General features: G+C 36.6%; 7 protein-coding genes and 1 long non-coding RNA gene across 20 annotated transcripts; 4 read left to right on the forward strand and 4 right to left on the reverse strand.

The window, feature by feature from the left end:
* Window positions 1-4905: 4905 nt before the first annotated feature.
* Window positions 4906-13721, reverse strand: fosl2 (FOS like 2, AP-1 transcription factor subunit). 4 transcript variants are annotated; one of them, XM_051869326.1, is made up of 5 exons: window positions 13542-13721; window positions 13089-13302; window positions 9481-9735; window positions 9247-9366; window positions 4906-7110 (listed from the first exon to the last, which is right to left on the reverse strand). In XM_051869326.1, exons 2-5 carry the CDS (start codon window positions 13188-13190, stop codon window positions 6562-6564), a joined length of 1026 nt encoding a protein of 341 aa, XP_051725286.1. In that variant the 5' UTR covers window positions 13191-13302; window positions 13542-13721; the 3' UTR covers window positions 4906-6561. The 4 variants fall into 4 exon arrangements, with proteins under 4 accessions (XP_051725286.1, XP_051725288.1, XP_051725287.1 ...); XM_051869328.1 differs by having other exon boundaries at window positions 13089-13181; window positions 13542-13706; XM_051869327.1 differs by having other exon boundaries at window positions 9247-9354; window positions 13089-13701.
* A 156-nt stretch (window positions 13722-13877) lies between these two features.
* On the forward strand, window positions 13878-24454 carry LOC127499163 (uncharacterized). 2 transcript variants are annotated; one of them, XR_007926061.1, is made up of 3 exons: window positions 13878-14645; window positions 18366-18495; window positions 22486-24454. It is a non-coding gene; the product is annotated as an uncharacterized LOC127499163 (long non-coding RNA). The 2 variants fall into 2 exon arrangements; XR_007926062.1 differs by having other exon boundaries at window positions 22537-24454.
* Window positions 24455-29397: 4943 nt separating this feature from the next.
* On the reverse strand, window positions 29398-141432 carry babam2 (BRISC and BRCA1 A complex member 2). Of its 5 annotated transcripts, none has more exons than XM_051869318.1 (13): window positions 141282-141432; window positions 139669-139797; window positions 122765-122916; window positions 120394-120470; window positions 111888-111982; window positions 88146-88340; window positions 84207-84281; window positions 48221-48330; window positions 37444-37543; window positions 34355-34425; window positions 32983-33065; window positions 30543-30696; window positions 29398-29762 (listed from the first exon to the last, which is right to left on the reverse strand). In XM_051869318.1, exons 3-13 carry the CDS (start codon window positions 122899-122901, stop codon window positions 29699-29701), a joined length of 1161 nt encoding a protein of 386 aa, XP_051725278.1. In that variant the 5' UTR covers window positions 122902-122916; window positions 139669-139797; window positions 141282-141432; the 3' UTR covers window positions 29398-29698. The 5 variants fall into 5 exon arrangements, with proteins under 5 accessions (XP_051725278.1, XP_051725279.1, XP_051725280.1 ...); XM_051869319.1 differs by lacking the exon at window positions 141282-141432 and adding an exon at window positions 140155-140243; XM_051869320.1 differs by lacking the exon at window positions 139669-139797 and having other exon boundaries at window positions 141282-141429.
* On the forward strand, window positions 125032-155666 carry rbks (ribokinase). Of its 2 annotated transcripts, none has more exons than XM_051869329.1 (9): window positions 125032-125128; window positions 126268-126326; window positions 133292-133424; window positions 134004-134067; window positions 136501-136563; window positions 137522-137686; window positions 140157-140248; window positions 143271-143459; window positions 154913-155666. In XM_051869329.1, exons 2-9 carry the CDS (start codon window positions 126271-126273, stop codon window positions 155084-155086), a joined length of 936 nt encoding a protein of 311 aa, XP_051725289.1. In that variant the 5' UTR covers window positions 125032-125128; window positions 126268-126270; the 3' UTR covers window positions 155087-155666. The 2 variants fall into 2 exon arrangements, with proteins under 2 accessions (XP_051725289.1, XP_051725290.1); XM_051869330.1 differs by having other exon boundaries at window positions 125043-125132.
* mrpl33 (mitochondrial ribosomal protein L33) lies at window positions 155260-160645 on the reverse strand. Its single transcript, XM_051869342.1, has 4 exons — window positions 160490-160645; window positions 160160-160178; window positions 159648-159754; window positions 155260-156065 (listed from the first exon to the last, which is right to left on the reverse strand). The coding sequence occupies exons 1-4, from the start codon at window positions 160509-160511 to the stop codon at window positions 156016-156018; spliced, it is 198 nt and encodes a 65-aa protein (XP_051725302.1). The 5' UTR covers window positions 160512-160645; the 3' UTR covers window positions 155260-156015.
* An 11379-nt stretch (window positions 160646-172024) lies between these two features.
* On the forward strand, window positions 172025-206880 carry si:dkey-16j16.4 (uncharacterized). 3 transcript variants are annotated; one of them, XM_051869331.1, is made up of 6 exons: window positions 172025-172168; window positions 172418-172642; window positions 189149-189230; window positions 193552-194027; window positions 198516-198569; window positions 205112-206880. In XM_051869331.1, the coding sequence occupies exons 2-6, from the start codon at window positions 172574-172576 to the stop codon at window positions 205235-205237; spliced, it is 807 nt and encodes a 268-aa protein (XP_051725291.1). In that variant the 5' UTR covers window positions 172025-172168; window positions 172418-172573; the 3' UTR covers window positions 205238-206880. The 3 variants fall into 3 exon arrangements, with proteins under 3 accessions (XP_051725291.1, XP_051725293.1, XP_051725292.1); XM_051869333.1 differs by having other exon boundaries at window positions 172030-172168; window positions 172510-172642; XM_051869332.1 differs by having other exon boundaries at window positions 172089-172642.
* Window positions 206881-209849: 2969 nt separating this feature from the next.
* slc4a1ap (solute carrier family 4 member 1 adaptor protein) lies at window positions 209850-220123 on the reverse strand. The gene is made up of 14 exons (XM_051869295.1): window positions 219293-220123; window positions 217781-217982; window positions 217564-217692; window positions 217233-217293; window positions 216909-217048; window positions 216506-216666; window positions 216347-216416; window positions 216062-216254; window positions 215091-215196; window positions 214772-214997; window positions 214373-214480; window positions 214145-214221; window positions 213034-213103; window positions 209850-211129 (listed from the first exon to the last, which is right to left on the reverse strand). Exons 1-14 carry the CDS (start codon window positions 220097-220099, stop codon window positions 211080-211082), a joined length of 2400 nt encoding a protein of 799 aa, XP_051725255.1. The 5' UTR covers window positions 220100-220123; the 3' UTR covers window positions 209850-211079.
* Window positions 219858-229288, forward strand: supt7l (SPT7 like, STAGA complex subunit gamma). 2 transcript variants are annotated; one of them, XM_051869315.1, is made up of 5 exons: window positions 219858-220004; window positions 221160-221650; window positions 223739-224063; window positions 224168-224405; window positions 227728-229288. In XM_051869315.1, exons 2-5 carry the CDS (start codon window positions 221220-221222, stop codon window positions 227988-227990), a joined length of 1257 nt encoding a protein of 418 aa, XP_051725275.1. In that variant the 5' UTR covers window positions 219858-220004; window positions 221160-221219; the 3' UTR covers window positions 227991-229288. The 2 variants fall into 2 exon arrangements, with proteins under 2 accessions (XP_051725275.1, XP_051725274.1); XM_051869314.1 differs by lacking the exon at window positions 219858-220004 and adding an exon at window positions 220271-220433.
* The last annotated feature ends 59070 nt before the right edge of the window (window positions 229289-288358 follow it).

Genomic DNA, 288358 nt, shown 5'->3' on the forward strand with positions numbered 1-288358 from the left:
GTTTTGTTCTGTTATAAGATTTCAAGGATGGTCGGTTTTATTCTGTTACAAGATTTCAAAGACAGACGGTTTTGTTTCGTTACGAGATTTCAATGATAGTCAGTTTTGTTCCGTTATGAGATTTAAATAATGGATGGTTTTGTTTCGTTATGAGATTTTAATGATGGTCGGTTTTGATCGGTTGTGAGAACTCAATGATAGTTGGTTTTCATTGACAGTCGGTTTTGTTCTGTTATAAGATTTCAAAGATGGTCGGGTTTGTTTGGTTATGAGATCTCAATGACGGTTGGTTTTCAGTGTCAGTTGGTTTTGTTCTGTTATAAGATTTCAAAGATGGTTGGGTTTGTTCGGTTATGAGATCTCAGTGATGGTTTGTTTTATTCATTGACGAGATACAAGCTTTCAATTCAAGCTTTCAATAACATTGGTTTTATTTGGTTATGAGATTTCAATGATAGTTGGTTTGTTCCGTTATGAGATTTTAATGATGGTCGGTTTTGTTCGGTTATGAGAACTCAATGAGCTACTCAGTCTCCCCGGAGGTCTCCCTTCCATATATAGACCAGGCTCAACCCAGTTTAGATGGTCAGTTTTATTCAGTTACGAGATTTCAATGACGTCTGTTTTATTCGGTTACGAGATTTCAAAGACAGACTTTTTTTGTTACGAGATTTCAACGATAGTCGGTTTTGTTCCGTTACGAGATTTCAATAATGGATGGTTTTGTTTTGTTACGAGATTTTAATAATAGTCGGTTATGAGAACTCAATGATAGTTGGTTTTCAGTGACAGTCGGTTTTGTTCTGTTATAAGATTTCAAAGATGGTCGGGTTTGTTTGATTACGAGATCTCAGTGACGGTTGGTTTTATTCAGTTACAAGCTAAGATTTCAAAGATGGTCGGTTTTATTCAGTTACAAGATTTCAATGACGTCTTTTTTATTCGGTTACGAGATTTCAAAGACAGTCGGTTTTGTTTCGTTACGAGATTTTAATGATGGTCGGTTTTGTTCAGTTATGAGAACTCAATGACGGTTGGTTTTCAGCGTCAGTCGGTTTTGTTCAGTTACGAGCTTTCAATGACATCGGTTTTATCTGGTTACAAGATTTCAAAGACAGTCGATTTGTTTCATTACGAGATTTTAATGATGGTCGGTCTTGTTGGGTTACGAGATCTCCATGACGGTTGGTTTTCAGTGTCAGTCGGTTTTGTTCTGTTGTGAGATTTCAAAGACGGTCGGGTTTGTTTCTTTGTTCTTTTATGAGATTTTAATGATGGTCGGTTTTATTCAGTTACTAGATTTCAATGATGGTCGTTTATATTCAGTTACGAGATTTCAATGACATCTGTTTTATTCAGTTACAAGATATCAAAGACAGTCGGTTTTGTTTTGTTACAAGATTTCAACGATGGTTAGTTTTGTTCGGTTACAAGAACTCAATGACAGTTGGTTTTCAGTCACAGTTAGTTTTGTTCTGTTATACGATTTCAAAGATGGTCTGGTTTGTATGGTTACGAGATCTCAATGACGGTTAGTTTTATTCAGTTACAAGCTTTCAATGACATCTGTTTTATTCGGTTACGAGATTTCAACGACAGTTGGTTTTGTTTCGTTACGAGATTTCAATGACGGTTGGTTTTGTTTCTTTGTTCTTTTACGAGATTTAAAAGAGTTGGTTTTGTTTAGTTATGAGATTTTAATGATGGTCGGTTTTGTTCGGTTACGAGATCTCAATGACGGTTGGTATGTTGGCAGTTTGTATGCTTCTGACTGTGTTAATAGTTAATTTCTTCTGTTACTGTTTAGCTATCGGAATAAATGTATATGGATATTTATTTAATAATGCTGTTATTCATAATTGTTATTTGTTTGAAATGGCATGAACAGGCAGGTAGGACATCCTATTATTGCATTCAGCCCGAATTTAACATTGAACCAGTATAACAAAAAGTATTTATGAAAAAACATTACCTTTAGCCTAACTAAAACAGTGAACCTGAAGAGTTAGAATCTGAAACATTTCTAGCCCAGCCCTTTAACCATTGACTACATCTACACAAGAGTCAGTTAGGGTGTCTTTAAAGAAATCCTTCTGGCTGCACATAAGAAACAACTCTCATGTTATGAATATTATTTCTGCTTTCCTTATGATTTCTTAGAAGAAATATAAGCTTTCATATCTCGAATGAACCTTATATCTTTCATTCCTAATCTGTTAATAATAATTTTAGTATAATTACATTTTTATATAGACATACTTTACTTAAATGTGTTGATTTTAAATAAGAATGTTGAAAATGGAAAAACGTAAATAAACCTATATGTGTCATAAACCTATATGTAGCACTCTTTAACCACTAAGTGGCAGTATAACTCCATTGTGTCATGTGCCATTTTTACCTGTTGACTGTTTATACATTTCAAATACAACCATTTATTGTCCTTAAGTGCAACAGATAGATAGATAGATAGATAGATAGATAGATATTATATTGTTATGTATGTTATATATGTTATTATATTCTATCAGTAAACTATTTTATTTTATTTTCAGTAATTTTAGCAGTGAATCTTCTGAAAACCATTTGAAAGAGCATAATTCTTAACTCTTTCCCCACCATTGATGTAATTTTCCGACAAGTATGTGTTGGGGCAGTCAATTATTCATTCAAGACACGATGTGCTTATCAGGCAAGGCAACCATAAACAAATAATATTTTAATAGTCCCTTTCCAATGGATTTTTTGCAAGCATCTTGTAAGGCATAAAAAAATAACTATCTATATGTCTGTCTATCTATCTATCTATCTATTGCACTTAAGGACAACAAAGTGGTTGTATTTGAAATGTATTAACAGTCAACAGGCAAAATATGGCACACTACACTTAGTGGTTAAAGAGTGCTACATATAGGTTTATGACATTTTACATTTTTCTATTTTCAACATTCCTATTTAAAATCAACACATTTAACTTAAAGTAGGTCTATATAAAAATGTAATTATACTAAAATTATTATTAACAGATTAAGAATGAAAGATATAAGGTTCATTCGAAATATGAAAGCTTACATTTCTTCTAAGAAATCATAAGGAAAGCAGAAATAATATTCATAACATGAGAGTTGTTTCTTATGTGCAGCCAGAAGGATTTCTTTAAAGACACCCTAAGTGACTCTCGTGTAGATGTAGTCAATGGTTAAAGGGCTGGGCTAGAAATGTTTCAGGTTCTAACTCTTCAGGTTCACTGTTTTAGTTAGGCTAAAGGTAATGTTTTTCATAAATACTTTTAGTTATACTGGTTCAATGTTGAATTCGGGCCGAATGCAATAATACGATATCCTAAATGTATCAACAGTCAACAGGCAAAATATGGCACACTACACAATGGAGTTATACTGCCACTTAGTGGTTAAATAGTGCTACATATAGGTTTATGACATTATTTTACATTTTCTATTTTCAACGTTGCTGTTTAAAATCAACACATTTAAGTTAAAAGTCGGCCTATATAAAAATGTAATTATACTAAAATTATTATAAACAGATTAGGAATGAAATAAATACAACGCTTCCTTTCCATCGACGGAATTTTTCGGCTTTCCCTGTTTTCACTGTTATACGGTAGGGGGCGCTATTACGCATCTTCTGAAAGAGTAGAGAATCTACGGATCAAAACACAGGAAAAATGGAGCAGAAACAAGTGATAAAAAAACTTCTAACGCACGTTGTATTTTCACAGCTTTTTGTTTAAACTTGTTTTTTTTTTTTTTTCGTGAAACGTACTCACATTTAAGTGTTGATTAAAAAGGAATGCATGAAGCTATAATAAAACGGGATTTTTTTTTGGTTTTTATGCTCTTTTAATATATTGCATGTTCAGAAATTCATACAACAAAATATTATGGGGGCCATGAAATTATAAAAAACGCTGGCCGTGGCTGGCAACTTTTAAGTGCTGTGATATACTGTATCTGAAATGATTTTTTTTTTTTTTTTAAATATAATTTCATCACAATTGTTTGTCATAATAGTTTATAATGTGCAATAATTCTGTACACAGAATACACATCTCAGAATTTAAAACTGAAATATTTATTTCAAAATAAAAGATTTCCAAACATACACATGAATTTGGCCTAAAGCTCAACACATAACTGCAAAACAGCCATTAATGTTTTTAAATGGACTCACTTCTTACCAAAATCTCAAACTTGGTAAATCATTTTCAACCTCATACATAATCAATACAAAACTTGATCAGGTGAAATGAGACAATGGGTCATCCATTTATAATAATGCAAGATAATGAATGCACCTTTAACCAAAACATCAGTCTGGACATTTAAAATGTATGTGTATAGAGTGATTCTTCAAGTGAAAGTAAACCCCCAGTAAAGCATATGGCCAAATTAGTATCCTAACATACAAGTTTATTTATTTTTTACATAAAGTGCAGCTCGCTAAATCTTGATATTCAGAACTACAGAAGAAGCATTGATGACCTATGAACAGGAAATATTGTACATAAAAATGTACATACTGAATGTACATGCTTATTTTGCTCATTGTTTCCTTTACTTCTTCATCCCCATTTATGAAATAATGATTTTATGTATTTATCAAAACAAATATTATTGATGTCTTATATTGACATTAACATCATTTACTGCTACGGATAAAGCAAAGCTGTCTATCAAAGTTAGGATGAATAAATCTGCATTTTTGATTATGTGCAGAAATTAAGAGATGAATGAATAACTGATGCATAAAGCAGGTGCATTCAACCATCTTGTGATTGGTTGAACACAGAAGCAGCACATTGCAACAATGAGATATCCAACAAACCCAAAACACTGTGCACAAATAAATAAATGCACAAGCAAAATACGACTATCCAAAAAATACCACTTTGGAAATGTTTTTATTATCATTATAATAAATTTAAATTACCAAATGAACAAACACTGCTTTACATATTGCTGTTTTTGTAGGTTGTTTTCTGTCTTTCAACAGTTAAAGCAATAAAAAAAGAGAAAGAGAGAGAGAGAGAAGAGAAAGAGAAAGAGAGAAATACAGACCGATAAGCAGGACATGTGCAGAAAGCTGTACAGATGGCTTGCTCAAAATTACACAGGGGTCAAAGACTGACAGAGAACAGTTTACAGCACACTGTCCATAAACATCTTTCTTGTTTTTTTTTTCTTTTCTTTTTTTGGTATTAAATTGGTTTTTGCAACTAGAAACGCTCATACTCGATTTAACAAACACTGAAATCGTCTCTTAGATCCTTGAAAGCTCCTGACATAAATAAGCAACAAAGTCCTTCAAATAGAAGCCACATTTGTTTTGTTTCTGTTTGCTGCATACTGTACAACAAAATACTCCCATTCACCCTCAGTTATTATCTGACTGTGGCAACAGTAACCTTGAGAGCTCTCTGAAATTCAGCCTCATTTTCCAAGGAATGTTTTTAAAGAAATATTGCAGTTTGTATCTTTTCTTCAGTATCTGATGCACAACTCACCTTTTGCATCAAACTTTCAATATCATTCTGCATTCCATTTAATCCATCATTGTAAGGAATGGTGTTTTATTCGATTGCAAGGTTGCTGACAAAGTGCATCTGTTCTCAAGTGCGGCAATCAAAGCCAACCAGTGTTTCAGGGAGAAGTGCTCATATGGCTGATGTATTTAATTCAAACTGTACCCTGAAAAAAGGGCCAGCCAAGACATAAAAGTACATATTATAAAAGTAATACATAGTTTTCTTTTCTTTCTTTCTTTTTTTATTTGAAAACCACAGTGTGCGCCAATACAAAAGCGGTATTGCCATGTCAGGGTTAGAGGCAGAGCCTAATATGGCTGGAGTTTCCCTCATGTACACCGTTATATTGTGTTGTGTGTGCAATTGCTTCTAGTAATGCTTGTATGGCTCACTGACACAAGACAAAAATCCCTGACAGTAGATTCGCTGATGCTATAAAGTGTTTTTTTCTGTTTACTTTACATAACAAAAGCTATGTAAATTTGGCAAATTATCTTAGTGCTTGTGCCGCATATACAAAATATCAACAAAGGTCAGCATTTTATTATACAAGATGGTTCTTTCGACACTCAGCAGTCAGGCTCATCCAGTGAACCCTAAATATTATAAACAGCAAGACACAAAATACAATGGGACAATATTCACACGTCACAAATACAAGGATAATGACGTTCTGAGGGCGTAGTGTCCAATGTCTGATTCTGTACCTATCAAGAATTCAATTTTAAAGCAATTCCCCTCGCTTTTTAGTCAGCAGGAAATACCAAGCGGTCTGAACAGCGGTTTCCTCCAACTTTTTTCGTCTTCATTACAAAACCTCGCCACTGAAATAGCAAGTGGAATTCGCACGTACATTTAAACAACGACAACAAAAACTCTCTTCTGAAACGTTTAAATAAAACGAGCAAATTAGCCCTTGAGGGTTCTCAGCTTGGTTGAGGTGAAGTCCCCACTCAAATCCCAGCTGAGCGTGCTCTGGAGATCCACAAGAATGATGAAAGTCGAATTTTCCTTCAAAGCGCCAACAGGGTGGGAGAATTCAGGGAATCTGATGATTGGTCACCGCTGCTGCTGCTCCGACGGTGGGCTTTGGAGCAGGACTCCGACGAGGGCGATGGGCTCTCGGGCTCGAGCATGCTGGGGTATGTGAAGATGAGGCTTGGGTTGTTCGGGGTGGACACCGGGGTGGAAGCAGCCACCACGGGCGTGTTGAGGCTGTCTCCGTCAGAGCAATACATGCCGCCACCTAGGCAGATGGGCTTGATGACCGAATGCTGGGCTTTTTCTTCGTCCTCATCGTCGTCGTCATCTTCCAAAGGCTCCTGTTTAACCACCACTGGGTTGAGAGTACTCATCGGACCCCGGGGACCCAGGTTGGAACGCATGGTCAGAGAAAGGGGCGCACACTGCTGGGAGTGCAAGCTCTGATGGCGTTCTTCAAGTGGCAGTTTGCACACAGGGTTGTGGGCCACCAACATAAATTCCAACTTGTCCTTTTCCTTCTGCAGGGTCTCGATTTCTTTCTGCAGGTCAGCCTTCTCCTCCTCTAACTTCTCAGTTTCCTTGAATGAAAAAAGAAATACAAAGAATGATTATGCTGTATTTTGCCTGATACTCTTTTGGCTTGTGATTGTCGTCAGGGTGTTATGTAGTGGTGCTCTTGGTGGTTTCTTACTGGATTTAGTCAAAAGACCTCACCCCCAAATGTCTATATATGATATTCTGGTCTTTAATGTACAGTGAGCCTATACTAGGGCTGTACCAGGGTTGCCAAGTATGCGGTTTTCCAGCGGAATTGGGTTATTTATTTTTTTATTTTTTGCATAAATTATATTTGACTGAAATTCTTGTATTGAAATATTTGGTAACCCTTCAGTATAGGGAACACGTATTCACTATTAACTACAACTTTTGCATCAATTAACTCCTAATTTACTGGTTATTAATAGTAAGGTAGTTTCTTTAGCGTTTAAATTTAGGTACTAGCTAGGATTAAGGGATGTAGAATAAGGCTTTATAAGTACTAATAAACAACCAATATACTAGTAATATGCTAGTAATATGCAAGCTAATAAGAAACTAGTTAAAAGTGAGAATTGAACCCTAAAATAAAATGTTACCAAATATTTTATATTCCTTCAATGATAAAACTGCACTAGATGTTAAAGGGTTAGTTCACCCAAAAATGAAATTTCTGTCATTAATTGCTCACCCTCATGTCATTCCACAACCGTAAGACCTTTGTTCATCTTCGGAACGCAAATTAAGATATTTTTGATAAAAGGTTTTTTTTTTTTTTTTTTTTTAATCTCCCATAGAAAGCAACGGAATTACCACATTCAAGGTCCAGAAAAGTACTAAAGACATCGTTAAAACAGTCAACATGACTACAGTGGTTTAACCTTAATGTCATGAAGTTGAAAAAACAAAATAGCGACTTTATTCAACTATTTTAACAATGTCTTTACTACTTCTCTGGACCTTGAATGTGGCAATTTCATTGCTTTCTATGGGAGATAAAAAACCTCTTGGATTTCATAAAAAAGATCTTAATTTGTGTTCCGAAAATTAATGAAGGTCTTGTGGATTTGGAACGACATGAGGGTGTGTACTTAATGACAGAAATTTCATTTTTGGGTGAACTAACCCTGTAAGTTTCATGATCACTATATATAGTGGTTTTCATTTTGCATAACGGTGACTGTAAAATATGCATTTTAGGTATGGGAATGGCATGTTTTGTTATTTGGGATATGGTTATTGGGTTATTTTTGACTGGCCATCAGGCTAGTTTTGGTTACACAGACCTGGCAACCCTGGCCTGCATATATATATATATATATATATAATATATATATATATATATATATATAAAAAATAAAACTGAAAACGCAACATGGCTTAGTGCAATAATCAAATTGCAAATGTTGTCCCGAACCTTTCCCTGATTGAACTCTCAGAGCACTTTAGCACTATTAGCACTATTAAAGACATGCCCACAAATAAATTTAAGCTGTTCACATTCCTTTGTTGAATGCTTGAAAACAAAACCAAGTGTTTCGAAACAATCATCCAAGCATCCAGAAAGTTCAAAGACTGACATAACAATGTGACTAGACAGTCAAAGAAAGCTGTAGCTGTCTTTGCCTTATTAATTTGTCTATGAGGAAGAAGGAAACTAAAATGAAAACAAACGCTGAATTTACAAAGAAAGAAACACATTGGAAGAAAGAGTCTAGTTATTGTCACAGGGGATGCAGTTCCTTATTTGGTGAGGAATGAAGCAGAGATTGGGGGAAGGGAAGAGAGAAGATAGTGTGTGGGGTTTGATGGTTAGCTGCGGTTTCCTCCTCGAACAATATCAGATGTTTGCTTCCCTCCAACCCCCTGTAGCACATTCCTCCTTCATGTTTCAGGTCTGACAGCCTGAGAGATGCCATTATAAAGCTAAGTAGTTCAATTACAGCCAGCATTGTCTGGGACTCGGGGCATTCCCAAGACTTCCAGACAACACTGGTCTTCTGTGGTTGTAAAACTTGTCTTTTTAGGGTCCCTTCAGATTTTAACCACTGAGAATTGCATGAAAATAAATATAATATTTTGTAGGCATGTCATTTGGGGTATTTGGTAAACATGTTTTCCATGTTAGTAATTTTAGAAAATGCTTGTTTCTTTGTAACAGCCATTAGAAAACTCACCCCTTGCAGCATCTCGGTCAGTTCTCTTCTGCGGTTCCGACATTTTGCTGCAGCTAGTTTGTTTCTTTCTCGCCTGACTCTCCGTTTTTCTTCTTCCTCTGGGGTGAGCTGCAGATAAAACTATGAGTGAGATTTTACAGTTGTTTGTCAGAAATCATTGTGAAAAATCAATCCTTGCATCTTGGAAAAAATTTTTTGTTTCTGTACCTCAAAGGTGAAAATTGCAACACTAACCTGCTCATCTCGCTTACGTCGACCACGGGCGTCGCCGATGGACCGGATGACCCCGGGCCGTGTGAGAGCTGTGTGGCTGAGGAGGCCCGGGCCGCTAGACACAGACAGGCCGTACGGGTGAGGCCGGGAGTACGGATTAGACATGGATGTGATTACTGTGGGCTGAACCATCCACTGCAAGTCCTGACTGGTCGTTATGGCATTAATTGTTGGAATAAAGGCACTACTAGAACCAGGCATGTCTATTCTGTACTTCTGTGGAGAAAAAAAAAAGAAAAGTATTAAGATTAATTGGAAGAAACTCTGGATTAAGAAGACTCTGACTTTCACCGTACATTAAACACTGTATGATTCATTTTTGGTCTTTGTTACTGCAGTCCCCCGAGCCACCCACTTTTTAGCCATTTTACAAATTCCCATCATCACAGACTAATGAATCATTCCACAAGCTACCTCGCTCCGCGCCCTCTTGACTGCTTGACCCCTTGAGCGACAGGGTGACACACTCACGGTGAATCATGGGAAAGCCCACAACCCTCCCTGACACAAGCCGACCAGGGTTAGATAATAGCCGCTGTGATGCAATGGGCAACAGATTTACCGCTGTGTGGGTATACAACCGATTTTTGTTTTTTTAGAAACAAACTACGTCTTATAAGAAGTGTGTATGACTTCTAAGAAGAACACACTGTTCATAAGACAATTACAATTGACTCAAAATCACGTGTTGTTTGTCTTTAATGCCAACTGCCTTTGAACTTTTGAGGTTGTCTGTAAACTTAGAAATGAAAAATTTGCAAATATTAGATTAAGTTTAATAAAACCTCCGTTTTAAAGTGTATGCTACTGGTAAACTTAACTTTCTTCTTATTTTCTTGCTGTTGGTAAACAGATTTCCATGCAATAATCTAATCACATGCAACAATTTGCACAAGAAAGAGTTTTTTTTTTTACAGTATGTGTGATTTTTTTGTATCATTTTGCTGAATACAATTATACTATACATATAAAAAACTTTACATTTGTTACTGTTATTTATTTTTATTAAATAACATTAACAAGTATTTTAATTGCTAATTAACATTAATTACCATTACTAATACTCAATATAAATAATGCTGGAATGTTTAATATCAATTTAGAAAAGTTTAATATCATGAAACTTTGTTCATATATAGTCATTCTTGATCATATGTGAACTTATGATCTGTAAGAGACTACAGAGTGATAGTTAATGACTTACAAACAAGCATTACCCAAATATTCTTTGGGAAATACAATCAAAATATGTTTTTTTTACATTTGTAATCTGACAAACGCTGAATCAGGTTATGAGACTGCTCTTCTGTTTCACTCAGCCGGGAAGCTGAACTGGGACCCCGCGCCAGCACATTCCATCCACCAAATTCCATTCCATTCACACATTTCTGGTGGGATTTTAACGGGAAACTGACTTCATGTGACGGACAAAGTTTACCGCAAATCATTTGGAGGCGAATGAATTACGGGAAATACCAGCAATCATTATGTGTATGAAAAACAAGCATTATTTTAAAACATAAAAGCTGAGGGTCAATGTTCGTAAGACTCACTTTAGAGTTTTATTTTCACTAAAAGCAACATGTTAGTACAGAATAGTTTTCCACTGTTAAGTATTGCGAAAGACTAACTACCAGGAACTGTTGCGTTTGCTTCCCACTGAATCCATGACGAAAGACCGGGAAGATCAACATAAAAACATATTACTGAATCATTCTCTGTTGTGTTGCGAAATTAGCTTTTCTCTTGAAATGTATACTACCCGAATTCCCTCCACTTGATTTTCCCCCGAAGGTGTCAAAACAAAATGCTGGAATCGAAAGGGGGCAGTTTATTCCACGAGTTCAGTAGCTTAAACAGCAAGACGATGATGTTAGAGAATTTCTGACAGGAGCTGTTAAATGTTCCAGATGTGATTAAAATACCAACGTCTGGGGAACAAGCTGCCAAATTGACCCGGTACACAAGCTCTTATTCATTCGCACTGAGAACCAGTTCGGAAAAAAAAACTGTCTGAAACACTTCATGAAGAAGAGATGCTGGTAGTACTTTACTTGAAACATTATGTAGGCTATAATCCATTTAAACGTAATACTCTTGGTAGCTATAAACATGTAGCTTATTATTATAATACTGTGGTTGACTGTGGTTATCATCATCTACGATAACATACAAATGATTATTAAAGTGAGCTGTGAGACATAAGGATACCATTATTAAGCATCATTTAAATAAAACGTGATAGTGCTTTTTTAACTACTTTTTTTTCTCAGCATGGACCATTTTGCGAGTTTGTCCATGCACAAAGTCGCAATCCCATCACTGAAAAACATGCGTTTTGAAATATAAATATTTAACTAGTAAATTGAATGTTATCAGATAGAAAGACCATGGGGTGCCATTTCATTTAATTCAACATATTAGTTCATAAAAACGTACAAGCCTAAAGTTTGTGTAAAGTGTCTTCATTTTCTAGCTAGGCTGCAAGCTTTCATCCTTTTTTTTTTTTTTTTTTTTTTTTTAAAATACTTTTGCCATGTACGCGAGATCCGAATTAGCTTTCTTTTCTCCATTCTAAACTTTACAGTTCAACTACCGTAAAGACTAAAACAAAAACTGAAAGGTATTTTCAGATAAACAAATGATAACTAAGCATGCTCTGAAGGTTAGTAAAATGCATTCGCTCTGTGGAAGTCCCGGAAGTGTGGCATTCTGTGGCCACTACGTGCGCACTCTCCGTGGGTTTATTTCACATTACGCACACCACCCACGCCACTGCTGCCCTTATCTGACTAGATGCCTAATTCCACGGAAACATAATGTTATGAGTGCCAACATGTGCACTATCTTAACAAAATATAGATTGCAAGAAGAAAAAAAAAAAATCTCTTCTGGGAATCATTTATTAAGCGAGTGAGACGGATTCCTCGGAGAGGATTTTTACGCGTTTTACGCAGATGCGTATAAGCTGTGTCCTCCATGCACTTTCTTTTTTTTTAAATAATGATCAGATACGATTTTAAAACATAGCAATAAAAAGACAGTTATGCATAAAAAATGTGGCAAGCACACAGGTAACCTATACCTACTTATATAGGCTACTTATAGGACACATCGTCCGTCTGTTCCCATATGCAATAATCGAATGTCCAGTTTGCACAACACTTGTATTGCTCTTCAAATCAAGTATACAAAGCCACTGAATGTAGTTCAATTTAAAAAATGAAAACGACGACCAATGACCCTGACTGCAAGTCCTCTATGTATAAAAAGTTTGGTCTCATTTTACATCGCAGTTTTTGTATGACTTTAATATGTGCTAATGTGTTATTATTTTGCGGAGCTGTTTGTAGGCTAATTACATATTGCTATTGATGTTTATAGTAATAAAATGAAGTATGTGTAGGCTAATGTAGTATGAGCACTGTATGTATAAAGTCTCTGAAGAGGATAAGCTAAGTGCACATTGTTACCGGTTAGTTTAGGATTAATTATGATAACATGGTAGGCCTATTTATGCAAACCCGAAGAGCGTAAACATGTAAAGTGTAATCAGGAGACTCGGGCACCTGGTAGTTGGAGGCAGGGATGGGGCTGGTGTCCGGGTGCGCTGGTGAGCTGCTGCTGCCGCGGGAGGACGTGTCGTAAGTCCCGGTGTAATCCTGGTACATGATCCAGGGAAAGAGGAGGAAATTTCAGAAGGTTGATAATGAATTCCCACACGATCAGTGTCTTCAGTGGCAAAAAAGCACTTCCAAGCAAAGCGATTCCTCTATACCTAATCTAAAAATGATATCCAAAATAGGCTACTTTAATGGTCAGTATGTTAAATCCAGGCATATCTTTGTAATATTCTATTATTAGAGAAGTCAGCGATCTCAAATGCTGTAGTCTCTTTAATAGTCCAATAAATTGATGTTTCCGTGTAAAACTAATATCTAATAATCATCGCTACTGAGATGTTCTGCTAGAACCAGATGAAAATGAAAAAAAAAAAAAAAAAAAATCTGTGATGCACCTACTTTTCTTCAGTGAACTCGGTGCTCTTGTAGGTTTAGTCCTGTGCCTATAGCAGTGACTCACGGCAGTGATGAGTGTACCGCTGGACTTTGTTGAACTGATTTTGGCGACTAGGTGAACTTCAGTGCTACTTCTACAGGTCCCGTCGTTAGATGACTCACTTCAATGGCTCTACTCTACTTCGGTGCTCCGCTTATCAACGCCAACCTGCGTCTACGCGTCACAGCCTTCATAAGTCGCACAGCAAAATAGGGGTTTCAACATGTACATTTTGCAGCAATATACCAGACGTTGTTATTCACTGAAGAGTTTATGAAAAAATAGGGGTAAATGTTTAGTTACAAATTATGTACAGCAAAGTATAAATTGTTTAAGGTGTTTTAATTTGTTTTAAACTTGTTTGCTTGTACCGGCCACCCCCATTTCACAGTTGGTTTCGACCATTGACGCATTGTTTCCAAAAATGGGCAGTTGCGTCAGAGCACACGCGCATGGGTTTCCTTGGTAAAGGCACGATTAACGCGTCAGGGATTCCCTCCCCTCTTTCCCCACCTATAACTTGCACTGGGTGGTCTGTGGACACATGCTCTCGGCTCCTAAGATCACGGAACACAGCAAGAGTGTGCAGAGGTGGTCGTGGGTTTAATAGAAAGTAGCCACAAAGCATAGCTTTGCGGTCCGGATGTTGCTCTCTGAACTATAGGCTGTGCGCTTTTTAAATTACTTGAATGTATGTGCAGTTGCTCTTAAATTTCGCGTCTTCACCATGGAGTTTTGGGTTGTTTTTTTTCCCTCTCACTTTTTCGGCAGTTCGAAACAGATTCTTTAATTAATTCAATATATTTTTGTATTTTTCTGTAGGCCTATAACAAATCTTTGTTGCATCATATCTGTTTTTCAACCCATTTATCACACACTTCTCTCTCTCTCTCTCTCTCTCTCTCTCTCTCTCTCTCTCCAGGCGGAATCAAACTCATCATTATAGATCAAAGAACATATCTATCTATAGATGTCGCCAGTGGTACAATAAAGTTTATTGGGGGAGGGGAAGTATCAACAGAACACTTGAGTTTTACAGTCCAAAGTGGGGGTCCAGCTTATTTTGTGTAAGTGATAGATTTTTTTAAATGTATGAATACTTTTTAGTAATAAAATTTTGTGGATTCATAACACTTGGTTGCGATGGCTTGATGGTGGATATAAGTAACTAAAATACAATTTTACAACAGTACCAGTCGCAACCTATTGATAGACCTATTTAGTTTGACATGTCGCCATAATGCAGTGATAAACAGAAAAAGTGGAAATATTTCAACACTTCACTGCAGTAACAATCTGTTTCAGAATGAGTTCATTTATTCCGAGTTGAGTAAAACGTATGAGTGAACATTGGTGCACAGGAAATACCCATAATTAATATATTAGTATAGATGTTAGAATCAACGCTACAACCATAAACGGGTAGGCCATCAGTACTTTTATTAATTACAATAATAATAATAATGATAATAATAATAATAATTATCAAACTACACTACGATAAAACCAAATGCATAGTTAATGCATTTGCATTACACCTAATGCCTTTTGCCTTTATATCTGTCATTGGCTGTCGTATGAGTTTCTGCCATCTGATCTGATAGCTGAGCATTATGGAAAAGAACAAGAACAGGAGTGACGCGCGTTCCCAGTGATCGTGAACGTCACTCGTTGTCTGGCACAGTTCTGATCTCCTCTTAAGCAGGGAAAGAGAATTATAGCTGTTCGCAGGGTAAATTAATGCTGCGATTTCTAGTCATATACTATCGATAACTTTGAAAGAAGAAATCATATTGGTGTGCACATAAGAGAAACTATTATCATGCGATTACTATGTAGCCTACTTACAAAAAGTGGTAGATATCAGATGATATAACCATGGTATTTTGAATGATACACAATACTCCATCGCATATGTCCATAAAACATAGCATTAGTCATAATGAAGACAACACTGATAAATAGATTAGCTCCTTAACCCAGATTTTATATGAGACGCATTCGTGTTAATCTGATAACGTCTCTAGCCAGTGTATGCACGTGCCTATACTGTAATATGGGGTAAATACAACGAAGGCACATGACGGTAAGGATGCATTAACTTTAAGTAGCCTACTGATGGTTTATCACATAGGCTATTTAACTTGCTACTTTGGCTTGCACATCTTGTAAAACTTTATTTGTGATCAAATTTGTTATTGTCCACTTTCCATCACTTAATTCCACCTACTTATTTATTTTATCACCGGTTTCACAGACAATGCTTAAACGGTTAGTTCACCCAAAATGAAAATTATGTCTTTAATTACTCACCCTCATTTCGTTCCAAACCTGTACGACTTTCGTTCATCTTCGGAACACAAATGAAGATCTTTTTCATGAAATCTGAGAGCTTTCTGTCCCTCCATAGACACCTAAGTGACTACCACTTTGACGCTTCAAAAAGTTCATAAAGAGATCGGAAAACTAATCCATATTTTTGAGTAGATAATTCCAAATTTTTGCTGACACTTGATAAGCGAACAAACAGAAGCTCAACTAAACCTGCTTCACGTGCGAGAACAACCCTCTTCGGAAGCTCAGTTGTGCTGCGTAACACACGAGAATGAACCTCATTGGTTCTCTCACGCGTCAAGCAAACATGCTTGAGCTTCCGTTTACCACAACTGATGTGTGAGTTGTTGAATGTTTATATGTGAATAAAAACCTAAATTCAAACTGTTCATCATATAAAGCGATCGTGTCTCTTCAGAAAATTTGGACTAAACCACTCAATTCAAATGGATTAGTTTTACGATCTCTTTATGAACTTTTTGAAGTGTCAAAGTGGTAGTCCTCCCGTACCTGTCTATGGAGGGACTGAAAGCTCTCAGATTTCATCAAACAGATCTTCATTTGTGTTCTGAAGATGAACGAAAGTCTTATGGGTTTGGAACGACATGAGGGTGAGTAATTAATGACAGAATTTTCATTTTTGGGTGAACTAACCCTTTAAGCCTAGTCCCAGATTAAAGCTGTTTTATTTGAAAGCAATTTGCACTGACATATCTTAAAATTAGTTTTATCTCAAGATACACACCAGTAATGTTTTTTTTTTTTTCTAAGGTACGTTTATAAAAGCTACTTAAATGCCCTAATTGAACTAACGCCTAATCCTGGCTTAATCTAAGCCTTGTCTGTGAAACCAGGCCTACATGACATAGCACAAACTGGTTTGCACACATTAATGCAGAACATTATAGCTTCATCCTGGAATCTCCACAATTCTTGTCCTTCAACACAAAGGGATTCTTTTTTGATGCAGAGATCCAAGCTGCATTACGGGGTAGATGGCACTGGGCGTCTAATTAAGGTCACGATCTGCCTGGGAATCTCTTGGGTGGAGGCCGGTGAGCAACTGCTTTGTGGATTACAGACTAGTTAGAACACCTGATCTAGATTAGTGGTCCAATGATCTCTTGAAATTTTATTTGCAAGTTTCCCTGGCAACTACCAGTCTGAAACAGAACAGAGCCACAATGTGAACATTCCAGGCCTAGAGGGAATACGAAACTCAGAGGATGGAAAATGAATTCATGCTGGAATATTTCCACTGATTAAACCAATCACATTACAGTGAAGTAGAAAACATGGCCTTGGTTTGCCTATTATACATAATCTCCCTGGTGTATGAAAGACTTGCTCAAACAGTAAATGCAACACAATAATTCTCCAAGCAAAACCACAGCTGATATACAAACATCTGCAATGGCACCTAGTTTGTTGTTTCTTGTTTTCTTTACTAAGACTTAACCCTTGTGCATCAAATACTAGAGGTCTTTAGAGGACAAAAATGTCTGTCAAAAAATTGGCAAAAATTTGAAGCTTGAGAGCACAGACTTAAGACCCTTGGCAGTTTAAAAAGTTTAAAAAGTGAAACAAACAAAAAGTTATAGAGGTTTAAGTTTATGACAATGATTTATGAATATTATTTTATTTAAAATATATATTTTATAAAAGACGTTGAACTCAAAAATAGCTAGAAAACCAAAGCCATAAATCTAAACAAGTTGTGATCCAAATTTGAGGTTGATATCTCAAAAAATGAGCTTTCAGTAAGAATTTGTTTTGGCGAAGTATCAATTTTTTTCTAGTAGATGCCAGCAAAGCTCCAGTGCTATAGACAGCGGTGGGATTTGGGATTTGCAGTACAGTAGAATTTTTCTCTCTCAAATATTACACGCACACACACAATTTTTTTTTTAGTACACACATACACACATATAATACACAGAAGCAGAAAATAGGGAAAAAAGTGAATATTTGCTTTATAGGCTAAACCTGACAAAATGGCGCAATCTGGTAAATATAGTAAAAATTTTCATTTTGAAGCCTATTAACAAAGGCTGCATCATTTTATAGTTAAATGGCCCTGGGATTAAAAATTGCAGTTTTAATGGGTTTCAATGGGGTCCTGAGTGTAATGATTTTGTGTTACAATATGATATAATGATTTTTGAATACACAACTCTGCCAAAATGTATGCAGTTGGCATTAACACAGGCACAATGATCAAAAAACTAAACTGAAAAGCACACACAAGGGTTCAAAGACAACATATTATAGCAAAATTATTAAAAATATTCAAGAGTTCATGATTACTTTGAGGAACATTTAGATGATATACACAGAGAGCAGTATCTTCATAAATCACTAGGACAGCTGAGAACAATGAATGCTGTGTGAAAGACCCAAATTCTAGCTAGGCAACTTCACATTAATTTTCTTGTTTATGTGTTTGTGAATAGATAAATCTTACAGACTCGTCTTCAACTGACTCAAGAGTTGTCATGGAATGAGGCATTCTTTATTGACTTATATTTCCACCACCTGCTGTCTATAACCAAGTGGACCTATTTCAGCAAGCAGGAATGTGATGTATGCAAGCATTCTTTTTCTTATGCCCTTCTCCCTGTTACTGAACAATGTTCTCCTTTTATAACACTAACAAGGACTGTTTATGCTAGCCGGTTGTCTTAAAAAACTGGTTTTGCTGGCAGTACGCTGAATTTACCCATACACAAACACAAGCTGTGGCTTTGACCGTGGTTCTGAAAGAGTTATTACTACAAGAATCGGTTCCTGCTACAATGGAAGGAAATGCGTCACAAATGCGTGGCTGACTCAAAACAAAGAGCGACAAAACGAAGTGATGGCCACTTAGAAACAGGGGGTTGGAAAGCAGGAGCGTATAGTGGAAGAACTTAACGAATGGAGAAGAAATAGGAGAGGTGGGGGGACTTTAAAGAAGGACAGAAAGATTTATATGGTGCTTTACTGTGATAGGGTCTTCCCGTAAACCTTCGGTGTTTGGCCAAGGCAAATATGACCCATCACAGTGAGCATTTATTCCGAGAGGGCAGTAGAGGAAAGATGCAGAGGTATATCTGAGAGTTTTAACATCCTTTACCCCCTTGTTTCGCGAATTTTGTCAGGTGTCTCTTTCCGAGTGCTTTTCATCACAGGCACTGAACACAATGGGTAAAGTTGTTTCAGAATGGCGGTGGGCTTGCTCTTTTAGATTTACGAAAAGTATGAATGGGCATGGAGATGAGGAGCAAGCCTTTTGGAATGCTAATGTATTTGTTTAGAGCACAAGTGTGGACCCAGCGTTCGGCTGTCTGAGCTGATAAGGTTCCTGTAAACCTGTCTGCATGTCGTCACTGTGGCTGAGTGCTACAAACACAGAATGTCACGGTAGACAAATAGGACAAATACACTAATATGTAACAAGCCCAGGTGCGAGCTATACCACAAGCCCCACTGATGAAAAGAAGGAACGTCTGAGCATTTGTGAGCTCTTGCAAAATTGTAACACTGGTTTACTGTCAAACATCTGAGAAAACTTTTGGCAAACAGAATCAAGTGAGCTTAATTGTTTGAGTCAAATTTGTTACATATTAACTGCAACTGTCCTTTGTTGAGGAGGAGTTGAAAAACAAACATGTCCTTGTTGTTTTAAATGTAGATATACTTTATAATATACTGCTTTATAACTAGATATACTATCAAGTTTCTACATTAATAATACAATATCTAAAACATTACACTTTTTGCGCACTTCTGTGCAGCATTAAACAGTCAAACATTTTTGAGGTATATAATCTGCTTCAGATGCAGCTTCTGTGCCACATTTGCAGTGTAAAGACAGCATTAGTATTTGGTATGTTCCGCTTCCTTTTTTGCTTTAATGACAGCATTCACTCAGGCTGGCACACTCCTAGAAAAAAAGATTCAATGGTGGTCCACATACAGCAGAACTCTAGTGTTCTTGACTCAATTTTATTAAACGGTTAGTTCCTGTCCTTGATTCTGATTGGTCAATAGCTGTGTTTTATTCACGACAAAACACAGCTATGACCGCTTTACCCAAAGGTTCTGTGTATCGCTACACAACACCCTTAGCAGCGTAAACTGTATGTTCTCAATTTATATTGATCATTGAAACTATATTATGTAGAAGAGTGTTGTGAGAAAGAGATCGAGTGAGCGGGTTTAATACCTGCATACAGATTTAGCATTTTCCTTCAGGTCAGTCCTATGTTCATAACAAAAAATCTGTTCAAATGTCCGATGTATTATCTTGTCCTTTTAACAGTTAAGGGGTTTTCCCGTGACTGACAGTGCTAGTCAAAGCATTTGTCAGTTGCGTCTTGTTCCGTGTTCACAACAGTTCAGTCTTTTCAATGTAAAAGTCTTCGTTACTGACTGACACACTCATAAAGATAGTCTTTGCCGCCATCTAATGGCATAATAATATAACTTCTGTTGCTGTTCACGGTCAGGGACTTCGCGTCGTGCCTAATAACGCCCTTCAGCCGTGACTTATTCACGATACAGCACAGCCTCTTGTACCTTATTGCTTACTTAAAGAAAGCTTTACGCCAAAAAGGTTCTATATAAGGAGAAATGTATTAAATGATTGCATAATACTTTCATGTATTTTCTAGTAATAAAGTATGTTTACGAGCTGGTTAATTCAAAAAATTTAATCCAAAAAAAAAAAAAAAAAAAATAAGACTAAATTCATAAAATGATCCCATGATGGGAACCCCCTAAAAGGTTCTATATATGAAGCACCTGACATAACCATTTAAGGTTCTATATAGAACCTTTTCTTCTAAGAGTGGACAAAGTTTTATCTGTAAAGATTTGAGAATGTTGTCCTTCACTGGAAAAAAGTAAATATGACATTTTATAGAAAGGAGTTACCAAGGTCAATGTTAAATATTTGCCTAGAAACAGGTAGCATAAGCTATTATTATATTGAGTGTTTTAGCACCAGTGGAATCAGGCAATCAGCATCTAGGACTGGAACTCTCTGTTTTATCATTTCAGTGGATTTTAGAGTATGACCTTTGCATTGTACTACCCAAGTTGTGGTGCGGTAAAACGCATCATGAAGAGGTGATGCAATAAATAACTGATCATATTGTCTTATTTTCCGTTATTTCTTGCATCATCTCTTAATGATGTAAAAGCCTGATGTCAATTCTGAAGAGAACGATTCATGTTGACTCAGTGAGCAGCAGTCTATACACGAATGACCTGTTGCTACATGAGTTGAACTTCACTTGTCTCCACCTGCCTTTGTATAACACCCAATAATAAGCCTAAAGAACAGGAGAAGTGAGACAGACAAAGCAAGTGACATTCTTTCCACCTTACAGAAATGGAAACAGACGATACATCGAGTGTTACCATGACCCTGTCGAATTTCCTATAACACGAACATTCATTTCCCTTATATACAGCTATACACATATTTCTTAGGAAGGAGAATAGTCTGGGGGCAGAGTCCCTCTGTGGGGGTCTACTCCTTCGAAGCATCCATTCTGTCCGGTTGAATGAAAGCGTAATGTGAGTGTGGAAAAGTGGAAAATTTAATTAAGCAGCTAAGGGGGGTTTCAGGCACTCGGCACGAGCCTCCCCCATTATTCTGTTCACTCTACTCATTGAGTTTGCTGCCCACTGCCCACTGCCTAGATCCCCTTCTGAAGCCCTGCAGGGAAGGATCTCTAAGTTCAAGGTCGCATTCAGAGGTAAACAGTTTACAGCTGTGCTGTAGTCACATTAAGCAGTAGTGAAGCATTTAACTTCTGCATCAAAAATGAATTAAAAGAGTATGTTTTTTGATCTAGCACACTACAGACAATTAATAGTCCCCTATAACCATATTGAAAAATTATGATTTATGGCTAAATTGAAAGATTAACACATTATACAGTTGAAACGGGATAATCAATCACAAAATTCTTTATTTAGTTAATAACATGGAAATAGTGCATGTTTTTTAGGCTTAAATTAGATGTTGAATAACAGATTTACAGTGTGACACTACTGAACTCTATTACGTGTGAACAGAGTTTGCACATCACTGACTCTATATAGTTGAATATCTCATCATTAACTTGTTTTACTTTACTAGTATTTATAGGTCCTAACTTAATAAAACAAGCTGTGTTACTATGAGGAATGATTACCTCAAAATGTAGATCTGTATGCAGGTGTTTTATCTAAATGAAGTACATACACCACTTTCGCTTTTGCTCACGTGTCAGCGATTGCCCCATTGGCACACGTGCCATAGGTTGCCGACCCCTGTTTTAAACTATTTGACTCATAGAGTTATTAAAGGATGCAGTAACAACTCTGAATGCATCTTCTCCTTCAAGTCAGAACTATCTGTTTTATTAAATGTGCACAAAATTATTGATATATCCATTTATTCTAAGAACAAGCTCTGTTCGATTTAAGCAGCAGCAATAAATAAATGTCTGGAGTTTCATGTAAATATTCTTTTAGAATACATAGAGGACTGTAGGGTTTACAAAACACCTAAAAAGATTCCTGCCTTTTGATCTGCAGTGTGCACCTGTCCGTGCGACTCTACCTTGAATTCATCACTCCTTCTGACAGGTCAATCAGCCAGACAGGCCATCAGAGCGCATCTCCCAGCCTGACAGCGGTCAACACTCAATCCAGCATGACAGTTGACCAGGTACTGCCGCCAGCCAGGCACTACCGCACATGGAGAGGAGGAGGAACGTGAGGAATGTGGAAGGGGATGAGTCTTTGGGGATGGAAAAGTAGTTAAGAGACCTGTAAGTATGCACAAAATGAGATTCCAAATCTCAAAAAGACTTGCTCAAAAAAGTCACACAATAATATGATTGTATCTTTAAAGTGAGGTCACATTAATAAAATGTCAGTTAAAATTCTGTGGGTAAAAAAGGTCCATTGTCTATTGTCGATAATGTAGCGATGTACAGGTCAAACAGAGGTCGTATTGGAACCAAGCAGCTTTCTGTTTTGTGAATTAACATGACCAACTTGAAAACGAGCAAAATCTGCATAGGGAACTTTTTTGCCCCAATTGCACAGAGTCCACAGAGCAATGGTAAATGTATTTTAGGGGCTTTCGCACCAGGTAATTTTAGGAACTCAGTTATAGGAACTAGTCACCAGGGCGGTCCCCAGAAAACTAAATGTTCCCCTAGGGCCATTTTTGAGGTTGCATTCGCACTGCCAGTAGGAACTCTGAAGTGATGCAAGCAGGCTGACAGCAACGTCATTTAAGCACGGCATTCAACAGCGTCAACAACTGGAGGATGGAGGACTCTGTGATCAGAGATGTGTTTTTATTATTGTGTCAAAGGAGATGGAATGCAGACGTGTAAGTCATGCGATTGAAAGAACAAAAAGGAGGGCTAAGAGACACAGGCCCAGTTTCACAGACAAGGCTTAGATTAAGCCAGGATTAGGCCTTAGTTCAATTAGAACATTTAAGTAGCTTTTATAAATGTGCCTTAAAAAAAAAAAAACATTACTGGTGTTCATCTTGAGACAAAACAATGGCACTGACATATGTGACCCGTGCTGGGAAAATGAGTTGCAATGAGCAAATTAAAAAGTTGTTATACAATCTCTATTAAAAAACCTTCAAAATGAAGTATGATTTGTTGGAATCTGACAAAAAATGACTGTGCTACACCTGTTTGAAGTCTATAGAGTCAGCAAAGTCAATTTTGCGAAAAATCGAATTAAAATTTTCTGAAGGTTTCAAAATGAAATCACCTAGCAACCATACCTTAAAATCCCTCTTAATAACACCTAATTTGGCACACACCTCGTCAAAGCCAAATATCTATAGGAAAATATATATATTCAACTTTTTTCAATATTTTACTTCAGTATTTTGAAGTACTGTAATTCTGTTTATATGTGTATATTGGGGACGCGCTGTCTGAGGCGTGCGAGCGCTTCGGATCTGTCAGCGCGAGTAAGATTGTTTTGTTTACATCAGCATGAGTTTGAAAATCATGTCACTGGTTCAAACTCATGCCATCAAAAATTCGCTATGAATATTCACAAAACATTAAAACGATATCAAACTTGTGCTGAGAGGAAGCGCGAGTGGTGAAGCGAGCAGAGAAAAACTGTATTTTTCATGGACAAGGGAAAGGTACTCCTCTCAGAAAACATACAAATAAATATACTTTTAGATGTTTAATTGCTATTTGGAGCATTTGGATCACTAAATGGGGGCTTAATGAACTAATTTTTGTAAAATCCTCAAATTCGAACAAAACTGACATTTTTGACTTGTTTTGCCTGTAGCTCGTAAGTAGCCAGTGCGCATTCTGACTCATTTTGCCAGCACGGGTCACATATTTTAAGATATGTCAGTGCGAGTTGCTTTCAGTTGAAACAGCTCAAACATGCATTTTAGTCTGGGACTAGACTTAAGCCTTATCTGCGAAACCGGTCAGCAATCTCCAACGACAACTTGCAGTGCTACATATGATCGAGGCTGAGAAAATAACAGAACGATACAAAGGTGCAGTTAACATGAGTTTTTTTGTATGATTGTCTTATCGCTGTTTTCATAGTTCGTGGAGTTATAGTTCATGTATAAACTGTGTGTTTACACTGCTTTTTAAAAAAGGTGGGTGCCAGTGTTTCGTATGGCATGCATTCGGCCATTCAACATACACTTACGTCACTGGTAGTTCCTGTTGTGCTGGGTTAGACCCAGCTCTGAAGAAGCTAATTTTGTCCCCCCCAAAATCGTTCCAATAACTAAAATCATTCCCAGTTCTTGAGGTGCAGACACGCCAAAAAGCGGGTACTTCTGCCAATAGTTATAGGAACTATGAAAACGTTCCTCCGGTGCGAAAGCCCCTTTAGTCACTGACAAATGTTCCATTCCAAATGGAATGTCAGTCCCTTTAATTCCATGTTAAATTGGGGAAAGCCAATAGCTCTGTGCCAGGGCTGAAGCACCTGAGGGGTTTGCTTCTATAAATCCATGACAGGTCTAAATCGAACGCTAACAATTTGCAGCCCAGAGGAAGATGGGACAAAATCTGCATTCATCTCGTCATCCCCCATCATAACCCAAAGAAAATGGAAAAAAAAAATATTAAAAAAAAAATAAACCAAGACCCAAAAATGTGAGGGGGAGACAACAGCAGAAACCAGCCAGAGCCAGAAACAGACCGTGTTTGATCCGCTTAGCATGGCTCTCTCCTGCCTTTTGATGCATGGCTAGGAGGAGAGTAATTAGCAATTAACAATCAGAGCTTAACGAGTGGAAGTTATTATCAAGCGAGGGTGAAAACATATCTTGCACGTTGACAAAGCAAAGCAAAAAGACTGTAATTCTCTCATTTCCATGACATCTCGGAGGCCATTTTTTTCCCCTGCAACAGATCAAACAGGCTCCAACAAAAGGCCTCAAATCTCCCCCACTCTTCCAAATTAGCTAAGCCTCTCAGCTCCATCATCCCAAACATGGCTCGCGTCAACAACCCCAGCCGCGTTCACGAGTGCCGCCACTGCTGAAATTCACAATCCTCAATCCCTGCCGCCCCCTCCTCTCCCCCACTGGAACAAGACGACGAAGAGGAGAATAAACTCTCACTAATGTCACTCTGAATTTGGAGACATCAGAACAGAAAGTATCCCAGAGTTACCAGAACAGGAAACTTTGTCTCTCGTTTTCCCCTGTCTCAAATGTTTGTTTTCAGTGACTTTCTTTTAATGATGTGTTTGTCTTTTGTTTTTCAGAGGAATGCATTAAATAACCATGATTGTGTATAAAATCGCTAGGCCTGACAGCTTGGGGAACTCCGCAGTGGTAAACAGGCAAAGGCGGCGGCCGTGTTTCTCTTAGCCTTGCTCTGACATATTCAGGCCTTCGTAATGTTCCTTATTTCGCTCCGATTACCTCCCATGTTTGCTGCTGCCCTGTCTTCTTAGCGTCTTCGGGGAGTGAGGTGATCTAAGATGGCAAATGGAATTTTCAATCATTTGCTTTCTCTTTTCTGACTTCAAAACACTATCCAATGTTGGAGTTTGCACTGCAGATGAAAGATGTTTTGGGAGGGTCAGAATGACTGGACTTGTCCCGCCTCTCTTGTTTTATTGTTTCTGGAGAAAGGTAAAGATGAGGCAAAAGTCAGAGTGCTGTCACATCCGCTATCGGAGATTAGACCTAGAGACGTTAGAACATAGAGGACACTAAGGTTAGTTGTCAAATGGGGAAGTTGTCTTTAAAGCTATCTATAGTTATGGTTATCTACGGTTTAAAACACCAATTTTAAAACTGTCACATGTTCAATTAATTATATTACAGTCTGGAGTAACTTCTGTAATGTGATTCTTATAGACAGCCTAAACGCAACCATTTTTGTTGTTTTCTCGCTTTGTATCTTTCAAATAATCACCATTAGGATACTGGAAAAAAACTGGAGGAAACTTGTTTTCATGTTGAAACATGAAACACGATTGTGGCCGGGACTCCTCTAAACCTGTTTTGAAATATGTATACACTCAGATTAACAGATGGTTTGAAGTCATTTTAAAATAGCCTGTACTTAAACAAACAACTGAAACTGTCAGCAGCAATTCCTTCAAAGGTTAACTTACCCGCTTGGAATGACAATACCGTTGCAATTGATGAATCTGAGCATCATTTAGATTGCCAAGCTTTTTATTTTCTGTGGCCTGCTGCCATCAAGATGGTTTAAATAAGGCAGGATTAGTGGATTTGGGGAATTAGCAGAAAAAGTTGGCAGGCAAGACCCCGGCACTAAAAGTGGAGAGCAAAAAGAAAACAAGGTCTTTGAAAATAGGCTCATACTACACCTCATTTACAGCTGTTTATTCGTCTACATCCCTATTACAACTCTATGATATAAACTACCGAAATAAAAAAGTATACTTTGATATAAAAGTTGCTGACATGCGCATGAAATACACTAGAGGAAGCACTTTGTTTTTTCCCCCAATCCATAATGCACTACACTTTACTGTTAATGCAGCACTAGAGCTGATTGAGTGGGTGCTGAAAAAAGAAACAAATCTAAATGCTGTTTCGGCCTAAAGAGGCCATCAACCTTTCCTTCACCTCTCTCTCTCAACACCCCCTTAAATGGGGGTCCGCACACAGTCTGACAGGGCCAGTTTAGCAGCAGTTCAGAAAAGGTTACAGTGCCAAGCGAGGACGGAAGGAAAACCGACAGAAAGAATCTTGTTATTAATTCTTTTATTAAGAGACTTGATTCTATTAAATGGCCTAAATACATTCATCCCATAGTTCCCAATTAGTCATGACAGTTCCTACATTACCAACAATAAATATAGCAGAGGGCAGATCCCCAGGCCAACAAAGACCCCTGACAATGACCCTTGTGCTTAATGATGAAAACAAGCGCGCTCTCGCTCTTAGAGTCTCTCCCTCTCTCAGCTGTAGGTTCTCTCCCACACATCCCGTTCATAACTACACTCCCTTAACAAACACACACACATAGTGCTCACTCTGGTTTGTGTTTGAAACCCTGTTAAAAGCTTAAAAGCGATCAGGGTTGACAGTGACGACACGTCAAGACACTTTTCCATCAACGTGAGGCTTGAGCACAAGAAAACAACATATATATGCAGATACACACACATACATAGATGCAAATAGGGACAAATCCTTCAAAATGCAGTGCACAGATGAACACAGTCAACTACATTCTCCTTGGAAAATTTCAAGAATAAACAAAACAAGACGTTGACTACAATTAGCAAATTCAGAAATAATAGTGCTCATAATTTAGATGCATTTTTCAGTTCTGGGGAATAAGTCAACTGAAAAAACTGAATGACCTTTTTTTACTTCTTACTTCATATTTATAGCTCTGCAATGCATATCATTACTACTATTCCTCATACTTTTAATACTGATCCAAAGTTTTAAACTGTACTATGGACATTTTCAGATTTCAAGATTTTATGGTGCCTGTTCACACAGTCAAAATGAAAAGTAAATGGTCAAAAAAACAAAAAATTACATACACTGATGAGCCAAAACATTATGACCAGTCACAAGTTAACCGAATATCACTGATTATCTCCTTATAAGGCCAAACATTAGGGTCTGGGAAGAATCAGATGATTGTCTTATCGCTGTGGAGTCAGGGCTGTTTAAGCAAACAATCAGTTCTCATAATCAACGCGTTGGATGCAGGAGAAATGGACAGGAATGTTAAAGATGTATAAGAATAATATAAATCAGAGCAAATTTGACAAGGGTCATTGTTATGGCAAGACGATTGGGTCAGAGTATCTCTGACTAAAACAGCAAGGCTTGTGGGTCGCTCCTGGTCAGCAGTGCTGAGAATATACCAACAGTGGTCTGAGGAGGGACTAACACAAACCACCGACAGGGTGTTGGGCGCTCAAGGCTCATTGATGCATGAGGGCAACGAAGGCTATCTCGTCTGGTCCGAACCAACAGAAGGTCTACTGTGGTACAAGTCACACAAAGTTTTAATGATGGTTATGGGAGGAATGTCAAAGCAGTGCCTATGATGACCCCTGTCCACCATCGAAAGCACCTGCAATGGGCACGTAAGTGGCGAAACTGGACCTTGGAGCAGTGTAACCAGTTGCCTGGTCTGATGAGTCGCGTTTTCTTTTTAAATTTGACACGTGCCACCTACCTAAACATTGTTCCAAACCAGGTACACCCCTTCATGGTGGAAGTGGCCTCTTTTAGCAGTATAATGCACCCTGCCACACTGCATGCATTGTTCAGGAATGGTTTGAGAAACATGATGAAGAGTTCAAGGTGTTTTCCTGGCCTCCAAATTCCCCAGATCTCAATCTAATCTGTAGAATGTGCTGGACCAACAAGTTCAATCCATGGCGGCTCCACCTCACAACCTATAGGACTTGAAGGACCTGCTGAAAATGTCGTGGTGCCAGATACCACAGGACATCTTCAGAGGTCTTGTAGAGTCCATGCCTCTGCGGGTCGGTGCTGTTTTGTCAGCACACAGAGGACCAACAGCATATTAGGCAGGTCATCATAATGTTTTGTCTCATTGGTGTATACAGCATTTAGGCCTTATCTAACCTTGTTCATAAATGCTAACACACTAGAAGAGCTACGAGTGACAATCACTCCAATCAAATCCAACATGTTCACATTCATCTAAGCATGTCCATATTGGACTGCAGATTTGGAGCTGATTTAACGGTAATACTTTAGTTAACATTAGTAAGTATTTTTCATAGTTAGCTGATATTGACTATTGCAGTTAACTAATGTTAAAAAGTCAAATGAAACCTTGCAGGCAAGTGTTACACTGGTACACAGCTCAGGTAATTATTCATTTGCCTAAAAAGGGCACAAAACAAAACAATTTGTGGATTAATTTGAAACCTAAAAGACTTTAAAAGTAAAACTAAGAATAAAACATAAGAACAACAAAATCAGAAACTGAGGAAAGTAGCAACTTGATTTATTGGTGTAATATATTCATTTAGAATATGAGAAAAAACAAACAGCATATAAATTATTAAAAAAAAAAAAAATACACACAGTACATTTAAATGTACCAAATGACGTAGCTTAAGGGCAGAAACATTAAAGAGGGCCAGTTGGGAGACTTGTGTCATAGGTTTCTTCAACAGACTCCTGTTTGACTCTGAGTACATGCTGTCTCCTGTACATCATGTCCACAGGCCCTCCATTCAACTCCAATTGTACAATCAGAAAACTCCTACTGTAAACCATATTGTAAATCTACAGTTTACCATTGGCAAAAGCCCCCTCCTGGAACTGAGGGATAAAGCTCTTGAAGTAAGCCCTGTGGGTGAGAGAGAAAACGAGAGTGAGAGAAATAGAAAAGAAAGAGAAAGAGACAGGACAACAGCAGTGTCATGTAGAAACTTAAAAGTGAAATCACCCCGACTTCCTGACTGTTGGCTGAAGTCAGTTCAGTGTTGATATGGTTCAGTTCAATAACTGTGTAAAGTTCATCAATTATGAAATAAGCTCAATTCTGCTATAAAACAGCTCTGGAGAAAACACGTCATCTTCCAGCTCAGTTCAGCTCTCATTCCAATATTATCAGTCAAATAAATAATACTGCCAAACTCTCATTACTCTGACTACTGAAATTTTAGTATTGTGACAACACTAATCAATTATGTTTAAAAAGAGAGGAAACACAAACTACAACCAATCAGGTCAATTTACAGAAAAGGTTAAATAAATGTCCAGTATGTGCTGGTAATCACAGCACCTACATTTTTAATCTCTGCTTGATTAAATCCAAGCCAGAAAACCTAAGTTAAAGTTATCCGAACAGAGATAAGATACGGACCGAACACAAACAAAAGAAATGTATTATCTCTGACACTTATCACACTCGGTACAAAGAGTGCTCTCCGGCTATGAGGTGTGGCTGGAAGAAAAGTCCAAAGGTGAATACTACACATTCCAGTAGCCTCTAGAAGACACACTTCAACTGCATCCAGGTCACCATTACATATGAAGTGGAACCAAATGAGAAAAATACCATTTCACATGCAGAAAAATATCTGTTGCTATTTGTTGAGAGGATTCATTATTCATTTGTACTTACTTAGCTCGTTTGGCCATCTCGTTGCCGTCCCAGCGTGGACTGTAAGGGTAAGATTTCTGCACCTGAGAGTAGAGCTGCCCACTGCTGGTGAAGTGATAGATAGACTGAAACGTGAGGGTGGGTTGATCTCGAGGGAAGTACAAAGGCAGGTCCACTACAGGAAGACAGCATGGAGAACAGCTCAAATACAGATAATCCAGAACAGAAACAAGGCACATAACAGATACCACCATGAACCAGAGAGAGAAGTTCATTTTATTATCACAGTATATAAAGGCAACCCAGGCTCAATGGAAATACGTGACTCTAGCAACATTTCTGCAAAACTGCAAAAATGTACCTACCTATACATAAATTTATAATAAAAATGAACACTAGTTGCAGTAAAACACCAACAGCTTTTGTTCCTTTTCACCTCAATTGTGATTACGGGGGCAGATTATCTATTAATAAAGAGCTATTAATAGATCGGCTCCTTGCGTAATACTGTGATACGACCTCAGAACACCTTTACATAGTACATTGAGCTAATGTACAGTATTTTGACAATCTGTATGGCTTTTCTGATGTAAACTTGCTCGGTAGCTCACCTGATACAGCATTGCACTTGTGTCAAGATCGTGTCAAGATCAACGTACACTCTAAAAAGTAATTCAGGAGACCTGTTACAACAACTTAAATAAATGCATGGTTGCAAGTTAAAAATTCTAATTTATTGTTTTAATTAAAGCTTTTAAGTTGCAAACATTAAGAGTTCTGTTGACATAATTATGCTGATCATTACATCAACTTAATATCGTCTGTAATATCGATTTAAATTCAAATTTCTGCGTTAATTGACCCTTCGAAGGGAGTTTGATTGACAGGTGATCTAACCAATCATAATGCCAAATCAGCTGTTTTGTCCGACAAAGCAGTCAGGGAAGTTAGTAGATTAACGTTGGTGGACTTGAAAACTTAAAAAAAAGAAGAAGAAAAAAAAAAAAAGGTGTGTACTGACGTCTTTCCGCGGTTGAAACAACATACCTTCTGATGTTCATTCACGTTCATTTGATGCTATTAATTAACTAGTAGGAAGAGATGATTGGTTCACAAGCCGCTTGAACTGAGGTGCTACAGCGATCTGTCACGACACATTAAAGAGCCACAAAATGGTATTTGTTTAAATTTCTTTAAAAATGAAAAAAAAATGAAATTTGAGACTTTGTTTCTAAAGTGTTTCATATCAAAAGTAATCTGCTGTGTCTTGTCTGTTGACGCATTGTCAGTGTCCTCTTTGCTCTGTGATGTATTTTTCACCGCGTGAGAACATGATGTGTGGCGTGAGAGTGGCATGGCTTGTCGGACGTAGCAATTTTTAAATTAGGTTGTAGTAATTTAATGAAATTGTGTTGATAACTTTGGAAATTAGGCAGTGGATTTCTAGTTCCCAGCATGCTTTGCATAGGACTGGATGAGGAGAATAAGTGTTGACATTAAGTGTTAATTTATTTGTCTTTAGTGAAGGGAAAGACCTGTTAGTGTTTAATGCTGTTATGTTTGACATTTAAAAGAGTTTCTGTAATGTTGAAGTTTTTGTGGTTACCATTGTGCTGAAGAGTAGATACATGAAGGTAAACACTATTGACTCTATAAGCAATAACTGTGCTAATGCCAGTGACAAGTAATGTCTTGTTCATTAAATATACATGTTAAATAAGTTATGCTAGCATGTGCTATGATATCTGTTGATTTGAACTGAAATAGATAAGATTAGGGGTGAATTCAGGTTGATTGAGACACTTTTCCAAGTCATCGAAATGGCAAAAAGTGTCCCAATCACCCTGAACTGACCCTAACTGGTTTCAGAGCTACAATCCTGGTAGTTGGAGCGACTTAATTTTTTTGAGTAATCAACTTAAAAATTTGTGTTTATGTTACAAATTATTAAGTTCCTCAAACTAAATGTAGTTTGATGGTTGAACGTAAATTCACTCAAAGTTGTCATAACTCAAAAAAAATTTGACGCAAACTGTTGCGTTAATTTTTTTGTTGTTGAGCCAACACATTATTTTTTAGAGTGCAATAAAATGTTTCCACAGTCACGTTTAACTGTTTCAGAAAACTGTTACTGAAAACTGAACACACCATTTAGTGCCAGTCTCTGGACATTTCACTTTAAAACTGCCGTTATACAAGCAACACAAAATGTACACACAGGTATGTTTTTTCATGACACTGGGCTGTTTAATAAACCCGCATCTACAATAAAAAAAAATAATAAAAAAAACTGCTTATAGTGCCTCTTGTGGATGTGTCACCTAAAATGTACAGTGAAATGTATAGTACCTGGAGCCACGCATTTCAGGCTCTACAGTAATGTAGCCAGAGTCACGTATTTCCAATGAGTCTGCATTGCATAAAGGTGTACATGTAAAGGAAACATGTTTGTGTATCTCACCATGGACCAGGAAGCAAAAGTCTTTCCACATAAGCAGAAGAGTGAGCTTAGTAAAGCCAACAGCATCATACTCTACCACCCCCCTGTGTATTCAAAATAGAGAAATATTCATACTTAATAATACAGTTGGATAAAATATGAAATCTTGGTATAGCCATAGCATATTGCCATTATTAGTGTCTAGGTAGTGGGATAATCATTCGTGACTCATTCGTAGTCGGTCATCATTTCCATCAAAAAGAAGACTAATGATCTTTGCTTGTTTTTTAATTTTATTTTGATAAGGCATTTGAGGACATGATACAGTATTCAAACTGATGCAATACAGTCAACAGAAAGTTGGCTCCCACTATTCACCCTTTCCTTCCCTATCAAACAATCCACCACAGGAAATAATAAACGGCAAATGTAAGTGATCACCTGTACACACGTGACAGTAAATAACCAATAAGAAATAACAATGAATTAATGGTCCTACAGCCATTGTTGCCAGTATCTGCAGTTTTAAACTGCAATTTAATTAAGACTTAAAATTGATTTCAAACCCACTGTGAATGAATCAAATATACAGTGGCCCCAAAAGTATTTAAGCCACAGTTACAGTAAGCCAACATTATTTTGTCATCTAATGCAATGATATTCATACATTTTTAAGAGTACAAATACTTTTTAGGGCCATGGTATCTTCTGGGACATAATTATAAAGAGAACACAACTGAAGAACCATGTATTCATAGTAATGCAAGAGATATGAATATTGTGTTGCCCTACTAAATCCCAAAAAGCAAGTTTCCCATAATAACCTTCATTAATACCACTTTAATAAATCAACGTGTTAGGTTGTGCCTCTTGCCAGACTGCCTTGTCTGACAATGTATTAAGGTGTGTTAATAAACCGGAGACATCTTGGTGCCTTGCGTATTACAGCCTATTATAAAGCGATTGCCTGTACTTGTTTATGAGATTAGAAGCAGAACTACGAAGTAATTAAGAAAAAAAAAAGGAATTAGTGTTGGTAACTAATTTCTCATGATCACAGGGGCGTGGTAAGTAGCTATACTGGTTACCACTACAGGTCTGGACTCGTAAGGCCAGTTTTATTTATTCAATGTCTCGATTTGGAGGGTTTTATGTCTCAAGATTATCACATAACTCTTTGCTTTCTATAGGGCTGGACGTCTCTGTCAGAGAATTTGAACGTGTACCATTTTTGGTTTACTACTGAAATAAGTAATAACACTTCTAATTTATTAGGCTCCATTTATGATACATTGCTTGTGTTTTTCTCATTTTTAGGTCATATTTACTCCAAGTTTACTCCAAATGCCACAGAGATAAATCAAGTAGTCTTTAAGAGTAAAAACAGACTCACATTCCAAAGTGACTGAGAAAGGCAGCAATGTATTCTCTCCTCTTGTGATATCCTTGAATGACATACTGAACCTGAGTTAAGAAAAACATCAATAAAACAGAGAATTAAATGACAGTGCATTGATGAAAAAAGACCAAAATGCATACGGCTAAAAGAATAAAGTTGCTGCACACCAGAAGCAAATTTTGACATTGTCTGAAGAAAATAATAGCATTGTTTGCTTAAACAAAGTAACGCATTCAAGATTCCAACTCGCATTGCCTGATTAAGCATCACGACTCAATCGGAAAGTGCAGGTGCATTAACCAGTAGGCCAGGGATTATGTCAGAAATCACTTTCAATTTCAACACTCAACACATACTTTTGAACTGAATAAATGATTGTATTTCATAATCACACTGTGTAGTGATATATGGAGCGCATATCTATGGCTCTACATTATTAGTGAAAATAAAAGACTGAGCTTTTTCTTTCATGCCTTGCTTATGAGATTCAGCATCCAGGAATGGTGTTTGCCTAACCAGTGTTTGTTTTCCTGCATGGCAGATGGATGGCTTGTGGCGGTCAGAGACAGAGCCATAGCTCTGACCTCCACTAGACGCAGGTGAGAGACCCTCAGGTCCTGAACTACTGCATGATGGTGACCTACACACGCTGACCTCTTAGATGTACTTACAAAATCCTGTTCAGGCAGACTGCTGTCCCCTAGCTTGTACCTTTTTTTTTTGCTTAATGCCAAAACTCCATTTGTCACCACAAAACATTCTCAAGGAAAAATTTAAAGAATCTTAAATCACTCTTCTGCTGATAAATGTTCTATGGAGTAAAATATGTTAGAAAATGTGCAAGCTACAACAGATGTTTTCTTCAGTAGGCATATGCATTTGTATGTCTTTGAATTGCTGACATTGCTCGAATTAGACTCTTACCCCTGGTTTCACAGATAAGTCTTAAACCTAGTCCCAGACTAAAGTGCATGTTTGAGCTGTTTTAACTGAAAGCAACTTGCACTGACTTATCTTAAAATATGTCAGAGCCATTGTTTTGTCACAAGATGAACATCAGTAATGTTTTTTTTTTTTTTAAGGCACGTTTATGAAAGCTACGTGAATATCCTAATTGAACTAAGGCCTACTCTTGGCTTAATCTGAGCCCTGTCTGTGAAACCTTAAAGACTGACATGTAATTTTGAAGTTCCTATAGGTACTATCCAAATGGCGACCCTCTTGGAATCTGCTGTACTAGTTTTTAGAGATTTTATTGACAGTATAGCACACGACGTATGGAATTATTTGTGGAAAGAGAGGTGAAAATGGGCATAATGTCTGTTCTAATTCAAATGTGTATTTCCTACGCAAGTACCAAGACTTGTAATTGTTTATTTGTTTATATCATTTTTTTTTTTATTCATTTATTTTCATTTAATTATTTTTATACTTTTTTTTTTTTTTTTTAGTTTTTAGTGTTTCGACAAAACTAATAGTTTCATAATGTCACTTTCATTAATTTAACTCAATTTAACTTAATCTGTAAAATTATTTTAACATTTTAGTCAAAATAGTAGGCAAAAATGATAGGGAGAGAGACAGAAAGTGAATCTTCTGTGTGAGAAACAACTCCCATGAACCTGGTCACGACTGCAACAAGGTGAAACAATTTCTTTCAAATGGAAGACTGAAATATCTTACAGCACTGATCTATAAAATCAGATTAGATATAGTTGCTCAATGCAAAGTGAGTGACGTTTTTTACAGGTGAGATCAGGAGGAGAGCAGCTCAGATGTTGGTGTATATGATGTGTGATGTAAGAATCAATGCTGATCTCTGTTTCATGATTTAGAGTGTGTTCAGAGAAGACCCACATCTGGAAGAAACATTATGCTGATCAATGAAAAAGTCACTCAACATGAACACACACACTTGCTCTTTTTGTTTTCCTAAGCCTTGTTTGTTAAGAGGAGGTGTGTCAGGAACTTTGGATCAGTGAACTCTACACCCACGCAGGGAGCGTGGGAGAAGCTGACAGGTGAGATCACTGCTAAAACCTGCTCTATTACAAAAGTTCAAAGTCCAGCTTCCAGTGTCTGTGTGCTCATTCTGAAATAGAAAATACCATTCATAACTAGTTTTACTGACAGAGATGTAATCTGTTAAAACAGTGTCACTTTCACAGACATAATGTACTGTAGGTCATGAAACCTGTGCTATGCCTGATCTGAGAGCAGTCTAAATACAATTGCCAGAAGCACAAAGTAAACACTGGCTATAAACGAACGACATTACAGCTGCATGACTTGAACTCTTTCAGTCTTTATTGAAAATTTGAGTTAGAATCATTTTCAAGAGTGTGATTATAGACACAATAAGGCTGTGAAAGCAGACTAGACGAGTTTGTGTGATGACGTGATGATGAAATGTTATTTTGGTCATTCTGAAATGCTTTAGCTATGAGGGTGAGTACGTGATGACAGAATTTTCATTCTTCTAATTATTTACAACACTAAATTTGAGTTGGTAGGCTAGACTTCAAGCAATGAAGTAGATATTAGGCATCTAAAAAAAACACATGAACCACTAATCTATATGAATCTGATTTAATATTAACGTAAACTGGGGGCAAGAAAATTTTTCTGTTGTCACTTTCGAGTAGACAAGTGTGACCCAAGTTCAGGTGAGTGTGTCCTGAGGAGCTGGTGGCCACTGGAGGGGTATGAAGTGGAAGATTGGAAGGGTTGATTATTCATGCTGTCTGTGTGGATATGAGAAGTGGGGCTGAACGGAAGGAGAGATGTCAGGGGAAAGGAATGTCAGTGACTCCTCAGGCCAATGACAGTCACATTTTCTCCATCTTATTTCCACTTGTTTTATGGCCTTGTCTAAACTGACCAGAGATGTACATAAACAAATAAAAACCACATGCATGCAATTCATACAAACACAAGAACTTGCTTAGCACGTGTTCATGAACTTACCAGCACATCATTGCGTACTAAACCCACACTTTACTGGTAGTGTAACCTGATCGATACTGTGATCACAGTAAATAAATGAAGGAACACTCAAACATAAAGTAAGGATTGTTCTTTACCTTGTTTGTGAGTAACTGGCACACTTGAGGCACATAGTCAATGAGGCAGCCTCCACTGGGGAATGCTGGGATATGTAATGCAGAAGACCCTCCAAGTGCACTGATAGAGAGGAAGAGATAAAAGAATACAAAACATTTTAATTCATCCTTACATGCCACTTATTCATAGGAAAAACAATGAGACTTATTCAGCAAAATTAGTTTTTGCTAACATGTGTTTAGGGAGTGTTTCTGTGTTTCCAAAGGTCAGCATTCGGTGAAACCCTAAAGCTGCTGATTGTCTAGCATCACTCCCTAAACACTCCTCTACATTTATTTGGAATATTCTGGAGTACTTCATTAGTGTGCATAACATGAAACAGCATTTATAACCCATTTCTGTAACTTGACACACACTATCTCACCTACTAATTCATTATAATTACTATTTTTCACATTTTATAATAATATTACACTCTCCAAACTAAGAAATAACAAATGGAAATATGGGAATTACTGTGACCAAAACTTAAAAGTAGTCCTTTGAAGAAGATTACAGCTCTGCACACTCTGAATTTTCTCAAACACTTTCATGACAACAATTTCATCTGGCACGCTTTTCCAACAGTGTTAGAAGTTCCCATGTGTGCTGGGAATTTGCTTGCTGTTTTTTCTTTACTAGTCGATCCAAGTCATCCATTAAAATCAAAAGCTTTTTTGACTGTAGTTTTGTAAAGAACTTCACATCTACTGTAGGTGATTTTTATTTGTATATAAAACTAATTGCAAACATTTTACATCAAAAGGCTTATGCATAGATGTTATATAAGAAACAGACATTCAATCAATTTAATACAGTTATTTTTTTTTCAATTTCTCCAAGACCTTGTGATTGATATAATTAGCATGTAACTGCACAAATCATTTTAACACAGTAGTGATTTCCTAGAAACACAGTAAGGCCCTCTAGCCTGCACCTGCCCACTCCAAGCGGGAAGCGAACCCAGGCCCGTCCGCATGGGAGGTGGGTGCTCTAACAAGGAGGCTACAGACCGCAGTCTCTAGCGTCAGTCGCTAGAGCACCTCTTGAGTTCAGGGGAGTGAGGTTTACACGCACAGCTCTTACTAGCCTACATCTGTTACACACATTCAGAACAATCTTGGAATAAATCATTGCAAAAGGATTTACATTTAGTCATTTGGCAAATCTTTTTATCTAAAACAACTTACAATTACACCACAACGGTGGTTTATCTTTTTTGAAAAATTCTGCATACAGCATTCACACAGATCCACGAAAATGACAAAAACCGCTGTATTATGCATGCCAGGCCAGTAGTTGGCCATGTCATTTGTTGTTTTGGTTGTCAATTACTTGTGCGTGCATTTAGACTGAACACCTACACGTTTTCACAAATTTGCATTTTTGTAGTTTACACAGAGACAATAACGGTATTGTTTTCAAAAACTTGCACTTTGAAACCGGTTTTTGAAAAATGAATGGCCAAAACGTTTTTAGTTTCCATTTTTAGTTGAAAACAGTGTCATGTAAACACCCCCTTAAGGACCTGAAACACCAAGCCTATGATCAGCTGTCAGCCAACATCGGGCCATCGTTGAGCGTCAACCGGCCCAGTTTTTGCGGTGCGTTCCCCACCATTGGCACTAGTTGGACCCTTTGGGGGGGCTATTTGGTCGATTATACATGTTGAATCGCCGTCGGTGAGAGACAGAACTCCGACTGGCTGTTCAGCTTAGCGAACGAGTCATTGCAAGAGAAAAAAAAGCCAAAGTGATGAAAGCGAGCAAAGAAGTCAAGACTGAAGACAGAAGGCTGTTCCAATTTTACATCATCTTACCAAAGCATTCCAATGCACAATATTTTCATAACAACATGAGTTGCCTGGGATGAAGAAAGTGATCAGCATGATCGATATTCAAAATGGTGTAAGCAAGTGCTGATTTGTTTATGGTTTGTATATCTGCAGTTCTAGTTTCAGTCTCCCTTTTTTAATGACGAATATAGACTATTGTTACCTGCTGATATAGACGGTTATTTCCTTACACACAGGCGCAGAACGCACAAGTTTACAGTTGCCTGTAGTCTTTTTGGTGTGTTCTAGTGCAGCTTTTTGGCCCAGATGCAGCCAACGCGAGGCAACAACACAGTCAGCTTTCGTCACTGCTAGTTCTTTTACGTCTAGCATCAAAAGCTTTTTTGACTGTAGTTTTGTAAAGAACTTCACATCTACTGTAGGTGATTTTTATTTGTATATAAAACTAATTGCAAACATTTTACATCAAAAGGCTTATGCATAGATGTTATATAAGAAGCAGACATTCAATCAATTTAATAAAATTGAAATAATTAGCTTTACGTGTGTCACGGCCTTTAGAGTGCATTCTAGAGTTTTTTTTACCTCCCCAGAAATGGACTTCTTTGCTGGTCTGCACTGCATCTGTATCTTAGAAATCTAAACCATACATTTTGCCCCTGCTTTACACATGATTAGATGAGTGTTTTGCTATACAGCAGACGGGGAGAGAGAACAAAAAAACCCAACAAACAGACAGGATTCTAAGAGAACACTGGAACTCGCCAGTTCAATGAAGGGTGAGATGATGTGATAGGTTCATAAAAAGTATGATGTAGACGTGTGAGAAAGAGAAGCTCCATTAGTGGCTCTTACGTCGGAGGTTTGGTTATTAGATGCTTATTTTGGTTGGAGGGTCCTTTTAGCAACAGCTGAAAAAATAAGGGAGAACATCTTTTAATAGAACATGAAGGAAGATTATAATATACTTACTTATTAACAAAAGAAACATTTCAGATATTCTGCAACTAGTCTTTGAATATATGAAGAATAGCAACTAGAATCCTCTGTCAGTTGGGTTTAGATCAACAATGCCCTTGACTGACAGAAAGATTACCTTTTGCTGAAACAGTCTTTGGCAATATACAAGCTTGGAAATGTCATTCACATCCATCAAGCTACTGAAGTAAATTCATGGGCTGTTTAAAGATGTTAATGCACAGACGTGTTATTTATCAACTGCAGAAACAGGAAATGATGAGGGACGCCACTCAAACGCTATTCAGCTGTCAATTCTACATCGGGCTCAGTCATAACACAATGTTGTTGCTGTGTTACAATGACAATAGAGCAGCATCTCCATGGAGATATGGCTTGATTCTGATGTGAGTGATGCCTGCCTGTGTAAATGTTGTTTCTAGGGTGTTCAGTGTTGCTGCCAGTGTGTTGCTATGTGGTTACTAGTGCTTTCGGGGTGGTTGCTAGGTCGTTAGTAACTGCCCATTCTAGTTGGTCCCTAGATATCGCAAGCTATGCATCATTGTTTAATACTAAGGTTTTGAGATCTGCATCTGCAGGTTGTGTGCAGGCATAACGCCAGCAGCCATAAGCAGCCCAGAGTAGATGAGAATTTGTCTGTCGGGATAGGATAGGCTTATGGAGGGGGATATTTGTTTAATAGCTATTTGAGGCAACCAAGAAAAATCTCAGCAGGCGATATTTTTAGGGAAGATTATAGAATTACAACCTTGAACTGAAGTTGTCTAAGAATATTCTGTTCTGACTTGAGCAGATATTACAGGGATTCACAGAAGCCAACAGACAAAAATATTCAACAAGCTATGTGAAATAAATGGTATGAGAATGGTATAATATCTTGAATATCGTTGTCAGTCAGCTAAAAAATACTTCAAGGCACCGATGAACAACTCGGATCTTGGAAGGCCAGTGTCCTGCAAGGTTTAGCTCCATCCCAAACACACCTGGAAAATCCAACCAACAACTCCAGAATTACTTGAAAAAGGGGTTCTGATTAATACTGGAGATAACTCTGCAGGACAGTGGCCCTTCAGGTTTGAAATTGCTCCTCTCTGCATAAGGCATGAAGCACAGCAAAATAATTTCAAAATGTAGAAAAACGTAATGCTTTTATAAAACTGTTACTGCAAAATATTAAGAACACTAGGTGATATCCAGGGCCAGTTTAAGCATGGGGCGGGGCCCAGTGCAAGTTCGCGAGCGCCTTACAGGGGGGCTTGGGGTCGGGTGTGGTTTCCTTCTCAGGTCATTCTCGTTCGCCACGGGCCCCCTAAAGCGCGAATCACACTGCGGTTGCATCCTGTTGCACCACCCTAAGGACAGCCCTGGTGCCATCTTCAGTAATATGCTGATTCTATGCAGAAGATTTCTGATTATGATTAATGCTGAAAACAGTTTTTGCTGCTTAATATTTCTGTGGAAACCATGATTTTTTTAAATGAATACTTTTATTATTTTTAATTATCACTAATTATTATTAATTATTACTTTTATTATTATTACTTATTTTATTAAGCAAGAATGCATCAAATTAATCAAAAGTTTCTGAAAAAAATAAAAGATTTCTAAAAAAATAATCAAGAAAATAATAAGAACCATTATTAATAAATGAGTACCAATAATAATTTATTATCAGCATATTAGAATGATTTCGGAAGAATCATGTAACACTGACAAGACTGGAATAATGGCTGCTGGAAATTCGGTTATGCCATCACAGGGATCATTTTAAAATATATTAAAATAGTTAAAACAGTTATTTTAAACTGTAATAATATTTTACAATATTACTATTTGAATGTATTTTAATTAAATAAGTGTAGCCTTGGTGAGCATAAGAGAAAAACCTTAATTATTCAAAACTTTTGACCAGTAGTGCAAATGCAGATATATCACTGCTCAAGTGAAAAAATACATTTCAGGTTTCTCTTGTGCTTTTCAGAATGTTATTGGGCCATAGTGAACAGAACTGCAAGGAGAAAACAGTTTTACAAACACAAGAACAAAGAACAGGACAGAATAAACAACAACCAGAGACAAATGAGAAAACATACAAACAAACTGCACAATAAAACAAAGCATAACCATGAAATAGCCGTCTTCTAAACAGAAAGAAACGCAATCAAAAACTGGATCGAGAAAGAAGGGTGCAAAAAAAAAAAAAAAACTGTTCGGCGCTCTGTCAAACTATAGAATGTGTAGGAGTTGATCTCGCACCATCGCATGTTGAAGGAGATGTGAAGTCCACTGTCAAACTCAGTGAGCACTTCACAGTCATAATAACACAGCCTGCTGTGTGGGAGTAGAGAGTGGCCATCACTGCAAGAGCGATACGCTGGGTAAACCTGGATGTGTGGATTCAGAGAGAGAGAGAGAGAGAGAGAGAGAGAGGGAGAGAGAGAGAGAGAGAGACAGAGATAGAGGGAAGGATTCCTCGGAGGGTTTTATTTCACTCAGCTCAGGCAGGCTGAGAGCGACCTCTCTCTTGCTCTTCTCTTTCAAGTCCCACTCACTCTCTCTCTGGTTCTGTGACGGGGCCGCAGGGACGGCCGTATGACTGGCTGGCTGGAGGGGATGCATTCTGTGCCAGCCTGGATGAGAGCTGAAGCAGGGGATTCCTCATATGTGCTGGGTTTGTTTAAAGAAATAATTCACCCAACATGAAAATTCTGTCACTCTCATGTTGGTCCAAACCTGTATGTGACTTTCTTTGTTCCGTGGAACACCAAAGTAGATCTTTAGCTAAATGTCCTGGCTCCAGCTCATCATGCTCCAAAAACTGACCACTAAGTAAAGTAATCTATATGTCTTCTGATTTACATTTAAAATTTTATTTGAAGCCATATGATAGCTCTGTGTGAGAAAACCTAGAACTTGGTGTTTTTTTTCTAAAAAAAAAGCTTTTGCGCAATCAAACTTGCCATATTGTGATTGGTCATGTCACATGAAAACCAATGCAGATCCAACATAAATGCATGGAAATTCATAGCTATTTAAATTTTAGGCGAATTTTTGGCTAATTTGTATGAATTCGTATGATCTCATTCATACATTTTCGTAAGATCTGCCTACCCCCCAGTGACGGTGGGTTAGGGGTGGACCATCATGGTTACTTTTTGTTCTAAAAACTGAACGTTTTTGCACGATTCACATCGTACGAATTCACACTAAATCACCACCTTGTAAAATAGTTTTGCTTCCCTGTGAAATCGGGTTGGCAGATCTAAATAAATGATATCGAACTGGCCGCAGTAGGTCTTCACATACCATTTTTTAAAGTGCCACTTATGCAATGGCAGGAAAATTAATTGAATAAAGGCCTGTTCACATCAAGGACGATAACTACAATGATAACCATATAGTTCTAAAAACCATTCTAAATATAAAAGAATAGCAAAGTCCACACCACAGCTATAACGATAACAGCACAGAGAAACAATATTGTTGGAATCACTTTCAGAACGATTTTTTTCCAGATGATGAATGATAAAAACATTGACAGAAGACAAAACTTCAATACACGCTTAGAATAAACAGAACAAATCGTCCGCTGGTTTGGATGGAATATAGTTATCGTTCTTGGGGTGAACGGGCCTTAAAGGGTTAGTGCACCCAAAAATGAAAATGCTGTCATTAATTACTCACCCTCATGTCGTTCCACACCTGTAAGACCTTTGTTCATCTTTAGAACACAAATTAAGATATTTTTGATCCGAGAGGTATAAGACTCTTCTATAGACAGCAATATAATCAACACTTTCAAGGTCCAGAAAGGTACTAAAGACATTGTTAAAACAGTCGACGTCGTGACTGCAGTGACCTTAATAATAATGAGTTGGCATTCTGACGTAGAACCTGAAAGCGTTGGACGCAAACAACGTATGAGAATGACAACAGAAGAGGTGATATTGTTGAATAAAGTCATTATTTTTGTTTTGTTTTTGCGCACTATAAGAATTCTTGTCGCTTCATAAAATTAAGGTGGAACCACTGCAGTCACGTCGATGGTTTTAACAATGTCTTTAGTACCTTTCTGGACCTTGAAAGTGTTGATTATATTGCTGTCTATGGAGGAGTCATATACCTCTCGGATTTCATCAAAAAAATCTTAATTTGTGTTCCGAAGATGAACGAAGGTCTTACGGATGTGGAACGACATGAGGGTGAGTAATTAATGACAGAATTTTCATTTTTGGGTAAACTAACCCTTTAACAACTTATATTTCAAGCTATCATATGGTTCTAAAAGAATTGAAAAATAGATGCAATGCTTTTATTGTATGAAAAAGAGCAGCCTTTCCACAGAGAACAAAAGGTTTGGTATCTCTTTTCTAGCAACTTCCATAATACTTCCAGTACTAATACTTCCATTGTGCTGAAGTTTAGCCAACAGAACATGAACATGAACATCAGCACCAAATGGTAAAACGATAGAACAGAGCTGGCGGCACAGGACATGTGTGTACACACACACACACACACACACACACACACTCACAGAACTATCATCAGCACAACAGAAGCCTGATACAAATACAACTCAAATCAGGTACAAGACTGATAAACATCCACCCACACATGAAAAGTCTGTTTACAAGTTCGTGTGTTGTATGAGCATTTGTATTTACGCGAAAAGTTCACAGAGAGAAAAGTGGGCTTCAAAAACACTGTGCCGCTGTTCTAGCATTCATTATTTTTCAGGTATGTCCTCAGGAGCCCAGTTTCCTCATTCCCAGCATTGCTTTGTCCCCCTGGCTGTACCTTTGTTAAAAAAAAAAAAAAAACACCCACAGACACACACATATACGCCCACCCGCCTGTCCCTTCTCCTAAGTCGCCCTAGTCTGAGCTGTTAACGTGCATGCGTGGAGGCAAGGTCAACCCTATGTGGTCCTGGATTATCCAAACCCCCGTAATATAACGGGGTGGAGAGAGCGTGGCCGTGACAGATAGAAGCTGACATGGCTGGAGAGCAAACGAACGGGCTTGTTTGTGCTGATTTGAGTGGATGGAGGACAGCACAGAATGAAAGACAAAAAAAATCATCAGGCACCCAGAGGCTGGCATTAGCAGACCTTGCCCATTGAGATCTATCTGTTGTGAAGTCACGTTGAAGTCTCCTCCATTCCTTCTGAGGAGTGACCTTGTGTTCCACTTACTGCAGAGGGCAGAGGGAAATGTCAGGCTAACTAGGGCCATTTTTGCAAATTTCATGGTTGACAAGATTACAAGTTTATACTACATATTTAGCTTCAATTATCAATCAGAATTTATTGATGAAGCCCCAGTATATACAGACCCAGCTTAAAAGCTGTGTCATTTTTCCATAGAAAAATGGATTGCTAGTGAGAATGAATAAACCTTTTAATACAGACCTACTATGAGCTATGAGGATGAAACTGAGAAAATAAATGTGAAAACACTCTCAAAACCAAGGCCGTTCAAAAAGTTGGGACTCACTATATTGCTCTATGCATACAGGGGCAAAGAACAGAAGACGCAGTTCTCGTTCTTCTATTGTAAGCATTCCAAAAAAGTTGTAGATTATCTACAAATTGCTAAAAAGCTGAAGCAAGGTCCCATGAAAAGAATAAACCAGGAGTGGACGAGTACCACTGTTTATGAACATCTTCCACTGCTCTTTTATTGTGCAAAACATAAAATTAATTCTAAGTATTGTAGAAAACTGAACAGGTGGGAAGAATTATGTTTTGTACACTAAATCATAGACTGAAAACAGAGTCAGTAGTGTCATGCTTTGCAAGACACATCAATAACCGAGCACAAACCCTTTAATAACGGCTCTTTTTGTCCTTGCGTAAACAGAACATCTTTTTTCTGACCAATTCTCAATTCCTCCAGGATTTCAGGAAGTAAATAGCAGAAGAGGAAGTGCTGTCTTTAGTTCATTTACTCAAGTTGGCGGTTGGATAAGGTGTGTCATGAGTCAAGAGCTTGAATCTCTTAAATAACAGCGTTCAGGCCCGGAAAATATTTCGCACACTGTCTGTGTATTAATAACTTTTCAAGAAACATCAGATGTTTTGAATATGATTTTAATAACGCTTGTACATCAAAATCAAGTATATGTACTTTTTAGATAATGTCTGTTAGATGTGAGGTATTCTATATGCTTGCGTACTTGTAAAAGAAATTTTATACTGTAGTAATCTGATATAATTTAAAGTCAGCATGAAATCAAAATTGAATTTTCTTATTTGTTTATGGAATATTGCAGCGTTTATTATAAATAATTTTTCCGTGCACAACTTCCTCGTTATCTTAAATTAAAAAGATTAACTTTCACACCCTCTTGACTGCCGCACTACGTGTGATGACCGGGACAATAATCCATCCTCTTAGCAGATTTACCTCCGGTTTCACAGCCAAGGATTAAGCTAGTTCTAGACTAAAATGCATGTTTGAACTGTTTTAACTGAAAGCAACTTGACATATCTTAAAATATGTCAAAGCCATTTTTTTCTCTCAAGATGCCCACCAGTAATGTTTTTTTTTTTTTTCTAGTGAATGTTTATAAAAGCTACTTAAATGCCCTAATTGAACTAAGGCCTCATCCTGGATTAGGCTAAGCCCTGTCTGTGAAACTGGGCCACAGACATTTAAAATTTAGTCTTTCTTTTCTGTGATAATGAGCCCTACTTTTTAAGGAAATAAAATGCTAGAAAAAGACTGTACATTTCGTTTCCATACTGGCGTGATGAATCCGATTTTCAACTAGATGGAACTGGATTAAATATTTTGACTGTTGCGATCCCAATCTGACTCATGACCTGTAACACTGCCTGAATCATAATCATGCACTGTTCGTTGTTGGCCAGAGAAGAACTGGCCCCCCGACTGAGTCTGGTTTCTCCCACGGTTTTTTTCTCCATTTTGTCACCTGTTGGAGTTTGGGTTCCTTGCCGCTGTCGCCTTTTGGCTTGCTTAGTTGGGGACACTTGATATTCAACAATGTTTTTGATCTGCCTACATTGACACTATTGTATGTGAACTGAACTGGATGACGACATCACTGTTTTCTCTAGAGCTGATGTATAGATGAATTAACTAAATTAATAACTATTGATTTTTACAAAGGAATGAATCAATACTGAATTTACTTAAGCTGGACAATGACACCATTTTCTTATAGAGCTGCTATGCAGCCAAAATTATTTGCCAGTTATCACTGTAAAGCTGCTTTGACACAAATCTGCATTGTAAAAAGCGCTATATAAATAAAGGTGACTTGACCACCCAAAATGCTTTAATGTTCAAAAAACACACTGTACATTGTAGCTCCTCTATTGCAGGTGTCTCTAAAACATGCTGATTTCTACAAAGCCCCTCCTTCTGAAAAGCTCAGAGTGCTCTGATTGGCCAGCTGAACCAGTGCGTTGTGATTGGCCAAACAGCTCCAGCGCGTCGGAAACGTCCCTTACCATAATTGCGAGCTTCAGCTCTCAAGGCTTTAAGCAATTGTAAACACATGTCGTACAATAATGTCGCCGGTTTTACCATATCGGTTTGAGCCTAAGTCGGATTCTGAGAATGTGGATGATCAAGTTGACCGATCGGAACCAACTTTGGAACCATGACTTGAGCAGAACATTTCAAGTAGTCTTTGTATGTAGCAGGCGTTGTACTCGTTTTTTACATAGACGTTTGAGGAAGTAATATCTAGATTTCGGATCGAGGCATTTAGGCAGGTCTGGATCAGTGTTCTCTGTTAGATAGAGTAAATCCCTTTTTGGAAGACTATGAGCTTTGTGACATTGCAGATCGTATACATGCACAAACAGATCCATTACACACTAAAGGAAAAGGAAAACATTACAAAGCATCATATGACTCCTTTGTCCTGCCTTTATTTCCCAGGGTTCTTTAATATCACAATTCAGTATGACCTAGGAGAAATAATTTTGGAATAGGATGAAGACACTCACTGCTCAATGCTGGGAGACAGGTAGAGTTTTGGAAAGACCTGTGTGGCTTCAGCATCTTCAAAGCTTACAGATAGAAGCGCCACATCCTCTCCTGGATCCAGTGCTGTGTCCTGAGAGAGGAATAAAGGAAAATAAATATTTATAAATTGTTATATTATAGACTGTATAGACAATCAAATATGCGGTTGGCAAAATATTACAAAACAAGGCCATGAATGCTAATGCTAAACCTATTAATCGGTTCATATTTTGCCTTTTGAGATTATCAGTATTGGGCAACAACTGTGTCTGCTTGGCTGATAAACAGACGTCCAAACATCAGAATGCACCTTTTTTGTTTTAAATAATGTGTAAAATGAATTTGTGTCATAAAATAAGAAGTGCATTGACTACCCTGATCAGTATTTAACTGGTGGGTGGCAAATATTTGGTTGTATACAACAGATCTGACCCAAAATCATTCACAGAGGGTATTGTACATGTATCAAAGCTTAGAACAGATAAAAGTCCTCAAAATTGCTATGACACGTTTTGATGTCCTTAGAAGGAAAGCAGAAAATAAATATGTTGTAATGTTGGGTACTATCTTACAATGCTTGAGGATAAAGACTCTGATGCAAATTGGGAAATGTTGAAGGCCTTTAGCTGGCAGACAGACCAGCACGGCTGGTGCTGAGCAACTTCTCATCTAAAGGTGGTGTGGGATTTTGGCAGGAAAAGACTACAACCAGAATTCACGCTGAATTAGCTTTAGCTTCAGCTACGGCCACATCTGCCAATCTCGAGCTTATCACATCAGAAGTTTCCGCAGGGACTCTAGATGATACTTTCTGTTCCTGTACAGTTTTCCTAGAGCTAGGCCCTGATGCACGTCATTAGCACCATGGCGGTAACGAAGGGCTTTAATCAAATGTCTTTCAGTTGGTTTGAACTCATCCATTTGTGATAATTGCTGCCTGCCGTGTAAACTCTGCTCCCATTAGAGTGAGCCGCGTGTGTTGGATATGTGACGTTACCAGTTAGAGGGGACGTGTGCGGGATAAGCTAACGCATAACTCACTGAGGCACATTGAGGTCTGGGGAGAAACAGCGAGCTCAGCCTTGATATATGTGAATGGGACACATATTCAGCAGCAGCCTGACAGTCTACTTGATGTTATATCAAAACGGTTCTCTCATCTCTAATACAATTGTACTGCTCTGGCTAGTCCAATTATGAGTGCCAGCAGATTTATCTGCTACATTAGAAATACACAGAATACATTAAAATCCCCAAAACAACAAATGTTTCAATTTATTCTGATCATAGTTAATTCTAACACACACTACAAGTTTTTTGTTTGCTCTTGTGATGCTGGTGTGATGTTGGTGCCCCTTGCAGCAATGTTGGAATGCAACGTTGGCATTTTGAACACAACTGACGATGCATGAAATCAAGTTTGTGTAGCTAGAATTGTTTCTGTTTATGTACTTGCATAGAATACTGTATGTTTCTGACCTAATATGTTTACGTTACCCTGAAAAAAAAAGATATAATGTTAATTTTCTGCCAGGACATTATCCGTTACATTTACAGACATTTCCCTAAAACCCATAACCCTAAAACACAACACAATGCAGTGCATGATTCAAAATACAGGTAAAACACCTGTGAAAAATCATCATGGAATGTTGTATAAACACATATTAACCTTAATATTAACACAGTATATTGAACCCTATTTTTGAGGACTTTTTTTTTTTAAGGACAGTGTAGGTTATCTTGTTGAGAGCTGCTCTGCACTGCACAAACGCGTGTGTACCGTGTGTTGCTTTCATGAACAGAGATATGAGCTCTGTGTCATCTGAAGATTTTAGATCTGGTCACTGTTCTCATCAGTTTTGTGTTCTACACGTGACACAAATGCTCCACTCTCCACCCAGAAATAAAAGCTGCTTTCGGTTAAAAGGAATAGTTCACCCAAAAATTTAAATTATCTCAGTTTTTGAAGCTCCAAAAAACACATCCATCCATCATAAAATTAATCCATACGACACCAGGGGGTTAATAAATGCCTAAATAAATGATAAATGAATGAAATAAATGAAAAATATCCGTATTTAAAACTTTATAAACTACAATCATTGGCTTCTGGCAACGCGTGATGCACGTTAACGAGAGAGTCAAGTTATGGTGGAAGAGTGACCTCTGGTCTGATGTATAACGTAGCTCCTCTTCTCTTATATCAAAATACTCCGACATTCTTTTTCAAAACTTCTCATTTTAGACTTGTAATTTTGTTTTGCTCTATCCTCTGCCCTTCTGCATTCATCAATTCTTACCTGAGCTTACATTACACCTACGTCATACATCCTACATAAGGTATGAATTAAATGGTCTCTTCTTCACACCAATTGATGTTTTCCATCACCATTTGACTTTTTTTCCCCTTAAACACTGAAACAGTTTATTTTGTGATGTTTTTCTGTGACTGTCCAAAGCACATGAATATGAGGCATGAGACTGGGTCTTTGTTGCTAAGCATCTAGCTGTAACATTCCAACACCACATTGTTTAATGCGAGGTTAACCACTTCTAAATTAAATGTTTCTCTAATGCTGGGTACACACTAAAAGATTTTTAAAATCTTATAAGGTTTTAAATATGTGAGAGAACACAAACATGAAGACAAAAAAATCCTAGATTTAACCATGATTTTTGCTCCTATAGTGTGTGGTGTGGTGTGGTGTGATGTGACAAAGACAGCACACCACACACGAACAGATTTTCAACCAGAATCCTGACTATGAACACGAGAAATCTCGCAAAATCTGTCGATACTTCAGAATAAACATGGCGGATAATAGGCAGGAAGAAACTGCGATGATAGTGTTTGGAATGATTTTGACAGAAAATTCACGGGAAAGAAAGAAAAGGGTTTGGGTGAAGTCGCGGAGACAGCAGGAACATGGTCTTTACCTTGTGCTGTGCCATAACTGCATTTGTTATGCTTACATCTTCTGTCAGCTCGCTTTCTGACTGAATATTGTTTCGTTTCACGTGATAATCTCCAGAGCGTGTGCGCGTTTGTCCTCGGTGTTCCCCCCACACATCAGGATTTCAACATGTTGAATATTTACGATACGCAATCGGGGTGGCTCCGACGTTCCTCTGAGCAGATTCAGTCACTCTTAACACACCTCACACCACAGGAAAATCTGATAAGATAATCTGTAGAACCATCAAGATAATTGGGACATTACCTAGGATTGTCAAAGGGAAAAATCAGCCCGATTATCTTGTGGTGTGTACCCAGCATAACTGAGGTTAAAAGCGGGGTTTAGAACGATGATAACCTGGGGTTAAGTGCATTGTGAAAAGTCCTATTGCACTGTGTTGAAGTAAATGTCTTAAACTTAACAGAAAAGGTACTGGTGATTTTTTTTTTTTTTTAGAGTGTATAATCTTACACTAAAGAGTATACTCATATATGTTTCATATTGTGTTTTGTAAGTTCATTTTGTAAGCTCATGATTGCAGCTTCCAGGAATGATACTGGAAACATCCAAACAGATGAGCTTCATAGCATTTAAAATCATGTTTGTGACTCAAATTCAGCAAGAAAGTTTTAGTTCATTAGTTCAAGACAATTTGAAAAATGTTCTAAATGTTTTACAAGCAGGACAGACCTTCTGGGGATAGAAAATTTAATTTTCAATAATGAAAAGAAGGGTTCATAATTCAGTCAGCGGAATGGGGCTGCTGTTGAAAAGCATCTATTTGATGAAGCTCTGAGGGCAAACGTGTGAATCTGTATGAACACAAGAGGAACAAAATGTCAAGCGCAAAGCTGATGGCTATACCCTTGTCGTCTGTCTTTTCTTGCTGTTCATCAGCCGCTATCATACGACATGGACCTGAGCTGGGTGGGGGGTTATGTCTACATCCCAAGGTGTTGCTTGATTTAATCAGCTTGCATCAGTACAGCATTATGGTATGACCCATGTTCCCAGAGACATAATTTATTCTTGCTTATGGGCATTGGTGGGATTGTTGCTGCCACAAGAAGAAGGAGATGGAGCAGAAATATTCTTGCGTTTTTGCACAAGACCAAACATTGAATATCATTTTGAAGATATTCTACAATGACAAGAATGGAAGAAACATTTCTAATTAGTTTAATAAATTAATTAGTAATGAAAAGCTGTGTATTACATTCACTTTCAATGAATAATAATAATAAAAAAAAACTTTGACAAGTAAGTTATGTATTGGCTATTTTACAACTTTGAATGTGGTTCAAACTAACTTTAAAAGGCGTAATTATCCAAATTTGAGGATTCAACAACAACAAACGCAAAGGTCAATAAAATGTTGCAAACTCTAGTATATTTTATCACAAGAAGAAGCAGTTCCAAAATATAAACAGGCAAAAAGTTCTCTGCTCTTTGTTTGACATCGCCAGTACAAATGAAAGTAGTAATGCTGTGATGAAAAGTCAATAACCTTGCGCACGGAAGCAGTCTATTGTCTTTAGCATCAAGTTACTTTTTTTGCTTATGAAACCCATTTGAGAGCACAATATATGCACTTTCTTCTAACTTACTTTGGCAAGAAAGCATCTGCCAAAGCAAATTCATGTAAGTGTATAATCAATGCTGCTTTTGCTCCACACAAAGGATGAGACAGCAGAAAAAGGACTGGGGTGCAGGGTGTCGACTAGAGGTTCCTCCAAAAAAGTCAAAGCAAAGACACTGTCTTTTAAAGAAGTTCCCCTGCAAAAAGTCTAAATTTGATTTTTTTTTTTTTTTTAAAGATTTGTGCTAATAATAGAATGCTTGACAAAAACAAAACTTAACATCTAATAATGTTCATTAAGATTGTGAAATACATCTAAAGATCTTGAGCATTCACAAACGTGTCATTGCTATAAAAACCTTGAGTCATCTATTTCATAATCAATATAACATTTTAATATAATATTTTCAATATCTTTTCATAATATTTTCATAAGCTATTTTAAAATCCTTTGAAATAAGTTTTAAAATCCTTATTTTAACATTTAAAAAATTAAAAATACTATATTAAAGTTTTACACACATTGTGACAATTATTATGACTTGGGTAACTGTAGTTTGCATAATCGTCTGAATAAAGATGCCATAAATGCTCTATTTCCACAATAAATCTTCAGTAGGTTACAAGAACACTTATTAAACTACGTATGAAGAGCATCTGAACTGGGTATGTATGTGCTTCGGGCAAAATGCTGCTTAAATAAGAAAAAAAGCATCATTAAAACAAGCTCTAAAAGGTTCTCGGTAAAGAACTATTGAAGAGGACAGTGATGACTAATGAGTGTTTCAGTGACCCTTAGTCTAGGACAGTGAGAGAGGAAGTATTGTACATTCCCTACCTCCTCTTTAAACCAGTGAGTCAATGTCAAGGAGTCGGGGGTAGGGCACAGGGCTCAAGAGTGCCCCGGGTAAGACCCTCACGTGGGCGCCCACTCTGCTTTCTTTTATGACCTCCCCGCGGGTGCTTGCCATACTGCGTGCTGTGACATCGTAGAGATGTGACAGCTGTCTCCAAGCTGAGAGCTGTCTAATATCAAAACTTGAGGTGAAGTTGATTTGTTTGGCCCCACTATAGGAAGAGATGGGACTGAATTGCTCTGTGTTTCCAGTGCCATCTCATATGGAAAGCACAGAGACATTAGTGATCAGCTACAACCATGACCTTGAAGAGCAGGTGCTTTCCCATAAAACCACAACATTCAACATTATCTTAGAGTACCAATTCATAACTATAATTTAGTCCAAATAGTGAATTTAAAACAGAGGGCGGCCCGGCGGCTCAGTGGGTAGCACTGTCAAGAAGCTCCACGGTTTGAGTCCCCGCTGAGCCAGGAGTCTCTTCTGTGTGGAGTTTGCATGTTCTCCCTGTGTCAGCGTGGATTTGCTCTGATTTTCCCCACACATTCGAAAGATATGCAGGTTAGGTGGATTGGATATGTCAAATTGGCCGTAGGAGTGTGTGTGAGTGTGTCAGGGTTGCGTCAGGAAGGGTATCCGGCGTAAAACCCATGCCAAATGTGTGTGCGGATAATTCCGATGAAGCGGACCCTGCAAATGAGTGGAACTAACGATAGGAAAATATAGTAATTTCAAGACATTTATTTGTAAAGTGCTTTGCAAAATGCATTATTTCAGATTGGATCACTATATCATAATATGTATAAATGCGTACCCAAAAACAAATAACACCCGGATGCAGAACCAGGCAGGTTACCAAAGCAGCAAAGACATAAAGACAGCAAGATAAGACTTTATGATCCAAAGGAATTTCAGAGAGAGTTTTCACTTTAGTTTATTCACTTTGACATACTTTTAATCCTATATATTACATTCTATAACCACTTGTGTAAAGTATAAACATGTATCCAATTTTCCAATCTCATTATGTTCCTTTTATATTGTTTCATGTATGTATTAATTCAAACTCTTTTGAAGGAATGATTTAGAATTACATACTGTAGTTAACCCAGAACACATTTATAGCGTGTTTGGTATTAATGTCTTGCAATTTTAATATCCTGTATGTTCATTTACATTACATTTTGCCATCTCTGGTATGTATTAGTATTATAAGAATTTTGTTCCCAAAAGTAACACCCAATCCAATTTCACATGCAAAACACCTTGAAGACAGAGGATTGTAAACTTTCCCTACAAAAGTACGTCTCCTTATTGGCTCGCTCACCTCCTGAGGGTGTAACATCTTCAAGTTTTAAAAGATCACTGCTTACAAGATCAGGCCCCTTTCCCCACCTTTTTCAAGAGAAAAAGAAGCTAGGAGTCTTTAAAGTTTGTGGCAGGCTGTGGCCTTGTCTTTCCAATTATCAAAGACCTTGTGCATCAGCCTGGTTCTTTCTCTCATCAATAAAACTTCTGTGAAGATCTACTGAAGCCTCAACAAATTGCATTAGGAATTGCATTTGTCTCCTCATTCTTTTTTTTTGCTCATAACTTGAGTCCCTAATTATGCCAATCACAGCTATATGCTCTTATAAAGTGATGGATAAGTATTATGGCCAAAAGAGTATTATCCTACTATAATCTATAGATTTTCTCACTAAGCTCCGCTGGATGAGTGTTGTTGGGACATGTAAGACTAATTCCATCAGGAAACCCCCAAATCAGCTACTTGATCCAATACTTTATTGATCATGATTATTTAAACATATTTCCCTTTTGGGCTAATTTGATGCATTATATTTTAATGAATGTTTATGCAGATAACATTCACTGATGAGTTGTGACCAGGAACATGTAAACAGGGTCGAATTAAATTTTAATGTTGACTAAATTAACAGTCATGAATGCCCACTAAAGAGATGCTTGAATGGGACGCCTTGTTTTTAAGGCAGGAATATTTTACCTGAAGCAACAATTTGACAGAAGACCATCAGTGTAGCAGAGGCAGCTGTCGTAACATATAAACCTGACAAACATTTCTTCAAAGCTACTGAACATGTGACAAGCAATCCTACAAGATACTGTGTTCAAAATTGCACAGCATATCACAGGAAATGCACAGGTGTCCTTAGAGTGTTTCTTTAGTCACTTTATTGGTTTATATTTGTGACAAAAATGATAATGTACCATATTTTCTGGAAAATAAGTTGCACCTGATTATAAGTCGCACTGGGTCAAAACTGCATTGTTGAGAGAAAACTACCAGCTTGTTGGAAATGCGCTACACAAATAAGCTTGGGCTCTCATTCAGCACAAATCCAAATGTGTGGGCTTGATGTTAATTGCATTATATATATATCACGTTTTGGAATATAAGCAACAGCAAAATAAAATAAATAAAAATCTGCAATTTATATTCTGTAAAACATGGTAATGAAAACTGAAAAGAGCCAATCAATGAATAAATGAACGCATTCTAACAGGTTGCATGCTCCATAAATAGGCGTTTTTTGTTTTGGTGGCGGAGGATTGTGGAACATATTAACAATCTGGGCACACCCTCCAAGGTGGAGAACACAGCTGGGCCATAGCGTCTGTATCTAAGGGGTGTGTGTGTGCTTGAGCCAAATACCATTTAATATGGGTGTGGTGGCTGAGGCAACTGAATGACCAGAAAGCTGCTATGCATCTGATTAATTGATGCAATGAAGATGATACCATTTTATTCATAGAGATGACTAAATAGTCGTGTAGCCAATCCCAAGCTTCATGATGAACAACTACAATGAAACATTTCTAACCACATAAGTTTTAAGGTCAGGGAATACTTTGTTTTCCACATTCTGCTCCATCTCATGCTGAGCATGCAACTCTTTCAAAGTATACTCCAATCATTGCAAGTGTGGATGAACGCATTCTACCTAGTAGAGCCTTCTATATGAGTGTTCAATCACTTGCAAATGTGCTGCACATGGACAGGTGTGCACAGACATCAGTGCACTGTGATGACGAATATTAAGTCACCTGCTCTGTCTGCAAAAAAGTTTACTTTGAGCTGAGGCAATTTTTTTTTTTTTTTCATTTTAACGCGTTCTTCAGGGTGGTTGCTTAGTGGTCCAAGTAAAAACAATTTTTGTTGTTTTCCAGGTGAAAAATGTAAGCTTGATCATTAGACCAGCAGCACAATGCTATTTTAACAAGCTGCATGATTTGTGGCAAGTGTTTATATATAAAACTCAAAACCCTAAGTGTACGTTTACACAACAACGATGTAAAAGATTTTCTTTTCGTTGTCAAAAGGATCTGTTCACACGGATCCCTAAAAAACAACTAAAAACTGTATTCTGCCAGGCCAGTAGTTGACGATGTCACTTTGTAAAGAAACACTACGCGCCTGCGCAAATACAAATTCTTCTACAGTGCATATAGACCGAACACGTATACACATGTGTATGACATCCTGTTTACACAAATTCACATTTTTGTAATTTACACAGAGAGGACAACTGTATTGTTTTCAAAAACTTACATTTTGTAACCAGTTTTCAAAAGTTTGCATTTTTTTTTTGCCCCTAAAACACCATTGTCGTGTACAGCCAAAATGCATAGAGTTTTTAGTTAAAAACAGTGTCATGTAAACGGCAAACTAAGAATATATAATTTTAGTGATTTTCATACATTTTTCATGTACATCAAATGATATCCAGACAACTTTCAGATGAACCTAAAACTGCTTCATGAAATCATGAAATCATACACTGCCCGGCCAAAAAAAAGAAAAGAAAAGTTGTTTGGATTTTAATAGGCAAATGCTTAAGAATCTATGAATGGATCATTATTGGTCAAGATCTTGTATTGACAATGCAAGAGGTGCGCACTCTGTAAAGTCTCCTCCAGCACATCCCAAAAACTTACACTGAGGTTAAGGTCAGTGCCAATTCATGTGTGAAAATGATTCTTCATGCTCCCTTACAACAATTATTTCACAATTTGAGCCTGATGAATCTTGACATTGTCATCCTGGAATATGGCCATGATGTGTCTTCCTATATGGTTGTTTAAGAAATGAGAAGCTACACACTCCATCTTTTAGGGTTAAAAGAACTGTTGCCAAACATATAACATGCTGTAATAATGATCCAAACAGCGACTTTTTTTTTTGGCCGGGCAGTGTATGTATATAGTCAGTGCGTTTAGAAATGAACTGTTCATGTTAGTAAGTTTAGAAATTAAACACACTGACTTGTGATTTATGGATGATATAAATATTTTTAGTGATATTAAAGATGTTAATTGGTGTATGACCAAAAAAACTTATAACTGAAATTGATATTTCCTTGATTAAAACAAAAACAGCAACAATTAGAGAGTCATTTTCCATGTACATCAAAGGATAACCAGACAACTTTCATATGACCCTTATACTGCTAGATGAAAATATACATACATATGTGTGTATGAAAATCACTTTGCATATGTGTGTATGAAAATCACAAGCCACAAATCACACAGCTTATTAAAGCAGCTGCTACTGGTCTAACATGAACAGATGCTGACTGGTCAATACAAACAGAGATAAAATACATGATGTAGTAACAGCCATGACATAACACACCTTAAGCGCAGCATGTTGGTTACTTCTAGCAGAAGTGTGGCACTTAACAAATTTACTAAAAAGAAAAAAAGTGCATCTTTATTTTATTATACATTAACTATTTAAAAGCAACAAAGGCACTGAAGGCCACATCATAAAAAGGATATAGTTCAACTGCTGGTTCAAGTAGTTCAAGTTGTCCCTAGTAACGCTCTTTGAACATATTCACAATGTAGCCCTTGTACCTTATCACTGAAATATGAAAAGCATAGCTAACAGACTAACACGGAATGACAGTTAATGTTTCATTGCTTCTGGAATACTTGCAACTGCATAATCTAAAGCAGGGGTATTCAATTAAAGTTCGTTCTCTATATTTCCCTCCCAGCGGAGGTTCGGACAATACTTTTTTGGTACAGTTATACATTTCCATCAGGGCAGCCACAGTACTTTGTAAAAGAAAAAAATCCTAAACACTCAAAATAGTCATCAAAGATGAGAATCTTGGGCCCCGAGAACCAAAGCAGTGATGTCTAACAATTTTTTTTTTTTTTACCAATATTTACCAAAAAAAAAATACTGATTTCTCCTAACTAGATATGAATATAATTTTTATTATTATTATTATTATTATTATTTTTACATTTATACACCTATGTGTATGGCACATAGAAGGCATTAGGACTGAGAAAACATACTGGGGGTGCAAAGTTTACCTCTTAATAAAAGTATGGATCATTTGGATATTTTAAGTAATGAACTACTAAAAATAAACAACATACATGCTCTAATAATCAAAACTTTCATCATGAGAACAAAATAAAGTTAACTAGTACTAATACTAATTTTTTTGTTTTCCTTTGCCATATCCAAATAATTTTCCAAATTATAACATTGTTTATTATGAAATGCTCTTAATATGCTGATTAATAATGCTAAATGTATGGATAAAAAAACAAAATGTATAAAGGTGCCACATGTTAACCTGTCACAAACATGTATTTGCTGCATTCTCGATTTCTGCAGCGTTTTAGAAAAAATATCTATTTTGCTGCTCACAGTGTTTCTGCTACTGTTGTTAAAATAACCAGACCTTTAAGTCTTTTGAGAATAAAGCAAAGAACAGAAAATGGCTTCCTTGAGTTAAACTGAGAGTGAAATGATTTCAGGTAACTACAGGCAGTAAAATGAAAACAGAAAATATAGAGAGAACGTGTACACCCACTCTCTCCGAAACACACAAGCACACACAGCAGTTTGAAAGGGAGCAGTGCCTGGAAATGGCAGCAGTGTGTGACTCAGAGAGGACAATCAACAGCTGCTTGATATTGAGCCATGAGTTGTGGTCTACAGCGAAAACATGTAGCAGCACACGTTCTCTCACCTTTTCTTTCCCACACACACACACCTGTGACCCAGGATCATCAATAACTGGAAACAGGGAAAAAGCTGTTAAACCAAAATGATGTGGAATAACTGCACATTCATACCAAGAACGATAAAGATAACTATAACGATTATCGTCCACATCAACGGACAATATTGTTCTGAACAGGCCTTAATAGTATGAATAAAAAACAGTGTGGAAAAAAAACTCTAAAAACTTAAACTACAAATTTTTGGGGAAACATTTTTACACTTAAAAATATTGAGTACATTTTAAAACAGTGAGTTATGAATTATGACTATAGCACAATGTTTCACATGCATTTTTTTAAGTAGTAAATTTTTTAAGTACTATAGCATGCAACATGCTTATGTAAGCGGTACACTATTTAATTCCAAACAAATCTGATGTTTCTCATAATACAGTGGGCAATTTTTAGGATATCTATTAAAGTTAAATTTCAGCACAATGCGCCTTGGCAATTACTAAGTAAAACCGGTGTAATGTTTGCAGTAGTGTTTACACAATGACTCCAAAGCTAACAAGGCATTAAAGGTACATTCAAACATAAAGGTATTAAATCCCATTAAAGTATTAAGTTCCCACACTTCACTAGCCATCTTGCCCCTTTTGGTGCCACCCGTCTCTGTGGAGGCAAAACAGCAGACACATTTATTACACAGTATGATACATTCATAAGGATGACTTGTCATCAATGCGTATCATATGTTGCCAGGAGAAAGTCATAAGCTTTGCACTTGGGGCGTGTGGTTGTGATAACGGTGTGGTGATGTCCTCATTTTACGCGCTTGTTTGATCCTGTCTGAGAAGTGTCAACACACCAGGGTGCTCACGATGCAGTGAGTCAAAGTGAGTAATTCACACGTAGCTAATATAATATGGGAAAATGTGCCAAGCGGCACGTGAAGTAAAGTTTTATCATACTCATTCCAACACCTGAGAGCAAGACCTGGCCACAACCACTATACCGAACAATGCAATTTTGGATAACTGGGACAAATACACACAGACAAATGAGAAACAGATGCATCAATGTTCTCCAGCGATTTTTGAGTTTATTCCCAGAAGAATGGCGTGGGGACAAGGGTAACCACAAATAAATATGGTCACAATAACTAAATGAATACAAAGTGATCACATTCAAGTGAGAACAAAACACACACACACACACACACACACACACACGCACACACACACACAAAAAATAGCATGGATTCCTACTGCGTATTTATACCAACAACAACGTGACAAAGACTCACAAATCAGCCGGAAAAAAAGTATTCAAAATGAGCAAAACACTGCTAATCTAAGAGAAAAGTTTGCATACAATGAAACACATACCAGTAATTCACCAAAAAAAGAAAAGAAAAGAAAAAAAAAAAATCTTATAATAGAATCACTTAAAATAAAATGCAAATAGTGATATCATGTGATGGCATGACAGAACTGTATCACAATATAATGATTAAAATAACTGTGTATTTTTAGTAATAATAATATGGTTGCGATAAATATGGTGCAAGGAAGATGTAATCCGATGAAAATAGTAATTACAAAAAATGATAGATGAGACAGACAACAATCTGTCAATTTGTCCTCTTTAACAAGCAAAATCAGATCACTTTAGGTGATTTTATGTGAAAAGGGCCTTGAAAGTAGGATAGGGTCTCATTCCTTTCGTTAATATATATATATATATATATATATATTTTTTTTTTTTTTTTGGCCCACTTGAAAATTATTGTGTACACAGTCTTGTAAAAAAAAAAGCTGACTTGCAAAAAAAGGCCTAATATTTTTTTTACAGCAGCTTTAAGGCATCAAAATAACAAAAGTTTTAATGACAAAAAGAAGTATTCAAAGTGTATAATTTAACTTAATCTGCAAGTTTTTTCTTTCTTTTGCACAAAATTGTAATTTTCTCTCTGTTTGGATGTAGTGAAACACCCACAGATGTAGCAGAAAAAAATCCTAGTCCTATTTGAATTTTCTTCTGTCATTGCCCATAATTCTAACCTTGAAATTGAAACGGTTATATTCTCTTTATTCTGTTTTGATTGAAATTCCATATTGACGTGATATGTTGTTTTGGCTGAAATTCATTGTGTTTTGGTTCTGTTTTTCCCTGTGCTTTTTTGCCTGTGTGACCCAGTTAGTGTGCGTCAGTGTGTTCCCTTGATTAATAATTCAGTTCTCCTGTTGTCCAGTTTATTAGCTCTTTTGTTCCTCTGTATTTAAGTCCTGTGTTTGTTCAGTTCTTTGTTCGGTGTCATCAGTGTTAAATGGTTGTTATTCTGTTTCCCTGAGTGTTCTTGTATGTAGATTTTTTGGATTAAAGACTATTTCTCTGAATTCTATTTCATTGTGAGCTTCCAGTTAGCAACCACCCGTGACAGAAATCATAATTAGGCATATAATAATTGTCAAACATGTAAAAATCGCCTGGGAATTGAACAAATAGTTCTAACCTGGCTCAGAGGAAGATAGGAATCATGTCTTTGTAGCAGTTTTTCTGGCGATTAAATGATAAAACAAGTATATCTGACCCAAGTCCGACAGTTTGGTTTGGATTAAAGGTTATAAGTTTGCTTTAAAGTTTACGTTGTCAAAATTGATGCAAACTCTCAGGCCCAGAAATGAATAGGTAAAATAATGAGAATGAATCGGAAGGAGTTCCTGTATTTTGTCTGGGGAAAAAAAAAAAAAAAAAACTATAGTAGAGATTGTATATAAATTGCATAAATACATATTTATATATATGGCATGTGATCACACCAATGACAGATAGCAAATGCAATTGGAAAGAAAATGCAATTGCTCATTTCCACACATATATAACCTATAAAGATTAGGTCATACGACGGCATGACTTCTCGATTAGTATGATATTTGGTGAATCAGGATCATTTGATGAGATTATTTAAATCCCTTTTCTGGTTAAAGTGTTCAGCAACATTAATCATACATGGAGCCCACACTCACTGACAAGCTTCAACAAAATGGGGATTTTTTTTTTTCAGTCATTAATCATAAATTAAATCCCGAAGGTGCTCTATTCGATTGAGATCTGGTGACTGTGGAGGCCATTTGAGTATAGTGAACTCACTGTCATGTTCAAGAAACCAGTTATAGATGATCAGAGCTTTGTGACATGGCACATTATCTTGCTTCATAAAGGGATGGACAATTTGTTTCTCATATTTTATTGTCTAGAATATTCTTTTATTTAGGAAAGTTTGATATATATTGAGTCCTGATGAAAGAAAAAAAAAAAAAAAAACTTGGTAAACTTTTGATGGTAAACTTTCCACAGAGAAAAGAGCTGTAAGAAGATGTGCATTTCATGACATTTGTGTCTACAGTAAATGGTCTGATTTGAATCATGCACATCACTTACATAAGTGAGAGGCAGATTATCTTTCACAATTCAGTTTAAACCTGTATTATGTTGGACTTCCTAATAAAGTTTCTGGCCAAGTGAAGAGTCACAATCTATTTAGTGGAAAAAAATAAATAAAAAATAATGCAAAAAATATGCACAATAGGGAATTAAGTTGCATTAAGAGCGTGAATTAATTACCTAATCGATTTTATGAATATAAAAAGAAAATACAGCCATATACAAGTGGAAAAGAGAACAGCATGATATATATTAATTCGAAGCAGGCTTTCAACAGGGCGGCTCATAGCTTCTTTAAGATCAATTAGGTCAACTGTAATATTTTTTTAAGGTCAGGTGTCCACCCTTCTTTAAACCTTTCCATTCAGAATTCTTTCCTCACTACGAAAAACAATAAGCCCATTGTACCTACATAAAACTTTCCATCAAACCAGCAAAAACCTCATAACCATAAGAAGGTGTGTCTCCTGCTTATCTACATACCGTACTTATATTTAGAGAGGATGATTTAAAGCCTTTGTGCTGTTTGGTTATAAAGTTGTGGGGGAAAAAAAATAAATAATAATTTTTGGTCCCCATGAGGAAAAGAGCTAATATATAATACTAAATGATGTTTTTTGAAAATGTAAAAATGCAGAAAGTTTTCTGTGATGGGTAGAATTAGGTTTAAGCGATAGAATATACAGCTTGTCCAGTATAAAAATCATTGTGTCTATGGAATGTTCTCATAAAACATGGAAACCCAACATGTGTGTGTGTCCAAACCCATATGATATCCTTCTGTGAAACACAAGACAAAAAAAGTTACAAAACGGACTGTGTACTGTATACCAAGTGTTTTTAATTGACTATAACCTGTTCTTCACTGAGAATCATCCCCTATGCCATAGCTCTTAAATGTCATTTGCATGTTCATATATTTTGAATGTCACAAATGAATGTTGTGTAACATTTGACATTAATGATGCTAAACGGCAGTGGTTCTTGTGTGTCTTGTAATGACGATATTTGAACATGCAGATTGGTGCAAATGAGATGCCCCCGTAAGACCAGTGTGCAATTACTGGTAAATTCTAACATATTTATTTTATAGATGACGTGCAGGTACGTGCAGGATGATGATGCATCACCCAGTATATTCTTAAATATGGAAACTATTAGTTGTTATTGTATAACATTAAAAATGATGGCCATCTTGTCAAGAAACTCCCTGAGATAAACTTTTTCTAATTTATCTGATTTTGGAAAATTATATAAAATAAATCTTACATGATTTTGTCATTAACGTAAACTGCACTATAATTTATTAAAGGGGTGGTGCATGCTTTTTTTGTATTATTTTAATATGTTACTTGAGGTTCACTTATAATGTTAATAAAGTTTTTTTGTACAAAAAAATGCAGAAAAATGATTATTCTCAGCCTTTATTCTGACCCTCTGTCTGATACATTTTTAAGGGCTCCTTTAAGGCTTGTCAGAAAACGGCTGTTGAAAATGGACGCTTCAAGGCAAAAGTTTTTTCGCTCTTCCATTTGTCCTGTTGTCAGCAGACACAAGTGTGCAGAGTATGTCAGAAACTAAACGCGCATCTGTATACTGTATCCAGTGTAGACAGTGTCAGTGATTATAATGAATTCTATTTGCTTTTGACAAGGCAAATGTCAGCCGTTAAAGGATTAGTTCATTTTAAAATGAAAATTACCCCAAGATTTACTCACCCTCAAGCCATCCTAGGTGTATATGGCCTTCTTCTTTCTGATCAACACAATCGGAGTTATATTAATAAATATCCTGACGCATCCGAGCTTTATAATGGCAGTGAACAGGGGCAATGAGTTTGAAGCTCAAGAAAGTGCATCCATCCATCATAAACATACTCCACACGGCTCCAGGGGGTTAAAAAAGGCCTTCTGAAGCAAAGCGATGCGTTTGTGTAAGAAAAATATCCATATTTAACAAGTTATAAAGTAAAATATCTAGATTCTGCCAGACCGACTTCCATATTCAACTTACGAAAAAAGCTTTTTTCGTAAGTTGAATATGGAAAGGCGTAGGATGTAGCATAAGCGTTTTGACCTGCAAGAGGTGATACACTTTCTTCATAAGTTCAATAAGGAAGGCGGTCTGGCAGAAGCTAGATATTTGCAGTTTTTCAGGCCTCCCTTTTATTTTTTGAAGGGACGTCATAATAGCAACAAACTATGAATTCAGAAAAAAATTATTCCACTCAACTGACCTACAAGTCATGAGGAATAATGGCGATGTTTGAAATGTGCATCTAATTAAATTATTATTAAATGATAACTAAAACAATTAAATAATTATTAAATAAAAGTTATAATTTAAATATATATTTTATTTTTTTTTTATTTTAAATAATACATTAAAGGTGGGTGGACATCCTTTTGATAAACTTTAATGGTGTTTTTTTCCTCTAAACATCTGGCAAACATTTCCTTTCCTGTTCCATGCAATAAGGAAAGTCACACAGGTTTTGAATTTTTAAGTAAATTATGACTGTTTATCTTTAACCTGGTTTTACCCAAGGTACAACCCTAATTTGCAATTTTCTTTAGAAGCCAGAATAGATATGATCAGAATCTGAGGGAGTGTTTTCTGTCTTATCTGAATGTGTAAGATGATGATGACATGATGCAATACAGCTCATTAATTCCAAAGTAACTTCCTGTTTCATGATTTTCCCTGTTTCAAATGACGACACTGGTTTAACTACATGCCTGAGAGAGCGTAAAGTGACTGCCTATACTCTTAATTCTAGAATAAACAGAGTAATGATAAAGAGAAGAAATGATGGTAACACTTTAGTATGGGGAACACATATTCACTATTAACTACAACTTTTCCCTCAATAAACTCCTAATTTACTGCTTATTAATAGTTAGTAAGGTAGTTGTTAAGTTTAGGTATTGGGTATGATTAAGAGTGTAGAATAAGGTCATGCATTAATATGTGCTTAATAATTACTAATAAACAGCCAATATTCTAGTAATATGCATGTCAATAAGCAACTACTTAAAAGACCCTAAAATAAAGTGTTACCGAAATGATTTTATGATCAGGCATGAGCCAAATTTTCCCTGATCTCGGACATTAGACGCAGCTATACAGATGTCTTCCTCCCAACCCTGTGTTTACAGTAAATTACTGTTGTGTTTCCATCTCCCACACGACTATGGCGTACAGGTCTCTCTTTCCAGCATCTTATCGGTAACAGCTTACACTGCACCTCTACAGCTCTGCTGTTTCCTTGTCACAGATTTCCTGTGGTTTATTCAAAGCAGTCTCAGCTTTGAAAAAGATCCCCTTTTTCTCCTCACAGATCTGATGTTTTTCTAAGTAGCGCTAAGAGGTCTCTCTTTCTCTCATCTCGTATGTGTGTGTGTCGAGTTCACGCAGAGAGTGCCGCGTGAGCCCACCCCTTCGCCGTTCCCTCTGCTCAGTCAGTCGTCGCTTCTCGGATTAATTAACCTTGATTAATTAATCTAATTAGTTAACACGTTGTGCAAATGAAACACAACTGTTAGCTCAAACACAAGGAGGGGAAGGCAGGGAGGAGGACAAATGGTACAAAAAAATAAGCATTTGCTGTAATTGCTTGTGGCAATAACAGTTTTGAAGGTCAAGATTGCCTCTGTTCTGTCAGTAAATTGCTTTTGGGTCCAGCAGTGGGGTCAACAAACAGTAAAACCTGGGCAGACTTTATTAGAGACTAAGGCGGCATTTTAAAATTGGTTTAAGTTAGTTCTGTGCAGCTGGTATAAGTCTGAAGAACTCTATAAAAAGCTTGCATGTTTCCACAGAATTTCTTCACAATGTTTTATGGACTTGTTTAATAAATATTTTGGCTAATTTGTATGTTTTCAGCCACCAATAAAAGAGCAGTACTCTCCAAGTTTTTTGGCATTGGATTCCACAGAATTCAGCCATTTAAAAAAAGTTCGTTTAATTTTTAGCACTACAAGAGTAAAAGAGAAAGAAAATTACTTGCTTACATGGAATATGTGAATGTAGAATTCCATAGGAAGTTCCATAGAATTCCACAAAGTTCAAACATCCTCTGCACCTTGTATATTAGTTCTTTTTATGTGATTTTTTTTCCAGTTATCAATAAGTGTTGTACTCCCACCTTATGTAAAATTGTACTATATTTAAATCCATTTCCCTTACAAACAGCACTGAGCCTAGTCATTTCCATAGGCAATTCTGACAGAGACCGTTAGACCAATAAACCATTAAAAACTTTACCCAGGCTCATTGGAAAAAGTGCATGTGATGACATTTATGCAAAATGATATTATGTTGCTTCTTGCAAGTTTTGCGATACATTCGAATTGAAATGTCCAGTGAGTGAATTCACATTAAAAATTCACATAACATGATACCAACCAATGAAACAAGAAGACATTTCCTTTCTTTGTGTTTTCATTTAGTTTAAGCTTAGCTAATTGACAAACATACTTATTTCCATAGCACTGTATACAATACAGATTCTTTTCTTTCAAAGCAACTAATAAACAAGAAAATAACTGTACTAATGTGGCAAAGTTCTTCAATTATAAAAACAAACACAATTTCAGCTGTAAAGCAGCTGTAATTTAATTCACCTCAATTTAGATCAATGTTGATTCAATTTAGTTCAATGACAGTGTGATGTTGAAAGTTTATTAGTTATGAACACGCCTCAAATAAAGCAGCTCTACAAAAGATAATAGTGTCATTATTCAACTCAAGTCAGTTCAGACAACAACACTGCATCAGGTGTATGTGTTTACAAGCTCTGTGATCAGCAAAGCAAGGCTTCCCCATGCAGCCCTCCCACAGACAGCAGCAGGTGCCCAACAACCACCCATCTAGACCTCTGCAATATCTCGACTACTTCAAACAGGATGCCACCCACCATTTGGAGAGTTTGGGAGAACCATTCCTCCCTAGGGGCTATAACAGAATGGATGGGCCCTCATTAGCCGATCCAGCCCTTTGCAGTGATAATAGCGAGTTTACACGCTAAGACCAAAGATTCAGCTGTGTCGGCTTGTATTTTTGGCGGGCTGAAGTCTGTGAGTTTGTTCAGAGACACATGGAGTCAGAATGCAGGCAGGTCTCTTTTTGATGTTTCATGCAGTTGTATCACTTCCTCACAGCTGCCAGATGTTTATCCAAGAGATACATGTGATAGTGTGTTACCATAACGTCTTAACGACAATCACATGCAAACTATTGGTTTAGTGATGCTTGCCTAGCTTTCCTATTGTTGATACTTACTAGGGTTTAACCCCAAGTATTAAATTTTGCACGCATCTCATGGACAATTTAATAGGAAAATTTCTTGTATAGGCTTACAGTGAAGGAAGGACTCAGACAATATCTAGAGACCAGAGTATCATGCATGGAATATCATAGGGTGGGCTCTATTGACATTTCTGCTCTATTGGAATTATCTAGCAACCGCACAGCATTCAAAACACCTTGCAACTACTTTGAAACCAACCAAAATACTTGCATCATGTAGGCAAACCAGCCTGGTCTCATTGTTAATACGCAGGTATTAATACGTAACTTTCAAAGACACAAAACGTACATTTTTGTACGTTTAGAGGGGTGCTGAAATGTACAATATAGACGTATTGGCAGCATTTAAATGTAGCATTATTACGTTTTTACAGCAAAAATATTTATGAATCTTTCACGTCAAAAAAGATATATGTAAAGACATATGTATAATTTACCTTTTATCGTTTTGTAGATAAATATAAGATCCCTAAACGGAAGCTGCTGAGAATAAAGATGAAGATTGATGGATAAAGGGCTGAATTTGGATCTGTTCCTTTCAAACATATGGATTCTAAAGATTTGGAGTACAGCGAACAAATACAATTGATGTGATTTGTGAATTTATGTTGTGCTTTGGTGTATCTTATGGTTGTATTGTCAGTCGATGCATAGGAGAAAACGCCTTCTGTGTCGCACAGCAAACAAACTAAATATTACAAAATGGTTAAACAATTACAGAAATTTTATTCATTTTAAGGTTTTAAAGTGTAGTCTTGTTTAACACTTGTTTAAATAAATAAATGTCCATATGACTTGTGCACTACATTCAAATATTTTCCACCACATTTTCAGCTCTTTTCAGAGCGATGGAAGTAAGTCTTCATTAACCAAAATCTTTACTTATTTACTTGGCTTCCATGCCAACAGACTGCTCAGATCCAATGTCTTTCCAACCAATTTGACAGAAATGACAGAAATTTTATTCATTTTAAGGTTTTAAAGTGTAGTCTTGTTTAACAAGTCACAAACAGAAATGTTATTTCATATTAAGTAGATAAGTAAACTGCACTTAATAAATGCGACTAAAAACATATATTGATATGACAATTGAATGCAACAGAATCAAAACATTAATGCCACGATTTTAATATTAATAAATGGCAATTCATACACATTCACACTTGGATATGTAAATAATTTATGTTTTTTTGCTGTTAATACGCAAGTATTTTTATATTTTAGTGCTATAATGTATGTAAGTTTTTGTGTGAATGAAAACGTAAGTAAATGTACGTGTGGTAGAACCACACTTTACGTAAAAATACACACGTATTCTCATGAGATCACATTGGGCAAACACACACAAATGCACACGCACATCCGTTCAAAAGTTATAATTAAGGAATAATTAAGAATTTTTTTGAAAGAAGTCTCTTATGCTCACCAAGACCTGCATTCATGTAATCAAAATCACAGTAAAAATATTGAAATATTATTAATTTAAAATAACTTATTTTTATTTTAATATATTTTAAAATGTAATTTATTCTTGTGATGCAGAGCTGAATTTTCAGCAGCCATTACTCCAGTCTTCAGTGTCACATATGATCCTTCAGAAATCATTCTAATATGCTGATTTCGTGCTCAAGAAACATTTCTTATTATTATCAATGTTGAAAACAGATACACTACCATTCAAAAGTGATTTTTCTTTTAAATAAAAAATTTATATACACTTTTATTCAGCAAGGATGCATTAAATTGATCAAAAATGACAGTAAAGACATTTATAATGTTACAATTTATAATGACTTTGCTATCACTAGAATGAATTAACATTTTACTGTATTTTTGATTATATAAATTCAGCCTTGATGAGAATAAGAGACTTCTTTCAAAAACATTAAAAAACCATATTCCATTAATCCAAACATTTGACCTGTACTGTACATACAAAGAGCCAGACAAGTGGTTTACACTGGATTTGAAACATCACTGGTTAATCAGTTTTAATAGCTTAAAATTATAGGCACTTTGTTGTATCTTATAATGGGGATATTAAAATTGTCTGAACAAGTGTAGGATTAAAACAAAATACTTTACAGGGCAAGAGAGTGTGTGTAAAGGGTGTGCACTGGGTTCAGTGGTCTGAATTGGGTTATTATGTCCAAAATGTTTTCTCTGGTAATTAAGTGTGATTACTCATGGAATTATGGGACAATACACATGACAAAGCAAATAAGACAATATCAACAAAGATGCTGAATTAAGTCGAAACGATTACCAAGTAATAATAATAAATGTATATGTGTGACCTGCCTTTAATACTGTAGTAATCAATATAGATAGAAATAGTCAATATTTATGAGGGCAACTGAGTGTAATTACAATAATCATGGGCTATTAAAACATTAATAGCATATAGACAGGTGTGGATAATGCATCTAGATCCCTGTAATGACACAAAAGTATCTTAATTTTAAAAGTATGATCACCTGGCACTTAACTCCTCCTTCACTGTGATGGCAGGCTGCCAACGATGCATTCTACACATCGCCAACCACAAACACCCACTTGTGACACACCGGATGTGTAAAAGTCGAGTCAGCAAAAATGCTGTTCCTTTCCTGTATTACGGGTAAAGTTCTTGACACATCACTCAAGGTTGAACTGCCAAGACAAAACCTTTCTATGCACTAAAACACATGGGCAAAAAATATGTTCCCCGTTTCTGCAGATAATAAAACAATAAATGAGTAATAGTTCTTCTGTCTCTTTCATGGAACACAAAAAGAGATATTCCATATAACAAAAGCATTGGGCTGTCAAGTTTCAAAAAGGACTAAATACACCATAAAAGTCCATATGACTTGTGCGCTACATTCAAACATTTTCCACCACGTTTTCAGCTCTTTTCAGAGCGATGTAAAAAAGGACTTTGTAAAGTCTTCATTGACCAAAATCTTTACTTATTTACTTGGCTTCCATGCCAACAGACTGCTCAGATCCTTTGTCTTTCCAACCAATTTGACTCTTGTTTGTGAACTTCTCCTCTGACATTTTATTTTGATCCTCAGGCCCAGCCCAACCTATAATTTGGCCTCTTAAACAGCAGCCTGATTGTTTGTCGGAGTGATGGGCTTAGCTGCTCTTTTCAGCGCTTCATCGCCTGTTGCATTAAAGATCTTCAAACCAGCAATTATCTGTCTTTTTTTTTGCCTCACTCTTTTTTTTTTTACTCATTACACTCTGAATAAAAGTGATGCTAATGTCAGGGGTATCTCAGCTAAACATGGAGCAGTGGCATTCTCGAAGGTTCACAGACTTATGCTGAGTTTCTGCAGAGATTTTGCTAGCTTTATTGCTATAAAAAGGCACAGCAGGTGAATATTATGAATGTCAGGAGAAAGAAAAAGCAAGCCATTATTGACGCACACTGGGCCAAAGATTGTATACATTATAGGCTACACATCTACATGAGCTGGATTTTTACATCTTTTGAAGAAAATAAAAGTTAGGCTTGTCAATGCAAAGTCACCGCTAGGCTGTTGTGGGGTTTTTTTGCTCCCTAATCACTATGATATTCTGGTCCATCCTTACTGAGATTATTTACATGTCAGTAATGAGGGATACATATATACTGCTGGTCAAAAGTTTGGAATAATTACGATTTTTTAATTGAATGAAGTCTCTAATGCTCAGGAAGGCTGCATTTATTTATTAAGAATACAGGGAAAATATATATATATATTTATACTTATGTATATACCATCTTAGACTTTCTAGAGAGCTGCAAAACAGTAGACACAACTCATTAATCTGAACACAGAGATAAGAAAGTCCTATAAAGATCGGTGTTTGACAGCTTATTTCCCCTCTTACAGATGTTTGCTGTGGCACAACTCTGGCTTCTGATGGCCGAGCGATGGTGAAGAAACAGTTTCAAGAGGAACCTGCAATTACTTCAAAGCTTTTAAGATTCCTTGGGCCTTAGTCAGTGTTTACTGTTGGAGTGCTCGATCCGCCTGCAAATTACGACTACTGGCATTGGCATGAAATGCTCTGCAGTCACGCACAGAGCAGGGAGTGTCTCAAACGGGCACAGTGTGCCATATACTGTATAAGAATCTGCTTTGATCACACAGGTGCACGGTGTAATGCCCTGATCTCTTGCTTGTTTTTCTTTCTCTATGTCTAGTCGTAAACAATATTATTTGGCAGCTATATTGTGTTATTTGACAACTTGAAAGGAAAGCTGTGATATGGCTGGGATGTTGTTTAAGTAAACATTTGGATATGATTTCAGAGTTCCCACAGCCGTTTAAAGTATGATACTTTTGATTTCAAGACTTACAAACAAACTCATACTGAAACAGTACGAAATAGTGGAATACATGATTGTGATTGTTTGAAAGAAGTTTTAAAGTCCCCCTGTAGTCAATAATTTTATCCCTTAAAACTCATCTTTGATCACCAAAATGGCATATTTAAATGTTTTTTTTTCCTGTAAAAAAAATTCTTCATGCCTTAAAATAGCTTGAATGTAACTCTACACCCTTGCCTCGTTTAATATACGCAATCAATGAATATGCAAATTAGCCCCGCCTCCACTCGCTCACGCAGGTCAGAGATCCACTCGGTCAACTTACTAAGGTAAACGCCGCACAATGGTATCGCTCTTCACAACATTAGACACATAACGGTAATTAATATGATTAGCGTTTTGCTTGACTATGTTATCAATCAGCTAATAATGTGTTGCTAACGTTACACAAACCATGTTCCCGTTCGCAATGTCAGAGTCAGACAGCTGCCTTCTAACAATCAGCATCCTTACAAATGCTTTGAATAACTCAGAACGTCGGTGGATAAAGGAATATAGTTCATTATAACATCGTAATATACATCATACACCTGTCATATTGCTAAATCTACACGATTTTTCATGTCAACAGAAAAAAAATACCTGGCTTCTCTCGAGACTCCCCTGCTAGTTCGCTGTTAATGTTATGCTAAAGACCGCCGGCATGTTGACATGATTGGTTACAAGGTAGTTTGTGACGCCACAGACACCAGCGATTTCAAACCGTGGGTTTGAGACTGTCTTTTTTCACTGCAGTTTTAAGGAGAAAATACTCAGCAATGGTGTTGACATATGCATTTGCACATGGTTTGTCTTAAAGCATGTTAAAAACACCACATAGACATATAAACAACATTAAAAACTTGATTTTCACCACAGGGGGTCTTTGAGTTTTTGATTAATTTACTATAACTGCACAATTATGAAGCAGATTCAGGTTTGTTGAGAGGTTAACAGTTCCATATCACGTTGCTATGCTCTTTTCCGAGCTAGTAACGAAGGTTGGAGTTTTTTACACAAAGAAACTTAATTTACTGACTTATTCCCTACACATAATTAACTGAAACACCAACAATTATAAATTGGTGTACACATGAGAAGAAAGTAAGCAATGGAGAGAAGCAGCTTGTCTGTTGGGCAGTTAATTATATACCGAATGCCGTCTTAATGAAGGGTGTTGAAGTCATAGCCATTGATGTCATATCCACAGTCTCCACCATAACATTCTTGTCAGATCCATTTGCCCATGTTTGCACAGTAATAGAGGGCGTAAACGTGTGTTTGTTTGTTTGTTTTTTTAACGAGACAGTGAGTGAGTGGTCATGGAGTGCCGATGAGATTATGAGTGTTCTTGAGGTAGTATAGCATTTCAATCCTGTCATCGCATTACTTAACACGCTGTGTTGGGCAAACAGTTCTCCAGAAACATTGCAGCCACACTAGAGAAAAAACTCATCCTTTGAGAAAGTGCTACGCATGCACGCTTTCTCAAAGCAAAGAGGAACTTTCTAAAACATTCTCTGCTTATGTGTCATCCAATTCTCTGATTCCAAATAGTGGATAATCCCAGGTATATTCAGTGAATGGCAATATTTTTAACAACATCATCTCGGCAGAAATGAAGTTCTTGACGTGACCTCTTCAGTCAGTTTGACATATCTCAACAGCGGTGCTAATACATGAGAGGATAGAGACTCCACATGCAGCGCAGAACAGATAAACAAACAAGCAGCCAAAAGCTCGGTGCTGCTGCTGGCATAAAGCTGAATGGTGGGTGTAGGCCGCTGTTAAAGGGGCTTTATGTCACTCTGCTCTCTCCTAATCTGAGCTTTGCTGGAGCAGGGAGAGCCGGTCGGGGGTGGCGTTTCAGAGGAGACGTCAGGTGCTCAGATTGATACGCCTCTGAGGCGCTGAGAGAGATCACTGACAGGATGTGGGCACTCTACAACGTGCTTCATGAGTCTCAGACAAAAAGTGAGAGAAAGAAAGAGAAAGATTGAGAAATGAATTTCAAAATATGTAACAGCTTCAGCAAGTAATTTGTCTATCCACATTGACAGTGGAAATGCTGTGTGGCATCATACAATCACAGGTAACCTATTTGATGTTTAATGTGCAGCTATGTGGACCAATGACATTTCACTGTGGTTGCGGCTACAGAGAAACCAATTATGGCAGACAGGAACTAAATACATGGAAGACATAGCTTTTATTGACTGTCATTTTATACAACAGGTGTAGGAGTTTGTCTTTAGAGACAGTGTTTGATTCAAATGGCACTGTCAATAATACAAAAAGGAAAAATGTAACTCAAGTATGTGATTCATTATTTATTATTTTGTATACAGTACAGTGTTAAATGCTATTAGTTACACACAATATATTTGACATATTTTGAGTTTTATGCAGTAATGTACACAGGTAAGTCTCAGGTTTCTGTTTGTGAGTCAAAGTGTATATATATATATATATATATATATATATGGAGAGAGAGAGAGAGAGAGAGAGGTCACTTCTACCAAAATCACTTTGACTCACAAACTCTCAATGCATTTAGGCATGTAGACATGGTCAAGACAATCTGCTGAAGTTCAAACTGAGCATCAGAATGGGGAAGAAATGTGATTTAAGAGACTTTGAATGTGGCATGGTAGTTGGTGCCAGACAGGCTGGTCTCAGAAAATGCTGATCTATTGGGATTTTCACACACAACCATCTCTATGGTTTACAGAGAATGGTCAGGGGGAAAAAAAAATTCCAGTGAGCGGCAGTTCTGTGGGCGAAAATGCCTTGTTAATGCCAGAGGCTGGAGGAGAATGGCCAGACTGGTTCAATCTGATAGAAAGGCAATGGTAACTCAAATAACCACTCGTTTCAACCGAGGTCTGCAGAAGAGCATCTCTGAACGCACAACACGTCCAACCTTGAAGCAGATGCACTACAGAAGACACACCGAGTACCACTCCTGCCACCTAAGAACAGAAAACTAAGGCTATAATTCACATGGGCTCACCATAATTGGCTAACAGAAGATTAGAAATACATTGCCTGGTCTGACGAGTCTCGATTTCTGCTGTGATATTCAGATGGTAGGGTCAGAATTTGGCATAAACAACATGAAAGCATGGATCCATCCAGCCTGTATCAATGGTTCAGACTGGATGGATGTGCAGCAGACAGATCTGCAGCAAATGCGTGATGCTATCATGTCAATGTGGACCAAAATCTCTGAGGAATGTTTCCAGCACCTTTTTGAATCTCTGCCATGAAGAATTAAGGCAGTTCTGAATGCAAAAGGGGGTCCAACACAGTACAACCAATGTGAATAACAAAAATAAAAAATAAAAACTCTAAAATAAACACAAAGCCTTGCCTTGATTTCCATGTCGGATGTCTTACACTCCAGTATCTCAGTGCTTGACATGCACAAGAAAGTGAGCCAATTAAATTCAGAGCCCTTATAACAGCATGCTGCAGATGAATCATAAAAACCCACGACACAAGTACATTTGATGTCAGTTGGGCAGTACAGTTCTTACAATTTCACAATCTGACTGAGAAATAAAAGAACAGTAACATAGTCTCTTACATAATAACTGTCACTAAATCAATCAATTCTGTTATTCAATTCTGAAATCAAATGCATCAAGCTACTATATCAGGGTGTTGAGAAGAGGTTCTAAATGTTATAGGTGATCTCACACTAGAGCTTTTGGTGTGACTCTGTTTGTCGTCAGATGTTATTCATTTTGTAGGTGTGAAAGCACTAAACTGAAACTAAGACCACTTGAAGAAGTCGTCTGGGGTACAATTTATATAACAGTTTGCATCTTTGCATGCTCTGAGTACAGCCAAAGTTATCATAGTGTAATGCATTTCACAAAGCTTCTTTTCTCCAAAATAAATTGCCTTCGGAGAGCAGCTCGCATTCTTCACATCTCTTGCAATAACTTCAATGTAAGTTCTAGTCAATGAACCTTTCCTGGATCTAAAGGCCAACTAGAACAAGATTGGCAGGATGGCAACTGCTATATCATATAACAGTTGTTCTAGATACTGTGCATATCAGTGGTGTAGATTTAGGACTCAGATTATTAATCATACAATTTAATATAAGTAACAAAATGTATTCAAAATCAAATGCTGCAATGTATTATTATTATTATGAAGTGCAAAGGCTCAATAACATGCAAAAGTATTAAAATACATAGACAGGAAAATGGACAATTTTATAAATGTTTGAAAAACAGAAGTGTGATTTACTAGACATGCTTTTACCTTCAATAGTTTTGTTCTTTTTTTTTTTTTTTTTTTGAGAAAGAGGGCATGACATGCAAACTGTCCATGTGGGCATTTGGTTAGCTTCTACCAAGCGACAGATGAATTTTGGCCAAAATTCTGTACTATAGATAGAGTTTGACAGGATGCCTAGTTTTTGAAGTGAACAACATACATCTCCTAGAATAACAGTTACAAGCTATATAGCAGAAAAATGCTTATTTGTGTAATAATGCTTTTATCCTACAATATCCTACTAGTCGGTATCTCAACAAGTAAACTGCATCCACACCAACATAAGCACTAAATTCTTTGGTGCTCCACCTCAAATTTAAATACCCCACATTTAGTTCTCAAGGTTTTAAGGTCCGAGCCACACCTGAATAAATCCGACGTCGGCCAAAATGTTAATAGTGTACAACGCCCTTTATTTGGACAACAACCTTTGGAATAAACACGAATTTCCAGATTGCATTGTGGTACATAATGTGCTGCTGAGCTATGACGCAAATAAGATGTAAAATACCATATTTTTTTATTTAGGCAGCAATAATCTGTCTGTTGGAAAAAATGGGTCATTGGTAGGGAATGATGAAAAAAAATAAGCAATGACCATGCCAATGGTCAAAATGAGTGACAGCGCATATGAATACTAAAACAACTTCACATACATGTTTATATTTTAAATTACACTCTGTGTGGTCCATGAGGAGCACATATTAAACATACAGAGGACGATCTTGGGAATTTGTACCTATGACAGAGTATGTGACGTCAATCAGTGACCGTGTCAAGAAAATTCATGGTCTAATTCAATGTGTGCTTAATGCAGCAGGGGGTTTCTATGACACTGACGTTAAACCGATTCATTAAACCTCATCCCTTCAATCATGTTTCTAATGTCTCCCTCCTTCTTTCTTTCTGTTTCACAGCCACTCTCCATTTCTCTTGGACATGGTCAATGCTTATCCCAGTTTAAAATCAAACCATGCCCTGGGCTGTTGAACAAAAGTCCATGACAGTGTTTATTAATTTCTCCCCTAAGGATCTTGATCTTGATCTTGTATGCCGTTCACGTGCCATGCATAAGAGAAAGGCAAATCGGGGGGGAAAAAAGAAACATTTCCCCTTTTATTTTTTATTTGCTTTAATTGAAATAATAATCAAGATTTTAATTGGCACAGACAGCCTTGAAATTAATTGTTGCATAAGAGTTTAATGATGATGAGGTTACATTTCTTACATTATTGTTCATCTTTTCCTTTTTAAAGGGAAACTACAACTCAATTTATATGCAAAATGTTTGATGGACACATCTTAAGATCTCACTGAAGGACTGAATGAAAGAATGGGAATAAGGGAAGAGAACTAAAATGAGGGTGTCTCCTGCATAAATAAGGCTGGGGAACGGAGGAGAGGAGAAAGGCACAGACCTCGGGGCCAGCCTTACCATGGAGGCACTATGGCGACTGCTTCCACTCATGTTAAGAGCGTACTTAAATTAAGAAGGAAAAGTAGTAGGAGAAAAAGTAGGAAAATAATTAGAATAAAACTAATTGGCCAACTATTTAAGTTGAAGTGGCATGAGGAAGGGCAGGGAGGCTGATAAACATTATGTGGCCATCTGAAAGTACAGTAAATTGCGGATGCACTGGAAAAAAGAAACCAAGACTCAGTGCATTCTTAAACAACAAAGACGAAACAATATGGACGAGGCAAAATTCTTTTTTTTCTTTGGGTTGTTTTTTCTACCTTCACTCTAAACAAACTTACTGTCCAGTAAGAATGTTTTTGAGATCTCAGAACTAGATGTAAACAGGAAAATGGAAATTGTGAAAATGGTGTGAAAAAATATGTTTAATATATATTTATCCTTTATCTACCTTAAAGGGTTAGTTTACCCAAAAATGAAAATTCTGTCTACTTGTCTACTGACCACGATGCAGCCATTTCTTTTTTAAGTTGCGTGCAACGATCATTTAAAACAAGTCATTTTAAAAAGTTGTGCAAACAAATGATGCCGCAGTGGCTGTTACTGACTATTTAAATAGCAGGTTTGATGTCTCATGCTTCAAATCCAATGACCCTGGTAGTGACGATTCTCTCTGACCAATCAGGGACCTGCAGTGTTTACACGTCACATTTTAGTATCGGTACGGCTCACTTGGAACCTCAGCCGAGGTAGTACTATTTAAGTGAGCCATACTGTGCCATACCGAGCCGTACCATGCAGTGGAAAAGCGCCATAATAATAATAATAATAATATTGCCATTACAGTCAGTTTATCTACAGTATTAATCTTTCACCATATTACTGCGGTCAAGCAAGTAATATTTGTAGTACGTGGGTGTAGCTTGCAGGGGGGCCTGGGGAGACTGGCTCTAGTGACTGAAAGATGTTATGAAATATTTTTTTTTAATTAAATATTTGTTTTAATCTCAAAAGTAAATATACACAATGTATTTTGATGACTTTTACATTGTTAGTTTTTTTTTAAAATAATTAAAGTAACAAATCCAATGTACTTCATCTAATCTCATTTGCTTAAGAAGTTGTAGCATGGTGAATCTTTATTTTCGTGGATAACAGCGTATTGGTATACTGCTTGCCTGTTGTATGGCATGAATGGATATTCAGAGATTTTTTTTTTTTTTTTTACAACATCCACTAAATTTGCCAACCAATTTTGCTGAAAATTTATTTGCTTAATAAAAGCTTACTTTGAGATTGTGTGGACAAACATGTTTATAGTGCATTCATTTCAATGTGATAAGTTTTACACGGTAAAAATAGATTTAGCGTGCATCTTTACAAGTAATTTGCTTGCAAAATATCTGATTGCCTTATCAACCTCACGTGCTTGCTGCTGATACACAGTCATTGTAAAATCACTTTAATACGGTATGCAGAGTGTAAATTTGTAGGTTTACTATGGAGAAACAAAAATGTGTTTAAAAATGTTACTGGCTCGGTTTGGCACCCCCAAGCTCAAATGTCAAGATACACGCATGATGTAGTTTCAGATGGGTTGTATTTTGCATGTGAATAACTGGAATGCTGTTTTTTATTTCAGTCTTGACATGAACAAACCTGTCATCTTCAATTTGCTGTGCTTTTCATTTTATTCCTGGTGTGAATAGGCCTGTCGTAAGTGATCTGTTTTGCTTTTCATTTCACTCATGGTGTGAATAGGGCTGGAGACATTGTTTTTTAACCGGATTTTAAAATAAATGTAGGCAAAAAAGAGTTGTAATTATAAGGTTTGTTGCGAGCTTTGCTTTTTAATAAGTGCTCCTTGGAGATATTAAAACCATGACAGAAGCAGGCCTCCCTGTTTAACTCTCACTTCTATTCTTGCTCTTTCATATTTAATTCAAGCAATCAATAATTTCACTATTTTGACTGTTCAACAGCAACAGATTGGCTCTTTATCAGCAGCCAAAAAGCAACTTGTAGACCTGGCACGTGACTCGCCGGAGTTGTCTAAAATAATCAACAGTGGTGGTTGTGGTATCCCTGAGGGCCAACGGCACAATCCTCCTCCTCACCCGTTGCACAGGAAGTCAGGTCTCGGCTAGCGGCCCGTACGGCTCCAGTCAAGTGAGACTGATCAGGCTTGTCACGAACACAGAGCCTCGGCTCGCTTCACCGATGGCTGCGCAAACTAGGACAGCTGACATTTAGAGCTTAACGGGTACCATGCTAAACAGAGCAACAAAAGAGCACAGTGCTCAGTCCAAATCTACTGGATTGATCTGTCCAAGGTACAGTACTCATGTTTTGTTCTAAAGCCTAAAATGAGCTTGAATTTTGATAATCACCAAAATCAGAACATTCCTATTTTTAAACATTAAACATTTTTGGAAGGGTTAAGGCTCCCACTTTGAGCTCCCTAAGTCAATCCAAAAGAAGAACAACAAGACATCAATAGCAGGTCTTTCTGTCTTTACCAGGAAAGAAACTACTGATGCCTGAATTGCTACACCATGCCATTGTCCTCTATTTCTCTCCACCATTGCAGACTGCTCTCATGATTAGCCCTCGATGCCCTGAAGTACACAAGTGGATTTGGGAAGGTAAACATGTCCAGCCAACTAAGATAAAACCAGCGAGATGCCACACTCCAGGCAACTATCATGGTACATGACACCATTCCTCCTGGTGCCTACATGGCCTCGCTGTGCTGTGGCAGAGTGCAAAGGCAGACCTGGAGAGGATGTCTTTTGGAGATTTGATGAACATTTGAACAGTCAAAATGTCATCTACCATCATCTTGTTAGAGGAGTGAAAAAAAAGGCTGTGATATTTGCTGACTTTCAAATGTCTTATGAATTCTTGTAATGGAAGGTTTTGGACAGAAAGAAAGTGATGGGACCCCCACACCTGAGATCTTTGACCTAGTGTAAATTCAACTAGATTGTCCTTTCTCCATTGTTAACAAGCATCCCCATCTTTATTGTGAGAGATAGTGATATGATATTATATACTATTAAATCAATTCTGTTCTCAAGTTAGGATAGTACTGCCAAGCGAAACTCAATTACCACATTTACATGGACCTTTTTCAGATTAAGGTCCAAATACCAGTGTCCAAAGCCAGAGGTGTCCAATCCTGGAGGCCAACGTCCTGAAGAGTCTAACTCCACCCTTTCCCAACACACTTGCCTGGAAGTTTCCAGTAATCCTGAAGACCTTGATTAGCTGGTTCAGGTGTGTTTAATTACGACTGGAGCTAAACTGCAGGATTGAACGCCCCTGGGTTAAGCCTTTATTCAAAAAAGTTGTGAAATCTCCTGTTGGCTCCAGTTTCTCAGAGAGTTTGACCTTCTAAAACTTCCTTGGTCTTGTAGTAGGCAAAATTACTTTAATTTGGGCATATGCAGATATAAATCAATCTTCTATTAGGGCACCTGCACACTAAAGTACTTTCTCAACATGCAACCATAACTTTAATCAATGAGAATTTCAGACTGGTGGTTCCAGTCAAATGCAGAGCTCTCTTTAGTATGCAAGTATCACTGCAGTGGATAAGTTGTTTATATGACCCACATTTCTGATAAATGTAAGTATATATTTATGCAGTGTTATTTGGATTTCTGTAACCAGAATATTATCTTAAAGACCTCAATGTCTCTTCCTGATATACCAGTTCTTTATTCTTTGCTTGAGGTAAATAGTAGTTTGAAATAGCTGAGCAATAGAATACTGTTTGTAAACATTCCAAAAGTGTTCATGATGTTGGGAGCATGAGTATTTAAATATATGCTATGAGCTATGTTCTCAGAAATGCAACAAACACACAACAATAATGACAGTGGTGAGAAAAAAGCAGTTAAGAAAGCATCTGATCATAGGGATGTGAATATGTTTAAACAGCTCTGCAATTCGGCAATGTATTCATGTTTACTCATGTCTGACCTTAATAGACTGAGTGAAGAAAATAACCTGAAAAGATTCCAAAAGAAGTCAAAGAAGGTGCAGCTCAAGAGTACATCTTTAAGTAACCTTCATGGACCAATGGCTTTTTGAAGTCAAAATGACACCACACCTGTTCGTTTGTTCGGTTTCTCTTAAAGTACTTTAGGCCTTCATTTTGTTTTAATTTTTTTTTTATTATCAGACTAAGCATTCTTTTGACATGCACATGGCCATGTCTTATCTCAAACAAACTCCAGTATCCCAAATTAATTAATTAACTAATTCAAAATAATTCTTCCCTAAGGCAGCAACACTCTTCACCAACAACATATGGATTTGATTTTCAACTGCAAATTGTTCACTGCATCCCTTTGACCTTTTCTGGCTACTTTTCGATGGCATTCAGGCAAATTTAGGTGCTAATTTAAAAAGATTTTCTATTGTACAGATGTACACATTAAACTGGCCTTTCACAAGCACCTCTTACAGAGCTAAATCTGGATGTGAATTGTTTCTGTGGAAAAGGGTCAGTGCATGAAGCCATGTATGGAAAATCACAACTACAAAAGTTGTCGTACTACAAAGAAATCTCAGTGAAGACACAAAGCTTAAATCAAGGCAATGATAAAAAAAAAAAAAAAAAAAAATCCCTACATGATGAGCATAACATACTTGGACCTGCTAATATCAAGACAACAGTTTCACAGAAAACTGGAAACCAAATGGAACTGAAATCTGTTTAAGAAGCCTGGCATATTTTTGCAGTTTAATTTGGTGCAGCTAGTGGTGAGAAATAATTTAAGAATTTGGTGGGAGATATTTGAGCATTTCTGTAGAATAAGCAGTACAACATCCCATTAGCAATGGCAAGGTCATGGGTTCGAATACCAGGGAATCCATGAACTGATACCCTGAATGCAATGCAAGTCACTTTGGATAAAAGCATCTGGCAAATGCATAAATGTAAAATGAAAATGAAATAATACACTACGCATTTAAGTGTATATACACCACTCATTTGAATCACAAGAAAAGCTACAATTATATAACGGAGTTTTGAAATACTATCATACCATATGGGTCTTGATATGTCAAGCTTCACAACAAATTAGCTAGAAATAATGACCCCAGTGACCTTACAGAAGGCCGCAGACCTGTAGCTAAAGTGAGTTCCAGTGCAGTATGGTCCACTGGGAGTGAAGTGTACATGTCTATGCCTGAGTGTAGTGTACTGCTGAGGGACTGAATGGTGAGATGGTGATGCTGATGAAGGCTGCTGTTTTCCGTATGTTTACCATCATTTCAGCTCTCTTGCGGAGGACAAACATGGCTCCAACTGGAAAAGGCCATAGAGCAAAGGCCTCCCGAGGCCGTACACGCCCTCTCACGCACACATGCCCACAAACATACGCGAACATACACATGGTAGTTCGGCAGAGAAGGGGAAATAGGAAAGAAAAAAAAACAAGGGGAGGGAGGGCAAGACACAGGGTGACTGGAAGGGGAGGCGAGAGAGAGAGGGCCTGCAGACACAACACAGCTCAGAGTTGATTGGGAGTGACAGGCTGCTGATTAGTCAACTCGCAGCCTACACACACGCACAAACAAGAGCGGAGAAATGAGCGCTCGCACAAGAGCGACCTATTCTTACATACAACGTTTTGTGGAGACATTTTTATGCATTGATAAACAGATTAACATCCTTTCTCCAAACAAATCAAAGATACAGGCGCTTGTGTGCTTTGCAAGAGTGAGTATTGAAGGATGTGTCTTACCTTGAGAAGATAGATGGGAATGTTGCTAAAATCCACAGGGAGTTTGAGAAGGAATCGAGCAGAAAACTCCCCCGTCTAGAAGAAGAAAAACAAAAAACAAAAAACAAAAAACAAAAAACACATGAAGAGCATGAAATAATGAACACACACACACTTTGTAACATTTCTCACACAGTAACCCACTTGTTAAAGGAATAATATTCTCATTATTGTCTCATTCTCACTTTGTCCCAAACCCATTTGACTATATTTCTGGCATAAAATACAAAAAGTTCAGAAATTCTGAAAAATTGCACTGATTGCTCTTTTCTATCATATTAAAATGAATGGGGACTGAGGCTTTCAAGCTTCATAAAGCATGTAAAAGCTGCATAAAAGACATCTATACAATTGTAAAGTCCAAGACATACAATATTTCTGTGACTGTTAGCCCTGGCCATCCATTAATTCCAGGCTACGGCCCGAAATGCTGGAATAGACTGCAAATCTACATAAGACAAGTGGCTTGAAAAACTGATGGATGGATAGAAGACATAGACTTTCCTAATCTTCTGGGCCCAGTTGTTCTAAAGTCATAAGATTCAAAAAGTCAAAAATCAGTATTCACTGATAATCTGCATCTCCAGCTGTTAAATGCAACAACTGAATCATTGAATCAGTGAGAAGAACCAAATCAGAACCAAATCATTTGTGAAGGAATCATTCACATCAGTTTTGTGAACTGGATTAGGGAACCTACTGTAATCTGTCCCAACCAAGGTATGGCAGCAAAAGTTATAAACGATAATTTTCCTGCTATGTTGACAAACACTGTGCTGATGCATTGGTCAGCCGCTATTGTCAAGGTATAATTCTGATTCAATTTAAAATGAATGTGAAGTACATATTTGGCAACACATGTGAGAGCAATGCCCTGCTCCCTTCAGAGTGTTCACTTCAAATTCTCATCAAATGCTCTCTAGAGTAAGTAGGCCATAGTCATATTCACTTTCAAATGTAATTCGCTGCATGACTCCTTGTTTACATTCATATAATATGCATAACTTGGATTACATAATTTTAAGATGAGGATTACACAAATGTTTCCTAATCACAGTCTGTTATCCCACAGACCACAGTTCACCACATCCCTTTAAAGATTGAAGCCCATGAAGCAACACACTCACACCCACAGCCCAACACACCGCACTCTTCCCAAAAACATGACCATATTACGGAACCCTCTATGTGTCCAGTTGTTAGGGAGTATGTGTTCGTTTTTGTCTGGTTGTGCAATTCGCGTTGCTCTTCACCATGAACCCACTGCCTTGTGTGGGCATCCTGTGACATTGATGCTCAGGCTCACATCAGTCTGTGATTTTAACAGCATAGCACATACATAATGTTGTCGGTTCAAGCCCTAAATGGGATTAACGGTTACCAGTCACCACTGTGCCCTTGAATAAGGCACCTAACCTCAGGGTGTTCCAGGAAGTATATTCCTGTAATAAGAGAACTTGTCGTAGCACTGTATAAAAGTGTCAGCTAATTAACAAATTAGTACACAAAGGTGGACTTTTGTTGATAATTTTGTGAATAAGTACTTTAAAAATGAAAGGGGGTTGTCCCCTGTATATATATATATATATACAGTGCTCGGCGTAAATGAGTACACCCCCTTTGAAAAGTAACATTTTAAACAATAGCTCAATGAACACAAAAACAATTTCCAAAATGTTGACAAGACTAAGTTTAATATAACATTGGTTTAACTTATAACATGAAAGTAAGGTCAATAATATAACTTAGATTACACATTTTTCAGTTTTACTCAAATTAGGGTGATGCAAAAATGAGTACACCCCACAACAAAAACTACTACATCTAGTACTTTGTATGGCCTCTGTGATTTTTAATGACAGCATCAAGTCTTCTAGGCATGGAATGAACAAGTTGGCGACATTTTGCAACATCTATCTTTTTCAATTCTTCAAGAATGACCTCTTTTAGAGAGGATGGAGAGTGATGCTCAACTTGTCTCTTCAGAATTCCCCATAGATGTTCGATTGGGTTCAGATCAGGAGCCACTGAATCACTTTCACCCTGTTCTTCTTCAGAAATCCAACAGTGGCCTTAGATGTGTGTTTAGGATCATTGTCATCTTGGAAAAGTGCACGACGACCAAGGGCATGGAGTGATGGTAGCATCTTCTCTTTCAGTATACAGCAGTACATCTGTGAATTCATGATGCCATCAATGAAATGCAGCTTCCCGACACCAGCAGCACTCATGCAGCCCCACATAAGGACACTGCCACTACCATGTTTCACTGTAGGCACCAGGCATTTTTCTTCGTATTCCTCACCTTGCGACGCCATACAGTTTTGAAGCCATCAGTTCCAAAAACATTTATCTTGGTCTCATCACTCCAGAGTATAGAGTCCCAGTAGTCTTCATCTTTGTCAGCATGCGCCCTGGCAAACTCTAGGTGGGCTTTTTTGTGCCTGGGCTTTAGGAAAGGCTTCTTTCATGGACGGCACCCATGCATGCCATTCCTCTGCAGTGTAGACGCTCCTGTCGAGGTGTTAACTTCCGTGGACGACCTGGACATCTCTGTGAGATGGTTGCAGTTCCATCTTTTTTTAATTTTTGTACCACTTTTGCTACAGTATTCTGACTGATAAGTAAAGCTTTGCTGATCTACTTGTAGCCTTCACCTTTCTGGTGTAAAGAAATTATTTTCTTTCTCAGGTCTTGTGACATTCCTCTTCCATGTGGTGCCATTGCTGACAGCATGAAATGGGAATTGTTTTAACACCCTTTTATAGTCAACTGTCTGTTGGACACCTGTGTAATGAATAATTACTCACCCGTGGTTGAATTCTTGTTAAATTAGACATTTGTAGTCTAAAATATAAATTAGCTTTGCTCCAGAGACTTTCAATGGGGCGTACTCATTTTTGCATCACCCTAATTTGAGTAAAACTGAAAAATGCGTAATCTAAGTTATATTATTAACCTTACTTTCATGTTATAAGTTAAACATATGTTATGTTAAACTTAGTCTTGTCAACATTTTGGAAATTGTTTTTGTGTTCATTGAGATATTGTTTAAAATGTTACTTTTCAAAGGGGGTGTACTCAATTACGCTGAGCACTGTATATATATATATACATATATATATATATACACACATATATATATATATATACACACATATATATATATATATATATATATATATATATATATATACACATACACATACATACATACATCAAACCAAAATTTATTCAGACACCTTGAACATTTCATTCATTAATACAGTTTATTCACTATAGTTTAAAAAAAAATGGTAATAAAATATGACAAGATCTCAGAGTTAAACTGTGTCAGAAAAAATTAGTCAGATAACACTTAAGCAAAACATGGTCAGGTCAAAGTGTCTGAATAATTTTTTGTTTCCAATTTTTTATCAATTTTACTGGTAGTCCACTGTATGAAGAATTTTTGGGTATAATATGTCACAGTTTACTTTATTTTGCTATCCTCACTTAGATAAATGAACTATAGTGTCCTGCACCCACTAGTAAAAATATATCAAAAATGTCTGAATATTTTTTGGTTTGACTGTATATATAATATAAAAAAACAGCTTCACATTATGTAACACTTCAGTTAAAACCAAGATTCAATACATAAATATGACTGGATGAGTCATATTAAACCGATATCATCAATAAAATGTCCATACTAAAAGTGTTTGTATGTATATCACATGGACTGGCAAACCGTCCAGGGTGACTGATTCTTTGCCTTTGGCCCGAGATGCTTGACCCTACATAGAACAAGTGGTTTGGAGAATGTATAGATGGATGGATGTTTACAACAATCCCACTGAATGGAAACATTGGACAGGTATGTTAATGGAAATGTATGAGGTGATGTGGGACGGGTACCCAGCTGTTCTTGCGGCCGGCGTAGATCTCCATACTGCGTCCATAGTTAGGGTCTTCCAGCAGGCTGTCATACTCGAAGAGCAGGCGGGAACTGTCGCGCAGCCTTTGGCACTGGTACTGATGGTACTGCTGCAACAGCTCTTTCACCAGCTGCAGGAGACACTCCGGTTTACCCGCATCCCACGACACCAAGTGCTGCCAGAGGAGAGAAAATAAAAAGAAAGAGAGTGGGAGTCAGCATTTTATCACAAAAAAGAGTAGACAGGGGAACAGAAACATCTAGCACTTTTCAGCCAACTTTTAAGGTTTTGTAAAGCAAATATACATACAGTGCTCAGTGTAAATGAGTACACCCCCTTTGAAAAGTAACATTTTAAACAATCTCAATGAACACAAAAACAATTTCCAAAATGTTGACAAGACTAAGTTTAATATAACATCTGTTTAACTTATAACATGAAAGTAAGGTCAATAATATAACTTAGATTACACATTTTTCAGTTTTACTCAAATTAGGGTGATGCAAAAATGAGTACACCCCACAACAAAAACTACTACATCTAGTACTTTGTATGGCCTCCATGATTTTTAATGACAGCACCAAGTCTTCTAGGCATGGAATGAACAAGTTGGTGACATTTTGCAACATCTATCTTTTTCCATTCTTCAAGAATGACCTCTTTTAGAGACTGGATGCTGAATGGAGAGTGATGCTCAACTTGTCTCTTCAGAATTCCCCAATAGGTGTTCGATTGGGTTCAAATCAGGAGCCACTGAATCACTTTCACCCTGTTCTTCTTCAGAAATCCAAAAGTGGCCTTAGATGTGTGTTTAGGATCATTGTCATGTTGGAAAAGTGTACGGAGTGATGGTAGCATCTTCTCTTTCAGTATAGAGCAGTACACATCTGTGAATTCATGATGCCATCAATGAAATGCAGCTTCCCGACACCAGCAGCACTCATGCAGCCCCACATAAGGACACTGCCACCACCATGTTTCACTGTAGGCACCATGCATTTTTTCTTTGTATTCCTCCCCTTTGTGACACCATACAGTTTTGAAGCCATCAGTTCCAAAAACATTTATCTTGGTCTCATCACTCTAGAGTATAGAGTCACAGTACTCTTCATCTTTGTCAGCATGGGCCCTGGCAAACTTTTTTGTGCCTGGGCTTTAGGGGAGGCTTCTTTCGTGGATGGCACCCATGCATGCCATTCCTCTGCAGTGTATGCCGTATTGTGTCACGGGAAATAGTCACCCCAGTTTGGCTTTCGACTTCTTTAGATAACTGCAGTGAACTTGCATGCCGATTTTCTTCAACCCTTCTCATGAGAAGACGCTCTTGTCGAGGTGTTAACTTCCGTGGATGACCTGGACATCTCTGTGAGATGGTTGCAGTTCCATCTTTTTTAAATTTTTGTACCACTTTTGCTACAGTATTCTGACTGATAAGTAAAGCTTTGCCGATCTTCTTGTAGCCTTCACTTTTCTGGTGTAAAGAAATTATTTTCTTTCTCAGGTCTTGTGACATTTCTCTTCCATGTGGTGCCATTGCTGACAGCATGAAATGGGAAGGGGTTTTAACACCCTTTTATTGTCAACTGTCTGTTGGACACCTGTGTAATGAATAATTAGACTCACCTGTGGTTGAATTCTTGTTAAATTAGACATTTGTAGTCTAAAATTTAGCTTTGCTCCAGAGACTTTCAGTGGGGTGTACTCATTTTTGCATCACCCTAATTTGCATAAAACTGAAAATTTTGCTCTCTAAGTTATATTATTAACCTTACTTTCATGTTATAAGTTAAACAGCTGTTATATAAAACTTAGTCTTGTCAACATTTTGGACATTGTTTTTGTGTTTAAAAAATTGTTTTGTTTTATTGTTTAAAATGTTACTTTTCAAAGGGGGTGTACTCATTTACGCTGAGCACTGTATATGTGTATACAGTCAAACCAAAATTTATTCAGACACCTTAAACATTTCATTCATTAAAACAGTTTAATAAAATATGACAGGATCTCAGAGTTAAACTGTGTCAGAAAAAATTAATCTTAATTATGTCAGATAACACTTAAGCAAAACATGGTCAGGTCAAAGTGTCTGAATAATTTTTGGTTGCAAATTTTTATCAATTTTACTGGTAGTCAACTGTATGAAGAATTTTTGGGTATAATATGTCACAGTTTACATAAAGGAACTATAGTGTCCTGCACCCACTAGTAAAAATCTATCAAATATATCAAAAAAGTCTGAATAATTTTTGGTTTGACTGTATATATATATATCTTTGTGACATCAGCAAAATAGGAAGGTCGTTTCCTGTGTTGCAAATGCAAATAGGGTCATTCTGAATTCATGACGACTTTAAAGGTTACATTGTGAGTTTTCTGTGCCAGCAAATGGAAATAAATGCTATTTCATAAACAGTTTTCCCAGATATTTCCCCATCTGCCATGGTTCATAGAGGTAGTATCGCCCCACTTCCCGCCCACTGGATTGCAAGGCCACTCACAGGAAATTGCTTAACTCTTAAACACATACATTGGGTCTTTACTGTCCCCCTTATTAATTTTTTAAAGTTAGACATCAACCTTGTAAGTATTCCTCAATCTATTTATTATTAACTATATAACAAGAAAAAAATAATTTAAAATATCTTTTTTTTTTTTTATTATATTTTTGTAAAAATTGCATAGGGTCACTGGCGACCCGAGGTTTGTAATAGTATAAGTATATTTTTTCTGCGTAACAATAATTGAATCTCTGATGACTCAATATGTGCAATTCACCATTATTCTTCAAGGTGGCAATGTCTGATACAGAATGATGACATGATGTTTCACTCATAGTCATAATTACCACAGACATAAAACAAAAGAATACAAAAGTATCATAAGCAAAACTTGAAATGGCTCAGCGCTTTACTGCAGAGCAAGTACTGTACACAATCAAACATGAGTATCACTGTCACTTTATGGTGGATCTGATGAAGAAGCTGTCAGCGATCAAAATATTGATTTTGAAGATGTTGAAAATGACAGTTTTGAGAATATGTTTGAAATCGCGAATATGAGCCAGATGCTGAATGCACTGGGGAAATGAGCTCTGACAATGACAGTGATGATGGAAAAACATCAGCTCAAATTGAACCCTTCCAAGTGCCAAAAGGAAATGAAATGTGCATTGTTTTATTCTTTTGTAATTGTTATTAAAACAAATTGTTATTTATACTATTGTGGCAGAAAGAGATCCATCCGTGTTTATATATAGATCCGGGTTGCAAAAGACCCAAATATGTAATAATGATTGGTGGATGAATTTAAGCAAAAACTTTCCTTTCCTTTCCTAATTATATATATATATATATATATATATATATATATATATATATATAATTAGGAAAATATGTAGGGTGACACTTGATAATTTTGATGATATGATATTAAAGATTATAAGGGCACTTTAAAAAAATAATTATGTGCAGGGATAAATTGTTTATAATAAACACTCTAACATTTCCATAAAAAATAATAACTGTTAATTTCATGGTGACTTTAAATATCCATAAAGAATATCCAAACTCTTGAGAGAAATAACCCGAATAAAAGTGTAATTCTTTTGGCATTTAACAGTAAATACTCTCAGAGTACAATCAGTTACTACAACCTTAAACTAGCTTTATGAATCATGAAGTTATCAAAAATCATCTTTGAATGACTCATTTTGAGGCAGATATGATGAGACTGAGGCAATTAAATGCAGGTGGCAGTTTCTAATATGCTGAGCCGGGGTTGTATCACCCTTTATTGTCACAAAGTCAACCTGATGTGGTGGTTTCCGCACTTATGCACCCCCCTTCCCAACCATCTTGAGGCAAATGGCGACACCACAGGATATCCTGCATCAGTGAGGATGCTTTCATCTCCTGACTCTACGTAGCCCAGACGGCAAAAGACGAAGGATTCCAGCTCCGTTTCTTGCTGAGGCATTCTAACAATGTGCCTCAAAGCATGGGAAATTAAGGCACTAAAAAGAGGAAACACTGTTCTCGCACAGATCTCAGATAAGACAGCACAAGACCTTGAGTCTGTGCCATATGTTTAATGCATGCAGGGAACAATGGTTTGGTAAAAAAGCTAGATTTTTGATGGTTTAGACGGCAACCAAGAGCAGGCTATTTCCAGTCTCTCTTACTGTAAACACTCTGCTATTAGGGAAAGAAGCGAGTTGAGTGGGTGTATGCCCATCACAGAGTTTGCATTGCCGTGTTCTTGCGGGCTGCGTGAGCGGGAAAAGGCCTGCATGCCAACACGGTCTACTTGCCTTTCCTCCTCTCCTCCTACAGGCTGACCTCATTTGCATAGGTGATCCCAATTTGCATGAGCTTCCCTGACTGGAGCAGTGCACAGGTATGCAAATTCAGAGTGAGGGGGCAAAAACCAAATTGCCACCTTTTCACGAAGTGTTCCACCATTCTTTTCACTGGCCTAATTCTACCCAACAGCCAGTTCTGTCTCCGAGGCCCAATTGCTTGCTGATGCGTGATACGTACACAAGTTGAAATTAAATTTTAGTGACACTGACTGAAAATAAAATGCAGAATATTAATTTTTGCAAGCAAGTAAATAAACTTGTAGCTCGCTTAAAGAACGGCTCCTTGTCAAGGGTTAAGAATAAGACAAACAAGTAAGTATTGCTGTCATTGCGAGGCACAAACACAGGCTGTGTTAAAATGAGTTTGTCACACGCTGTCTTGGATTTTTAAATGACGGCAATGCAATTTCGGCTTGATTTTCATCGCTTCCATGAATCACTCCATCTACGAGCCTGACTGAGTCACGTACAAGCAGAAGAGAAGAAAGGGGACAGAGCATGCCGTCTGTCCATTGAGGCACACATTACACAACTCATTAACAGCACAACCCACAGCATACAGCTGAGCTTGTTACGTTTCTTGGATCAAATCAAAACGTCTTCTCATAGTTGATGGAAAAGAGGGGGAAAAAATGGAATGGAAAGATAAGAGATGAGCTCTTCAGCCGTGACCGGGTATGATGATCAGGGAAAGAGTGTTGCAGAGCAATATATTCATAGATAAATAAGAAACAAGCTGTTTTCAAAACAGCTAAATAATTTAAAAGTTTTAAAAGTAAACTGTATGGAGCCATTGCAGAGTGGTTAGTACACATGCTTTAACACAGTGGTGCTCAAATAGGCAACATAAAATAAAACTATTCAAACATGTGCCCCATTATAGGTAACACGAAAGGATAAAATAAAATAAAAAAAAATATATCAAATGTGCCACATTACAGAAAATATGAAATCAAAATCGTTCCATTTAATTGTTCCATTAATTCCATTTTGTGAAAAAAACAAAAAAAACAATAACATGGTCATCGGATCAATGAACATCAAATTGATCATCAGAAAATAAAAACAGTGAACTTTCTTTTGCTGCATCACCTCGGTATATTGTTTGATAATGTTAACCAATATGGTTTATTCAGGTATGCTTACATTTCTTTATCCAATCCAAATAAATCACAAGGATATTTGCTGAATAATATGCGTCACTGATACCATGTGGAGTTTAGGAAAGACTTCCCAATGTTGTACTGAGTCACGGCTAAACAATTATCTTCCTCACCCTGGTTGAGAATGACCTGAAAAACACTCTAAAAACTGTTCCACTGTTACAGAATTTCAAATTCTTTACGGGATCAGGGGGTCATGAGAAAGTCAACGTTTCAACATATGAGGAGTGGTTTTCTGGATAATGTTTTAAGTCTTACTTTAAAAGTGAGATGACATCATTGCCCAGCATAACTCCCGTTGGTAGGGAGTAAGCCATGTGTGAGAAACAGTTCTAAGATGGCCATTATTCATATTAATACAGGGTGGATATCTGCTATGGAAATGATAAAGATAAACAGTTTGTATTACAGTTAGCTATGCAATTAAGATGCAATTCAGCCTCATTTAGATTTACAAGGTCTTTATTCATTTTGAGATTAATAGGAACATTTCCATTACAATGCAATTTAAGCCTAGATATGTTATCCTCCATTAACTAACACTGTGAACTGTACACTGAACACTATGACATGGTAACCATGGAATTGTCCAAGATGGTGAACGTAATGAGAATGCCCTTGTGGCCTAATCTGTAAAGTCTATGGCCGCATTTACAATGCAAGTCTTAATGCACAGATCCGATCTTTTGACCATATCCGATTTTTTTGGACGACGTGCTTACATTTCTTTTAAAAGTGGCCTGTATCCGATGTCTCCTTTTTACACTGCACTTGGTGAAACGTACCAAAAATAGCATATATGACATCACAAATCAATTTCAATGGTACATTGAGTTTAATTTATTGACACGGAATTTATACAGAAACACTTAATGCAATAGTTACATCCCAACATCAAAATAATACAAATTCTTCACGACAGTATACGAGCGCAACTCCGCTGGAAGTGTGCGAGTTGAATAATACTCGATATTTGTTAAACGTGTCACAGCTTCTGGGCTCGAATCCGCCGTCCTATACTAGGTTTTTTTAGTCATTAAAACCAATGCATTCATCAGTCATTGTATATAAAGGGCAGGTACAAGTTTGTGTGCTTTTTATTTTGTGGTTTCAATGGAATGAATAGGTAGAGTCTCCACAACGGGGGTGAGGCGCGCGTCTGTGCACGAGCCGTTGTCACTGACAACAGCGGCAACGAGCACTCAGTGTGATTTCAAGAGCAACACATTTCAACGTCAGATCGCCTTTTATTTAACACAAACAAATGAAATTAATACTCTGCCAGTCAACTAGAGATGTTTCGTTTGTTATAGGTATGTCTGTACCGTGAAATGTTAAAAAAAAACTCACTTTTCAGTGACGCATGAGTCGCATTTACAGGGGAATATCCGATCTGCCCGCTTACACGGCAGGCGCAAACGCACGTATCCGATTCATATCTGATTTATTTCCACATATGAATGAGGCCTGAAACCGATCTGTGAAAATCTGAATCCATGCGCTTTTTTCCTGCTTACACGATCGTGGCTCATATCCGATCTGTGCCACATGGGAGGAAAAAAAATAAATCGGAATTGGGTCACTTGAACCACGCAGTGTAAATGGGGCTAAAGAGACCATAAAAGTCTCATTTGTCATTTTAAAATTCAGATGGGTGCTCACAAGTGTTCTCTTTGCAGCCACACTGACTTTTCTTTTGCAAAGTGTGCACTGTTGTGAATTTTACTACATTTACTACAATTTTACTACATTAGCAGACTACTACATTATGCCACCAAAGTACAGACTTGGAGAACTGGAGGACATCTGCAGAACTGAAGCATGTTACAACTAGGGAAAACCTTCACAAATAATAATAATAATAATAAAAAACATAAGATTGTAAGCGTGCATAAGGTCATAAAGTGACAGCAGCCAAATACAGTATACTATACTATGTCCTTCATGTTAATCAAACAACAAAAGAAAAAGAAAGAATCACTCACTGCTCTTAACTTTTGTAGCTTTAATAAGAATCAATGTAAGTTTAAATGAAAAAGTGAAAATTTTAAATTTTAAATTTAAGTAATCAAATGTAAAATATATTTTCTTACTTATTAGTACTAGTTAGACTGACCTACCTGAAAAAAATAAGCTCCGTTTATTCCATTTGTATCTTTGTTCTATTGTATTTATTATTAACTGTTTACTTGCTTATAGGATTTTTTCTTATATTTGGCTGTATAAGAAATTAATAATTGAAATTGGTAGCAAGAATTGGCATTTAAAGTTAAAACCTTACCAACAACCTTATTTCCAGCCAAGAAATAAATATACCGTAATATGTATTTTTATAATGAAATAAAATTACTCATATCATGAAGTAAGATTTTGGTTATATTGCCCACCCCTACTATGAATGCAGAATCATTAAAGGAAATCTAATTGAATCAAATTGATCTGAATTTGCAAAAATTGTTGCTGAATCGAATACCTATTAATTGTAAATCAATTCATACCACTAGATTAAACAGTCACGAGATTAACGACGTTTAACAGATATTTTTCCACTAACTGGAAGACTGTGCTAGGATGATCAGAGTAGCACAAAAAAAGAAACCATAGAGCATTTTGCCTTCGCCACGTCATTGTGTTTTGAAGGAACTGTGAATGACATCACTTCATATGAGAATCATGACGGCTGTGTAAAGCACAACCTCTTATTTGACTGCTTTTCACAAATACTGAGTATAAATGACCCCAGAAAACATCTGAGGCATTCAGCAGCTAAACTCATGCCAGAAACAGTATGAGCCAGCTGATGATGACATAACCACAGTGGTTCACATACACAAGCCATCTCCATTAGCCACTTTTATTAGTCATTGGTCTATTTTAAGATCTTTCTGTTTTAAGATCAAAAGTGTCAAAAGTCAAAGCTATTTGCATGCCACATCAACAAGAAAGAAAGAGTTAAGCACTAAATGCAAAACTCTTGTGCTGGTTAGAAGAGTTGACAATAACAGTCTCATCTTTCAGTCTGACCTCTGTTCGTCTGGCCACTTGTCTGTATGTCTCTCCATAGATCAATCTGAGCAGAAAGAGAGAAAGATGCCATTGTGTTTGGAGAGGGAAGGGCTCATCCCTTCTGCTAGGAGAGGAAGCTGGGGCAGAGGCAAGAAGCTTACACCAGCAATGACCTCATCGTCCTGGGCTGTCTACGGTTACCAGCAACAACAGGATTCCCGTAATGAGTGGGCGACGGAAAACAAGTTGGATATTGTTTAGGTATGTTTCAGGATGAAGCAATGAACAGCCTGAGGAGAGTTAAGGAAGAAAAAAACCCGAAGAAAGCCAATGTGAAGAATGTGCTGTGTCAGAGGAACTGCGTTCGGACTTAACCAGGGCCCCTGGAGTGTCTCTGTCACTTTATGCTACCTAGACAATACAATTGAGACTGAAGTCTGTCGCAAAATGGTAGATACAGCCAATAAAACAAAAGGCCTACGCAGGTACAGTGATGCAATATTTACACTTGTTCTGAGTCATTCCAAGTCCTGTCTGCCTGGAAACCACTGCTTCAATGCAATCTTTCAACACGTACTTCATTCTGTAACACCCCATCATTACACACATTACACAGAAATGAAAAATTGACCACATAGAGACAAAATGTGTTTAAAATTGATTCATTTTCAATGAATGACACCCTAAATCAAAATAGAACAAACTGTATTCTCTTAAACATAATATCATCCTAATTTTAACAGAAAAGACTGTAAAAATGCTACTGTAATCTCCTGCTAATTGGTTAACTGTAAGTTTTCTTACTCTATATGAAAAAAAAAGGGGGAAATTACAAACTAAATTCATTTTTGGAAGTGAAAAACAAGTCGTCATAATTTACAGTGAGAAAGCTCACATTTGATGGTTGTTCAAATTTTTTTTTTCCATTTAAACTTCCTTTTGTATCCATTTTATGATACATCTTGTTAAATTAATGTTTAGTGTCTTGTATGTTACAATGACGGTGTTTTATGTTTATGACAACATGCACCTACTATATATTAGTACTTCCTTCAGCTTGTGGAAAAGCTATTTGTGATAAACAATGATTCAATACATGGCTTTCTGGCAACCGCAGAGTTTTTTTTATTTTTTTTTTACCATATATTTCACTTATCATTTTATTATTATTATTTTTACAGTGTAGATATTTATATATTATAGAGTATTACATAAATGTGGAATCAACAATTCAACCTGCATCAGTCTCTTACGTGACTTGAACAACTGTCTTTTTTTTTTTTTTTTGTAAATGAGTTGTATTATGCTATAATTACAACAATGTTCTAGTGGTTAGCTTTGAGGTCATTTATAAGTGTTTAATGTAACAGATACACATTAAAATTCACTTTATTTGACTTAAAATTTGTCTCTTACTAATTCTGAATTACAATTGCTACATAGAATTCAATGCACTGGGGAACATTGACAGAAATAGTGAATCTTATCACTTAAATATATATATAATGTTCTGCAGATTGAATAAAGTCTTTTTGCTTCCCTGTTAGTATGTGGCCACACTTGGGAGCACTTTAAGAGGGGAGTGCGAGTTCCTGTAGCTTTATCTGTCAGAGCTGGGCTGAGGCTGATGTGCCGTGGGCGTGACGCCTCCGGGTTCAGTAACGCCCGAGAGGCACACCCTGTCCTCCTCACCTTCAGAGTAAACCTCCCACACACGCACACGCACACACACACACGCGCACACACACACACACACACACACACACACACACACACACACACACACACACACACACACACACACAGCAAGAGCTCCTCTGACAGTGGCTTTCTGCATAATAATGCATCAGTCACAACAAAATCTGTTGGTGAGCTAATTAAATGTTGGAACTTTGTTGATTAAACCACATGAGGACTTTCTGTATTGGGTAGATCGATGCAGTCTGCCAGGAGCTTAAAGCTTTTCAAATTTTGCAAATAGAACAGGAAACATAGAAACAGGAAAATCTGTAAATAGGGAGCAAATGTAATGTAAGGTCGTGAGGTTGAACTCTTTAACACTTGTTTCTGTTTCTCTTTATAAGAAGAGCTGTCATCTGAAATTCAGAGATAATTTTTTAGGGTACTGCTAATATTTAAGCACCTTAATATAATTTTTAGCGCCGCTGGCAAACAGCCCCAATAAATAGCAACAAACTTGAGCAGCAAATTAAAAAGAGGAAAAAATATTTTGAGTATTAAATTAATCTGAGCTAGCGTCTAATTTGTGTGTGGGCAAGTGTTCAGTTTTCCTCATGAAGAGTGTCTAAAGAGTGCCAAGTTTAAGATCACACTAAATTGATTTTGTCATGTGTTAAAGGGGACTTGGCTGATGAGGTCCAGAATGTTCTCTTCACATGAACATGGTGCTTTAAAAAAAGAAAAAAGAAAAACCCTGAAGGCACATCCCACAAAAAGGGTACAAAATAGGCATTTAAACTCTACAAAAAAATCTTTTTTTCCCAAACAAAGTGTCAGTAATATGCATCTAACCGTATAGATAACAAGAAACAAGAGAATTTCCCAAGTAGAAAACATTGGCTTGACCTTACCATTCATACATAAATATACCATTTTAAACAAAGCATCAAACTAACTTTGGGATTTGCTTTAGCAGAACAGGAAGGAAGAGGAAGTGGTGGTTAACAAAGTGTGCCCAGGTTTGCCTGCGTCTGTATATGGTCACCCTGCACTGCATTGTTGTGTAACGGGAGATGAGGTGTTCCTTCAGCAGGATAGAACAGCAGATTCTATTAAAATGATTTTTACTGCATCCACCACAGGGCCTTCCATTCAGCATTTCCTTTCCCATGACAGAATAGTTTATATTGAAAATAACTTTTTCCTTTCAGTATTTTAACCTTTTTTTCTTTAAAGTATATATGATACCTTGTCATGAAAAACTCAATGGCATAACGCTAGGGTGTTAGGAGTGGTTGCCAGGGCATTGCTATGCAGTGTTGTCAACTATTTTCAATGGAAAGTAGATAAATCCTACTCAAAAAGTAGTTAAATGTCGCTGGATGACATAATGCCTGCTCACATACTGTATTTTGATACAATATATAGCCAAATGTCCAATAAAGTTGCTCTCATTTACATATTTTCTGTCTGATAACGGAAATCGTATGATATAGTGACTGACTACATGTTAACCAGCAGTCCAAATATTCGCTAGTCACTTTTTTGAAAAAGAGTCAAAAAAGGGTAAAGAAAAGACTTTAATCTAGCGACAAAGTTGCTAAATTGGCAACACTGTTGTGGTCGTTAGCGTAGTTGCTAGGATATATGTTCTGGATATTTGATTTCAGTCTCTATGATATTCTGGAGTCTCTCACTTCAAAATCCAAGATGTTTTTTTTTAAACCTATTTTATAAATAAAAGTTGCAAGAATGATTTCTTAGTAAAGTAACAACATACTTAGAGTATAAGCTGCATAATTTCATGCCAAGAGTTCAGGATGGGTTGAAGCAAGAATGAGGCATTGACATATCCAGTTCAACTGCTTTAACATGACAAAGTGGAGATAATTTGTATGGCTTTACTGTTTCATACCACTTTATTGTTTAGTTTGAAGTCAATGGTCACCATGAAGTGGTGATCTCAAGTGAGCTTAAACTACACTAAATCTAAAATAGTGCTTTGTTACTGCAGGTAAACCAGGTTTTTTTGTTTGTTTTTTTTGCTCTAACCGGTTTTTCTGTGAGTGGATTACACAGCACTTAAAATCAGCAAAGGGTGCCGAGATGCCTTCACACTCCCGCATACGTCTGGATTTATGGCAGCTGAGGGTATTTCCGACCATACACTCATGGTTCAGGTGCAGGCTAGATGCAGATATTTACAATTATTACTTTAAACACTTCAAACTGCAGTTCAAAGCAGAATTCCTGGTGTGTAGGAGACCTGGAAGCAAACAGGGCTGGAGGATTGAAAAGGCTGAAATTACACAGGTCACTCAGGACAGAGTGTTGCAAAATGTTTAGGAAATTCCAGATGGGCAGATTTAGGAAGCTGGAGAAGCTACCATTAAAAGAAAAAAAAAGTTTAAAGGATAAAAATATAATTCTGTAGGTGAAAGTGTTTGTCAGACCAGTTAATATGACAGTGACTTAAGACTACAGGCTGCATGAAGTCTTGTGTTTTTTTTCCACTTGGAATTCAATCCGTTTTTTTTCTTGGTCTTTCTTTTCTTTCTCTTTAGTTTTCTTGTCTGGTAGACATTTCAGAAAATTAGCTCTTACCAACCTAATCTTGGTTGTAAATAAGATGTCTCCAGGGTTCAGGCCTTGTTCCAGCAATAAACTTATTTAGTTCCCAGCAACTTGGGCAAATCAAAACAAGGCCATACAGATAAAGCAATAAAACAATGCATTCTCTATAATTTTACCAGAAACAACGGTCACCAAATTAGAAAAAAAAGTGACAGGCTGTACATTAAAGGGTTAGTTCACCCAGAAATAAAAAATCTTTTTCTCATTTTAAAGTTGTTCCAAACCTGTAAGAATGTGGGTAGCAAGACAGATGACTGTAGCCACTGACTTCCATAGTATGGGAAAAAAAATACTATGGAAGTTAATGGCTACTGTCAACTGTATAGTTACCTAACATTATTCAAAATATCTTCTTCTGTGTTCAGCAGAAGAAAGAGATTCAAACAGGTTTGGAACAACTTGAGGATGAGTAAATGATGACATATTTTTCATTTTTGGGTGAACTATCTCTTTAACACTTTATCCAGGCATTAGTGTCCGCTGGCTGTTCCCAAAATCTCTCTGGCCGACACACTTCCCGGCAGTTTCCTGGACGGTATGAACGGTGTATTCAGGCAATGCCAAAACACAACCCCTCCTACCTCTCTATTGTCAATGCTTCATCCTTCCCATGATGCCAAGTGACTCGTAAAAACAGAACTGCCGGTGTGATTGCCAGAAGTAGGCCTAAAAGAACTTTTAGGCAATTCCGGGAGACCAATGAAATGCCCCGTGGGGACTGATGGGAAATTATGTATCCAGAAGGAGGGGTAGGGGCAAATGACAGGCACTTTAATCCATAACATAAAAATTACCCATACAGGGATGACACAATATCCACTTATTGTAACCCTGTGATACTAACTCTACCTAAATTCATAAAGCTACTGCATCATTAGAGGAATTTAAGTTTAGAATGGCAACAAAAAAGTAAAAAATTTACATAGATATATTTTCTATTTAAACACAAGCATACGTTGCAAGCATACAATTTTAAACACAAACATACGATTTTAACATTTGTCTAACATCATAAATTTTGAATTATATAGATATAAATAATAAAATTAATTATGAAATCTGACCTAAAAAAAAAAGAAATATGTAATTTATTTTTCTACAATAGCTATGTTTCCAACCACCTATTTTTATGCGTATTTTGGGATATCGCATTAAAAAATACTGAATGGAAATGCCAAGATGCACATAAATTCTAAAAATGCGCATTAAAAAAACTTATATGCTCAGTTGAAGTGGATACATCTTTTATCCGATAAAAAGACGCCCATAATCTATGATGGAAACACATTTACCGAATGAATCCCTCAATGCGCAACAAACATCTCTTGTGACTTTGCCTCAACAGTGGATGTGATTGGATAACTGGACTAACCAGCGGACCAGTCGCATCGCACAGCATCTCAAATGTTGGTTTGATCATTATGAAATGCCTCAGCCAAAGTCTGTCAAGAATGATTTGTTATAATTCCCTGCCAGAAGTGTCTCACATGACTGCATTCCCAAACATTACGGAAGATAAAAAGCATTTATAGCATTTCGTCTACGTGTTATTTATGATGGAAGAAAAAAGATCAAAAAAGACATAAACAAACACACTCCTTCCGAGGTGCAGGTCAAGAGAGATAAATCTAAATATACATGAGATATGTGGAAGATCTCATGTATATCTGGAAGAAAAAAGAGCCACAGTTTCTTCCCCAATTGCAGCAACTTCCATTTTTATCACAGATATTTTGCGCCAATTTCCCAGGTTGTGACGATTTTGTTTCTCATTAACATGTAGAATGGAAAAGCTGCTTTATTCACAAATGTTTTATGCAATATTCCAATTTTGCACACAAGTTAAATTCACAACTTTGGATGGAAACATAGCTAATGACAGTGGTTAAGATCGAACAGAAAATCTGAGATTCAGTGAATTTAGCTGTTCAAACTCACACTGTCATTCAAAAAACATGTCTCAAAAAAAAAAAAAAAAAAAAAAAAAAAACACACACACACATTTGGGGCACAGCTGTGGTGTGAACATAGATCTACTTCTAAAAGAACCAAACAGTTGCTTAAGGTCAGATGTATATCTCAGAATAATCAAGTGAATGACACATCAACCAATGCAAATCTGCTGATTACAGTTTAAATGTACTTGTACAGTGGGAAAAAAAGCCTGTATCTTGACTCTACTGTCTATGGTTTCACTTGTTCAGTCATTTAGTGTTATTCTTTTCACCTTACACCATTCAAACAGTTCAATAGTCCCACTATGATATTAGGTTACAATGCCTTTTAAACTTGAAGCTCCTTAATAAAGTGTCGGTTGCACCACGGTCGAAACAAGGTCACACAAAAACGTGGAACATAACAGGATTATGCGTCGCATGAATCATTAATATAAGCCTAAACAAGACATCACCACAGGCTGAGATGTTTGCTGTCTAGACTGCAGCCTCCATTCTCTGAATCCCGGTGAAACTTAAACTGAGCGTGCTTTGATCTCTCCAGTTTTCCCATGGCTAACGTCAGATGTTCCATCCCAGAGCTTAGACCACTGTCTCAGCCACCTCACCACAATTAGCTGCTCTTTCCTCAACGACCAGAAAAGCCACTAATTAAAATTAAAAGTAGTAAAGCTCTCTACGGCAGTGTTAGTGTTTGACAAAGGTTAATTAGAGACACTAAATGGAGGCATGTAGCAGACAGGCATCCCTTACTCATGTTTAAATAAATGTAGATGTGCTTTACTTTCACTCTCATTCTGCTTTTCACCAGACATAATATTTTTGTTTCAGTTATAGAAAAAGAAGTTTGTAAAGGGGATGCCAAGGTGATAAATTAATATGAAATTAGTCAGTATAAAACAGAAACTGCTGTATCAAACCTGTATACATTTTTTCCATACCATGGAAGTCAATGTGGTCCATTGTTTGGTTACCAGCATTCTTCCAAATATCTTCTTGTGTGTTTAGCAGAAGAAAGAAATTCATACAGGTTTGAAACAACTTTAGGGTCTAACTATCCCTTTAAAGCAAGCAGCTTTACAGTATGAAACATAAAAAAACATAAAACATAAAAAACAGTGTCAGTGTCGCATTCAATTAGAATTACAACTTTAATCTAGAAAAGTTGTACTATAAAGCAGCTCTCCAGTGTGTTGATGTTTTTACTTGTGTCTGACTTCAACAGACTGAACAGAAAAAATGAACTAGAAAAGATTTCTACATCAATGAAGGAGAAGCCCCAGAGCCACACCAACCTATTATATATCGCCACGGTATTTACCATTCAGAGTGAACTTTTTAGTATAGTTCACTTTGGCAAGCTGTTTCGACCTCCTTGAAACCAACTCCAAGCCAGCTTCGTTTTGACCTGATTTTGTTCGAAAAGATCTCAAACCAGTTCATTCTTTGATTTCGCCTGAAATACATCAGGGCCTTACTTGCTAATTGATGTCTGGCTTCCTAAACCTGAATGTAGAAGTACTGTCACTTAATTATGAACTTTCCACCAAATTGTGCAAGTGAATGGTTAGAGGAATTATGTAAGAATGGAATAAAGTATGGTTTTTGGTCCACAGAATGCTGAATCAATTTGGTTCAATGTTACATTAGACTACACCATAGCATAGACTGTGCTCAGTCTGAAAATGAAGCATTGTTATGGTTCCCCAACTAATGAGGAACAAAGGACTAAGGATTCTCAGTAGCAACCTCTGTGTACATTACTTTAAGACAGAACCATACATCTGTGTTGTGTTTCATTTTCTTTGTTCATGATTTAATTTTATAATTAGTAGTCATTTATGTAGTTGTAATTTGATTTATTATTTAATCATTTATCCATCATTTTATTATTATTCATTTGTACTTTTACGTTTTCATATTTTACATTACTATATTTTCTTTCTATTGTTGTCTAATCTTATGATTGTGTGATTTCAAAGGGATGTTTGTCTTCATAAGTAAGAGATAAGAGAATGTCTCCATTTCAAGGGTTTTAACGTCACATGCAGGACAATGTTGTGAAGCAGTAATTTTCCATTGCTTTTCCTTTGGTATAATAACACTTGTTGGATTTGTAGTGGTCAGACAAGGTCTGAGACCTGAAAAATATTCAATTAAGATTACAGTGTAAAAAAAAAAAAAAATCCTGGCAGCTGTGGTTGCCAGAATAATTCTGTAAAAAATACAGTAAAAATGTAAACATATTTACAGAACAACCTGTAAATTTTACAGTATAAAACTGTAATTTACAACCACCATAATAATGCAGGTGGTAAAAGACGAATCATGAAGTTCATCACAAGTAGCCATTCCACAAGCTGAAATATACTAGTATACAGAAGGTACACAGTCATTCATGCAAACACTAAACACCATCATGGTAACACACACGACACTAAAATAATGCAATAAACATTCATTAACCAACAGAAGATGAAACATGAAACCCAAATGTGCATAACTGATAACAAAAACTATTAAGAAACATTTTTATTATTTGTGATTTTTATAATTTGACCTTTTTTACTTCTAAAAATGGTACATTTAGCAGTATTTTACTGTAAAAATGACATGACATGACATCTTCTTTTTTTTTTTCAGTTTTTCCCTGTATATAGTACGGGAACTTACTGTTACCCTATTAACAGTTTTTTTTTTTTTTTTTCCAAAGCATTTTTAAAATATTTTAACGTTAAAATTACACTGATTTTATAAACTGGAAACTTCGTCTGCTGCTTCTCTCAGGCTGATAGAAGACTGTTAATAGAGTTTTGGGCACCAGACAAGATTTGTTGTTTACAGGTTTTACTGGTTTTGGATTCCAGACAAAACAGATATCTTTTAAAAGGATCCAGTGTCAGATCTGATATTTTTGACGTGGAGATCCATACGATCTAACAGCTTTCACACAAATAACGTATGTTAGCCCACGCAATGCTGGGGAGCTACTTCAGTCATGCATGTCCTCCTGTCTATTTGAAAGGGTTAAGAACAAAACCAAGCTTACTTTTCAATATAATATCATGAATATCTTGTTCTTCTTTAGCTCAAATCAAGCTTAAAAAAAATCTTCATTTTCAGGTTCAAGCTAATGTGCATAAATGTTCTAAAGTGAAGACTGAGAACATGAAACTAGCAATGAAGAACAGCCATCAGCCATCCCTACAGCCATCCTGTTGAATGATACAATTTCTCCTATTCAAATTTTCAGTGAGTGGCCTCTCTTATTTTTAAAGCTGCTGTCTGTACAATATGTATATACTGAGCGAGTACATCATGAATCCATTTTCCAAACCATGTTTTTGTCTTATCCTGAATCACTACGGTACATCTTTGGTATAAGTCAGTACTGGAATTTTAAAAACGCTGTTGAGCTGTTGACCTCTGATTGGCCATTGTGTTTACACGCTCATCAGATATGTCTGTGATTGGCCGGTCTGCTGATAGACACCTGTTTTCAAACACTCCCGCTTTCAAAACGCTTTCAAATTCAAATACTTCCAAGTACTTTCAAACGCTCTCGTGCGTTGATCATTGTAGCCAATCACAGACATATATGTTGAGCGCGTGAACACAATGGCCAATCAGAGGTGTTTACGAATCCTCTCAACAGCGCTCAAAGCGTCACATTTTTAGTACTCTGTATCAAAGTTGGTACTTTTGGCAACACTGATACAGACTATTTTAGACCGGTCGGGTCACCACGGCTGCGGAGTAGCCCAGTACCTGCGTGACTCGTCACAGACATAAAAAGAGAGAAGTAGCTCCGGCTACAATGTTCTTCTGCAAGATGCATTTTGTTTATTAACCGCTAGAACACCAAAAAATATGGACTGCAGCTTTAAGTGTTACCCTTCATGCTCTTCTAAACTGGTCTATGATATCTGTTTGATATCTGTTTGCTTGCTCTGTCTGCACTCTCTGACCTTCATCAATGAAAGTGCCAAGGCTTGAGTCTCTCAGGTCCTCAGGTGCTATATGAATGAAAAGTATCTGAATGAAATTGATTCAGCCGCTGCTGCTTGGAGCTCGCTGAGTCATATTGTGTTTCATGCAGTGATTTCACAGCTAGCCAAATCAAACTTGTGATCTCTGTGGTAGCAACCCAATCACAGCCTGGTCATAATGTTATAGTGCTTTTACTTGAGGAAATCATATTATGATGCAAATACTAAGCGCAAAAATGAGCCTAATGGCATCTATATTGTTGTTTCTATATGGTGTATTGCATTACAAATGTTTTTTTTTTTGTTTTTTTTTGTTTTTTTCATATGTGCCTAAAATATGATAAAAGTCTTATTTGCATTCATGCACATCCAGACAGTTTTGGCACCAAATGTCACTGGTCTTCAGAAATCACTGATGTTAAATCTGCAGTTACATGTCTTCATACCCCATATTTTAATGTACACAAACACATACAAATTGAACTTTGATGTGTGGCTCTCACAAAGCTTGCATTTGGCTTCATAAGAAGCACACAAGTCATATAAAGTACAGTTGAGATACTTTTATTTAGTGTTTTCAACATTTTTAGAGCTTCATTCTGCCAAATTTGTTGTTAAATGTTGATAAATGATTACAGAATTTTCACTTTTGGGGGAACTATTACTTTAAGTGCAATCTCTGAGAATATAGTTATTAATGTGTCTGTAATAAGCCAGATATTTACAAAATTAAAACTTGAAAACTTCATTAATTAACTTTACTCTAAAAATACAGTAGAAAGGATGAGAAGACTCTGGTAACACTACTTTTCACACCTTAGTAAATCTTCTGGTGTCAGCGTTTCACGTAAACCCACCATTCGAGGCATGGAAACAAAATGGGGGTTAGCAGCTAATAATACTTGTGACAGACTGTAAACAACCTCAAGTTTTGCTGAGACATCAGGAATTCCTCACAGCAGTGTGAAAACTGGGCAGTATTACATGTAGCTGGAAAACAAGCATGTGTCCACCATCTGAATGCTGGTGTTGTGAAAATTAGAATCATCAAATGTATTAACAGTGAGAACAAATGTGGATTTATTTGTCGTTAGCTTAGCAACATGCTAACATCAAAATGTCAATCGTGCCTCATAACGTGCCAGTCGGAATCAAACTTGATGAAGGGAGTAATGAAAGACAACATCAACATCATCTCTATCTTCACATGGAATGTTACCGTATTTTTTATTGCTGTTCATTTACAAAGTGTGATGAATGTGTATAATATATCACGACTAAACAAAACTTTTTTAGTATTCTAATATACTTACATTTATATATGAACTCATATTCTCCCACCACCTACTTTTAAAATGAATCGCAAGTCTCTCAAACATGTCATCTTTGTAGTAGCAACACAATTTCAGCCTGGTCATAATGTTATAAGTGCTTGTACTCAAGGAAATCATATTACAAAGCCAGTATTAAGAGCAAAAAGAAGCATCAGGACATCTCTGCAGTTTATGGTGAATTGCATTGCATTTTTTTCTCATATTTGCCTAAAATATGATAAAAGTCTTATTTGCATTTATGCACATCATGACAGGTTTTGGTGCCAAATGTTAATGGTCTTTGTATATCTCGAAATGATGTCAAACCTGCAGTTACATGTCTTCAAACAACATATTTTAATGTTCACAAATGCAAGGACTCTCCAGCCTGGTTCATGTGATTGTAAACGGTAAAATTATTCCCTTAAAAGTGGCCTCCACATGTACCCTTTGCTAACGGCCATGTGGGAAGGGTTAAGGTGCTCGCTTTCATTTGGAACGACCCTTTAATGCAGTGTCCACTTGCCCTTCAATGGAATTTTGAATTTGCAGAATGAGTTGCGTCTCCTGTCTACTTACAAGTTGCTGACTATGTACAGCGTTCCAAATCATTTACTTGTTAGGTTCTATAACACATAGGAAGCAATAGACAGCATGGCAGCTCAGTAGGTTTTGGAACAGAGCTGCATATTAAGGTGTGAAAGATCAGGATGCAAGAGGTCTTTGTTGATTTTGAGTCTCTCACATGGCAATGTGAAAATTATCAGTTTGCAGGGGAGGCAATGACAGACAGACTGAACCAGCAGAACCGTCTGGGAAGGATGAAAGCAAATAAGATGAACAAGCCAGAATAAGAACATATAAATCAAATTAATACCAGTTTTTGGACATTATGTTTGCCAGTGATGTGGCATATTAATATCCCCAGGCATTTTGGATCATTCAAGTTTGGTTACACATAAAAAAAAAAAAAAAAAAATATCCAGCTTAGTGCAGAATAAACAGGATGAAGAACAAGACAGTGGGACAGCGGCTGCAAACCAGTGAAAGAAAAATATCCCTGGAAAAGAAGCCGAACGGCTGCACACAGCCACACACACGCCACAACGGAGAAGCTATAAGACGCAAGGCAAACACATGGGAAGAGCGTAGCCCTGGCAGCACAGAGGTGCTTCCCCCCCTTCCTCATGTTTTTAGCTGCATTTAAGAGACGGTGAGCAATAGTCACCGTCTCACAGACTCTGACATAAGCAGGGGATTTTTTCATTCCGTTCCTTCTTAAAAATAGCCTGAGGGCCAGCTTTAAGCAATCAGAGTATGAAGAGTCTTAACAACACAGTCCAGACAAAACTAGACCACATCTTTCACAAACTCTGTCTCACTTGCAAACATCATCTCTAAGGAACCAACCCATATGATGAATTCTGATTAATAATGGTCAATACTGAGTAATTTAACGCAGCACAGGACGAATCTGGTGGCCCCAATTGAGATGCCAGTAAGTTAGAATAGAATAGAGTTTATAGTAATATGACAATGGTCAGTGGAAATTGCTGTTGTGATTTACACATAATGTCACTATAGAGAAACAGAATTCATTCATAAAAGGGATATAATAAAAACAAGCCTTTAAAATCATCACCTTTTTTTTTTTCCTTGATGATTATGACTTGTTTCTTATGGGGTTTGAACCAGCACCCTATGGACTGTTCGTAATAATATATCCCACTTGGAAGAAGAGTGTTTAACAACACATACTGTGATTTGAGAGGCAGAACAACAGACCTGGAATGCTGTGGATCTGTGAAATTTCTCAAGTGCACATGAAACAGTCTGTTGGACTGTCTCTGACCACCAACTTTTCATAAATTAACAGAGGTTTGACACATAACTATGGGGTTAGATTTGTTGCATATTTCCAAATAAATAGATTACAATCCACAAATAAGTGTAGAGAGAGATCCATAAATTTACAGATAAAATAATAAAGTCCACATATATATGTTAGGAAAATGTAATTAAAAAATAAATCAAGTAAGATTTGAAAATAAAAACACATTTACAAATATACTGTGTTATTTTAGTGTCATCAAGATACTATTATTTATTTTTATTTTTTTTTTAAATATTGAATTAGTTATTTTTGTATTTTCCATTTTCATTTTAGTGAAAGTTCTAATAATTTAATTTATTTATTATCTAATTTTGTCATTTTTATTAGTTATTGTTTTTAAATGTGTCTATATGTGTCTAAAATGTGTCTAGTTTTTATTTCAATTTTGAGTTATTTTAGTACACCAAGTTATGAAAAAATCTAAATGAAATTATAAATGTTGCTTTGGCAAATAGCTAAAATAAAATTAGTATATTTTATATTTTATTTCAGTTAACATTTTTTATATTTTATTTTATTTTATTTCAATTAACACTTATTTATTTCAAGTGACACATTTTTTAATGACCCTGACACATTTATGAATCACTTCCTGTGCATTTATGACTCACTGTACGCATTTGTGGATTTTAAAACATTTCTAGTGTCAAGAAAGACGTGCACACAAATACACAAATAGGTGAACTATTCCCACTATCCCCTAAAGCCAATCAGATAACAATATTTGCAACTCTCGTTTTATTTATTTGTGAATTTAATTCATACTCCAATAATCTTTTTTTTTTTTTTTTTAAATTTACAACTTACAAAAATCATTTTACAGTGTATATATTTGGAAACATGCTACAAATCTAACCCCATAGATAAAAAAAAAAAAGGCTAAGCATGTGGCACACTGTTTGTGTAGAGAAACACAGTAGCTCTTTATGCCAAAAATGATGTTCAATGAACACAACAAAAAATAAATCAACAACATGCCTTAATAAAGAACTAATGATTGTTTCAAAACCTTTCGAGCTGTCTACCTAGATGCTTCTTTTTGAGTGTGTTGTGCAGCAGTAAAGCCTCTGGTGATAATTGTACAATCCTAAAAGTGGCACTAGAAGAACGACAGTGTTAAGCGCAGACGCAGCGCTTATGTAATTCACCAACACTCTCTCTTCAGAACGCTGGAAGCCCCGCGGGTCAAATCTGGCTGCTGAGTCGACCACGCACATCGATACCAGCCATCTGATTTAACTAACTGCACTAAAAGAAGTTAAAACAGCTGAAAGCTCTGCTGCACTGCTACTTCAAAGATATTCAATCATAACAGAGCCATTGTTCTGTCTTCTTTGGTGTATTTCTGTACAACCGAGTTTAGCCTGCAGCTAACACATTTTTGGTTCACTGGAGATTTGAGAATTTTTTTTGGTGAGGGGTAAGAGTGACCCTAAAGCAAGCATAAACACTTCACTAAAACAAGACTATTTTTATTTGTCAGACTTTGCTAAATGTGGTCTCTCTGAACATAGAACATCTACATTGAATGCATGATATTGTTGTTTTAATCTTGAAAAATAATTATTTTTCTTGTTGTACATTTAGGTCCTCTTACTACTATTCATAACCACAATATTTGTACAGTCCGTTTACTTAACTACGGTTCTGTACCACAATATTGATATAAAAGCTCTATATTTAGAATACAGGATAATGGCATCACATAATTATAATCTTAATACACACCGGGAGTTCAGATGGTTCTGGAAGGAAGTCAGCATCTTCTCCGAAGATAAAGTCAGGGGGCAGTTCTGGGTCACTGGCATTAAAGATGATGTCCCCTGTAAGAATCAAGAGTTAATCAAACAGATAATTACTTCATAAACCATATGAAGTGAAACACTTCAGAGATTTACAACCAGTTCTATCATAAAAGCAAAGCAAAGTCAAATTTGTAAACTATTAGGAAGATGTATTGTAGAATACCATGTAAAAACCATCTTTGGTCCATGTTGCGTTCTTATTTTAGTTGAACTGCACCAGAGTTTGTTTGGAAGCGGACCGAACTCTGGCATACCCTTGTGGGTACCTGTTCAGGGGTCTCGCTTGTTTGGTGCGCACCAGGGATCGAATGGCAGCGTTCACACTTCTTCAAATGAACCGCACTAACAGATCAATCGCACCAGAGTTCGTTTTAATCGAACCAAACCTGCCAAGTGTGGACACACCCATAATCAAACATATTTGCACATTATATTTGATATTCACTCACACACTGTACTTACAGATCCATGTACGCTCTTTATGTAAAAGATTACCAATGCATGATCTTATTAGACTGAACAATCAATGTCAGTATCAAAGACTTTTCTATGTCCATGGCCTAATGGCTCTTATAGTAACACTGTGGAACTCTAAACTCTCAAAGGACAGTGTAGTACTAATGGACATTAGCAAGCCATTAAACAAGCAAAAATTTCAATCTTGGGTATAATGTTACAAGTATTTTTGGACAGGTGTTTCTGATGGGCTTTATCTGTGTTTTCAAGGTAAACATTATGACCGCTGGGACTGATTGGGATCTTTCAATAGCCATGTTTCCATCCACCTATTTTAATGCACATTTTGGGATATCGCATAAAAAAAAAATTATGAATGGAAATGCCATGGTGCGCATAAATTCTAAAAATGCGCATAAAAAATATATGCGCTCAATTGAGGTGGATACATTTTTTAGAGTTTGCCTCAACAGTGGATGTGATTGGATAACTGGACTAACCAGCGGACCAATCGCATTGCACAGCATCTCAAATGCTGGTGTGATCATTATGAAATGCCTGAGCCAAAGTCTGTCGTCAGAATGATTTAGTATAATGACCTCCTAGAAGAGTCTCACACGATTGCATTTTCAAAAACCAGCATCCGAACGCAAGATAACATGATGTTTTCGTGTTTAGTCTGCGTGTTCTGAGACGCAAGGAATTTATGATGGAGTAAAAAAGAGCCAATTGCAGCAACTTACATTTTTATCACCGATATTTAACGCTAATTTCCTAGGATGTGATGATTTTGTTCTCTTGAACACATGGGATAGAAACACTGCTTTATTCACAAATGTTTTACGCGATATTCCAATTTTGCACACAAGTTAAATTCACAACTTTAGATGGAAACAGCTATTGTTAACTAAAAGAACAGCTGAGGAACAACACTCTCAAAAGAAAGTACATGAGGTACAAATTCTATACTTCGAAGAAAAATTAGTCCCTTTCCATTAATCCCAAACAAAGCACATGAACAAGCTTTTTTGCATAATAGAATGCAATACCTTTCAGGGAACAAAGATGGGTACAAAAAAAGTACCTCTCCAGAACATGTCAAAGTACATAGGCTATTTATTTCTTTATCATTATTAAGCACCATGGTACAGTGTCCTTGATACACGTTACATGTACTTATAGTAATAACAGTAAATTATGCATAATTACATGCAGCTAACCCTAGACCAAACCCTTATTTAGGATAAGAATTTACCCTAACCCTAAAGTTAGTACATGTTGTTAAGTAATATAACTCAGTACTTAACCGTATAATTAGTGTAACGTGTAACCAGCATCACTTATATCTCAAAAATTACCACCAAAGTGACAAAGCTTTGCAGCATTGTAGGACTGAACATGTTAAAATATCATTTTATAACTTTTTCCAAAATTCTGTCACACACTCTCATTTAGTTATAAGTCTTTTCTAATTCTGGCACTTTTTTGGCTTTTCAGAGCTTAACAATTGATTGCCATTCACTTTCAATGTACTGAAAAAATAAATAAAGTGACTTTGTTTCGAGCATTGTTTTTTTGTAGCTCAGTTCCTATCAATAACGACATAACACTGATGATTTTAGACTATGTTCAAATAATACACATTTCTATTTATATACTGTAGCCATTTTGTTTCTCTTTTTCTTTCCTTCTTTCTTTTGCTCCTCTGTCTTTTCCATGGCTAAAAAACAGAGCAAAACAAACACAAGGCAGTAATTTTCCACAGATGGAGCATAGGGGAAAAGAGCCTGGATGATGTTTGTCATACATCTGTCACATCTAATGGCATCTTGGAAAAGCTGTTGCCAAATATCTGAAAAGAGATAGCAGTAGATATGTTGGGCAAATATGCAGCACTTTCCAAATTTACACCCTGAGGGCAGTTGAGGTGGGTACTACTCGAGAAACATCATACCAGCTGTGGCAAACTCTTGTGAGGAGCAGAAAGCTGAGGACGTTGTTTAGTGACTGGAGCGCTCTCTTTGCATGCAAACAACAGACAGTCAGCACTCCTGCCAGAGCAATAGTATCACAAGTAAACAATCAGCATTCTTCCTGGAAGTACGGCAACAGAAGAAAAAAACAGAGAGCAGACAACAGCTAAGAAATGCAGGCTGCACAACCTGTGCAACTCTCTGCACTTTGCCATGCAATGCAGGCCAGCAGACAAAGTGGTTTAGACAAAACAAGTCTTTTCACTACCATGTTCTTATTTGGAAATAGTCAGAGTTTTTATTTTATTTTATTATTGATTGTTATGATTTAAATCACCCATTAACATACATTAAACCAGCTGGTTCACTTAATAGAATGTCTACAATTCAAAATCTAACCAAGAGCAAAGAAGCTAAAGAAGGCTAAAGACACATCTTTTTCATCTACACTTGACCCATTAATGATAACACTTTCTATTCTATTTCTATTTTATCTATTCTCTCTCTCTCTCTCTCTCTCTCGCTCTCTCTCTCTCTCTCCATATATACTAAAGACATCGTTGAAACCATCGACGTGACTGTAGTGGTTCAACCTTAATTTTATGAAGCGACGAGAATACTTTTTGTGCGCAAAAACAAAACAAAAATAAATGACTTTATTCAACAATATCTTCTCTTCTGTGTCATTCTCCTACACTCTAAAAAAAGATGGTTCGGTAACACTTTACAATAAGGTTCATTAGTTAAACATTAGTTAACGCATTAACTAAAATTAAGTACCCATGAGCAATACATTTGTTACTGTATTTACTAATCTTCGTTAACGTTAGTTAATGAAAATACAGTTGTTCATTGTTTGTTCATGTTAGTTCACAGTGCATTAACTAATGTAAACAAGATTTTAATAATGTGTTAGTAAATGTTGAAATTAACATTAACAAAGATTAATAAATGCTGTATAAGTGCAGTTCATTATTAGTTCATGTTAACTATTGTAGTTAACTTATGTTAACTAATGAACCTTATTGTAAAGTGTTACCGATGGTTCTTTAAAGGTTCAGAACCATATCATCCCGAAGAACCCTTTATATGCTGAAATGGTTCTTTGTGTTAGAGTTAGGGTTCTTTATTCCCGCCTTTTTGTTTTTCAAATCTGTAACTGTCAAAGTTACCTCGTTACTGATTTTCTGGAGGTCAGCCATTCAATTACACAGACTGTCAACACACTCTTACACCGTGTCCTAACCAGGCGCGACGCGACGCCGCAACAAGCGATAAAAGGTATCTTTTCCATGTTAATCTGAGTTTTTGTCCTAACCAGCCGCGTCGGCAACGCGCGAATATTCCATTTTAGAAACGGTTTCTATTTCTCCGCGACGTCGCGGCTGGAACAGCAACACAAAGTATGCCAATGATAATATCAGGTACTGTTTATGTGCTTTATTTAATGTTAAAAGCCACTAACGTGAGTTTGAATATCATTCTGTGTTCCCAGCTTTTTAGTTGTAATGAAAACAACACTGGCTAATTCACCTCAGATCTTGAAAATAAATAAATGGGCACAAGAATGTTCAAACTGTCAACTCTATGCGAACAAACAAGTGTATTCTATAACAAAGATTGATTCAGTCACTCCGTATGTACTTTAAACAATGTTTAAATTGTGTAATATTTATGAATTTTACTATGTACCTGCCCATTTCATTGTGTCTGCTGTGCTCTTGCTGAGAGAGCCCGCCCACACTCTCTTCTGATTGGCTGTGGTTTTTGATTGATTTTATCGCTTCTCATTGTTGCGTCGCGTCTAGTGTGGACAGTCAAACTGTTTATCGCTGGAATCTTATCGCATCGCGTCTGGTTAGGACACGGTGTTAACAGGTAAATGATTTGATTCTTCCTTAAAATGTCTTTAAATTCGAATCTTAAAAACTGCCAATCAAAATACACATAATGATGGACAAAGACATTTCACTGGAACTTGGTCTTCATTACATCTATATCATGTTTAATGTCAATTGTTATTTATTAATGTATTCAGCTAATAACTGTTGTTAGAGCATTTCTGTAGCATTTTTGCTATAATTGTCAATAAAAAAATGAAAATACCTAATTGACTAAACATGCATGTTTTAGAGGCATTATATATTATATGACCAGGAAAATAGAGGACTAAAAAAAAAACCCAATATTAATAATATATAAAAATTATTAATATGAAAATACTAATATACTAATATTGATGAAAATAAACTATTATTAAAAATGTTATTTATACCACCATAATGGTCCTATATAGCACTTTTAAAGCATGGTTCTTTATGGAACCTTATAAAAAGGGTTCTGCTATTGTTACAAGCTGAAGAACCACAATTTAGTACTGTTTTCAACCATTTTTCTTAAGAGTGTACGCTGTTTATGTTCAGCGCTTCCAGGTTCTACGTCAGAATGCCGGCTCCTGCGTCAGTATCACACGCATGCGTCGTGTTGCTCACATGAACAGCGTCGGCCAATACTGAGCCGGCGTTCTGATGTATAACACGGAAGCCTGCACTGTCTATACAACGGAAACTGTGTATGAGACTGACAGGGGAGAGACGAAATAGTTGAATAAAGTCGTGATTTTAGTTTTGTTTTTGTGCACAAAAAGTATTCTCCTCACTTCATAACATTAAGGTTGAACCACTGCAGTCACGTGGACTATTTTAACGATTTCTTTATTACCTTTCTGGACCTTGAAAGTGGTGGTTAAATTGCTGTCTATGGAGGAGTCAGATACCTCTCGGATTTCTTAATTTGTGTTCTGAAGATGAACGAAGGTTACAGTACCTGTAAGGATTAGGATCAGGATCAGATATTCTTACACTATTCATAATGTTAAGATAATTATTTGTTATTTTTTACTGTCTTTCCTGAGCTCTAAATCAATTACCGGAGAAAATTAATTCCACTGACGTTGAGACATAAAGCACGACACCACAGCAGGTGGACTGCGACATTTAGAAAACAGATGCATCAAAAAGCATACAATATGTTCATGGTTCATGGAAGATTCTCTGATGATTTGCATACATCTGGAATTCTTAGGCAAATCACTGGCAAAACAAAGGCGAGAGTTTTGAAAAGGTCTTATCAGCTGTCACCCACTGTCAGCTGCAAAATCAAACCCAGGAAGGGTTTACAACACTTAACTCTGCTATTTTTCTTGATTATTTAGAGGCAAAAAAGTCTAATGTGTTTCTAAAATAATAGATATTATGAATAATGGATATGTGGACGCATCAGTTTTCCAAGAAAATCAATTAGACCTATTTCTATCTAAACAGAAAATAAATTGGGGGGTAATTAATAAAATGTTTAATGGACTACTTCTTGAACGGTGGAGCATGTTATTACTTAACGTAAGAATATATGGATGTAATTCAAATACTGATTACTATGATTTATTGTGGTTACAGTGTTTTGATTTGAAATGCAATTTTCCATTTTAATTTGCACTTAAGCACTGACTGTCAGTAAAGGCCACTAATGCAAAAATGTTACATTACACTCTGATAGTGCACAACTAAAAGCACTGCCTCACGCATGTACCAATGCCCCCAAAATGACCAACAACCAAACTTCTTCATTAACAAACCCATAGTTTTTCTTATAATTTGTCTGATCAGACACACATTACAACAAGCCATAAACCTCCAAAAGGAAGAGAGCTTCACTGAGTAACCTCAATTGCTCACTGCCACACTACATAATCAACTCCAGCTCCGAGAAATTTGTTCATATGTGGCCTCCATGAAAAACTGCTTGAGTGTTTGAGTGTCTCATGACTCAGAGTTATAACAGGAACTCCCAATTAAGATCATTGCCAAGATATAATTACTATCCAACCTCATTAAACATCACTGAGCTGTGGTCCTTGAAAGCATTTCAGACAAAACCTCTAAAAGCTCTTCTCAGAAGCTTGTTTCCAAATCAAAAGAATTGTGCTCAGTGCACCGCCATTACAAAGTCTTGAAGAATCTGTGTAAAATATTTTATTGGCCTAACATTTGCAAAATGTTCACCGTGTAACGGGCTGCATTACACGACCCTTCAAAGAATGTACTTTTGCTAGTTTATGGGGAAATCAAGACCCCAACTTGCTTCCGGGTTTTTGTATGAAACATGTAATACAATCAATTACAAAATAAAGCTAATAAACAGAAGGTAAGAATTTTTAGGCCTGAGCTCAACAGTTGAAATGTTGAGCTGTGATTCTGGATAAACTGAGAATCAAGTTTTTTTATTTATTTTATTTATTTTTTGTTTAAAATAGAGATCACGATTCTGAATAGACAACTAAACAAAATAACACGTAATTTACTAGAGGTCCTAAAAAAAGTTAATTGCTGCAGTCCATTTAAAAAATATTTAATTTATTTGAAATTATTTTTTTTAATCAGGTTGAATGAATGATTCAATGACTCACTCATAAAGACTTCACTTGATACAATCTTTATTAACTGACACAATCTTTATTTGAAGCATCAAGTTACTTTCAAAAGATGATTTCCTCTATTTTGATTATCGCTATCGTAGACATCAGTGTTTATATCTGAACTATAAACTTTTATCCCAGCACTTCTGTAATAATTTGAATTATTGTAAGACAGAAATAATGATCCTGTGTGGTTGAAAAGACTGTTTGTGAAGCAGTTTCATTCCTATACAACTGCTCTTTCTGGGTCAGCGGCAGCGCCAACACAGATCAAAATCATTGTGATTGTACTTGTCAAAGGTTTAATAGACATGGCCAAATCACTGTAATTTAGGAATAAGATCGCGTGATCTTTTAACGATTAATCATGCAGTTCTATCGTCAAGTCTCTATTATATTTTTATACCAATATTAGAATGGGGCCCCTCTGCTCAGGATCACTAAAGCATACAACAAACATATTCGACAACTTACCTGGGGAACTTGGCCAGTCGGGAAGTAAGCAATGTTATTTTAATTTTGTTCATATAGTTTTTGTTAATATTTTGAATTAGATTTTTTAAATTATAATTTTTTACATTTTATTTTTTATATTTAATTTAGTTGTTTTTTGTGATTTTATTTACTTTTTATATGTTATTTTTGTGTGTGTATATATATATATATATATATATACATATATATAAGCTTTGTTTTTAGTTTATTTAGTTTTTGTTTATTTAGTTTTGTTTTTTTGTCTTTTTTTTTTTTTTTTTTTTCAGCTAATGTTTTTTTTATTGAAGGTAAAAAGTGAAAAATTTTATGGTTTTAGTTTTAGTTTTGTTAACAATAATAACCCTGTGTGTATGGATTAATTTTATGTCCTTTTGAAGGCTTGAAAGTTTCGGAACCCACTGACAAAAAATGAAACATTCTTCAAAATATCTCATTTTGTGTTCCACAGAAGGGTGAGTAAATAATGAAGACAGAAATTTCATTTTTTGGGTGAACTAAGTATAAACGATAGTGATGTTTGCCTTAGCAAGAATGAGTAATAAGATATTAAATTACTACCATGATTCTCATGAACTCAAATACACTCTGTTCATTAAACAAAAAATATCACCTCAGCTTTAATAAGGTTTTAATCAATCACTTCATAGCACTTTGATGACAAATTCCAGAGCTGAAGTTTATAAGAACATGTCAAAAATTACAAACACACAGAATAGAAGACAAACAAAAGCTACCACAATGTTTTGCCCTCTACTGTATTTCACATTCCTATCCTTTCTACAGTTTTCTGTAGGTAATAAGTATAAAACAACAACATGTTTTATCACTGTAGTTTGAAAATGCAATAAATCAATAATGCATCTTTACACATTACTAAGGGCCACACATTAAATAAACACTATTTTGGGATGTTAGGCAAACACTTTATAGGCTGCAACATATCACTATTGCAAACCACTATTATCAAACATCAGCAAATTTCATAAATGATCTCTGATCTGTTCATACTCTAGAAGAGAACTACTACTTACATTTGAGAGTCTCTCCAGCATATGGAATATGAAGTTTAAATCTGTCACAGCAAGGACCAGGCATTAGTGATGTGCAGCTAAAGGGAAAAGAGAAAAAAAAAACTGTCAATGACACTTTGATAACCGGGTATGATTTTGAGGCACTACACAGTGTTCAATATAACCTCCTGAAGATATCCATCTTTATTCATCAGAACATATGAAGTACATTTACACTACCGGACAAAAGTTTGGAACAAGTAGGATTTTTTTTAAAGTCTCTTATGCTCAACAAGGCTGCATTTATTTGATCATAAATACAGTACAAACACTAATATTGTGAAATATTACTGCAATTTAAAATAACTGTCTTCTGCATGAATATATTTTAAAATGTTATTTATTCCTGTGATGTCAAAGCTTAATTTTCAGCATCCATGATCTGTCAGAAATCATTCAAGCTGATTTGGTGAAAATCGGCCAATCGTAAAACAGCTGCATCATCATCGGATCTCGTGCTGCCGATTTCGGACTGCAGCGCCTGACCCAGGTGGCTGTTCTCATCTGGATCTCATGTTACTTTGATAGCACACGTGATCGTGACACAGCAGCGGTGCCGTTCAAAGTCTGACAAACTTTCTAACCAGAATGCATTGTGTTCGTCAGGCACCGACACTGATTGGCCTGTGCGGCACTGCATTAAGTCGAACTCACTTCATGACACATGAAACTGAGGAACTAATAAAAACAAGTTATGATATATACAGTGGCAAGAAAAAGTATGTGAACCACTTGCAGAATCTGTGAAAATGTGCAAAATTTTAGCAAAATAAGGGAGATAATACAAAATGCATGTTATTTTTTATTTAGTACTGTCCTGAGTAAGATATTTTACATAAAAGATGTTTACATATAATCCATAAGACAAAAAAATAGCTGAATTTATTAAAATGACCCAGTTCAAAAGTTTGTGAACCACTGATTCTTAATACTGTGTGTGGTTACCTGGATGATCTAAGACTGTTTTTTTGTTTTGTGATGGTTGTTCATGAGTCCCTTGTTTATTCTGAGCAGTTAAACTGAGCTCTGTTCTTCAGAAAAAATCTCCAGGTCCCAAAAATTCTTCAGTTTTCCACCATCTTTTGCATATTTGAACCCTTTACAACAGTGACTGAATGATTTTGAGATCCATCTTTTCACATGGAGGACAACTGAGGGACTCAAACACCACTATTAAAAAAGGTTCAAACATTCACTGATGCTCCAGAAGGAAACACGATGCATTAAGAGTCAGGGGGTGAAAACTTTTGAACAGGATGAAGAGGTCCAAATTTTTCTTATTTCGCTTGAATATCATTTTTTTTCATTTAGTACTGCCCTTCGGAAGCAACAGAAAATACTTGCATGTTTCCCGGAAGACAAATTAAATACAATTTACCTTGATCTTCAAATTCCAAATGTTTTCACCCCCCGGCTCTTAATGCATCATGTTTTTTTTCTGGAGCATCAGTGAATGTTTGAACCTTTTTTAATAGTTGTGTTTGAGTCCCTCATTTGACCTCAGTGTGAAAAGACGGATCTCAAAATCATTCAGTCACTGTTGTAAAGGGTTCAAATATGCAAAAAATGCTGGAAAACTGAAGAATTTGCAGGACCTGGAGATTTTTTCTGAAGAACAGAGCTCAGTTTAACTGCTCAGGACAAACAAGGGACTCATGAACAACCATCACAAAACAAAAAAACAGTCGTAGATCATCCAGGTAACCACACACAGTATTAAGAATCAATGGTTCACATACTTATGAATGGGGTTATTTTAATAAATTTAGCTATTTTTTTTTGTCTTGTGGATTATATGTAAACATCTTTTATGTAAAATATCTTACTCAGGACAGTACTAAATAAAACATAACATGCATTTTGTATTATCTCCCTTATTTTGTTAAAATTATTAACATTTTCACAGATTCTGCAAGTGGTTCACATACTTTTTCTTGCCACTGTAGTTAATATGATAAATAGCTATCAATATACATATAATAATTGAATAATTAAGACCATGAATAGCCTTTGCAATAATCTTAAAGGCCCTGAACTGTAAAGCTCAGCGAGGGATGAAAAATTACAGCCAATCACTTTTTACATATTGAACTGTAGTTGTTTTGCTATTATTTTTAGATTTGAAGAAGTAGTTTTTTACAGTAAGCTCCTGATTGATCAATTCTGAAAAGTCCCCTCAGCTTTCTGGAATTCTGATTAAGCAATTGTGATAAGATTTTAATTCAAAAGTAGGGTATTTTAGTTTAAGATATTAGTCATATAATTTGGAGAACTTACAAAAGTATTGTTCTCCAAAAGTTATCACTTATTGTGTAGTTCACAGAACACTTACCCACTCTTGAGGTCAGTGATCCGGAGACAGCTAGATGAGTCTAAACCGACCCGTCCATTGCGCACCACAGTGCAGAGTAAAGGCCGCAGCTCAGGAGAAATTCGGCTCAGTGCCACCTCTGGAGAGAGACTGTTCATCTTCCAAACAAGGCTCTGTCAATGTGATGAGACACCATGACAATACAGAAATTTAGATGTTCATTCATCGTCAATGTTTCCCATTAATTACCTGCCAAAAGTAATTACCACCAGTCTAAACCAGGGGTGGGAACCTCTGGCTCTCAAGATCCACTGTCCTGCAGAGTTTAGCTCCAACCCTGAACAAGCTAATCAAGGTGTTCAGGATTACTAGAAAGCTACAGGCCGGTGAGTTTGATCAGGGTTGGAGATGAATTTTGAGGGACAGAGTTGCCCAGCCCTGGTCTATTCTGTCCCACCACAGTTTCATAATAAAATAACAATAATTTCTTCTATTTTAATAATAACACAAAAGATCTCTAATATTGTGTTTTGTGCCATTGCTTTGGAAAATCATCTGTCAATATAAATCGAAATCATATTACTATACATTACTATACACATGTTCTGCTGTACACAAAGGAAGATATTTGCAAGAATATTTGCAAGTGAGATCTGCTTGGTTACAAACATTCTTCCAAATATCTTCCTTTGGGTACAGCAGAACAAAGAAATATATACAGGTCTGGGATCACTTCAGAACAATTTCTTCCAGCTGATGAATAATAAAAACATTGACAGCCAATCAGCCAATCAGAGTCCATCCTGCTTTAAAGAGCTCGAGCATTTAAAGCAACAGACGACAAACCTGAAGTGCGCATTTCGAATAAACACTAATATTTATAGTTATCTTTATAGTTATCATTCTTGGTGTGAACAGGCCTTTATGGATATTATTATTATTACTATTATAATTGATTGGCTAAAAAGACCAGTGTGAATGCAATGTAGACTGAGACTCTATTACAAATAAAAAGAGGTTTGAGTCCACTTTAAAGTCCAGGTATAAGTCAATGAAAAGACTTTGCAATCTGACTTCTCCGTTGCATTCCGACTCTGAAAATGAGCTGGAGCTATTTTTTAACTCTCAAAGTGCTCCACATTGATGCATATATCTTTAAAATGTATATTTTCTTCCAGGGAGGGAAGTCGCTGGATCCATATCCAGTAGGAACCAAGGTCCACCTCCCGTAGTCTCACAAGATTCTGTGGAAAACACTGCCATCATAACTGTAATTACTGCTGGACTTATGAAATCATGCAGACATTTTCTCAGAACTAAAATTTCTGAATCATGTTTGCAAGCATCAAATAATCCCACTGTCACTGGTAGGGGAAATATGAAGTCAGGTTCCCTCAACACTGGTAACCACAACTATGAACAGATTCCACTATCAGGCAACCAGAAACTGTCTAAAACCGCTCTTTTCATTTTGAACAGTATTTTTATACTTAAACTTCTTTTGGAAATTCTTAGAGAAGTGTACCCCCACTATCACCTTAAATAAGAGATTATCAGATATAAAAACAGAATAGGCTGTATTGTCCTTGTTGACACTAATTGATGAGTGGATTTCCACAGTATAAAATAAATAAATCATGTATACAGAAAACGTAAATAAAAAGACATCGTCATCAGCGTGATATTCAGCTGTGTAAACCACATTATTATCTTAGAACACATTATAAACACTGATGTTTATTAGTACTGTCAAGCAGCTGCACTGACACACGAAACAACAAAACTACCGCCGCCGAGCTTAACCCTGTGAATGAATGAATCGAAGAATTTGTGTTTGTTGTGTAGTTTGAATTGATATAGTTTGTTATTCCGTTTGTTTTGGAGCTGCAAATATATGCTAACATGCTAATCCAGCACTATGAATGAGTCTTTTTAGCCTAGTTATATTTCTTTCATTATCAACGGAGTCGTTTCGATAAAGTAAATTTCTGTAAGTAACAAACGTCTTTTCAGTACCTTTTATATGTAATGTAGCACAAATTTTGAGTATGAACTCATTCCTTACTTCCGCTGTTGTTATTGAGACTTGTTTATGGATGTTCATCAATATGCCTGATACTTTTACCACGACGTTACTGAATGACTACGTGAATAATATGTGCATGTGTTCCGTAGTATAATTTATTAGACATAGCTACATTTTCTACATGATAACAATGTTTCGGCGCGTTTTAAAAGCATAAATCTTTATTTTTAAAGACAGGAGAATACTCGGACAGCTCAAATGGTCTTCTGTCTCGTCACATGTGTTTCTGTGCTGTCAAATAGACAACACGTACAAAGTGCTGCTTTGGCAAATTAGAAATCGCTTTACTCAGTGGACAAGTAGGTAAAATGTAAAATATTATAATGTACCAAATGTTTTCAAATGCTAATTAATTATACACTTAAAATTATTTAATGTGAAATTGCATGAATTCTTGTGAATAAGACGATTAATCAACTATATCCCATACACTGAAAAACATACATTTCACAAACAATTACAAAGAAACGGCAAGTAACACATTGAATTAATAGAGAAATTTAAAAGTAGAAAACTGAAATATTTTATTGTAAAACGTACATCAGTAATCTTCAATAATCTGTGTTGTTTACAGTTTCAGAAATATTTTTTTCACAGACATTAGGGACGGTGCAAAAAAATTAGTAGACTTTGATCACAACCACTGACCAGCTAAACCAGCCTAGATAACACAGTTTTGTAAAAATCATTTTTCACATAATGTCTCTGATTGTAAATAAAATACACTTCTTAACTCCTCTAACAAGATTTTACTAACCTAACTGGATATTATTATTCCCAACACTAAACATTTTGGGGCTGCAAGAACAGGACTAATAACTTATAATTTGTCAGATAATTGTCAAATTATTCTGACTGAATTTGACATATTGCATCACATATAAAATATTACATCCATACGTATATTAAATGACTAAATTCTTTCTTTCACACATAACCGTCTTTGTTCGTTTTATCGTGCAGTGAGGATCATATATATCAAAGTGTCAGCAAAACACTTCAAGCCATTAAGACTGATTTGAATCTAAGTATGCAGAAAATGCAGCCTGGACTTCAGTTATTTTGAGAAAATGTAGGCTGTTCCTTAGCCAGCGGCAGGCTTTTACAGTCCCCTGAGGCCTGCTGGGAGATTTGAGCAGATTAACACTCTACTATTCACATACGTTGCCTACACGCAAGGGATTGAATTAATGAAGGATTTCCATGGTTGTTGTCAATCACATGATCCAGTCCTGAAATAATCATCCACATTAGAGTAGGCATGTTCAATGTGGAGCATAACTACAAATATTTAACCATCTAATTGTTGCTCTCCGAAATTTAATCTCAACATTTTGTTAGAAATTAATTTAAATAATGTCTGATGTTGTAATTTTTTAATATTCAGTCTAAATGTTGTTTTTTGTTTTGTTTTTTTCATTATTATTAATGTTATTAGGTCATGCCTGAAGACGTGAGTGTTGTAGTGGTGGGTTCTTGTATGACCGACTTAGTAAGGTAAGTCATCAAAGGATTTCCATGTCATAGAGAACCAGGCCTGGGGCAAATATGTGCCACGTGTTTAAAATGCGGGGGCAAAACTGCCTTTGTAATGCATTCCTCTGTTCTGATGAACAAAAAAGGGAAAAAAAGCAGTGATTGCAGCAAAATCTACAGTGACAATGAACAATAGAGATCCATGTAATCTTACTGTATGTATTCTAGAAAAGCAATTATGATATTGTGCATTATTTACAAATACATTTTTTTGTACATTCGATTTGACAGCCATTTTCAGATACATTTTAGATAATTTATTTAAAAAAATTCGATAGTTTAACATAAATTAAATGCATGATTAGGAAAAAAAAAATGCCTTCATAAAACAAAAATCATGTTCATGTGCCTCTAAAAAGTTATAGGGACCCAGACACTCTTTAATAACACCTTAATAAAAATAAATTCCTGACTCTGAAAGAGTTATGAAAAATATATCATAAAAATACTGTCCTCAGGTTCAATTTCATGCTTAACTTGAAATTTACATTAATCGCTTTGCGCATTGTATAGCAAAACAAATCTACTTAAAGCTGAGACCTCATATATCATTTTAAATGATGATTTCATGCTCATGTGACAAATCACTATGCTTGTGGAACATATTCCACTTGCAGAAGGCAGACTTTAAGATTTTAAAATAACTCATAAAGGAATTAGTCCTTCCAGCAGGAACCAAATAAGGTCCAACAAAGGCAGATTTGGGGAACTGCCTTCTGTTCTGCCAGCTCTGTCTATTATTAATATTTCCCTAGGGAACTGATTCACTGCTCACTGGTCACATTTGCCGTCGGCAAATTTTTTTTTCAGCGTCAAGTGTGTCCTAGTCATACTGGCTGCAGTATTTCCAGCTCAGGTGTACTTTTTGACTAGAACACGGCCTTAACTTGCAGCTGTGCAAACTGGTAGTAAACTTTCACCTTGTGTACACCCTGAGTTTTTATTTTTACTGTGTAATTTATTCCTGTGATGGCAAAGCATCATTACTCCAGTTTTCAGTGTCACATGATCTTTCAGAAGTCATTCTAATATGCTGATTTGGTGTTTCTTACATTTGTTTTCAGGATTATTTGATGAATTGAAAGTTTATTTATTTATTTTTTTTGTAACTAATGTTTTAATCAATTTAATGTATCATTTTTGCATAAAAGTAATGATTGCTGACCCCAAACATTTGAACAGTATAGTGTATATATATTATAAATATCCCCCAAGTCTCTATGTTATACTAATCCCTATTTCTTGGGGCCCTCCTTTAATGTTTATGGGGTATTTCTTTTAAACAAAGGTCCAATTGTTTATAAAAAAAAACATAGCCAACCCTTATTATTTGAGGTATCACAATTGGGGTAGGACAAGGTATGCCAAATTTTAATAATTCAGGTTAGGTGTTTGTTCAGAAGAGAAAATGTTTCTCAAAGAGCTAGGTTATCCAGAGGTAAAATTTTCTTTCCACACATAACTAAATAATATTCATTTCTTTCTTTGTCATACCCAAAGTGATCAAAACAAACACCTTATTGAAGACAAAAGTTCCAATTGCTCATATATGTTACCATTTAAAAATCCAGTCATCAATGTTGGCCTTTGAACAGAAGAGATTGCATCAATTAAGCAATAGTTCTGATGGGAAGTATGTGTTTGTTTTTTGGAGAGTGGCTGACACATTTCACCCATCAAAGTGCTATGCATGACTTTGAAGTGTAAAATCCAGTTTTCTATGTGGCTTGTGTTTGTGACAGTCAAATGGAATCAGACACTTTGAAACGTGTCTCGTGTGGAACATTTGTGTTTGTGATGAAGCCAGACAGTGCCACCTGCTGATTACAATTTGAACCGATTGGTTTGCTTTCACTGGAGCCGTCAGTATCTTTCACTTGCTATATGATGTTAGTCAAGAGTGTGCATGTGGCACACATAAGTTCTGCATACTCTTGGGTGGGCTCTCAAATATTCACATAACAATTAACTTCAGGCACTTTATCTTTGGTTCAAACTGGGCCGTTTTTGTAATATAGATAATACCATGTTACTTTGATAAATATCATAGCACTCAAAGAATAATATTCACCAAAAAAAAAAATAAATAAATAGTGCTGTATTTGAGTTTAGTATTTTTGTTTATCCTTCACTTAGGCTACATATTTATATCTTTTTGGAAGTATAAAGTATATTTATTTAAGGCAACACACTACAGGTGAATAGGGTAAATATTTTAAAGGGATAGTTCACCCAAAAACGAAAATTCTGTCTTTTATTATTCACCCTCATGTAATGTCATTCATCAGCTCATACATCAGTTGTGATAAACAGATGCTCAATCATGTTTACTTGATGTGCGTGTGTTACGCGTACGCAGCACATTTGAGCTTCCGCAAGAGGTTTGTTCACGTGCGTCATTCAGGTGAGGTTGAGCTTCTGTTTATATTTACTGATCAATGTTTATATGTGAATAAAAACCTAAATTAAATCTATTCATCATATAAAGCGATCAAAGTGACTAAACCGCTCAATTCTTATGGATTAGTTTTACAATCTATTTATGAACTTTTTGAAGCATCAAAGTGTCAGTTGCGTAGCTGTCTATGGAGGGACAGAAAGACATTTTTATGTGAACTAACCCTTTAACTAGGGTTCATGTACCTTTAACAGTACATGAAGATAATTGTTTTGTAATACAAATTTTTTGAATGTTGTGTTTAATGTGTGTTTACTAATTAAATATACACTAATTTGCATAAACCTCCAGCAATCTGGTTAAAGCTAGGTTCAAAATTAATTTCATTTTGTTGACATATTAGAGTTAAAGGTATTTACAGAGCAGATTCTGGATTTCTTTACATATATAACAGTATCTCACAGAAGTGAGTACACCCCTCACAGTTTTGTAAATATTTTATTATATCTTTTCATGTGACAACACTGAAGAAATGACACTTTGCTACAATGTAAAGTAGTGAGTGTACAGCTTGTATAACAGTGTAAATTTGCTGTCCCCTCAAAATAACTAAACACACAACCATTAATGTCTAAACCGCTGGCCACAAAAGTGAGTACACCCCTAAGTGAAAATGTCCAAATTGGGCCCAATTAGCCATTTTCTCTCCTCGGTGTCATGTGACTTGTTAGTGTTACAAGGTCTCAGGTGTAAATGGGGAGCAGGTGTGTTAAATTTGGTGTTATCGCTCTCACTCTCTCATACTGGTCACTGGAAGTTCAACATGGCACCTCATGGCAAAGAACTATCTGGGGATCTGAAAAAAAGAATTGTTGCTCTACATAAAGATGGTATAGGCTATAAGAAGATTGCCAAGGCCCTGAAACTGAGCTGCAGCATGGTGGCCAAGACCATACAGCAGTTTAACAGGACAGGTTCCACTCAGAACTGGCCTCGTCATGGTCAACCAAAGAAGTTGAGTGCACGTGCTCAGCATCGTATCCAGAGGTTGTGTTTGGGAAATAGACGTATAAGTGCTGCCAGCATAGCTGCAGAGGTTGAAGGGGTGGGGGGTCAGCCTGTCAGTGCTCAGACCACACTGCATCAAATTGGTCTGCATGGCTGTCATCCCAGAAGGAAGCCTCTTCTAAAGATGATGCACAAGAAAGCCCGCAAACAATTTGCTGAAGACAAGCAGACTAAGGACATGGATTACTGGAACCATGTCCTGTGGTCTGATGAGACCAAGATAAACTTATTTGGTTCAGATGGTGTCAAGCATGTGTGGCGGCAACCAGGTGAGGAGTACAAAGACAAGTGTGTCTTGCCTACAGTCAAGCACTGGGAAGCTACAGTTCATTGAGGGAACTATGAATGCCAACATGTACTGTGACATACTGAAGCAGAGCATGATCCCCTCCCTTTGGAGACTGCCGCAGGGCAGTATTCCAACATGATAATGACCCCAAACACACACACCTCCAAGACGACCACTGCCTCGCTAAAGAAGCTGAGGTTAAAGGTGATGGACTAGCATCTGTGGGGCATCCTCAAACGGAAGGTGGAGGAGCGCAAGGTCTCTAACATCCACCAGCTCCGTGATGTCGTCATGGAGGAGTGGAAGAGGACTCCAGTGGCAACCTGTGAAGCTCTGGTGAACTCCATGCCCAAGAGGGTTAAGGCAGTGCTGGAAAATAATGGTGGCCACACAAAATATTGACACTTTGGGCCCAATTTGGACATTTTCACTTAGGGGTGTACTCACTTTTGTGGCCAGCGGTTTAGACATTAATGGCTGTATGTTGAGTTATTTTGAGGGGACAGCAAATTTACACTGTTATACAAGCTGTACACTCACTACTTTACATTGTAGCAAAGTGTCATTTCTTCAGTGTTGTCACATAAAAAGATATAATAAAATATTTACAAAAACGTGAGGGGTGTACTCACTTCTGTGAGATACTGTGTATATATATATATATATATATATATATATATATATATATATATATATAATAAAACTTTAAAGTTTGAAAGTTTGCTGCATGTAAGTGCTACTAACGTGGAAATTTTTGGCTCGGGCTATGAGAAAATGTTCATTTTGAGAAAACAGCATTTAAAGATATCTTAATAAACACTTAAACGTGCATTTTGGATGTCGTCTTTCCAGTAGTCTGAAAGAAGACAAGTTATGAAAGCAAAATAGCCCAGAATTTAAAATTGACCAGTGCTTGAAAAAACAATGGTTTTGCTTGTAATGTCTTGCCTTAAAGTATGTTTATTATAGTCAATCACCATAATTATATAACATGGTATTTACATGATATTCCAAAGTACTTTAACAATACTATGATATTACCATGTCAAAAAACATGGGACTGTCATACCACAAAAAACGTGAATTATTATTAATTTTTTTGTTATAAACAAATACTTGCTCCTTTATTGCCCCATGGACCACAATGTACAGCACATACTATTACTCATGCAGGCTGTTTTAGGTCCTGCCTTTATAAAATAGTAAACATCTGCTTGAACCACAGCCTACGTCACAAAACACCTGTTGTGTTTCCTCTTGGCACAGGAAAGTCACAGCATTTGTATCAGAACTGCGTTTGTGGGAAAATGAGTATTGCTCATAAAACAATAGAGGAACTATAAGCGAGGTGTTAAGGTGAGGCCAGACTGTCTATAACCTTCGACGCAGACGATGACTCAATCAGACAACCTTAGAGTGCTGGTTAGGTGGACAAGTTGTGAAATAGAGCATCCACACTAAAGACTTTTAGTGCAACGTGCAATATGGCATAAAAATCCTGCCTTCTAAATAAATGATCAAATTGCTTTTTTTTTTTTTTTTTGTCATGATTTGAGTGTTTAGAAACAAGATTTATGAGACAGTTGTCAGATTTCATTGTTTCAAATATGAAATTTAATCGTAAACTTGGTGAACAACTTGAATTTAATGTTTCCCCATTCAAAGAGATATAGGATCTGTACTTGCATGACTGAAATAGCTGCCTGAGAGGCATTTCAAAAATGGCCGCCGACTGAAATGACTCGCCTTATATGGACTTTGCACATTCCTATTGGCTGTCCAGTTCAATCTGTGCAAATAGAAAGTTCAGTGCAGTTGTGCGGTCATAATTACAATTTTCTTTTTCTTTGATAAACCAAGAGCATTGTTTGTGGTAAAAGTATAACAGATGTGAAGTTATTACTAAATTAGACTGCAATAGTAGTGTTTTACTTAACCTTCTTCATTGTCTTCCTCATTTCCAAAGTTTTTTTTGACAAGCAACAATTCATTTATTTATTATACATTCTTTCATTATTTATCATTTATAATATATTAATCCATTACTCAGTTAAACAGAGTACTCATGCAAAATTCAGTTAAGATTTTTTTTTTTTTTTTTTTTTGAAAATGTGGGGAAAATATGCCTTATGGTTGCTTTAAGTATATAATTTCCCCCCATTAGTTCTTTATTTTAAGTTGTTCAGGTTTTTTCTTTATCAACATCATTTACCACAGTTCATCAAAAACATCATAAACAACAAGCTGAAATATCTTCACTTACCGCTCACTTTACCGAAATCTCGGCAGTATCTTTCATCTGCATTGACTTCCTGTAATATTCCCTCTCTTAACCACACCACACAAACAACACACATGTGAAAAACAACTTTATCGGCTCATTCTGCCATCACATAAACATGGGCTCCCGGAGACTTGGACTGGGGCCAGACCGTAACTAGATGTCTGGGATTGTTTTTTTTTTTCTGTTGTTCAATAGAATGAGTAATAGCTGCTAGTTCTGCTCGGGTGAAAGGCTGATGGACCCTGCTCTGAAATGTCACGCACTAAGCAGCACAGCAATTAGCTTTTTAGGGAGTTCAGGGCACCTGCCTTAGATTTAGAAGGGTTCAGGATGTCATGTCATATTATTTTCATTTACAGCTCACAAACATAGCATGTTTCCAGTAAAAGTCCCTTTCATTCAAACAATATGGACTTTTTAGAACTGACTGAATGGACCATCTGTAATCCCTTTGAAAACAAAGTGCTACGATTGAACACTCACAATGCATTAATTCAACAATTGCTTTAAAATTAAGACAAATGAACAGGTTGATTTACAAACTTTGTGTATTAAAAATTAGGGGAAATCTACTTTGAATTTCTCTGAATTTCATCAATTCATCAATTTTACTTGAATATACAGTACTTCTACTTTTTGGTGGATAGGGTTGATTTTCAGTGTTTGTCCATATAATGTCATAATTGGACCCCATTGGCTTTCATTATATGGACAAAAACATTGAGCCATTTTTCAAATTATGTTCTTTTGTGTTACACTCACAACAAAAAAAAAAAAAAACTGCATATAGGTTAAGAATGACATGTGTAAGTAAATAATGAATTTCAATATGGTGTCAACTACCTTTATGTACAATTAAATGTGGGTTCCATATGTATTTCTGTTAGTCAGGCACCTCGACTTCCCAAGGCTGGAGAGACGATACACGGACACAAGTTCTTTATCGGTTTTGGTGGTAAAGGGGCCAATCAGTGTGTCCAAGCTGCACGAATGGGGGCCAAGACTGCCATGGTGTGCAAGGTACCCAATACGGTTTGCTTTTCTGAACATCCTAAATAACTGAATATAGCCTGAAGTACACATAGACTCAAAAAGTTTAGGTTGATACCAGAGCAATTCATGTATTTCAGCATTTAACCGCACAAGAGTAATGAAGCTCTTCATTTTGTCAGTGCAAAGACCCCAATCAATACCGAAGCGTATGCAGTGTGTAAAAATAGACTTCTATGCTTTCAGAAACATTCAAAGAGAGATCATACTTCAAAGACAGAAGGCCAGGTAGTGAAGGGTCTCCACTGCTGGGGCTTAGGACCCCATCCTTGGCATGTCTTTACCAGTGTGGGATAAAAGCAGACCCAGCTGGGAAAAAAGGAACCCTTTTGCCCTCTACCTCAACATTGAATGTCTCATAGAGAGGAAGAGAAAAAGAGAGAGGGGGAGATTAAAGTTGTATTTGTAGAGTGGAGGCGTTTGTTTGGGGGTGCTATATCTGGAAGGCTTGGCCTGATATAGCAATGCAGAACTTTGGCCGGTCAGCGAGTTTCTAGAAAATATCATCTCAAGTTCCGCTTTTCATCTTTGGTTGCTTTTTCTCTTCAGGTCGGCAGAGACGTTTTTGGGAACGACTACATTCAAAACTTCAAAAATAATGGCATATCGACTGGTAATGGCCAAACTGTGCTTTCACATTGTTTCACATCTATGGCTATGTACAGACAGGCAGCAAAAAATAAAAATAAAATAAAATATTTTTTGTGTATGCAACTCAAATCTTTTTAGTTTTTCATAATTGGAAAAGAAAAAAATTATGATTTTTTTTAAAAAACCTGACAATACAAATTAGTAGGTGGTTTGAAATCAAATTCAAATAATGTTGGTATGAAGTAATTATGAATAAGATTGTATTTGAAGTAGTTTTTTTCTCCATTATTTGGGTTGCAGTATGTGTGTAACTTAAAGGGGACCTATTATGCCCCATTTTACAAGATATAAAATAAGTCTCTGATGTCCCCAGAGTGTGTATGTGAAGTTTTAGCTCAAAATACCACACAGATATTTTTTATAACATGTTAAAATTGCCACTTTTTGGGGTTGAGCAAAAACACGCCGTTTCAGTGTGTGCCCTTTAAATGCAAATGAGCTGCTGCGCTCAGCCTAAGAGGGCAGGGCTTCAAGAGCTGATTCTCCGGTGTCAGGAGTCAGTCAGGACGCATTATGTCAGAAACTGCAAATACATGCTGCATGGAGATAGAACAGGTATAGTTTAGTTCAATTACGGTTATAACTTTTATTGTCTTCTTCCACTAAATTAGTACATGCCTGTTGTACCGGACCCCATCCGAATGATGGCCAAAACTTAACAGATGAGATGAGTTTATTGTACTTCACACAAAAGATGAAGCGTCCATTTTCACTCTAGAAAATTTCTGTAAGAGCTTAATAAAACAGTGCAAGTGTGCATTAAAATATTATCCATAAATTCTCTCTCTTCTCTCTTACATTATCATCAACATACATTGCGAATTACACAGAAACACTTGTTACAACTAACAGTAAACAAATATATAAAGACCTTATGCCTTTTCAGGTGGTGCTCAATAAACCGGTAAACTTTATATCCGTAAATCAACTCAGATGAACTGTAACAAAGTGCTCTCACCTTCATTACTGCCGTATCCAGTATCACTCTGGAGACTGTAAGCTGGATCACGAACAGTTTACTGATCTATCCTTGAGTAACAACTTTTTAGCACCACCTCTGTTTTGTATTGTCCTTTTGTATTGACATTCGTTCACAAAGCAGTCCGGTGTGAAACAATTCGCGCAGACATAAACAAATTTCGGTAGAGTTGAGGGAGCATTTTCTTCGAAAACAAAATTAATCCACCTCGTCTTCAGCGGCTTAGATTTCGGGAGGAAATGGAGAGAGCTATGTGGATTAATACATTCAGCTACAGAACACAGAAAACGCTTGGGAGCAGTGGCGGACTGTGTAAACTGGCTGTGAACTCGCTCAGGGTGGTTCTATGTTAAAACGGCAGTGTCTGTCAACATTCGTGGGCAGGGGCCTGTGGCTAATGTGACGTCACACTGCCAGGAACCTGCAAATGGCTTGTTCTGAGACACTGCTTATGATTTATGGGGATTAAAAAAAAGGAGTAGTTGGATTTTTATCATTATAGGGTGGTTGTGTACACACACTGCCAACACACATTTATAGCCTATCCAACACTATCCAAAAGCGAATTTTGCATAATAGGTCCCCTTTAATACAGTACAAAGTGTGCAATAGTGCCTCTAGCTGTGTCCGAATTTACACATTTTTTTGTGACTTTTTCATATTTTAACAAAAATATATGTTCTGTGAACGTCAAATAACTGAATAAATCTGACATTCATATGTATGAGTGTGTAAAATACAGTAATGCCTCCAATATTTATGTCGTCACATTGACCTTGATAAGAGTTCAGCACTATGAGATGCCATGGTCGTAAGCAGAAGCAGCGTCTCCGTCATTATTACTAGCAGCCAATGTAGATATATCAGATATTGATTACGCTGTCCGAACAAACAGATCTGATTTCATTGCTTGCACAATGATGAACAGTGACAAACATCAAAAAAAAAATCTTGCTTTAAAGATGTTAAGATATTTTTACTTGAAAGCAAGAAAAAAAATACAGAGTATGAACATGATTGTTTTTGCGGTTTATTTGTGTCCCTGTTATGCATTTTGCAATTTGATAATGACATGATTTAAAATATATTGTCCCTTTTTGTAGTTATCTACATTTTGTTTGTAGTTTAGCATATTAGGTTTTGTGCTGAATTGATCAACTGTATTATTTATTTCAGCTGTATTATTTATCAGTTGTTAGATATTTTATATTATCAGTAACCTGTAGTTTGGCAAGCTACAATTTTAAAATTGCTTCCCCAACATTGTTTGTAAGTCTGCATATGTGCTGCCTCTATTGTCATAATTTATAAAAGATTTTATATGGACATTCTGATTTGTTCAGTTCAGTTTTGTATACTGTAAGCAATTTAGGTTATCCACATCTCTCTCTCTCTCTCTCTCTCTCTCTCTCTTAGCCTATGCAGAACAGACTGAAAATGCTGCAACTGGAGCTGCCTCTATCATTGTAAATGACACAGGTAAAATTAAATTGGTCTGAGTACCGAGCCTTGCTGCATCCCTGATTTTTAAAAGCCCCTAAAATAACATAAACACAGCTAAGTACTCTTCTGAATGAGACATAGATGAGTAAGAAGTTCTCTACCTGTGACCACCTCACCTACACAGGGTTATTTTAGACCCAGTTTAATGTAGCACTACTTGGACTTAAAGAAAGGTGACATAACCAGCCTGCCTCTGAATGTAAGGCCTGCTGCATTGTAAATGTCATGGTTTAGTGATCCAGCATAAGTGCCAAGCCTCGTGGCAGTCTACTGTCACCAAAGTGAGCACTCCAGGAAGAGCTCAGATTGGCGTAATGATCACCATAACAACCTACTTTCGGTGTCCCAGCTTCCTGTGTGAATATCACAGCAATGTGAATTTGAACGATTATCTCGCAAGCTAACAAGGAAGCTGAAATGAGGAAAAAGCTTTGATAATATCTCCTGACTCTGCAGTGCGGTTTTTGAATGCTTATAACAGCTCTTTATATGTGTCTGACTGTTCGTGGCACAATACCGAGAGAATTTCGTACATGTCTGGATGTGTAAATTGTCTCCTATCCATGGCACTAAAACATATTTGCACACTTTGATTAGATAACAAAATATCAAAGTGGCATCTGAAAACACGTTCAGACAGAACAAAAGTTCCCAAGGTCTTTTTAGTTCATTACATTGGACAAAAATGACCAAATACTTTGTCTTAATTTTCAACAGTATATGAAATGTATTGTTTTATTACTTAAAACCTAAAACAAAAACTTCTTTTTTTAAAGAATGTTTCTTCTCTTTCTTTAAAATAATACATGATATGCAATGGCATTCATATATTTTTTTGAATATTTAAAAATTATGTTTTAGTCTAATTAACAGTAATGTCTCCTTAAAGGCTTATAAGCATCTTGTGGTCACGGTTAATATATTGTATTGACAGGGGAGAATGCCATAGTGATTGTCGCTGGTGCTAATATGCTTCTGGGGCAAGAGGAGCTACAGCGGGCACAGTCTGTCATCGTAAATGCCAAGGTGCTCATTTGCCAGCTTGAGATCAACCCAGATGCATCACTGCAGGCCTTGAGAATGGCCAAAGAGAACCACGGTCAGTTTACGCATCTTTGCTTCATCTCAATGTACTTGATTGTCTCACCCCACTTCCTGTAAAGTCAAATATCTTAATGCACAAGGATCTTTAATGAAAATCGTGATGTTAATGTTTATATGTTATTATTTAATGCCTTATAATCGCATTTAGCAGATTAGAGCTGGTTGAAAATATAGTTTACATTTTACAATGATACAAGCAATGTTGAAGTTTATATTTACTATATAGTATATATCGCTTTACATGAGCATACTGTATGTATGTGGATAAAGCAGAATATACTTTATGGAAGTATACTGTATGTAGGCAGGTAATGTATCACAATTCAGTTTCCAGTTACGGTCTTCCCCTTCATTACGGTCCACATCTTTCATAAAATCACTTGTGTCACACTGCTGGGGTCCTATCTTTGTTTAATCACCAAATGGTTTGTGTGAGTGCTAGCATAATCATTTAACAACAATAGTTTATTTCCTTTTCACTTCCACTTTCTAAAAACTATTTTTAGTTCCTTATACCGAATGATTGGTGAGAGTAAAGCACGACTTTGCCCTCCTGTGAAAATAACACAACCGGCTGTGTCGCAGATATCATTAGCACCTTGTATGTTCAGGTCCCCGCTGATCAGAGACATCGTTCATCCTTGTCATGGAGATGCACAATGATGCAACGAGCTTATTCCACAGATGGATGACACAGATGGATACATCCCCCCCCCCCCCCACCACCACCACCACACCAACGCACCCCGATATTCACATTCACCACCTCAGAACTTCCCAGATACATGCTGTTTAGCCCGTTAGCGGGCCATATTAAGTGTTAAGAGACAGGCCATTAGCCCAGATTATGTGCCTATCACTTGGGATGAATTCATCAGACAATGACGTGCGCAAATAGCACTTAGCCGGAGCTCAAGGCTTGGATTACGCACATGCCACCCCCACAGGCTCACTGTAGAAGAATCCGAGAACCGTTTTCCTAACCACATTTTTAAATAAATGAATATAAGGGCCATCCAGCTTTGATTCTCTCCTCAAGTGTAGTTAATTTCAGTTAACTTCAAAGCTAATATGTAGCTAACATTTAATTTCATACTTTAGATTGGCTACTGAAGGGATGTTTGTTCACTCTAGCATGAATTTAGCTCACATTTAACTTGTGTTTCTGTTGTTTTTCATTTAGAGCTTTTTAAAGCATCTATGAGCAGTGAGGTTTCGCATGACTCATTCATTCATCTCATGTGGCTACTCGTTAGTTTTGCCGTTATTTTTCCACATTATTTCCCTCCTCTTCTATATTACGTTGTCCACTTCACAAGTGCATATTGATTTCTCTTTAGATCACTCAAGAGGGGCTCACTGCCTATTCCTAAAACACTCTTACTTTCATTAAGGAGACAGTTCACCCAGAAAATGAAAATTCTGTCAGTACTTAAAGACAGCAAAGCTCCAACAAGGACACATACACACACACAAAAAAAATATATATTTACAGTAAATAACACTGTCATTTCAGTCTGTTTCTCTGAATGCTTCTCAGAATTTCTGAATATAGCATACAAGTCATATGAACTACTTTATTGTACTTTCATGGTTCTTTTTTGTCTTCTTTGGAGCTTGACAGTCACTATTCATTGTATAAAATACCAGCTATAGGACATTATTCAAAATATGAAATATGAAACTTTCAGTTCAAACATAAACTTTTAGATGTGAAATTTATTTTTAGAGCACAGGAATTTGTTCATGTGTACGGCTAAAGAATGACTTATCATTTAGAAAGTGAATTTCAGATGTTGTATGGGAGGAAATGTTTACTCACAACAGCCCTCTTTAACATAAATTCATAAGCAGCAAAGACATGACAATTCTTACAGCCAGTATGAGCAAGTCTTTTTCTGTATAGTAAGGACAATGTTCAAACCTGCAAGAAATTATTCAGCAGAAATGCTCTTTATGACATAATAAATAACCCACCTTATAAAATGCGTTGTTTACTAAGCTCACAAGTGAGAAATCCCCTCACCGACAGGAAGTAAGGAGATAGTGCCTTGGTTATAGTCACTTCCTATGTGGTTGGGTTTTACAGAACATAGAAGTTTAGGTCTGAGAGAAAGAAAGAGATAAAGGGTTGTTACCCAAGTATTGACGCTGTTATAAAACTATGGTTGTGTTGAGAATGGAGCAAAGTAAAGAAGTTTATGTCAAATCAAATGAATGCAAGTAGCTCAAAGGTCGAGTTTCATACTGACTGCTGTCTGACGTGAACTGCTGTGTGTCAGTATCTGTGACTGAGCTGTGTCTGCGTGCACACCAATTATTGTAACTCATAACAATAATTTGACATAGAAATTCTTTACCTTGATCTTTGCATTTTTGCTTTGCTTGCATTTCTCTTTGTTCTAAGAAAATACATTTCCTTAAATAACGCAATGTGTGAATAATATTTTCTCTGTTTCTTACAGTGAAGACCATTTTTAATCCAGCTCCTGCTATTGCAGACCTGCATTCTGATTTCTACAAAGCATCTGATGTTTTCTGCTGCAATGAGACTGAGGTGAAAAACAATATCAGTCATTTTACATAAAGAAAATATCACACAAACAAATGGACTTTTCAGTTTGCTCAGCATTGCTATGGGTGATTGCCAGGGCGTTGATATTCTAAGATGTTCAGAATGATTTAGTGTGTCACTATAGGACTTTTCATAGTTTAAATAGTTAACCCTGGGTCATTCTAAACCCCGGGTAAACGGAATCCTGGGTTATCTTGCTTTACATTTCACACTGCTCATAATTTACCAGGGGTTAACAATTAATCCTGGGTATTCATAAGCTGACGTTTCACATTATACATTCCTAAACCCTGGGTTAACGTTCTTATTTGCATATTTGCGGTGTCAATGTCATTGATTGGAATGCAGCACACAACCTTTTTAAATAGCATTAGCATTGCGCATTCTCGTAATGCCGACTGTACTAAACAGAGTTTATACTGAATGGACATTTTGGTCTATAAAGGTAAGAATAAAACGGTCTCTTCTTCACTCAGATTGTTGCGTTTTCTGTCAGAATTTGACTTTTTTCCTCTCAAACGCTGAATTTAATGTTTATATACAATGCGCAGTGTTTCCGTGACTGTCCAAAGCAGGCAAATATGAGTACGCGATTGGTTGTCTGCATCGTTTCACACTGTACAAGTTCAGCACCACAATACAGGGTTAACATCACAAAAGTGGTTTCATAACCCCAGATAAAAAGCGGTGCTAACACTGCTTCTAAATTACAAGCGTGAAACGTTCCTTTACCCGGGGTTAAAAGCGGTATTTAGAACGACGATAACTGCTAGCATATTGCATTTTTAGATGTCATTATAAATGAACATTAAAATACAAAATCCAAAAAGCAAGCTGACATTAAATTTGAACCCAAATTTGCATTTTGACTGCATTAACCTGTAGAACCTTTTTTGCCTGTAGGTTTTCAGGTTTGTTAAAGCAGGTTACTAGAGTAAAACAACAGCTCAGTTATCTTGCCTGGTCATGACCTGCATACTAGAAATGAAATACAACAGCTTGAAAAGTCACCTACCTGCCAAGTGCAAGAAATTATGGGGTTGGCTGCTGTGTCTTACAGTAACTGTTATGTTTGAGGCCGCCCTTTTTCACATCGTGGCAGGGCAAGATGACAGACAAGGGCTTGGATTGATGGGAAACAGTAAAGTTAAAGCAGCAACGACCAGGCAGGCAGATGCACAGATGGTGTGTCAGTATGGCCTGGGGCGAAAGCTCCAGCGTGACTGAGAGTTTGAACCAGAGTGCTCCGTCAGGGCAGCTTTGATGTGGCTGGGAGGTTGGAGGGGGAAAAATGTACAGGTGGGACTTAAAAGTGAGAGCCCTCAGTACAAATCAACCCCTTAGATTCAACTTTCGTCCCAGCGCACGCATTCGTGTGAACGCTTGGCTCTCACCCGACGACTTCAGTTGCAAGAGTGAACGATGAATCATCAGCAGTTTACAGAAGTAGATAACCACACATTGATGAGTAATGTGTGCGCTTTTCTGTTTTGGCAGCCAGCTAGGAAAGATTGATGGCAAAGCTTAAAGTACACAAATACAAAGGGGATACTTATTGCCCTGATCTTTCAGTGCTATCTCCACTCGTTTGGTGGGCCTGAGTGGGGGTTATTCTTTGCACCTGCAGTAGCGAACCTAAACAAACTGATAATGCCAACACAAAATTTTTCCAGGTAGAAGACACTTTGATCAGATTGATCTTAGGCTTTACACACTTATTCATACCCTTTGTTATTCATGAATGGCATAAAGGTTGGTGACATACAGCAAATGTTGTGGTAACATTAGCAAAATTTTGTGGGCAAAAAAAAAAGTCCATTGTCTTTTGTATGTAGCGCAGCAATGTGTAAAGCACAGCTCACACAGAAGCCACTTTCAAACCAAGCAGCTGTTGGTCAGCACGGCGAATTCAAGTGACCAACTTCAAAACGAACAAAATATGCATCACCTCACATGAAACTCCTGATCATGCCGATTCCTATTGGAATGTCTGGATTTCGCCCACTTTATCACATAGAGGTAAACAATAAAGAGTGATAAGTCAGAAACATACTCTACACAGGTTCATAAATGTCCAGTAGGCACAAATGCCTGGTCAACGTATTAAGTACATGACCCCGTTGTATATATTTAAGACACACTCTTGTGTTACTGTGGTGGTAGCAAACTTCAGTACTCAAAAGGGCGATGGTACCTGTTGAAAAAAACAGCATATGCTGGTTAGGTATGTTTTGAAGCATGGAAGCTGGTTTGAGCTGGTCTTTAGCTGGTTTGAGCTGGTTTATGCTGGTCTTTAACTGGTCATGAGCTGGTTTAAGCTGGTCAAGTGCTGGTCCTAAGCAACTAGCTCCAGCTTAGGACCAGCACTTAGCCAGCTTAAACCAGCTCATGACCACCTAAGGGCCAGCATAAACCAGCTCAAACCAGCTTCAGTGCTTCAAAACATACCTATAGGTTTTTTTTTTCTTAACAGGGGTGGTTTCATTCCTAGTCTAATAGGCTTTATGCCAAACGTCACATGAACAAACAGGAAAACAGGTCTCATTGTACCTGCTTGTCGGAGAAATTGTTAACGGAAATATGAACTGATGGCAATATCTATGGACATTTAAGGAAATTAGCTAAGCTAGATAGTTTTTTTTTTATTGTTGGTTGTTGTTTTATTCAATTTAAAATCTAAATGTTAGTGAGAAGAAGAATAATAAAAAAATTTAAGATATCAATCTGCACATGCAAAGGACATCGGTTAAGCTCATTATTGCTCGCTCCTTTGAAGGCATCTTGAGTAAAACGCCTCTTTATTTAACAAAGCGCATAAAAAAGACCGGATTTATAAATGCTGAAAGCTAGAAACGTTTAAGTTCACAGACATAGAGTATGTTTCTGGCAACTGTAACCGTGGTTTAGAATACAAACATATTAGCGTAGTTGCATATTAGCTCTTAGCATAACTGTTTTTAGCATAAATATGACTGTTTCCTCTATCTTGTGGTGTTCCTCTTAGGCAGAGCTGTTGACGGGTCTGTCTGTTATCTCAGTGGAGGATGCCAGTCGAGTAGGCCTGGAGCTGCTAAGCAAAGGTTGTGGTTCAGTCATTGTCACCTTGGGGTCACAGGGCTGTGTGGTGTGTCAGTCCACAAACACGGCCCCTAAACACATTCCCACCACTGCGGTCACTGCTGCGGATACCACGGTAAGACTGCAGTCGTCGTAGTTGTATGTATATATGTACCCAGCCAACAATTATTGGTGGGGCCAATGTAGGCATGATATAGGCTTGAGGTACAGTATGTTTCCCAAATGGGTTTGTCCACAGGTTTCATGTCACCTCCATCTGAATTAGCCCCAATCAGATTCTATATGAGATATGATAAAATATATAGACAGTATATTAGTTTTGTTCAGTCCCTAAAATTGTTGTTTTTCATCAAAAGTGCTGTCTGGCAGGTTTATAAGTAACAGTTCAAGAAAATCAGAACATTATAGGGGAGCGCAGGGCACGAAACTAACGCGGGGTTAGTTGTAACACACGTGGTTTAAATACTTCCACACGCACTAGCATGAAGAAACTTAGCATATTTACTAGTTGCCATATCGACAATATATAGAGAAAAAATTGCGCCAAAATTCTGAAATATTTGGAAGATATCACTGAACATTTATTTAACAATAGCAAAAGTAAATTTCTTACTTACGCTAATTTTTCATCTATATTTTTTGTGTTTATTTAAAATTAGATGAATCTGATATTATTTTAATCTCCAGTCTCTGGTTTAGCAGTTTGGGTTGTTCTTTAATGCTTCACTAACTTTCAGAAGACACTAACCAGGTTTAAAGTCCAGTTGCGCAGATAGGGTTCGTTGTAACACTGCGTTACAATGTGCCCCGCTATTAGAACTATACTATTCTATACAGTTATGATACAACTGGCATAATCAACTTTTATGAATGTCTGTTGAGAAACCATGGAAAAAAGGTGAATAAAGACTGAGAGGAAGAACCTGAACATCCAGAAAATATTATTTCAAGAAATGTTCAGCATTTGTACTGACTCGTCTATTTATCGCGTGTTCTGTGAGAGCGTTCACTGTCAAACCACAAAATTATTTAAATTTGAATTTCTAAAAAAATGCCATTATTTTATATGAAAAAAAATAATAATTGTCTTTTATTGACAAAATATTTTAGTTTGTCATGTATATTTTTTTAATTAAATCAGATAACATTTTTAGCTGTCGTATGGTCATGTTACAATGTGCCCCACCTATGGGGCATGTTGTCACATTTCACTTCCCTTCTTTCGGGGTAAATAAAGAAAAAAGTATACAATGTATTAATGAAACAAAGCCACATATTTGTACCAGACACATGTGAAATTAATGTGGAACAAAAGAAATTCTCTGAACCCTAAGTACATTTACACAAACTGAGAAAGTCAAAAGGCGTTAGGTTGTGCCCTGCTCTCCCCTACACCTAATCCTCTTTTTTTATGTAGCTAACGGTGCTCCAAATGTGTTCAGGCAGTTTAAGTAGAATAAATGTATCATGTGGCATATTGAGTTAGTTATCGGCAACAGATATACCTGGTGCTCAAAATCTGTGACTCATCAAACATTAGGAGTACTTCCTGGGTAGGTTCTCTAACACTTTACTCTTTGTTATAACAGCATGCTACATTCATTGAGTTAGTCTCACAAAGAAGAAACTTTTGACTAGATATCTGGTTCACTTTGCAACTTATTCTAGCCAAGAACTGCTTACTTAGATAACACTCACAAACAAACCACAGTTCACCTGTAGAACAGTAATAGACTAAAGAATGGCTTCTCATTGGAAATTCTAGAGCGAATGGTTGCATTGACGATAGAGAATGGAAATGGAAAATGCATGTACACCTTGTATGTGGTCTAGATTTCCATCTCTTCAGAAGTCATAAGTTGTATTATTATTTGAGTAATAAGACAGAAAACAAAGAAAGAATTAAAAATTGTGCTATATAAACCCGCCTTTGAGTAACTTAAATGCCACAAACTTATTGATAACACAAATTGTATTGAAAACCCATGCACCAATCAGATCAATTTTACATTTTTGTGTGTAATCTACATCAGGTAGTCTGTTAATGGTCTGTTGGTGGTCCACCTGAAGCTAAAACTGTATGACACTGTGTTTGAGAAAACCAGATGTTTCTATACCCCTACAAGTTTGCCATGCTACTACAGTCATCTGTGCGAATGATTTTGAGTCATCAGTCATAATATGCCCGTAACATATGATCCACAAGCATGATTCATAGTTGAAGTAGTATGTTTTGAATGGGTTGTAAACAATTTTTTCAGCTAGTGTGATTCTACTGTGGGCTTTAATGTTGACATGAGAAGAGAAAAAAAGTGAGATCAGAGTTATGAGAAGGCATTTCTTGATGTTTCGCGTCATTTCTTACTAAAACAGATTGTTTGTTTTGCTGATTGTTGTCATGAGTTCAGTCTGGCGTTCTACGTATATGTTAATTGAATATGGCTACTTATTTGCCTCACATTTTCACAAGTCTGACATCAACCTCATGTTAATTGTGGATGTGGTTCTTCTGGTTTCTCTACTGATTGTAATCTCTAAAGAGGCTTACTCATTTCACTCTTGGATTCAGTAGTTCTGGCGTCATAACTCATATTTCCTGTTTATTTTTTTTAAACAGCAATAGTGAGTCTTGTAAAGAACAACAAGATCAATTATTAGTCACATATTAGAATGCGTCAAGCCAGAAAGAAAAGTGGATGCATCATAGTGTGATGCAATAAATATGTCCCGTCAGTGGACAGAAATGCCCCCCAAAAAAGGTTGCACTGCTTCTCTGTTTATTTTTATTATTCTTTGGATTAGAAAATGTCTTGCATTTCAGTTCTCCTTTTTTTAAACCACATCTTACTTGGTTAACATGCAAATTCAGAACTTCATCCCACACCTACTTGTTAGCATGATGTGCAGACCACCATTACTCTACATACAGTAACTGAAGTTCTAAGAAAAAACAATTTACTTGGAGAAGTTCTGAGAAATAATTTTTTTTTTTTTTTTTTTCCCCCCACAATAATCCTTTTAGTTTCCAGCAGAATGAGCTCTGGATTCTTAATAGACCATGTCCATTTTTCTTATTTTTAGTCATTGTTATCTCTTTTAGTCAAGGATTCTTCTGAAAATCACTTCACTGTCATATGTAAAGATGACTTCCGTGAAAAACATCAGACTTGTCTCTGGTGATGTATGCCGGCTTCTTCAATCATTTAGTCTGCTTAAACCCCTCAATCGGCTACAATCTTGCATTCATGTTTGAGTGCAATGCACACATCTCCAGAATACAATTAACAACTGATGGATAGAATTAAGTCTCTGCCCTACATTTTTTTTGTTTTTCTTGGATATACATCATAGAACTGTTGCTACTTCCATTTTATTGCGTCTTTAATTACATTTGAACGTGTGTGCCTGATCTTTGGCAAGTGTAGTACCAAAAGCATCAGACACTTGTTTGTCTAGATTATATACATACATAGATTTTGTGAGTGCAAGCGTTGCCTCAACAATACTAAGATGTTGTAGGTAGTTGCTTACGGGCCTGAGTCAAAAAAACATTTTCTTTAGATATTTTTGTTCCTACAGTAGGTGTTGGGAGATGACGTAGCATGTTGTCCTCTTTATTAATTTATTAAAAAATATATTAAAAAATGCAGTTTATACATACAATGAATTGAATACATCTCTTCTATAATGCCCATGTTTTCATTTCAAGGCCTTATTAAAAGATTAAAAGCCTTGAAAATAAGTTGTCTAAGTAGTTTGGCAAAATCTTATTATTAGCACTTAGACAAAATTATTTTTTTTTTTAATCTATATAAATCTATCTATACAATTCTATATTTTTTTTTAAAAAAAATGTTGCAACCAACCAACATGCAAAAAACAAAAATGGAAATAATATCAAAGAGAGGACACTCATGAATATGTGTCATTAAAATATCAGATAATTTGACTAAGAAAGGTTAAGTTCAGGTCATAATATGTCATTCACTATGCTATGACTCCACAAAAAAAAAAAAAAAAAATGCTTAAAGTCACCATGAAATCTTTTTTTTTTTTTTTTACAGAATGTTGCAGTGCTTGTTAAAAATGGTTTATCCATTCACATAATTTTTTTTAAATTCATATGCCCTGTAATCTTTAATCAAAAAGGTTAACCTTTGATCTGTTCTCTTCATGAAATGTGTCTCGGCGGAGGGTGGGACTATATCCTCCACAACTGACTGCAAACTGGCATTCAGATCTGCCTCCATTAAATTAGCCATGCTCAACTTCCAACGATCCAATCAATTCCTGAAGGACAAAATCAAATCCCGCCACACATTTTTCTCATTCCAGAAGCCGTATCACTTGGATATACTTCAAAATATGGAAGAAAAGACTATCGCAACTTCCGTTTCATACCAACTTTAAGATGTATACACTTGTGTATTCAAGTGGTAAGGAATAGGTTAACGTTTCTTTAATCAAAAACATTAACCTTTGATCTGTTCTCTTCATGAAATATGTCTTGGCGGAGGGTGGGACTATATCCTCCACGACTGACTGCAAACTGGCATTCAGATCTGCCTCCATTTAATTAGCCATGCCCAACTTCCTACGATCCAATCAATTCCTGAAGGACGAAATCAAATCCCGCCACACATTTTTCTCATTCCAGAAGCCGTATCACATGGATATACTTCACAATATGGAAGAAAAGACTATCGCAACTTCCGTTTCATACCAACTTCAAGATGTATACACTTGTGTATTCAAGTGGTAAGGAAAATGTATGGTAACACTTTAGATTAGGGAACACATATTCACTATTAAGTAGCTGCTTTTTAGCATGCGTATTACTAGCATGTTGGCTGTTTATTAGTACTTATAAGCACTAACAGCCTGTCACTCACATGAGATCGACCTATAGCAAACCACAATGATCCAATCAATTCCCAATGGAAAAAAATCAAATCTCGCCCTACATTTTTTTCTTGTTTGAGAAGCCTTTTCATTTGAATATAGGTCACAATAGAGAAGGAAAGACCATCAAAACTTTCATTTCATGTTGACTTTAAATATGCCTTTTGTTTTGTTCACACTTATAATGCCTCTCATAAACTCACACACTCGGATATATAATGCACAGCATGTGACGTCCAGTCTCATCAGAGTAGGCTGCCCCTGGCTCCCTTGCTCTCTCTAGGTGACTCAGTGCTTAGCAGTGATCCACTCAGCGGGAGTCTGCCTGGCTGTGGTCTCCACGTGGCGGTTGGCCTGTTCCCGCGCACTTTGATGACCCATAAATCCTGAGTTGTTTAACTCTTTTGGATGCCCTGATCCCTCTTCCAGTAACTCTGTTTTTCCCCCACTTGTTAAAAACCAGGAGGAGGAGGGAATGGGGCCAAGTGCCAGATATTATCTCAATGGCTAGACAGAAGCAAGGCATGTTTCCATCAGCTTATTCTCAGAGTATGATGGCATATCACTTTTAAAAAAATGTGTTTTTTCCTGTTAAGACCAAAAAAAGAACTGTCATCATCTTTTAACAGTATGTGGCAACTATGTTTATTTGTGAGGGCTATCTTTAGTCATTAAAACACATTCAATAGGAAGTTAAAGTGTTTACCGGGCTTCTCTCTGAGCATAGCGGTGTGAGTCACGAAGCCCAGCGTTGATCTGTGCTCCTTGGATTGAATCCAGGGTTTTCTGCAGTGTCACCAAATCACAGTATTTCATACTAAACAACCCGTTATTCAGAGAACAGGCATGGATTGGTCTCAGCTCTGGTATTGCATGAATTAAATGAAGTCTTTTTGTTTATGTGGCTCAGTTTGCACTGCAGTTCATAAAGAACTACTTAACAACCATCGGTTATGGACAGAAATGAGAATATTTTAGTTTGATTCCAAGAATATAGTCTATTTGTAACATTTTAAGCCAGCTGCCCATGCAATGATAAACTTGGAAACACCTCAATAACAGAATGTCACATTTATCTGTTGCTGCTGAAATCACTCCTTACTGTTGGTTCTGTTACATTCACTTTGTAATTGTTTAAACATGTCTCACAGATTCTGTCACTTACTGCAGCGTCTCATCAGCCAATTGTCATTAAGTTCTCATAAATAAGAACAGAAGCACCATGTGGACGTGAATATCGTGAATATCGTGAATATCATGGACAACAATTGGTGTTGTTGCGATGTGCTCCTTTGCATTCGCAGAGGAAGAAGCGAATGCCACAAAAAGTTTTAACCAAACAGTTGTTGGATTACAGATAGTATGGCTTGTCAGTTCTTCAGCATGAAGTGGAGGTGGGGAGGAGTTACGCATTCACAACAGCTAGTGGATTGGTCATGCCAATGCCATAAAAGACCGCCCATCAACAGCAACTGAGAAATTCCCATCTTTATGTTGTTCTGAGTGGTTGCGAAGAGAGTTGGTAGGACTATTAACTCAGCTGTTGAGTTGGTGGGGCTGTTGGTTTTTTGAGCACTGAAAGAAAATCAGTGAGTGGGTCGCTAGCTACCTAGCATCCGTCACCCTTAAGGGGACATTACGCACATCTCAAATGGACCGTACCGTCGTGTACTCTTGATCAAGGAATCCTTTCTCTTGGACACTAAGCAGTCTCATGTTAAAAGGATCTTTTGGCAGTTTTACAGCTTCACATCACATCAAAAGCTGTGTGGTATGGCACTACATGAAAAGCACGGTTAAACACTACTGCAAATCTGGAAGGGCAAGTAAGCAGTTTCCCTCTGTGTGGCTACACACCAATTCTAAGATCATTCCCTTACTTCCATAAATCTTACAAAGGCCTTTATAAATCCAACACTGACCGACCCTTTCATGAGAAAGTGATCCTATCTGTAGCCTACGTGTGTGTTCACAGAGACCAAGTACCCATACCTACAGCACACTCAGTTCAGATGGACTGTGGGTGGCCGGTGCTCTTGCATTTAGATGTCAACCCAATTCCGGAACCTTGCCTTCAAGCCAGACAACACGGCTTGTAGTTGCTTCAGACAATCACAATCAGCCAAACTTCACCTCCATGAAAAGAGACATAGAAGACCCACCACAGGGATCTTTACAGTAGACGTGGTGAGTTTTTACCGGAAAGCACTGCATGCCTCCACCCGACATTGATGTCATCACTGTAAATGAAACCCACAAAGAGGAACCCACACTGAGCCACACTGGACAGCAGCCATTCTTTTGAGGGAAACCATCCCCTAGCAACATGTGCTTTGGTGACACAAGATGACCACTCGGACCCCCAAGTGTGTTTCTAAAAGATTAGAGATTTGACTATCAACAAATGCTAAACCTTGTACTGTACGTCTCTTGGAACATCAGTAGGAACTCTTAATGATACACCAACCTTTTGGAAATTCTGATGGTTTCTAAACAGCAACAGAATAACAATTTTTGTTAGGCTATCTTTATGTTGTGATTTTATGCAACCCACCCACTGGTCATTCACTTAGTAACCTCTTTGGCATTGGACGTTTGAATGTCATCTTGCTCACGTCACCCATGAGTCATCCTCTCCACACATTGCTTTTGTAGCCTTTTTTTAGTTAGTGGACTTGCAGATGTACATTGTTGTGATAAAATGTTGTTCCAACAGTGATGACCATCCAGTTTCCCCAAGCTTTTACTCCAATGTCCATAATCATGGACTAGCACCAAATTACTGTAGATATTAGTTTAATATCACATTGGCAGACTTCAAAATGAATCCTGTCCATTTCCTTAACACGTGTTCCTGGATTTGTCCATAATTCATCTGCACATTATTCCAAAGAAAAATTGTTTGTCTTCGTCTCTTCTTTTTCATACCCCTACCCTTTAACCACGTGATTTTATTCTGATAAGACCCTCATTTCATCATCTACTTAATTCCCAATGGATAAAATCAAGGCTACATTTTTTTCTACATTTCTTTTCACTTGGAAATACATCAGATTACCGAAGTAAAATTGGTTGTAAACACTATTTCAATAAACAATAAACTATTGTTTATTTTGTGACATGAATAACTTAAATCCTGAAGAAACTGTACTTTTTTTTGGAGAACACAACTTGTCCTGCATCTGTAAAGTTTGTAGAGCTATAATGTTAAACAAACTTTGGTCTTTGACTGACCACATATAATAGTTTTGTCATATGATTGACAGACAGCTCTATCTAACCTGTACCAGAATGTGTCTGAGACTGTTTGTAAGCCGCTGGAAAGCACAGCAGTTGTCACTACAGATACATCATGCTTCAGACAAATGCTGTCAGAAGTCATTCTTACTTTTGAAGGCTAACCATGCAGCCTGTAAAGACAAAAGCTGACTTTTTAAAAGTGATGGATGGTTGTTTTTAATGCAGAATTGGAAACTATAATGTTTTTGCCCAATTCAGCATGGTAAACACATGGTGTCGAAGCAGATAAAGTTTTTTGTTGTTTTTTGTCAAGAAACACCAAATTTTTTAACATATGGGGCATTCACACTGACTATGTTTTGTAGCGACTGGAGGTATTACACTTTCACTAGCAGTTGGTGATACAATGTGGCTGTTTCAAAGTAGAGAGAAAGTTAAAATATGCAGAATTCTTTGTCAATAAAATGGCTTCTTTTTTGGCAATGGAGCTGATTATCCATGATGATAATTTGTAGGCCAACCCAAGTAAAACCCAATTCGCAATGGGTTATAGGTTTTTAGAATGGCAGTCTGTGGTTAACATTAATTCAAGAATCTTTCACCTTTTATTCATTAACATTCATTTTATACTCATACCTCAAATGTGAATTTTGAAGCTGCCGGGGGTTTTTTATGGGTTTTTTTTTTTTTGTTTTTTTGTTTTTAATGTAAAATGCTACAAGGACTGTCAGAAATCTCGGAAGTTGAATGCACATGAATGCCACCAAAGTCGTAAATACGAGTGGGAAGCTCAGGATTTTCTTTAAGCCCCAACTTTACGGCATGTCAGTGAGAAACAGTCCGAATACCACAATACTTACAGGTATTTAGCAGTGACATTGTCAGGCTTAGAATATTATAATGTTATAATATAACAATGTTTTATATAACAATAAAGTTTACAGTGGCTTCAAAAAATTACTTAACACACCTGATGCACATTCTTCGTTCTTCATTTTCTAGAAGTAGAGTTCAAAAACCTTGCTTTATGTATTTACCTTTTATACTAGATGGGTACACCGCCATCTTGCTCTGACGAAAGTGACTTGAACGCTGTAAACACAACTTCCCAGGAGGACTTGAACGCACCGTATGACCAACAATACAGCCACTTAGTGAAATCCAGCAATAAAATCACAATTGTCTTTATTTCTGCTTGTCACATTCCTTATTAGAGCAATAGATGCAGATGGAAGGTTTAGCCTTTGACTGAACAAGGTGGAGACATTACGTAAATTTCAGGAGAATTTTTTGACCACACCATACTGTATGTCTAATTGCAAATGGTCTTCCATTTACCCAAACAGATGACAAGCATGACTAGTGCTTAACTGGGTAAAGGTGGACTGTGATCATTTTGTAATGGATTCCTGTCTTCATAGATCACTTAATTTAGTCATCAGTCAGTAGGGGAGTTTAGACAACTGTGGCCTTTGGCTTTGTGGCTATATGGAGGAGACCAAATGGACAGTCAGATGTGTGTAATAAAGATCGATGGTTAAGTGGCAGGCCATTGAGATGAGTAATCTGGTAGACTTGTGAGAACCAGTGACAGGTCGATCTGCGGTTAAATCTGAGCACATCATTGCATTCCTCTGTGCTTTCCCATCATAAATTCAACACCCACCTTTACCCCTCCCCCGTAGATCCCAGTCTACCCCCTGCAGGCATGGTGAAACATGCCAGTGTCCTTATCAATTTCATAGTGGAGATAAAAGTGGAGATGGAAAAGTGAGGCTTACTGTGTGTTGCCAATAACTCGGAAAAAGAATGATCCTTTAAAAATAAATAAAAATGTTTTCTTTGCACATTGTGTTTCCTATATATATATATATATATATATATATATTAATGCTTTTGAAAGAAGTCTCTTATGCTCACCAAAGCATATTAGCTTCAACATATAGTGATTTCTGAAGGATCATTTGACACTAAAGACTGGACTAATGCTTGCTGAAAATGAAGCCATCACATGTAAAATAACTCGATCATCAAACATTAAAGAGCATATAAATCAAAACATTACTGAATGAAATGTCAACCCAGGAAGAGGTACAGGACTGAAGCTTTGGGGGTGTTGATGGACTCGATCTACTCCATCTATGTTTTTGTCATCGTTCTGAATCCCATCTGGATGTAGTCTTTGACAAAAACATGATTTTCTCAGCTTTTTGTTTAGAATGTTGCTTTTTTTAATGAAATGTACCCACATTCAAGTGTTGATAAAAAAAGAATGCATGAAGCTAGAATAAAATGGTTTTGTTGTTGTTTAAAAGAAGATTCTCTATTCTTTATTTTGATATATTGTATGTTCAGATATTCATAAAAAAAAAGAAGATATTCTGTGGACCATGAAAATTTTGTGAAAATGATTGAAAATTCTGGCACTGAGAGGCAACATTTTAAAGAAAAAAGAAATGTTGGCAGAGAAAGAGTTAAAGTAGAAAACAGTTATTTTAAATTGTAATAATATTTCACAATATTACTATTTTTACTGTATTTTTGATCAGACAAATGCAAATTTGGTGAGCATAAGAGATTTCTTTCAACATTAAAATATCATTTATTCCAAACTTTTGACTGGTAGTGTAGCTCTTGAGTTTTCAGTTGTGTGGTATATATATATATATATATATATATATAATAAAATCTAAGAAACATATGACTAGTATGTATGAAATGGATGATACTGCTCATCCTTTTTGTTTTGTTACTTTTCGTTAGCGTTAATGCATTAAAATGTGGTGCTTTTGAGTTTGAGGTTAGGTATGACGTGGATATGTTGACAGGCTATAAAAGATTCACCCAAAAATAAATCCTGATTATAGTGAAATTACTAAGTGAGATAGAAAACAAAGTTGCAGAACTTCGCACACACAAAATGTCATACTGCATGTCTCAGCAAGTGCACAACTCAAAACAGAAGACCTTCACAAGACTTTGAGGCACGAGGCTAGACTACACCACTGACAGAGGGGTCAAGAAAAGCTTAAAGCATGCGTGTCGTTTCACGCTGACCCCTGTGACCTGTGCCCAAGTCAGCATCTACAGACTTACTCACCATGCCTTGGACAACGGCAAATACAAATGACTCACCAGAACTCAAATAGGGAATTAAAGTCATGTCATCATCATTAAATATTATCAGGATCAATTGAGGTTAATAATTATGTAGGATTTGCACATTGTGATGCCATTTGTTCCCCAGATTTCTTTTTTTGTGTAAAAAGTTACAACCTTTGGACTTACTAGAATTGAAAAGTATGATGGCACCCCCTGCTGTCATATTTGTTTTTCTAAGTGGTAATGTAAAAATTCAGTGTTCTTCTGTTCACCTGCATTATGAACTTTAATGGCACAAACTGAATTGAAAAAAATTCTTAACAGGGAGCAGGCGACAGCTTCATTGGTGCTCTGGCTTTCTACATGGGCCATTATCCCACAATGCCGCTGGAAGAGATGGCCAGGAGAGCCAACCTCGTCGCAGCAGTGTCTGTACAAACTGTCGGCACACAAACATCTTTTCCATTTCAGAAGGATCTGCCAACTGAACTATTCTGAAGGTGACGCCAAGGTTTCATCACCACCGTTAATCTGTGCACAGTGTCCACAGAATTATTGTTTGTATAATAAACAATACCAAGTACTGGAGAGTTCTTGATAATGTAATTTCCTAGCATTATTCATTTGTTAATGATTATATCATTATATGATATGTAACATGTTTAAATCTCTGAAAATTAAAGTCACATTTATTTGTAGAGCACTTTCCACAATTCACTGTTAAGAGATTTACATACTGGTCAGTTTTGTTCAAAGCAAGAGTAAGCAATTCTCAAAGGGCAGTAGTAAAAATACTCAGGCATATACTGGGAGAAAGTTAAGGAATTTAAATAATGTTGTATTTATGAGTAAATTCAGAATTACTATAATGTGATGGTGTTCCTTACTGTGGTTGAAAGTTTCATGATAAAGATTTTGGTTGAAAACGACAAACCATGTCAATATACATAAAGTACAAACAGCACAGCTGGTTTTTGTATATTTGAATTGCTGTTATTTTTGTGGTAACAATTATGTACACAGATCTCATTTTTTTCTACAAAATAAATTTTGCTGGCTAATTATCCCAACAAATCCACTTCAGCCTAAAGCAATCTGTCATTGAGTAGGTGGTTCATTGTTTGCAGTAGGTCAAAATTTTGCCTTGGTAGAAAAAAGGAACAAAGGAACTGAACAAATCCAACATAATACACTTATTGTAATGGTCTTAACAACACATTATCCTGACAGGATGTACAACTCCTTTCTGGTCTCATTACACCAGCTATCCAACGCTGCAGTGATGCCGGGTCTTTAATTTGATGTAAATCTTCCTCCATAGTTGTTTAGTGACACTTTCATATGTTGGATGTTGATCACCACACTGTGGCCAATCACACTTTAAAAGTCCTTTTACTCAGTGTCTGTATCAAACGTCTCTCCCATTTTTAAAGAGAGCGTATCTTCCTCTTCTCAAAGAACAGAACATGTTTGTTTACTGTGGAGAGCAATGAAGAGAAAAAAAAAACATTAACTGAAATATGTAACAAGCGCTGAAAATGGCAGAAACCATGCATTCACATTATGGGATCACAGTTATTCATTCTATAGATAGTCCTAGCATTAGCTAACATGAACTAACAATAAGCATCATACATATATATATATATATATATATATATATATATATATAGTGCTCAGCGTAAATGAGTACACCCCCTTTGAAAAGTAACATTTTAAACAATATCTCAATGAGCACAAAAACAATTTCCAAAATGTTGAGAAGACTAAGTTTTATATAACATCTGTTTAACTTGTAACATGAAAGTAAGGTTAATAATATAACTTAGAAAGCAAAATTTTCAGTTTTACTCAAATTAGGGTGATGCAAAAATGAGTACACCCCACTGAAAGTCTCTGGAGCAAAGCTAAATTTTAGACTATAAATGTCTAATTTAACAAGAATTCAACCACGGGTGAGTCTAATTATTCATGAGTGCTGCTGGTGTCAGGGAGCTGCATTTCACTGATGGCATCATGAATTCACAGATGTACTGCTCTATACTGAAAGAGAAGATGTCCCTTGGTCGTTGTGCACTTTTCCAACATGACAATGATCCTAAACACATTTCTGAAGAAGAACAGGGTGAAAGTGATTCAGTGGCCAAGTATGTCTCCTGATCTGAACCCAATCAATCACCTATGGGGAATTCTGAAGAGACAAGTTGAGCATCACTCTCCATCCAGCATCCAGTCTCTAAAAGAGGTAATTCTTGAAGAATAGAAAAAGATAGATGTTGCAAAATGTCGCCAACTTGTTCATTCCATGCCTAGAAGACTTGGTGCTGTCATTAAAAATCATGGAGGCCAGACAAAGTACTAGATGTAGTAGTTTTTGTTGTGGGGTGTACTCATTTTTGCATCACCCTAATTTGAGTAAAACTGAAAAATGTGTAATCTAACTTACTTTCATTTTGTAAGTTAAACAGATGTTAAATTAAACTTAGTCTTGTCAACATTTTGGAAATTGTTTTTTTGTTCAAATGTTACTTTTCAAAGGGGGTGTACTCATTTACGCTGAGCACTGTATGTGTGTGTGTGTGTATATATATATATATTATATAATAAAAATACAATTGTCCATTGTTCATTTTAGTTCACAGTGGAGAACTGTTAACAGATACAACTTTTGCTTTTAAAAATGTATTAGTACATGCTAAACTTATCAAAGTCACAATGAAATCAAGTTGACAATCCTTGTTTTTTATGTAATGCAGTATTATAAATATTTGTATGTGCCCTTGTAATCTTTAAAATAACTTCCCCTCTTGCAGTGACCTCTTCTCTGATGATGTGTTTACTGGCATGAGGGCGGGGCCAACCTGTCATTCACATTAGATCGACCAATAGCAAACCACAACCATCCAATCAATTCCCCATGGACAAAGTCAAGTCCCACCCTACGTTTGTTCTCGTTTGAGAAGTTGTCACTCAGATATACGTAAAATAGGAAGAAAAGACAATCACAACTTTTCACACAATCACAACTTTTCACACAACTGTTTCACACCGACTTTAAATAGAGATGCATCAGTCGACTGGCCATAAATGGGAACAGGACTTTTTTTGCTCCAAACACACGATCAGCAAACAACAGTGTTTTTATTTTTTTTGTTGTTGTTGTTTTTTTTTTGCCTGATTTCTGTTCCGGACCGCATTGCAATCATTTCCCAAAATGTAATTTGTGTGGAAATATTATGAAGTCTGCAAACAGGATGTTAACAAAGGCCGGAGATGGGACACGCTGAATACAGACACAAAGAGGAGAGGAGAGTACAGACGCACCAGCAGAGAAAACACTGTACCAGACACAGCAAGCTCACTGTTCGCAATGCTCAGGTACTTACGCAATTCAGTAGCCAGTGAGATTGCTTGCTCAATATTTAAATAGTCCGGTACAGTGTTTGATGTAGTCTAGTCCTGCAACGCGATATCAGAATTCCTCTGAAACCCTCCACCTCCCCCAGCTCCACCTGCCTAGATCTGCTACGGGATTTATGTATGTCTATTCATGCAGCAGCAGCATATCTTACATGTTCACAGCAGTGTGTCTGTATCTATTAGCAGTAGCAAGTCCATACTTGCTCAGCGTACGTAGCAGATCTAGTCCGCCAAGACCAAATACATTAACATTGTCATATTTATTAACATGCTAAAACTATTCCGAGAGTTTTTACTGAACTAAGATTAATAAATGCTGTAAACATATTGTTCAATTTAATTTAACTAATGTTGATGCCTAATGTTAACAACTAATGAAACCTTCATGTAAAGTGTTGGTCTCTCTTTTCTTGGGACATACATAGGAATAGTTTGCATATCTGTTGTATCTTTCATTAGTGAGTTTATCTTGTTCACTGGGGATTTAGGGCAATATCATCTGTAAAACGGCTGTGGAATGATATTTATTATATAAAAAAAGAGGTTTATAAATACATTTGAATTCAATAAAAAATAAAAATAAAAAATAAAAACTTTCTTATAGACCTTATGCACCAGAGAATATTGTGTTTGAACGTTTTTGCGGTAGCTCTGTATATTTCTATAGCAATGCTGTCGAAGAGTAATTAGCTGGTAAAGTTTTAGTTTATTGTAGAGTTAACAAAAGTTATCATAAGCTTTGTAATGTTTAAAGCGGATGTCATAACAAGTGTGAGTAGACCGGGAAGATTTCAAAATTTATAAATTCAAAAACATTTATAAATCTGCAGCGCTGAGAAAGGGTGGGGCTACATAAAGGTCTATATGTCTAACATCAATAGTGGGTAGAAAAAGTAAACTATCAAATTAATACAAACTGTGACAATATAAAATGACAATATAAAAGCCATTCATATAATCTTTTTTAATAAAATACATAAATATTTTTCTTACACAGTATAAATGAGTGTTTTTATATGAGTATGTGACCCTGGACCACAAAAAGTCGCACGGGTATCTTTGTAGCAATAGCCAACAATACATTGTATAGGTCAAAATTATTGATTTTTCTTTTATGCCAAAAATCATTAGGATATTAAGTAAAGATCATGTTCCATGAAGATATTTTGTTAACTTCCTACCATAAATATATAAAAAATTTATTTTTGTGAGTGGATATGCATTGCTAAGGACTTCATTTGCACAACTTTAAAGGCGATTTTCTCAATATTTAGATTTTTTTTGCACCCTCAGATTCCAGATATTCTAATAGTTGTATCTCGGCCAAATATTGTCTTATCTAACAAACCATACATCAATGGAAAGCTTATTTATTCAGCTTTCAGATGATGTATAAATCTCAATTTCAAAAAATTGACCCTTATGACTGGTTTTGTGGTCCAGGGTCACATATATAGAGCTGCCTTTATACTTTGCAACAGGGTCCTTTTCAAAACGATCATTTTTGGAGGTCCTTGAAAATCAAATCAGGTTCTACCAATATACTAATGATGACACAGTATTTCATTTTGAGCCACTTAGTTTGAGTTTCTCAAATGAAAACAGGATCTATGAAACAAAAATCGATTGGTCACCTCACCTATTGGGTCATGCTTTCGCAAAACCAACTTGTCCCTCAGTCGGCCCCTCTTTGTGTTAAAACAATAACCCGTGCCAGCCGCACTCACCATCTGAACCAGCAATGTCCTGAAAAAAGATTTAAGGCCACAGGTAGTACAAAGCACTGACTTCAATGTGTCATAAAACAACAAGACATTAAACCAAGCAACATCTCAGAACTCATTTTAAATCAAGCATTTCACCAGACTAAATTAAAGTTCACAACTGTATTTGTTAAATGTTCAAATATAGAACATATAGCAGTACTTGACAATGAAATGTATCATCCAGTATAACCTCCGTTTAAAAATAAGGTAAATATATGACACTTTTATTATCTAATATTTAAGAAGATAGGGGGATATTAAATAGATTTAATTTAGATTTCCACACATAGTATAGCATGGCAGCAGTGTATACTGCATAAGAGTAAAGCACAAAGTGCTCACACAGTTTGTAAACAGATTACAATGTAGATGAGGGAATACTCACTTAGATTTGCTCTTGGCAACTAGATTGAGAAAGAAACAAAAGAAACCAAAAATGATTAGCATTAGCATCTAACAGTATGCATCATATGAGGTGTGTATATGTTTGTTTATAAACATAAAATCGCCAAATAACATCCAAAAACAAATATTTATGGTATATATTTGAACTGTGACACATAAATGCGCATATTATACATTTATACATGAAACTACTGGCTAGAAACAGTATTAGCCGCTACTCAACGCATCTCTTCTGCAGTCTACAAGTCTTGACCACAATTATGCTGACAATGAGATCTTGCAGATATTACATGATTATAGATGTACTCACGGTTCACAGTAGTGAGAAACATTCTTATTCTTCTATAACAGTTAATAAATAACGGCTCCGAAATGTCACATTGAGCTCCTGTCACTTAAAGTTTCCGGCTAAATCTCCAGTGCTTCCGGTGTCATGTGCGATAGTACGTCATCGTCGGAATGGAACCACTGGAACCAAACCGATTTCACTTATGGGTTAGTTTATGGATGTGGATATGAAAAGCTTATGAAAAAAAATGTAATTGTTGTAACGTTCCGTGTTCTGAACCTTTCTAAATATTAAAATAAAATAAAATAAAATAAAGATTGCAAAAAAGCTAGTTGTAAAAACAACATTTCTTATTTTCATTTTGTTTAATTTGATGTAATAAATTAACTAAAACTATATAAAATTAATAAGACATTAAAAAACAATTAATAAATATGATAAAAATACACAACAAAACTACTAAAAAATGAAAATGAAAACGGAAAATACTAAATACAAAATTTAAAACCAATTAAAAAAAAAAAAATATATATATATATATATATTTAAACTAATGGTATCTCAATGATACTAAAATAACACGCAAATAAAATGCAAAGGTATGATCTTTAATTATCTCGATACAGGTAATACGGAGAAACATAGTTCATTTACATACTACTGACATTGTAACAATACAAAGATTAAAAACTGTTACCCTTTAAGTCTGCCAAATGACTTTTTTATCTGAAAATTTATATTTTGAACTCCTGTATTCTGTACTGAATTATTGCACTCATAAAAATTTAGTTGAAATTTTCTGTACACAATCAGAATGATAATTTGGGGGATTCAGTCTTGCATTTAAATGCGGTTGTCATTCCAACAACAACACAGTGTGTATGTGGTATTGACGGCGTGCTTGAATTGCTGACCAGCAGCACATATTCAAGACTGATCAATGTGGGTGCAGATTCTCTAGAAAAAGAGATGACTAGAAGAGGGGAAACGATACTGCCAAGAGGAAGACCGTCACAGGGTTCAGGAAATTAATTGTTGGATGGGCCACACTGCTTCCAGCTGGCAGGATGTGTGTGAAATTGCCTGCGTCACTACTTGATGGTTCAGTGGCGAGACCTGACAGAGGCAGAAGCAGCATTTCATTCAGGCTGCTAAATTAGCTCACATCTTCCCAGATTTTACCGACGGAACCACCCATGCTTACTGATACTGACACAAGAAGCATGTCATCACTACATGCTGCAATAGACACATGTGCAAGAGAGAAGGTGTCAAGTGTGATCTTCCTACAGATCGTTTTGAAATGACAAATATTCCACAATTACGAAACAGACAGAAAGACGTGTTTTCTAAACAGTTATCTCTTTTATGAACCTGTGAGTGTGAAGTTTCAAATTTAGTTTTACATAGTGATAATATTTTGTTTAATCCTGGAAAAGCTGTTGTACAGAATCTACATGACTTCTGTTGTTCAATTGACAGTTTTTATAACAAGTAAAAGGCATTTTAGTATATTTCTAAAGATGTGGTGCACCATAGGTGGAGCTTAGCCTTCCCCAGCTTAGCTTAGCAACGGACCTAAGACTAGCGTGGAATTTTGTTACTCAGACTGCTGCTTCTGATTGCTTTTAGAGGGAAGAGCTGCCCATAACTGCTGATCTAGGAACAGTTTTTTCCATAATAATAGCATATTGGCAAAACAGATTTGATGTTTTAACTCTTGAGGGCATCAAAGGTTTCTATTTACAACTTGTTTTGCAGTGTTGAGCAATGTAGCCAATCACAAACATATCTGTTGATTTCTTGAACGCAATGGCCAATCAAACGTGTTTAAGTTAGAATCCACTCACCGCTCAAAACGGCTGAGTTTTTGTCCAGTGCCGAGTACTGTACACTCGCAAATCCTCTCGTTATAAGTTAACTTACAACAAACAAAGTGTAGACATTATGTAGGCTAAATAAGAGATTCATTGCACCGTCAGCTTCACTGATTATAGCAGAACTTTGTGATGAATTGAGAGTGACAGCTTTTTAGAGATTATAAAGGAAGCACCCTTTGCTCGCTTTCTAGGCGATATATTATATTATAGATGTTACTGCATGAGTCTATATTATATATTATAAGCGATATATTATTATATTATTTAGAATTTGAATAAAACTTTTGTTTTGCTGCATTAAGTAAGGCAATGGTTATTTATTATTCAAATTGGCTGCCATGCCAAATCACGCATACAGTACCTATGTTTGCTTTTCTGTTCAAATAGGTTTGTGCAAGTAGCTGCTTTAATAACAAATAATTTATCAGAAACTTTTATGCTGGGATGTGTAGGTTGTTGCTAAGCAACATGTAACTTGAAACTGTTTCATGAGATTCTATTTATATGTGTTTTTAAGGAAGACACATCTAACCTTGCCCTGGAGTTGGTTCACCCTCTGCAATGTGGTGCACACGTCTTTTTGCTGTGAAATCTTTAATGTTTTTCATAAAGTAAACATAAGTGTCATGGTGCAAAAAGGAGAAGATCTTTTGCAGCAGGTGTAATGAATAAATACAATTCAAACAGGTAAATCAAAACAGCTTTGCTAAACAAAGGCAATAATCCACTGTGGAACATAGAGCAATATATACCAGAGCAAACAATCAACTAGGCCTGGGTGATATGGCAAAAAAAAAAAAAAAAATCTCAGTTTTTTCAGAATGATTGACTGATTCACGATTTCGATTTCGAATTTTTTTCTGTTTAACTACTCAACTTAAAAACTTAACTACAATATGATTTAAGTAACATTCTCTTTATTAACAATCTGGTTAAAAAAAAGTTCCATTCCAAGTGCAGCACACATGAAGTGATCAACATGGTGTAAATGTAAAACAATTTGTTAAATATCTTTCCAGAAATATACCTGAAATATACCTGAAATATGAAGGCAAATGTTGTACAAACTTATCTTAAACACATCCTATATACTCAGAAATAATATAAAATAAGAAAATGCTAAATATTTCTTAGCCAAAAGTAATAGCAATAAATAACACCAGTAATAGGCTATTATTAACAGCAAATGCTTTGTAAAAACAGAAAACAACAGCAGTTTTTAGCCTGTCACCATGATGCAAACATAAAATATAAAACAGCATTCTAAAACACGGCGGTCAAGTTAAAAAAAAAAAAGCTCAACTTGCGTTTAATATCTCTGCCTTTTTTCTCATTCCACTGCCTGCGTCTCATTTTTATAACGCAATAACGCATTACTGAACGAACAGCCGCTTAAGAATAGTGATGTGTTCTACGTTCATAGACCGTCACATGAGAGCGGTTAATCAGGCGCGCCGGCGCCATCATGAAGGATAATTTTCTTCTCCTAATACGGTTATCATTGCTGTATTGTCAACATGTCCAATTGTAACGCTTGCTAACATTTTTATTCAAAATCGTGATTTCTCGATTTAAAAAATAATAAAATCGAGGCAAAACATTAAATTCGAATTAATCGGAAAAATCGCACAGCCCTACGATCAACCAAACAAGACACAGGTGAAGAACATAATCAGTAACCATAGAAACAATGGCTGTGTCCGAAATCGCCCCCTATGCCCTCATTCAATATTCCCTACATTATCCACATCATTTTGACATTCTCTAAACATTCTCTCAATCATCATTATATTTCATTATATGTTTTGCCTCCCACATTTTATATTTGTTATATTGTTATTAAGATCTCATTGATTTACATTACAAGCTATCAGAATTTTATCTTAATTTTTGGCCATATAAATATCAGCAACTGACACTCAACGAAAAACACATGCAAACTTTTTGGGGGATATATTTTTAAAATATTATATATTATATATTTTTAAAATATTTTGTCTAAAGTTTCAATAAACTGAACCATATCAAAAAAAAAAAAAAAGATTTTTTTTTTTTTTCTGACTAAATAATAATAATAATAATTGGTCAAAGACTCTTGCAGACTGCAGGTGCTCAAACAGAGTACTCTCAAATCACATTCTGTCCCTGCTAGTTTGACTGAGTGGGCTGTGATGTCATACGGATGTGCATCAGGTTGCCATGGCAATGGCAATTCAGAGAACCAGATGATGTTGTACCCTCTCATTGAGTCTTCCATATGTAACAGGTTATTGAATTACAACAAAAGCATTTCAGGAAATCATTTTCAGAATACTACTGCAAAGAAAGAAAAGAAAAGAAAAGAAAAGAGTTTTTATAGCAGAAAGCACTGCCTTCAGCAGATTGGATAAGTACTGATAAGAAAATATTTTCCCAGGCTGCAGGTTAGAAAATAAACTGAAATTAGTTCTTAAGATCCTGGACAGATCTTGGCGACTAAGATTAATAATATTAAGTAACACTAAAATTTTACTCAATAAGAAATACCCACAGGATCTAACAAAATAAATGTTCTTCTTGTATTACTCATCTGCATCTTATGCACACAACTCTCACATTACAGTACCACTCACTAATGCATTAGTACAAGAGTGCCAAATGCCTCAATCGCAGTCTGTGTGGATTTAGTTCTCATCAATGGATGCCTCTCCCATCTGTCTTGCACTTTCGGAAGCCTCTCTCCTTTCCGTGACGCAAGTGAGAGTAGGAGTGGGCTGCCTCCTGTTCCCACTGAGGGGAGAGGAGGCTGCTGACATCTGCCATGAGGAGAAAGAGGAGGCAGAGAGAAAAGATGAATGAATGAAAGAAACAGGGAGGGCAAAACAAGATCAGTGCACTCATACACTCATTGCCGGAAACTTAAATTCTCCTGGAAAAGCTGCTTGGTGGAAAAACAGTTAATGCTGGTAATAAAGTGAACAACTCAAAATGAGTCACTTCAGATTCTAATCGCTGCCATATCCTTTATTCTTTTAAAAAAAAAATTGCTTATGGTAAACTCAGCTACATTATTGTCTATGTCTAAATGTATAAACTAAATGGTTAAAATATAACAAAATTGTCATCAGAAACAAAAATAGAACATTTTTAGAAAATAGAAACCATTTGCTAAATTCTGTTCTGAGGTCAAATTTGACACCTTCTGTCTCCACTCCATCCATCACCTAGCAACTGATACCAAGGTTACTCAGGAAGTAGCACCCCAAACACATCCGTGCCTTTATTAACCCAGACGTAGATTAGTCACTGGAACACTTCTGATTGTATTGCTTCCGCTCTCCATGTCTCGTAGGGTCTGACCTTGTGAAAGCATCACTTCCCACAGAGAAAGATTTGAAGGCATTTGAATCATTTACATGCAGTGCACTGAAGAGTTTAATAGTCTTCATTTCATTTCACACGTCATTAAGACTGATTGTACAAAACAACAGTTGGGTTCCAGGACCAGAAGTCAAAAACTCCATTCGTTTTCTCCATAGAGAAACTGATTTTTAACAATAACTTATAAACCTTTAAAGGCAGCCTTACTGTGATATACGAGGTTGTTAACCGATAGTATTTGCTTCTGTTGAAGCCATCAGCCTGTATTATTTCAACTTAGTTTTAAAATAATTATGTTTAACAGCGGAATTCGAGGTGAAAAACTACATTACCCATGATGCTATACAGAGAATTCAACCAATCAGACAGTCGACCTCCTGGAACTGAGTTTGAGACCACTGAAGCTAACAAAGGATATGCTCAAATTTTCTGTCCTCAGAGATAAATACAGAAGCGAGTTGCTGGGATGTTACTGCATGAGTCTAAGCCAATTATCATGATTATATAATGTCATGGATTGGAACAAACCACTAAATATTAAACACAGTCATGTAACTCATTCTGCAAGTTTGTGCTACAGACGTAAATGATACGTCAAATCATACATCATGTTGTCAAGTGCAGTGCTATTTTTGTCAAAGCGATCAGCTGGACAATAAAAAGAGCAGAAGTATCCAATTTACACTGAAGGAGTGACCCAACGCCCAGAATAGAGTGCTGCAGGGACATCGTGTTTTTTATAGGCCAACACATGGCGAATACCGAATTGATTCCTTTTTCGCGTTTACTTTCGCTTGAACGGACACATACACACAAAACTATGTCAAAATACCTGTCTCGGCACATATTCTCTCGGTTATGTCATTAGCGAACAGTTGAAAAAGAAACCGGATGTGTGTCAGTATATTCAGTCCGTGCGTGCATTCCGTCTTAAAGTGACAGCAGCCTAATATTCTTATTGTCTGTGTCATTAATGTTGCAAAAAAAAAAAAAAAAAAAACATCATTATCATCATCATCTACCATGTTTGAGAGAAAAGAAGCTAGTGAGGAGAGCAAAGTGTGAGTACCAAGCAACATCTCCAGGTGCTCCCTTGAGAACCAGACCAAAAAAGTTATGTGCGCCCCTGCCTATATGGCATGTGAGGATCATAGACGGTGAGGATGCTGCAGGTGGCGGATCATAGTCTTTTCTTACAGAAGCTGGAATAATGAAACTTATCATTTTGATGGTGGATTGTATGGTATGACAAATTAACGTTACAGTTTAGACTACAGAAATTGAAATCTACAGGTAACGGTAATGCACACTAAATACACATAGTTATGTAATGCTGATGTTGTTAACATTAACAATTTGAGACCAAAGTATAACAATAATAATAATTTGCACTGTTTGATGTGATATGAGCTAAGCGATCGTTAGATTTAATCACCATTGGTAGCACGATTTATTGTAATGATTTTTTCTCAGTTTGTCAGAACAAAATTGGCAGATTTTTTGCTTAATTGACATTTTCCGGTCATACTTCCAAGACTACAATCTGTGATTCCGAAGTACAGTATCCACACCGATGTAGTGACTGACAGCAAACATTAGATTCATCCGCGCTGAGGAGCCGTGCCGAGGCACAACCCACGTAAAGATGAGAATTCTGCAAATAACTGTAATTGCAGGTTTTAAACAGAGATGGCGACAAAGAGGCAAAACTTACAGACTGCAGCTTTAAAGAAAGTCATACAGAATCGGAACAACATGAGAGTAAATGATGACTGAATTTTATTCTGTCCATTCATTTTGTTGTCACAGTGATGAGCGCAGTCAAAACGCACTTTGTGAAGCTTTAAAACCTTTGTGAATAATTTGTTTGGAAACACTGATTCGGAGCGAGAATCAAACTGCCAATGTATGTTATTTTAGTAAACGAGGCTTCGTCATAACTTTCAAAATGTTTCACAATTTCAGTGGTTCAGGGGGCGATGATCTCTGTGAAACCACGAACCAGTGTCTATATGATTTTTACCTTATCTAGGATCAATTTGATCAATTTTAGACATTTAATGACACATTTGTATAATAAAAAGGAAGAGTTTTAGTTAATAGTCTCTGGTATGATTAACCAAGCTCTACATAAAACAAACAAAACAAGCCCTACAATTTAATAAAATAACACATATTATAAAGACACTTCATGTTTAATGGTATTAGATGTCTTTTTTATTGCATGTAATAGATTACACATTCAGTTGTTTTGTAAAAGGTGTTTTTATGAATGTTTGAGCTGAGTTTCCATTGCATTTACACCGTTCTGACCAGTGTATAGCGTTTCGTGTGCTTCAAAACTAAAGTAAATTATTTTGCAAAGCAATTGGTTCAGTTGATTCAAAGTTTCGAAAAGCTTCATTTCTACCATCTCTAGTCACGGTGTAGGCAAGGAAATAGGGGTAGAAGATCTAAATTGCAGCAGATTTACTTTATTTACAAAAACAAAAACGGCAATCCAGAAGGCACAAATCAACATAACAACTTAATTTATGCAAAGACAATACACGACAAAGGAAAAAACCGAAATGACGACTTAAAGTAGCTAAATGAAAAACCAAACAAGACACAGGTGACCATAATCAATTAAGCAAGGCGTAACCATAGAAACAAACTAAAAGAAACATAAGAGTCCAAAAACAGAACAGAACTGCTACATCTGTTCAGTTCAATTACATTTTTGTGTAAACTATTTCTTTAAGATTGTAAGCAACCACCCACAACACCCTTGCCATCTTTGCACAGGTAAGGAACACTTACTTTTCTTTTCTTTTTTTCCAAAATTTGTAAAAAAGTAGTTTACATTGCAAACTTAGAATTCATAGTAGAGCTTGCTTTGTAAGTAATCACCATACGGAGCAACAGATCTGTTGACACCACTAATCTACTAGATAAACAATCTATTTTTGACATTGGTTAAATAATACAGTGCAGTTAATAGATATGTAAACCTATTTTTGTCTCTGAGATCATTGGAACATGTTGAAATCCACAGTTTGGATCTGAATCATTTTAGCAGAAGGACAATTTAATGTCATATCTCCATTTTTCCAACAGTTTCCATTTTGCAAAACAGAACTCTATTTTGTGGTATGCACTTACACACCAACCTTGCACGTCATTTTTAACCACTAAAGCTGACATTGCTTCATTTTTTAACCTTCGAACAAGCAGATATGCTGATATGCACACCCACATGTCCCCCAAGAGGATATGGTCATTTCCTGTCACCAGCAATGTCATAACAAAATTGAACAAAAGTCATAGAACTATGTATATTACATCTGCATGTGCAAGTCATGATTTGTGCTATAAATATGAATGACATTTGACTTTGGTGTTAAAATGGAAAAAGTGACCTAATGTTTTGTTGTCTTTGCATCACATGCCATTAGATCAAATGTCAGTGTGTTCAAAGTTAGTGGCTCTTCATTAGATTTTTTTCACACATTATCATGGCCGATTACAGGCCTACAGTATCTTTTATAAAGTGACTCATCTCTGCGTAATATTCACACATTTGCTTGTGTTATTTTGAAAAGAAGCACAGATAGGTGCTATGAAGTTCTTGTTTGGTACAGATATGCTTCCTGTGTTCTCTAAACATCTCTCCAGGACCAGCATTCTTAGCCGTGGTAGTTTTATGTAACTCTGTCCTTTTTTAGAGTGCTTGGGGAAGAAAATAGCCATCTGGCATTCTAAAAGCGGACTCTTGGACGCACAGTGCCCACGCTTTCCGCCAGTGGGTCAGTGGGTGAGAGAGGGAGGGAGACCACAGGGGAGGAAGAGATGGGCTGAACTGGTCCAGAGAGCGGTGGGCGGTGTGGGCTGCGCGCACCTGGAAAGTCAGTGTCGTTCAGGACAAGTAGGCTGAGAGCGTTTGTGTACTGCAACAAGGGTGTGAAGGTCACAACGCTCCGCATGTCATCAGTTTGTTTTTAGTTCTGTTTGGCACAAAGGGAGCCTAAGAAACACACTGACGTGGATGCAACAGATTTGTTTGATGTTGTTGCCATTTATTGGGCATGATGACTAATGAGCAGGCTAAAAGTGAAATGTTCTCATCACATGTGAGATTTATTATTTTTCCTTAAATCACACAAATACAGTATATATGTGTGTACATTGTTAATTTGTGTTCATTCATAACTCATAAATTAACTGATGTACTTGAAATGTTAGTGATGTGTACACATTAACATTGACATACGTTTTTTATTTATTGTTAGTTCATGATACAAACCTAAAACATTAATTAACATTAACAAATATTTCTCCAGAGCTGCTTTATAACTGAACTGAACTCATTTCATAATTGACGAACTTTACACACTTCAGCAAAATAATGACACTTTTGTCTTTTTAGAGCTGCTTTTCAGCATTGAATTGAGTTTGCATATTTGATCATTACTTTCCGGTTAATCACTGTTTCAAAGCAGTTTCACAATCTGTATTGCATGAAGAGCTATACAAATAAAGGTAACTTGACTTAAACAAAGGTCATAATATACTTAACGTTATTCTTAAAGGGTTAGTTCACTCAAAAATGAAAATAATGTCATTAATTACTCACCCTCATGTCGTTCCACACCCGTAAGACCTTCATTCATCTTCGGAACACAAATTAAGATATTTTGATTAAATCCGATGGCTCAGTGAGGCCTGCATTCAAAGCAATGACATTTCCTCTCTCAAGATCCATAAAGGTACTAAAAACATTCACAAAGCTCCGAAGCAGTGTTTTGAAATCGGCCCATCACTATATTGTTGAAAAGTTGTTATTTTGTGCGCACAAAAATATTCTCGTCGCTTTATAATATTAAGGTAGATCTACTGAACTCGCATGAACTGTTTTAAATATGTTTTTAGTACCTTTATGGATCTTGAGAGAGGAAATGTCATTGCTGTGAATGGTCTTACGGGTGTGGAACGACATGAGGGTGAGTAATAAATGACACTGTTTTCATTTTTGGGTGAACTAACCCTTTAACAAAAAGCAAATTATTTGTTGAATGTTTATACATACATACATACACACGCACAACAGATAATGTTTACTGTCTTTCTATATACATACATACATAGCTAGCTATACATACATGCATACATATGCAGATGTACTTCCTGTTATTCTTGCTGGAGCTCTTCATCAGTGGTCGGTCATACAGCGCCTCCTATTGACAAACTGCGGAATTGATATCATTATAATACTTTTTTTTTCTTTAAATACATTTTTAAAAGAGTGTTTACTTCTACCAGAGTTCATTTGGAGTTTAACACCATTTTAATGCAAATAAAAAAGAGTTCATGCCAGTGTCCTGTTTTCACTGGACAGATCCTTGTCAAATCTCCCATCGTTCCTCTATCTATTCCCCTAATGGAACATACAAATTCTAGGTCTGAACAAGTCAAATGCAAAACTTCATGGCCATACTAACTCAAAATATGCATTTCAAATGATGTCAAATAGAGTTTAAACTGCTTCATCTGTTATGTATTAAGTTTAAGATTAAGCAATAGTCCTATTGACTAACATGACAAAAAGCCACGGGCAACACATTCATTTTTAAAAAGACAGTGCCCTCTAGTGGTCATATTTTGTTCCTACATTTCCCTCTTCTTCATGAGGAACTGTCACATGAGAATTGAAACCAATGACAAAAAGTACATAAAAGGCAATAAAAAAGATGTTAAGAAAATAATGTCTTAGCGCTATTTTAACACAGTGTGGTTTGCTTGAAGATATGTAATCTAATATCTCATTACACAGACCTATACTTCATTATATATATATATATATATATATATATATATATATATATATATATATATATATATATAAGACAAGGTAAGTGCTAAGACAAAAAATAAAATAAAATAAAATAAAAATACTTTAAAAAAAATATGTATATCACTGTGCAGCATCAACTGAACTTTTAACCTCACCCTCTTCTGTTTTGTCTCTTCAAATGACACTAAATCCATGTGAACTTTAGATTTACTTTGGCTGCTAGCAACACATTAGAACTGCCCCACAAAAAGAAAATTGTTCTTGCAAACTTTGTACAATCGAAATATTAAAAAATAACAATACTGTAGTGCATCTAAAATGAACCTGCAGATTAGGAGTGATCTACTTGTGCCCAAGAAATGGAGCACACTTGACCCAGACCCTGCAAGCTCTTCATATTCCTTTAAGATGTTACTGTTCCGCCTCCTTTTAGAACGCAATGACATCATCGGTTTAAGCAACCAATGAGAGAGAGCGACGAGCATGAGCTAGAGAGAGTAGTATGTGTAGTGCGCATACGTATGTGTGTATGTGTGCGTGTGTGCGTGTATGAGTGCGATTGAGATTCTATGGAGGCTTTTTCTTAATTAGACACACTTCAGCTTCATCGTCCATCTGCCGTTTGGAGTAAGATTAACGTTGATTTTTACCCATGTGGATTTTGAAAACGTTTTGATGACGAATGTCACTGTCGCTTATCAATTCAGCACAATACAGGACTTAGTTATATTTAATTAATTTGCCTTCATCATAGTGATGGATGTTTAGACCAAGTTATGAGACTTAACTTTAAAAACAGATCGGCTCCTTGCTGCACGGAGATCTGCTGTTGTTTTGGCACTGGGAACTCATAATCGTTGTTTATCTGTGTTTCAGCCTGAGTTTGTTTGCATGGAGCTGAACATCTTTGAATACACAAATTGACTGTTCTTAGAAAGAGCTGATCGATCCAATTATGTATCAAATAGATATGAATCTGTAATTTGAAGAAGTGATCTTAAACAAAGCCAAGAACAATCAAAGGAGGGCAGAATGCTGAAGACCCTCACTAAAAAGCTCAGAAGACACTCTCTAAATGAGATCCATCCGTTTCAACTTAAGGTAAGTCAGTTAATAATTATATTAAAAACGTATGTAAGTTGTCTGTAAGGACACTAATACAAAGTACCCTTAACTTAATAACTGGCCACACTTTACAATACGGTGTTACTGTACATAAATAAGCACTGAATAATACTAATGATGTCATGAACTGATTGTAATCACACTATTTATTTTTGTAATAATTTTTAGTAGCACATACATGAACACTGTAATGCAAAGTGTTACTGTAAAGCTTTGTTCCACTTGAATACAGAAGCTTCCTATATATCATATTTATGTCCCAGTGTACTACAGAATGTTTAAGCTCAAGGTGGATTTGTTACAAGGACTAGTTTTAAAACCCACTCATTCAGACTCTTGTGTATATTTACTCAAGTGATCACACACACGTACCCTCGAAACTGGAAGTTCACAAACAACATGAAAAGATGCCCTCAGAGACTATCGGAAAATTGATATGTGAAATAAAATCCTTTATTCGAAGGATAAACTAAAGGACCAGACTTCTGAGTTAAAAGTTTTAGCAGGAGAAATCATGATGGCATCTGGCTTACGCCATCTTGAAGAACAGTCTTAAAGTAATACAACACCTTTCTGGAATCCATAAATACTTGACATACTGAACCCAGTGCTGGCTCTCTGCTGATGCTGCATTGTTATAAAGTCATAAATTGTTCATAAATGCACCACACCAACTTTTATTGAAGGCACTGGCATGTATGCCTCTTGTTTGAGCACATGGTTCCACAAAGATGTCCACTTCTTGGTCCATTCCGTGGGTCACCGCATGGCAGTTTTCAGGTTTTTCCTATTAGACTTTTAGTTGATTGATCTGACCAACTGCTTCTTTCAGTTTCATTATTTCTCATGAGAGTTGTACCCTTAAGCCATATGTTTCCTTCCTGGTGAGTTGTTATCTCCTCAAAGGGAGGTACTGTTTTTGGCAATAACAGAATGGAAAGCTACTTTAAAACCGATGAGTAATGAATGAAATTGAATAGCCTGCTATAAAGGTGTTACCGGCTTGTCTTCGTTATGAGGAAGAAGAGGATGAATATAAGACATATATTTAAGTAGTACACATATAGCATACACAGTATGCACTGTATGTTTCCACATGTCATTTCAAACCTCTGACTGTATGTTAGAATTTTGTTGTTGTTGGTGGTGGTGGTGGTGAACTATCCCTTTAATACATGATTCTGGTCTTATTGTGCAAGATTCATTATCAAGATTCCAAAGAAAAAAATAACTTGCTCTGCTTCTGAAATGATATTCCTTTTGGCTGATGTCAACTAGGCCACGTGGGTTTGGTCTATTTGTTAACGCTGCTAACCAGTTGATAAATAGCTAGTTCACTGTTGTAGGTAATGCAGCCTTTTTCAAAATCTTGCTAATAGTTAACACATTAATTTAATGCTAATTAATGTTAATGTAATAAAGGTTAAGGCAATAACGTGGACAGATTAGAAAAAGAAGAGTTACCATTGGGATACAATGAGATGAGCACTGACTTCAACCCAGTCAAAACCTCCTCATTTCAAAACGCTCTCTGTCCACACTAGCATTTTCAAGCCTTTCCAGAAGTTGCTTTTCCACATTAGGGATGTGGTAGGGATGTTTCCACGATGGGCACCGGGTAGTTATAGGAACTCACTTATAGGAACTAGTCACAAGGGCGGTCCCCAGAGAACTAAATGTTCCCCTAGGGCCATTTTCCTGGTTGCATTCACACCGCCAGTAGGAACTCTGAAGTGACGTAAGCCGTCTGACAGCGACGTCATTTAAGCGCGTCATTCAAAAACGTCAACAACTCCGTAGCGTTGGTCATCTATCGCTGTTTTCCATGTCCATGGAGTTAGCTCGTCGAATAAGTATATGTGAACTGTGTGTGTTTGCACGGCTTTTTAAAATGGCGGGTGCCAGTGTTTCTTACGGCATGCGTTTGGCCAAACAGTGTACACCTACGTCACTGGTAGTTCCTGTTGTGCTGGGTTAGACTCAAATCTGAAGTAGGAGCTAATTTAGTCCCCCCATAAGGCTTTCCTATAACTAAAATCGTTCCTAGTTCCTGCTGCGCGAACACACCAAAATACTTTTCTAATACGCAAATTAGAAAATGTTCCTCTGGTGCAAAGGCCCTATTGAAACTACTGAAAACACTTCAGTCACCTTATTGTGCATGCTCAAAACATAATAAAAGCTCACTGAAATAATAGAGAGAGATCAGACATAATAAATTACTCACACCATTCTTCTGGCACTATTATTTTATTAGCAAAATATTCCACCACTCACTGGTTACATTCAAAATCGCTATTTCAGGTCTAATACGCAATTGTTTTGCTGCAGGACAGCTTTTTTTTTTGTGTCATATTTTTAGGAATGTTATATGAAGACTATACAAAGTAAAATGTATCTTTAATAAGCCTATGAGCATGTATAGCAGTCACAACATTCCCAGTACAACCATAGATATATATTGGTACATCATGTATCACATGATTAAACATGTTTAATCATTTTCAAGTTCCTCAATTCTCACAGTCCAATTTATCCAATTGGGAGAGCATCTTCAAAAAACATTTTCTTTGGACAAAAATGGCACCTCAGTGTTGACAGAAGACCAAAACTTAGATTAAAAGTTGCATTTTCAAGTTAATTCAGATTAATGTGGATGTAGTCTTAATTGACTGTATTCTGGTTTCTAATTCCCACCTTCCATGATCCAGTAAGTTCCTTATTGATAAAACAAAGTTCTCAAGTTTTAGCTTTAGATGTGATAATTACAAAACTACAAAATTACGATCTAACATCAAAAACATAGAGATGTTCAAAGTATATGGAAGTCACATCAGTGGCTATGCATTGCCAAAGACTGTTATTCCTGTACCAGCGGACACGTGTCCTGATCTCAGCTTGACCCTATGGCTTACACTAATAAATACAATTACGGTGGTTGGAGTGTGGCCTTCTGCCAGAAACGTCTTTGACACTGCTGTGTTGCTGACAGAAGCTGTGTGTGTATAAGTGTCTGTGTGTGTCATGTTTGAGTAGATTTAGTAGACCACTGAGAAGCTTTAAAAGAAATTTGAAATTCCTTGTGGAAGTGTTCCACAGACACAAGCCAGAAGAAAAATTGAGCAATGGCCCTTTCACATGACGAGCATCAGGGCTTAAATGCACCTTTCCACACAAGTATCATGCACAGCTTTGGCCTCCACATGAAAAGCATTGCAGATAAAGCCACAAAAGTATGCGTTTGCCATGCATTAATTTGCATAGGACATGTAATGTCCTATATAATATAATAATTATCAACTAAATGTCACAACATACCTTTAATATTTCACGTTGACATTAAACTTTGAGTGTTGTGTTGCAACTTTTGATCTCAACACACAACTTGCTGTCCGCAGTGATACTTTGCTCTGTAGAGCGCATTGGGGAATTTTGAAACAAGTCATGTGGAAGGGCCTTATTAGATAAAAAATACAGAAATAGTATTCAAATGTAAGTTAGGGTACATCAACAATGAAGCAACATTGTATGAGGACATAAACAGACCTATGCCAATCCTGAAGTTAGAGTCACTCAGAAGTCTCCTTCATGCATGAACACACACACACACACACTCTCACACAAAGCTGCAGTCATCATGGCCCCTGTGGGATAGCATGTTTGTTTGAGTCTTGAAACACTGTTTATTGTGTGTCTTTCCTGTGTTTGAGTTTAATAGTGTGTCGTAGCCTTTTACTTGATCCCCCTTTGATGGGTTTGTTCTTGTGAACTGGTGCAGAAATTGAAAAACGCAGCTGTGAGTGTGTGGCTATTTTTTTACGCATGATCTTAAATTGACCGTAGAGGACTTAGCCTAAACACTCCCATGGTTAGCAGACTGCTCCTTGTTACAAAAGTGCATTTACTAGTTTTGCAAGACTCTGTTGGAAAGTACAGCACTTTATCAGATTCATGTAGTCATTCATTTGCAATCTACAAAACATTAGCCAACCTTCATAAACTTTGTTTTATATTTACACACTAGCCAAAACGGTCATTGGCTTTCTGTCAGTTGTGCATGCTTAATGTAAAATGTCATGAAACTTATGTAGGGACAGTTGGCTTTAATCACACACTCACCTAAATCCTATTGCCAAACCATGAACAGTTTGTCAAATGTTTGCATTTCTATAAGCCAGAAGGGAAAATACTGGAAATTCTAGCCCAATGTCATTTACATGTTGGCCAAGCACTTAATCTTGCAGTCAGTCTACAGAAAGTTGTATTCTTGTGGTTTTAGTCAGCATGAGAAAAAGGTATTTGGCAATATCAAGACGTAAGCTAAGATTAGCTAAAGGCAGAAATACAAATGTACTTTGGCTTTTTGGGCTGGAGTAGATTTTATAGGCCTTTGACATAACTGGCAGCTTACAGTAGGACTGCTGTTAAGCACGCATGTCATTGTAATTAGAAAAGCATTATCAGATATTTTTGTCAAGCGTTTGGTATAATTGTCTCATTAATTCCTTCTGTTATTTTTCTAATTGCAACAAAACTTCTTTCAAAACTGATAGTTCTGTTATTGCACTGGGTGAAAATGTGAAACATGCAGGGTTGTGGCTGGTAGTGATTAGGCACTTTCTGTTGGACATTGATAGCATTCAGCTGTGGTTGGTCATAATTATCATCAGTAAATGCTGAAACTTGTGAAACCCTCATGAAGTGTTACAGTTGAAAGCACATGAAATGCATAAAAAGTTGCTTGTTTCAGAAGGGTTATGTTTAAGAATCATATCAGAAGATATCTGTTAAAGTGGTAGCTCATTCAAAAAAATGAAAATTCTGTCATTTACTCATCCTCATTCTGTTCAAAAAGCGGCTTTTTTTTTTTCTGTTCCACATAGATGGTTTGAGAAATGTCACAGTGTAGGGTTTTTTTTCTTTTTTTCCCCCTGGACTGGTACATTGGAAGTCAGTTCTAGCCCAAATTTGTGCTACTTTTGCGTTCCACAAAATAAAAACGGTATACTGATTTGGAACGACATGAGGGTGAGTAAATGAGTGATTTTCATTGATTCATTGCTTGTGAATCAATTGAGGACAAGCAGAAATGTTTCATATGACATCTAAAGCCATGCATTGAACACTACTAGTATGGAGCCATAAGGGTCAATTTTTTGAAATTGAGATTTATACATCATCTGAATGCTGAATAAATAAGCTTTCCATTGATGAATGGTTTGTTAGGATAGGACAATATTTGGAAAATTGAAAAACTATTTGAAAACCTGGAATCTGAGGGTGCAAAAAAATCAAAATATTGAGAAAATCACCTTTAAAGTTGTCCAAATGAAGTCCTTAGCAATGCATATCCACTCACAAAAATACATTTTTGATATGTTTACGGTAGGACATTTACAAAATATCTTCATAGACCATGATCTTTACTTAATATCCTAATGATTTTTAGCATAAAAGAAAAATCGATAATTTTGACCCATACAATTTATTGTTGGCTATTGCTACAGATATACCCATATATGACTGGTTTTGTGGTCCAGGGTCACATATTGCCCACAAACCCTTGAGGAGATGAATGTTAAAGAGATGTTTTTGGCGGTTCCCTTTCAACTTTTTAAGGTCATGATGTTGATAAAATTTATGTATGAACTTATGTAAAGATTTGGAACTTTTTTGAATTAAAAAACAAAACAAAACAACATTTATATATATATATATATATATATATATATATATATATATATATATATATATATATATATATATATATATATATATATATCTGGTCTCTGGTGTAGTAGGTGGAACCATTGAAGTACATTTTTAGTGTGATTTATAAGGATGTGAATTGGGATTTTTCCATCTAAAATGTATTTTGATTTATGAGACTGGTGTGTTTGCATGCATATAAGTGTTTAACTTTAAAGGGTATGGAAGGAGTAGGGTGGCATGTTACAGTGGTCACACTTAATCATTTGCTGTCTGGAACACACATGATCTACACACGCAGACAAACACAGACCCTGGCCATGATTACAGGACCAACCACCATCCTAAACTGTTGAGCAGATGGCATAGCTAGAACTCATGGCTGTGACACACGTGTTGACGCCCAGTATGCAACTCTCACCTACCGCCCACTACACAGCATACTGCTTTGACATCACAGACACCATTAAAACTCTTAGAGGGACTCTCTCTGAGGGCTGTGGTGGAAAATGGGTTGGGACTTTTTTTAATCCATTGATTTAGCCATCAACATTAGGAGATTTTTATGGTTTTAACTCTGTTGCTGCGTAATAAGAGACTTATATCAAGTGTGCCCTTTGGGAACGGGCCTAACACTTTTACATCTCCGTGGGGTGACCCATTTTTCAATTTGCATTTTTCGGAAGGTTGAGCACCAACTTTGATGCCACAGTGCATTCTTTTTTGACCTAAGCACTGTTGCTGACTTCATGACAGACTACCACCCAACAGTCTATGCTCCATACATCACCAAATTGTAGACAGCAAGGGCAATTTTGGACAAGTTCTGGTCTCCATGGGTTGTGGATACATTTTTAAGGAATTTATGCCATTGAATTTGACATTTGCGAAATTATGGGTTAAATAAAATTTAAACTATATCTGAGGCATCTGTGGTCTGTTGCTGATTACCATAGAAAATAATGTGGACTCATACCTAGTTTATGATAACCCGTGTTTATAGCAGTGCACTTAGAATGTAAGCATTGGAAGCCTAGCAGCAAAATATGTGGAGGTTTTATAATCAGAAATGTGAAGCTCATATTTTTGTTGACACAAATTCTTCAGGTTAAGACAGTAGAGCTATAAAGTTAATTTGGAGAAACTTGTGGTTATGCATTGCATTGATAGCATTGTCACATCACTTCCTAGTGTCCTTCCATTGATATCAATGAAACCCTTCCCCTTCCTGCCCTTGGTCAACAAATAGATAGTCCCACCCCAAATTCACGCCAATGTCAACGTTGCCGTTTTGGGCACGTCCAACCCGATTTCATTGGAAAAAACCCAAAATGTAAAATAGTTACCAATTGCCATTAGATTGTGTTATCTGGTTCTTTTTGATAGAGCTGCAGTCCCACAAGCTTTTTGGGGAATTTGATCTACAAAAGTATTGGTTACACTTTATTTCGAAGGTCCTCTTTAGACATTCTACTAACTGTAAGTAACTTTGCAACTACATGTTAACTAACTCTCAGAGTGTTAGTAGACTGTAGTCGTAGACTGTTAGCACACTCTAAAAATGCTGGGTTGAAAATGGACAAACCAGCAATTAGGTTGTTTTAACCCAGCGTTCTATTGACTATAATTAACTTTGCAACTACAAGTCATCTAACCCTCATTAGAGTATTAGTAGACTGTCTGCTAACTGTTTATTGTGATGGTGCCCCAACAGACGTTCTACTGACTATAAGTAAATTTGCAAGTACATGTCAACTTATTCCAACCCTAACTCTACCAGTCTACTAATACTCTACTAACTCTCTTATGAGAGTTAGTAGACATGTAGGTGCAACGTTACTTACACACTTTCAACAGAGTGTGTTAAAGAGACCATCAAAATAAGGTGAAACCGTATCCACACAGATGACATGTTTATTTGTTGTAGCTTATCCGTGGACGAAATAGATGCTGAACACAGTCAAAACATGTCATCGGTGAAGCGCTAATTAAATGTCTGTTTCGGTCATTAATTTTCGGCTCTCCAAAACCATTTTAGCCCGAAACCAAAAATAGCTGTTTTGGCTGAAAATTTTCGGTAGTATTAGGAAAATATCTTAAGTGGACCATTGAAATAAAGTGTTACCAAAGTCATTTATTAATTAAATCATTTCACCTTTAGCAACTGTAATAAAGGTCAACAGTAACCAATCTGATCACCTCTTATTACAGACAACTGCAAAATCAGGACCTATTGACATGTTACAGGACACTTGATGGATAGAATTCAGAGCACTCTTACTTACATATTAATGTGCGTTTATTTTCATCTGTTTTAGGACAAATGCCTAGGTGCCCTCATAATGACGTTAAACTGTCACGTAATTGACCTTTGAGCATTATCACACTAACTCATTTGTGTGCCAACAGCTTTCTGAGCTGATATCATATTCACACACCCTCACCAAAGCCTGTAATCCATGACCGTCATCACTGACCCTAATCTATCCCACACATTCAAATGAGAACAGCCAATACTAATCCAGCAGGCCATGACAGCAGTGGCACCTCCCAGCCTCTCTGCTTTGCAGGATGGCACTGTAGACCCTGAAGCTACAGGCCAGCTTATTATGTTACACATACAAACACATTGACAACCCTGTAATTTACGAGCTCAAACAAGGCTGGAGGACACAGAGAGAGCAAACCATAAGCTATGCAAACAGCTCTACCTGCAAGAGCAGTGCATTGTAGTCAGCATCAAACCCTCATGCAAACGCTGTTTTGGTGCGTATGTTAAACGGGTCATGCTAGTTTATGTCGTAGAAAATGTCTGGGATCAGTTTTAAACTGGATAAACTCAGGCATTCCCTGTCAGGGATACCAACAACACTTTCATATTAAAGGGTTAGTTCACCCAAAAATTAAAATTCTGTCATTAATTTCTCACCCTTATGTCGTTCCACACCCGTAAGACCTTTGTTCATCTTTGGAACACAAATGAAGATATTTTTGATAAAGTCAGAGAGCTTTCTGACTACCCTATACACAGCAATGTCATAACCAATTTCAAGGCCCAGAAAGTAGTTAAAGTAGTCCATGTGATTACAGTGGTTCAACCTTAATGTTATGAAGCGACGAGAATACATTTTGTGCACAAAAACAAAAACAACGACTTTATTTAACAATTTAGTTGATTCAGAAGGCCGGCTCAGTATTGCTCGATGCTGTACACGTGAGCACCACAACGCATGTGTGTGAAGCTGACGCAGGAGCTGGCCAATAATGAGCCGGCGTTTTGACATAGAACCCGGAAGCACTGCACTGTGTTTACGACGTGAACAGGAGAATGACGGAAGAGAAGAAATTGTTGAATAAATTTGTTATTTTTGTTTTGTTTTTGCACACAAAGTATTCTCGTCGCTTCATAACATTAAGGTTGAACCACTGAATAACTATGAACAATAATTATAATGATAACTCTATTAGCATCCACACCAGTGGACAATGGGCACTGCGGTTCTGTTGCCTGCTTGTTTAAGCTCTGAAAGCTGGATGGATTTTGATTGACTGTCAATGTTTTTATCATTTATCACCTGGAAAAAAAACGTTCATGGTACCATAGTAATATTATGATATTCTTTGAAGTATATCATGTAAATACCATAGTACATGAATATGGTATTCATTCAGTGCCATGAATTAAGCATCATGGTATATCTGATACCTTCACTGTCATAGTACTTATTTGTAACATTTTTTTCCCCCAAATTGTACTTCATGTTAGTGAAAATGTTGTATTCCCCGAGATGAAGGAAAGATGTAATCCATGTGTAAGCAAATCAGTTCAGGTCCACTGCTTAAGACATGCAAATGCAGAGGGAACAAGCTGGGCTATAAACCACCAACCGTGTGATTCACACCTACATGAGTACAGCTCCCTTGCAGTCATGTTAACAAACAGTGCTGTCTATGTTGGTTTGATTTAACCTTATGATTATGTTTGTAACATGTACATTAGAAAGAACTGCTACAAATGTATGCTTACTGACCGTATGCACACCCCAAACAAAAATGCGGCCCTGTGCTGTGGTGCTCTTATCATGTACAGTTACAAAGAGAAACATTCAAGCACAGCCACATTCCTGTGTTGCTCACCTGCCCTACTAAATTTGTATGTCAGTTATTCAGATGAATAATCAGTTTCTGAATGAATGTGCTGCCTGTTTAATTCAAGTTATGCAACTCAAGTCATGCTTGGGCAAAGTTAAATAGTGATAGAGAATTGTTGTATTCTTTCATATTCAAATGTATATTTTCAGCATGCTTTACATCCATAAATTTGGAAACTAGCATAGTACTTAATTGATATATACAGCTGTAAAATATTATTAGATATTATAATACTGTTGCTAACATACACACAGCTGCTCGTATTACTCAACAGTTGGTGGTTTGGTGGTTTGTTGGTTTATTGGTGTATCTTGCTTGCCTCTGAACCTACCACCACCTATAGCATGGTAAAAATCATTAACAATATGTTTGGACTTATTGTTAGGAATATCTAAAAATAGTACCATGCAAATTCTGATGGTACATGAACTTGTTTATCACTCGGAGTACCAAGTATTACCATCTAATACTATTATTGTGCCATGGCATCGGCCGTGGCGCTTTTCTTTTAAGAGACACAGTTTCCCTTATTATTATGTTAAAGGTCTGTAATGCTTTAATTTGAGAGAGATTCACTAAAACCTGCTTCTCTTGTAAATGAAATTCAAAAGCGTACTGTGAATAGCATTTAAAGGTATTCAAAAAATCATAGCATGAGAAAAATGTTGTTGGCTATCTTCAAAGACAGTGGTATGTGAGCACTGGCGTGCTTTGAACTACATTTTTTACTAAGCGAAGATGATGCCTAAACAATTATTTGAGGAAAAACAAGCTGTGCTTTCATTTCTGTCCAAAACCATAGTGAATAGCTTGATGGGTAATTTGACCCTGATGCTGATGATTTTGACAATAGCTCTGTCAACATATTTTCACTTAAACACATGCATCCCATAATCTCCTGTGAAGACATTGTCATCCCATCTGGGGGTGGTTTCCTGGGTAACAGGCCTCATGCTGTGCTGCAGTATTTAGTTCAGTCACTCAGCAGTATGTGTGCATGTGTGTTTATGTGCGTAGGGTTCCATTACTAACCAAAATAAGTCAATCATCTTTTACCCTACAAGACATTATCTCTATGCCTTGAATCTGCATCAATGAACAGAAGAGTTGAACAGACCGGCAGCAACACATACACCAATGAGCCAAGACGTTATGACCACCTGCCTAATATGCTGTTGATCCTCCGCGTGCTGCCAAAACAGCACCGACCCGCAGAGGCATGGACTCTACAAGACCTCTGAAGGTGTCCTGTGGTATCTGGCACCAAGACATTAGCAGCAGGTCCTTCAAGTCCTGTAGGTTGCGAAGTGGAACCACCGTAGATCAAATTTGTTGGTCCAGCACATCCCAAATATGCTCAATTGTATTGAGAGCTTTGGAATTTGGAGGCCAGGGCAACACCTTGAACTCTTCATCATGTTCCTCAAACCATTCCTGAACAATATGTGCAGTGTGGCAGGGTGCGTTATCCTGCTAAAAGAGGCCACTTCCACCAGGGAACACCAATGTCATGAAGGGGTGTACCTGGTCTGCATCAATGTTTAGGTAGGTGGCACATTTATAATGTTCAAATTTACATCATCGTGAATGGCCAGACCCAGGGTTTCCCAGCAGAACATTGCCCAGAACATCACAGTCCCTCCACCAGCTTGTCATCGTCCCTGGTGCCATCACTTCTTCAGGTAAACGGCACACTCGTACACGGCCGTTCATGTGATGTAAAAGAAATCTGGACTAACGGGGCATTCACACGGGGCATCGATGCTTGATGGTGGGCGTGTCTGATGCTTGGTGCTGATGTGACCGTCTTAGTGACAACAGCCAATCACATTACTTCCAGCTTATTTATATGCTATGCTATGCTAGGTGTCATTCAATGATAAACTGAGTACACGGACACAATACAAGCACAATACACACCATATTCCAGGCTAAAGAACCGGATGATTACCCACTGCATTTTTTCCATCATTTTGATGTTCCTCTATTTTCCGATGTTGCCTGAATGCAATTGGCTAGCCTCTGCGCTAGGGTATTTGCATAAGGCGATCTGATTGGCTGACGTTGGCGCTTAAAGTTGTCCATTGCAGGCGCTTTCAACGGCGAGTAGGGGTCATCATACGCATTCTGATTGGTCTGCGGCTACGAACCCCCATACGACTTTGTGTTGTGATACATTCCTCCCATTACCATCATTAAAATATTGTGTGACCACAGTACACCTTCTGTTGGCTCAGACCAGACAGCCTTTGTTGCCCTCATGCATCAATGAGCCTTGGCGCCTTACACCCTGTTGTTTGTCCCTCCTCAGACACTGTTGGTAAATTCTCACCACTGTTGACCATGAGCAACGCACAAGCCTTGCCGTTTCAGAGATAATTTGATCTAGTCGCCTTGCCATAGCAATTTAGCCCTTGTCAATGTCATTGAGATTCCTACTCATTTCTCCTGCATCCATCAAGTTTATTATGAGAATCGATTGTTTAATTGCCATCTAATCTACCCAGAGCTTAAAATGTGGCCTTGTTAAATGTTCAATGATATTCACTTCACCTGGGACGGGTCATAGTGTTTTGGCCGATCAGTGTACACAGAGCCTGTTTTTCCTGTTGTGTACTACTGGAACTGCTGTTTCCTTTTTTAGCAGTTTTTTGTGTATGCCCCCGTGAGATCCTATCAGAGCTTTACAGTTCAGCCAAAGAACCATGCGGAAGTCGACTTAGTATCAGTGATGTTTTCTCTTTCAACACTGAAGTGAATTGAAACGAGGCTGTATGTATGTATGAGGACACTGAGGGTCTATTGATTGGTTGTCCCCATTGTCAAGGTCACTTGCCAGCGTGTTGTTCAGGGCTTGTAGCGCTGGCATTGTCACCCTCTGCCTACTTGAGAAAGCTATGACAACGAGGTCGGTGTGTACAGTAAAGACACACATGTGTTAGCTATAACTTCCTAATCATATTTGCTTTATTGGAATGGTAAAACAGCTTTTAATAAATACTTTTTACTGTACCATCATAAAGTAAACCCTGTCAGAGTGAAACAAGAACACAATGTTAAGGTTTATTTTTCAATATTTACAGGTTGAATGTACATTACATTATACATGATATAAATGTATACATTCGTACATAATTGCATACAAATTAAAAAACCGGTTTGATAATGCTATACGCAGTGTTTGAATTTCTGGTTGGCATTTTTGTTCTAGTGATTACTCTTTGTTGTCACAATACAGCCTTGCAGTAGGAGTAGGAGTAAGAATCTGCAGGGAGATATATTATGATCCTTCACTTAATTGTTTTTCATTCATCATTTGGCTTCAGGATTTGGACAGTTTTCTGCTTTAATCGTAGAGCCATAGAAATAGTGTTAACAAAAGACACCTCAGTATTAGTTTAAAATTATTTGAGGGAATAGCACCTTGTTTCCAGCTCTTTTATCATAGGTCCTTGAAGTTGTTGTCTTAACCATATGTACATTTTGGAACAGCCAAGTTGATTAAAAACTTAGAGGATTCAAATTATGTTTTGCTAGAAACTTGTTTCCTAGTTAGGACAGTTTTATTTTCTAAGCTAGTTCTCAGTTTTTATTGTGGTCGAGTAGAAATTTTAACGTACACTGAGCTAATGCAGAAGTCGGCTTCTCACAGACTTGATGTGAGAGTGGTGGTCAGTCACTTTTTTGCACGAAAATTGAAATAAAATGCAGATCCTTACCTTTAGACACAGTATATTGAGGAAAGAAACACTTTCATTTGCTGTGGTTTCATTTGAAAAGTATGGGAGCTAAGTTTTTGGTTTTCACTAACAAAAATGAACAAATCCACTACCTTCAGTGATAAATTTCAAAATAGCTGACAATTCAGTTTTAGCCTTTTTATTTGTTGAGTATCTGTTAGTTACTTATTAAAAGGCTGCGCTTTAGCAAGCATATATGACAAATAAATGGTCATTACCATAAACCTGCCTGATTATACAGGGTTTCTTGAACTAACCTGCTGAAAAAACTATTTTGATAATATATCGTGTTGCACATCTTTGATACAAACACACTGCAACCTACTGCGGATAAATATTGTTGAACCTTCACTTGTCAGTGTGTAATACTGTTTTGCACACAGAAATCTCAGGTGTGATATTTCTGCAACCAAACTTAATTTTAATTTTTTTTTCTCATGTTAATGTGATTTGACTTGGGTGTTCCGTACACACATGGAACAATAAGGGTATTCACTCCAGTTTGTAAAGGATAGGTCCGCCATTTTTCAACTAGCTTTTTATTGTTACATTGTCGGTAGTGTATGTAAATTAACAGTATGTACTCTTTCTCTGTTACCTGCTCCATATATTCCTGTTTATTTGTCAGCAAAAGTCTTCGGATGACACCAAATGCATCATTTTGCATCAACTGAAAGACTTTTGACTGCTCCAGGTCTTGTTGTTAAAACTACAAATTGAACTACAGTCGGTGGTGCCAAAATCAAAAGTGCATTATGGATTTTTGGTAAAATGGAATGCAACAGCATTTTTTTTCTGTTTCTCTTGTCATCTCATTTTTTCACATTTCTACTGCATAGACAGCCAAGTTTTATTAAAAGCCCATCTTACCATTAAAGAATTACCCCTTTTAAAGGTGCAGTAAGCGATTTCTCGAAAACACTGTTTTGAAATCAACCCAAACAAACACACCCCTCCCTTCATTGCTCCGCCCCCAAAATGCATGGACACGTAATGCAAGATTGGATGTCACTTTATCATAGCTGAAGCGAAGAACAATAATGGTTTGTAAAAAAAGATAAAGTAAAGATAATGGACGGTCGACAAGGAAGCTCCAGACAAACAACGACACTCAAAACTGTCCTGTTACTACAGCTTATATTACAACAACAGCATATCTTGGTTCTGTGAAACACAGCAAAACCAATGTTACTCGCGTATGGAGCAGAAACAATGCAATCTCTATGTCCGTTTTCAGGCCTTACCGTTTATGTCTCCATCCAGAGCTGTAAAGCATTTCTAACCTTAACATGGGTCTTAAAGCTCTTGCCTGATCATTCTTCTTTTCTCTTTTGTAATGTCTCTCAGCCATCTCTCTCTACAGTCTTTCTTCAGTTCAAATCTCCCTCTTGCTCACTCTCTCTCCTCCTCCATCATGAGTGGACACGCCCCCTACTTTCTCATAAATCGCTTACTGCACCTTTAAGTATGGTTATCACCCATTAATCTTGTGTAACGCCCCAGAATGCAGTGTGTAATTGGCAGAAGTTTCCAAATACATTAGAATATTAAATAAAAATTGCCAATGGCTTTTTACAACCAGAGACAGTGTCTGGCAGGGGTTTTGGTGGTGAGGAATGGTAATTTGTGGTGGCTTTGAGATTTGAGACAGACTGGATTTCAGTGAGTGGAAATGGCTCTTCTGGGGGCCCTGAGCTGCCGTGAGATCCTAGTGCCTGTGAGAAAGAGTGACACATTTGAGTCATTCAGTTTCTCTCACTGTTTGCTTAGTGAAAGGCAAAAGAGATGAGAAGAGAAGTGGTGTGTGTGTGTGTGTGTACTTGAGAACAGATGGCAGCTGGTTAGCTGGGCTTAGACAAGGTAATTACCGTGCACTGTGTTACTTAACTCTTTACTGGTGCAATCTGTTGGGTTTTGTCCCTGTTCCATACTTTTGTGCTCTGATAGACTTCTAAACAATTTTGCTCTTAAAATAATCTTGTCTAAATGAACTAGCACACTGAGACTCAGCTAAACTTTCACAGCGATTGGTGTTGTGGTATTGGGTGTGCCTCTTGTTTTTACTTCTCTTAACTTCACGCTCTGTTTCTTCTTTTCACACTTTCGGATCTTTACTCAAACAGGGAAACAAGGAAATGCATACGCTGAAGTTAAATTGAAATACACTTTATTTGGCAAGTGGGCAGATCTTTTCCGTTTTATCACACATTCTAGTCTAATAACACCTTTCTCTTGTCTCAGTTGAGGTGTAAATCGTTAGTGCCGATCCCTGTAAATATTGCTCCTACTTGGGGTTAGAGATTTTAACTGGGTATTAAATGTTGTGCCATATGTAACATGGGCTAAAAATGGGATAAAAGTCCCATAGACTTGCATCTAGCGAATAGATTCTTATGGAGATTTGGCGGTGAGTTTTTATCACTTAGGCCACTTAGAACTTGCAAGCAACCACAGCACAACTTGCTAAAAATGACGCCGAATACCTTAGGAACCACATAGCAATGTCTGGCAACCACCCATAACACTCTTCTATAATGAAGGAAACTTTTGCATGGGTGATTTTCATTAGAAGTTTCTTAGTAAACAGATAATCCCTTTGTTTAGGTTGGATTGTTTGCAAGAAACATTCAGCACTTACAGCATAAGTTTATCTCACCCTTTGGTATAAAAGGTTTCCTAAGAAGTTGCCCAAGTGTTAGTCACTGGTCTTGTTGTGATAGCAAATAACAAGCAATACTTTTATGCCACTAAACTAAAATACAGATTCATGAATAACCCTTCCCATTTGTTTGTGTGAGCTGTGGGACGTGACTATCTGAGTATACTTGTTTGTATCATGGTGATTCAGGTTTGTTTGACCTTTGCTTTGCTTTTGAAACAGATTTCCTACCATGGCAGTGAGGAAGGGGGGGAGAGTGAAGACTCAGAAGGTGAAAACCAAGAGTTGGCACAGATCGACAGAGGTATGTGTATTTGTTTTTTTGTTTTTGTTTTTTTGTTTTTTGCCACATGCGTATACCTATAGCATACAGGGCTTCAACAACTAATTGATGAAATCAAAGATAATACATAGAAAAATACATTTGCTGTTATGTTCTTAGAAGCAAGCTTTTCAGTATTGCAAAATTGTGCCTTGAAAGCAAGTTGAAGTGTTTGACTTTATTACCATTCAAATAATTAACAAAAAACATAAAATGTAGTTTTTAAATGAAACAAAATTAAAACTCTATGCAATGCAACTATGCTATTATTTATATCTACAGTACTGGGATTACTTAAAGGGGTGGTTCATTGCTTTTTTAACTTTAGTTAGTGTGTAATGTTGCTGTTTGAGCATAAACAACATCTGCAAAGTAACGACGCTCAAAGTTCAATACAAACGGAGATATTGTCTTTTAAAGAATTCTGTGTTCAAGGACTACAACAAACGGCTGGTAGGGACTACAACAAGCCTCTTCTCGGGTTGGTGACATCACTTGTGATGGTATTTGGCCTTAAAAAGTTGGGTTCGGGCGCCAGGGGTCAAAACCACTACACTTATTGAATTAAATTCATCATTAGAGACACTACATATAGGGATGACATTATCAATTCTATTATATGAATCAAACAGAACAAGGAACCACAAGAAAGTTGATTTAAAAGTTTTCCATTCAAGTTCAGTTCCAATCATATTACATTATATTACAATTCAGTACATCATATTCAACGCAAAAAAAAGAAAAAAAGAGAAGAAAAACAGCGGAAAAACAAATAAATCGGCAAATAATGGAATAATTCAGACAATTAAATGCATTGCAATAAATCTTATGCAGGAACAAAAAAAACAAATAAAAATTAAAGAAGAGCCACATTAGAGAAAAAAACAGGCATCTTCTGGATCCAAAGTTCAACAAAAGAGGAGAAATCAGCAAACTTTCAAACCCAAAGAATATTAATCCAACAAATTAAAAAAACAACAACAAAAAAACCCCATTAATTTGCTTACCGTGTCCTTAAACTAATGGGCCTGAAAAGGTCATTCAAACATCACACACAATATTCACAAAAATAAATCGGCAACTCGAGCGCCAAAATAACCCCCAAAAAAAACTCCCTACTCCAAAAACCTCCTCAAAACACATTACATATAATTGCAATCACACTTCCTTAAATAACTTCCTACCTGGTTCCCTGTATATACGCTCAACAGCGCCACCCCCAGTACTGAATAGGAAAAGCACAAATCATTGACGACTGTCACACACTAACCCTAGAATTTACATGAACCTTGCCCCCCGAGAACACGTAACAAAGGGGGTGAGGCCATGTTACTGCAGTACAGTACGGCCCTGTCCCAAATGGCACCCTAAACCCTCACGGTCTTCCTCTGAGTCTGCACTTTCATGACGTAATGCTGCTTTGACTGCCGGGTAAAGTCCTCTGTGTAGCTGTCTTGCGGGCTCAGCAGAAGTGAATGGGAAAGCTTAAATGATGAATGGGACACCCTACGGTCTTGTGGACTTAACGGACACGCGCACGCAGTGGCCATTGTAAGTCCACAAGACCGAAAGTGCACAAGAAGTGTGCCATTTGGGACAAGGCCCATGTAACACAAATGCAATAGCATGTCATAAAAGCAAGATGACAAAATGACAAGTTATAACCGTAATTAAACTAAACTATACCTGTTCTATCTTCATGCAGCATATATTCTCTGGCTCTGTAGGCATCTTACAACAGTTCCCACACGATCGATTTACAGATTATCATGACAGAATATGTAAATCATTGACTTTAAGATAGTTAACTCCACATCAGCTACATAAATTCTTCAACTAACCGTTCAGAAATGTCCTGTTGCATTCTACATGTTGTCACTTCTTCTTGAGTGTCTCCATCATTGTCCGACTTCGGTTTGAACACAAAAGGCTGAACAGTTTCTGACATTTTCAGTGAGGTAACGTTAATCGGAGCTGCTAAATGCTAACAGGAGCTCCTGAAACTCCGCCCCCAGCTCATTTGCATTTAAAGGGACACGCACAAAAAGAGCGTTTTTGCTCACCCTCAAAAAGTGACAAATTTAACATGCTATAAAAAATTATCTGTAGGGTATTTTGAGCTAAAACTTCACATACACACTCTGAGGACATAATTTAAAAATGAAGTGTACACATGTGGCATTAGGCATTATAGGAAAAGTAATATGATTACAGTAGATCATCACTATGTTCAGAGAAGGAAATGTGTGTGTTCCTGCAGAACATTCTGTGCTTTCATAAATTTGGTTTTGCTGCTTTCAAATGATATTAACCTTTTTGTACACAATGCATAGCATACATTTCAGCCTGCACATTGTTTAAAGGAAAACATCAGCCAAGATGTGGAATAACTGATAAATGACTGATAAAAACTGATAAAATTGAAAGATTTAAAGTAGTTATTAGTTGAAACCCTAATAGTCATTCACATACATGCACTTGGTTTTTCTAGGTTACAACCTCAAAACCATAAACTTTATCAGGAGTCTAAAATCTACACCACATACACACATTAATCACACTTTGCTTGTACTTTCTGTACTTCCTGCCATAACAGTAGCTAAGAGAAATGAGAAATGGTTTGGTCTGATATAAAATGGTGTGGTGTGAGGTAGTTTCCCATAAAGGCCTGTCAAATCATTTTCAGTGAGATATGGCAAGTTGCAACAGTGATCAGTAGTGATACAACACAGTCAGGCAGAGTTGAACTTTATGCAAATGACTGAGCAGTGACTTAATATGGCGACTACCAATAGGAGTGAAAACAGTGATCCGTCTCATGAAGTCCAGTAGGAACGCCAACTAGCAATTTTATCTTCATCGGTAAGGCTGCACGATAAATCAAAATAAGAACCAAAATTGCAGTATGGCTTAGTGTGGCACTGTGTTCTTACACATGAACATCTTATTATCTGCCTGTGTTTGCATTTTCTTAGAGAGGCAGTGAATGCAAACTCCATCTCTGCATTTACTCTGAGTTTGCATCTCTTTAACATGCATTTGGGAAACACCATGTGTCAAGCATCTTCCTAAATTAGTAATGAGAACCGCTTATCATCAAAAGACAAGCTTTAGGGGCTCCCTGCGGTTTTCTATCAAAATAAAAGTTGGATGGTTCAACGTTTAAAAGAAAAAAAAATATTAAGACAGCCATAAATTTTAGTGTTGTAAGTTTACAGTTGTAATGTAAAATAAAATGATTATTATAATATTTATTATTTTTCTTAAATACTTAAAAAAAAAAAAAAAAAAAAAAAAAAAAAAACTTACAGTGAAATATTACAATAATATTTCTTTTGTTTTTTAGTATTTATATTTACTACCACCACAACCGCCACCACTACTACTACTACTATTTTGTAGCCATATTGATATATAATCACAAAATTTTGGCCAAACTGTGCAGCACTTACAAACAAGCTCAGTTATTCTGATTTTTTTTTTTTTTTTTTTTTAAATCACATTTTAATTTGCAATCACAATTTTTATCAGAAAAATCACAATCGCAAACTTTTCTAAACCCAAGACACGTAAATCCAAGATACTCCATAGGATTGTCCATGTATCAAATGTATTTTAAGTAGGGCTGCACGATTTATCGCGATTAAACCGCACGCGATTTGGCAATGGCTGCAATTATTTTATGCGCGGCTTGTCAGAGCTGTACGGCTCTGTGATCAGTAGTAAATGCTTCTCCATCTGGAAGCCAGAGGGCGCTCTTGCGCAGAAACTCAAAATATGCCCTGCTGCAGAAGAAGATAACAAGTGTCATATCGCTGTAGCTGAATAAACAGAAGATTGAAATGCTTTGATTGATTAAACATGACTAATAAACATAAGACTGCCTTATTCTGTGTAAGAAGCCACATCATCTCACAGAAGGACGCTCAACTGTCGTTATGAAGTGAGTTTGGAGTAAAAACATGTTATTAAATGTTGTCTTTTGTTGGACAAGATGTTAATAAATGCTTCTCATGTCTGGAAAGATGTTTGACACATGTTGCTTTTTCAAATGTACATTATAAGCGACTCAAACTCGCAGTGGTTTCAGATGGATTAGCATTTGGAGTCATACTTCATTGACAAGCTGCGCATAAAAAATAATCACAGCCTTTGCGATTTCATAATCGCACTAAGAATCACATTTAAGCGATAATCGCGTTTAAGTTCAATGTTATTTTTCGTATCAGCCCTAGTCTTAAGTTTCTTTTTAAAAAAGGTTCTGCTGAATGACAACCTTCTGCTATATTTCGCCCCTCTACAGAGCGCCGGCGGAATTGCGCCTTGACCCCTCTAGCCACAAGTCAGCAACACAACCAAGGCATTCTTTCTCCCGCTCACTTACGCCGCCTCCGTTTACTTCTGGACCCTACCCTGGACCGCCACAGCTCCGAAGAGGAGCTGGAGCGCATCGCAGGAGCCACGGGGGCTGAAGGGGGCCGGAAGTGGCACAGACATGGAGACATGAGCAGCGCCTCTAGTGACGAGGAGGTGAAGGACCTGTTTGGGCCAAATGAACCGTCGACCGGGGCTCGCTTGAGCGCCACCTCTCCCAGTCCTGTTCTCTTCAGCTCCTCCCCTCCTCGAGCTCTCAAGCCTTCCCACACGCCAACCCGCCTCCCTGTTCGGCCCATCATTCTCAGCCACTTTGAACAACCTTCCATGCCTTACTGGCGGCACCGGCCCACTTACACAGGAGAACCTGGTCGCCCCAGCCTAGACCTGGAGAAAATGCAGCAGGTAAGAGACACTCATTTTTTGCAAGGGAGGACATCAGCATCTTTTGTTGGTCCTTGAACAACATATCCTGTCCAACTTAACCCTTAAAATCAGAGGGAAATATGAAAGGTAGATAATTAAGAATGTAGAAGAAACCCCTAACCCTACATTCTAATTGATTGATATAGGGCTGTTTTTCCAGGATCAACTAGTGTAATATATATATATATATATATACACACAGGAAAGCATTTTTGGCAAAATCAGTCACCAAGAACTTGCTTTTTCCAAATAGTTTGTAATAGTTAATAGCTAAAAGTTCCTAATATGACATGAAAACACCATATATTTTAGTACTGGCCATTAACACTATTGACAAGTTGAAAAACACAAGAGATGGATGTGGGAAAAGTGGGAAGAGAGGAGAGCATGGGGATGGAAAGGATGTCAAATTCACCTAACAGAGCTACAACATGCTTGGCGTAAACATGGATGAACTATAACATATGTGGGGACAAAGACAAAAACCATGGGGGCACTTTGATTTATCAATCATGGTACAAAAGTGTGAATGTGAAGAGTGACAGACACAGATCAGAAGTATAATTTACTTGTTTTTGGTTCATTCTTTTTTGTTTCTTTGGTTTTTTTAAAGCTGCTGTCTATGATCAGATGCACCACTGTATCACTGTATCAATGTAGTACTTGCAACTATTTATACAGTAAACTTAAATCACACTTAAAAAATGTGTGAATATCATTGCATTAGAAACAAAGTATTAGATCAAGTGTAATTTATTTAAAAGAAAAATTGTGCGAGGTCACTTATCAAACAAGGTTAGGTTTTACATGATTGTAAAACAATTGATATTGTTCAATTAGGACAAAAGTATTTGGAAACTTTCTGGTTCTCAAAAAGTACGGGAAACTGTGGTTACTTTGCTAGGGCACCTGTATAAACTTGAGGGGAACTGAACTGACTTTTTATAGCCACCAAAAACCTTAGTCTGGAAGTCTTAATAAAGACTCTTTCTGGTGTACAATCTCTTTAGTGTACGTTTCAAACCAACAGTCCTTGTTTACTCAATGGCTGAATTTGAAAACAATGCAAGACAAATGCACACAACTATACTTACTCAGACAACTCCATGTGCTCCAGGGCTTTGTGCCCGCCACCTCCGGAGAGAAAGAGAGGATGACAGATGTCAGCCCCCCTCTCTCACTCTAAACAAAAGCCCGATTGAGTGAATCTGTGAGTGAATGAAACAACAAAGTGGGAAATGTTAACCTAGTAGTTTTGTCTTCAGGTGTTCAAATATACAGGCCAGATTGTGCCAGATAAAAAAAAAAAAAAAAAAGGATATGTGGAGATAAAAAGAGCAAAAAGATGAGAACAGAAAGAGAACAGCAGAGAAAAGAGGACCATATGACTCTTGGAGTGCACTGTGTGTGTGCGCTTGGTCAACTGGAATGGGAGGTGTTGATGGAAAAACAATATTTTAAAAGCTCATTTAATAGCACAACTCTTTTAAAGTGCCCCTATAATGCTATTTTAAAAGTTCCTAATTTTATTTTAGAGATCTCCTACAACAGGTTTACATGCATCCAAGGTCAAAAAACACTTTCTCATAATGTACATTTTCTCATAATGTACATTTGAACATCAGCTCATTTCTCTAAGAGTCTGAAAACGGTTAGTTCGAAGTCTCTCTAAACCCCTCCTTTCCGCGAGCCTACTCTGCTCTGATTGGTTGGAAGGACTAGTCTGTTGTGAATGGTCTACCGCTTACAGCGCGTGTTGGAAAAGAAACACCTATTACCATATCTGAATTTCTGCTCTTCCTTAGTGTTTTGATACGAACAGGAACGATGCTGTCGGTTTTTCCGTATCAATTCCAGTGCAAGTCCTTTTGAAGTGCATGAAAAGTAGATTCGCAGCCCTGAAAATGGCGTCTTCTCGGCATGTAGGCAACATGAACTAAACTCTTCCAGGCTAAAGTGCTTGAAAGCGGGTTAAAGTAGACAATGTTCGCAGGTAGCCAGTGAGGACCATAGGCTTGCATTATGCAAATTTGTTACATTACGTAGGTTTGTAGCAGGAAGTGAGACTGGAATTGCTGACGACTCATTTCGGCAGTTCAGATTCGATTCTTTCTTTTAGGAGACGACTTTATTTGTTGTGCACTTTGATCTTTAAAACTTTGCAGACCTTTTACATTCACAAACAGCTATATTACTGCATGAAAGGTAATATTTGAAAAAGCACTTTAAAATCACTTCAGTTTTTATCCAAAAACGTACACAAATTAAGTCATCATTATTGCCTTCAGTACTAAACATGAAATAATCCATATCCAGCCTCACCCTACTACATATCACACATTTAATTATATACGACAGCTGTTATGTTAATATGTTGAGCCAAATTTGGGCGACAGTCGTGTTAGTTTTTCATTATTAATCCTTACCAACTAATCCATTCCTGCATATGCAGTTACTTATATCTCAGACGCAGGGGTCCAGCTATTGTTCAAGCGAAATGAATGGTCTGTCTGACAGATGTCTAAATGCTGCCCTCCATGGTTGAATGAGCTTGACAAACATTATCTCCTTTTTTGGGAACTTTGAAATGAGGCCGAGCTCATTTCAAACTTCACTTGGGCTTTAACCATGGCTGCCTTCCAGTCACGCAGATCTGGACAAATTTGACAATTCCTGGGTTGTTTTTCATTGGGAGTTTCCCTTGTTGAACAAAGAGACTGCTTGAAATGTGCATTAATCTGTCATTGCCTATAGGTTTTTTGCCATAGGTTTATTATAATATACTAACTTTGAAGAGCGCTGGCTGTTTTTACTGTAACGAAAAACCCTGTCCTTAATGTTTTTTAATGCTCTCTAAGTTAAAGGGTTAACTTATTACTGTTGTCATTTATGGTGTGTTGTCATGGACGCATGACGTGTTATTTATTTACATATTGAGAAAAGAAAGATGTTTTTGATGCATTCAACGTGTTGATTAATGACTTAAAGATAGGGATGCCCCAATCATAATTTCTCATGGCCAATTCCAATTGCCGTTTTCATGGAAGATTCCGATACCGATTGTCCTTGTTTATTTGCTCTACTACAGGCCAAACTGACCTTAAACAAACAAACAAAAAATATCTGTAGCCATTTAAAGTTAGAGGCAACCACTGCATTTTAATCACAATCAAAACAAAGATGCTACACACATGTAGCATGAGCAGTTGTTTTTGATTTAAACTAGATTGTATAATTTCAAGATTTAAAGCAAAGACAGAATGGTCTGACTTTAGCTTTGTGAAATCGCTACATAAAACATACCTGCACAAAACAAAAACAGCAGACAGACTGAATGACAATGCAAACTCAATCTGTGACAGTAGGTGGCGCTTATGAAACGGCAGCGATTTCGTTTTTTTTGGGTTAGGTTTAGGATTGTATACAGCGGTAAGAGAAAGAAAATGTCACCTTTCTTCAGTTCCCTTCGGAGATACATTGATATAAACCCCCATCCCTTATTCAATATTTATATTTTTCTTCCTATGTTTTGAGCTTGCTGTATCTGGTTCAGTCTATTTGCTCTGCTAGTGCGTCTGTGCTCTCCTCTCCTATTTTCGTCCATATTCAGCGTTTCCAGTCCCTGGCCTGTCTTTACCGACTTCATAATATTTCCACAAATTACATTTCGGGAAATGATTGCAATGCAGTTTGTGTGCTAGCCTGGAACAGAGATCAGCCAAAACAAAACACACAAAAAAACTTGTGTTTGGAGCAAAAACCGTCCGGGTTTGAATCAGTGGCTGGTTGACTGGTGCATGTCTATTAAAAGACTTGGAATATGGCACATTAGTCATTTGGATTACTTTATGAACTGCGCGTTTGTCAGTTTTAGTGCTTTAGTCCTTGGTCCCTGGTGCAGTCTGGACATTCTGCTAAACCTCTCCTTTTTTGTTCCAAAAAAAGAAAAAAAAAATCACATGGTTTGAAATGAGTGCAAAATTTTCATTTTGGGAAAATCATTCCTTTATCATTGTCTAGTTTTTTAAATCCTAAAATAAATGTAATCTTTGAGGAGCACTGATTGTTTTTAATGTAATGAACAGTTTAGACTGCCCTGTAAAGAAACAGAGTTAACCTCTGATTTTGAGTCACCCTGCCTCAGTTTAGCACTAACATTAGAGTTCTGGGTAAGGAAAACAAACAGAGTTCCATGGTTGTCCTGAAAGGGCAGCCCACAGGATGTTTTGCTTTGTTACATAAAGACTCCTTAGTTTTGATAGCCACAGTGGCCCAGAGCTTCCAGGGATCTTCCAAAACAGCTCAAGGGCAAAAAAGCAGTAAATGTTTATACTGACAATATGGAAACTTGTTTCTTGTGTGTGCTGTTGTGTGGAGTTTGGCTTTGCATAGACAACATATGAGGCTTATGGAATGTTTATGTCATTCCTTTTAACCATATTTTCTCCTTTCTGCTCTTTGCTTCAGAAAATGCTTCTAAAAAAGAACTGTGGAGGGAAAACAAGGACTATCAAGATTCGGGTGAGTGTGTCAAAAAGTGTTTTTTTTTTTTTTTTTTTTTTTTTTTTCTTCATACAGCGACCCCAAAAAAGTATTTAGACACTTAAAACACACTTAAATATGTTTGAATGTCATGGCATTAGATAACAAAATATCAACCAAAGTGTCATTTGTTTTAAAGCACACTTTTCAAGAATAACATTTTACAAAAAGAATTATAAAACAGATATGCAGTTGAAAAAAGTGTTTGAACATTATCTGGATCTTAAATCCAGAAATAGTTAATATAGTTAATGTGTTGAACTACTCTACTCATACATCTAGAAAATAAAATGGTTTGATATGCAATGACATTTAAACTTAACTATCTAAATACTTTATGTGGTCATTGTTTACACAATTTGTTTGCAAGCTGAAGGATTGTGTCTTTGCTGGCATTTAATTTTCTGCAAATAGTAAATTATTTAGAAATGTTTTTGTAATTCTGGTCTTGGACCAGGTCTATGCGGTCAATACAGTAGCTTGAATTCTTTGAATGAGAGTGGCTGGATTGCTTTATAAAACCCTGACCTGTGAGCATGCCTCGTTTCGACGGCGCGCTGGAGCCTGGCCAAAGCGCACCCGCTGACCCTCATAGCCATGGCCGTGGACCCCGGGTGTTTCTTTGGCACTCATCACACTGGTCCAGAAGGCCCGAGCTGAATGATGCCAGTGTGTGATGTCATTATGAGCTCGGCACCTTTTGGACTGCAGAACAGTGACTCCTGCTTGCCACCTCCGTTCATGCATGGCACAGGAACTGGAACACTCATGGGAAACCCTGGCTGCAGACCAGGCTGCTGGAGTCAGAGAAATGAATTAGAAACACAATCTGTCTTATCTCTCAGGGGCCCCTTACCAATAATAATAATAATAATAATAAATAATAATAATAATAATAATAATAATACCGCTGTATTCTCTGAAATACCTTTCAGTAACATTTAACCCTGTAAAGGTCATAATAATAAAAATAATAATAGTTTTTATAAAAATCAATTTTTTTAAATGGAATGGTTTATTGAACCTTTAGACATAAAAAAGTTTGCATATATGTTTTTTTGTTGAGTATCATATTCAATACATCAGGATTTTATGGCTCATGTGAAAAAATATGATTGTATAAAATATGATTTTTTTTTTTTTTTTCAGCAAATATGCAATATGGATTGTTTATATTTATATGGCCAAAAACTGGCCATGAAATTCTGATAGCTTGTAATGTAAATCAGTCAGATACTTGCCTAAAATGTCTATAAATATCAGTTGTTACATCTCCCAATAATATGTCTTAGTAAGATGATATTTAAATGCTTAGTTTTATGATAAAAGCTCTGTAGTTTTAATTATGGAGGGCAAAACATAATGCAATGCATTATAATTGAAAGATGTACAAATAAACATTCTTCAAAAGCATGATGTATCATATTTGATACTTATATTTTAACATTTCTAAAAAAAAAAAAAAAAAAAAAAAAATGATGTATGGATAATCAAGTAAACCTAAGTTGCTTCAGTCCAGTATGTGTTCATCTTGAAATATTACTAACAATATAAAAGTTATTCTTATGTTTACTTTATAAAAATCAGTAATGATTTCACAGCAAAAAAGGGGGATGTTGTTTTTAATAATACTAAAAGGCTTTTAACTTGAGTATAAACTATCAATCAGATGACAGAAGGCATGTAGTAGTGGGCTTTGAAATTTGTGCATCAAATATGATACAGTATGCTTTGAAGGGTTAATACCACAGTATATGAATATAATCATCAAGCAGCACAATGACCATCTGACACCAATGGGCAAAAAAAAAAATCCCATTGATTTACATTAAAAGAGGGACCTCAACCATAAGGGGCTTTTGCATCGGAAGAACGTTTTCATAGTTCCTACAACTATTGGAGGAAGTACCTGCTTTTTGGCCTGTTTGCACCACAGGAACTGGGAATGATTTTAGTTTTTTGGGGGGGGGACTAAATTAGCTCCCAATTCAGAGTTGGGTCTAACCCAGCACAACAGGAACTACGAGTGACGCAAGTGTACGTTGATTGGCCCGCCATTTTAAAAAAGCCATGTAAACACAACTTTTACATATACTTACTCTATGAGCTAACTTCACAAACTTCAAAAACAGCGATAGATGGACTGACTCTGAAGTCCAGGCACTTCTCAACTTTTATGCTACGGAGTTGTTGACGTTGTTCACTGCTGCGCTTAAATGATGTTGCTGTTATTCGGCTTACGTCATTTCAGAGTTCCTACTGGTGGTGTGAATGCAACCAGGAAAATGGCCCTAGGGGAACATTTAGTTCTCTGGGGACCGCCCTTGTGACTAGTTCCTATAACTGAGTTCCTATAACTACCCGGTGCAAAAGCCCCTAGTGTTACTACTATGGTGCCTTGGAGTTCTTTTGGTCTGAGCTAGTAGGCCACCACCCAGAAGGCCCTAGCAACCGCATAGTAATTCACTCAAGAAAAACACTCTGAACACCTTCAGTGTCCAAAATATATTGAGTCTCCAGATTTTGCCGTGCTAAAATGTTATTTAAAAAAAATGCAGTTTTACCTCTTGTAGACTATTATATTTGCAAAATAATTGTTGCATAATAGTCTTTCTGTCCAATGAACATCAAGAAACCTCCATTTCATCTGCAGGAGATTGGATGACCATTTTATTAGATTAATGGAAAGAGGTGAGGAGAGGAGCAAGGGATGAAAAGGGAGAGGGAGAAGGAAGAGAGAGTGTATATGTGTGTGTGTGTGTGTGTGTGTGTGTGTGTGTGTGTGTGTGTGTGTGTGTGTGTTAGGATGAAGTCATTTTCCATTTATAGAGTGCCGGCTGTTGCAGGATCTACAGTCAGAGAGAAAGATGTTCTTCGTTTCACTCCTCCGCCTTGTTGTTGTTTTCAACTTCCTTTCGCTCTTCCCACTCTCTCTTTGCTTTCCCACTCTCTTTTCCTTTGCCTTTTGTGCCTTTTGTTGACTCATATTTTATTGTCATATTATGTATACATTTAAAAAAAAACAAAAGATTTTACACCAGTGCTGTGTAGTGGACTTCTGAAATGAGGAGGCAAAGTCCCTTTTCTCATTTTAAGTGTTTTAGTCCAGTATAAGTGCTTATTTTAGCTTTTAAGCAATGTTATATCTTAAAGGGATAGTTCACCCAAAAAATGAAAATTACCCCATGATTTACTCACGCTCAAGTCATCCTAGCTGTATATGACTATCTTCTTTCAGATGAACACAATCGGAGTTATATTTAAAAATATCCTGGCTCTTCCAAGCTTTATAATGGTAGTGAATGGCACTCACGATTTTGAAGCCCAAAAAAGTGCATCCATCCATTATAAAAGTAATCCATACCGCTCCAGGTGGTTAATAAAGCCCTTCTGAAGCGAAGTGATGGGTTTTTGTAAGAAAAATATCCATACAGTATTTAAAACTTTATAAACTAAAATAACTAGCTTCAAGCAGACGACCTTATGCACAGTGCAAGTTGACTTGAGCCAAGTATTATATTGGATATTTTTTCTTACAAAAATCCATCGCTTTACTTCGGAAGGCCTTTATTAACCCCCTGGAGCCGTGTGGATATCTTTTATGATGGATGAAGCGCCATTCACTACCATTATAAAGCTTGGAAGAGCCAGGATATTTTTTAAATATAACTCAGATTGTGTTCGTCTGAAAGAAAATACTCATATACACCTAGGATGGGTTGAGGGTGAGTAAATCATGGGGTCATTTTTGGGTGAACTATCCCTTTAAAAGAGCTGCCTTCTCCTGGCAATGATGCCTTAAGATTGGTAAAACCTGAGCTTAAGAGTAGTATGTCTGAATCCTTATTATTCATGAAACAGTAGGTGAGAAATATGGTTTACTACTTCTGGGGAAATTTTTGAATGTGAATCCAAAAGATACATTACTGCTTTACACTTTACTCCAATGAGACTCCCATGAGGGAGAGAAGTCGTGAATGGCAGTGAAGTGAAACAACTGATGTAGACAACATGACAATGCCAACATGGCAAATGTAGTATGTGTGGATTGCATTCATACTACGCACATGCATACTATATGGAACTACAGTTGCAAAGTAAGTTCCTTATCAAATGTAGTACCAGCGCTGCGTTTAAGTCCATTTTTTTATGCCCTTCCCTTGCTAACTTCCCTCTGTCTCGTTCACTTGGATATAAGTCACTTAAACAGACTTTCTCAGACGATTTCGGACGCATCTCTGGTATCGGCAACCTTACATGCTACACTCTATATCGCCATCTACAGGCAGGATGTATTCTCCCATACAGAAGAAGAGACCAGAAAATCTGTTTTGTTCATTATGTTAGTATTTTCATAGCGCTTTATACAATACAGATTGTTTCAAAGCAGCTCTACAGAGGACAATAGTGTCATTATTCAGCTCAATGTATATTCAGTTCAGTTCAATAACCGTGTTGATTTTGCAAAGATGGTGACCTTATCCAGCTCTATTCAGTTCAAGTTTTGTTCCGATCAGTGCAGTTAAATCGCTAATATTACTGAATATTAATTTTTTTAAAAACCCCTAAGTCATACTTTTTAGTTTTATTTCATTTGAGTTTCTCATTTATTTTTTAGTTTGTGAAAATGTTTTTAAATTATTTGCTTTTGTCTTGGTTTTAGTGTACAAAAATAACCCTGCTTCTCCCATTCACTCTGCCCTTCTGTCCTTCCCCAACCTGCACATGTAGTGGCTGGGCCCCTCGTTTTATCTCAGAGCCCCTGTCTCTGCTGGCCACGCTCCAGGTGAAAGCTAGAGATGGAGTGGGAAGCAGCTATCTGGGGGCCTGTTAGGGAAGAGGGAAAATTATCATGGGGGTTTGAGGTCTGGGACAAGACCAGAGAGAATGAGGGCTCAGAAACAAGAAAGAAATGAAACCAAAGAAGGAGGGAGGGGGGGAAAAAAGAAAGTGGTTGGTGGATGAAGCCGGAGAAGACAAACAGTCTCATCGCCTGAATGGTCCAAACTTGTTGACAAGACAGATGTTATGGGTTGAGGGGTTAATTCGTTCCCATGTATAAGCAGTATAGTGTGTAGTGTAATGTTTTAAAAAGCATTCTGTGGTCGTAAAATGTACCAGGGAAGAAAAGCCTGAACTATTTGTCATGATTAGTTAATAATAATTAGTCTTCCTACAGTTGCAAGTATTTGCCTATAGAGCTCTTAAAAACATAAAATAAAGAATAGTATTTGATAGTTTGTCATTTGCTGTTAGGAATGCATGGATGAAATCAGTTTAAAATGATTAAACTCAGAACATTGCTTCCTGGAGGGAGATTCATGGAAAACAGCTGCTTGTAGAAAGTAAATGGAATCATGTATCACTCCAATGAAACCCTGAGGCCTACTCTTTTTATTTTGATGAAGTGTTGATCTGGCCCCTTGATGGATTTGAAAACCTCAAACAGAGTGGCTATTTGACAGGAAAAGAGCTTAACCTTATGGTACATGCATATATATCTTTGTGAGTTGTGCAGTTTAAGCCGGGCTAGATTTAGATGACCATATGTGAAACATATTAACTACTCCTTTCATTCCCCGGGACAGGAACCCCTCCTTTCTTTGGGTGTTTCAGGTTTTGCTCATTTGGTTTTACTCAGGTTTTGTTTTAAAGATTGTTTTGATCATGTAAGCCAGTGATAATACACTAGAGGAACATTTTCGACAAAGTTCAGCAGTTGGATAGATTTTGACAGACAAAGATTAAAAGAAAATAGTCTTAGGGGCCATTTACACAACACCCTTTTCAAATAAAAACTGAAAACTTTTTTTTGTTCATTTACACTACAACAGCATATTGGGGGGCCTGAAAACACAAACTTTTGAAAACGGGTTTCAAAGTGCACGATTTTGAAAACAATACCATTATTGCCTCAGTGTAAAGTACAGAAACACGAATTTGTGAAAACGGTGACGTCATGCGCATGTATGTTCAGTCTATAGGCACATAGTGTTTTTTTACAAAGTAACATTGCCAACTACTGGCCTGGCATACAGAATACAGCAGTTTTAGTTGTTTTTGCAGATCCGTGTGAATGGAGATCGTTTTGACAACGTTGTCATCTGTACTCGAAACTTTTCCATTTTTAGTACAACGATGTCTTGTAAACGTACCCTTAGTTACTTCGTAATTTATTTAATATTAATTTGTTCTTTGGTTACTCTTTCTAAGTGTTAGGCGAATCTAATCTTTTTTTTTTAAAATAGCTTTTAAATCCCAAATACAGGTTTTATTCCAGTTGAATAATGACTATTGCCTTCTATGGAGCTGCTTGTAGCTGAATTTAACTTGTTTAATAATTGATGAACTTTACACAGTCATTGGGGACAAAAAAGTGAACCAATACTTAACTGACTTGGGCTGAATAATAAAGATGCTTTGAAACAATCTGTATTGTATAAAGGTAACTTCACTAATAAACCAAACCCAGTTTCTTCCCACTTCATCTTTTTTGTTTTGTTTATGTGGTTCCCTCACAGAACCTGAGTGGCGGCCGTCACGCACCCCGATACTCCTACGATCCATCCATCTTCGCTTTCCGCCCTCTGAGCAACGCTCCGCCCTGCAGCCCCCTGCTTTCTGCTGAGGAGCCTCCGTGTACTTGAGGGAAAGGACTGGAAATTTGCAGAGACAAAACATCACAAATTTGTGGACCAAAAATTCCCAACATAAAGACAATGTATGTTTGCATTGCCTTTTATTTTGCAGGATATTAGTGTGAACAAAGGCCCTGTGATAAGGCCTGTGGACAAAACAGGAAATATGATCAGGGCCAGAATGTATGAGAGGAATGAGGAGACGCAACCTTTCGCCTTTAGCCGTCTCATCCTCTCTATCTCTCAGGAAACCCACTTAGAACTTATTATAATGACAAGGCCATGACCACTGCGCTATCTATAAAACCACAACCAAATGGTTTGGTTTCTCTGATGTGTTTAATAGGAGTGAGCAGAGATTGGTCAGCGGTTTGTAGATAACGTCTGATGATTGGGCCACATGGTTATGTTTAGACCATTGTGTTGAAGGTAAAATGTAAGACCTTATTTAGGTTTAAGGCATTTGGTTGTTTAGACAGCGAAATGTGATGAGAGACAATCAGTTTGATGCCAGAATGGGCCTTAATTATTAAAACCGGTTTTTAATAAAATAAAGCTTTTTGCTCTAAAACCAGGGTAAACCGGAAAACTAACAATCATAATGACAGCACAGGACAGATCTTCCAAGTCATTGTTCGACTTCAGATGTTACGCAAGTCTGACCATAACAATGTGTCAGTAATCACAGATTATCTGATATGTATTCCAAAGTAATCTCAAATGAAGAATGGGGAAAACAAAACACTATACTAGAGTCTTTCAACTTCATATATTAAATGTGCGCCTTACTATGTAGCATACTCAGTACTATGTACCTAAAATATAATGACTTTTACCATCAATATCTAGTTTTATGAATGTTTGACACTGTTTGAATACATACCAGGGATTAAATCATAGCCCTTACACACAGTTGAGGTGTTCAGAATTAAATACTAGCGTACTGCATACTGCAAAGTACACACTGTATACTGTTTACTATTTTAAAAAAAATTGAATGTGAAACAGGATACATTATATTTGCAATAAATGTTTCAAAAGGTATGTTGTTTATTTTGGAAGGTTTGTTCGCATTTATTTCTTAAAGAAAAGAGAAAAAAAAAGTTCTGGTTTATTAATCAAACTTGAAATGAAAGATCAAGTTGAACACAATGTACTGTGGGATATACAGTAGTATTCTCCATAAAATATGCATACTGTGCACAGTGTACAAACAACATACTGCAGAAATGGTAACATGAGTATGCTAGTATGCTATTCCAAACATAGCCTATGTGTTATTCTTCTGATGTGTAGAAAATTACAGAACTCAATATGTGATCTATGGACAACAGGAATCTTATCCATGCAGTATATTTCAGAAACTATTCTTCTGAGGATTTTGACTATGGATGTAATGTATTTAGCAGCATACTTTAATACTTACTGAATGTAAACTGCAGTTGTAACCCCATGTAAGGGTCAATAAGCTAGGCCAACCGGAGGGTGATCAATAAGGACAATTATTCATAGTTGTTGCATAGGTGTTAAACAAATACAATATTTTTTAAATATAGCTATATGGACATATAGTACAGTACATGCTTGCAACGTGAAAAGTTGTCCTTTTCTGTCTTTATGCCTAAAATGAGGGGAATAAATGTTTCTTCCCAGTTTGTGTCTTGTTAATTTACTTCAAGTGTTTTTTCTTATTGCAAAGGCATGTCTGGAACTGATGTCGACCCTTTTTGGGGTTATTACACCACCCTGCGCCCCTAGTGTTCCCAAGAGGATTTGATACAGTGGTTGCCATATGCTTTAGGAGCTTTTTAAGATTCTAGGATACCATGACACATCCCTCAAGGCAGGGGTTCCCAAACTTTTTTGTCAGCCAAACCTCTCGCAGTATGGTGCCTGAAGCTGAATCATCCATCTATCCATTTTTCAAACTGCTGGTCCAATGTGGGTTCAGTGTAATATCATACAGTTATAAATTCCTTTTTAATTGATTATTAAATTGTTTAATTAAGGTTTATACATAGTTTCCATGACATAGTTCAAGATAAATCTTTTCATTACTACTGGAGCTACCTCATGCAGAGCCGAAGCACAACCAAAACAATGTTCTTCTGCAAAATGCATGCAGTTTTTGGACCAAAAACTGCATGGGTCAAAAGTTACATAGTGTTTAATTAATTAGCTTTTTATCAACTCGCGAGCCATCATTTCGGGATGGATGGTGCGTAAGCAAAATGTTTGTCTCACATTTTATTCTGATTGCATTACCATACCTCACAAAAACCACTTTCCTATCTCATGAGAGTTGTTTCTTAATGTTATATGGTGTTTGTGTCATTTTCTACTGTGTTTGTGCGTGTCGGGTGATAAGCGAGCCTGCCAACATTGCAGGTTCCATATCCACCCTAAAGGAGCATTCTCATTCCAGCGTGGGCTGTTTCCACAGGCCTAACAGTGCCAGATCCCAAACAGAGCAATAAGCTGTGTGTTTGTGTACAGGGAACTAGAGAGTGACTTCAGTGCTCGACTATGATGAGGGGCTGAAGGAAGTAAGCCAGGAATGAAGACATCAAGATGGGTGTGTGCAGCCTGATCAGAAGATACTCTAGAATAATACAGTTCAATCTGATGCCTATCAAATCCAGTTTCCTGTAGGATAAGCAGTATGTACACATTCAGTTTAGAGTTTGGAATGGGTTCAGTTGATTGTTCAGTTGCAAAGTAATCTAAAGCACTTGTGTTGCAAATAGGAGTCAAAATTAAATACCGTATGGCACTATCATGACTTAAAGGACTATGTTGCAAGGAATTGCACAGGGATAAACATTAAAAGACAGTGTAGCCACAATCATTAATCATCTTTAATATAATTGCTTAAATAATGGTCTGCCTATACATCGATAAATCTTCCCCTTGGAATTATAAGTTAAAATTATGTCAAAATTGAGTTATTCACATATTTTTATTCTGTGACAACTTATTTACATTATGTGATGGGTAATTTAGAAAACAAAAAGGATTTCCGCTCTACACCCTCTAGAACTCCAGAATGTATTTACCCATAGGATTCCAGTGAAAATGTATTACTGTAAACATTATTCTTATCTGTTTTGACAAAACAGATCGAAGGCTATTTATTTATTTTATCAGAGTGTCTATTTACACTAAGTGCAAATAGCCCGCCTTGTTGGCAGAAGCTATTTACGCTAACTCCGCCCACCATTGTGTGATTGAGCCAAACAAAATCGTAAAAAGAAATACTGTTAAGGCGATAGCTGCTAGCTTTTAATGCGAATGACCCCAGTTTGAATCCGCCTTTTTTATCGAACTTATTCTTTTCCCATCGCATATCAGCTCAGAAAGATATTTATTTTTAACTAAAATTAAGAAAATATACAAAAAGTGGAAATAAATTGCCTAACGTGTATTTAGTAGTGGGACTAAAGTAATGGGTAGGGTTAGGACAAGAAGTAATGTCCCATTAAAGCAGCATCCATTTAAGATTTTAATAAATATTTGCACGGTCTATAACAGAAGTAATAGATACACACTGAATTTGTTGTTTTTATTACAAAATGTTTAATAATATATTACAATACACTGAGATGCAAACAGTATCTGCCAATATTTGTACTACATAAAAATCTACTATTTACACTTAGTAAAAGAAAATACTGCTATTTTCACATAGTGTGAATAGCATCCATTGCTATTTACACTTAGTGCAAATAGCCGCTGTCCTTTTTTATTTAATATTTTTGTGGCAAGCATAACTTTTATTGAACCTTTAACACTACTTTAAAAGATTAGTGATAATATTTTAAAAATGTGATAAGTTCATCAAAGTATTTTGGTGGGTTTGGTGCTTGATAATTTTGCCAGTGAGAGTCACCAGAGACATGCCTGAACATGCCTTGAACATATTAACGCCGTAAAGCCTGGCATATAAGATAAAAATCAGAAAGAGTTTATTAAACCTTTCGATTATGACTATCTAAAAAAAAAAAAGAGCTCATATAGTATGATATCATGTGAATATGGAACTCACACTCGAGGAGAAAAAAAAAACAAACATTTATTCACAGGCTCAAACTGAGCAAAAATATGCAAATTGATGCAGTTGATGAAATGTATATGGCCAAAAAATGAAATTCTGATGACTTGTGATGTAAATTAATGAGATCTTATAGTTAGATAATGCATCAGCTGTTACATATGTCCCAATAATATGTAAGATTATATTTAAATGCTTAGTTTTATGATCAAAGCTCTGTAGTTTTTACTATCGCATTCATTGTAATGCAATGCAATGCAATACAATTATGATTGAAAGATGAACAACTAAACGTTCAAAGTACAAATGATGTATCATCTTTGATAGGCTACTCACATTTTAACATTTGTTGTCTAAAAAAAAAGATGGATAATCAAGTTAACCTAAGTTGCTTCCAGTAAGTGTTCATCTCGAATACTATTAACATAATATAAAACTTAAGATTACACATTAAAAAAAAATGTGTACCACGTGTTTAGAATCATACTAAAGGGGCTTTTACTTGCTAAAAAAAAGTCTAAACTATCAATCAGATGACAAGAAGGCATGTAGTAAATTGTGTACAACAGGTCTTTAAGCAAAGTTTTAATAATGATGATCATTTAGAGGCCTTGAGATGATGATACAGAAAGCTTTATAGGGTTAAAACTTCGAGGACACCAAACACTCAACACAAGCCCCCGTTATTGGCGAGAGACAGGAAAAAAAAAAATTATTTTACAAAATATACGTAACAAAATACACAATTTCTATGCGACTAGTCATGCTCTCCAAACAATGGAGAATTCAAGAGCATTAAAAGGGTTGGATAAACAGAGGGAGAGACCAGCGCGTAGTAGTGAACGTGGGGGGCCTAATCCTTCATTGGACACGCCAACACACACACGCTCGCACATCACCAACACTGAGTCACTCTTCATTAATATCAAGAGAAGCGAATATACACACAAATAATGTACACAGAGCTCACACACAGACTGATTCATTAACAGCTTGCTCCCAATCCTAGAATGCCAAGCAAGTGTCCAGATGGCTGGTAAAGCCGCCTCTCTCCGAGGAGGCATCGTTAGCAGTCAACAGAACCACATCCAACAGGAGCGCTCGCCATACGGAGCGTGGCCACTCAGCCAAACTGAGGAGGGAGTCCGGCTTTGCTCAGAGAACGACCCAGAATGGCGGATTGAGTGCTCAATGAGCCTGCTTAAGGCTGTTAAAATGATCCCAGAACAGCAAGTTGTGGGTAGAGATTTGTCAACAACAGCAGTGCTTAAACATAAGTGGACTGGCATGACACTGGCATGATTCATTTGAAGCAAATGCAATGTCAAAGCTAATATATTCCAATTGGCTAAGCAGAAAAGTTAAACTCCGCAATATAGTTCGAGAAATTCGTTTTCGTAGACCACTAAAATTGTTTGTTATGCTAGCGTGCAGACGAACCAGTCAGTAAGTGCCTATGAAAACAACCCTGAAAACAGATCTTTTCCCTTCAAAACTACCACAAAACTATCCTTGGCAACTTTGTCCCAGACCAGGTGTGGAAAATGAATGCATTTTAATGAAAATTGGGCGAAGGGAAGTGAAAATCAGTCACAGGACCAAAATGTTTCCATTACCAAGTGCTAGAAACATCTCAGTTCATCTGAGCTACTTGTGTCAAAATGTTCCTTGTTTGCAGATGAAGTATAAAGTTGGGAAAAAGGACACAGAGAGAAAATGATCTAATCGGTCCACTCCCGAAGGCTAAGATGAATGGATGGGCTGATTCCATTTTAGTGAGGCGGTCTTCACTTGCTGTATTTAGTATCCGTACTTATCGTTCAGATGTGTCCGACCATCGCCAGTCTGACCTGTTCAAAACAGACACACAGGATAAAATCATGTCTTTGTTTTACCTGCTTAAAATGTTTGGTTAAAAACATGAAATAGCATTTGCAATGCATTTAACTTCCATAATGTGATTTCAAGTAAAAAAGATTTAATGCAAACTAATGACTTTATTTGGTAACACTTTATAATAAGGTTAATTTGATATTAGTTAACATGAACTAACAGTGAACAATACTTCTAAATTATTTATTAATCTTAGTTAATGTTACTTTCAACATTTACTATGGACCTCAATTAACATGAACTAAAAATAAACAGTTGTATTTTTATTATATTTATTATCAGAGATTAATAAATAGCAATTGTATTGCTCATTGTTAGCTAATGTTAGTTAATTCATTAACTAAACCTTATTGTAAAGTGTTACCCTTTATTCTTATCCATTAGAGGCATTTATTAAGAATATAATTGGAAGAAATTTCAGTTTTATGTGAAGATTTTTTTATAGAAATAGAATTTCAATAAAATTCTAATATTCCTCAACAAGAAAGGATTTACACAAATGATTATGGGAAATGGTCAATAATTTAAAAATGTCTAAAGTCTAATGTGAAAGTCTCTAAAATATACTACTATTCAAAAGGTTGAGGTTGTTAAGATTTTTTGATATTTTGGAAAGAAGTCTCACCAAGACTGGATTTAACTGATCAAAAACACAGTAAAAAAAGTCATATTGTGAAATATGAAATTTATTCCTGTAACACAAAGCTGAAATTTCAGCATCATTACTCCAGTGTTCAGTATCACATGATCCTTCAGAAATCATTCTAATATGCTGATTTGCTGCTCAAGAAACATTTATTATTATTATTATTATTATTATCAATGTTGAAAACAGTTGTGTACCATTTTTTTTTTTCAGGATTCTTTAATGAACAAAGTTCAGAAGAACAGCATTTATCTGAAATAGAAAGCTTTTTGTAGCATTTTAAATGTCTTTACTGTCATTTTTGATCAATTTAATGCATCCTTGCTGAATAAAAGTATTAATGTCTTTAATTTCTTTCCAAAACAAAATTCTTATTGACCCTAAACTTTTGAACAGTAGTGTATAATGTTCAAAAAAAAAAAAAAAAAAAAAAAAAGTTCATAAGGTTGAAAATTCAGCTTTGGTAACAAGAATAAATTGCATTTTAAAACATATTCAAATAGAACAGTTATTTTAAATTGTAAAAATATTTCACAATATTACTGTTTTTGCTGTATTTTGGATCAAATAAATGCAGCCTTGGTGAGCATAAGAGACTTCTTTTAAAAACATTAAAAATCTTACCAACCTAAAACTTTTAAGTGGTAGTACATAACATTTTAGGCCAACGTTACATCCTTAAATCTTCGTCTTTCGATGTCATAGACAGGTTAATATAGTGTAGTGATAAGGACCATTTGCTTTTGCTTTAGGTTAGCTTAGCATGATTTATAATGCATAATATGAATACAGCTTAAAACTCAAGCACCATAGCAAGAAAAAGGGATTCTGGTAGAAACTGGAAATCATTATTTTAAGAAATAAAGAGAACCTTATCTTGTAATAACCTTGTGACTTTAAAGTAAATTCCTTGGCCTGGTATTAATGTGTTTTCCCATAATGCAACTTCTCTAATCCTCTGAAATGTCAGAACTGTGTTTGAAATGTCCTAAGATCAAAAAGCTAATAATCACTGAAAATAATGTTTAGTAGTGTTCGGCGAGCGCCTGTAAATTGAGATTAAAGGGTGAAGTGCCAAGAATGCTTGATTTCTGATGCATGTTTCTGACTGCACAAAGAAATAAGAAGCTATGTAGGGTTTCATTTGACAGTACGGGTAGAGCTTAATAATAATAATATCACAGCCTACAGGGATGAAGAAGGGTAGCTTTTTACCTGATGGAGGAACCCAAACGCAGTAGTCAGGGTCGTCCTCTGGGTACTGCTTGGACATGGTGACGGGAGGCTAAAAATATGGGTATAAATTGGAAAATTGCATAAAACATTTGCGAATAAAGCAGCATCTTGTGTTCAAAAGAACAAAAACATCACTTCCTGGGAAATTGCCGCAAAATATCTGTAACAATAATGTAAGTTGCTGCAATCGAGGAAGAAACTGTGGCTCTTTTTTCCTACATCATAAATGACTTGCGTCTCAGAGCACGCAGACGAAATGCAAAAAACGCTGTCATGTTATCTTGCGTTCGGATGCTGGTGTTTGGGAATGCAACTGTGTGAGACACTTCTGAGAGAGAATTAAACCAGATCATTCTGATGAAAGACTTTGGTTCAGGCATTTCAGAATGAGCAAACCAACATTTGAGATGCTGTGCGATGCGACTGGTCTGCTGGTTTGTCCAGTAATCTAATCACATCCACTGTAGAAGCAAAGTCACATGAGTTTTTGTTGCGCATCGAGGGATTTATTTGGTAACAGTTTTTCTAGGCGCAAGTTCAGATCCATACATTATATATATATATATATATATATAAATTTTTCTATTTTAATATATATTTTAAAGTGTAATTTATTCCTATGATGTCAAAGCTGAATTTTCAGCATCATTACTTCAGTCTTCAGTGTCACATGATCCTTCAGAAATCATTCTAATATGATGATTTGCTGCTCAAGAAACATTTTTTTGGTTTTATCGAAACAGTTGTGCTTGATATTTTTGTTAAAACTATGATACTTTTTTTTTTTTTTTCAGGATTCTTCAATGAATATAAAGTTCAAAAGTTCTTCTAGCTTGCATAGTGACCACATAATTAATCATATTAACCATGGGTGTCTCATCTGACAGCAAGAAAATGTCTTCATTTATAACAGTACATCATAGTTTTATTTATTCTTTGAAATAAATGCCACTTCCTTTGGTATTTTGGGGCCACTGTAGGTGCAAATCTTAAACTGTTTATTTAGCACTTTAGTTAAATAATATTTGGATACATATCTTATGTCTAGAGTAGAGTCATTTAAATAAATATTAATTACTAAAATGCTTACCCTGCTTGGGCCCATAACTTTCTTCTTTGTACTTGTCTTTGGACTCTGGACATTTGAGACACCATTGTCTACTCCTTCTGTTGGGATATGAATCATAATTTAAAACAAAGTGCATCAGACAATTATCAGCTATTATCCACTTAAAAGTGAAGTTAGAAGCACCAAATGTAACTGCAATCAATGAACCAGAAACATCACCTTTATGCCACAAAATATATGATTTTCTACCTTTTGGAGGAGAGTCACTTTTGTTCTTTTGAAGATGGGATGACTTGTATTTCTCTTTTTCACGAGATTTAGCTATCTTAGCAGGCTGGTCCTCATGGTCTTCTTTCTCTAGACACACAAATAGAAATATTTTAGTAAATACCTATTAGATATGAACCTATAGATTTCAGGCTAATTTTGTCCAATGTGGTAGTTAAGTAAGATTCTGTGGACAAATCTCAAAGTTGGACAACAAATAACACACTAGTTAAGCAGCACAACACCACCTACTTGAGGTCGGAAATAGAATTACACTACGCTCTATGCTGCAAATCTAGTGCTAGTAATTTTGAAATTCCTAACACATTCCTAACTACCTACTGTTAAGGCAGTGGGTAGATATTTTGGTAAATGTCTAACCATTAGGGTGGTGTGTCAGAGTTTCAGCTCTGTCTGCACTGGCGTGTTCTGAGCTGGCCGTCTCTGCAGACTGAATAACCTCCATATCACCATCTGTAACATCATCTTTAGTCGTCTTGTTTTTTTCTTCCTCCTCCTCTTCTTCTTCCTCTTTCTCACCACCAGGGGGCAATTCCTTCATATTGAAGAGTTCAGGAGGCAGATTGGCACGCTTTGGGGGTAACGTCTGCTCATTTAGGTGAGAGAGAGAGTCATATTTAACTAATTTTACTCATTTGGTAATTATCTATGGTTTCTATATCAATTTAAAAGGGCTCACTCCTATAGTTCCAGTCTTCAGTCTGAATTTATTCCCTCCTTTCATGGCTCCAAACATAGGTAGAGATAACTTCTTAGGTTTCTCAGTGTCTGTGGACTGACTAGAGCTGTAAAAAAAAAAAAATTATTCACACAATTAGGACCCTATGAAATCAGTTTTATTGTTTTTTTGTTATGCTATTAAAAATGTTATGTTTTAATTTTTCTGGATTCCATTTTAGTGGTTTAATTAATTAATAAAAAAGTTAAATAAAGTTTTTTCTACAGAAATTCTTTGTTATCAGTTTTTTTTTAATTTTTTCTGGATTCTTTTGTTTTATGATTAAATACAAATTTATTAACAAAAACAGTGGTAATCAAGTAAATGAATAAGCTTTAATATAATTAATATTGTAAAATGTAATTAAATTAAATATTAACAATTCCTTTCATTTTTGGCAAACAAAATGCTGAACAACAGAGGTTTATGGTTTAAATCAAAACATGGACAAAAATTTCTGTAATATTCCTTAAAAATGTTTTGATAAACTGTATTATTATTGTTATTATTACTTTGAGAAGTACATTCTGCTGTACAATACCAATATATTTCTTTCATGATTTTCAACAAGTTAAACCAAACATTTATTTTGTTGGGTTGTAGTGAAGACCTTTGAATTTCTGTGTGTATTTGACAAAAATTAACACAAATCTCGTTTGTGTGTGCCTTGTCATATCCATAAATAGAGAAAAGTTCCTCCGACTAGTGTCTGGTGTGGGATTGTCATAGGCTAGTTGTCACAACAAGCAGCTAAATCTCCAACCTCCGGGGAATCACCTGTTTTAAACAAATGCTGAACAGAGAAAAGTCTGCTGGCAAAAAGAGAACGCGACAGAGCTTTTGTTTTCAAACCTTTAGTAAATCAATTGTCCAAAATTAAATGCATGATATATTTAAATGCCCAGCGGATCTGGAGGGAACACTGAACTCACCCGCCGGGCTGTAATGAGGGCAGCTGGGTAGGTTTAGCCAGATCCGCTAGCTTGCGCAGTCTCTGACCTTCCTTCTTCAACTCAGCTACATGTAAATGTAGCTTCTTTCTCTCCACCCCATCCAGAGCCACCTCGCTCCGTACTGCACTCATGAAAGCATCCAGAGGATCCTCTGTGGAAGAACTGGAGCCTCCTGAAGGAGCACAACAAACAGGACGTGTAACCTTATACATGACGAAATATGGAGAAAAATACAAATAAGGACACAGACTTTCACCACCTCACCTTTCCCAGAAGAATTGAGCCTTTTCTCAGTGTCAGCCAGCTCTTTTTCAACCTTTGCCAGTTTGGTTAGCTAAGAAAGAAAACATATTACATCAGTACCAGGTACAGCACACACAGGGCATGGGTAATCACAAAGAAAATATGATGCATGTTCTTTACCAGTGATTCATATGTATCAGGACGCTCCTGAATTTTTCCGGCCTTCTTCATGCGCTCTGTCCGCTTCTTCTCCACCGCACCTGTCCGGTCAAGGAATGTGTCATCATCACTGTCATAAAAATCTTCATCTTCCCAGTTCTTCTTCTTGCGTTTGCGGGACACTGTAAAGAGACAAAAATAGAATGATTGTGAGTGGGTTAACATAAGGTAAAAGAAGAATAAATAAAATGTCCCCAGTGTTTTATTGACCTTTTTATGGACCTTTAGACATTTTGTTCCATTTTACATTTTGTTTACGGGTTTGGAACGACATGAAGGTGAGTAATTAATGACAGAATTTTTATTTTTGGGTGAACTAACCCGTTAAGTCTGCTTTCGGTATGACTGCTTGTTGTCTGCCTACCTGCCTCCTGTCTCAGAAGACCACGGGCCTCCAGCATGCGGCACGCCTCTAAGCAGCACTGGATAGCCGCTTCTTTCTTTTTCCCAGTGTGGGTCACCTCAGCTACCAGCTGCCTGCCCAGAGCATCATCCACTGGCAACCTAAAAGACACAGAAATCAAACATGATATTTTCAACTTCCATATAAATGTCACCAAAATCACCTGTATTATTTATTAATAAGTGGAGATTGTATAGCCAATAAACACTGAGCTGGTGTTAAATTGCTATAAAACCAAAAAAGGTGCAAATGTGGTTTGGCTGCAAATAGAGATGAGGTGATTACTTAATTCTGCAGAGCCAAGTGCCATGGCCTTTTTCTTCATATTCAAACTCTAGTTCTTCTCCTAAAATGAAAATAAACAGTTAAATTCATGTAAATGACTTCATGAAATTTCATGATTCTATATTCAATGATTCAACGTTGTGAATGCGATCCCCGTTAACATGGATCCGTGAAAATGACTAAAATGGCTGTATTACACAGAGACAATACCAGTATCGTTTTCAAAAAACTTGCACTCTGAAACTCCCAAAACGTGGTTGTTGTGTAAATGAACAGCCAAAACGCATAAAAAGTTTTCTGTTTTTTTACTTGTCCAGAGTTAATATTTTACCTTCTCTATCATAGAAGCCCTGTAAAGCCTTTTTAGGATCTTTTAAGTATGCTGCTTCCTGATCCTCCTGGAATTCTGTGGCAAATGGATTCTCCTCATTCTCATCCTCTTCTGGCGCTGCTTCTTCAGCTAAACAAACAACAAAGACAATGTGTAAATTCACTAAAAACAGACGGGCAGGTATAATGGATTGAGGATCATTTGTTGTCCTTTTTACCCATTCCCCAAGAACAGCCAATATCTTCTGAGGAGCTTTTCCTTGTAGCACTGGATTGATCACTCTCCTCTTTCTCTTCCTCGTCGTCGTCTGAGCCATCACCCATCATCCTCTTCTCCAGTGCTTCTCTCTGTTTTCTAGCACGTTCTCTGAGCTCTGTCACCGTCAGTTCAGACTCTGCTTCTTCGTCAAACTCTGGACCCTGGGAAAAGACGTAATCTGGTATAATCAATGTTCTCGCTCAAGAAATAATACTGATGAGCATGAGATAAATCTGTTCACGAGATTTTATTATATATATATATAAAATCAAAAGAAAATGGTTACATGTTATTTACATAAAAATAATAAAATAATAATAATATATATAAAAATAACAAAATAATATAATAATTATTGGGTCAACCTATCATTAGTTGGTTCATTTACACTCTGATTAAAAAATGTATTTTCAGAACTTCAACAACTGCTGGACTTTTAGTAACAGGAACAAATTTTGGCAGTAAGTAACCAGTAATTTTTGTATTTGTGTGTTAATGACAATGAATGTATACTGAATTAATAATGTAATATTGAACATTGTAATTTGTAGTATTAATAATATTCTTTTTCTTTATTTTAAATTTTACCATAGAATTCTTCAGAACAAATATAGGGTCATTCCATGTCAAAAATCTTGATTTTGATCATTTCTTTTCTAGTGAAAGACACATAAATGAAGAAGTCATGGATGTATATTTATGGAGTAATCCACTATTTTGTAGAGGGGGGTGAAAATGACAAAGTTCACCTGAGATATGGAGCCAGATTACAGGGGGGTAAGAAACGACTTTAGAAAGATAGCAGCATCATTATTTTATTTTTACAGAGATGGTAGGTCTATTAGTAAAATCTTTAGCAATCTTTGTTGTATTTTATGCCAACGGTGACAGACCAAAAATGGCAAAAAGCACTTCTTGTGTTGTTTGCCTGAAGTTTGCATGCCAATAACTCAATAAATATCTTAATATCCTTTTAGATTCTGGTTCTTAAACGTTTCTTTTAGTTTCTTCATTTTAAGGCCCTATATGGTTCAGTCCCAAAGATATGGGGATTTCAGTGTGGCTCCATGAGTAAATTGTTAAATTGTACACATTTTCAGTGGTCAAAAACTAATTATGGCTCACTTTGAATACAGCTGTTAATTAATTTCTTTTAAAGAGGAATATCTGAAGAACAAATAATGTAACGTATCTTTTTTTTTTTTCTACAAACAACATTCGTTTTCCATGGTTTGTGCGCCTGTAACTCTAAACATCTTAAGGATATCTTAAAATCCTTCTGGATTTAAAGAAGAATGCCTGAAGAACAAATAATACTTAAACTAGAAATGCATATTGTTTCCCTCTATCAAAACAACTGCATAGTGCATACCTCTCTGAGTTTCTGAAATGTAGTTGGACACGGAATGACAGTGATTTCTATCAGGTAGTCACACAGTGTGGTATGTGTGGTATTTTAATAAACACATACCTGCAAAATAAAGAGTCTCGTGCTTCCCCCAAACTTTATAACATGTCCCACTCGGAGCCTTATGTATGTTTTAGGGGGTATTTTGTTCTTATTCACAAAAGTCCCATGAGTGCTGCCCAAATCATAGGCATAGAAGCCCCTCTCCTCTCCCACGACTCCATCCTCCCCAGCTCTGCCCCGGTACTGCACCACGGCGTGATAGCGGGAGATGGACGGATGCTCCAGAGACACATCACACACCGGCAACCGACCCACCACGAAGTAACTATTCTGGGTCAGGGGGACCGTATCTAGTATTGCTCCATTTTTCAGCAGCTCAAATGAGTAGTTGATGTCAGGAACACACCCCCACGGGGGCTCAGTGTAAGGGAGCGGGGGAAATTTGCCCGCCGGGGGTAGTTTGGCAGGGATCTTGGGTCTGATGTCTTTTGGTTTGGGCTGAACCTTCTGTGCCTCTGATCTCTCGGATGATGGATGATCCGATGGGTCTGTCTGAGTGTCTGTGGGCTTTGCAGATGGTTGCTGCTGTTTAGTATCAAGATCTGTGTCGTTATTCTCTGACCTGCTGCTTAATTCTTCTGTGGGTTTCTTGGTTGACTTTGATCCTCCTGGTTTCTTCACAGTGAGAGATGGAGCCACGAAAATAACCGGTTTCTTAAAAGGATCATCTGTGTTTTCATTAGGGCTGGTGATGTCCTGTTTAGCATCACAGGTAGGGTCCGAGCTCTTCTCTGTTTCCATTTCAGTGTGATTATTTTCTATTTCCTCGCTGCATTCAGACTCCATCGTGTGTTCAGTAGCTGACATGGTGTGTTTGGTGTAACACTTTAATTATTCCGTTCCTGTAGTCTTGAATTTGTGATATTGATTGATCTAATTTTGTTCATAACAAGAAATGTATCAGAACATTTTAATGTGGATGTTTAATAATTATTTGTCATATATATTTATCATCTTAAATCATTATCTGTTATCTCCACTGTCTAGGAACTATTTACATTTTCCACGGAAATATTTTAGTGTTGTACCTGACAACCGCTCATCGTTTATATGTCGTTTTTGTTGAAAGTCACTGATAATAAATGATACATATTACATTATTTTGCTATTCTTCGTCGTTATGATCATCTGCTCATAAAAGGTAAAACAGTTTGTTTTCTGATGATTAGGCTTTATAAATGTTACAGTAAACATGGAGTCTGCAGGGCGTCTAATGTTGTGTAGTGTCAATTTAAAAAAGTTCAAATTTAAGTTAATAAACACATGCAAGCAAGAAAGTTTGTAAAAAGAAAATGAACGTTTTATATGCATATTATAGTGTATCATTCGGTTTCTACCTAGAAATTACTGTAATCTTCAGTACTGAAAGGGAATCTTATGAAGAACATGTCCAGGTCTTTCATACCAAAAACAAAAGAAATATAAAATGACAAAGGAAATTAATCATATTTTTAGAACCATTATATCTTTTGCTGTTTTACTTTTTTGAGTTTGTTTGTGATTGTCTAACGTTAGATTGTCATTGTTGTAATATATTATTTTTATTTTTTATTTTTTACAATTTACTTAAAGGCAGCGCAACAAACAGTACAGTATATATAATTTTTTTTTATATATCTTAATACCTTAAATAAATGAATATATATTACATTTATATAATTTTATATGTACACATGGTGGTATATTTTATTATATAAATTGAAAGTTTTGAAAAATATATGTATTTTTTATTATTTTGATATTGAAGGTAACTATCCATGACCACTACATGTGCATCAGGTGATAGGAAATGAGACTGATACTTTTATATATAATTAATAAATGTCAACTTGAACAGTTTTTTTTCTTTTTTTTCTATGGTTTTCAGATTGTCCTCAAGAATTGTACTACTGTCAAACGAAGCACTGAGTGACAGCACTGTGTGAAGATGATGCGTTATTGGGGCGAGCTCCCAGTGGCTTCGGCTCCCTCGGGCCGCAGTTCTTTTGACCTTTTGCAGCGTGAGTTCCGCCAGGTGGAGATGCAGGACCCTCCCCTGCACCAACCTTCTGCACAGCGTCCACGTCCCACCACCATGCTGGACATCCCATCAGAGCCCTGCAGCCTCACAATCCACACTGTGCAGCTGAGCCAACATGCTCGTCGTCTCCGGAGTCTCATTGCTGCTGCCCAGCAGGGCCAACAGCCTCTGCCCACATTATTAGATCCCCAGGGTGTCTTCAAACCTGACGATGTGGATGCTCTACCTCCCCGCCCTGTCACACCCACTGTACCTGATGATCTGCTTCCACTGGATAGTAAAGCTCCTCGACAGCCATTCCAGCTACGCCATAGTGACCCAGAGAGCGACTTCTACAAGTACGTAGTTTCATCATGTACTATATTGGTCATTGTTTGTCCTAAAAATATGTTAAAGATCCATTAAAATGCAATTCATACATACAATGACTTGAATACACCTCTTCTAGGATGAACATGTTTTTAATATTAGCATTAAAATGAATTTTGAATAATATTTGATGGGTGCATAAAGTTAAAATGTCACGGTGATACAGCTGTCCTGTTATCATAATGAAGAAAAAAAGCCTCATTGAAAGAATGAAATTCCTTAAAAGAGAACCTTATTAAGCAGAGATTTATTATTTCTTAGAAAGCAAAATATGTAGCAAAACATACAACAGGAAATGATTTCATACATACTATTACAAATAAAAGGACAAATGCAATATAATATACAAATTAAACAAACAGTGTATTAATATTTTCAGCTACAGTAGGTGTATTTGCTGTAACAGTAGCATTCAAGGAAGAAATTGAATAAACAAATCCAAAAATCAAACACTATATAGACTTCACTGTATGAATTAAATATACACTGATTCTTAAAGTTACAAAAGTTATTCAGTCAAGAGCAGTGAGTGATTTTCTCTTTGTCTTTTGTTGTTTAATTAACATTAATGAGATAAACAGTAGCAGGTTTATTAGGTTGCTGTCACTTTAAGACCTCATGCATGGATCTATCTATCTCTGACACACATCTAAACTGTTTACATTCACTTAAAATATAAATGACTGTTTATGTAAAACTTGTGTGTATTTGGCTATTTAAGCGCACTAAGATGCGAAAGAAAACTTAGTTCAGTACTCACACGCTTTCAGAAAAGCTTATATCAGAACAGTTTGCGAATAAAAAGTTTAACTGGCAAGGCTTTAAAACGCATGCAAATAATACATTAATTTAAATGTGTACATTCACATGTATCCAATGTGTGTAAAGTTTTATGTTGTACTTGATGGTTGCACCACATGACACTTTTAGACTAAAAATATAAACTTTTTTAAAAAATAGAATAATAGTATCAAACACATACAAAACCAACATGAATACAAATAGTATGAATACAAATGATGAATACCTAATAATGAAACCAACATGAGTACAAATATTGAAATAGTATCAAACACATATGAAATATACTGTAGTGTATACGAATGAATGCACCGTCAAAGACCCCTCTGTCAAACTCCTAAAGGTTGCAAATGGCACTACCGTCATCGGCCTCATACACAATGGTGACGAGTCTTCATATAGGCAGGAGGTTGAACAGTTAGAAGTCTGGTGCAGTGATAACAACCTGGAGCTGAACATGCTCAAAACAGTGGAGATGATAGTGGACTTTAGGAGAAACCCTCCAGCACTCCCCCCCACTTACCATCATGAGCAGCACTGTGGCAGCAGTGGGAGTCATTCAGATTCCTGGGCTCTGCCATTTCTCAGAACCTGAAATGGGACTGTCACATAGGCTCCTTTGTGAAAAAGGCCCAGAAAAGGTTGTACTTCCTTCACCAGCTGAGGAAGTTAACTTGCCACAGGCGCTGCTGATGCAGTTCTATTCAGCTGTCATTGAGTCTGTCCTCTGCACTTCAATAACTGTCTGGTTTGGCTCAGCTATAAAATCAGACATCAGAAGACTACAGAGGATCCTTCGGACTGCTGAGAGGATTATTGGTGCTCCCCTGCTCACCCTCCAAGAACTGTATACATCCAGAGTGAGAAAAAGGGCTCAGAAAATCACTCTGGGTCACATCCAAACCACCTTCTCTTTGAACTTTTGCCATCTGGCCGGCGCTACAGAGCACTGAGCACCAGAACAGCCAGGCACCAAAACAAATTCCTTGTGTGTGCAAACATACTTGGCAATAAAGCTCTTTCTGATTCTGATTCCGATTAAACTATTATCTAGATATCATTAGTTATTAAAAAACAAAAACAAAAAAACATATTGGTTAGCCACAAATTTAAACCTGCAAATTTGAAATATGTCCTCCTTTGAGATTGTGTAGAAAAAGTCCACACTTTATTGTCCTGAGATTCTAAAAATCTTTTTTTTTCTCTCTCTGTCTTTCACCTGTTTTCCCAATTTCTCCACATTCCCCTCCTTTTAGAGGTAAAGGTGAACCTGTCACTGAGTTGAGCTGGCTGTCCTGCCGTCAGCTTCTGTACCAGTCGGTCGCCACAGTGCTCGCTCACGCTGGATTCGAGTCGGCAAATGAGAGCGTGTTAGAGACTTTGACCGATATGGTTCACGAACACTACCTGCGGCTCACCAAGTTATTGCGCGTGGCTGTTGATAGGGAAGCCTGTAAGGGCACTACACCCTTCCCTGATGTGGTGGAACAGGTATTTCATGAGGTGGGCATTGGCAGCGTCCTTGCGCTTCAGCGCTTCTGGCAGGTCCGCATCAAAGATTACCACAGCTACATGCTGCAGGTGAGATATCTCCAATGTTTTGTCAGCTTCAGCTACATGACTGTACATATAGCTTTTATTGACATTGCTCTGACTCTGACTGACTAGTGTGTCTTTGACTGTAGGTCAGTAAGGAGCTCTCAGAAGAGTACGAGAGACTCGTGAATCCAGAAAAGGCTCTGGAGGATTCCAAACCCTTGAAGGTTAAAGAGGAGCCGGTGAGTGATATTGCGTTTCCTTTGAACGAGGAGATGGAAGCGGATCTGGCCTCAGGTGACCAGGCCCTGCCCATCGGTGTGCTGGGAACATCCAGTGAAAGACTGGCTGGAGGACTGGAGGAAGGACATTCCCCTCACACATCAGGTACCTCATTCACTTCTGAAGGATCCTTATTAGTGCTCAAGCAAGACAAGTTTAAATGTTTAAAAGAACATTTAAATCATCATGCTGTTTATTCATACTTTACTTTAGAGTCCCTTAAATGTAAAGTATGTAGTTTTTGCGACACTAGTGGCGTCTAGCGGAATTACAAACATAAAGCATATTTTCATCCCCCTTCAAAACATTGCAAATATAGCTCATGCTTGTGAAAGCATGTTTCAACAGGTCAAAGTAAACATTATAAACGTCAAAGTAAACATTATAAATTGGTACATTTGTCTTTCTGAATGGATGCTTGATGGTATTGTATTGACGTGTCCATTGTAGCACGTTGCATCACAATGCACCGTTCGCTTTGACATCTTCATAAACAGTTTATTCTTTGAAGGTCTAAATGAAACAAGTTTTTTTTAAAGGATAAGTTCACTTCAGAATTAAAATTTCCTGATAATTTAGTCACCTCCATGTCATCCAAAATGTTCATGTCTTACTTTCTTCAGTCGAAAAGAAATTAAGGTTTCTGAGGGAAACATTCCAGGATTTTTCTCCATATAGTGGACTTCAGTGGGGTTCACTGGGTTGAAGGTCCAAATTGCAGTTTCAGTGCAGCTTCAAAGGGCTCTACACGACCCCAGCCGAGGAATAAGGGTCTTATCTAGTGAAACGATTGGTCATTTTCTAAAAAAAAATAAAACTTTAAATACTTTTTAACCACATATGCTCGTATTGCACTAGCTTTGCGATGCGCCACACATTACGTAGTCACGTTGGAAAGGTCACGCGGTAGGCGGATATACCCACCCAGTGTTGACAAGTGTGGAGGAGGACCGATCAAAAGTTGTTGTATGTTGAATGACACATATTTATATGTCTTTGTGATAGTTTATTGTTTAAAATGGTCCTTTCGTGTGCGTATCCTGGATTTTTAAATCTTTTGAAACACTGGGTCGGTACTTCCGCCTACATTTGTGGTTAAAAAGTATATACAATTTTATTTTTTGTAGAATATGACTGATTGTTTCGCTAAAAAAAACGCTAAAAAAAACGCTTATTCCTCAGCTGCGATCGTGTAGAGCGCTTTGAAGCTGCATTGAAACTGTAATTTGGACGTTCAACCGGTTGAACCCTGTTGAAGTCCACTATATGGAGAAAAATCCTGGAATGTTTTCTTCAGAAACCTTAATTTCTTTTCAACTGAAGAAAGAAAGACATGAACATCTTGGATGACATGGGGGTGAGTAAATAACCAAAGTTAGGCAAATTATTATCTTCGTGCAAGGAACACCTTTCCTAAAATATAAAGGCAGCTATGTTTTCATAAATCTATTAAGTGCCATTTATACCGAGTGAGAAAATATATATGTATATATTTTTTATTGTTAATATTCATATCATACTAAAGTCAAAATGATTATCTGGACAATTTTATCTGTAATTATAGATATATATATAAACCTGAATAGAAACAATTTCTTCTTTTTTTTTTTTTTTTTTTTTTTTTTAATATTTGTATAATGTTATTCACAACAAAAAAAAAATTCTGCCAAATTTTCTGCTGACCCCCAAGCACTCCCTTGTGGCCCCATGGAGGTTTGAAATCCCATGGGCTAAATTACTATAACATTTTCAAAGCCCACATATAATCACAAAATTCATGGTTTTAATTGATAGACTAGAATTATTGCATTCAAAACATCTAATTGAAGTCTAGCTGTGTGTTATCCTTTTTTTTCTACAGCAACTATTTTATAAAGCAGTCATCTGTTTGTTCTGACAGACACTCGGGAGTGAGCAGCATAGCATAAAGAATCAGCAACAGACTTTAGAGAAGTGTTGTCCTTTAATCTGTCAACAACACCTCACAAATCAACATGTGGATTCTGCATAATAACAGGAGCATTGCTCACTGCAGGCAATTTGAGGTCCGACCGTGATTGTCTTTGAAATTTATTGTTGAAGGCATCAAATTTGTTACACAAGCGGCTGTTATGGTGGTACTTTAAAGAGGATGAGTTAAGGCAAAACTGTCCGCACAACTACTTCGGAATTCTACTTATTATGGATCAGGCGTTTCCGGTAACCGCATTCAGCACATCTACAGAGAATTATTTTAGGGCTGTCAAGCGTTAAGCCATTTATATCAAATTTAGAATTTAATCAAATTTGCATATGAAAATATATTTTCCTTTCCAAATGCAGTTCCTGAATAATAAATAATAAATAATGTTTTTGCCACTAGCATGCAGCAGTCCACTGTCATAATCAAATGTAGTACATATTCGGACAGTATGCGATTTTGGATGTACCCCAAGGCTTTGTAAAAAGAGCATAAAATGGCCTTTTTAAAGGGTTAGTTCACCCAAAAATGAAAATTCTGTCATTAAGTACTCACCCTCATGTTGTTCCACACCCGTAAGACCTTCGTTCATCTTCAAAACACAAATCCGATGCCTCAGTAAGGCCTCCACTGACAGCAAGACAATTAACGCTTTCAAATGCCCAGAAAGCTGCTAAAGACATATTTAAAAGAGTTCATGTGACTACAGTGGTTCAACCTTAATGTTATGAAGCGACAAGAATACTTTTTGTGCGCCAAAAAAACAAATAACGACTTTATTCAACAATATCTAGTGATGGGCGACTTCAAAACACTGCTTCATGAAGCTTCGAAGCTTTGTGAATCTTTTGTTTCGAATCAGTGGTTCGGAGCATGTATCAAACTGCCAAAGTCACGTGAACCATTGAAATTTCGAAACATTTATGATGTAACAAAGCCTCGTTAACTGAAATCACGTGACTTTAGCAGTTTGATACACACTCCGAACCACTTATTCAAAACAAAAGATTCGTAAAGCTTCGAAGTTTCATGAAGCAGTGTTTTGAAATCGCCCATCACTAGATATTGTTGAATAAAGTCGTTATTTCGTTTTTTTGGCGCACAAAAAGTATTCTCGTCGCTTCATAACATTAAGGTTGAACCACTGTAGTCACATGAACGGTTTTAAATATGTCTTTTGGGCATTTGAAAGTGTTAATTATCTTGCTGTCAATGCTGCCAATGCACGCCATCGGATTTTATCAAAAATATCTTAATTTGTGCTCCGAAGATGAACGAAGGTCTTACGGCTGTGGAACGACATGAGGGTGAGTAATTAATGTCAGAATTTTCATTTTTGGGTGAACTAACCCTTTAAGGGAAACGGCAAGGATTTGCATAGTGATCAGAATTAAAGACAAGCATCATTCGGAAAGTTTGTTAATAATCAAGATTAATCCAGTGTTTGTTTGTTTTTGTCTTCAACAGGAGCAGCAGGGAACAGCTCTCCCTTGTGGCACCTAGCCCAGGTGAAGATGGAACCTCAGGACAGTGAGGAGGGCCAGGTATCAGGTCATGGGGTTCTGGGCAGCGACGTCTTTGAAGAAGGCCCCATGTCCACCATGAGTGAAGCTGGCATCCCTCCATCTCCTGGTGGTTCAGAAGGAAGTTACATGTCCCATTCACCAGATTCTCTCATGGGCACGTCACCTTTCACCCAGCGGCCGAAGAAACGGATGAGAAAAGTATAATGGTTTTATCGTCTAAATAAAGAGACTGAAAGCACTTCTACAGTCATTGTAATGCATAGTACCACCTTCTTTTGAGACTGCATGTTTTACCTTTGAATGGAAGTTTTTAGTGAAATTAAACGAAAGAGACAAATACCGTGCGTGTTTGAATGCTCTCCCAGCAAATGGCAGACGGTCACTGTTTTACCCAATTATTGAGCAGGACAATTACTTGTTTGCCATGGTAAAATTAGCATCTGTTTATTGTAATGAAACAATGGAGGGAGCACAACATGGGGAGTAATTATAGCCTGATGTCTGCTTCAAAACACACAGGGACATCAATCAAGGAGTAATGGCAAATTAATTACAGCATGCATAAATCTGCATGTTAAATAAGCAGGCCATTTCATTACCTGCACATTCCCAGGCGACACAGTGGAGGTATTGTCTTAGCCACCTGCGGCAAAACTGTTTTCCTAAAATCATTCTGGTTGAGTGTAAATTTAGCTTCTCACCCTCACCAGGTAACAATGCATTCTGAGACTCAATCAAGAGGAACCAACACTTGATAGCAATCACACAGCTTCCATAAATGAATTGTTGTGGGCTTCCAGTGGCTATTTCAAGTACGTTTTTATTTCAGTTAGACCAAAAAATCTCTCACGAAAACATATCCTAGTCATACAGTATTTCACCCCAAAAGAAAAGAAAGCCACATAGTTCTATTTGTAGATGCACTGTGACCTTATTTTCATGACAAATAAGCATGTTTTACCCCTCAAATTGTGGTTACTGTAATGCGCCTGGACATTTTAATGTTGTTTATGTGTACTTCTCATTGATTCTCATTAGATTTCCTCATTGTAATACTGTATTTTAGTAAGAAACATTTATTTACAGTACTTGCAGTATCATTTTCACATAATGATCATATGAGACAACCCTAATCTGGAGTTTAAAATCACATTTTTAAGTAGTGTTTTTGGAACTAAACTACAGCACACTGAAAACACACTTACGTCGAGGTAATTATGATAATGGAAATTGGCGAGTATGTTCTGAACAAAATGTCACAATTTAGCATCCTAAAATGTATTTTGTTGGGCTGTGCAGGCTTCTAAACAAACAAGAAGCTATCTTAAAAAGTTTTGAAATCCATTATTTCCACGGATATAGTTTTGTAATAAATAAAACGCCGTTTGTGAACACGTGTGAAGCATTTGTGAATTTTGTAATGTTTCTGTATACACGTTTTTTCTTTTCTGATATTCTTTGTAAACTCCAGACCTACTAAAAAAAAAAAAAAAAAAGAAGAATTGTTTCCCGTCCTTGTGCTTATTACGTTCGTCTCCAAAGACCTTACTTTAATCTGACTTCATCTCCAATTTAATTGGATGTTGTTGCGGGGATCTGTTTTGATCACGGAAACAGCAGGGGGCAGTGCTGCACCACACCGTCATATTTACATCCACACTGCAGTTAAAACCGCATTCCAGGTGTTCGATATTCCACAGGGCTGTGTCTGCTTTTATTGAGCATACTGCTTTGTGAACAAGCTGTATTTGAGCCGGAGAGAGTTATCCGTTTTACCCATCTCCTGTGGCAGTTGTGATTTCCTGTAAGTATTTTCACTAAATGGAAACATGTTCAGAACTCCAGCAGATAATTATACCTACGAGGCTTGAAGATGCTTACAAACATATATGCTTGTGAGTGAAGTGTAGCGTAAATGTTGCTTAAAAGGGAGCAAAGGTAATTTCAATGTTGTGGAAGATGTCATACGTCCTGCAGCCAGAAAATTTCAATCCACCAGTCAGTTATATTCCATCTTTGTACCATTTGTACCATTCATGTAAATGTTCAGGGTTGCAAATGATTCAGGTTTCCAAATGTTTCAAGTTCTCTTACATTTTCTTAACAAGTAGGCTATTATAGTGTTACTTTTTTTTTTTTTTTTTTAGGTTGAGGAAGGTTATTCAGAGAGCTGAGCTAAATTGGACAGCATAAAATCCCTTTATATGATTAGCTGTCTAAAAACATCAATGAGTTCTCTGTGGGCTCTTATCATGATCTGTTCTATTATTAATTTAGATAAAGCAACAAGATCGTGACTAACATGCGTTTTAGTTTTCGTTGTGATTTTACATGGCCTTCATTGTATTTACAGATCACACAACATTGAAATGTCTGTTAGGTTTGAGCCCATCTACAAGCTTGTGTTAAGTTTGACAAAATAAACTTTTATCAGGTAGCCTACTGTGTAAAAAAAATAAAATAAATAAATGGCTCAAAAATATGAATTCATATATATATAATAATATCTAACTATGGTGAAGTGAGACCACTAACAGCCAGTAGCAAATTGTGGTTTTGCCAACACACTTTCATGGCAGTTTGTAAATTTTGTCAAATTGGTAGCTAAAGCCAATTTTGGCCTCGATTTGGATAACTGAGACAAATTTTAAGAATCCTAGAAGATTCCTCGGCCAAAATCTGAAGTCTTTGATCGCTAGTTTGACATGTTTGCCGACAGCTGATTAATGACCATTGCTATCAAATTTTGTCTGGCAGTGTCAGAAGTTTTTGGGCGCAGTCTTGCAATGTGGCTTCTCCTACGACAACCGTCAAATCAAAAATCTATAGACCCTTTTCACATGATGTCACATAACTTCCATTCTGATTCGAAACGGTGCGTTTACTTCCGCCAGCATAATTCACCCAGTCTCTTGTACATCTGCCACAAATACTGCTAGAGCATTGGTGCCCAATCCTATTCCTGGAGATACCTACCTGCAGAGTTCAGATCCAACAATAATCCAACACACCTGTCTGTAATTATCAAGTCTTCCTGAAGATCTCAATTAGCTTGTGTTTGATCAGGGTTGGAGCTGAACTTAGCAGTAAGATAGATCTCCACAGGATTGGGCACCCTTGTGCTAAAAGATGACTGTAGCCGCCTACTCTTGTTTACTTTCAAGGCTAGGTGTTTAACATCTCAAATGAACTTACCGATCGGCAAGATTTCCCCCTCAGAAGAGGAGAAGAGGAGTTGAAAATGGAGCATTCAAATCAGACACTCAAATTCCAGTAGTGATGCTCACACTGTGTTTGCTGTCTTTATTGCAGATGAAGTTGGTTAAAGGCATTTGTCAGCTTTTGTCAAATAAACAGACGTTCATTAAATACTTAGCTACTGCTTAATACAATGCCTGTATACATACAAGGATAAAGTTCAGCATAATAAGCCTATATTTAAATACCAGTAAAGTGGGGTCTATAGAAAAATCTATATTTATATATGAATACATATATATTTTTTAAAGTCAGCTTGACACCTAGAAAGTTCTTGCTTCAAAATATTGCTTCATTATGTTCTTGAACTGGATAATACTGGGTTTATTTTCAGACCACTTGCATTTATGAAACTTGCCATGTAATATGAGAAGATTTAATATAAAAATATGACTCATGTCTATGTCATTTTCCCAATAGTAAAAAAACAGCATCATGTCATCGTTGTCTTTTTGTATTGCAGAACAAGAAGACTTACAAAGAAACATAGCTACATACAGATGATTTTTACAGTGTACTCACTGTTACAATCATATAACATAAATGGAATTAATAAATTATCATGGGAATAACAATTTAACATGTTAAAAGTTTCAAGTAGTTTTATTCTTACATCTTTTACAATCTCAGTGTCACATGTATAATTGACGTGATCCAACCGCTGAGATAGAAATAACAAAGTCTTTAATGAACACGGAGAAAGATACAGAAGAACACTCAGGAGAATCAATAGTACAAAACACGCGTAACTTAATTTTGATAACTGACAAAGGACATAACCAATCAGGGAACTAGATGAGACACAGCTGGGGATAATAAGTAACTATAGAAACAAACAAGGATGTAATCAGAAACCAAGGAAACCAAAACTAAACAGAGCAGGGAAACAGGAACTAATGGAAACACAACAGAATATCAAAATAAGAGTACATAGAACCAAACATAATTGTTACACTCAGTATATTGCATCGGTTCAGTTTTAAATGGTATGAATGGTATAAATGGCAAAATTACCCAAAACACTTTCTCCTCTTCAATTTCAGGAAAACTTTATTACATTCTTAAGTTTAATTACCTTGTAATGTCAGTAAGTAAAGCCACATACTATTGTTATTATTATTTTTATAATAGCTTTAAGAATCAATTGCATTTTCTAGGTCTCTTTTAGCTAATAGTAGAAGTATTTCTGTACTGTTTCAATACCTGTTGCCACTAAAATGCATGAGTATGTTAGTCTCAGCATCAAAACCACACTGAGCTGTGTACACTTCAAATGTTTCACTTTTGCTGTTTAATTGCGCAAAGGTTTTCAAATCTCTTTGTGTTACATGTTCATTGGCTTCTTTTGTAGAGCTGTATTGTATTTGAAGGGCAGTATCACAAACCGTAACCTTTAAAAGAATATGCGAAACGTTCGTTTGTGCTGACAAAAGGTCATACTGCATTGAGTATTTCTGCCTTCTCACTGAACTGTGCACCGTAACTTTGAGTTCCTTCCCTGCTGGTATTTCTAGACAGATGATCAAAATTGCAGGAAAGTAGTAATATTAAGTTGCTGATGCGTAAGAACTTTTAGCAGCACCAGTTCTCATTTAAAATGGCTGATTTTATGTCGGCATTATGACCAGGGTGCAAAGGCCATTGCAGTTTTCTTTCTCACTGAAGTTGCAGTGGATTTGATTTGCTTAGCGACTATAGTTTTCACCATTTTCCCAATGAATGTAAAGACCCAATATTCCATTACATTGAAGGCTTCCATATTTACGCAAAACTTTACTAGCAGAAATTCTTATCCTCCATCCACCCACCCCCAGTAACCACTTTAAATTGCCAAACACTGAATAACAACCGTATGATTTGCCCTCTCACATGAAAAGATTCCCTCCAGCTCAATAGAATACATTACTCTGTCTCCCACTGCGAGGAAACGTGCACAGAGTTCTTTATCTGATCCATAGATTACATCCATTTAAAACTAAGTGTTTAGAGTCGCTCCTGAATCTGATCTTCAAAAATCCATGTCAATCTCCACCTCTACAGAATTATAATGTCTTTCAAGTGAAACTACATTTGCAGTATGGATAATTCATCCCTATTAATGGCTGCTTGACATAAAGAGCAGACATTTTGAGCTTAGCTCAGTTATTGGGGTAAATTGAGTGACTCAAGATTTCTTTTTATGTGATTAGTAGAGCAGGAAAGCGCTAGTGTACATTGCATTGAAATTTCTCTGGCTGTTCATATTTTGTGGCGAGAGTGAATAATTGAAACGCACGCCTTGCAATTTTACCTTGCAAATAACACATGGGTCTGAAAATTGAAATATTCAGTGTGTCAGATGTTATTTGATTCTAATAAAAGAAAAGGCACATAATACATGAATTATTTTCTCATTTTTGCATGCTTGTGAGCAGTAAGGTAATTCAAAATAACAAAAAAAAAAAAACCTCTTCAGAGTTTAGTTTTAATTTTAAGTATTTTTTAAATTCTAATACTCCAAACTAATTTTATTTTTTTTAATGACAAGGCATTTTTAACTGATTATCACAATATGTAAAATTGCAAAATAATTTCTCTAAAGCATATATATTTCATTCAATTGCCTTTCATAATGCACATAACACAAAATTATTTTAATCTATTCTAATTTATTTGAATGCAAACAATATCATTAACTAACCCACTGATGGTTAGGGTTTAAAGATTGATTATTTTGAAGTATTTTGATTTATTATGTGTATTTGTACAGTACCAACATCTAAATTGCATGCCTGAAACAAGATAACCAAGCTGTCACCGTACTATGAACTCTTATTTTGATATTCTGTTTTGTTTCCTTTAGTTCCTGTTTAGTTTCTGCTTGGTTTAGTTTCGGTTTACTTGGTTACAACCATATTAAGTTACACAATACGTAATCACCATAGTGAATGATCTAATGATTCTTAATAGCAACCTAATAGCATTTATTCATTTATAATTGTTTAATCATTTTGATTTAATCATATAATCATTTGTCATTTGACCATTTATTCATTTTTATTATATTACTTATTATTTTACTTATTCTTCTTGCTTATGTAGTTCTTTTTTGCAGATATCTGTGGGTCAAATGATCACAGAACACTGAACATATCTTTTCCTTTTTTATTTTTTTCCTCTAAGAATAATAGACGAAGTAGAATGTCTTTCTCCATATTTGACCTTCTTTCATTGACATTATGGTGTGTCAATGAGTATTGTGCCACTTTATGATCACAGGTTCACTGGTGATGAAAACTGATTGGTTTAATTAAACAGATGTAAATAATATAACTGTAACAGTCTGGCCTGCAACACACACACACAACAATAGTAACTCAGAATAGATTTTTATTTAATCTTCATAATACTCAGGTACACAGGGAATGTAGAAGGAATTACAAACCAATAAACACATATGAGAACCGACAAGGAACTGAACATAACGGGGAGTTAATTTAAGACAAACAATGACTGACAGGTGATAATTATATGTAACCATAGAAACAAATGAGGAGATAATCAGTAACCAAAACTAAACAGAGCAGAAAAACAGGAACAAAGGGAAACAAAACAGAATACAAAGCCCTTAACCGTAGCAATAACAGTGATAGTTAAATAAAATAAAGAAAGCCTGCATCATGCCATTAACCTTAGTACCTTAGTTTCTTTTGAAAAGTGCCTGTAGACAACATATGGTGACTAAAATTGGTTACAGATGAGAGATTTTAGCATTTAATAAGAATGGCAAAAATTACAGATTCCCTTTGGTTTTTAGCACAATTGCCTGGTTTCCATTAGGTGTTTTAATGACACACACTGTATAATTAGGTAACAGCTAAAAAGATACAGAAAACTCATTATCCACTTAAGAAAGTCCTAGTGGGAAAAAAGCCTCATGATTTGATGGCTTGCTTATTATGAATGACAAATGAAGAGTCATGTGGATTCCGACAGGACTAGGGGCCGGGCTGTTTCTCTGCAGAGAAGCAGCATTTTTCAGTCCACCTGCTTTTGTGGGTTGGATAAGAAGCCTCTCTGAACAGGCATAACCATGGTTACCTCTTTTGCTGCCACATTGAAAGGTAGTGAAGTCCCTAAACCATAGAGTATGTTTTGAACAATGATAATGATGGATACAATCCAATAGGAATTTTTAAATGCCTGCCAAGATAAGGATTTACTATTCATGGATAGGTCACAATGTATAATACTCTGGAGCACTTTACCAATTACAAAGACATTTGCATGGAATATGTTTGTCTCCTGCTTCTCAGACATTTCTTTGAGAAAAATACCCTAATAATCTTATACATCTTAACAATGTCACAAACTGTGCTCACATTTTTTTAAGATACCAAAGTCTTTGATTCATAGTCTTAGAAGGCATAGATTTCACTCAGATAACATTTCTAATTAAACTATATGCTATCCACGTTCATTTTACAGTGCTACACTCATACTGTATGTTAATTATTGTCTTGTTTGTTTCTATTTTTAGTTCTTGATGAATTTTTAGAAGGAGCTACTCAGTTGGTTCAACTGCAATCTCTGTTAAATAGCCTGAGCAATAACATTTTCCTCTTGGTACATTTTTAATTTCTGACACTTAAGATTCATTTTTACATTCTCATGATTTATCCATTCTTACCAAAGCGAAATGTTCCCCCAACATTTACATTGAATATAACAAACCATATTGCTTTGTTTGTAAAGCAAAGTCTAGTGTCACAGAGAGTAATTTTATTTTTTTAATGTAGTGGCTATGTTTTTAGATGCCAACAGCTTTTCTGATACATTCACTGAAAAAATAGAATTATGAATCATGATGTTCTGTTTGACAGTATGGTCCTTTCAGATATTTTCAATCACTTGTTTAAGGATCTTTTATGAAAGATTCTAAAGATTCTACTACAGGATTTCAAGGAAATGACTTGGAAATGTCTGTTGTGGACTGTTCAGGGACCAAGTTCCATTAAAGTCTATTAGTGTTACAGGAAAATGTCGGAAGGATTATTTATTTTATTTATTTATTTTGCTTTGAAATGCCCAAAACAACCCAGGTGAAAAAAGTACTTCCAAAATGTATTTCTTAAAGTGCTCTATTTTCGTGCACTAATTTTGTACTTAATATACTAAAAATTATTCTTTAGTACTTCTTAAGATAATCTTAAGAACTTCTAAGTGTACTCAACTGTGCTATTTTGAGACACCATGAATATGAACTAAAATGTGCTTTTAACACACTATCTCTGTATTAAAAAATGTATCTAGTTACCACTTGTAGTACACTTGAACCCATCTTTCATACACAGTGTATTACAAGTGGTAAAATAACACAGTTGAGTATACTTAGATGTTCTAAAGATTAACTTAAGAAGTACTAAAGAAGAATTTTTAGTATATTAAGTACAAAATCAGTGCGTGAAAAAAGAGCAGAACACATTACAGAAGTGTACTTTTTTTTCCACCTTGGCTTATTTATTGGCTTCACTGGATTTATCATCTGCCTCTAAGTGGAAAATGTCTGAACCTGCAGGAAGCAACAACCCTAAAGTGCAAATGCATCAGAAAATGCAAGGGAAAAAAATGGTGAAAATTGGTGTACATTATAAAATTGTGTAAAATAGGCTCTCCACATGAGCATCATTCTTTTATAGTTACAAAATGAAAAACACCCTGAAGCCATACAAAATGTTAGCAGCAGTAGGGTAGTGATGGTAAAAGTTACTGTGATGCCGCTAGCTATAGCTAATAAGTTAACTCATACAAGTAAATGTAAGTGCTCAATTAAAACTAGTGTAATGGTTAACAAGCCTTTATTCCTCCAAAGTCATGATGTCCGAGAGAATATTTTTAGGCTTACTTCAAAGACCATGATATTCTCTCAAAGGCACCAGAAACCTAGTTGTCATGACAATCAGAGCAAGGCTGAGTACGTGAATGAACAATCATCTTTTGAGCAGTAGAATAATTCTGCAATCATGATTCCTGCGCAAATACATTTATGACACCTCTGTGCCACAAAACATGGTATTTAATCAAAATAGAAAAATACTTGCATTTGTGCGCCAAAAAGTAGATTATATAGCAGATTATATATAAATATACATATAGATATAAAACATGTTATTTTCCATGTTGTAATTAAACGGTTTTAATGCACACCCTTTCAGCCTATCAGAACTGAATGTATAGTGTTATAAATTTACATTAAAAAAAAAAAAGAACAACTGTGTAAGACCTGCTTTAGTAGCATGTTGTTGCCATGTCGAAGAAGAGGGTGTTTTTTTCCACCCCGGTTCCAAAACCCCTTTGTTTGGCATTCCTAAGGTGGACGAACTTAGAAAACTGTGGTTAAAATTAATTTTTAACACTGTTCCTGAACATTATTTATCTGTGTGCTGCACATCTTATAGAGGACAGCTTCCAGAACCTATGAGAGTACAGTGCCGGCTACGCACATAAGTTTCTCCTGAAAGACAGACCAGTTCCCACTTTGTTAGAACAATCAGTTGTTAAGTGATCACAATCTGTAAGTATGTTTTTTTTTATTTGTTGTTGCGTTATCTATTAACAGTTACAATTTTTCCAGTTGTTCCAAGTTTTATGTTGTTGCTACGATGTAAACAAAAGGTAAAGCTGTTTGGCTCCGATAGCTTGCTAGCTAACATTACAGTGTTGATGTAGTGTTTAGCTACGGGCTCTCGCTTTTGTAAGTTCTCACTTTTGTAAGACTGTTCACCAATCCTTAGGAACTTACCACTCTGAAACATCCTGTAAAAGCTTGCAAAGGTTCTGCACGGTCCTCTTGTTCGTTAACATTCTCTGGGTCTGAATCGGGCTCGAATTGGTGTAGCAAAATTGTTAATGTTTATACCTGAGCAAATGAAACTTGCAGCATTTCCGGAACACGCTTCTGTCGGTTCGCCAATCACAACACACTAGGCCAGCTAACCAATCAGAGCACATTTCGTATTTTGGAAGGAGGAGCTTCAGTGGAACAGGAACTAAACAGAGCATTTGAGACAGACTGGGAAGAGAGGTGCCGCAATAATGTAAAATATGTGAAAAATAATTTGCTTTTTGAACAATCAAGCATGATAACCTATTCTAACATAAACCAGAAACAAAATCAAGACTTTGTAAAAGGACATAATAGGACCCGTTTAAATGAAAGAGATGAAACACAGAATGCTTTTGAATTTAGGGGAAGAATCAGAATCATTTTTTTTTTTTTTTTTTTTTTTACTGTAAAAAGTAATATAATGATGCTTAATATTACACAGCAATATAGTAAAAATGGTCTTCTCAGTACCTGGAAGACCTTGTGATTGAGAGGTAGGAGGCAGAGCTTTACTCTGATAGCCTTTGGGCAGAAAATATGCTTGAATGAACATGGTGGAGCTGTTTCCCAGAAAGAGGAAGGGCAGATAGGCCAAAGGTGGAGACTATCATCAATCATTACTAGACCCAGTACTAGTCTTAACTAGCTGTAGGTCCTTCCTGTCAGAGGTGGAGCAGCTCCTAAACCAAACTGGGATGCCATCCACATTCTCTCTGAGCATGTCCGTCTTTACACAGATTTTCAGCCTCTTGAGGAAATGCAGGTTGTGCCTTCTTCAAAAGAGAGATATTCAATTTGGAAGAGAGGTCATAAATGATATGAAGAACCTGTTGAATATGTATGAAGAATGTGTTGAATATTTCCATCTCTAACTCCTAAACATTTATATTTGCATTTCCTAAAGGAAATACCAGTGCTTATAAGGTAGCAAAATAATAGTGGTAAAGCTTTACATAACACTCAACATGCGTCTTGGTTTCATTTGGCTGCACAAATGAATTAACACATTCATTGTGCAGTGTAAATTGTGGCTGACATTGTTAAATACTGTATGAATAAATCAACACTAATTCACTATTTAAATATACTATGTATGTATACAAAAATACATGAGTATGAAAGTATCACGATTTCATTGTAATCAGTTACATTTTGTAATCAGTTACATTTTGAAACATTAGCATTGTAAGTGAACTGACAAAATTTAAAATTAAATTTAAAAGTATAAAGATTTTAAAAATCAAAAACAGATAAAGCTGATATTATCTACAAAACATTTGAATTGACTTGATGCTGACAGTTTGTGAGGTTCGTTCATGGATTTTGACTGCCTGAAGTCTATTAGTCAGGAAGTCTAGGATTTGATGTGGGTCAAGATCACTCCATTATGACAGGTGTGAGTGCAACAGGGTGGAGGTCTCCACAGGCATTAAGCTGAAGCCCAATACTAGCCTGCAAACCACCCTGTGACCTGACCAAACAGGTACTGTCAAATTTTAAGACGGAACCAAACCACGATTATTTCCACTCTGGGCTCTAGGTCTACTCACCTGAAGAGGGAATAAAAAGAGACTGAGCTTTCTAAAACTCTGACTCAAAGCTGAAGGAGGGTATGTGTGTTTATATATATGCACAAAACGAGTTACGTTAAAATGAAAACATAAATCCACTAAACCATTTGCGCCACAGATGGTATTTCATTACAAAACCCTAGACTTATCCAATAACCACCTGCAGACAAGGGTACCCAGGTTCTAAATGTACTGAAATAGTGCTGTGCTTTAAATTAATTTTTACTTTTCTGCATAAACACAGCTTCTTTATATGTTATTTATAGGCTCATAAAATAGAGCATATTAAAGGCTCATAGAATATATCTTATTCACAAACTGGTACACTATTACCACCTGCAGTAGGCAGAATTTTGGTTGAATTTTATGTGTCCTTGTTACGGTAACACTTTATTTTGATGGTCCAATTTAGACATTCTTCTAACTTTACGTAACTTTGCAACTACATGTCAACATGGTTAGGTGTTAGGGTTTAGGTTAGTAAAATAAGTGGACACGTAGTTGCAAAAGTTATGGTAACACTTTAGTATGGGGAACATGTATTCACTATTAACTACGACTTTTCCCTCAATAAACTCCCAATTTACTGCTTATTAATAGTTAGTTAGTAAGTTAGTTGTTAAGTTTAGGTATTGGGTAGGATTAAGAATGTAGAATAAGGTCATGCAGAATAAGGCATTAATATGTTCTTATTAATTACTAATAAGCAGCTAATATTCTAGTAATATGCATGCTAATAAGCAACTAGTTAAAATACCCTAAAATAAAGTGTTACCAAAGTTATTTATATTCAGTAGAATGTCTGTTGGGGGAGCATTAAAATAAAGTGTTGGTAGACATTAATCAGACAATCCACCAAAAAAAATGGTGCTATATAGTACTAAAAGTGGTTCTTGGCTCATAATCATAGGGGAACCACTTTAAAGGGGACCTATTATGCAAAATTCACTTTTGCATGGTGTTTGGCTATAAATGTGTGTTGGCAGTGTGTGTACACAACCACCCTATAATGATAAAAATTCAACTACTCCTTTTTTTACTCCTTTCAGTGTCTCAGAACAAGCCATTTGCAGGTTCCTGGCAGTGTGACGTCACATTAGCCACAGGCCCCGCCCACGAATGTTGACAGACACTGCCGTTTTAACATAGAACCGCCCTGAGCGAGTTCACAGTGAGTTTATACAGTCCGCCATTGCTGCACTGACGAGAATGTCTCCCAAGCATTTTAGGTGTTCTGTAGCTGGATGGATTAATCCACATAGCTCTCTCCATTTACTCCCCAAATTTGAGCCACTGAAGACGAGGTGGATTAATTTTGTTTTCGTAGAAAATGCTCCCTCAACTCTTCTGAAATTCCTTTATATCTGCGTGAATCATTTCACACCGGACTGCTTTGTGAACGAATGTCAATACAAAGGGACAATACAAAACAGAGGTTGTGCTAAAAAGTTGTTACTCAAGGATGGATCAGTACAAACTGTTCGTGATCCAGCTTACAGTCTCCAGAGTGATACTGGATACGGCAGTAATGAAGGTGAGAGCACTTTATTACAGTTCATCGGAGCTGATTTACGGATATAAAGCTTAGAAGTTTATTAAGCACCACCCGAAAAGGCATAAGGTCTTTATATATTTGTTTACTATATTAGTTGTAACGAGTGTTTCTGTGTACTTTGCAATGTATGTTGGTGATAATGCAAGGGAGAGAGAGAGAGTTTATGGAGAATATTTTAATGCACACTTGCACTGTGTTTTATTAAGCTCTTACAGAGATTTTCTAGAGTGAAAACGGACGCTTCATCTTTTGTGTGAAGTACAATAAACATCATAAAACTTATCTGTAAATTTTTGGCCATCATTCGGACGGGGTCTGGTACAACAGGCTAACCATAATTAAACTAAACTATACCTGTTCTATCTCCATGCAGCATATATTCGCAGTTCCTGACAATATAGTGCGTCCTGACTGACTCCTGACACCAGAGAATCAGCTCTTGAAGCTCTGCCCTCTTAGGCCGAGCGCAGCAGCTCATTTGCATTTTAAGGGCACACACTGAAACGGCGCGTTTTTGCTCAACCCCAAAAAGTGGCAATTCATGCTATAACAAATTATCTGTGGGGTATTTTGAGCTAAAACTTCACATACTTTCTTGTTTACCATCTTGTAAAATGGGGCATAATAGGTCCCCCCTGCTGTATAGCACCAAACTTTGGTTCTTCAGTGCTATATAGCACCGCTACCATATACAGGACCTGTTAAGCCCCTGTATGGTTCTTCAGCGGTTCTTCAGTGGTTCTTTGGGGTGGTTAAGGTGCTATATAGCACCACTGCTGCACAAAGAACCCGTTAAGCCCCTTTAAAGGTTCTTTACAAGCCAAAGAACCACTGTTGGTGCTCTTTAGCACCATTTTTGTTGAAGAAATAAAATGCAATATGGCACCTGTTATGGGTTCTACATAGCACCATTTGACTAAGGTGCTGTAGAGCACCTTTAAAGATATGGTGCTACATAGCACCAAAAGTGGTTCCCCGATTATGAGCCAAGAACCCCTTTTAGTGCTATGTAGCACTTTTTTTTTTTTTTTTTTTTTTTTTTTTTTAAGAGTGAAATGCACTAATGAGAGTTGACATGTAGTTGCAAAGTTACTTATAGTTAGTATAAAAGTCTAAAGCGAACCTTCAAAATAAAGTGTTAATTTATTAACAGTGTAATTACACTGTTACAATGTAGTTACAATGTATTAATGCTGTAACAAAATAAAATGCGACCAGAATTTTATTTAAAAGAGATGTGTGTGTACCTCTTCTAACAGTAGTTTCATCAAATGATGAAGAAGAATGTTAGAACCTATATACAGTATCCAGCTGTAGGGTGCAGTCAAGATTACTTTTAGCATTTCTCAAAAACAGTGACAATATAGTGTTGCCTAATGCCTGTGTTACCTAAATAAGTGGGTAGATTCTCCATCTCTAAAAGTGAATAGACTTTTTGCCCACTTTTGTAAGAGTATATGACACTGAGTCTAGTGTTTGTCAGTCCACATGCATATTTGTTACTGGCATGTCTTATGACAGTCAGGCCACATACACACCGCAAAGTTTTGGCAGCGAAAACCGCATTTAAATAAAGGGAATTTCCTAATATATTATTTTGTGTCTAATGATAAATCTAAGTATCATGTAATTTGCTCATCTCAGATTTACTTTTATTAAAAACTTCTTGTTCAGTTTGGTTCTTTACACAGTACGTAGGTTATTATAGTAAATATGGTTATCAGAACCATGTTCTGTTATCAAAGCAGATGTGGGAGGCAGTTTTAGGAAATCTTTTAGGTATTGTTGCACTTGTGAGAAATTTTGTAGTCTAATGAGATTTTTTTAGTCAGTCAGTGTATGATGACACAATGCATAAAGATGAACATGATGTGTATAAATTTTCTCATATATAGCGAAAGGTTTGTTGTTTTGAATAAGCTGTGAGATCCAGAGAGACATCAAAGCATTACAGTAATCCAGTCTTGAGGAGAAACCAGAATGTATTTATAACCTACATTTTTCTCAGTTTAACATTATTCTGCAGTAACTGACAACTCATAGGTGTCAGGCTGCAAAATACAATTTACATAAACGTTTTACAGAAAATGTCTAGACCACACTTTATTAATAAGACATACATTGTGATCACAATACAAATTGAATGTTGTATTAGCTGGACTTGCTGACAAAATTTAGAGGTATAATGAAGCAAATATGTTTAGATGTGTGCAAATAATTATTGATTATCATTAGAATCTTTAGTAGCAGCACTAATTTCATAATATACTTACATTCCAGCCCTTAATTGTTGAGAAAATAGGTGTTGATTAATTCCATAATTCCATAAGGGTTAATAATCCAATAAAAGCTATGAGAAGCACTGTCCAATTTATATCATTAGTCTGTTAATATTCAACCCTCATTTAATTAATTCACTTTAAATAAAGCGATATGCTTTTAATTGCTAAAAGTCTTGGTTGCTAATAGACTGTTTAGGGACACTATCTTAATGACTATGGTTTGACATTTCTCTGAGCAAAGCCTATTTTATATTCATGAAACCACAAGGTTAGTCAACTGAGGCTGAAATCTCTTCTCTTACTCTCTGGTTCATTTGAGGTTAACATTTTTTTTAAAGCTCATGAGATCTCTTGGAGGAACTTTGGGGTTGGGGGAGGTAACGCAAACAATGTGCTTCAGTGTTAAGCCTTTTGCAGTATTGCTTGCAAAAAGAAGAAAATCATCTGAAGAAGTTATTTATAAATTATATTTTATTCCAGATTTTGATCATATCCTGTATTAACAAACCATGAGACTATTAGTCTTGCCTGGTTAGAGCCACATGAAGATTCTTAAAAATTTGCCTTTTGATGTTCCTTGAAAAAAAATAACAGCATGCAGGTTTAGAAAAGCAATGATAAATAAATAATGACTGAATTTAAATTTTTAACCACTGATTTCTTATTGACCTGTTCCTTTCAGCATCTTTAGAATATTCAATCTTATTTTCTTAAACAGAATACGGGTGTAAGACGCAGTATGAAATGCATCACATCCGATATAGAGACATGAGATCCAAAGATAAAGGCGCTTCTCTGCTCTGTGCTCATTAACTGCAGGCAGGATTCTATAACACTGAGGCATGATGGCCACCTGCTCCTCTCCACTGTCACCACTCTGCAGATTTAATTATCTGAGTAATTGGATGACTTTCATATCACTTGGAAGAATTTCGAGGGCCATTGGAAATGAAGCTATGAGTTTCATCCACATTTCCATTCAGCTTTCATCAACTAGTGGGGAAAGGGGATTTTCACAAATTACTATCGGCAGATTTAATGCGGGTAGGGTGTGAAAGGCTGACGAGCCATTTTATTGGAACAGGTTTGGTGGAACCAATCCTAAATCACCATATAGCTCTAAAATTACACTTCCTGAAGTTTAACCAAGCTTATTTTAGATTAGTACCTGGCTTCAGGTAAGCTGTCAAGTGCAATATTGTTGACGCTTCCCCATCCTTCAACAGCATCTTCTATGCATCTCATTGCAGCAGTTTAAAAAAAACAAAAAAACAATATGCACAGAAATGCACCACATTTTAGCATCGATATCGCGATGTGCTCATCCGAGATAGTCACATCGCAGGATGTACAATGTCAAGTATAGGAATCGTAGGCCACACGGTTCAAAACCCAGGTGATTCCCAGATTAATTGCAAAGTTTAACCATTATAGAATGAACGTTTATAATTTGCATGTGTTTTAGGTCCTGTCAGTTTAAACATTCAAGCGATTTTAAACGATTCAAGCACAAGAAGGATCTCGCTCACTGTTTTCTGTGCGTGCAGACAGCGCCTGAACACCGAATTCTAGTCTCTTTTGCATCTATTTGTGCTTGAACGAATATACATGCAAAATTATTTCAAAATGCCCATCTCTGTGTGTATCCTCATAAACACAGTCGCTTATGGTCTACGTGAACATAAAACAATTGAGAAAAAAAAAACGGATGCGTATCATTGTATTGGATCTGTGCATTCAGTCTTAAAGTGACGGCAGCCTTATATTCCTGCTGCTGTCTGTGTCATTAATGTTTATCAAACAACAAAATACAAAGAGAAAATCACTTTTGTAGCTTTAAAATAGATTAATTATATTTCATTTATACAGTGAAGACTGTGTAGTGTTATTTACATTTGATTATTCAGTTTCTGTACCTGAATAATGTTCTGGAATGATTAATTAGTTCCAAATAGAGCTATTCAAGTCATTAGGTGAAATTGTATTCATGTCTAATATCACAGTAAAAAAGAAATATTGCAATGTCAGTTTTTTCCTGAAATGATCAAGGACCTTGCTAAAAAAATACATTTCATTCACTATTTCCTACCAGTGTGATCTCTCATGACAGTGTGCTGCGTGACGTCTTTGTTATTGTTTTTTATGCATGCAGGGCAGCTCAGGACTGTGACCAGGACCTGATATTGGCCACATTAAAAAAATAAATAAAAAAACAGCCAAACAAAAAATTGGACCTGAGCAGTACATCTGAATTGAACACTATGGAAATGTAGTCAACCTCCTTTCCCCAGCATTATACTGGCTAATTATTTGGTTTCTAGATGATACTGTCATGTATATAACATGTAGTGATCAGATGCATGACGCAGAGTATATAACAAGGATACTTTTAATTAACAAGGAGAATATCCAGAAAAGAAAAACAATACAACACTAACCACATTAATTTAAAACGTGAACTGACAAAGAACTGAACAGAACCAGGGATATAAATAAACAGGAGCAAACATGTGAACTAAACGAGGTGAACGTGATCAGTAATTAAGGGAACAGGGCGTAATTAAGGTCACGAAAAACACTAAACTGAAAAGATACCAAGACACATGAACAGAAACACAATGAAACTAGACATACTAGACAGGTGGGTTTGGATGCTCCACTCCAGTAGAGGTGGAAAGACACTGGATGCCATTAGAGGCAGACAATGGGTTTTGGATGCTAAAGACACTAGGAAACCGGGGGTTGCTGCTAGTGTAAATCACAAACCGAGGCTCTCTGCCTCTTCTATTCAGATAGGGGTACCCTATCTTATTTCTATATGTGTATATATGTTTTTATTTCTGTGTATTTCTCTTCTGTAAAGCACTTTGTAACACTGTTTTAAAAGGTGCTATATAAATGAAGCTTTCCTTACTTGCTTACATAACCCTGACAGATACGTTTTTTAAGAGTAAATAAGCATATGGAGAAAAAAAAAAAAAATCAGTGTAAAATGTCATTTTGACCCATGACCACCATCCTTTACACAAAATCATTAACAAGCTAAACTCTAAGGCAGTCGGTAAAAATAGGGCCCAAAGTACTGTTAATAAGAAGGAATTTTCCATATTTTTCACAGGTGTTTTACCTGTATTTTGAATTACTCACTGCACTGAATTGTGCAGCCCCGGACATGACATGCAGGAAAAAAATAGTAGGCTAAATCGTGCACGCGATTTACTAATTCGTTCCCTCGATTTACTAAAACGTGCGCACAATTTACTAATTCGTTCCCTCGATTTACTAAAACGTGCGCACAATTTACTATTTCGTTCCCTCAATTTACTAAAACGTGTGCACGATTTACTATTTCGTTCCCTCGATTTATAAATCATGCGCATGATTTACTAATTCGTTCCCTCGATTTACTAAATTGTGCGCACGATTTACTAATTTGTTAGCTCGATTTACTAAATCGTGCACACGTTTCAGTAAATCGAGGGAACAAATTTATAAATCATGTGCATGATTTATAAATCGAGGGAATGAAATAGTTAATCATGTGCACGTTTTAGTAAATCGAGCTAACGAATTAGTAAATCGTGCGCACAATTTAGTAAATCGAGGGAACGAATTAGTAAATCGTGCACATGATTTAATTTTTTTTTTCTTGCATGTCATGTGCGGGGCTCCGTATGTAGAATTCAGAAACCCTTGTTATTAGCGACACCGGTGGCCGTTAGGTGAACTGCAGCCAGCTATTGCTTGTGCTGCGCTTGTGGACACGTAACGTACAAGAGCCTGAACATTATTCAAGGTCGTGATATACTCACGGTAAAGCTCTTTTTTGTTCTTCACTTAGAAGTAAAAAAAAAAAAAAAAGAAGTTTGAAATACCTTTGGAGCCATATGCTGTTAATGAACATCCCAGTGCCGTCCACGCTGCTCAGAGCGACATTTGGATGAATATGTGCTGCACGCTTTACTCTCAATAACAAAATAAACAACAAAAATGACAGCGATGAGAAAACAGCAGTTAAGAAAGCATCTGATCATAGCGTTGTGGATATGTTTGCACCAGTTCTGCAATTCACCGGCATCATGTCGACAGATGAGGTAATTAACATTACACTGTTATGATAGTTTGATTATAAAGTATATTTCAGACTATAGACTATAAAGATTTGGCTATTCGAGACTATAGTTTAAATGAATCCCTTTTCTTTGCATGACACATTGACATTACAGTACAGAACGGCTCTTTTGCCATTATCCTGAACATTGTAAGCATTCATTTCATGTGTCATAGAATGGAAGAGAGGTTCTCAGGAGTGCGTAAATGTCACATTCTTTTAATTTTCCCAGCAAAAACATCCCAAGTCCTTCACATTAAAAAAAAAAAAAAAAAAAAAAACTGTCTAAAGGCTTTCATAGATAACCTAGGAAGTCGGAAGGTCTCGTTTTTAAGTTTTGTTACAAGCTGTTCACACATTGGCAATAAAAAAAAAAAGCGATTAAAACATAAATTCTTACATACTGTATATAGCCTCTTTAAAGGAAACGTCCGTAAACTTAGTGGATATCTAAACAAGGATGGCCTTTTCTATTAAGTTTTTAAGCATGAATAGTGCGAGTAGTGCGTTCACACAGAAAATTCAAAAAAGTAAAAGTGCACTTTAAATACCCAGATGATGCACTAAATTAATGGGAAAAAAACAAAGTGTGGAATGTTGGACACTTTATGCACTCAGCTGTCGCAGCTTTAATTATGTTGCGGAGGGGGAAGGGGCTATTAGACTTTGATGCTGAAGGACAAAATAACCTTATAACATTCATACACTACATGGATGAGTACATAGTGCATTAGTGTATAGTGCGTCAATTGGAACTTAAGTATTGCAAGGTTTCATTGACTTAAAACAATGAAGTACTGATTTCACCTCTTGGGACTTCAGACCCACAATCACCAAAATAAAATACTATTGGGACTTTAGCTCTGTGACTAGAAGAGTGTATTTTAGGACAAGGACCCAGGCGGGTTCTGTGGTGCTTCCATATGAAGTGTTCCCCAGAGACTGGCTGCAGTTGGATTCTGAGCAGGAAGCTGAGAGAAGGCTAACTGCACTCACATCATTGCTGTTTCAGACATACGTTACAAGCCGAGCTAAAGATCCCCTTGGGTACGAGAGTTGTTTTGATAAAATCGTTGATATGAAGAGGGAACAACCTTGGAGATACAATGCAACCACATTATGGATAAATTATGTTGACATAATTCCACATGAGTTGATGTATGTTCACAGATATGCTGATGCTGTGACTTGAGTGTGAATGCTCATGTTTGTTAACATTCTGATCCAGCTCATTTACATATTCAAATAAGAGGAGAATCCAAACACCTTGGAACAGCATGTTTTCTGTTCATTATATCCTATCCTGTGAATTATTACTGTGACAGTTTATATATATATATATATATATATATATATATATATATATATATAAATATTTAAATGATTAATTTAAGTTTTACTTTTAGTTATGGGCCTATAGCTCATCAAGTTAAACTAAATGACAAGGAGAATGTTTCTTTTTCTCATTCATGTTTTTTAAATGTTTTATTTCAGTTAAATTTTAGTTCATTTCATTTTATTTCAACTCAAGTAACAAAAGTTTTTATTATGGTTTTAGTCTAGTGCAAATGTTAGTACCACTAAATAACAGCAGTTGCTGGGCGACAAGAACAATCCACCGTAGGCTCTCTCGACCATCCCATTTAACAACGCTCGTTCCGGCCTTCGTGGCCTTTGAAGGCCATGTCCTTCGAAAATTCAGCCTCCGAATTGGGACACAGCTAACTTCAGGAAATAACTCTGATATTATGCTGATGTTTTCCCTCCACTCCAAATCGAACTCTGTCAAACATAACTCTCTGCGCTTAGTCTCTGCTCCTTACCTTCATCCAGAGACGGCAGCGTAGGCAACCCACAGCGGAATTTCTGTTTCTGCTCATCATGGCGCCGAATAATAGGGACTTTAAGCAGCAGCTGCTGATACAATGGCAATGGCGTTCTGTTGCGCATGCGCGAATTTAACTGCTACTTCATTGACGTTCTACTGTAACCGTCTGGTACGGGAGAAAATAGCTGATTTGCTGTAGTCGATAATACGTGACAGATTAGATAAGTAAATGTTATGTTTTATGGTTATGTGGCATTTTAATTGTATCTGTATGTCATTTAATTCCAAAAGTAACCATTCTCTTGCTTTTATTTTAGCCTAATTTATTTTTTTACTAGGCTATGTCAAATAATTAAATGATCCGTTGAGCCGTCCTTTGTTGTTGCTTAGCGAATTTTGCATTCATTGGTGTATGTGAGGAATGGCGGTAAAAATAACCATACTTAGCTAATAATCATAATGAACATTGCATAAACTGGAGTAAAATTTATACTCGGATTATTGTAAATCGCATTATTGGTGCACATGTAAACATAGGACTAGTCAAATGTTTTTCATTTTTAAGACCATATACTGCACACAGATTTCACAGTAATTTCTCACAGTGATACATTTTATTCAAAATTTAATACAGGATAGGTAATTTTTGGTCATCGCACAACAAAATACTGCACAAAACAAAAACATTCTGCTGCACTGCAGGTTAATAATAATTATTTTAGAAAAAATAACTGCTGGGATCTTTATTCACTTGAATTCTGTTTAGATTGCATTTGTGATGAGTTGTTCAGAACTTTCAGTTGTCAACAAGGTACGCACAGATCAACACTCAGCATACAAAACTCAACAAAAATGATTTTAGAATAAATAAATAATAATAATAAAAATAAAAAATACTAAGCTTAAAATGACACCAAAAACTACAACAGTGAAATAAACTAGGGGATAAAAATGTGTATAATTTATTCATGCCATAGTGCACAATGGTATTTAGGTTTCTGTTCCCAAACAAAAACACTTTTAAAAAAAGCCATTTCAACAGGCAACATTTTTATGATTTATGTTAATATGCCTTATGCCATTTCATAAATGCTTTTCTTTGTATTAAACTGGAAGAAATCATACCAATCTTTTCCATTGCTGTTGGTCCACGAAGACTTTTTACATTTTCCTGAAATTTGCTAGCATAAGCAGTTTTCTGACATTTGAAATGTTCTTTTAAACTCTGAAACTCCGACTGCTGTTTTATTAATGTGAAAGTAGACCTCACTGTGGCAACTGCCTAAACTCTGTGTTCCATACTTTATAAGTTTGGGAAAATAGAGCAAACTTAACACAAGAATGCATTTATCTTATCCTCGACAGTTCTCGTTTAAAAACAGCAAAAAAGTAATGTGTGATTTGTAGATTCTGATTTCGAAACCAATCTAATAATTTCTCCATACTTTCTAAACCAGCCCACTATGCCCTGCTGTCACACTGCGGCCTCTCCCTTTGAAATAGGGAAGTGTTATTGTCTTTAACTCTGGGATTTATCATCATGTGCGAAATGCTCTTGGATGGTTTGAGATTGTCCTGTCCAACCAGGAAATGAAAAATGTGTGCGGAGGGTCAGATGAGATGAAACAGTCATTATAAATGGCTCGCTGTGAATTCTGTCAATGGTGCTTCCTCTGGATCGCAAGATCGAGGACAAGGGGGAGGGAGAAAAATCGCTGTTATTGACTGCAGTGGCAGACATAATGAATTGTTATGTAGTTGAGACAAATGCTTGTGGACTCAAGATTTAGGTCTGGTCTCAATTGTCTTTGTGGCATCCAAATAGAGTGTATTCCCATGAGCTATTTTGTTGAGCTATAGCGCCAGAGGTAAACGCACCATGTTTTGTGTCTAGGTTCGGGTGACTAATAGCGTTTGTCCACTGTTTTCTCCAGGTATCAGATCTGCTTTGGATGTTAGACAACGCTTTTGAGCTGGTGGTGCATGTGTGCTGAGTAGTGAACAGCCTCAGTCTCTTATAATTCCAGGTGGATCTGGCAGGAGGATTTTAGTCATTTCACACCTAGTCGCTTTTAATAAGATCTGTGCAGTCCCTGTCCGAAGTGCCGAAACATCAATGCCGTTGCTTGTTTGGGTGAAATGGTTTCGCATTAAAAATACAGTCATGATGTACATGCATCGGTCATGTTTCAGCTTTCACTCACATTTGTGTACACACACACACACATAGAAGGATTTTCCTGTGGTTAAAATCAAGCATTTCAATTCAATTTGTAGGTCACTTGTAGGTCAATGGAAAAAAGTCATCCATTCCAACATGTATGTTTTTCTTTTTGTTCTTTTTCTTTTTGCAATAGAATTTCACAGCCTATATAAGAGCCAAAAGGAGGCAAAATCAAGTAAGTCAATCCATCATTTAGCAGTGCATCATAATCAATATTTACAATTGTCTTTGGAACATTGGATTTTGACAACACAATATCTTCAGTTCCAGCAATTCTCTGTTAATACTTTTAGTATTGCATTGTGTATGTATCATGACCAAAATCTATCAAAAGCACAGCAAACTCAAACCAGCGAACATTTTCCCTTGAGACTACAATCAACACTATTAAGACCAGAAAGGGTTAAGCCTTCCATTTAAATTTCCCAGACCCTGCCTACCCTTTTTTTCTGTTGCCGTTTATGGAGTGAATACTTCCATTAAATTGGATTTTGGGCCTCAAGGGACTGACAGCCACTAAGGTATCTGTTGTGAGACGTGAATTTCACCAGACAAGCAAAAAGCATTTCATTTTTAATAACTTGGCCATTTGGTCTGCTTAAGCTTCATTGCTTCTGCAGCCAATCATGCCTCTTTTTTTAGCCACAGCAAATAGGTTGATGACCCCATATCAAACATTGCAGTGTTTAGACAATCTTTAACAAAACATATGGAAATGTCTGTGCTCAATCGATTCCCCAATGTAATTAACGAGTCCCAGAGCATCAATCATTTTGAAATATTTTTTTTTTTGCAATACAAACAATATAGATTGTATGAATATTGTTTGACAGATCTGTCATCAAATGATTATTGCTGCACTGTCATAGAGTTGCAGTTATACAGTGCTGATAAATTGTAAAAGAAAACATGAAAACAACCCGTCACTAAAATGGGACATTACACAAAACATTTTATTTGTATTATGTTTACATTTCAGTTACCCATAAAAGCCAATTCACAGTTTAATGTGAAATTTTATTTTCATTTTTTTTATTAAAAGAATATAATTGGCACTGGCTTGTGCAAAACTTGCCACCATGATGCTAGGTGGTATTGATATGTGGCTGCTAAGGTGTTCAAAAGAGGCCAAGTCCCTAGAAACTGTATGTACAAGGCTCATTTTTCATGTGTTCTTCATGGATTTTTTGGGGCCATTTACACAACACCGCTTTCAACAAAATAAACTTTGCGTTTTGGCCATTCATTTTCAATGACAACATAGTTTTTAGTCATTTTTTAATCAATTTTTAGTCGAGTTGAAGAATGTTCAACTTTGAGTAAAATGCTGCGCCAAAGACTATAGAATAACACAAGACACGTCACTCGTATTGTTTTGAATGGGAGAAAGTACAACATGCAATATGGCGGAATAAGTCCCGCCTTCTAAATAAGAGCCAATCGCTGATTGGTAAAGTCATCACGTCACTGCAGCGGCCGTTAGAAGCTCCGGTTCCAATAGAAACAGTCAGACGCGCGCCTCCGAAATGAGACACAAGAGACGCGCATTTAGGACTGCACATGCGTATTAGCTTGATCCAGCCTGAAAAATAGTTTTTTTTGTTTTTTTTGTTTTTTTTTTGTCATGATTCGAGTGTTTAGAAACAAAATTTATGAGACAGTTGTTGTCAGATTTCATTGGTGATTTCAAATATGAAATATAATCGAAAGCTTGGCAAACAGCTTTAGAGAATTTGATGTTTCCCCATTCAAAGAGATAGGAGCTTCACTTGAATGCCCGAGAGGCGTTTCAAAGATGGCCACCGAGTGAAATTACTTGTTATAAAGGGTTAGTTCACCCAAAAATGAAAATAATGTAATTTATTACTCACCCTCGTTCTACACCGTAAGACCTTCCTTCATCTTTGGAACACAAATTCAGATATTTTTGATGAAATCCAATGGCTCAGTGAGGCCTGCATTGCCAGCAATGGTACTTTCTCTCTCAAGATCCATAAAGGTACTAAAAACATATTTAAACATATTGAGTTCAGTGGTTCTACCTTAATATTATAAAGTGAAGAAAATATTTTTTGTGCGCCAAAAAAAAAAAAAAAAAACGACTTTTTAACAATATCTAGTGATGGCTGATTTCAAAACACCGCTTCGGAGCGTTTGAGTCGAATCAGTGATTCGGGTCGCGTATCAAACTGCTGAAATCATGTGACTTTGGCGCTCCGAACCACTGATTCGATTCGTAAAGCTCCGAAGCTTCATGAAGCAGTGTTTTGAAATCGGCCATCAGTAGATATTGTTAAAAAGTTGTTATTTTGGTTTTTTTTTTGGCGCACAAAAAAATATTCTCATCACTTTATAATATTGAGGTAGAACCACTGTACTCACATTAACTGATTTAAATATGTTTTTAGTCCCTTTATGGATCTTGAGAGAGGAAGTACCATTGCTGGCAATGGAGGCCTCACTGAGCCATTGGATTTCATCAAAAATATCTTAATTTGTGTTCCAAAGATGAACTAAGGTGTTATGGGTGTAGAACGACATGAGGGTGAGTAATTAATGACATTATTTTCATTTTTGGGTGAACTAACCCTTTAAAGAGACTTTGGCTGCGCTCCTCACTGTCACTTTTTAGCCAGCCATTTAATCATTGTCACAATATTCTTGCTGTACAACGACACCAACAAGCAAAGAACGGAACAAAATGGATGAGAAAATAATCTTGCTAGTCTCCGAACATACATAGCAAGTACTCAACATTGTGTCGACATTTTTAGTCTGAAACAAATTATCTGCGAAATCAGTTACAAGTAAAAAAAAACCCAGTTGCGCTGCAGAAGCGCTCTCAAGCGCTCATAGCTAGGCCTTTTTAGCAGGCTAAAAATGCTTTGGTGGACACAGGGTCTTAATCTACTATATTGTTCACTGGATGAAAACCAGCTTGATTATAGTAAATCAAATCATAAGTAATTTTTAACAAAATGATTTGCCGCCCTTCTCCATTTCCAGCATGGATCAGTTATTATCAACACATAAACCTACATATCTGTTGGCAAAAACATGTTTAGGGCTTCATAAGCTTAATATCTTTTTCCCCGCCATTGATGACATTTCCGGCAATCCAGGTTTTAACAGTTGTACTATTACGCAACTCCTGAACGAGAAACGAATCTCCAGATCCAAACACATGCGGAAACAAGTGATTGAAGCATTGCTTATGTGTAATCTAACATAATCATCAAACATTAAGCAGCATATAAATCAACTGCCTAACGTTACCAAATGAAATGTCGACCCAGGAAGAGGTACAGGACTGAAGCTTTGGGGGTGTTGATGGGCTCGATCTACTCCATCTATGTTTTGATCATCGTTCTGAATTAAATCCGGACGTAGTCTTTGACAAAAACATGAGTTTCTCAGCTTTTTGTTCAAAATATTGCTTTTTTTTTTATAACTTACCCACATTCAAGTGTTGATAAAAAAAAAAGAATGCATGAAGCTAGAATATATATATTCTACATTGTTACATTGTTTAAAAGCAAGTGTTATGTTCTTTCTTTTGATATATTGTATGTTCAGATATTCATACAACAAAATATTCTGGGGGACATGAAAATTTTGTAAAAAATGATCAAAAATGCTGGCAAATATTGACAGAATTGTCATTTCAAATGTAACTATTCCTTTGTCATTTATTAAAAAGTAATAGTTTAACAAACATCAATGGCTACGTTCACACTGTCATATTTTGGGATTGAAAACCCCATTTAATTACCGTGTGAGTCTCGAAATGAACCATTTATACAGCAACTTACAGTTGTGTCTCAAATACTGTCTGTATGAATGTGCAACTGGAGTCAATCCCATATTCTTTTACAAGTAACCACAGCAACAGTGACCAACGTTATAGCAAAGATGGCGACATCCATAAAACTGAAAAGTCTTATAACTTTTGACACGACAAGAGTCCAATTGAGCCGCGAGTTCATCCGTCAAACCTTCATTAACTGACAGTACCGTTTATATCTGGGTTGAGAGTAGAGCATTTCAGTCGCATTTAAAACACAAAACTGACAGGAGCCGCTCCGGTGGAGAACAGTGACTGGATCTAAAACCTTCAGATGACATACAGCTCATATCTCCGTCGCTGTAAGTTACAGAAACCACACACGGAAACAGACACGTGTTTGTGCAGCACAGAGCAGCTCTCTCGCACCACAGGTTTTCCAAGAATGTGGTTGTGAGTCCTGAAAATGTACGGGTTTGAGTAAATAACTGAACTGTGTGTGAATGTAACTGTATTAAGGACTCAAATGCAGGACTGACAACTGTATTCAATACTGCTTTGTGAACATGGCCATTGTTACCAGAGACTTTGTTCTCTTGTACTAGTCTTATTTGACAGGTTGAAAAAAAATACTGGTGAAAACAATTACATCAACACTTCCTTCATCTCAGGTAACTTTTGTGCACATAATTGATAACTGGTACTGCTGGCTGTGTCTGCTTGTTAAAATTACCTTTGTTTCCTATTCAGTGGAACAGTTTCACAGTCCCAAGTGAACAAATATTAACATGTTTTACATGTTTTCACATGCATCAATTTTCTCATTTTGAATGGTAAACCTTGCCAATCTGTGATACGGTTAACAAAACACTAAGCCATTTATTCTGGCTTATTTAAACAAATATCTCTCTTTAACATTATGGGCTTCATAAACTTGATTTGATTAATTAAGTCAGGAAACTCTGTAAGAATTGTGAGGTGAACATAAAACTGGAGGACAATGCATTAGAGTTAATACTAATTTGGTGCGAGCGGTATTTTATTATGATGTATGAGGGAAATGCTCATGGTTAGGAATTAAATGAGGAGAACAAAAACAGGACACTATGCGTTCGGTTCTTCAATGTTTCTTTCACTTCCATGAGCTGAGGGTAAAGAGTCTCCCTATAGTCCCCAATTAATTTCACCAGACAGTGGGCTACATGCTTTCCCTGTCCAAAATTATCATTCTGAGTAAAATCCAGTAAGCATTTGACAGCTTGAGAAAAGTCACCGAAGATCATTCAAACTGCATATAAGTGGCCTGCTCCTTCTAAGCAGCAGTGACAGTGATTCAGTTAATTAACTGTCTTCTTCTTGAACAAATTAAGTTAATGCCAGTAGTGGCAGCTAGAGGCAAATATGCATCAATAGTTACTTTTCATCCAATTTAACCGCTCACTTTGGCTTGTAGTGATTGCGTTAGTTGATGTTCTGGTTTTAATTTAAAGTTCCCTGTGTGGGCATTCAACAAAAATGTCCAAAATTGCTGGAAAACATTGGAGAAAAGTTACATGAGAGAGAGATGGTTTAAATAATAATACTCAAAAATTAAAACTTTTTTTTTTCTTCCAGTCCCCACACAGTTTCATTACGTGGAAAAGTTTTTTTTTTTTTTTTCCCAAGTAACATGGATCTGGAAAAAACATGAGAGTGAGTAAATGATATTTTTTAAATTAATAATTTTATTTTTTGTGAGAAACAGTTCAATTCAATTCACATTTATTTGTATAGCACTTTTCACAATACATATTTCAAAGCACCTTTACAGAAAATGCATGTTTCTACATTACAATTTAGAGTAATTTGTTATCAGAGGTGACTGTGATATGTAGTAATGTCCATATGTCAAGAAATGTACAGTTCTAAGATAGTACAAATCATGCAGTTAGCTAATATCATGTATTCATTTTTGCAGAAACAATGATATCATTAAAGCAGTTATTACAAATTGTGATCATAATGATTACAATATAAAGAAAATCTGGCAGTTGTGTATGTTAATTTAGACTTGGCATCATCTGAAATCCTCGCAGGGGTTGGCATCATCTCTTAGCAAGGGTTGGCATCATCTCTTTAAAGTTTTGGGTCATTTGAAATCTTCATAAGAGGCTAGGTCCAAACCTAGAATCCCAAGGTAGAAACAGAAAAGTGAATGGAAAATAATTAGCGTAGCTGCTGTTCTTAACATTTCAAGCAAAAGATATCCATGTGCATTTCATCTGATATAACTGGAGGACAAGGTTATAAGATGTATTATGTGAATTCTTGGCTAAAGAGATGTGTTTTTAGTCTAGATTTAAACTGGCAGAGTGTGTCTGAGCCCCGAACATTATCAGTAAGACTATTCCAGAGTTTAAGAGCCATATATGAAAACGCTCTCCCTCCTTTAGTGGACTTGGAGTCCAGAGTTTTGTGACCTTAAAGAGCATGAAGGATTGTAGGGGCAATAGAAGATCAGTTAAATACACAGGAGCTGAACCATTTAGGGCCTTACAGGTCAGTAGCAATACTTTGTAGTTGATATAAAACTTAACAGGTAACCAGTGTAGAGAAGATAAAATTGGTGCTATACTGTCTGGTCATATTTTCTTGACCTGGTAAGAGCTTTAGCATCTGCATTTTGGACCAACTGTAGCTTGTTTATTGAAGATGCAGGACAAGTAGTGCATTACAGTAATCCAGTCTAGAGGTTATGAATGCATGAACTAGCTTTTCTGCACCAGAAACATATAACATGTTCTGTAGCTTAGCAATGTTTCTGAGTTGGAAGATGGCTTTTTTTGTAACATACGAAATATGATTTTCAAAAGACAAGTTGCTGTCTAATATAATGATCAGTCTTTAACTGTAGAGCAGGGATACGCAGCGTCGGTCCTGAGTGCCACTTGTCTGCAGAGTTTAGCTCCAACCCTGAAAAAAAAAAAAACCTCACCTGCCTGTAGCCTTAGTAATCCTGAAGACATTGATTAGCTTGTTCAGGTGTGTTTGATTAGGGTTGGAGCTAATCGACGTTGCCTATCCCTGCTGTAGTGGATGAAGTAACTGTACATCCTTCTAGATGCAAATTGTGTTTTAAGAGATTCTGTGTACAGGTTTTGTTCCAATAAATAATACCTCAGTCTTATCCAAATTTAACAGAAGAAAATTACTGGTCATCCAATATTTTATATCTTCAACACTCTGTCAGCTTGGATAATTTAGAGATTTCATCTGGTCATGAATAACTGAATATCATCGGCGTAACAGTGGAAACTGTTTTCTCTAATATTACCAAGGGGCAGAATGTATACTGAAAATAGTAAAGGGCCTTACACAGACCCTTGCAGCACTCCATAATTTACTGACGTTAACTTGGATAATTCCCTGTTTAAATAAACAAAATGGTAACAGTATGATAGGTAGAATCTAAACCACCTTAATGCCTGTCCCTGAATACCAGTGTAATTTTGTAGTCGATATAAGAGTATATGATCTATAGTGTTGAACGTAGCACTAAGATCAAGTAAAACTAATATTGAGATGCAGCCTTGGTCAGAAGCTAGAAGTAAGTAATTAGTAATTTTAATAAGCAGTTTCTGTGCTGTGATGGGGCCTGAATCAGGACTGAAATCTTTCATAGATATTTTTTCGCAGGAGAACAATTCAGCAGACACAACTTTTTCTAGTATTTTAGACATGAATGGAAGATTTGAAATGGGTCTATAATTTGCCAATTAATTTGGATCTAGTTGTGGTTTCTTATGAGGGGCTTAATAACTGCCAGCTTCAACGGTCTTGGGACATAATCCAGAGATAATTAACTGAATAATATTGAGAAGGGGCTCTTCTGCTACAGGTAACAACTCTTTCAGTAGTTTAGTGGGTATTGGATCTAGTAAGCATGTTGTTGATTTAGATGTAATAAGTTTATTTAACTCTTCCTGTCCTATAACTGTAATGCTCTGCAATTGTTCTTGAGGGGCGATAATTGAGACTGAATCATAAAACACTGTCAAAGTTGTACATTAACAATTGTATTTCTGATGCTTTCGATTTTCTCAGTGAAGAAATTCATAAAGTTGTTACTACTAAACTGTGATGGAATATTCAATTCAGGTGACATCTGTTTATTTGTTAATCTAGCCACTGTACTGAATAAAAACCTTGGATTGTTTGGGTTATTTTCTATGACAGTCCTTTTAGACAGCTTCGGTGCCCTTTTTCCAGTGATCTGTATTCATGGTCGCATTCATTAATGCTTTCAGCTGTGTGGCTAGTTCTGATTGTACCTTTTTTTTTTTTTTTCTTTTTTTTTTTTCCAGATCTGATTCAGATGCAATGATATGAATAACAACAGGTCTTCTCTGTCTGTTCCTAAAATATGCACTCTCAGACACTAGCTACAGTTTATCTCTTAACATCCTGGGGTGCATTTCCCATACAGCGACATAACTTACTGTTTAATCACCATAGTACGATGCATGGTTGAGGAAACTAACTAGCTAGTCACGAACGCTTCCCAAAACCAGTCGCACCTCTGTCGTTTGAACCACGTTAGTTCAACAATATAGGATTGTGATTAATGTAGTCATGTGCTGGTGGTAGTTAATAAATTAGAGATTACAGATTGCAGTTAATGCGTTTAATATTATTATAGTTAATTTACATAAACAACATAAATATTATATATATATATATATATATATATATATATATATATAATATATATATATATATATATATATATATATATATATATATATATATATGGGATTAAAGATATAGAATGTACTGAATGTTAGCTTGCTTATTGTGCCCAAGACCATGACTATTTAAGTCAACATGTCATTTTAACAAGAAACTATGCTTGTAACCACAACTCGAGAGCTGTAGTTCCAACCACGCAAAGGTCTGTAAAGGTCGTTGCGGTATTTTATTTGCTAAGACAGGATTAAAGCATTTCTTACCTTGAAAGATAGCACAGCCTACTCCTATAGACAGTGACAGCTTATATCTTACTCTTATGACCAAAATGATGTCTAGCCTTCTGTTACAGTAGAAGAATTGTCAGATTGATAGACAGACAGACAAAAAGATCCAATAGCAGCCCAGGGAAAAAAAAAAAAAAAAAAAAAAAGATCCAAAACTGTTAGTCTTCCCTAACTCAGAATTTGATAAAGCAAGAGTCATGACTAGGATAAGAGCATGTCTTTCAGGTAATGTTAAAGGTAGGGTAGGCAATTTCAGAGAGGCTAGCAATAGCAAGCTAGCTTTGAAAATATAAGATCCCACCCTCCCTTCAGAGCGCTCTCCAAAGCCATGCCTCCTTCAAAACATGACAATTCTTTCAGAGAGACGACGCTAAATTACCTAATGTCTCAAAGCACATAACATTATAGTAATAATAAACGTAAACAACTGACTGCTGCAGACTCATTTTGTCATTGACAGTGTTGCTATTGAAACACATAATTCTGAACAGCTCCAAATAGAATGTCACAGGTTGCCATCTCTTAATTACGGTAATTACAACATGGTGTAATGCAGCATTAACTCGTTGTTTTGGTTCAGGAAGAACCGTAAAAGGTGGAGCTCAGTGATTGTCTGTACAACTCTGCATAGCCTCATGGAACATGCTGAGGATGTGTGGTGTCTGTGTGAGCAGGGTGCGCCAAGGTATGGAAATACATACATTGACAGGCAGGTAAGACGGCCTATCTGGATGAATATTTTTTTGGTTCTGAGAGACTTCCACAGAAGATATGTATTTTTTTTATTTTTTTTATTTTTTAATATTTAGACCACTTCTATTATTGATTACTATCAGGATGTGAAGAGAGATTCAACCATTATAACAAAAAAGTGTTTATGAAAAACACTTTATCTCAGGGAAAACTTTGAAGTAAATGGATCATATAAGTTGTGATGTGAAATCATCCCTGACCTTTCTTCTGAAGAAGGCAATCAAACTTGTAGTGCACTTACTCCTTTAAAAGGGTTGACTTCCATTTCCAAGCGCATCGCTGTAAACATGATTTGTGCTTGTTTTAACAAACTGAGGGATTTTTTTTTTTTGTAATCGATAGCATGTCACAGATGTGGTCCACAGAGCTTAACTTGTATGAAACACAGTAACATTACTATAGGATGATCCAGATCCTGTAGGATGATCACTAACACTGTATCCTGACAATAAAAAGTATCAATTCCATGTTAATCACGTTAAGTTTTTTTCCTAACCAGCCAAAAAAGAACATGCAAACTATGACAATGATAATCTCAGGCACTATGTGTTTTTTTTTTTTTTTAAATGTTAAAAAGGTTCAAATATTTTGCATGACCTTTAAACAGTAACCAAAAGCAACAAGGGATATTTGACCTCAGATCTTGAAAATTAATTAAAGGAAACATGATTGCTCAAACTTAGAACTCTATATCTGAACAAACAAGTCAATTCTATCACAAAGACTGTATCAGTCAATCATTATTTTATTAATTTTAAAATATTTCAATATTTGTTAATTAGATTATGTACTTATCCATTTCGAGTGAGAGCCTGCACGCTCCTTTGATTGGCTTGTTGTTCGAATCTTTTTGCATTGTGCCTTAAGACAGGACCACTCTAGCTGAAATAATTACATAGAGTGCTTTTGATTTAAAACATAAAGATACTGTTGCAGTATCAATCAGTTCAGATTCACCTTTGATGAAATATGGGCTTTTAGTGAACATCTTGTCAAGAAACAATATTCCAAAATTTCTGAGTATGACTAAAATTTGGCAAGTCAACACCTCATTAGGTGCTCGAGAAGCTATAGCTACATGTGGCCTTAGATACTGTATTGACATTGGGGGAAGATTAATGTGTCCCATCCTTACTTTACAGATGGATGACCTTCACCACAATATAATTATGTCTTTTTTTATCTTTATCACAACACAAGCAGGTAACAGAACAGAGTGTCCTGGCTGGAGAAAACCAGGGGAACAGTAAAAATGAATCAGCAAGATAAGTGCCTCTAAACAGAAAACATAAAAGAAAGCCATTTCGTGAAATAGCCATTTCTGTAAATTGCACCACTATTCTAAGGGGACATATTTGAGTTAAGCTTCCCAGAATACATGTAGCCAAGAGCGCTGATACCTACCTTACAATTACACCAAGGATTCTATTTAGATTTATTTGTTGTGGCTGAATGAAATTGAAGTACCATGTTGACAGTGCAAAATCAGCACAAAATATGCATATGGTAGCATACCATTCCAAATGTATTACAAAAGGTCAGATACAAAGGCACTTTGGGAAGAAATCAGGAGAACGCGGCATGTTTGATATTCACCATTTGTAGAGCCGCATCTAATTACATAGCTCCAGCCTGTCACTTCCGAAATGGGCAAATCTCGAAGGAAGGAGGTGTGAAGCTCAAATTAATTCATTATTCAATAGACAATTCTCCAATGTACTGCATCTTCGACTTCTGTTTCCGCTCCTGGCAAATATGGACCATCTGCTGTAATTTCTAGAGTAATTAAAATAACACCATCCTAATGGAAAGATATGTCTTGCTCCATCCCATTGATGATGCACAGCATGGGTCATTTGGAAAGGCACAAAACAGTCCTTATTGGTGACAGAGCAAAACAGAAAATCCTATTTGCAATTTTCAGAGATAATCTTGTGACAGGGTCAACTGAGGCCTTAGATTCTTTTAAAAAAGCCTTCCACAGAAGCAATTCCGGGATCACCTTTGAAAAGTTTAAACTTTTAGCGTCACTAAGTTCCATTTTCCATGCAGTGAGGAATGGTGAATGTTTGCAGGGGGTCTCAGCATGCTCTCATCAGAAGCAGATCTCTGCTGGCTGGCTTCTTTTGACTAAAGTTCTCCATCTCTCTCCAGCAGTGATGCATGGAGGTGTAGGCACAGTTCACAGCTAATGGTTCCCTCGCTATTGCTTCAATAATCTGCTGTTGCAGAACCTTCTCCAAAGAAAAAGTGCATTAGAGATTTTTTTTATTCCCTTAAAACAATGTTTCCCTTCCTAGCCGTATTTGTTTTTAAATAGAATTTCCACTGAATCATTTGGTTAGCTAACATTTACCTACAGTATGATTGCATTTGCTTGTCCAATCATAGTCAATCCATAGCCAGTCAGTCCATTTTAGATCACAGGAGAAATATGATTGCTGAAGCTCTCATTTTATGATGGGATTGTTACATAATCTCATGACAGACTCTGAATAATGTTTTCTCTGTGATTTCGTTCATGTATATCAATGTGTTTGCCTCACTTATCAGCATGTGCTAACTGCCATATTGATTGGGTTATTTGTAAAACAGAACTGATAAATACATCAAAGTAAGATATATTAGCCTGTGTTGTTTTTCCCCCAGTATTTTTGTTCCAGAGGCAAGCTGGGTTTTGCAACACCTTTGGGTTTTGTTCTCTGCTGTCATATCTTCCCAAGCAGGAAGTTTAGGGAAAACGTCTGCTGCAACAGATGTCTGCATGTTAAGTAGATGAAAGACAAAATGAAATTCTGGAGATTCTTAAAATGTCAAAGGACCAAATTATTTCTAAGGTAAGTATCACTTTTGCTATTGCTAATTCTAGGGATAGGGATTTCAATGAACTCCAAACACTAAACATTAAACACTGGAACAAGTTCTGTGTTGCGAACATGAATGATACCCCAAATTGTGCAACCCCAAAAGTGCAACTTATTGAGAAGTGTTCTTAGTGGTGATCATAAAAGAAAATGGTTGAAAAAAAATCCATTGAATCACCGTAGTAGGTATGCTTACATGGACAAATTTTCATCAGTCGGAATGAATCCAATTCGATTTCTGATTCTGAAAGTGCTCTTTACATGAACCCTAAACACTGCAATCTGATTGACATATTAGTTTACATGTGCATTACATGTATTTTAAACAAAACCCAAGCGCAGCGTATTGAGCTACCACAAGTTTTTTCTTCATGACATATCTAAATAGAAACTGACATTTATGTCAGAAGAGCTTTTTTTAAGCAAATATTTAGTAGACATTTAGTCTCATCTACTGACAAGTTTGTAAGACATGAGACATAAACATATGTTCGTATGACATAAAACATATGTAAACATACACATGACGGCACTGCTGATCTGATTGAGAACATATAGTCAATTTTAATTGTTTAAATGCTTAATTTTTTCCTGTTGATCAGATTATTTTGGTCTTCACCACCCCCTTCAATTCGACCAAAATTTCACTTGGATTGAGCTCAATCATAACCCAGGTGGAAAAAAAAAAAGTACATTTCTATAATGTACTAAAAGTGCTCTATTTTCTTGCACTAATTTTGTACTTAATATACTAAAAATTCTTCTTTAGTACTTCTCAATATTAAGAACATCTAAGTGTACTCAACTGTGCTATTTTGAGACACCATGAAATATGAACTAAAATGTTAAATACAGAAATAGTACATTAAAAGCACATTTTAGTTCATATTTCATGGTGTTTCAAAATAGCACAGTTGAGTACACTTAGATGTTCTTAAGATTATCTTAATATACTAAAATTCTTCTTTAGTACTTCTTATACGAAATTAGTGCGTGAAAATAGAGCACTTTAAATACATTATAGAAGTGTACTTTTTTCACCTGGGAAAAGCTTTTCCGTCTGATTACAAATGGATTATTTGGGTGCAAGCTAATTTAGCTATTGAAGTGGGACTCAAGCCATATTTGACCCCGGACCACAAAACCAATGATAAGGGTCAAATTTTCATCTTAATAAATAAGCTTTCCATTGATGTATGGTTTGTTAGGAGAGGACAATATTTGGCCGAGATACAACTATTTGAAAATTTGGAATCTGAGGGTGCAAAAAAATCAAAATACTGAGAAAATTGCCTTTAAAGTTGTCCAAATTAAGTCCTTAGCAATGCATATTCTCTTACAAAAATAATTTTTTGATATATTTACGGTAGGAAATTTACAAAATATCTTCATGGAACATGATCTTTCCTTAATATCCTAATGATTTTTGGCATAAAAGAAAAATCGATCATTTTGACCCATACAATGTATTGTTGGCTATTGCTACAAATATATCCGTGCAACTTATGACTGCTTTTGTGGTCCAGGGTCACATATATAGGTACCAGAAAATCAGTGAGGTGGTCTTGTAAGCAACCACACAGAAACCACCCATATCATCCTAGCAACTGCATAACAATGTGTTAAAACACGAGACATTAAGTAAAAAGTCGATTTTTATTCAGGACAAGACTGGCTTCTTTGACTTAAGTTCTCTCCAGCAGTGATGCATGGGAGTGCAACTAATTGTGCCCCTGCTATTCCTGCAATAATCTGCAGCTGCAGAACACCCCACATTGCAAAATTAATGGTTTTGGCACTTGTATATATATCAGTCTGTGACTAAATGGGGAGCAGGGCATCTGCCTTCAGTTGCAGACATAGTCCATGCTTCACTCTGATGTTCACATTGACAATCACCTTTTTTAATTCTAAAGTATTTTTTCCATGTTGGTCCCTACCCGGTACTTATGATCCAAGAGCCATGTTTACGACAGACACTTACAGGGTGCAGGGCTTCTCTACTTCAATTAACACACCCTGCTACCCTACCCCTCTCCACACTTCTTGGAGTATGTCTGAAGTGTTGGCAACACACTTCAATTTGATTGCTTGTTAAAGGGAAGAACGTCATGACACTGTCACATCTTGTTTTAAAACAAGGATTTCTCACCATCATTGAAACCACTTGCTCTTCACTCAAATTGTATTCATCACTGATTTATCTCTAAGAGAGGTATTTCACGTTTTTTTTTTTTTTTACAAAGTTTCTAGCCAGACATCAATAGGGACTTCAATGAGATGTCAAAGTCCTTTGTTACAAGCTCTGTCATGGTTATTGCCAATCTCCAAATTGTATCTGAAAAGCCATGACAGCAGCAGAGTTTATTAAACGATTCTGGCAGCCTAGGCAATTCTAACTGGCTTTCCCAAACTTACGGGACTGCTCCTGCCAAAATACTATTCAACAAGGAACAGCTAAATTAATTAACCTGAAAGAAGAAAGGTGTTTTATAAGCACAATAAAACATATCCATTCACATAAACCCTGGAACGAGGATGTTCCCAGACTGACTGAAAAAGGGCTGACAACGAGATATCAGAAAGAGCAGTGTCAGCACACAACTTTACAAGCCCTCATTGCTTCAGTGTAATAAACGCTGTTTTTTTTTTTTTTTTTTTTTTTTTTTTTCCAGAAATGTCTCTGCTATCGTTTGGAGGGGACTTGAACCACTTCTGTACTTTTGAAAATTGTATGATTTTAGATTGTTTAGATGGAATTAATTTTCTTTTTGGATTCTTTTTGGAAATTTTGGATTACAGTTAGGATGTCTTTTGTTTGTAGAAGTTTGTAGAAGCAAATGTTTGTAGAAGCAGTCTGCATGCCTAGGTGCTTGATTTTATACACCTGTGGCCATGGAAGTGATTGGAACACTTGAATTCAATGATTTGGAGGGGTGTCCCAATACTTTGGGCAATATAGTGTGTGTGTGTGTATATATATACATAATATAATATATGGTTAAACTTCGACTACGTCCACACGAAGCCAGAGCTTACTCAATCCGATCTTTTTTTTTTCTCGTCTCAAGAAATATCTGTATCCACACGAAACCACTGAAACGACTCAAAACGATGTAGTATACATGCCAGACCAGTATGTGGCGCTGTAATTCTGCCACAGATACACTTAAAACAGCGAATAAGACTTGGAGCATGCGCATAAACCTTGCGCGCTGTACACAAACTATTGTAAAACTTAGAAATAACGCTTTATTTTGGCTCAGTAGCTTCGGCAGCACGAACACAAGCATCTAGAGTTTGCTGTTGTTGTTGCTGTTTTGTGCTGTTAGCGGCGTCTGACTAGGGTCGACACGTGGGGTGATTACATCTTCGTTTCACAAAATATACGGATAGGCTGTCCACACGAAAACGCAAAGACGGCGTTTTCATATTTATCCACTCTAGGACCCGGTTTCAAAAAATAGCGGTTTCACCTTCCGAAAACGCCGGATCCATGTGGGCGAAACGCCTATCCGATACAAAATTTGTGCGTTTTCACAGAAACGTGTCTCTGTGTGGACGAGGCCTTAGAAATTTAAGTTCACCTGCTGCCTTAAAAATGTGAGTTAACTCAACTTGAAGATAAGCTTTGTTTCAACTCAAAAATAGTCAAGACAACGCATTACTTTAAGTTAAAATTTAAACTTCAAGTAATGCATTGTCTTGACTATTTGTGAGTTGAAACAAAGATTATCTTCAAGTTGAGTTAACTTATGTTTAGTTGAGTTAACTCACATTTTTAAGGCAGCAGGTGAACTTTCATTTCTAAGTTTAACCAGCTGAAAATGTTTTACAGTGTATAGATATATACTGTATATATGAGAGAGAGAGAGAGAGAGAGAGAGAGAGAGATTCCTATCCTCGATTTCAAAGGTTGTGCAAGGAAAATTTGCATCATGTCCTCAGGGAAACTTAGTCCCATTCAAAAAGGACTTAGGGCTCCTTGGAAAGACAGCAGATTGTGCAGCTTTGCTTTTGGGATTTTAAACGGAGAATGAAAAATAAAACTCTCTAAATGAAAGAAGCTGTTTCAAAGACTGAAATAATCTGCTGTGAATACTGGAATACTGTGATGATTATTCACAAAACAACATGTTTTTCTGCATTGTACTTTTTAATTTGACTATTAGAATCATGAGCTCCATTCTGTCAGAAGAAATATAGTGAATAAAACATAAGGCTGAAAAAAAAAAAAAAAAAAAAAAAAAATGAAATACTTTAGAAACATCCTCTGTGACAAATATCAGTCTGTCTGAAACTAGCTGGAGAAACATAAGCCCTAAAGGCTCACAGGTGGGGTGGAGTTGTTACTCACAGTCTTCCTTACCTGAGGAAGAAACCAGTTTTTGTAACTAGTTTTAACCAAAGAACACTGTTCATCACCCTTCAGAGAGGGTCTGCTGAGACCTCTTTGGTGTCTCTACCTGTATTTTTCCATCACTGTCTATCAGAGAGCTACCTCAGAGAAATCCCCTGGCTGCAGAGAGCTGGGTGCTGCATATCAAAGATGACCCGGGTTTAGAGGAATCCACTTGAGAGTCTCCCCTGACACCTGAATGCCTAGAGCATGCTCAGATGGTATGGAGAACTTCTGTGTCAAAAGTATGTGAGAAATACTGAAAGACTGTCATGGAGGCTGAAAGAGAAGAGGAGCTAAATGAGGGTAGCTTTGTATTGTCTGTATTCAAATAGAAACCATGGAGTTAAGCCTTGGCTTTGTTTGTTCAGTGAATCCCAAAGCGTGCATTAATTTTGGTTTGTTTACCCAAGCGCTAATTACGCCTAAGTTCTGTAATTCCGTGCAAGAAAATAAAAAATAAATAAAAGTGCCTTTTTTTGAAGTCAAAACTCATGATGTTTAATCAATCCAGTTTTACAATAAATCGCTCGAACCAATGCTACTTTTGTTACTGTAGCCTTTACAAAATGTAACACTGTTAAAATGCATGTTGATTATGTTGCTGTAAAGGAGAGAGCATAGATAGATTGTTGCTTTGTTACGCATATGCATAATCCTAAAAACATGTCAGCCACTCAATCTATACAGAAATGATACAGTTTGTGTAAGGCAACTACTGCCATTGGGGCACAATCACCTTGTAGTAAATGAATAAATTCAGTTCTAATTTTACCCTTATGAAAATTAAACATGGTTAAAAAATTTTTTTGGGTGGATTGATTACCATTTGTATAACCACAGTTTTACCACAATTACCATGGTTAAACTATGGTTAGAGTAGCAAAACCATGGTTAATTTGTAGTTACCATGGTTTAACTATAATTTAACTATAACTATAATATATTGGTTTTATTTGTAGTAAAACAATGGTTAATTTTCTTAAGTGTAATATCAAATCGCATATAATTTAAATGTGTAAATATATAAAACACCTACAGTATGTCAGGTTTTGTTCATCACATTGTTTCTGCATTGTAGTTTTTTTAGTTTTGGTTCCTGTTCCATTAGTTCCCTTGGTTTCTGATTGTCTTGTTGGTTTCCATGATTACTTATTATGTTTGTCACCTATTTTGTGTTTAGTTGCTTATTCGGAGTGGGTGTGGCTATTGTAACGTTTTTGTGTCAAGGCTTCCGGTCTTATCTGCTTCAATTCATTTTAGCTGTACACTTTAAAAAAAAAAAGAAGTGCTACATAGCACTAAAAGTGGTTCTTGGCTCGTAATCATAAGGGAACCACTTTTGGTGCTATGTAGCACCATATCTTTAAAGGTGCTCTAAAGCACCTTTGTCAAATGGTGCTATGTAGAACCCATAAGAGGTGTCATACCACATTTTATTTCTTCAACAAAAATTATGCTAAACAGCACCAACAGTGTTTTTTTGGCTCGTAAAGAACCTTTAAAGGGACTTAACAGGTTCTTTGTATGGCAGTGGTGCTATATAGCACCTTAACCACCCCAAAGAACCACTGAAGAACCATACAGGGGGTTAACAGGTCCTGTATATGGTAGCAGTGCTACATATAGCACCTCAGTCATCCCAAAGAACAGGTGAAGTACTGGTGAAGAACCACTGAAGAACCAAGATTTGGTGCTATACGGCACTTAAAGTGGTTTCCCTATGATTACGAGCCAAAGAACCACTTTTAGTACTATATAGCACCTTTTTTTTTCTTAGAGTGTACAAAAACTGTTTTGTTGGTGGAGCAAAAATAGAAAAGTAACAGGCAATATATCTAAAATATACGTTAGCCAGTATTAACTCCTTGTTTATTCAACTGTTGTCATATGCAACATTATAATCGTAATCATTCTGTTGAAGTCTTGTTTGTGTGATTTTTCTGAATTATAATATAATACCTGCTTGGAAAAAAATGAAACAAAATTTTAACCAAAAATTAATAATTAAAGATAGAGAAGTGGTGCATTAAAGGTGCAATGTGTAAAATTTGGGAGGATCTATTGACAGAAATGCAATATAATATACATAACAATGTTTTCAGTGGTGCATAAATACCTTACATAATGAACCGTTATGTTTTTATTACCTTACAATGAGCCATTTCTATCTTATTCACTGTGGGTTCCCCCTACATGTCAAGTCGCCATTATGCGGTGACATGTTTCTACAGCAGCCCTAAACGGACAAACACTCTACAGAGCGTGTTTAGTCACTATGTTGTTCTTCTAAATCATTTGTGTTTTTAGAGACAGCTTGCATCATCACTACGTTCAATATGCACAAAGTAGTAGTAGTCGTAGTAGCAGTGGTAGTAGTAGTCGTCTGGTTTATTAGAAGCAGAGATTTCTTTGTTAAAAGTAAGAAGAAACCTCATTGCTTCACAGGCGGCCACCATAGCTTCTCTGACAGGGAGGGGTGCGAGGGGTGTGTGCCGTTAGTTGCAATTTGCAAGCTCACTGCTAAATGCCGCTAAAATTTACACACTGCATCTTTAATCCTTATGTTGTGTTCAGGTCATTTTGACCTGGAGAGGATTTTCTTTTTCCAGAAATTATCACATTGGACTAAAACTTACTGACTTTGCTCACACAGGGTAAAACTACTTCCCATTTTTTTCCCACCTTGTTATACTTGTGGTGTTCCCAGTGAAAAATGACCAGCCTACAAAAAATTGCTTATAAATCTCTCGTTATGCTATTTTATCACCAAATATTGGATTCAATCTTTTTATGAACTTGTTTTCTTTTAATAAGCACAGGTTTTGTATTTATTTTTTGGATCTGATTGATTGTAGGCCTCATTAATCTGAGCATATGCACCTCAGTTTTTGAGTGGATAATTTTGTCAATATTCAATAAAATATGAAAAAAAAAAAAATTGTACTGTTTATCACACTAGTGTGCTTTATGTTTAACTAGCTGCTAAAGTTCAGTGAATGCTGCTATAGAGTGATAAAAAGTTGCAGTTGAAGTTGCATATTTTTATTCTTAAGAAACCAAGTAAAATCGCAAATGTCAGTGGATATTAGGCATGGGGCACATTTTATTTTGTTGTTTCATTAATTTGACCGCACTAATATCATCCCTGCCCCATTTTTGGCTTTTAGGCAGATAAAGAGACTTTCTTCTTTGCCAGACCACTTATCCTATTTCTATGGTGCAGACAGATAGCAGCTCAAGTGAGAGGAGGCGGCAAAGTAAATCACAGAATGCAACTCAGACAAAGTTATCGGCTACAACAAAATTCATTTTCAAAGGGAGGGGTGACTTAAATGGAGAGTGGGTGCAAACTGCCCCGAATGGGAATTGAGTGTCTGAGAGGCAAGCTGTTTCTGCACACAGCAACCGTGCCGCCCAAGAGAATTCTTCTTCCACAGACAACTGCCAAAGTATTCTTGGCAAAACACTGCCAACATTAGCGCTTGGGTTTGTTTGATATCAGGTTGATATTGTACATTTCCTCAAATGTTAGTTGTTTTGGATAAAAATGTCTGTTAAATGAATAAATGTAAATGGAACTGTAAATGTTAATCATGAGAAGGCCAAAATCGATGTGGACTGATGTTGTCGGTTGTGACCAAAGACAGAGTCACACAGTCTGCTTTTGCTTTTGCTCAAAAGACAAAGGACTAAACATATCACAGTGTAGCCTAGTTTATTTTATTTCTATGGCTACAGCCAGGCAGTTTAGTTGCTGTAACATTTTCCACACAGACGGAATCTATCACTATGAACACATGCAACATCTGCTTATAAACAGTATGAACAATTTGACAACAGTTATCCTACCTCTGGGGTTACAGCAGCTGGTAAATCTGTTCAAATGTGTCCCAAGTGAATGTACACATGATTGTAGTCTGTCTGTAAAGATGGCAATATGGTCTTTACAGAGGCATATAATTTATTTCAATACCAGGAAAATTGCTCATACATTAACCACTATCCTCTGAAATGTATAAATAACACATATCATCATGGGAAAACACATATCAGTTAATGTCCCAAAAACAGATATCACAAGATGCAAATGTACTCTTTATGAGATGAGGGATATGTGTGTGTGAAATTCATACGTGTGTGTGAAGTCCTTTTCTCAAAAATGAGTTAGCACTGTTGGTCCTTCAAAATTTGCATATCTGTTTCTAAGCAACCATAGCACTAATCTACCCCATAATTGCGATTAATACATTTAGCCGCATAAATAACCTGCTTACAAAGTTTGTTGACTTTCAGCACATAGTCACAAAGTTAAAGCTGTTTTAAAAAAGGAAGAATATTAAAAGAAACAATATAACTTTACTGCCTGGACCTCTAATTACAATGAACACAGAAAACATGGACACATTTTCAAAATGTAATACATTACTCAACACTTTATTAACTAAATATTTTTCATTATTACCTGATTAGCTTATTTTAAAACCACTTACAGATACTTAAAAATGTTCTGTCATTTTGACATGTGTTTTGACAACAGTCTCAAAGTAAAGTATGATAGAGGGATTATTTTCTCTGCTAAAAGAAGAGAATAGTAGAGAAAATAAAGTTTTGCAGGACCCGATGAAAACAGACCAGGAGAGAAATGTGATTTGGGTGCAGAGAAACAAGAGTTTCTACATATAATATTACATTAAAAGTAATGACATACATGTCATTAAAATGTACATATACAATTTTACTGTGGATATTTTATATATGTTATAAACTTATCTCTTCATACATCCAGAGGATGTATCTATGTGATAATAATACACTGCCTTATAGGTAACACATATGGCACTCTCAACTCTTATCCCACCAGCATTTTTTTTTAAAAAGTTGCCAGTTAACGCCAGCATTTTTGATCATTTTGTCAAAACCTTCTTGGCCCCCAGGAATATTTTGTTGTATGAATATCTGAACATGCAACACATCAAAAGAAAGAACAGAGCCTCTGCTTTTAAACATAAAAAAAAAAAAAAAAAAAAAAAACATTTTATTATAGCTTCATGAATTCTATATTTATCAACACATGAATGTGGTTAAAGGCTTAGTTCACCCAAAAATATAATTTCTGTCATTAATTACTCACCCTCATGTCGTTCCAAAACCGTAAGACCTTCGTTCATCTTCGGAACACAAATTAAGAGTTTTGATTAAATCCGAGAGGTTTTGTATCCCCCATAGAGAGCTACATAATTACCACATTCAAGGTCCAGAAAACCAGTAAAGACATCGTTAAAATAGTCAACATGACTACAGTGGTTCAACCTTAATGTTATGAAGCGAGAGAATACTTTTTGTGCGAAAAAACAAAACAAAAATAATGACTTTATTCAACAATTTCTTCTCTCCCCGGTCAGTCTCCTACACTGTTTACGTTGTATAGACAATGCAGCGCTTCCAGGTTCTACGTCAGAACGCCGGCTCAGTATTGGCTGACGCTGTTCACGTGCGCAGTACGACACATGCGTGTGATGCTGACGTGGGAGCCGGCCAATAATGAGTCTGCATTCTGACGTAGAACACAGAAGCACTAAACTGTATATACAACATAAACCACAAAAAGTATTCTCGTCACTTCATAACATTAAGAATGAACCATTGTAGTAACCACACACTTAATCTGAATCAACACTTAATCTTAATCAACACTAATTTGTGTTGGAAAAATGACTTAACAACAATATAATAAAGAAACAGGATTTGTATAATATTAAAGGGTTAGTTCACCCAAAAATGAAAATGATGTCATTTATTACTCACCCGTAAGACCTTTGTTCATCTTCAGAACACAAATTAAGATACTTTTGATAAAATCCGATGGCTCAGTAAGGCCTGCATTGCCAGCAATAACACTCCCTTTTTCAATGCCCAGAAAGCTACTAAAAATATATTTAAAACAGTTAATGTGAGTACAGTGGGTCAACCTTAATATTATAAAGCGACAAGAATACTTTTTGTGCGCCAAAAATAACAAAATAGCGACTTTATTCAACAATATCTAGTGATGGGCGATTTCAAAACACTGCTTCATGAAGATTCAAAGCTTTACGAATCTTTTGTTTCGAATCATTGGTTGGAGCGCGTATCATACTGCCAAAGTCACGTGAACCATTGAAGTTTCAAAACACTTATGATGTATCGAAGCCTTGTCAAAGCCACTGGAATGCAAGCCTACAACCTTTAGCCAAAAAAGTGTAACGGCTAATGCTAACTGGCGGTATGGGCGGTATGCATTGGCGGTACACAGGAGGGAGTTTTGAATAGCGAAACGATAGGCTGAGAGTTGCCGCATGTGATTAAGTTAGCCGTTACACTTTCTCCAATGGTAAGCGATACAGACCCTCTTATCTCCCTATAATAATACGATCTCTGGCCTCGTTTACTGAAATCATGTGATTTTGGCACTCTGAACCACTGATTCGAAACAAATGATTTGTAAAGTTTTGAAGCTTCATAAAGCAGTGTTTTGAAATCGCCATCACTAGATATTGTGGAATAAAGTCACTATTTTGTTTTTTTTGGCACACAAAAAGTATTCTTTTCACTTTATAATATTAAGGTTGAACCACTGTAGTCACATGAACTGTTTTAAATATGTTTTTAGTAGCTTTCTGGACACTGAAAAAGGGAGTGTTATTGCTGGTGATGCAGGCCTCACTGAGCCATTGGATTTTATCAAAAATATCTTAATTTGTGTTCTGAAGATGAACGAAGGTCTTACGTGTGTGGAACGACATGAGGGTAAGTAATTAATGACAGAATTTTCATTTTTGGGTGAACTAACCCTTTAATTCTGCATAACAAAAAACAAGGACTATATCTCCTGTGAAAATATGGGTTAGTGCATTCAATTTGAACTATTAGCAATCATTTAGTTGTCATTAAAATAACATTGTTTGCAACATGCATGCAGCACAAAGTTGCGGTTCACCTTTTGGAACAAGCAAGAGAGCTACCTATTTTTTTTCTCTTTTCATGAGAGAGTGATATATTGGATGTTGTTTTAAAGGAATGCTACAATTAAAGTTTTGACTGTATGAAAAAAAAAAACTGTATGAATGACATGTTCCTGATGCTAGCACACTTTACTTCACCAACTATCAATTTTATATCCATATCCACTAGATTTTCATTAAAAAAAACAAAAACAAAATATGACTGCAACACAATCCGTTGCAACAGGAAGGTTGTTTTTTGTTTAGAAACAGTCCATCTTATGGCCTTTTGTTAACATTTGCAATATCTTTTATCTCAGGAATTGTTACATTTAAGTGAGAGCTTTTCTCTATAATTGACTTTCTTCCATATTTAGCTCTGTCTTTCCACTTTTTTTCAAATGTTCTTCACCTGACATCTCATGATAACCTGTCAGCATCTCAAAAATGTGCCATGTAATTTATTTTCTCTAAATAAATTACAGCTTTTATTTTTTTCCATTGCTGTTCATGCTGCCTAAATTGTAGTCTTGAATTCTTTAATGTCACTTTATAGCTGTTTATTTTTAGCTCTGGTTTACGCAAAGTGTCATGATTCCCTCTATCAGTTCTCAACAGTTTTGAAAGCTTCTGAGAAAAGGGGGGATAGAAATAAACAGAATCCCTTCTCAGAAATGCACAATGAAAATCAAAACTGTTTACTAAAAAAATGCTAAAATATATTAGTTTTGAAAGCTCATAATACAACTCACAAATACACACAGACCATTTTGCATCTGTAATTTCATTCAAAAACAAATGCAAGCTGTTGGTATTTGTACTCTAAGAAATACTAGAAAAGGACTTAAAGGGGACATGACATGAGAAATAAAATTTGCCTTGATTTTGAGTTTCATAGCTTAAAACGTCCTCACTATAAACAAAGCGTTTATTTAATCAAGCTCCAAAAATGGCTCATTTGGATAATGTGCTATTTGTGACGTCACACAGGCACATGCATATGCATATGACTGCCTCTAGAGCAAGACAATAGTTACATCGTCGCACCATAGGCTCCACCCACTGGCATTAGGTCGCTTAATGGCTGACATTTGCCTACACTGGATGTGACATCAAAAGCAAATAGAACCCATTATAATCACGGACGCTGTCTACACTGAATACAGATGCACGTTTAGTTTCTGACATACTCCACACATTTGAGTCTGTCGAAATAGGACAAATGAAAGAACGTTCGCTTTAACGCATCCAGTTTAAACAGCTTGTTTGCATCTCTGTAGAGACTTCAGAAGGATCCCAGCGTCAGAAACAATTGGATGTTTTATTTTAATGGCGTCCTGGTTTGCTTCAGAGAATTATATGTTTGTTCAGAGGATTTTGTTTGTGAACGAGGCAAAGTGTAATGGAGAGTTCGCAAAGAAACTTTTGTTGAAAGATAAAGCAGCCAACTGTTTCAACAGATTCTGTCTATCTATTCTTGTTTCCACATTTGCAAAAATGTAAAAACATTTGCTGCATGAAACCTTTCAGAGCTGTTGGTCATTAATTGAAAGCCTGTTGGTCTGTCAATATCACGAGGGAAGCCATGCAAAAACACCTAATTATTTTTGTACCATGCAAACAAACGCTTGTGGCCAATGTCATCAGCTCACTGTTTGAAGTGTCGGTCAAAAGTGCAAAGTCACGCATTCAGTGATGTTAATGATGATTTGCTTAAAACCCAGAAGTAGAAAACAGTTTAGAAGGAAACTTTGAATTAACAGGTTTTCTCATACTATAAAAAACAGATGTTATCATTGGGTGTTATTCACTAATAATTGCCTTAACTCTAAAATAGCCTGGGTGTCTAATTTTATGGGCTACAAATTTTACATAATGTGTATTTTCATTTGACACTCCAGGAATTCCTCAGTTAGTGGTGTCTTTTTGGTGTCCGTTTTACTTAAACTGGTAGTGATAATACTTTGATTGAAATATATGTTATACCATGTAATTTTTATATAGCAAGCTGTGGTTTAGCTGGAGAGTTATGACATTATACCTATTACAGAGACTGTCTTCATACAGCAACCTGAAGTTAATGGTAATAGCTCATGGTCTACACCTTTGAACATGCAGTGTATTAATAACGCAGTTAAACATCTCCAAATAAGGGGTTTCTGCTCAACCTTCCATGCTATCAGTATCCTTACACTCTGTAAAGAAGACATAAACAGACCTGACTACACTCACCAAAGCTAGACAAGTGATAATGGGAACATGAGGGCTATACACATGAACTAAACAAGACACACCTGAAAGCAATCAAGACAATGAACCAATGGGAAGACACAACTGAGCAGTGCTGCTTCAAGTCAAACACACTTATTGGCTGCGTCCGAAAACTTGACTTGTTGCCTCGCTGCCTTATCAGGAAATGACTTTGTAGGTAGCGTTTGTACACGAAGGTACCTGATTTTGGACAGACTTCTGAAGCTTCATAACGGTTTAATGATCTACAACAAAATAGAGCTAGCTTTGAGAACTAAAGAAATATTTAATTACTACAGTAGTACGGTTGGTCAAAAATTAACATTTATGCTGCGTTCACGCCCTGACGTAATTATCGTAGGCTCGAGATGACAACACGTGACTTTCTATTAGGAGCTGTTCATGTCCTCGGACTGTTATTGTGTTTCTATGGCAACACTATCAACGCCTAAATGAATCTGCATCGGTCAGGTGGTACAGTGGTCACACGGTACAAGTAGGAGCTCTCAGAAAAGTCCTATCTTACAAGCTGTAATTACGAGCTCTACAAGGACGTGAGCGCTTTTTACAAGATGAAACCTTGAAATTACGGTAATTTCAACATGCCGTGAACGCACCTCTACACATGAACTGACCACCGACCTCAACTTTCAGACGCCATCTTTATTTATCTCAACTGTCACTGAATGGAACGCATAGGAATGTGGAATATCAAAGGCAGTGAAGGACACATCTATGCTGCCTTCAAAAATCGATCAGATGAAGGCATCTCAGGAGACAGGAAGTGAAGCTAACATTGGATTCGGACGTGCCTTGATGCCTTCCTACCTTGGAATACTTCCTCTGAAGGCAAGTTTTCAGATGGAGCTGAGAACTACACATGAGGCAAATGAAGCACATGATAAGATCACATGAGGGAACAGGTAATCATGTGAGAAAAATAGGAAACATGACTATGACAAATTACAAAATAAAAGTCATGAAAGCATGAACAAAATCTAAACAGATGTGACATTAACACACTCTAATGTCTCTTGGGCCACCAAGTCGATGATTTTTGAGTACACGCTTGACTTGGTTTACAAAATAGTGTCCTAAATTTAGAAAACCCTAAATTTCAATCTTAAACCAGGACAATGAATTATGACTTATGATAAAAACATAGGTCCCACCCTATATTGTGTCTTCAACTACCTTTAACTGTAACTGTACTAACATTTAAATTAATCATTTTATACAATGCACTTATTATGCCTGCATGTAATTACATCTGAGATTAATTTCTGTAATTACATCTTAAGCCACCTATAAACTTAACCATACCAATAAACCTGTCCCTGTTCCTATTCCAACTCAACAGCAGCAAAAGTATTTTGAAATACAACATGACCACAATAATTACACTGTACCAAACAATTATGTTTTTATGCAAGTACATAGTAGTTTTAGACTTAATGAAATTGCCACAAGATATTTTTGCTAGTCCAGCATCACACATGTATTTGCTTCCAGTCCATTACTTGTCAGAATTATAACCGACGAACAGAGAACCACTGAAACTGACAGGCTACGACTGTTTGGAAGGGTGGTAAACGACAGCTCTTCTTCTGCAAGTTTGGCTTTCTGAGAAGAAGATTCATGTCTAGCGCTGAAGCACCTCTGAGCTCCTTCTTTGTCAGCTGCTGAATGTCAAACGTGCTCTGCATGGCAAACAGGCTGGGATACACTGGCAGGGTGAGCAGAAAAATCCTGATTTTGTGAGAAGAGAGGGAGAAGTGGTGTCTCCAATCAGCATACAATCCTGGCTTTGTTTCAGGGCACTCTTTAATTATCATGCAAGGCTGCTCCTGACAAGCAGTGTGGCACAGGAAATGAATAATTCTATTGAGTAATAGAATCGTCTCAGCAGAAGTTAATCAATACCTGACAACCAAGTAACAAGTATGTTAATGAACTAGAGTTTGATTGAAAAACAGTCCAGCAGAAATGCTGCATTTCGGGGTTGGACCTCAATCACGGGTTCGCTCCAGGAAAGAAATACGGCTAAAATGCATTATTAAGAGCAAACCTTATTTTTCATGTATGTTTCCCCTTTCAATTGTATTTTCAATGGCCAATCCACCAACTTTCAATGTTTTTAATTAATCAGTGGTGCCTGCTTTTGCATTTTAAACATATTTCTAACCCCAGAGCATTGGCCTGCAACCTGTTTAGTGCAATAAATACCCATTTGTGCTACAAACAAGATGTCTCATATAGTTCAGTTTAACACTGTAAAGCCTGACATATAAAATAGTAGTCAGAAAAATCACATTTTTTTTTATTTTTTTTTTATTTGAACGGTTTATTGAACCTCACTGAACATTTGCATATGTGTCTTTTATGGCTTATAAAGAAGAATATGGAGCTCACTCTTGAGGAGGAAGAAAACGCCTCAGTTTTATTCAGAGGCCCAAACCGAGCGAAATATGCAGTTTGGTGCATATTATTGTAATGTAATTCAATAAGATCTTTATATAACAGTAATATAGCAGACTACTTAATATGCATATCAGTTGTCACTCTATATTTCCCAATAATAATAATAATAATATGTGTAAGTAAGATGATATTTAAATGCTTAGTTTTATGATCAAATCTCTGGGATACATATAATGGGGAAGTAAATGTTCATCTTGAAATATTACTAACAATATAAATGTTATTCTTATGTTTACATTATAAAAATCAGTAAAGATTTCACAGCAAAAAGACATGTAAACCACAAGCTGAAGGGAAAATTCTTTAATAAACTATCAATCAGACAACAGAAGGAATGTAGTAGATTGTGTATAACAGGTTTTTAGTGTTGATAATTTAGAGGCTTAAAGGGTTAGTTAACCCAAAAATGAAAATTCTGTCATTTATTACTCTCCCTCATGTCGTTCTACACCCGTAAGACCTTCGTTCATCTTCGGAACACAAATTAAGATATTTTTGATGAAATCCGATGGCTCAGTGAGGCCTCCATTGACAGCAATGTCACCGAATCTCTCAAGATCCATAAAGGTACTAAAGACATGTTTAAAACAGTTCATGTGAGTACAGTGTACAGTGAGTACCTTAATATTATAAAGCGACGAGAATACTTTTTGTGCGCCAAAAAAACTAAATAATGACTTTTCAACAACATCTAGTGATGGCCGATTTCAAAACACTGCTTCGGAGCTTTACGAAACTTTTGATTCGAATCAGTGGTTCGGAGCGACAAAGTCACGTGATTTTAGCAGTTTGGCAGTTTTATACACATTCCAAACCACTGATTCGAAACAAAAGCTTCGAAGCTTCATGAAGCAGTGTTTTGAAATCAGCCATCACTAGATATTGTTGAAAAGTCTTTTCTTTTTTTTCTTTTTTTTTTGCCGCACAAAAAGTATTCTCGTCGCTTTATAATATTAAGGTAGAACCACTGAACTCACATGAACTGCTTTAAATATGTTTTTAGTACCTTTATGGATCTTGAGAGGTGACGGTGACATTGCTGGCAATAGAGGCTTCACTGAGCCATTGGATTTCATCAAAAATATCTCAATTTATGTTGCAAAGATGAACGAAGGGTGTAGAACGACAGGGTAATTAATGACAGAATTTTCATTTTTGGGTGAACTAACCCTTTTATTATATAGAATTTTGTGCATCAAATATGAGACCGTAGGCTTTATAGGGTTAAAAAAAATGTGTCCTGTTACCTTTCCAAGCAATCAAATGTATTAAAAGAGGAACCTGAGCCATATCTAACTGTTGTGATAGCAGGGGAGCAGAGTTTTGCCTGGAGCAAGGTGTTTTTTTTGTTTGTTTTTGTTTTTACGTCGCAGCACTGATGTTCTTGCTCGCTTCAAGACTGTGAACAAGAATTCACCATGTGTTCAACAGTGCAAAAATAGTAGTCATTTGAATTGAATTTGTGAAATATAACTAGAAGAACAACATGAAAATGCAGTGCAGGGACAAACAAACAAACAAACAAAAAAATAGAATTTTAAAAGATGTTTCAAGGAAAATGTGGTCCTTTTCTTAATCGCAACCAACCACATAGCAATGTGATTGCACTGGAAAGACTCTATACATTTTTTTTTTTTTTTTTTTGGTTGGTTAGTTTTAAAGGGTTAGTCCACACCAAAATGAAATTTCTGTCATTAATTACTCACCCTCATGTCGTCCCAAACCCATACAGCCTTTGTTCATCTTCGGAACACAAATTAAAATATTTTTGATGAAATCTGAGGGTTTCTGAACCGCACATAGGCAGCAACGTCATTGCACCTTTTGAGGTCCAGAAAGGTAGTAAAGACATTGTTAAAATAGTCCACGTGACTACAGTGGTTCAACCTTAATGTTATGAAGCGACGAGAATACTTTCTGTGCACAAAAATAAAACAAAATAACGACGTTATGTAATAGTTTGAATTGTTGTCACACGCAGTTGATGTAGTGAATGCAGTGCAGAGCTTCCGTGCTTACGTCCGAATGCCGGCTCAGTATTGGCGATGACTTTAACGATGTCTTTAATACCTTTCTGGACCTCAAAAGGTGCAATGATTTTGCTGCCTATGTGTGGTTCAGAAACCCTCTGATTTTTGGGTGAACTAACCCTTTAATGTTATAGAATTAGCCCTCTACATATTTATTTCATGTGCTAGTGTTCACAAATGTAAAGCTAAAACTGAAATTGAACATGGATGCCATTTTGAAGTTTCCATCCAAAATGTTGATATTTTTAACATGTATTGTACATTCATTCGGTAATCTTTCCGAAGCAGTGATTCTCTTGTATGTTTTTACAAGAGGGGCTTATACATCTTACATTAACAGCAAATCCTTGGTTAAGCGGAACTCTGGGAGATATTTGGGATTTTGAACATGAGCTACCAATCTGGCCTCAGGTCCTGGTTCATCATGTGTTTGGTGTGGACGTGAAGCAGGTGGTGGCGGCTTCAAAAGGAAGTAGCTCCGTATAGCGAGTGTGGGCGAGAGGGCTCTGTGAGCTGAATACAGAAACACTTCGTACTGGCTTGGATAACGAGGGAGAGAGAAAACGCAAAAGGATGTGCAGACAGTGGATCCATGGCTTCAAATGCACAGCAGGTGTTAATTTTTTGCTACAGGGCAGTGTTGGAAATGAATACTTCTGAGGTGGATTTTTGTTTGCCTCTAACTTTATTAACAATGTGCTATTAACTCGCAGCTAGCATGTAAGCTAATGCATACAGTAAATCACTCTTTTTAAGACTAATGAATAAATCTCTCTTGCTTAGACTTGTATAAACAGGTTATCTAAAATGTGGTAAAATAAAATAAAATAGTATCTAAAGGTACACTAAGTAACTTTTGGCCCTCTAGTAGTTAAAAAACAAAACTGCATACAATTTGCGGAAGAACATTGTTTTGGTTGTGCTTTGGCTCTACGTGACTGTGTGGATAAATATATGGTTATCCTATTGCTCATAAAACATTCACTACTAGACTTAAGAGATATAACCAATTTAGATGGAAAGGATCTCAAGCTGACTAGCTGAAAGCATTACTGTAGCTATACCAATTAATAAACAATTGAAAATAAATTCTACAGCGCTACAACAACCATAATGAAATGTCCCTTCGCAATAGATAATGCTTTACAATGAACTCTGTTAGAGAGCTACATTTATCTGATTAATAATATACCTTACCCAAATGGCGAGTAATAAAAAAACCCATCTGTGTGTTGCTTTTACATTTCAAATTCCTCAGTTCTTGCCATCTCCGAAAAGAGAAGCCAATGTTGATTCTGGTTTTATTATGAGCTCGTTTGCGTTCTCTTTTGTCTCTCTGTTCAGCGCTTGTTTAAAACAGGCGATTCCCCAGAGGTTGGAGATTTAGTGGCTCTATGTCAACCTTTCTTGCTTGTTGTGACAACTAACCTATGCCACTCCCACACCAGACAAGCGTCAAAGAATCCTGAGCAACTTTTCTCTATTTATGAATATGACGAGACACGCACGGGTGAGCGATGAATGTACCAGTTTCCTGCGAAAAACCATCCCACCAGGTCTAAAATATAAACACTTATAATAGAGATTGATGTATTAATTTTAAACAAAAAAAGTTACATAATGTACCTTTAATATGACCAACTAAGGTTAAACTAACAAAATGTAGTATTGGTCAAATCAGATGGAAATAGGTTATAACTGCATATTTTCACTTTTACTGGACTTTACAACCCCCTGCAAATATTAAATATGTAAGATGTTAAGATCATGAAAGACTAAACCCTCTAATTCAGAAAGTGTTCCGAGTTTAATTTCCTAAGCACATAATGTTGACAGGAAGGGAAAATTTTGATTCCTCACCTGTGAATCACTGCCACATGTCAAACAGTGCATGAGACATGAGCAATTCAGATGGCAGGCGAAGCAGGCCGAAGAAGCCTTCTTGAATCTCAAATCTGTGAATTTGTTTTGTTTTTTTGTCAATCACTTGTCATGTGCGTCAGTGGAAAAAGGGCTTCTCTTATGCATCTCAAATCAATTTTAGAGGATGTTTGCTAGTTAAAATGCAAGATTTATTAGAGTGACAGTATTGAAATGCATGTCAATGGGGACAGGGGTAAGGTTTTTGAATGTCTTTATTTCACACAAGCTATTTCAGGAGTGCCATGAATCCCCAATCTGCCCTTAGAGCAAAATTGTGCAGGCAAATGAAATGAAACAATCTATTTGGCAGGAATGGAGATTTCAAGCAATAACAGACATGGAGACTTAGTTCACCTGCTACCAGTTCAATCACCTAGAGAACAACTGTCATCTTCCTTTTACTTCAAAGACGTGACTCCTTTCTAGACCAAACACATAGGTTATTAATAAAGGTTTTTTGTTTTTTTTCCAAAGGTTTTGGACCTTTTGCTCCCACAGAAAATTACAGATTGCTTTTGAAACCTGGAAACCCGAGTTGAATTACAGAGTTGAATTAAGCAGTAAATTAAGGCTGTTAAAGCAGCAGGAGTAAGTTAAGGCTATTCACCCTATAAAGACCACTGTGTCATATTGGATATAAACTTCAGTAACACTTTACAATAAGATTTAATTAGTTAACATTAGTTAACTACTTTAGTTAATATGAACAATACTTCTGCAGCATTTATTAATCTTAGTTACTAATGTTAATTTCAACATTTACTAATACAATGGAAATCAAATGGTGTATTTGTCAACATTAGTTAACGCACTGTGAACTAACATGAACAAACAATGAACAGCTGGATTTGTATTAACTAACATTAACAAAGATGAATAAATACTGTAACAAATGTATTGCTCATTGTTAGTTAATGTTAGTTAATACATTAATGTTAAATGAGACCATACTGTAAAGTGTTACAGACTTCTAAATTATGAACATGATCAAAAATGTATACACAATGTACTACATGTCTTCTGTCATTTGATTGATAGTCGATTGATAGTTTCTACATTTTAAGCAAGTAAAAGGCCTTTTAGTATAATTCTAATAATTAATATGTTAGGCAATATAGGGTTAAGGCAGCTTTTTACAAAAAATGTGTAAAAAGTTCAAATTTATTTCTAAATTATTTCTAAAATGGTTAGTATTGCATTTTGACATGGTCACAATATCAATGTGATGTGGTCACACTGTTGTGAAGGAAAATTGTCCCAGCATGCCTCAGGGTGATTGATTTTGCGAAGAAAGACATGTTCCTGAGACAAAATTCCTATTAAACAATCATAGGTCTCACCTAAACCCCAACCCATAGCCGTGGGACATATTTTATCAGGGGGGTGTGGCTTAATGTTTACTGGCATTGCCGCGTTGGTGGATTTTAAACAATGAACGCTCAGAACTCATGATTAAAGGGTTAGCTCACCCAAAAATGAAAATTCTGTCATTTATTACTCACCCTCATGCCGTTCCACACCTGTAAGACCTTTGTTAATCTTCGGAACACAAATTAAGATATTTCTGTTGAAATCCGATGGCTCAGTGAGGTCTCCATAGCCAGCAATGACATTTCCTCTCTCAAGATCCATTAATGTACTAAAAACATATTTAAATCAGTTCATGTGAGTACAGTGGTTCAATATTAATATTATAAAGCGACAAGAATATTTTTGGTGCGCCAAAAAAAACGAAATAAGGAATTATATAGTGATGGCCGATTTCAAACACTGCTTCAGTAAGCTTCGGAGCATTTTGAATCAGCATGTCGAATCAGCGTTTCGGAGCGCCAAAGTCACGCGATTTCAGCAGTTTGGCGGTTTGACACGCGATCCGAATCATGATTCGATACGCTGATTCATAACGCTCTGAAGTTTCCTGAAGCAGTGTTTTGAAATCTTCCATTGCTATAATGGGTCATTATTTAGTTTTTTTGCTGCACCAAAAATATTCTTGTCGCTTTATAATATAATATTGAACCACTGTACTCAAATGAACTGATTTAAATATGTTTTTAGTACATTAATGGATCTTGAGAAAGGAAATGTCATTGCTGGCTATGGAGGCCTCACTGAGCCATCGGATTTCAACAAAAATATCTTAATTTGCGTTCCGAAGATTAACGAAGGTCTTACGGGTGTGGAACAGCATGAGGGTGAGTAATAAATAACATTATTTTCATTTTTGGGTGAACTAACCCTTTAATGTTAAAAACTATATTTCACTGCATGGCAGCAGCACAAAAACCTGCGTCTTGCCTTATGATACGCAAATGTAGTTTGGCGCTCAGGAATAATGCTGATGAATGCTTTAATTAAGACCTATATATTCAGTTTTTCAACGATATCTGGGTGAACATGTCAGATGAGTTTGGCTTTTGATACATTTCTCAAAGTCACAAACCACATTCAACAACATATAAAAATGAAATAATCTTTAGAATAATTTTATGAGTGAAGTTGATTTTTAAAAAACAAAACTTTATTTCAGGTTGTGTCAGTAAAAAAAAAAGCTGTCGGCAGGGGGTGCTTCAGCACCCTCAGCCCCCCTAGTTCCCGCCATACCCCAACCATACTTCTAAATTTGACGGGTTAATAAGAAAGTTGAAATCTTTAGCCTCATCTATAAATGAAACCTAAAACCTCCCCTCAAAATCTGGTTGGTTGATAGGAATGTTGTTCTGGATCAGTTTATCATGTGAACTACCTTGCACAGCATACTGGACAGATTCCATCTATTACTGCCTACACAAATAATCTACTAATATTACCCTCCACAGTAGTTTTGCAGGGTTTCACATTGAGGAAAGTTCCATGAATTGCTGCTAGGTGGCAGTGGCTACTTGGTTAGTTCACATCCATTCATACAGATGCAGTCTTGCACAACAGCAGCCGGTGCAGAAGACATTAAACGGATAATCCTGATAATTACTAATGCCCATTAAAAGCATCTCTCCTCTCCTATGCATAGACTTATTTCAATGCGTGAAATCTAAACAATATTAGCATACCCTTTCACTGGCTCCAAACATTTATATTTATCCACAAATCCATCAATTTAGCTTCAACAAATGAAACTGCGTTGACTTGCAGTGGGACTTGTTGTTCATCTAAACTAATTAGCTCCAGCTAATTAAATCAAGTCTTCCAGGCAAAATGGATTGAAGAGTTGCTCTTTTCTTGATTGTATTGATGAATATGTAACACAATTCAGTTTGATTATACACCCTGAAATGTTATTTACACCATTTTAACAGTTTGAAGATGGAATAACAATTAAACGGGGTTGATATAAATGGCATGAAGGAATATATTATGCAGGGAGGTTTTCATAGACTTTTCCTCCCCCGGGAATTCATGTCTGCTTTAGCAGAGCGCTTACGTATCTAAATTCTAGAAGATACTTATTGCCATTCATGAAGTTGTATCTCCATTGAGTACAAGCACCTACAGTTCACAGTCAAGTTTATCGACAAATTCACTCATATTTCAAAGACGTGTGACCCAAAACACACGGGCCAGCTGCCCTATACAGCTTCATCCATCTCCTCCTGTGTGAAGACCCTTCAGTGACCTGGAGATAAATCGCGTGTTGAGCCTTGCGAGGATCTCCAAGGACAGAATTAGATCAGCTGGCAAAAGTCAGCACTCATGAAATATGGAATAAGCCTTTGCTCATCAGCGGGGCTCAGGGAGGATTTACCTGGGAGCTCAGGTCTATGCATGCCGACATGCTCCTGCATTTATACAGGCAAGGTGATGGGAGGGACAAGTGAGAGCATCAGCCGGTAGGCATGAAGTTGCTAGCCACAGGCGCTATGCTAGCTCTTTGGAGGGGGTCTGTGTTTGTTTACTTTGCTCTGTCCCACTGAGCTTCCTCCGTGATCCAATGTGCTTTACTGTGCTTGCACTCGACAAACAATGAGGAGGCGGTGGCTCCTTTGAAGCCCCTGTCCAAGCTTTTTTTTAGGACATTGAAAAAGGGAATGGTTTCACCTGAATGTTCGGTAACAACAAGGAAACAGAGACTTCCAAATCTCTGGTTTCCAGAGGATTTGATATGCTTTCTATTTCTGAACTGCTGTCAGTCTTGTCCATGGCAGCAGTGGTAAGATTTGTGAGGGGGTCATGGGAGAATGATTTATGACAAGCATTCTGGGTAAAGTTACGGAAGCGCACGCCATTAGATGTCAAGTTACAGTTTGCTTAACCATAACATTGACCTTGGAACACTAGGAGACTGTAAACCCAACATCCGGAAACAGAGCATGTACATATAGAACATTACATATGCTGAATAAAACAAGCTAACAGTCAGCTTTAATAATATAATGTCTTACCCCTTGCTTCCATTGTAAGT

Source organism: Ctenopharyngodon idella, chromosome 17, assembly GCF_019924925.1.
Source record: "Ctenopharyngodon idella isolate HZGC_01 chromosome 17, HZGC01, whole genome shotgun sequence".
In the NCBI taxonomy this organism is placed as follows: domain Eukaryota; kingdom Metazoa; phylum Chordata; class Actinopteri; order Cypriniformes; family Xenocyprididae; genus Ctenopharyngodon; species Ctenopharyngodon idella.

What these genes read in the sequence shown, in the direction of transcription:
- mrpl33 (XM_051869342.1), bottom strand. Translation starts at nt 160,511, where the DNA reads ATGTTTCTCACTACTGTGAACC. An exon ending in GCGAAAGCATGACCCAATAG is followed by an intron (nt 156,066 to 159,647) that starts GTGAGGTGACCA and finishes TGCTCTCCACAG; the next exon opens with TAAACAAACATGTTCTGTTC.
- fosl2 (XM_051869326.1), bottom strand. Translation starts at nt 13,190, where the DNA reads ATGTACCAGGATTACACCGGGACTTACGACACGTCCTCCCGCGGCAGC. An exon ending in TCCCTGCCTCCAACTACCAG is followed by an intron (nt 9,736 to 13,088) that starts GTGCCCGAGTCT and finishes TTTTCTCCACAG; the next exon opens with AAGTACAGAATAGACATGCC. An exon ending in TGACCGAGATGCTGCAAGGG is followed by an intron (nt 7,111 to 9,246) that starts GTGAGTTTTCTA and finishes TTTTCATTCAAG; the next exon opens with GAAACTGAGAAGTTAGAGGA.
- rbks (XM_051869329.1), top strand. Translation starts at nt 126,271, where the DNA reads ATGCCTGAAGACGTGAGTGTTGTAGTGGTGGGTTCTTGTATGACCGAC. An exon ending in TGTATGACCGACTTAGTAAG is followed by an intron (nt 126,327 to 133,291) that starts GTAAGTCATCAA and finishes TATTTCTGTTAG; the next exon opens with TCAGGCACCTCGACTTCCCA. An exon ending in TCTGCTGCAATGAGACTGAG is followed by an intron (nt 140,249 to 143,270) that starts GTGAAAAACAAT and finishes TGTTCCTCTTAG; the next exon opens with GCAGAGCTGTTGACGGGTCT.
- slc4a1ap (XM_051869295.1), bottom strand. Translation starts at nt 220,099, where the DNA reads ATGTCAGCTACTGAACACACGATGGAGTCTGAATGCAGCGAGGAAATA. An exon ending in CGAGACTCTTTATTTTGCAG is followed by an intron (nt 217,983 to 219,292) that starts GTATGTGTTTAT and finishes GTCTTTTCCCAG; the next exon opens with GGTCCAGAGTTTGACGAAGA. An exon ending in TCTTCTGAGACAGGAGGCAG is followed by an intron (nt 216,667 to 216,908) that starts GTAGGCAGACAA and finishes GTCTCTTTACAG; the next exon opens with TGTCCCGCAAACGCAAGAAG.
- supt7l (XM_051869315.1), top strand. Translation starts at nt 221,220, where the DNA reads ATGATGCGTTATTGGGGCGAGCTCCCAGTGGCTTCGGCTCCCTCGGGC. An exon ending in CCAGAGAGCGACTTCTACAA is followed by an intron (nt 221,651 to 223,738) that starts GTACGTAGTTTC and finishes CCCTCCTTTTAG; the next exon opens with AGGTAAAGGTGAACCTGTCA. An exon ending in ACCACAGCTACATGCTGCAG is followed by an intron (nt 224,064 to 224,167) that starts GTGAGATATCTC and finishes CTTTGACTGTAG; the next exon opens with GTCAGTAAGGAGCTCTCAGA.
- babam2 (XM_051869316.1), bottom strand. Translation starts at nt 124,847, where the DNA reads ATGAACATCCATAAACAAGTCTCAATAACAACAGCGGAA. An exon ending in CTGTCTCCCAGCATTGAGCA is followed by an intron (nt 37,544 to 48,220) that starts GTGAGTGTCTTC and finishes CCTCTCTATCAG; the next exon opens with TGCACTTGGAGGGTCTTCTG. An exon ending in GCCAGTTACTCACAAACAAG is followed by an intron (nt 34,426 to 37,443) that starts GTAAAGAACAAT and finishes TTCTTAACTCAG; the next exon opens with GTTCAGTATGTCATTCAAGG.
- si:dkey-16j16.4 (XM_051869331.1), top strand. Translation starts at nt 172,574, where the DNA reads ATGCTGAAGACCCTCACTAAAAAGCTCAGAAGACACTCTCTAAATGAG. An exon ending in TCCATCCGTTTCAACTTAAG is followed by an intron (nt 172,643 to 189,148) that starts GTAAGTCAGTTA and finishes CTTTTGAAACAG; the next exon opens with ATTTCCTACCATGGCAGTGA. An exon ending in GTTGGCACAGATCGACAGAG is followed by an intron (nt 189,231 to 193,551) that starts GTATGTGTATTT and finishes GCCCCTCTACAG; the next exon opens with AGCGCCGGCGGAATTGCGCC.